Here is a 288,358-nt window from a genome sequence, read left to right on the forward strand (position 1 = left end):
AATGACACGTTAGCGCCTGTGTTTTCACAGATCATCTGCTTACCTATGAGTAAAAAGCGACGTTTATCGTAGGCTCGGTCAACGATCGGTTACGGTCCGGAATGAGATGTGGTAAACGCGTATTGTGTTGAACGCATCAAATTTGTCCCCCTGTCTATTTATGACCACACTCGACGATAACAAAAATTCAAAGACATGAAAGCACGTACGAGCGAATATCGACGCTAACAAGAGAACGATCAATCAATGTTCAACTTGGCAGTGACTTTCCGCTTTAGTAAGTTTACCAAAGCCATGAGGTCGTGCAAATAGTACAGGCGTCAATTTCTATATTCTACACATGAGCGAGTGATCGCAATTACGACGTTTGACATTGGCACTCCAACAGTGAGATAGACTGATGCTAACAGAGGTCTTGGAAGGCCAAAAACCACGACCGAGCAACACCGTTCAAAATGCTTCGTACCCGTGCCATTACAGAAGTGGGATGACCTCGGTATGATCGGGTCTATCGAATACCTGTGAATGTCGGTGTGGCCATTAGATTTGTCTTTGCTAGTTGTTGCTTCCAGCCTTTGTCTGATGAATTAAGCCGCTCTCCATCACATTGCCAGTAGAGAGAATAAAGTTGCCGTATCGGTGTTATCGAAAATACCCACCACGCAAGGTCACCTGTTTCGGTTGTCCCATGCATATTCGTTGGTCGAGCGTGTCTCATACTGAGTCGTCGGTGAATTGACGCAACAGTGTGACAATTCGTTTTGTGTTTACTGATACTTGTCTGTAGCGTCGTTAGAAAACAACTGTAATGAATTGATATCTCTGTCAATTTAGGGTATCAGGCTTATAGACCACTATGAAATCTTATTTAAGTATTGCACCGTGTGTTAATTGATTAGGGAGAAGCAGACATGGCGGTGCCTGTATAAAAATACGGTTCTCAAATCCACATTGTCCTCGTTATTATCGGCGAGATATGACTTTGTAGTGACATTGCTGTTGCTAAAATACATTGATTGAATACGATTTATTCCTTGTATATGTTGATCGGTGGTCGAAAAATGCATCGATTCAGCAATACGCACCGCAAAGGTACTCTGCTATACACACCCCGCGGATTGCAGAAGTTGCCCGCTCCTGGTAAAAACATATGTAAATGGTGTAATAGCGACAGCTAACGGTTGTCAATCAGCCATAAAAGTACAGCTACCGGTAATCTATACAGCTCTCAAGGATAAACTAGGAATATATGTGTGAGCCGACTCGGTTGACCTATGGGACACGTTTAGACACAAAAAGCTCTGTCTTAGTACTCCATGTTTATGAAAGAGCTTGGCATAACGTCAATGGAGAGATACTCTGATCCGCCCGGACAGAAACGAGTGTATATCGCTTCCGGTTCACACCGCACTGAATTATACAGACTCGCCACGTTCGCCAAATTCTCTAAAGTATCATACGCAACACGCACCGATTTAGCGTCTGAGGGATACTACTGGCTAGGATTTGAAGACAAAATCAAATGCTTTGGGTGCAGTGCGTACCTCGAAAGATGGACCGGGTCGAGTGCACGGCGTCATGACGCGAATTGTGTACGAGACGCGTTGAACATACCTATTGTGAAATCGAATTTCAAAAGTTTACTGAGACAGTGTAAAGCCGCTGGAAACGCCAACATCAACTTTGCGAATATCGTTGATCAAGAGCACGAGTATCGGGTTAGGAATCTCGACTTGCGAAAGGAGTCGGAGCGTCGCGAAACCTTTGAGAAATGGCCCAGCTATCCCATACCACGGGCGGTCGGCGAGTTGGCAAAACAAGGTTTATTCTACCTCGGTGACCTGGACAGAACGCAGTGCTTCAACTGCTCCGGCGTTCTACGCAATTGGAGGCCTACAGACGATATATCTGAAATACACTTGACGTATCGCTCGGATTGTTGTTTCGCACGTGGCGACGATTCGGGGAATGTGGCGTTAACCGAGTACGAACGAGACAATTTGGATAAGTTGCTTGAAGACAAAATACGACGTCTCACTTTACATCTGCAAGAACCAGAGGAACCCTCCGAGGACGAAAAGCGATGTCTTGAGCAACTATTTCCTTGTCTTAAACCCGTGAACCCTCTCATGTCGTCGTTGTCAAAAAGAATCGCAACGTTCGACAAGGGCTGGGAACCGAATAAAATTAGAGCTAGTGTTGAACAGTTAGCAAAAGCGGGGTTTTACTACGTTGATTCGGACAGAACCAAATGCTTTTACTGTGACGGCGGGCTTCGTTGGGACCGTGAAGACGAGGTTTGGATAGAACATGCAAAATGGTTTCCGCAGTGTGAATACGTACTCCGAACGAAAGGTATCGAGTTTGCGCAACGTATCGAAAAGACACACCCTAATCTCAATCGCCCTGTGATTAGAAACCCCATAACCAGGCAAGAGTTGATCAAACGTCAAAAATTGATCTGCGGAAACGTCAGTCGTGTGATCGGGCTATGAGTTGAATAGTGGCGATAAAACGATTGTAGTGTATCGACACCTATTTACGAGACTTGTGTAACTGTGACTTTTGTGCTGATAAAACTATCGACAAATGAGATTGGATTTCGTGAATTGTAAAATTATTTGAGCAATAAGAAGATGACGGGGGGCGCAGTTGCTTACTAGGAGAGTCAGTCGGTGTGAATAAGCAGGCGCGTGGTCAGCAACGAAATACAGTCACTATTTCTGAGGTACTCGAGTCAGTTTTGTCTACTATCACAGTTACCAACGTGCTTGAGCTCGACAGTTTTATGGGGACCTACTCTTTTATAATTAGGATAGAAAGCGATATCACGATACTGACATTCCCTTAAAACTACTTGAGTACTCCAAAACCATATTTTGTCATTCCGTTTGAAGTAAATGTAGCATGTGTTGTAAATCGCTCCAGCTATCTCGATAACCTCGCCAGAATGCGTAGTCTCGTCTGGATCTGCAGTGCTCAGCACATTGTGTATACACAGAGAGGGACTGCAGTGGCGACTTGCGTCAGTCGAGTAGCGGACAATGTCGATTTCACACGCGTTCCAAAGTACATTTTGTGAGAATGATGTACCACCACCTCGGCTATTCCCGGTACGACACGGGATCATTTGGCTGTACTAAGGTGGCCCCGTCATGGTCGAGTGCGCTCGATCTTTTTTCACGGTAGTTTGGGGCGCTTTTACTATTCACATGTTTACACACGCCCACGTATCCACGTAATAGCCTGCACAATACCATCATAGGGTCATTTTTCCGATTTGGCTACGTACCCGACTTTTCGTAATCTAGGCCCACATTTTGCGTTACTTGTGGTGTTTTTTTTTGGAAATGTTGAGCTAACAAGGAGGACAAACTGACAGAAAGAGAGTACATTTAAGTGAATTGGGTGACATATCTGGGAAATGGAGGACATATGCTCCCCTAAATGAGGCCGCATGGTAACCCTATTAGGAGGGTCGACGGGGACATCAAATATATCGCGTTGCTGTCAACCCAAAAAACGCGAGTTTTGTCAAGTCGCAGATTGATGACTGACAGCGATTGTGTCACGCTCGATTGATCACAGCTGATTTACGTACATCACACCGCATCGTTGACCGTATGTTGACCGGTAAAGTTATTGTCATCGTTGTGTGATTTTTACCAATATACTCCTTGAGGCGCCAAATCTGATCGCACTAATAACACCTGTACAGACGAACCAAACAGAATTCCGCCAAAGGGTCGATACCAAGTCTTCTTGGGCGTAAATTATTATACAACGACACCTATATTACAGCAGAACAATCTTGTCTGGACGGAGGAGGTCACGAAACATCTCCGGACCCGGCGCAGATTTCATCAGTTTTCAGCGAAGCCAGTCTGGATGCGGCCAAATGGCCTTGAGAGTCGGATTTATGCTGTATTTTACCCTCACAACATGTGGAAATAACAGGACTTTACGAGCCAGCCGGATTTTTTGGACTTTGATTTAGCAACCCGAGTCGGGGTGGAGTCAGATTTCGAAATCTCCCCGCTCATCTTTACACCTCACCGAAAGAAGGTTAGATTGCCTCACGTGATCTGGCACAATTCATCCTCATTATTGCACCACCGCATACAAAGTTTCGCTGTACGCAAATTAATGTACAACGACACTCCCCTTACAGCAGTGTCTTTGAGAGTTGGATTTATGTTACATTTTACCCAGCCTAATATATGGAGAAACCAGTACTTTACGTGCCAGTCGGATTTTTTGGACTTTGATTTTGCAATCCTATAGTCGCAGTGGATTCCGATTTCGAATGAAACGAGCTACCCCGATTCGTTTCGTGGACAATTGAAATAACATCGTACTCGCAGTTACCGAGCGGAAAATGCAAGGCCCGAAGACGTGACACAGCAATTCTCTGGCGGTAACACTCTGCCGAGTCAATATATCCGTAGTATGATGCTGCAAATATGCTTGGAGGTGTTGGCATGTGTTGAGGATATGTTTCGATCCTCGGCACAGCAGGATGGATCACAAAACAAAATGGCGCTATGCAGTCTACGCGGCCGCATGTCATTTTCGACAGCGAGATTGATTATCGTGAATTAGGTCTTGGACAAAGCAACGATAGCAGCGCGTCGTATCCGAGCTAAGTAGTTATAGTATACTATAAACCTGATCCTCGCACCGCCAACGAGCCGTAACCACAATTCTAATACCGCACCAATCCATACACAATAATACACCATACCGGTAGCTTTCAAAATACCAGTTGACGGGCTTCGATCGATTGTCGACACGTGATGATTTAAATCAGCCTGACCAGAACCCTAAGTATGATGCAAATATGCTTGGAGGTATTGGCATAGCATGTGTTGAGGATATATTTACGACACATACGTGAACACAACTGACTGTCTGTAGCGAAATTTGTCGACTTCGAGCGATAGTGCGTGGCTGTCGAAGCAATAGTTCCTTAGTATGATATTGTAAATATGCGTGGAGGTGTTGGCATAACAAGTCTTGAGGATATGTTACGATACACGCGAACACAACTGATTGCCTGCAGCGAAATGAGTCGCCCTCGAACGAAAAGTGCGTGGTGAGCTCGTGATCGATATGTGTATGTTACAGACGGGGAAAGCATTAGTTCGCCAACAGATCGATTCAAGTTGTATATCATGTACAGCATACAAAATTAATATCCCGTGGTAAATTGAATATCATTTGCAGACACCGGGATGATTACGCTTGACCAACCGTGAAGCAGTAAAAAGAACCCATCACATTGTTTGGTTGGGACTGTCTGTCCTAAGACGCTAGAAAGCGGTAAAGGTGTGGAACAGCAGTTTTTGCTTGCACCAATTACTACAATATCGGAAATTAACACGTTGATGCGAGTCAAATTGAGAATGAGCTATTTCTTTAATTACTTATTATATTCTAAATGGTACTTTATTCAAGTTAATCTATGTCGGGGGCGCCTAATACCTATTTCTAATACACGACATTCTGGTTCTCGATATGACTCAAAATGACACACATATTTATAACCAGAACATTTCTCCTTACTATTTAAGTCGACAACAAAGCAAGAGCAAGTACGACAGTATGGAACAGACTACATGCGTCACTATGCACAGCCGAACGTATAGACACCTAAAACACGCACCAGGATCTCATGGATCAGAAGAAAACTATACTGACGTCACGACCGGCAATTATTCCTATGACCCACCGTACACGAAAATGAATCAACCGCGGAACAACAAGTCAACCAGTTTTACGGGTTATTGTTCCCAAGCCACTAAATTGGACCACGGAACAACAGGTCAGGGCAGGCAACTATGATCACCGTCGTGTACGACCGAAGTCAGCTGTGAATCGTGGAAAAATACAGTAAAATTACAATGTATTATAATCAGGAGGCGAGTGGAAAAGTACAAGTAGAAGTACTCCAGTCTCATGTCTGAGTACAAAGGTCAATCCAGATTCTTTGTTCGTTTTCTCTCTATCGCTAATTATTCCCCCTTTTTTTATTGCCGCACACAAGGTCATAAAAGTATTGCTGCAAAATTGAGAATGAGCTAATTCTTACACTGTTTATTATCTTGATAATGTTTGTTTGTTCTTTATAAATCGAGAATGGGCGTCGATCGCCCAAACTATATACTACTGGCATAAATGACGCTAAATAGAAAATTATTGGTTCGAACGAAAGTGACGACCTTTTTTTTAGTCAACCAACCACAAAGTCGGGAAAAATTTACCATTTTTTCCACAATTCCAAGTCTGAAAATTTTGAAAAGTGGCCTCGCCGATTCCAAAATATGGTAGCCCTACCCTATAACGGCAGTGAATTTGAACTTTCACTTCACCTTCTTACGATACCGAGAACCAATATCGTTGACTTATCATGACCATGCGACTAATATGAGTAGTATTTTATGGTTTTAAAGCAAAGACTATGCTGATTCACTTCGAGCACTGTCCAGAAGTGACTTAATTCCTCTTTCAATCTCTATTTAAGTAACAATATTTTCGACGCCCTTCTCAAAACGGTGGTACTAGTGCTGTATCGCTGAATGCCGAATATTCGTTGTTTCGAATTTCGTAAGTATAGCTCAGAGATATATAGAACTAAAATAACGATCTGGTACCAGTTCCTAGATACTCCTAGGTAGTTTTCGTACAGTTTTCGCGCCAGTGGTAAATCGGCGGTCGCATTTCGAAAATAACGCATCTGCATGCAATTTTGCAGCCGGAATTCGTCCGCTGCGAATTCAGACTTGGATGAGGATATGAGAATATATAACGTACACGCTGAAATGAAGACTATTATATATATATTTCAGAATGCTCGCAAGAAACAGATCATGTAAGATAAGTAGAAGAACGGAAATGTGTTTTGTCGAGTCAAACAATCTTACTCGATGCGCATGCTTAGACTTCTTACACTCAATCGTTCGTGCAGCATGCAATCATGCAAAACTCTTAACGAGGCACAGTGCTTATGAACCTAATTTGCAAGCGTCTTGCACGCAAACGTGTCGTCTTTGTTAAAGCCATTTCCAGGTTTGTCCCAATTTGCTGGACTTGTCGCAATCTTCCAACCATACTTTAGTAGTGGACGCAGATAGGCAAGTTTTGGTCTCCAAGTTCACGATTGTGTGATTCTGTGGAAATGTGATATAATCATGCACAACATATTTTGTTATTTTAGGTACTTTTCTCCTGCCAAAGCCAATAATGCTGCACTTGTTGCACGCAGCCTGCACTATCGTGCGTAATCCGTAATCTAATATGAACTGACCTCGGTGTAATTCCACCTCTGTGTACTGGGTACGTCAGGACCTAACACCGGGAAACTGCATCTCTGAACTTCGACCTTTGAACCTTTAGCTCCGATGCAAATATCACGTGATCCGGTTTGTCGAATTTCACCCTGCGAAGTGCAGACATCGTTATTTTCTCAAGTGTCTTCATTCATAGTAGGCTATGTATCGGGGATGACTATACATTTTACGAAGTTTCATTATGAAACTACTCACAACAAAACAATTATAAGCATGATATTATAGTAGGCTTACGAAGTTACGGACTCATCTATATGAGTGTAAATGCGGCGATGATGTCTGATGCCTGATGAGATGGAAAGCTTAGGGCAAGTACTTGACATCACAATGTTCAAAGTCGACATTTAATATAGATAAAATTGGTGTTGTGAACACGTCAAACGTATATTTCAGCTCCGCTCACTATGTTTCTGCATAGGCCTACCTGTCTAGTAAATTCGAATTGTTGTGTAGCTAATGCATCTTCAAAACTGTCCACGCAGAGCAGCCGGCCCGGAATCGCGTCGCTGTTATGAGTGTCGATGCATACCTGTGCCTTTTCACCAAATTTGCAGCATACCTTAATTTACGAAACAGATTAACTTTCCATTGCTAACAAATGCTACGGATCGAATGAGCTCACCGCTCCACTGTACTTGGGATTCAGTTCTGGGATATATAGTTCGGGGTAGACGGTTTCCAAATACCACTTGAACGGCTTGCATTGGAGACCCGCTTTGAGCTTCAATCGGGCGGTTAGATTACCAGCGTTCACCTTTTACATGTCGATGTTTAGTTGTTATTCATCATATATATTACACAGCTGCGGCAGTGGCCTATAATTACTATAATATCTGGCATGTGGTTACCCACGTCAGCATTGTAACAGAAGTTACTCTGGTATCTTTACTGTTGTCTTGCAGTTTAGATTACTTATTTGTGCAGTTTTCTTTGGAATCTGATGCATATAACCGAAATCGGCGACGATTTGGAAGCGCGGCCTACCTAAATCCATGATCGTTGCCGATAACTGTAGACAACAGCATTTCCCTGCGCGTACGATGTAATTGCCCCGGAATTTCGCATATAGTGATACCATCAAGGTTTAACTTTAAACACATCTGTATAGTCGGATCATATCTAATATTAACATTTCCTGACCTGCAGTCAGAGCTGGAAAAAGTAGTCCGCGTTACTACGCAAGTAACAGTAGAAGTAAGACCTAAATTTGTATGCGAATACAAGTAGAATTGTCAATCTCAACTACTTCAAGTAGAAGTAAAAAATGAGGGTATGGAAAGTACGCATAAGTAATTTTAAAATGTAGATTTGGTAAATGGGTCGCATACTTTTAACAGCTACACGGAGGTGGCGCTTTCAAAATTGCAGGGTGTATTTTCGTGACTAACGAAAAATATATAACACTACAACTAGGTGCATTTTTGGAACATATATTCAGTTGGTGTGATACATCGGGCTCTTTCGCCCAGTTTCCATCTCAATTTCACTCATAAGAGGAATGCAAGCATACCACCAAACTACTTTCGATATTACAAAACCCAAAGTGAAAAAAGTAAGTATAGTTTTGCCTAAAGACTGTTCCAATATAAGTGGAAGTATATATAACCACTTGAGTAAGTAAGTAGGCAAAAGCTACTTGAGTACTCGGATAAAGTAAAGTAATTCGTAATGCCCAGACTGTCCTATCTGCGCCTACAGTAGATAGGCCTCACAACAGGTCGTGGTGATGTAGCATGAATCACCGTTACCTCAGCAGCGTAAGGCAATCTTTTGAAAAATACGTCCTGATAGTTTTCCAGCCACACATTTGCGATTCTTTTCTTGTTGTGCAAAACCGTTTCCAAGTTTGCTGACTCGGGAGCTCGATTCCGAAAAATGTGCCCCACGTGACTGCAAGGTATGATTTCCAAACGTCCTCCACACATCCATGTCTAAAAAGCATGCGGACTACACTGCGAATGTAATTCGATGAATAATGCGAACCAATTTTCCAATTGAATATTTTTAAGATGTAAAAAAGAAATAAACTCGTAGTTTCTTCATGAATTATTAGATACGGGCCTGTCAATTTTCGTAATTCCGTGAAGAAAGATCAAGACTACAATTCCCTCTGAACACACTTTATGTAGCTTACAAACCATATGTTGGGCGTCGGAATATGCGTAAAAGTGGTGTCCGAACTCAGAAGTGTCATGGCGTGAATGTAAGGAATATTAAATTTGAGATTACCGATGACGGTATACGTTATTGACGAAATATGATACTGACAAAATTTCTTAATTTATGACCTCAAATTCTATATTAAACGGAAACGGTAAATATGATGTCATCACGGTTTGAATCATATTCTGAGGTCATCGTGTAGGCCTATGTGACAAGCAACATCGTAGCATCAAATGTTTCTTTTGATCAAACCCTATATACATTATTAGGGTACATTGCACATGCGAGCATTTGTGAAGCATCTTGTCATGTGAGTCCACATCAGTCTTACATTATCTTAGCAAAATTTCTGATTTTTCATCAATCAAGTTTCTCGCAACAATGACACAAATACATTGTCACATCTGTTTTGGATTAGATGAAGTTACAACAGTGAGTGATACGAGACTTGTTTAAGGCAGTTAATGTCTATATAGCTTCGTTGGAAGTGATTTTTCCATCCCTCTTGTGTACTATACGTTGCGGTTGAATACAATTGCATTTCTGTATGCAAAAGTTACGAAAGCGTAAATTGTGTAATAACACAAGGTTGAGTGCGCGCAGATATATTACCCGAAAAGAGATTTCCAAGTTCTCCGCACCCCAGACATCCATGCCATCATCGTACGAGCCGGTCTCGATGAAAGACTTTCTGTCAACCACAAACACTCCACCGGACATGGTCGGAGACGGAATGGGACTCAAGGGATCAGAATCAGGATCGCTGAATCGTTCGCGACTTGGCGGTATCCATCGGTACGTGAGACTCCAGTCGAAGCCACCTCTTTGTATCTGAAAGTATTGTTATTGACTTTGAACTCGATGGTGATTATGATCTGTGTAAGTTGAGACACCGTTTTCGTAGGAGTGACGCTGAATCCGAACGTTTCCTTGTCAATTATTTCAATAACAGGTATCGCGACAGTAGTGCGGTTTTGTCGGACTTTTTCAAGGAGCGGTTCGATCCATCCTTCGTAACATTCGCCTGTAGCAATTCGTGGCTATTATACGCAAAACCGCGCCGTCTGATAAAAGTTATATCCTATACGATGTCGCAGACGACATGTGGCTAAAACGATACTATAGTTTTGGTGATCAGTAATGTCCGAGATTGCCGGGCTCAATAAATTTCAGCGGTGGGAACTTATATGTGTTATTTTTAAAACAGGAATGAGCGGATGAAGAATTATCACAACGAACGTAAATAACGAACGGAACTTCATTTTCGTGACCACAGGAAAAGCTTTCAAGTCTAAAGATATGGGATGTACTTGCAGTTTCAGAGTAGGGAAAAGAATATCGATATGTAACCATTGCGATAGTAGGCTACCTATGGTGATTAAATTCCGATTCGAGTTGACCAGTCAATATCGCGTTATAACTTATAACAGTACCAATAACTTTTAAAGTCAACATATATAACCATTCGCTATTATAAGGAATATAAGGTCAGTTAAACACCACCAAAAGTAATTCCGTAATCTTGATTTCAAGGCTCTACCGGCGGGTAGCAATTACCGAAAGACGGCCTACATTTCTCGTTGACAAAAACACTGTTGGTTTGGTACCAAAGCGTAATCATTCGATACTCGAAAAAAAAACGGCTCTACTAGGCTACTAGACTCGTATCATTACAAATAATATCCGAATCTGGTCCGAGTGCTCAAATCGTTTTACCCGGCCCTACTATTTCCACGAGAGTGCAGGGACACGCAAATGATTTTAGTTTCAACTTACAATGCGAGTCAAGAAATGCTACCGCCTCCCCTTTGGCATTTTTCAAACCTAGCAGCCTTGAACGAGCGACACCTAGCGTTTCCGTTGACCTAACCAAAGAAACGATGGTGGACAGCTCTTCGACTTCGCGTTTCAATGCATCTCCGAAACTTCCTGAAAATACATAGGTACGACTTCATTCTAGGAGTTTCTATGGGACAGGCTGTACAGTGTACAGTGTACACACTAGACAAGCGCATCAGTCAAGCAAATGACGTAATAATAAGTTGTTATGACAGCTGAGAGCTGAGAGGCTACTGTACTATACCAGGGTTTATCAACTCTGATGCACATGCCCAATCTTGCATCTTGGAAGTAATCTTGCATTAATGATTAGTTTAAATATAACTTCGTTAATTGTTACCATGTAAATTCATAATATTATGCCAGGGTATTTTCGCGTCTACAAATTGTCCGAAAATCGTTATACCATAATCCAGTTAGAACAGGAAAATGTGTTGAAATTTGACTTTTACAACTCCTTTCAAATAAACGCCTGACTTTCATATGTTACGTGTAGAAAGATATCCTTCCCTACATTCGAATTCCAATATCAGCACTCCACTAACCTGACCGACTGTTATCATCAACCAGGATAATTTCTTTCAGCAGTGATTCGGGAACTGTTTCTAAAACGCTGTATAACGTTCGCCGCAAAACAGAGTACGCCTCATTTCGGAAGCAAATGATTACAGAAACACTGGGAAGAGGCCTGAGAAACTTTGCAGTCTGTAATCGAAAATGAATCAAGTTACCTGAAGAACAATAAATAATATTTTATTAACCAATCGTAATGTCGAATTATACATAGGATATACACTATACAGCGCCTACAGCTACAGCAGTATGGAGTCCATAGCAGAAGTTCTTAACCTGTCGACCACAAGAACATTTTGATGTGGGCAATAGACCCTTTTGGTGATTAGGAAACTAATAAAAAATTTCGTTTGGCACATGTTCTTATCCCAGAAAAATATTGCAATACGACTGAGTGTGTCAGTGGTATGTCTGTCAGTTCTAGAAATTTTGGTGTGCGAGTAGAAGTGCCGAAATTAGATTGCAAACTATTTTGAGTGGGTCAGTGAGGGGATGGGCCCAGGGATATTCTGAAAGCGGAAAAGGGCAACAACTGTTCAGTGGAGCCTATGTATATATGTTATCAACAGCTAATTGACAAACACATCGATTGATATATGACTGGCGTAGCAGCCGTACTCTACACTCCCTCCTGTGACAACTTTAGCAGCGTTGCCATATGTTATATTTATCAATTTTATGCCTAGGTGTTTCGGTGAGGGCGGCCTATTCCGCTCAGCCACTGGTGTGCTTAATACAGTCTCTGCGGTACTTGTTGTATTACATCTGATCAACTACATACGAATGTATTTTATAATAAGTGCTACTGGCGTAATTACCAAAGGTGCTCTGCTCTTGCGCCCCCTAGTTTCATACTTCAGCTATTGTGACATAATATATCTTCATGACGTTACAATAGTGATCTGTCGCGCTCGTGCGCGAGTCGTGACTGCGGATCACACTATAGATAACTAACCTCCGTAGGTTAGTTATCTATAATCACACTCATCACAGCAACGATATTTTTGTTTCCTAAATTTTGTGGTGGTATCGTCGATGATGAAAACGTGGGATTGTGATTGCATGAATTTTGAATATAGACACTTGGTCAATGCCACGTAGTGGGACTCGGCACTGTGTGACTGATTGACACCAGGGTTGTAATGACTCGAGTCATGACTCGACTCGAGTCACGATTTTCTGATGACTCGACTTGACTCGAGTCATTTTATCAAAATACGGAAATGACTCGACTCGACTCGAGTCAATATGTGTATTGACTCGACTTGGACTCGAGTCATTGCGCATGACTCGAACCAAGTCATATGACTCGAGACTCAGATGGCTAAGACCGACATTTCATTGTAATTTCGACGAATAGTAGAGTAACCACCCTATTGGGATTTCGTCTATTGGTACTGGTACTTGAAAATGCGGCCAGAAACTATTAAAAGTGAGGAAAATTAGTATATTATAAATGCGAACCATTCGATATCACCAAACAGAGATATAACAATGGGTTTAACAAGACTTCAACTGGAAACTGAGCATTCAACACAATGACTTGGACTCGGACTCGAGTCATTATCCCATGACTCAGACTCGAACCTCTGCTCGATGACTTGGACTCGGACTTGACTCGGTGGCGAATTGAAAATAACTCCCCTTGACTCGAGTCAAAACTATAAAAGTGAGATTGACTTGTGACTCGGAGCCTTGTGACTTGGTTACAACCATGATTGACACACATACTGGCCTGGGGCAGATGTTTGACGAATTGCACTGCGGCGACATATACATTGTCAAGGTGACGATCCGTCAAAGATTTTTCGATTTAATTTTATATCCAAGCCTAGCGCCTAACACGCAATTTTAAAAATCTCATCTAATTCTAATTTTAATAATTATCCCGCCAATAGGTGCGTTGTTTGCGACCACTGCGACGGACCCGGAGAGCACAAGCGGAGCTTATTGGCACATTTGCAAGTCACGGGATCGCGATATAAAACGAAACATACCTTGCATTCCTCCTCCCTTTTATCGCCAAGGTTTCTGTGAGGAGATATTATATCACTCACAATAGTGTTAAAGCCGTGTTGTGCGTATCCCTGTGATATGACTGCGCTGAGCGCTATACCGGTTTTTAGTGGTATGCGGAATGGATGGCCGAATTCGCCTGGTTCGTTGATATCGGAAGGTGGCTTTTTCAAGGTTGGTAACAACTCTATCGCTGTGTAATATGGACTGTCTGGAGAATCGACACTGGCAGAAAAGATATCGCCGAGCTTTTCGAGGGACTCGTTTTTCTGCAAAAATGGAAACGACTCGTGGGTGTATTTTTATGGAATAGAATATAGAATATCGTTGGGTTATATTTTTCATCTGAACAAGTCACACACAATGTACAATGCGATAGGACACAATGCGATGGCATGAACAGATAGGAGGATGTCGAACGACACGCATCAGTAGCGATCCTTTACTTTAACATGCATCGCAGGCATGTTATGGTGCTACATTCATGGTAGGCCTATGTTCGGACTTCTGTTATTAGGCTAATATTGGACGAAAAATGAATCTTGATGCAGGATTGCAGGCGGTTGATATACCACATGCAGAGTTTTAGTAAAATCTTTGAATACGGCAAGTCAGATATCGCATCAGTAAGTCATACATTGGCATGATGGGTTGGATGATATTACTGTAGTAACGTAACTGACGGTCTGTCTAATATACGAGACGTGAGTTCTCAAGCAGCCATGTATTCAGTGACGACCAAGCACCGAAGCACCGGCGATGTCGTCACGCCCTAGTGGCGCCATAGAGCTACCACTACATCTCCCTTCTCGGGACAAGCACAAAGGCTTATAAGCAACACAAACATATACCAGTCATTTCGATGGCGTGGGTTCGAATCCCACCGCTGCCACCATGTCGTAACTAGGGCTGGGCACAATGATTCGAGTACTCGAATCGGAATCGAGTATTAATTTTAATGATTCGAGTCGATTAGCAAAATACCATTTTTTCGAATACTGAAATTATACGCTCTATCGCCACTGAAAGTTGATTTTTGTCCACGAGAATTTAGTTTCTATGCTAATTTTAACTGTTCCAGCCTTGAAGCCTTGTTTGGCGATATCGCAGCATATGGAACATATGGAACATATTACAAAGCTACGGACGTGGCTGGACGTAGCGCATTTCTGAAGTCATGATTATCCCACAACATTGTCACCAAGTGAAATGAAATGGAGATGGTCAGAAAAAATACCAAAGCATCATTTATGAGATGGGTATCAGGCATTATATTATTTGTGGTGGCCTAAACGGTACATAATTGAACTAAGACGTATTACATTCCGTTATGACGTCATAATGGGTGATACTCGATTACTCGACTCGACTCGAAGCATATTCCGTGATTCAGAATCGAATCACTCAGGTACTCGATCTTGCCCAGCCCTAGTCGTAACGTGACTGACGGTCTGTCAAATATACGAGACGTGAGTTCTGAAGCAGCCATGTATTCAGTGACGACCAAGCGCCGAAGCACCTGCGATGTCGTCACACCCTAGTGGCGCCATAGAGCTACCACTACATCTCCCTTCTCGGGACAAGCACAAAGGCTTATAAGCAGCACAAACGTATACCAGTCATTTCGATGGCGTGGGTTCGAATCCCACAGCTGCCACCATGTAGTAACGTGACTGACAGTCTGTCTAATATACGAGACGTGAGTTCTCAAGCAGCCATGTATTCAGTGCAGAGATGAGCGGATTTGAAATTTCTATGTCCTAAACCAATCCAAATTCTAACCTTCAAATCTAAATCCTAATCCATAACTTTTTCATATTCAAGTCCATGTCCAATCCTAATCCGATTCCAACTGGAAATTCAGAAAAAATACTAATTTATGCAATTAAGGGATTCGAAAATTTTCTTTCAAAACCAACGATTCACTTGATTCAAGATAACTTAGTAACCATAAGTACATTAATGACTGATCTGAATAAAGTTTGTCGCCATTCGCAATACGACATTTCAATCTGCCAGAAAATAGGTAAATCCAATCCAAATCCTAATCCGTTCTGAAAAAAATGTCTAATCCAAATCCAATCCAAATCCGACAAAATTTCACAAATCCTGTTTTTCAAAACCTAATCCTAATCCATGCTCATCTCTGATTCAGTGACGACGACCAAGCACCGAAGCACCTGCGATGTCGTCACACCCTAGTGGCGCCATAGAGCTACTACTACAATTACCCTTATTTGATGATTCCAACAGATGTCGATAGATAATCAGGTCAAGCGTATTCTAAATCTAGAGCAGTGATTTCCAAACTTTTTTTACTCATCGCCCCTTTAACAAGCTCAGCATAGGTTTTCGCCTCCTACAGACTAGAGGCCATCATTAACCTTATACTTCTACTTTGCAGCAGTATTTAAGTAGGCTGTGTCCACTTACTCAAGTAGTTTTACATGCATATTACTCCTACTTCTACAGTTATATTCGCCGGTGTCTCGTCTCTCAAAATCACCGCCCAGCGCGGTGATATCGTCCACTACTGATCTAGTTTTAATCCAGCTAGATCCAATCGGAGAATATTTCATAATGAAACGAACCGTCATAATAAGGTCATCGCTTCTGTCGATGACCAGATTGCCTTCAATGACATCATTTTCTCGAAGCATGTCCTTGTCATCGACATCTACTTCGTCTGGCTTGTCTGGTTCTTCAAGCGTCTCTACAAATTCATTGTTATATTCGACGATGCTGCCTTCATCCTGCGCCACCATCACTACGACAACCTCGTCAACTTCAAACTTTTCCACCTCGCTCTCGTTCACTGAGCTGAAATCAGCGGGGACGTACGATTTTTGCGACGAATCAATATCCCACGGGTTTTGAATGAAGTTGATATCCTCATCGTACAAATCATCGTCTATATTTTGTCGAACTATCGAGAGTTTCCCTCCCCTCCCTTCGAAGGATTTGCTCGCAACAGAGTCCGTGTCATTTTCATTTGTGGCCAAGTATATGAGCAAAAGTAAACATGCCGCAAGGAACACATTTCCCAAATGCCTCACCAGTCGAGATGTCCTCATGCCGGAAGGACGTCGGAGTATAGAACTAATAAACTATCCCTTATACATTGATTGTCCATGCAAAATGTTTCGTAAATAGATAAATACTTGTCGTCAGGGTTAGGTAACCTGCATACTATCTGCATTGCAAGTGTTCTGAGACTAAACTTCACGTCGATATATTCATTATACATATTTGTGAAACCAATATGAATACAACTACAACTCATCCATATGAAACAGATGAAACGCGAGCAATCAATAATTTTCGGGTGGTGTGATGACCAATGATAATTCACACAGTTGGTTGTCAAGAGCACTCGACATTTCCAACTAGTCTAGCTATTATTTCGTGTCATGTTGTAATCATCATTTGGGAAGAATGTCGGTAACGTCTGCTCGTCTAGGTACATAGTCTACGAATGCATAAACGTATTTTTTGTGCGTATATTGCACTTATTTTCTATCAAATCGCAATATATATTGAGGACATTTCCAAAGACCCGATATAAGCGGGTTTGTTGTGATCAAAATTCAGTCGTAGCCAGGTAGGTAACGTGGACACTGGACACTGTGATTGAAATGCATCCACGGTCGGCAAACGCGTTGTCGTGTGGCCAGGCGTGTTTTCAAAACTGCTGCCCAACGGACCTGGTGCTGATTCAAGAATAATTTGGTGCAGTTTCTGTTGAGGATACATTGAACTTGAAGCGTTGTATTTGTTGTGCGTAAACGGTCGGTGAATTGACCAAATCGATATCTAACGGACAATATATATATTTCATGTTATTATGGCTATCTTGTGGTGTTTTGAATTGATAAAAGATACCAATAAAACGAACCAGAACATATTCCCAAATGATTCCATTTTGTGAGAATGTATTCCTATGCCGTTGGTCGCATTAAAATATAAGATACAAGGCACTTTAGTGATACCTCGTCTTCGTACTTGCAGAGGGAAACATAGAATCATCATGGCTGATACTCTCGTGGAGTCATTAATAAAAAAGTAGAAGTATCTCGTATATTTCTCCTCATAAGACAGTCGGCCTACGCAGAAAGTACAGCGCTCGAACTGACCTCCCCCTTCCTACCGGATCTCTTACCGACAACACGTACATTATATGCAAACTGGTATTATTACGGTATGGCAGATATTACACATGATACGACACAAAATTGCAGAATATATCTAAAACTGAATTAACACGCGAAAGCATAGAAACTGCAACAAATAGCGGCCGCCGCCCTCGGACACAGTAATCGCATTGAATGAGAGCGGGCCGCGCGTAGAAGTGAAGAAGAATACTCTGGCAGAATCACAGACATGAGAACGTGTCGATCAAGCAAACGGGTTGAAGTGTTATTAGCCGCTCACGCCGACGGATGTCACAAAAGCGGGCACATATGAACATGGTAACTGTAAGTGTAAAATAACATGCATCTAGTAAGGGTATTTGCTCCATAATAGTCTGTGTACGACCAGAAAATAGTGAAACACGGGGTGACTTGGTACGTTGTACATTGTACAAGGATGCGTGAAATAGTAATTGCTAACACTAGCGGAAAAGTATTTGGCAAACGCGGTATCTGCTTCTAATTCGTAGAGCCCTGGTACCACCACATATTACAAACACTATAACGGTGTCACATATATAAAAATTATCTTGTCTTGCGCCACTACATTAGATACGGTCTTGTGTATTGATTCAACTGATCGAATGCTACTTTACCGAGGTACGTACTATGTATATTAGGGCTGTTCAAAAATAACATTTTTTCCTGAATCTTGCTGGCTACGTGATTAAATCGTTAGGTTGCCTTAAAAAACGACGTACACCAAATTTGAATTCATTCCAACCAATATTCGCTGGTTTCGTACAGTTTGAAAAATTTGAATTTGCCCAAAAATGCAAAAAAATTTTTTTTCAAATTTTTCTGCCAACCCCATGAAATTGTTGGGCTGTCTTCAAAAACTGTGCAAAACAAATTTGACTCAATTCCAAGCCGTAGAAGCGGGAGTTATTCCAGTTTTTCGATGGTAATTCTTGGATTGTCCACCGATCAAGGATAATCCCAGAATTATCAAAGAAAAACTGAGAAAACTCCGCTTCTACAGCTTGGAATTGAGTCAAATTTGTTTTGCATGGTTTTTAAAGACAGAGCAACAATTTCATGAGGTTGGCGGAAAAATTTGAAACTTTTTTTTTTTTGCATTTTTCGGCAAATTCAAAATTTTCACACTGTACGAAATCCGCGAATATTGGTTGGAATGAATTCAAATTTGGTGTGCGTCGTTTTTTAAGGCAACCTAATGATTTAATCACGTAGCCAACAAGATTCAGGAAAAAAGGTTATTTTTGACCAGCCCTAATGTATATTGTATATACGAAGCTGGTCAAAGTAGTGAGTCATGTTACACCTCTACAATTAGAAGTAACTTCGTAAATTTCTACTCAATCAGAACTCAGAAGTAGAAAATGAAGCTCTAGTCTGAATAGGTAGATTTGGTCGAAGGGTTGCATTCCTTAAACAGTTAACAGGTGGGTCACTTTCCTAATTGCAGGTAGCATCTATGCGACCAACTCAACATGACGCTACAAATACTAGGATTGCCATATTTTCAGATCCGAAAAATTCACCAAGATACAAAAGATGAAGTATCATTCATAAATACGGGAAATTTGACTGCTAATATTGATGGGTTGACTAAAAAAAGGTCATTTTTCTGACTCGACTCTCGAAAGACCCGTCCCCACGTATAATCGGTAACTGCTCCTAAATCCGAAGTGTAAAAAGTATGTAGTTTTACCAAAAAAACTCACAAGTAAAAGTGACCGTAGTCTAAAATCGCAACTCTTTGAGAAATTTGTCCAAAATGGGAAAAACCAACTCAAATACTTGGTTACTGACCACCTTTGTGTGTATATCATCAATCGCATTCGCACAATGTACTGTGAAATCAATATTGAGCTTGAGCAACTGTCGCTATCCCCTCGGTATTATACGGAAACTATGAGAGATACACACACACTTCACGGTACTGTGACAGCTAGTACCACACACACACGAATCATACCAACGCATCGAACCGCTACAAACACTACAAGTGTCAATTGAAGGAAGCAGCACGTATATAACTTAAGAAGTACAATAACACAGCATGCGTGGGTGGGGGGTGAGAGGATACGCCGTAGGTGTAAATGCGCTAAACGCCTCAAAATGAAAAAAGCTTCTTTTACCATGAGACAAAGTACAATCATGATGAACGAAACCAATTTTTGCCTTTAAGCCCAAGCCGTAGAGTCATCTCGGACAGAGTATAAAATGCATAGGCTTATTTACAATGTCTTTCGGCTTGCCGGGGTGTGCGAGTCGGCGTCCGGCTTGAATTTACATGTTATAGGCGACGTAAATCGGGTCCAGGCGGTCCTGCAGGAAGGTGTCCCGGAGGTGCATTCTCTGCTTTTCACCGCGGGAATTGACCGGGATTGAGCCCGGGTCCAGGATGACCACGACGCCGGTGATCAGGTACTGTTCGCGCAAGACGATGTTGGTCACCTTGGGAGGAAAAGGCAAAAATTAGCGGTTGACTCACCGAGGCATTTTGCGCCAGTATCTTGCTACCCGCAACACGGCTACCGGTATTTAATATTTCGCATAAGCACGCCAGTTAAAAAATATTCTGTATTGGATTACGTGGTAACCTAGTGACACAAAATCCGTCATTAAGTGGTGCGTGTATTTATGGGGGTTCTTAGTGCTATATGCAACATTGCAAATAGGATCCACAAGCGCTAGTAATGTACGATAGTTTTGAAATTACGATAGAAGTTCGAAAAGTTTGACATGGTTTAGCACAGTGGTTCCCAACGTGGGCGATATTGCCCCCCAGGGGGCGATTTGGCGTTCTAGGGGGGCGAAAATGACGAAGGGGGCGACGATAGGGGGGCGAAAATAGCGAAGGGGGCGATGAGGCGTCAAAACAGCTGACCTTTCTTTTTTTTAGTAAACCCGCCGGTGATTACAGAATTGTATGCCCAATTTTCGGTACACAAAATTGGGGGGCGATGATCGGTGTTGAGCTTGAAAAGGGAGCGATGGGTCGAAAAAGGTTGGAAACCACTGGTTTAGCACGTTGAAATCTCGAATTTTGATTAGGAAAACATTTTGCTTCTTTATTATTTTCGTCTTAAAATCGAGTAGAAAATATTCTGAATGAATATATGTGACCCATAAATACACGAAATACACGCACCACTAAATTGAAATGACCAAAGTCTTAAATTGACTCGAATTCTTAAGATTTCAGATGACTCGACTTGACTCAAGTCACTACGATTCCACGAATATTATTGTGACATAACCAGAAAACTTCCGAAATGACTACACTAGAGTCTAGTCACTACAAATATTGTGGAAGACGTTTAAAATTTGTTTTGAAAAGTTTCAAATTGACTCGAAATCCGAAGATATGAGTTGACTTGCCTCGACTGCAGTCACGGATATTGCCATGACTTGATCATAATGCTATGACGCACAGGTCTTTTTAGTTGGAAGAAGCGCGGTAAAACACCGGCCGCTCTACTGCGAAAAGTCGGTAAGCGACTGCTACACCAACGATAACAAGAAACCCACCAGCGGCACGAGATCCAAAGCGCAATTCTCAGTCGCATCAAGTTCGACGGCCACGACGAGGAGATTGTTGGATAGAAATACGGCGCTGGAAAATCACAAATCGTCATCGCCGCCAGTGCGTACGAAAATAGTTCGTCCAATAATTACCAGTCCATAATCTTGCTGGTGCATCGTATCACCGAATTTTCGATGTCCATCGGATGATAACGCATCCCTCGGATTTCCAGCGTTTCCTCAAGCGAGCCAACAACATACAGCGCGTCGTGTCGATCTAAAATGAGACAGATGAATTAACGGGTTAAGATCTTAACACTACATAACACAACCATAAATGCAGTCAGCATTAAAACCTTCTAAGAGCTGTCTTTATCATCAATGACGTGACGTCACAGATGCAGCATGACGAAGTCGAAACGTATCATATTGGCAACGCCCAATTCGAAACTAGTGGGGTAAGGAGAAGGTACCATTGAAATTACAGCGGGATCTTAGCGACCAACACAAAAAAATGACTAAGGGCACTACAGATTGATGTAATTTTCAAAAATACATTCATGTATGGTGGATACAGGGCCTATATTCTTAGCCTAGTCCTTAATGACAACATCATTCATAAACATGACAGAAATGTATCCAAAAATTATTTCCTACTTCACAAAATCCAAAGAGTAAAAAGCCTAAGGCTAAAAGTGCTAAGTACTTGTGGGAAGTAGACATAAACCACTCAAGTAAGTACTATAAGTAGGCAAAGTCATCTTGAATACTCAAAAGTACTTTGTTACTGACCACCTCTGGTGCAAGCGAGAAGTTTCATTATATACTGCTATCTTTTGTAGGTAAAATTACCATATGAATGTCTCGTTCATAATGAAAATAAACTCAAGACAAGAGACGCAAGTTGAGATCGTAAGAAACCAACTTACCGCCCGTGGAAGACGTCAGCTCCGTGCGTCGCAGAAAACCCAAAAATCCCGTCCGGCAGAAAGTACTCTTCGTGTCTCCGGTGTTCAGATGAACCTGCACGAACCGTGCGTCGTAAATTTTTTCCCGCTGGCCCGGGTCAAACTAGAGACACGCACCTCGAAATGATCGCCGTAATTGTTGCCGGATTCCGCCCCGAACACGGCGTAGTACCCGTTCGAATTGTGGGGGCTCGAAATCCAGATTTCACCCAGTCTCGAGTCGGCGCATTGCCCGCGTGTGTCGCAGTCGGCGATGACAATTTTGGCGCCGGATAGAATCTAAAAATATCAAATCAACCGAGTTTGAACCACGATACTGCAAGTAGCACTGGGCAAAAGTCAGAATCCGACTGATTAAGCATTAAATTCCGAGTCCAGTATCGTTCACTATGACAACAAGAAAATTTCAAGTTAGAATTTGTACCTTTCCCGCAAACAGAATGACAATAATGCAAGTCGACCAAACAAAGTCAATATTTTATACTTGTTAATCATACTTATGACTATATAGCTTTTCATCACAATGTCGCTACACAAATAAGCCGTTGCTAAGAAAGTGCGCACCCACATACCGTAATTTTCCAAGTATAGTACGCCCCCATGTTTAATACGCACCCTTAAAATGGCATGCAAATTCTGGGAAAAAGCCTGTACCCATGTATAGTACGCACCCTGCATTCGCAGTACATGAATAGCTGTGTCTTAGTATAAGATGTTGTTCTGTTTTGCGATGTCACTGTCGAACAATCATTATATAACTATCGCTAATCATGACCCAATTAACGGCATTGTCTCTAAACGATAGTACAGAGCAGCCAAAGCCTGCGAGGCTGGCGACGCGGTAGTTCGGACCACGTCTTGCGTACGAGGCCTATTACAGATGCGATTGCTAATCATTATACAAGTAACGGTATTGCCTCTATACAATAGTAGATAGCAGCCAAAGCCTGCGAGGCCGGCGACGCCACATCTTGCGCACGAGGCCAGATGCGATTGCTCAGGCCAACGGTTATGTCGTGCACACCACGCCTGTTGGAGGTGCGACTGATTACGCAAGCGGATTATATTTTGCGCACATGACCTGTCGATGAATTAGCGAGGATTGCCGCGCGCGCGTTCAGCAATCAATGAATGACCTAATTTCGCTCGCGTGCAAACGGCTAACCAACTCAGTAGGAGATTGCTGCTGTGCAGACCACTCTCGTTAATTGGCAAAACGCTTTTTGCTAATTGGTAGTGCATTACACTGATAATACGAATTACTGGGCATAATGGCTGAAAGTGATGCGCGATTGGAAACAAACACGAAGAAAGGTGTGATTTCAAGTTTTTTATCGAGATTTTTTTCAAGCGTGTTTTTCCCATGTATAATACGCACCCCCCCATTTTAGGGCAAAAAATGGTGAAAATTTTGCGGATTATACATGGAAAATTACGGTAATACATGTCTTTAATGTTGCGGGTCTTCCATGGAAAGAAGTGTCGAAAAAAATTTTGGTGTGAAAAACGTTAGTTTACTACTTGACTCCATTCATTACAATCAATACCCAAATCCTTGTGCCCAGCCTGAGAAATCGTAAATATCAAAGTTCCATACCTTCCCGGTCTCCATAAGACATAAGCTGTGCGGGGATCCTTTTTCAACCAATGAGACGCGGTCGTTGCGTAATGACCTGGTATCTACAAACACCGTCGACGGGTCCGGACAGGAGGCGCCCTGCATGCAAATAGGGATTGTTAAAAAACTACAATTTTAGCAAGAGATGTTGCAACATAAACAAAATTGGGGAGATATGAAGGGGGTTTGAAAATCTTACAAGGTAATCTTAATCTATTACAACAAAGCAGGTGTCAATGTCTCCATTTCACATATAAATGAATAACAACTGCAGCAGATCGTAGGCCACTATGTACTGTCCATTCTCGCTAATTGCCAACACCATTACGTGATATAATTCCATTGCAACGCTTCAGATTGTCATATATTTCTTTGTACAGAGGAGAGAAAGCACGAGATAGAGCCATAGTCATTTGTGGTCGAAATGCAACAGTGTGCTGCAAATTGATGAATTACAAATATGGCAGAGAATATCAGAGACAACATTGGTATTTCATAAGCATTTTGGCCCGCAAAACACGCTTTCAGAAACTCCATTGTGGGTTGTAATTCATCTTGATCAGGACTACATCCTCTTTATTTCACCTGAAGGCCTATCGCGATATTCGTCCGGCATCCGAAAGACGTCGTAACCGCTCTCATCGAAAGCCCCAAGTCTTTGTAGAGCTTTGTAAAATTGGTCAGGAGCTGAATCCGCGGTCGTTCTTCCGCGACAACAACGCAAGTCCGCATATTCGAGAGAGATATTCCTTTCGCCTACAAGCACGCGTTGAATACAGCAAGGTTTGAGTGCGAATTGGCAGAACGAATAAAATCTTTTTACCTTCAACGCCGGTATCTTGGGAGCGAGATCCTTTGTGCAGAATTCCATTATGGAGTAAGTGAGGTACGCGTCCCTGATCTTATGCTGGCTGACGACTTGCAGCCAGAGCAAAGGGTTGGCTTCGACTTCAGACGGAGGTATGAGGAACGAATGATGCCCGGAGTAGACGCTGAAAGCAAAGGAATATTTAAAACTTGCAGTGTACACACTGTACAAAATATAGCTTGTGATTGTTATCAGGCTTCAGTAATCGACGTAGACATGTAATAACATTCACTCAATATTCTTAAAAATTTATCTGACATTGATAGATGATGACAGGCTGTCATGGTCTGACAATAACTAAACCCATATCACGTCACACAACAACAAAACATACGGAGCAGGAATTAAGCCTGATGCCCATCGAACAATCGAACAGATTAACAATCTATTGTGACCTCTGTAAAGTGATTAAAAAGTCCCTATTATCCATCGAACAATGCCGTTGAACCATCAGGGCATTTCGAGAATGAGTCAAAAGGCAATTTTAATTAAACCATTAAATTTGATATTACACAGGCCGACGTAACTATCAAACAAACACGAACGAGGAAACACCAAATGGTAGAGGCGGTTGACATAGTAAGAAACTACAGTGCAAGTCAACTGGCGTTTGTCAACACACACTTCATGCCGCCATCGCATCCTCACCTGTTCATACACCACAAAACAAAGTTCAATCCAGAGTACGGGTCCAAGCACAGTGCCACCGATCTAGACGGGTATAGCTCGCACTGCATCTTGATACTGCGACACAGCTGAATCGATGCGATGTGCGACATCTAAAATCAGGATTGCAAATACAAGCTGTCTGTATCTGTATGTAAGAAGCTTTACCTTTATCCCCATCAAGGTGCCGGCGGTCGACACACTGAAATCAATGTACGCCAGCATTTCCGACGTAGGAGGCCGGTATGAGATTGGTTGCTTTTTCCTAGGGCTTTCTTCGATGTCAATTATCGGGGGCCAGTCCCCGTCTTGTGGTCCGAGCGCGTTAGACACTTCTTTTGACTTCAAAACTCTTGCCGTGTGCCCGTTTGTTAAGATCGCGACAGCCTTGCTGACGTTGACGATCATCTTGACTGTGACGGTAGCGGCCGACACTGCGTGGGCGTGGATGGGTCGGATCGGTACCGGGACGCATCCGGCGTAGAGGCAGCCGTAGAAGCCCGCGATCAGATCCATTCCGGGGTTGAACATCAGGGCGACGTGGTCGCCCTTCGAAAGTCCCCCGGACGGCACCCCGGCTGAGGATGGGCAGGACATTAGGAGCTGGGCGATTTTCTCGGCTTTCTTGTGCAGTTGCAGGCACGTCGCCTGTACGGCCGTGCCAGCCTGAAAACGAAAGTGACACAAATTGATACAGAGCAACAATAGATATGACGGTTGGATGGGTGTGTGCGATGCAAATATTTAACAGAGGTAAGCACTACGATAGTACTTCTACGAAATAGCCCCCGAAACTGAAATATATTTTCAAAAATGGCACCAGTTTGCAGTGTCATTAACAATTTTGTGTCAGTCGCAAAGACACACTTTGCAATTTCCAAAGACCCCCTCCCCCCGCTCAAGGTATGCGTTCCTTAGAGCAAATTTACTTTTAGAAACTAGTTGCTCTATCACTATTTCAAAACTTCGCTTCCTATTCCCATTTAAAGCAGCAGTCATATCTCGAAAATCGCTACTTCTACTTGTAATTGAGAAGAAATATACGTCCTTAGTACCACTCGATTAGCAACACCGACTAATTTAATCGTATCGGATATATAGCGATATGATGTGCAGGGTGTAGGTGACAAAACGAATTCAAACACTGACAAAAGCTAAATCCAAAAATATGATCAGCATACTACTGCTGTCACAAACACAAGTGATTCCAAAATCATAAAAATTCGGTTTGCATCCTAAAATTCAGAGGTCACGATAAGTTGGCTGGCAGTGTAGCCCAAAATACTTTTTACAAGGATAATTGACTGAGATTTCCCTATCTACCATTATAAATGCTTTCGAGCACTGCTATAATATGTACTGTACACAGTATTGCCGGATACAATCACTTTGATTTTGAATATCAAACTGTCAAATTGCACTAAATGTCCAATCCACACCTTGCTGTTGACTTGGGTAAACAACGGGTGGTCCGGCGTCGTCGCGGCCCGCCATTTCAAGATCTCCCCGATAAACTGTGAGCGCATCTTCGAGTCTGACCCCGGAGTCTTTCCTCCCGAGGGATGCTTGCCCTTCTTCTTCGGGGCCGGCAGGTCGCTGTCCAGTTCCCCATCGGAGATCGGGGGTAGAGGCCGGCCGCTGGCCTCCGCCAGGCGGACGCCAGTGACCACTTGGCCTTGAAGCAACGACGCTGCGCCTGGAAGTGAAAAGACGAAATGTTCGTGCTTTTATTATACTAGTGGGTTGCGATTGGTTTAAACCAGTGGTTCTCAACCTTTTTTTAGACACGCCCCCCTTTTTGATAGTGAAAAATTTCGCGACCCCTTTATCGTCATATCACAAAATCCAACTGGGATGCTAGCAACCTCAACAGATTGTCTGGTGGTATGGACGGTTATGAATTTTGATGAGAGAATAAAAATATATGAAATTGGGTCTATATAGAGAGAAACACGCGTGCATTGTAGGTAAATCGCGCTCCGAAATTTTTTTTCAGGTGACCGCTTCTTCGCGCCCCCCTTCAGATGTTTCACGCCCCCCCCCCAGGTTGAGAACCCCTGGTTTAAACTGAACTATTTCAATGGAGCGTTTGAAATTCTCAAAGTTCTCAAAGTGGGTATTATTGCCACCTGGGGGCATTTTTGCGAGACAGAGGTAAAAAATATCAAAGGTGAGATAATGTACATAGGGGGCGTGAACGTTAGAACATTCAATAAACTATAATTTCATGAATCAATTGTGTGGTTTCTTGCCAAGTTCAATTTGTGATCAACGGATCTTGATAGAAAAGCCGCTTAATGCTAGACTTACCACAAGAGCTAAATAGGATCAAATCAGGATTATTTGATTCACATTACTGTAATTGAACTTGACAATAATCAACTCTCTCAACTTCATAGCCGTGTGTCGTTGAAGTGCGTCCAAGACTACTTCGACAATGTTAAGTAGGCGGAAATTAGTATTTCAGCATCAGAGAACCGAAGTAGTAGAAGTTATATACAGCTAAACTACTCAGGTTAAGTATACAGATAGATATAACTTACTTAACTACTACAGGAAAGTAGAAATACTAACTGATTACATCTAGCTTTTAGATGGGCGAATGAGATCTGTCAAATTTGATAAGGGGACAATGAGTCAAAAAAGTGAAGAGTGGCTAGTCTAAAGAGAAATATTTCAAAGCAGCGTTTGAAATACCAGAGCCAGGGCATCGCATATCAGTGGTTTTCGTGAGATGTGCGAGACAGTATTAATAGCCCAACTAGTCTGGATGCTAAGTCAGCACTGGTACATTTCACAGCTTGAAAAAATGACATCAGCCTCCATCCCATCTCTACCTTGACATACAAGGAAGTGTTCCAGTTTGTTGGCTGTCAGCAGTCTGATTCCATACAGAGCAAGTTATCGGGCCAAATCGGGTAAGGAAATTGTCATGGACGCAATACGTCACCCGCATATGAAACACGGAACCGTAACTACAAACCGTTGCTTACCAATATCGTTATGCCTCTGCCGAGGTTTCGGCAGATTAGTGACGCACTGGTGCGGGCACATCAGTATATTGCACGGCTTCAATTCGCCCTCCACGAACCGTTGGATGGTCTCCGACAAATGTATCCCTCCCAGCGGCGTCTTCGGCAGGCCGTTAGGCGATAGCAACGACAGGCAATAGATTCCGACACCGTGTATGCCGTCGACAGCCTGAAACGTACAATTTAACAGCCGATGAAACAATAGGCAAGGGGCAATAAATAGGCGATCGAGGTATTTTCAAAACACGATGCCCATAAAACGATCTATCATTGTACAGCGTTACCAGACGAAAAACGAGTTCCAAATTGAGATATGGGTTGATGTGAGTTAGGAAGCGAAGATCATATAGAACAAAAGAGAGTTTTGAGTTCAGTGGATTCCATAATTACCAATGTCAGCAAGATTGCACGACTATTCCGGAATTCGGCAATTATTTACTGGTAGATTGGTTTAAGGTGATTACAGACGACACCATTTCAACATAACAATGCATATTTAACAATATTCAATAGCGTCACCCAGTTCAAATGAAGTGAAAAGGGCTCCTGTTATGCGGTATTTCTCATGTAAATTGTACATCGATGAAATCGGCACAGAGCAGCATAGGCATTGATAATACATTTTATAATGGCACCAGTTTGCACCGTCGTTATCGAGGCATTTTTTGCAAGTACGAACATTTTCAAGTTTAAAAAATTGTCACCGTTCTCCCCAAACACATCCAAAAGTTGAAAGAAACTACAGCCACGCTAGAAAGCTGTTCCAGCAAATTTCAAAGACGAAATGGTGAATTAACACAAGCGAAATGTCGACAATGGCTGCCAGATTTTATACCTCAACAGTATCAATTGCAAGTCGATGTCTTTAGCACTCCAAACGAAAGTCAACACCTTGGCAACCAATTCCAACCAAAACACCACGACCCTACAAGAGACTTTGTGATGTAACACGACACCGGGCAGTCTTAAAACGCACCGGTCGCTATATTACTCATTAGTTAATCGGAGATTAAACAAACACCGAAGTGTCCCTTGGTAGAACAAGCAAACAACCTGAATGACGCTGCTCATCCACTTGAAACATTCGTCTTCCGTCGCGTCTGGTTTTTGCTCCACAATGATGACCAGTCTCTCGTCCTTCAGAACTTCGATGCTGAATACGGCGATCCTGAAGCGAACAACAGGAATTTCAAGGCGATGGCTGTCACAAATATACGGTATATCGTATATACGTAACTGAGACCATTAGCATGTTACCAGGAATAATCTCAAACTAGTGCTTGTATTGACAGAGTCAACATTAGCATGTAATTCATTTGAGGTAAGTTACTATGTGAGGGTGTGTATGTGTAGTCCTGTAGGGCGTGTGTTTCACGAAGCCAACCGTTTGCGAATAAAAATACATATTTGCCACTTTTCGCCTTCATAAAAATGCTCGTTGACCAAACAACTTCCTACCACGAGAATAGATTTGGTTCAATGCTACATTTGTGAAAACCTGATGACAGTAATGATGCTGTAATACAGCATACTACGTTTTAAGATTTTGAAATCTAGTATGTGCGTCACTTGGTATCGATATCGTCGTGACTTCAAATTGATTAGTTCTACCGTCCATATTCTATCTTTATTGTGATTTTTCGACCTTGGAAATATTCAGTCAATAATTCATAACCGAAACGGCGTAATCGGCTTACAAGGGTAGAGAAGAGTGTAACTTGAGACATTCACGCTTCGAAAACAGGTGGGAATCGGTAGAAATTGCTCACCGCACATTCGATCCCATAAATTGGACAATGTGCGAGAGAAATTGGATCGCGCTGAATTTGAGAATGACCGATTTCACACAAAAAATTATGCAGAGCACGAGAGAACGGATGCAATGTTTGGAGATTTATAATCCCAGCATCCTTGGAATTCGTAAAACATTGCAAAGAACACAATTTGAATTTTTGACCATGAGAAAACAGCACAGTAGTACACAACACATACAACCGGGTTCGTAAGGTCCACGTCACGATTTATGCTTGAAAAATTTACACAGGATCGTTGAATTTAACAGCGGCTACACGGTTTTGGAGTGCTTCATCAATCACTATGCTGTCATCGACAAGAGCGTTAGCGGCATTCAATTTTCCATTGAGCACAGCATGTGAATGAGAGTGAAAAATGTCCTTCACATATAACCAAGCGGACTGCGGCTGCACTTCTATTTCGGTAACTTGGCTTGACTGTAGCAACAAGAACGATACACACTAGCGGCGGAAGACATTAAAATCAAAACCAACAACCTTGGCTTCTGCCTGGTAAGCAAGCACATAAAAGGGAATCAATCAGGGTTGAAGCCAAAATCAAATAACAACCAATAGTAAAGTCAACATCGGCGAATACGTGATGACTGATGATCACGTGACTGGCCTTGGTCTTACAAAATTGAAACAATACCAGCGGCTCCGACAATGAAATATCTACTCAACCGGGCGAATCTAAATGACGTTTTGAAAACACTCAAGACACCAAACGATAACACAGCTGTACAGCCGGTAACCGATTTGCTTTATCCGCAATTTCAAGAACACAATGATCAGAGTGCTTGTATGTGCGTCATCCGACTTGCCATTTCGGTCTTGGAACATTGCGAGAAGTTAAACTACAAACGACCCTGTCAGCACACCGTAAGTTCAGACAACTTACCGGCCTCTGTATACAAATCTCATCGGTTCTACTGCAAGCACGGTAGCCACGATATCGTCGGCATTGTGCATACGCCCGCTAATTCTCAACAGGCTTTCCGTTTTACCAGTGACGAAGACACGGCCGCTCTGAATACAAGACAGACACTCGGTCACAAGTGAAGAATTAGTGATTATTACCAATTATTATCAATCTCACCGGGCCGACATATCCAAGCAGTCCGGTTCGAATGTATTTCGCCTTCCCAGATTTCGGTTGCATATTGAAGATTTTATCCGATATCCCCGCAAGACCATAGTAGCAACTCTGAACGTCGCCTGCTCTCACCGGGCTGAGAATGATCTCCCCTACTTCGTCTGTCCGACAAAACTCCAAAGAATCGTCCAGCTTCACCACCGCAACAGTTGCTAAAATAAAAAATATTCAAAAATAACATCTTTCAAGTTCATTTTTCAATTTATTAATACTATTTTTAGCACAATAGGACTGAGATGTCACAAGCGTACATACCTCCCGGGAATATTGTTCCGACATCCTGAATCATAAGCGTGGTGGCTTGGTCGTTAAGCTGCGTTTCCACAACACCGTACGACAGAGAGTGAAGAGATATGGTGGTAGCTATCGGCTCCGTGCCGGGTCTGCGGACCGCCACGGTCAGGGCTTCTTGTGACCACGCGCAAGGGCACACGGCGTCACGCCTCAAGCCGCGCCTTTCAAATTCTCGCAGAAACACATCGCTCGAACCAAGCGACCCTGTTACAATAAGAAAGGTATGGGCTTCAGTAATGAATAATTGTCGTATTTACTCACACCAACAGTTGAAACAATTGCGCCACGGACATTTACAATAAAGGGTTTGAAGCACTTGCATGATTCTGTGTACACTGTACAAGTTAACAGGACAAAGCAGAAAACTCTATTCATTTGATTTACGTATAATACTCATCTTATCAAAAGGAATTTTATTTACATCAAAGTAATGCCTCATTTATGCGAGTATAATATTATAGCTCAAAACAGTTAGCGCAAACCGCCAATGGTACGCGCTCATCACCAGTGACACCGAGAAATTAATTTTCAGAACCTATCATCAAATATAAGTGAAAAAATACTCATACTAGCATTGCATATCTTTCATTATTATATCATATTATTTTCTGTCATCAAATCTGTCGAGTTTACTTAAAGACAGTTGTTCGGGACAACTTCCTTTGCTCTTATATCGATAAGCGCTCCTATGCCGCAAAGTTCAGTTCAGAATCGCACCGGTTAATCGATCAGAAGGATAATGCAAGACGAGTATTCGAAAATGCAACAGCAAGATTAGCCGCAATGGAGAAGGCGTAATTGGCGGCAACACATCTTTTTTATCGACGAAACATTGCAAAGAATCACGCCACGATTTTGCGGCCAACAGAATTAATTTCGCGTCGCGCCTACATCGATAAACATTCCCCAGACGAAGATCATGATATATTGAACGTCGATGAATCGAATTGGCTGGTCGCTTTGTCTCGCGTTCAAAACAAACAAATTTGCAATCAATCGACTCTCGCAGCCCTATTCTAACGTCGGTTTTGTATACGTTACCACGCGACTGATGTATTTCGAACCTCGAGTCACGTATAACTTACACGGTGCACGCAGGAAACAACTGACGTGAAGCGTGCTGTTAATTTGACGCCGCAAAATCGCACGATTACAAATAATGATACAATAGATACGGCCCAGGCAATGAGGCATATATCCATGACCGACTTCGTCTCGGGCAGTGGATCTCAACTACCAGACCTGTGACAGTTCGTGACAAGTGCACCAAATAAATTAGCCTTGTCTATCTCAATTACAAAACGCAAGGAAACGGACGTTTAATTATAGAATTGAAATATCAAATTGATTTCGAAATTTGCAAGGTATATTTCTGCATGGTGTCGTAATATAGAGTTCATGGTCTGCTGTTGCCTTTGCGTACGTTAAAATGCTGCCAAGTGTTGAACCAAACTATTTAAAAGTATCTCAACTCGTTTATGACATGCTATATGTTGAAGCTTTTAAGAAACGTTTCAACAAATTTCGTTAAATTTTGACAGTAAAAGTAAGCGACATTTATCGGTAGAACAGCGAATTAGCGAACAACAAACTTGCATTTCTTTCAAAAGAAACCGAACAATCAAACTCAAATAACGACAGCATTTTCACCCAAAATACGACGTACTTTTAACGGGCGAGTTTGTACGAGTGATCCTATATAATAAATAAAACGAGTACATCGCAGCACTCGAATGCAACGAACCATCAGACACGAAACGTCACAGAAATAATCAATGGATTACATACGAATCAGCACCTGCAAGAAGTCCTACTCACATGGATTAGCAGCGTCTGACACTAGCAGCATTCTCAAGGTCTTTAAATCGACGTGAGTGTTATCGCGGTGCATAGCCAAAGTCCAATGCAGATCCCTCGACGTTACAAGCGCGAGCGACACTGCAAACAATTTCATCAAACATCGACATTTCTAGAAAGTCACCATTTCGAATGTTTGTACCTTTATTCTTTGTCACAATGTTCAACCACTGCATCGGATCGTGCTTCATTAACGCGTACGGAATGCAAAACACGTGCATTCCCGTGAAAAGGCTCTGCGGAAGGAGACAAATATATTGTTCTCGTTGAAAATAGAGGAGGGGATACCGGCGATTGAGGACTAGCGGTAACGGTTAATTGTGTTCGGAGCGTTGCATCTTGACTATGTTCACAATATAGCGATTGTACCGCAAGTAAACAATTAATACTGTCACAAACAAAGGTGGTCAAAGTAGCCATTGTTGGTGATCAAGTAAAATCAGAAGTAACATTGAAAATATTATACTCAAGACCAAGTATTCAGGTTATAGGATATTCAGACAACTCTTGCTTCAATGAATCCAAAGTAGTAACGATAAATTACTGATGTTGTGTACTAGACACGCAGTCAAATTGTTCACACGTCCGTAAAGCTGCAATAGTATCAGTCATATACATCACAAAAAATGTTGAAAAGCCACAAACATTTTAACCAAAAAATCTTCTCGAAGACTATCACATCCCAGCAGAAAAATGCTATCCCGCACTAAATTCAAGTTGTATCTTCCAAACTGATACTTTCTGCTACCATTTTACGTAGTTCTAGTCACTTTACTTCAATCTGTCAAGCGGCAGCACACCAGCGTCAAAAATACTCACCGTTAAAAGTCCGTGAACGAGACCGATGCCTCTCTTAAAATCGAGCAAATTCACCATCACATCGCCGGGATTGTAACAGAGCGTGCTCACGATAGCCCTACGAATGTAGAGTCAAGGGTAACGACCATACAATGGACAAAGCCGCCGCCGACTAACCTGCAATGATTGAGAATGACCATGCGCGGGTGGGATATTCCCACCACGCTGTTTTGCTTTCCGGTCTTGTATTCGATGTAGGCGAGCTGGTTGTCAGGACTTCGAGCGTTAGGCTCCCAGTTGGGCGGAGCTTTCGGCAAATGTTTCGAATCTGTCGGGATCCAACGCAGTTTCGGCCACCCTGTCCACATGACATGATGATGATGATTCGAAAAATTGTGTTGGCAAAGAAAAAATGCACAGAAGAAACCATACTACCGCACAACGAATGTAATCGCACGAATGTCACTCACAACAACATCAAGGTGACCCTGGTCATCTTGGAATAAATGAAACTACATACAGTGACCTCAATCTCTTGGCCTGTTGAGTAGGCAGTCTAGATTCGCGGGTGCAAACCGCCTGTTCAGCAATTGTCTCAGCATCCGCAATCTACGCGTAGCATATGGTGAATACGGCGAACAATTTTCAATAATCTTATTGAAGACAGTTTCTTGGCTTTAAAAGTTGAAAATTTGTACATGGTTGGTGCAGATGAGATCGAGTAGAGCACCCAGCTCAATATCTTCTCAAGACATAGGCATAGGACTAATTGCTCAATGGCTAGAGCACCAGTCTCGCAATGAAAATTTGTTCACGGTTGAGAGAGTACTGTACCCAGCTCAATGTAATCGTGAACCTAATATTGAATTGATTAGTATATTCATATTGAAATGAACCCGCATATTTTCGGCCGACACTCGTCAGGGGTAATCGTAAGCAACTAGTAGAGAATTTGAAAGAACATTGTATATCAACAATCGTATCACAAAATATAACGTCACCAGCATGAAAGAGAGAGCGTTCAATGTACTATTTTTAGGTGGTACACATACTCCTTTTGTTGACATAGTTTGGGTTAGTGTATTTTGATAAAAGTCGACTCCAAGGCACACAAATGGAAGTGTGAACGGCCCCTCCCAACGACGCGAAATCAAATTTTGTGATACGATTGTTGATATACAATGTTCTCTCAAATTCTCTACTAGTTGCTGACGATTACCCCTGACGAGTGTCAGCCGAAAATATTCGGGTTCATTTCAATATGAATATACTATTCAATTGTATATTGAAGTTCTTTACCTCCAAGAAGCTATTCAAACCTAATAGCGTAGGACTGATTGCAAAAGTAGCTCAGTGGCTAGAGCAGTTTCAAATTGCACTGGCGGCTGCCACCCTGAGAAGATATGACCAATAGCACAAGAAGAAATGACAGATAGGAAGTAGCCGGGGAAGGCGGGCTAACACGAATCACAGCAGCTACAGCCAACAGGAATGATTTAGCGAACGACTATAACGACTACAAGAAAAGCAATAAAAAAAAATACCCCGCGGCTCTATCATCTCTCCTTTCTCGTTTTTCGGCAAATTCTTCAGACAGTTGTCGCAAGTGAGCGCGACGTCAACCCCGCAGCTACCCAATAGAAACCCAAGCTGTGACGAGCCAGAGTTCTGAAAAAAAGTCGGCGGTCACTACTACATAGTAGGAGACTCAAGTTTCATGAATTACGTGTGAAGACATCGGCACTTCGACCGCCACAGGCACCAAGCCAGCCAACATGCATCCGTACAAAGTCGAGACAAACACGATAGGGTCGCTATTCGAGAAGACTAAAGCCACCCTGCTTCCCGGCTGTATCCCGCGTTTGTGTAATAGCATGTACGCCACTTTCCTCATGCGCGACAAAAGTTTTCCTGCAAATTAAGACACTCCAGATTTCTTTGTAACAACAACAATTGCAATTTCACGACATACCGTAAGTGAGAGTAGTCGAATTCTTCCCGTTAGGTGTCAAGGTGGTCAAGCACGGCGCTTTCGGATTGGCCGTGCCAAATCTAGATGAAGTTTAAGAACACGGCGATGAAATATTCATAACCACGACTGAGAAAGTGACAAAATCGGAAACCTGTGGATGGCGGCTTCCAACGAATGCGGGAAATTCGTCTGTTCCGTTTGCGATTCCGCTCGCAGTGGTTTACTGACGGGACCTCCAGGCTTGGGGGCGTTTTCCTCGACGGGCAACGCCTCCAGTTCATCCTATTTTACACGAAAAACGACACTTTCGACACACAATAGTCTCATGCAAATAACTTAATATGTAGAGAGAGTATACTATAATAGATTCGACAATGGCTCCCAATAATACCTCGCAGTTCATCATGGTTTCTTAATTTGGGGTTCGTGGACTAGTAGTTTCACACGGGTGTATGAGAGGCCGAAGTTGAAACTACGACTAAAAAACTACAGAGCTCTTATTTATAAGATCTCTCCTTACTTGTGACTCGCGTCCTTATTTGGTCTTATTTTCAGTGCTCATCACAGGACACAATAGCAAACACGGACGATACAAACTCTAATAATTGGACTGCAACTGGTAAGCAGACCGTAACGTACGATTGGCGACAGTGGTGACCAGTTAGACGGGGTGCATGCAACCACCCAAAATATTTAGCGATGCGCACCAAAGAAGTCAAGAGCCCCGGCTCTATGATGAATTTCTTCCACACAAGTCAAGTTTCCATTGCAAGCTATGTCGTATAAATACGTAATTACAACACTACCGTCACCCTATCCCATTGCGTAATACATAAACGGTCTGTCCTAAAATAGACAGAATAATTGCCCTGAACTAGTGCCTGTCGCAATAGCGCCGACTGTAATTAGGACAGAACGAAACACCTACAAATAGCCGTTAAAGTCAAATTGATTTAAACCGGCATCTGATCATCACAATTGAAAAAGCCGCAAAAAACCACAATCGCATCACCTGATCGTCTTGAAAATATTCGGCTAACGGCTTCTTCTTAGGTCTCTGTAAACCACAAAAATTTCGTTACTGCCACTTCATTTATTTCATGCAAAGTATCGCAAATGTGCCAGATTATTGTCGATGTGGATGGAACAATAATAATAATAATATGGGTACAGTTGTCCGTGTGTGATACAACTGAGCAAATCAAATTCATGCAAAAGTAGAGTACAAGATAATCCATACCAAATCGAATGTCAGCAGGTTTTCTCAAACCCTTGTTGAACATACTGCACTCCCGTCAAACAGGACCAGATGTGTTTGGTATGGGCAGGCAAAAACGCTAAGCTACCATGTATAGAAATGGATGCTGACTGAAACAGGGTCACTCAAACGTGAAAAGTGTATTTGCATACTTTCACTCGCAAGAAAACATATTTAATAGAAAGTAGAACGAGCACACTGCACACAACTTCCTGCATAATTCATCAAAACTATAAACACAGAAAGGCAAGAGGGTGATATCTCTATTCTTGCAGCGTAATCAAGAACATCACGAGTGAAGGCTTGAAGGCCAATGTATAGAGAGACCTCAGCATTTATCAACACAATACAACAATCCTTTTCAGAGCAGTACCGCTTCCCAGGGTATAAATAACATTTACTGCTGGATTCTGCATTAGGTCTTAATCGTTTCACACGAGTGATAAATATACTGTTAACATTAACTCTAAAATGGACTTTGACATTAGGTATATATAAAACGACACACAAAACACCAAGGTGAGATTTTTTTTATAAAATTACTCAATAATTATAAAATAACACTACTGTATATTAGAGTATTTCTTCCATGCGAATTATATTCAAGGTGAAAATTATGCTCAACTAGCAGAATGGGATACTATTGATTGATAATTTTTACAACAGCTCTACTAAGAGGCATTACACTCACATCAAGTAACAAGTGTATTCCAGATTATTGTCAACTTTTACTGACAAACGTTTGGAGAGTCATCATATTGCAGAGACCAGTTAGCCGACTAAGGCATGCACTACATAATTACAGCTACTTTGTATTTTGGAGAAGTCATATTTGACTGAATAATGCAACTCTTCGTAGGATGGTAAACCAAAGAATTGACTCATAAAAAGTAAAATTGAAGTTACAGGGCAGGAAAAAGCAGTAGAGCAGTGAGAAAGTCTGATATACTGCGGTGTAACGTCTCAATTTCAAGTGTGGAAAAGAATGGAAGCGGGCTTGAATTTGAGAGTGTATAATCAAAAGCAATTAAAGAGAAAAATCATCGTCATTCGCAGTGCATGACAACCTGTAGTTTCTTTGCTATATCCATAACACTAGAAGCCGTCTGTTTCTTTGGCGACAGAGGCGGTTCTTCAGTCTCCTACGAAACGGTATAGGTTGAGCCACACGGAAGATGTGGCACGAAATTTGCGTGTCATCACATCAAGGCTGAGATTATAGCATTATACCGCCTCGAAGCAGTCATTCCTGTGGTTTTTCAAAGCATCTCTCGGGTTGAAGATGATGACATAGCAAAAGTAATTTTCGACACATCAAGAATGCAAGGCTGTCTTATAATCATAGCAATCCCACCTTTCAAGTACACATTACGTATTGGATACTTTTGGATTCCATAGCAGCTAAACCATGTTATTTCATTCTGCAATATCGTAGCGGGTGGTCTCTCTCTATGGAGGCATATGGTAGCAACAGATGGTCAAAATAGATAACCAACACCAGTGCTTACTTCCAGCTACAGCAAATCGCTCTATTTTCATTTGTCATTTTCATAGTCACTCCAATTACTGAAGTACTGTTTGCAAGTTGACTTTAGTTCACAAATAAGGGCCAGATTCTAATGAAACAGCTAACACCATGAAACCAATTCCATAGAGAGCCATAAAAGATAAGGTTTGTTATCTAGCGCAGCATAAAAAACTGGAATGGTCATAAGTAAACAATTAACATTTACCAGCCGGTCAATGTATAAAGCCATGGAATAATTTCAAGGAAATTGAGAGATAAGATCATAGTAAAGATTGCTTGGTGAACTCTCACACAGTAAACATCACATGTCCAGTGCGGGTACCGTGATTCCGATCTTCCAAATTTCAACATTTATTCAGTACACACTGCAGACGTTTACATGAGACACAGTTTCGATAGCGCTTGATTAATATTCAAACCGCCAACGTCGACATTAATAACGTGACATTGGAAAAATATCCGCACCGAAACCTAAGCAAATATTTATCGATGCCACACCTGAGGCTAACGATGTAAATATATTCCGCCTGACATTTATAATAAGAAACTGACAAATTCAAGTTATCCACTGTCAGAAAACGGACTATGTTTAAGTTCAGACTGAAGCGAAAATAGGAATTGAAAATGATCGCGTACACACCAGACTTTGTCATCAAGCCTTTAATAGTACCATGCCACCGTATTGGCGGAAAATACATGTGTTATATTCAAATCCACGCCATGTTCATGAATTTGAGTTGCCGAAAGCACGTACCCACAGTGGCGGAAATTCCAACAAAGTACTAGGCCTGTGTAACGCTAACGAAAGGACATGACTCACACCAAACTTTAAACAAGGCACTTCACGAAAAACCAAGGTGCTTGACACAAAATCAAATTAGTGAGAAAGTAATGCTACATCATCTTCACCATCAAGAGACTTTCTATAATATATTTATTATATGATTTCTTATATATATATTCAGTCTTAACATTGATGTTGAAGTGAAGGTGACACATGTGCGTACACCATGGACGTCCAGAACAGTGTACACGATGATAGTCTTAAGTATTGTTGTATCAATTCAGCCAGTTGGTAAAACTATATATCGGCGGATTACTAATTGAATACCCGCAAAATATTTGACGCAGATTTACAGAACATGAAAAGCAATTATTCTGACACGGGAAATGGTAAATATTGTCGTGTACATGACATACAATCTGAGCATCGCAGCAAACATACCTTCAAAGTGTTCAACAACTGTTGGATTTTTGCGGAGACTTTGGTCACAGCCTGCGCATCTGAAAGATTTCAGTCTTATTGAAAGGACCGCCTCCGTTATAAATATAATTAGAAACGTGAACGTAATACTTGACCCTTAGTTAGAAGGCATTGTCGCAAGTCACGGCGCTATGACTTTACACAATAAGAATGCCGGGGCTTGATTAATTGTTTCGTATATGCATGGGACTTTGGAATCACTAAGTTAATAGTAATGCAACGAAGATGTAATAAATGGTGGCTAATATGACTAATTATCGCATGAAATTATTACCGGTAGTGGAAAAAGCTGCATCTCAAGAAGCAGTCATATTTTACATATCCAATCCAAATCTTCTACACGTGTTTACTGTAAAAACACTCTAATGACCTCTCCAGGCCTCTGATTATATGCCAAAGCAAAACCTTGAGGGAAAAGCTTCCCAAATCATAAATCGAGGTCAAAGAAGACTGCCCAAGCGGTTAATCTCGGGGTAAAGCTCTTTTGTAACAAGCACATCATTACCCTCACTGGTCAGTCAAAACACATGCTTCATATATCCACCTCATTGACGCCAAATGAGAATACAACCTGTATATATTATAGAAGGTAAATCAAGCATATCGAAACAAGATGTTCAGCAAAACCACATGTTATCAGTGTCAATCAGACAGTGAGTGAATCATTTCAAGTTATTGCTAACCCAATGAAATGTTCCTTAAATGGTTACCATACTCAACTTCTTTATGCATTAAGCATGGGCAATGAATATCTCAAAATATCATCATGTACCGCGCAGATACTGCAATTAGACACAACTGAAAGTCATGGAATTGCGAATAACAAAAGTACAATTGAGTAGTATATTCATATTGAAATGAAACCGAATATTTTCAGCTGACACTCGTCAGGTGTAATCATCAGCAACTAGTAGAGAATTGGAAAGAACATTGTATATCAACAATCGTATCACAAAATATGACATCACCAGCATGGGTTATTATTCGGGTATCTGGTTCATTTCAAAATGAATATACTATTCAATTGTAGGCTACATTGAATTTCTGTAACTCTAAGAAGCTCTATAACAAAAGTAACGCAGCGATTACTTTTTCACTGTAATTGATCATCAAATGCTGTGGGGATTTACCAGCATTTGAAATCGTGATTATTATGTACACAGGTATTTGAATATAGATTTCATTGCAGCATAATTTATCAATTCAAACACATTTCATGTGCCCTGTATCAAGAGTTAACAGCACAATAGCAAGCATACAAACGAAAACTAATCTTGCAATTATACTGCATTGAATGTGGTCCTGTACCATTAGTCACCTATACAGTCCTTATATATATAGCCTTTGATGGTGATAAGAGATTAAGAGGGCTCATACACATCACCACGACTCAAGCATATAACCTATCTTTACATATAACACAAGTCAGATTAAATACAGGTGTAAAATAAAAGGCGACAGCATTGAACTACCTTCATCTTCTGAACTCGCGGTACTACTCCGCCCGATTGAGGGTCCACGAACTGCGTTGTGGGGCGACTTTGCATTCGGATGTCTAGACGAGGGTGGGGGCGTGTTCATGGCCGAAATATTTGCGACGTCCGGCGGTATCCTCTGCGAATTCGGCCGGCTGCCTGTCAATTGGAAAGCGTTTTTTTTTCAGGAAAAGGTGTCAATTGAGAATTGAGCAGGAAATTATAAATACGTCATTGAAAAATCGACAATCTTAATATACGTCGGTATATTGTATGAACAACCTCTCAATTGTGAACGAGGCAATTGATAGCTAAGGGTGATTTATCGATGTGACTCACGCGGTCGTTTACTATGTATGTTTTCACGGTCTAATAACAACATTCATTATCAAGGATGTCAATATTTCCGGGGTGTTTCGTGATGAGTTATGGCGCACTACAAAATGTTGTCTGTATTTATATGTAGACCGTGCCTCCGCCAGTATAAGGCGGGCAAAAAACGGCTGATTTCACAAGTCTAAAACAGGCAGAAGACAATAAAAGGTTCATGACATGAGTATCGCACCAATATGAATCAGTTAGTTATCATGAATAACGGTCATGTTTCAGTTTCCACTGTGACAACTGTCATATTCTCAATAAAATTACGCTATTTTCAAACCGATCACTCTCAAGTATTAAAGATACACGTTGGACTGAAAGACTAATCCATAACATTGCCCGAATAGGTTTCGACATTACGTCTCTCAAATTGGCTGTAGCAATATTGCCGCGATAAAATTAACCCAAGCACTTTTATTGTATAGCGGCAGGAAATCGCAGCCATTAATGTTTTCCAGTGAACATTTGAGTCATCAAACCAATAATTTTTCACCATACAAAATACAGGATGATTTTAAGTGCCGAGAATATCCTGCCGCACATGCACAAGGCAAGCGATTTTCGGAAGGGCTTGTCAGGACTGAAGGATTACTATTGTTTTATCTCCCTAATTAGCCTACTAGTTGTGCACGATTCACTGCAAACATTAGAATATTCAGTCTTATAAACAAACTCTAGGTCAGTATTTCTAAAACTTTTAAAACAAACCAGGTACCAAACAGCGATAAACCATCTTTACGGTCACAACTTTGTAAAAATTCCAGGACGCATGCAAAGTAGCTAACGCCCAGCTTTCAAATTTTGAAGGTGCATTTTTAAAACTTGAAAAAATCAAGTCTTCAAAAATATCCATTTTTTTTTTACAATATCTTGACCATGTTTCTGTTCATCTCATTGTCTCAAAGGAGATGAAAACTTCACGTAGAGTTAATTCTCTCAAAATGTGTGAAATTGACATGAGCTACTTTGATACCACCGCGACGATATACTGTAATCATGCAGACCAATTTCCCTCTCAAAGTCACCGTACTTTGTTATGGTGCAGTAAACAAAATAATACAAAAAACAGCCATTCCCGTCTGACTTACTTGGCAAAATTTGAGGCATGATATCCGCAATCTTTTCGGTAAGAGGCGTGGGTCGCTGATGGTTATTCGAATGATGGGACGCGCCCGACGAAGAGGCGTCGTCGTCCGAAGACGCGCCGACGGGTGTGATGGTTTTTGTGAGCTTCTATAAAAATAGTTGAAAAAGCTATCCGATGAAAAACCCCAACAGCAGTGCAATGCGAGCAAGAAATATTTAAATTCAAAAATGAATGTTTCACTGAATATGACCGTGAACTGTGATATTCGACATTCAGCACTGGGCATGTACGCATTACTATATTTGGGTTAGGAAAGGGATAGGTTAGGATTAGGGGTCACCAAGGGCCGAATTCACCAAGCGCTAAATACACTTGTAATCTTTGAATTTCTCTTTTCAATTGATGTCGCCTCTCTGGAGACCCCAATATCACAGAACCTGCCTTCTCAAACAAAGTCCATGCACGACATTTTTCCTTAGTACGCATCTTCGTTGGACACATTCGGATTATTTGAATAAATTTTCAAGCTTTTGGCAAAATGAAAAATATCGCCCGATTTCACTGACCATACTATTCGCGAAGCTGTAAAGTCACGCAGAGCGATAAAGCCACAGAGTGAGACTTTGACAACTATATAATTCTAGTTGCGTAATCAAACTAATTAGAACGAAATGCCAGTAATCAAATTCTTATCTAATTTCTGGTCTTCCGGAAAAAGCTACAGGAGTTTTTATTGAGTTTTTATAGCGCAGCTCCAATAACGATTGTTATGCGAGTAGTCCACACTTGGTTCGGGTTACTTCGTAGGACAAAGTTGTCACTCTTTGCGTAGTACTGACGACGTTCGTAGATCAGTGGATGTTGACTTGAGATTTTCCACAGTCGGAAATGTTGATTGAAGTATTCCGTAGTTGTAGTATTATCTTGTTTCCAAACAGCCAATGACCATTAGGTCGAAAGTTCTAAACTAACCCTTAATACGTGTAATCTCAAACCTTAATACAACCAAATTTTATCTAATTTCTGGTCTTCCGGAAAAAGCTACAGGAGAACAGTATTGCGCGAAATGAGCCCAGTTTAGTCACAGACAATTGCAATTCTTATGCTTAATTGCTTATGCTTATGAATCTTCGTTTGACATGAACTGAACCATCTTTTTGCTGTATTTCTTTCTAATTTGGAACTTCAGTAATTTTAAATCTAATTTTGAAAAAAAAATTGTAGCTACAACTCAAACTCAAATTGAATCTGGAAAAACTGAAAACTTTCTAGTTGTTCAAGACTGACTGCAAGCGTTTTTTTGCGATATAACGCTGTTGTCGGTAAAGATAAGCTAAGAACTTTTGCAGACTTTAAAATTTTTTGCCGACTGAATGTAAAGATTTTTTGGCCGACACCGTACTAGAGAAATTTCCCACCAATTTCAGATCTTTCGTGCTCCGCAGCTGAACCGAGGTCGGATCTATTTTCGGTCTTATCAGCGGCGACGGTTTCACGCTGGCCGTGCTGACGTCGGAGGAGGAATCGTCAATGTTGTTTTTCAACGAGTTATTCAAGCTGCCCGGGGCGGAAGCCTCCTCGTCTGTGTTGTAAAGTGAAAAAAGTTAAGTAACATTGCATAAAGTGCTGTGACGATCGCTATGTACCCGAGGTGTCGTCACTGTCAGCGTGGATACTGTGAGTGACGAGAGAGGTACGTTTCAAGCCGAGCGGGACTACAGGAACGCGTTTGCTCTTGCTGTGTTTCACGAGCGCCAGCTGAACGGCCTCCGTGTGCAAATCTGAAAACGTCCGTACGTTTTGTTCCGTCAGGGTCACGCAGGAAAAATGTTATCTAAATCTCTAATTTGATTCGCTGTATTACTGACGTTCACTACTGATGAGAGTCAGTCGAAAAAATTTCAGCAGATAAATTAACGATATGTAGGCTAAATTAGGGGTGTTCAAAAATGACATTTTTTCTCATATTGTACTGGATACTTGACAAAATCGTTAGGTTACCTTAGAATTGAAGCCTGCACACCAAATTTGGTGCAATTCCAACCAGTAGCCGCATTGCTACAGGAGAAGAAAGTTTTTTATCTATTATAACTATAAAAATGAATTGAAATAATTTCAAAATTTCCTGTTCACTCCATGAAATTGTTAGGTTCTCTATCTCTATAGAAACGATGTTCACCAAATTCGGCTCAATTCCAACCAGTGGAAGCGGAGTTATTGCCGTCAAAAATTTTGGATTTGAATGTATTTACGGTGGCCAATTCTTAGGCACACCTTCATAAATACCATTTTATTCAAATCCAAATTTTTCGACGACAACAACTCCGCTTCCACTGGTTGGAATTGATCCAAATTTGGTGAACACCGTTTCTATAGACAACCTAACAATTTCATGGAATGAACAGAAAACTTTGAAATGTTTTGAATTTTTTTTATAAAACATAAAAGAACTTTCTTCTCCTGTACCAATGCGGCTAATGGTTGGAATGGAACCAAATCTGGTGTGCAGGCTTCAATTAGGTAACCTAACGATTTTATCAAGCAGCCAGTACGATTTGAGAAAAAAAGTCATTTTTGAACACCCTTAATGTACACATACAATGCACATATACTGTTTCATGTATTTATCAAGCTCTGCCCCGAATGACTTGTTTAGAAGGAACGTCGCAAATTTCTAAGTCAGTAAAACAGTAAGTATTCTGGGTCTAGTTTTGCCTGAAAGAATGGAAAGTCTGAAGTAGTAGGCCTAATGCAAGCAGTAGAAAATCATGAGCAGTCCCAAGTAGGCAATATCTACTTGAGTACCGGTACTCAAGAAAAGTAAGAAACTGCGAAGCTGAAATCGATGTAGAAGCAGTCTCAAACTACAGCCGATTTGGTGTACGCAAAATATACTTGAGCAGCCCAAAAACGTAGAAATACATCCTCACTGACCACCTCTTAGGGTACATCGTATCTAGTTAAACGAAATAAATGTTTCGCGAGTCGCCGTCACTATATAACTATACTTGACGCAGTGGTGAAGATTCCGTTATTTGTTTGAGAAAAGGGCACCGGTGATAGTGTTACTAGACTAGGTTGGTTATGCAAACGAGTAGGCCAGATACAATTTAATGAAGTCTATTAATGATTTTTATACATTACAATTATAATATTATAATGAAATGTCTATCTTTGCATACCTCCAGGAGCATAACACACAGATATACAAGCATAGCATATATCGAGATGATAAAACACAGATAGAACGGGTCAGCTGTCTTAGAATTTAGATAACACAGAGTCACACACGGGTGGCGGTTATGAACGAGCAATTTCTTCTTGAAAGTGAAGTGACTTACACCCGTTTACTTGAAATATTTCAAGGCGCAACAGTTAATTTCTTATGTTGACAGATTATATTGACTATTATCGCCCCTCCCTGACACGCGGTAATAATGTTACATTGAGAATTCACTTTGAACGAATGATGTGTTCAATAATTCAAACAACGCATGACATCATAACACAGTACCACAAAGCATGCCGCGCATGATTTAATGATTCTACTTTATGATGTAAGTAAAAGTTGCAAAAACAAAGATGTAATGGTGGTTTGCGCAAATTGCAGTTGTGACGCAGTAGAATTTTACAAGTTTTTTTCACTATATATTTTATGCCCCTAAATCTTACCTGATCGGAAACGGTCATCTCTGTGATATTGCTTGTGTGATCCAATGTTATTTTTTGTCTTTTTCTGTTTTGATTTTACATATTTTGGCGGTTTTTGATTTTGAGGTTCCTTCTTCGGTGATTGTGGTGGGATGATACGGACAGCTAGATGAAAATAACACTATTTGTACATGTACATATTACACATGGATCAAAATCAAAGGTAAACGGTAATATAACACGCACTATGGCCATCTTAACAGTCAGTGAGGTCCTGTATTTCAATATTAATTGCGTCAAAACCAACCGCACGGCACCACAGCCCATGGGATTACGATACCATTAGTGTGAGTAGATATGTCGATAGCAGTGAGAAAAGGTATAGGCCTATGAATAGCACATGACCGGCACTAGGTGAGGTCACATCATTATAGTCATATTTAATAAGAACACTCACAATCACCCGTCAAACAAACAGCCAAACCTATTGATCAATTCAGGATGGAAAATGATTCCGGCAATCTATTGATCAATTGTAAAAATTCTCATTTATTCTCGGTCACGATATGTAACCACTTGTACGTGATTAAATACAGATATCAAGACGGCCAACTCACGCTGAAGATACGGCTCTAGAAGCTTTGCTTTCTTCTTGTCATAACCTTTTTGAGTAATGTCACCTGCAAAAAAGCATTAATTATATAAGAAAAATACAAGTACGAAGCATCATAAGTAGGTTGAATTATAGACAATCATGCGATGAATTGAGGATGATGAATAATCTAGAGGCGTTAAAGGCTATTGTATGTATCGAAATTACTTTGTGAATGTAGTTATGAAAATAGCAGTCTCAACGATAAAGCCATAACTAAACCTTTATAATTATTGGCCAGAATGATTCAATCATATCAACTGACTCATAATTAGCAATGATAAACTTCAGCATTTTTAATCATGGGTAATTTTCTGCTCACCTATCCATCTAATCGCATTCAATCTTGACGGTAAGTTCCTTTTTGTCATTTACAAAGTCAATAAATGAATGAAATATTTACGAAAAACTGTATGCTAAATAGATAGTACTTTTGAGGAATGCAACGTGATTGAACTCCAGAATACCACATTTCACAGCAAAATCCATAATACCATTCCACAAGAAACGTGGTCTATTTCTAGTGGAAAATAGCACTAAAATGAGTTATTTAGTGTAATAGGCCAAATGAGACCAGCCTAAATCGTGGAAAGATTCCGTACACAATAAATTGCCACATGAAACAGCACACAGACATTACAAAAACCTATAAGATCTAAAATCTGCATAACAGTCTTAATTTTGATAGACAGTGGAGAATAGTAAAAGATGATTGCAGCGGGGTCACTATTTCATTCCGCCCCTTAGACACACCTCCTTCACAACCGTGGCAGAAATCATGCCATCACAAGTTAATCAGTCTTTATTCAGCAGCGAGTTGGTGCCGTATAAAAACCTAGTTGGATATAGTGTCTTAAATCTAGAAAAAAACATAGATATGGAAAAAGGTGATGTGACATCACTCTCCGATCATTCTGACATGATGTTGACATTAAAAAAACTCGATACACCTGTTCATCAAAATCTATGACATCAAGCAAAATTTCATAACGTCACATGATGAGCAACCCCCACCACAAGAGTTGCTGTGACGTAACATTCAATGCCAGAGTCAATTTATCCCGAGTCAAGCAGTCAGCCTGCAGCTCGTGCGATATCTGGTAGGCCTACTTTGGAGATTTGTAGATGTTGGATAGGCTTATCAAGATTTTAGGCTTAGCATACTGAAAGAGACATCATAGAGGTTGGAAATGAAGATCATTGTTTGATGTCACTCTCAGCTTGATATGGTCAGAAACCGATATGAGTTCAGTTTTACATATGTCCGTTTTTTTAGGAGTGGTAAGATTACCACACAATATAGCCTACACATCATACAAACCCCCACCAAAACCGAATCAGTCCTTGTTAAAGATTTACAGCAAGCAGAGTTACAGTATAATGTCTGACTGCACTCTCGATACGTTTTGCCCAACACATCAGGGGTGAGCAGCGATGATTCTTCAAGTTCAAGTAATCAGGTAATTGTGTGGGCAAGGGACATCAATACTATACACAGGGTATAATACAGACTGGAAACATCGGTTGTGTTCAGCAATAAGTTGCGCGTGACAGAAGGTTTCTTTCATAGACTAATAAAGTAATTAAACTGAACGTTGCACATGTCATTGCCGCATTGCCGCATTACTCCACTACGGTATTCTTCTTTACTTTTCATTCAGCACGCATGCCTCCTCTTTACATCGCCTAGGCCAAGGTGGATGTCTGATTCCATAGACTACTCCAAGTCGCTTCGACACCTTCCTATCTTGTCATTGTATTGCATTTTGTGGTGTATTGAACTGATAACATTTTGCTGATAAACCAATGATGATGAGGATGATGTCAGAGTCAAGTGTTTCAGAAATAGAGCAGACAGTGCATGATTCAGAACAATACCGGTACATGATTTCGTGAGTAAAATGAATAAATCCCAAATATTCATGTGCATAATATATTACATATAAATTATTATATTGCCTTACCCTCGGAAAGCTCAAGGTCTAGTTCAGCCAATTTCGCTCTGACTTCCAGCGTTAGCGATGATGTATCCACATGTGCCATTATTTCCAATGTCGAAGCAAAGGTCTCTAGTAATCCACAGAAAGTTCACATCTATTCTAGGACTCAATTCTTTTCTAAAATAAAATAGCAACAATTTGGAAGAGACTATATTTTGGTGGTTGAGGTTGGTCGATTGTCGTTCATTCTGTTTGAATCATATTATCCATCATATATATGACAAATACTCATCCAAAATGCCACATTCAAAACACTCATTGCGCAGCTCTAGAGATTAACTAGCCTCCTGCGCTGGTCTATTTTCAAGCTTGCTATGCGGCGAGCAATGATCTTCTTTACTACGAGACTCCGTCAGAATGAATCCGCATAGTTATAATCGGAAATTGTAATCCAAATCAAGATGTCGACTTGAGCTTATGATATGGAAATTGGATGTATTATTTATACCAGAATCATGATAAAACCAGTATCTATTATCACTTACATCGTATACCAATATCAGGATACTTTGAAGAGGTGGGAAGGAGTATAAAGTAAAGTACAAATATCAGTCACCCACTTCCAGATTGCGGATTTTAGATTGATATAGACTAAAATAGTGTAATACTTGACGGCACGAATATTATATATAATCAAAGATATTACATGCGATAACAAATGAAACAATTTTTCTGATTATAATAATTTTTCTTATGTGAGTGACCCAAAACACCATCGACCAGAAAACAGAAACAAACATTATCGAGTTGGGGTTTAGACTTGCCCGGTTAAAACGAATCTGCTGTCAGACCGCTTTGGTAATCTCTTATGAATGTTAGTCTGTTTCTCGTTTACACTCGTGTTTCTGCGGCCAAGAGATCGTAACCTTTTCCCCGTTCGCACTGTAGTCAAGACGAGAGGCGATGGATAGCGGGGCTAACAGCGAGAATGTTTTTGCTTCCTTGCACGTTGTGTTGAGTGGTTGGTGGAACGGCCAACAGCTCACTAAATTTCGAGGTTGGTACCGAAATGAAATGCTGCTTTCGTTCTTCGTGTTATATGTTACAGATTACCTTCTTTGTAGATATTTGGTGGTGGATCTTCTTATGGGCGCTTTTCTCATCAATATTTGTCCACAGCTTGGCATTTCTCATAAGCATCTGTACTTTGCATAAGCACAAACAAGGGCGTTGGTACTGCTTGTCGTTTGTTGTGATGGGATTATTTACTCCTTTCACCCAAGGCGTGATATCAAGTAAGCTTGAACGTTGGTTGGTCAGTACGGTAGCCTATTCACCAATCAACATCACCGAGTTATTCATTCGCTGGTTTAATAATATTTTCACCTGCTTAGTTCATCACACTGTACCGTATGTACCTATATCTTCCTTTCTCTATCATAACCTGAAGGTGATTAAGATTAGCTCATTTATTTTATAGCGATTCTGTATATTTTTAGTAGAACTGACTTTATCAAACAGTGCCAAAATTCCCTTTAAATGCCTTATTGTAACCCTACAGGCGCATTAATTGCTGGAGTGTTTGTGTCGATGGGATGGACTATCGGCCCAAAATACGCTTTGCTATGCGGAGCAGGTCAAACAGCCATTGTGGTGCTAGTTTCTGGGTCAAGGTTGCTGCAAACATTATGAAAGGTGTGGTTATCGGTTTAATATTTGGCAAGTATCGTACCATAACACCATGTTTTCCAACATGAAAGTGTTTGCTGTATATCCACGAGCTGACCTTACGTAAATGCAGCATGCCCACCTTAATTGATATGGCATGTGAAAAGTTGATTGATTTTCTCAAAAAGGTGCCCATCATTCAGGAAAAGATGAACACTGATCATCCATCAACTGCAATTTCATTCCAGAATGGAACGTTATGGGCTGATAATCCCTACCGAAGACTCGATGAGGCTAGCCAGTATGGAAAACTGCTGCAACCTGCTTTTTCATTCATTTTTTCGCACTCAAACTATGCATATAATTCTATAGGTTGCATATGAATGTACTTTGTCTAACCTGAATAGCTTAGCACAAGATTTTTTTCAGCCGCTGAAATTCTGTAATGCTCTACATGCTGTCATGCCCTTCTCTACACACATGTAACCATCGGGAATGTAATATACAGCCTCAATGTTTCAGTATCAATAGACGCGAGCGGTTCAAATTTCAGTACTCCACATATCTAATTGATTTCTCTGTGAACGAGTGACTATGACATAATCTGAACATTCATGAACAATGAAGAGATCGTTTCCAATGTAATCGTAATCGCGTGATTTAGAAGTAGATCACTTCATGTCTGCTACCCAGCGCGTATAAGTCATGCTTATGTTAAGAATTCGAGCTGTGGTTTACTTCGCCAGAGCTAAATAGACAGCTGTATTTTAAAGCGGTGACAGGGCCACAATGACGAAAGTTTTCCGAACCATATTCATCGCCAATATGCAACATGACATGGCGAGAACACCATTGTATAGATTGTAGCGATGAGTACCATGGCAGAAAAGATCACCCATCAAACTCATTTTCATAAAAGTATCCCCGTGTTACAAAAGTCCCAACTGAAACAATTTCCGATGATTGTTGGATGTAAGTGGGATCGAGCCGGATGGTCCTGTAATTTACTTTCGGCTTCTCTTTTTATCCGACCTCGAACGACTGCTCGATTCAGACGGACGTTTGCTGGCCTAAAATACATTGGAGACATGAAATTCGTTCGCATGGACATGGAAAATTTTTCAAGACTTGTATTTATTAGAGAACTGGTAGTTAACGCCGTAGTGCATGCTGCACAGAAGGCCAAATCAGTCATATTTCTAATCGTGTACAAGTAACAATTTCTAAGGGAAGTACAAGTAGTGTAAAATCATGATCACTTGACTAACTAGTGGAATTAGGCAAAGCCTACTTGAGTACTCCCAAAAAGGAGAAGTACTTGGTTACTATGCAAGTGGCGATCCAGCGAATATGGGCATACTGAAGACGATTGCTCTCAAATGCAAGTATATTTAGTTGATAATTTTGGCCAAAAAGCTTAAAAGCATCTTTGACGTACAAAGGGCATTGTCACTCTCAAAAGTGGTAGAGACCCTTTTTGATTTCGACACGCTGTGCGCGGCAGGATACAATACCTATAGTTCATAACAGGAGTGTTTTAACAGGGAATTGGCGATCACGAAGTACGCCCGAGTCATTTTACTTTATTAAAATAAACCACTGCATTCACGGAAACATCGTTGGTGTATATTTCGTGAGGCACGCGATGAAAAACATGATTTGACACATTCTGTCGAATATATGTTCGTTTGCAATGAGATCTCGCGGATATATATAGAGCTGTTGTTTTACTGTGTAACCATATGTCCTTACTATTTGCAAGGCCGTTTTTCTTAAGCGCCCCGGCCCCCCATATTGCCCCCTGGGGGGCGTGTGAGATAAGATTAAGAAGCAATGCACTGAACGATTGCAAAGTCGTCGGTAAGACAACACACGAACGGTAAACTTGCCTGTTTGGCTTCCTGCAAGAACTTATTCAAACCGAACGGATCGTCCTCGTCTCTCTCGAATTGCACCGGGCCGTCTCTGTCGCGGCCGTGATCGGCGCCCTGGAATCCTCGGTCGGCCACAAACCTGTCACGATACGCGGTTAATTAGTAATTTACTCATGCAACACATAACACGTCGCATCTAAAAGCCTGCCGCTATAACAGGTGTCTTCTGACATTTCCTGTGTTGTTATCTAACGCCCGCCCCCCGTTGCGGCTTGGATGACAATTATTTATGTTTGTATCGTGGCATAGTAAAATAAGGACAATGTTTTCTAGTTCATAGTCAGGGCTGCCAACGACAATCGACAGTTCAAGAACCCCCGCGCTAAACTGTCACCATACTTGTTTGACTTAATGATCTTATCGACGTCTTCTTCTCCGTACAAGTCGTCATCTTTGCTCGCGCTCGGCCTGTAGATATTGTTGCCGATGTTCTTGTCACCTCTCCACGGCTGGTCGTACACGTTGTACATGTCGTCTTCTCCCCCCGCAAAGCCGCTGTCCATGCCCTGCGAAAAAAATCATAAATTTTTTATGCCCATGATGCCACATCTGGTATTGGTGATACCACACTAGATATACAAAGTTCTTATGGAATCTCCACTAGTCGGTTGCTGAGAACTACCCCTGACGAGCGTCAGCCAAAAATGTTTGGATTTCTTTCAATATGATTATAATATTCAATTGTATATTGAAGTTCTGTACCTCGAAGGGCTCTCGAAAATAATTATAAAAATACAACAAATAGTACAAGCATCGATACCCTTGTTTTGTTGAACAGCCTCTGATCGAAGAGCGTGTCGGCGCTGCGCCGTGCGTTTGGCAGTCCGAGAGCGATTTCTTCCGATATGTCTCTTTCTTCTCGGAGACGGTTCCTGCGGGTAAAAGTGGAGTTGAGGATATTTCTTGCATGGACATGGACAAAGGTGCTCTGCCTTTTGAAACTACATACTCAAGAGTACTTTTCAGGCGTTCCTTTTTCTACTTGCACTTGAAGCATTTTTGACAGGCCTTGGAAATCGCTGCTCTACGTGAATCGAGCAGAATTATGGCGTTACATCTACTTCTACTTGAGCTGTAACGCATGGGCAACTTTACTAGCTATGCTGGATTCCCACGAAGACGTCATTACTTTTGATTGTGAGACCCGTATACTATACAAACTCTTTTACGCGTCTACTTTACGATCTACAGCTATCGTTACCTTTTATCGGGGGCGGCCCTCGCGATATTTCGATCTCTCGCCCGGTCCCGGTGACGTTCTTTACGCAAGTCTTCCCGTTCTTGCATGTCTTTATCTGCAAAGAGGGCAGGCGACGTGTCAACAAACACAAATATCAGACAGGCGCAGAATTTAGGCAAACTAATTCGCGACATCCCACGCACGCAGTTGTGATGACGACCAAGATCCTAAATTCTGGCCGAGTTGGTCGCTAACAAAGTACTATACTTCTGGAAATAGGTTTTACTTGCACGAGTGGTTATGTACTGAGACTACTTTCACTTAAATTGAACAGATTTTTCTGGGGGAAAACTACCGACTTTCACACTTTGAATTTTGTTAAGTCGAAAGTGGCTTTGGAAAAGGTGCATGAGAGTAAAAATGTCGTACGGGAAACGTGTGAAATAGTTCCCGTGTCACGGACACTGTCAATATGTTTGAAGATTGCATTGCGCGTTAGACGCAACTCGCAAAGATACATCTCACAATTTCTAAAGTAGCCACGCAGATTACCTGCTAAAATTATGCTGCCCATCGGTTAAATCAACTTTTTAAATTTACATAGACGAGCTATTTTTAGACGTTACATCTGCTACTTGAACTCGAAGTAGCTGGACATCTCTAGTTTTACTTGTAATGGAGTAGAAATTAACAGCATTATATTACTCCTGCTTCCACTTAAATAGCACCGCTGGCTACTTACTTACACCTACGAATTTAGGACGAAAGATCACATTCAAGCCTGCCGACCAAACGCTATCGCCCGACGGCGTCATACCTTTTCCGTCCGTTTTTATGCCCACACGTTTCGCCCTGGCTTCTTCCGCCAATTTTCGCAATTGCTTCTCCTTCGACTCCTTCTCTTTGGACGCAATCTTCCGTTCGACTTGGGCACGCATTTCGACCGCTTCACGAGCCTTCATGACAAAGTTTCGTTTAAATATCGAGCGTGTTCACCGTTCGATAACGTTTTGAGACTTAAACTAGCAGTTTTCAACCTAGCGGCCGTTGTCTTTTATCTGGTAGTCGACAAGCTGCAGACCTTTTTTGTTTTAGTGATCAGCTTCCGCAATAGGCCGTGAGTATGTCTGGGTGAAGGTGCTGATTTTTATTTCGAAGTAGTATAGTTAGCTTACCAGTGGAGCATTTTCAAGACAAAAAATTGGGTCGATACCATAAAAAGGTTGCGAACCACTGATTTAAACCGATATGGGTAATTGCAAAAATTAAACTGCCCTTACATGATAGGGTTACCATATCACTTTCATCATTTTCGGCAACTTGTCCAACTTTACAGCTTTTAGAGCCAAGGTAGTGGGTGAATTCGAGTGAAAATGGGCATTAATGACGCCATATACGAGATTCTTGGTTCTAACAAAAGTGATGACCTTTTTTTCTTTTAGTCAGCCAACAGACAATGTGAAAGAAAAAGTGTATTTACGGAGTTGAGCTGGAAAGTTTACCTAATTTTTAGTCAACCAACCACGAGGTGGGGAAAATTTACCATTTTTTTCTGGATTTTCCTCCGGTATTTTAAGTTTGAAAAAGTGTCCTCCTTTCCCAATTCCAAATACGGCAGCTCTATGATGTATTTGCAGACATACTTATGAGGTCGTCAAAGGTCACCCTTTTCAGACAGACAGAGAATCTAAGTAACGAGAGTTGTAGAAAGATAGATGGAATAGAAAGATTTATCAAGCTCAACACGTTTTGACCGTGTCATATATCTGGGAAAGATCGATATCGCAGGCAAAAGTTTGGTAGGCTGCAACGAAAAACTACGACTGCCCAGTGCCCACATATGCCAGTTAACGTCCAGAAAATAACTAATTCTGCAGCATCAAGAGTGATTAAGAACAAACCTTCCTATCTGCTATATATAACGCTTCTGCGAGTTTCGCAAAATTTTCGTTGATATGAACGCTCTGAAGACCCCTGCCGTCGGCGGCCAATCTTTTGTCCAGCGGAATTGTGTACCCCTGCGAGAAATAGCGTTTAGCCACGAGACTTATGAACGGTGGGATTAACGGGGAAATACTTTGGCGTTTTTCCAGTTCGAGATGCAAGGCGGAATTCTCCAGTCTTGTTGTTCTTTGACGGAAACTTTGCGGTTCGGGGAATGCATCACCGGAGCCGGCGGGCTAGGCGGTCCACGAGGTATCTTTTTATTAGTTCTGTAAAACATATCAACATTGAATTAATACATTATATACACAATGACACAATATCGGAATGTACTGTGATCCATAATTTAACCCGGAGATGGAGCTTTAAACAAACTTCAAAAGATAGTGAGAAAAATGAACAATTTAGTGGTCCAGACCTTGATTTATGTTTGAGTAGACGAGTGAAGTCTCAAGTCATCAGGCATTTCATGACGACTTAAGCCACGTTAGTCCAGTACCAGAGGTCCAATAAGTAATGTCAATGGCACGTCTATTGAATCTAACAGTCTCAATACTTTGAGACAAGTCTTACGACATTAACTAATCTGCACAACCTTTTTTATCGCCATACTTTTTTATGGCATAGTGAATCTTCTATCGCAAAACATCCCGGATTCATATCTACAAAAGATCAAGGCTCCTTGCAGCTGTAACGCCACACGAAATGGAAAACATAGCCTAAACAGTCACATACTTGAATCTTGGCGGCGACATGGGGTCCTTCTGAACCTCCACCATTCTGATCACCCTCTGTTTAGCGCCGGAATTGAAAGCCGATCCCTGCTGCGAAGGTGTATACCTGTTGAGAAGAAAATAGTTCCCATTTACCATTTAGAAGACAAATCATAGTAGGAAAGACCAATCTCAGACGCGGACCAAATTTCAAAATAACAAAGTGGAGATATCTACAAATTCGTCATCTACACAATGATGTAGGTAGGCTAATACTCCCATTTTGCTTTCAACTATTGATAGATGCACATTGCAGAGTAAGGAAAAGGGTAGAAGACATGCTCACCTGATGTACTGAGCTGGCGCTCTTTGCTCGGCTCTTTTTACAGGCAGAGCGGCAGATATTTTTTCGTTAGTCAATTTTTCCAAAGCCTTCCTAGTTGCTTCGGTTGTCTACAAATACAAAATCTACCTTGTACTTCAAAAAAAGTTACCATTAAAACACTGTTGAGTAGAAGTGGAATGCACATGCAAAATACACAAAGCAACGCAAACCTCCATCTCCGACTCTTCATCCGGCCTTTGCAAATCGGGATCATCTTCATCCAGTATCTCTTTCGGTATCAGATCCGAGAATTTACTGTGCACAACCTGAAATTTAGAGCAGCACACTGCGACATCAGCAACAACAGCCGCATTTTTATGTTATCGACTTACCCGGTCTTTGCTATGCCCTTGTCTTGCAAGGACATCGTACCTTACTTTACCCTCTGCATCAAGTTTCACCGCGATAGCATTGGACTTAGAATCGTCTTTCAACCCGAGACCCTGAAAAATGAAGACACAAGCTTGTAAATACCTAGAAAAAAACACATTAACAAGTGGGATATAACAACGCAGGTAGGTACACACAGGTAAGTCTATGTTAAATCAACCACACTGTCTCCACTAGGTCTCAGATTGCAATGAAAATGGAGGGGTGAATCTGGTATCCAGTCCCGACTGCAGCAGACTTAATTTTGCCAAAATTGGTCCACCCATCACGAAGTTATCGCATTTTAAAAATCACCGTTTTGTGCTCACCCAACCATAAAGTTCCATTATTTAAACATTACCTGTTACAGTAACGATAATAAAACAGCATAGTCAAGTACTTGAGAATGGATTATGGTGTCTAATGAGAGAATAGAAGAAACTCTTGCTATTGAAGGAAAGATTTTCACTTAATGAAATGGAGTCAGGGGTTAAACCCACCTCATAAACTGTCATTTTTCAAAATCGTTCGAATGCGTGACATGAAGTTCAAATATATCTGGCGTAATTCTGTCTACACGAAAATTGGAAAGTAACATGTCACATGAAAGCTTGTTTGGAGAGGAATATTGCTGACATGTTTTGCTAACTAATATTTGATGGATATTACTTCTAAATTAACTTTACATAAATACTTCTGAATCGATGGGGTAATTCAATTTGAGATTAATCAAAAGAGAGATTGGGTATCTTTGAAGTTTCAGATTTTGCTGAAATTTGGCCTAAAACACAATGAAGTACATCTGAGTAAATATCAAATTATTTCTAATGAATTACATAAGTAGTTTTCAAGTTATTGCATGATAAAATTCATTTCAAATAAATTGCGATTTAGTCAGATATACTTCACGATGTTTTGAGCCAAATTTCAGTAAAATCTGACACTATGTGGAGACGAAATCCATTTTTTAGGTTGATCTGATATGGAATTACCTAGTGTTTTTTTGGTAAAGGTATATATCCGCATGGTGTTCTTGAGGATGTCAATTGATTTGGCAGAAAAAGTGGTCATGAGATTGCATGCTTTTTGCAATATGTATCTTTGCGACCTCGACGGCAAGCCCAATGACACTACAAACGCTATGAAAAATATGAAAGTGATGCAAATTACTTTATACTTTTCAAAATTCCAAATTGTAACAAAGTATATATATAGTTTTTCATAAAATACGGTCAAGTAGAAGAGGTAGTGGTTTGAAATCAGAACTATAATGTCAAAGTGCAAGTGGCCTCAAGTAGGCTACTCTGAAAAGTACAAATACTTCATGACTGATATCTTCCGATAATTGTGTACGCTACACCATATGAAAATAGAAATAAAAATCGACTCATGCTGAAAATTCCTTAATCTTACCAAAGGATACTGAGCGATGTGAATTTCTGGAAAGGCACCCCCATCACCGAAATCCCTCTCGTTTCTTGGAATGAAAGTTTTCCGATGACCGTAAGGAGGAGGTTCGAAACGTGATGATATAACAGCTTTCGACGTTGGCTTTTGAGCTTGTATGTGCTCATAAGTGACGTGTGAAGGTGCAGGAAGAAGGCTGCGAAGTGGATTCCAGTTTGTAATTTATATTTCAAATGAATATAATTTATGGCATTTTCCTGATTCTTTGCATCATTCATAAAACATCGTTGGTAAATGGTAAGTAGTGACAAAATTCAATCGACTAAACAACTTATATATTAATGATAAAATGAGAGACTAGACCAGTAAAAACGGATGCTCTCAATATTATATGTTCCATGTGACTTGACAGGAGTTTTGCCTTTCTGGCCACAATGGAAGATTTCATTTGACAAATTCGGACTAAACAGGTGATCATCAGGGTTCACATTTCAGCGGTGTCGATTATATTCAGATTGGCGTGACCATATCTCCAATAATGTCCATGGTGGATAAAACGTATTATATCCGTCTCAGATACAGCGTACCATTACGAAAGTATCCAATATAGCTGGAAGCTGGTATACAATTACCTTGTTAAGGAAGCCATCTTTGTAGTTCAGTTCGTAATTGACTATGTAGCCTTCCTCGACTAACAAGCTTTATTATCAACACAACAATATTCCGACGCTGTTCGGTAGTATTTACAAACCACTGTGATTCTATTAGAATTTTTGGCGAGAATCGGTGATCGGGTGAATCATGGAAATATACTCGGGTGTCATTACGTTTTGTGCTTTGGAAATTACATCGGCATATTCAGGAACCTCTTGCCAGACTATTTCTTGGTGATGTATTCAACGACAAATGCACGTAAACGACTGTTTTCGGGTGTATTTCCAGGTATTATGACGAAAAAACAATTTTAAGACGACGAATAGATACCTACTACACAGCCGTTTGACAGAATATTTTGCAGTGAAATCGTCAGAAATGCGTCGATGATAACGCTCAACAGACCATGTCTATCGACAATACTTGAGTATAAATATGTTTCGAAGAGTGCGGGAATGGTTTTGCACCGGCGGCTGCTACGAAGTATCATCAATTTCTCGAATATATGAACACGACGAATAGTAGAACAGTTTTTTAAAAGATTTAGACTCCGGACTCTACATATATATCATTAGAATCGAATTGAAATTGGACATTTTCGAAATTTCGATAATCCGGACACAATTATGGCCCCAGTTCGACCCTTGGGACGTCGACTAGAATAATAATTTTGGTATTGATGGAATTGGCGAGACTAGTACAATCCATTTCAAAAAGAATTAAGCTTCGGACTGTACATATATCTCATTAGAATAGGATTGAAATTGGGCATTTTCGAAATTTTGGTAATCCGGACACAATTATGGCCCCAGTTCGACCCTTGGGACGTCGACTAGAATAATAATTTTGGTATTGATGGAATTGGCGAGACTAGTAGAATCCATTTCAAAACGAATTAAGCTTCGGACTCTACATATATCTCATTAGAATCGAATTGAATTCGGACATTTTCAAAATTTCGATAATCCGGACACAATTATGGCCCCATATCGACCCTTAGGACGTCGACTTGAATAATAATTTTGGTATTGATGAAATCGGCGAGACTAGTAGAATCCATTTCAAAACGAATTAAGCTTCGGACTCTACATATATCTCATTAAAATCGAATTGAAATCGGACATTTTCGAAATTTCGGTTATCCTGACACAATTATGGCCCCCGTTTGACCCTTGGGACGTCGACTAGAATAATAATATTGGTATTGATGGAATCGGCTAGAACAGTGTTTCTCAACCCCTAGTCCGCGGACTCATTTGAGTCCGCGGAAGGTACTGGATGAGTCCGCGAGCACAGGAATTGTAAGTAACTTAATCGGCACACACATTGGCAGATTGTCAACCTGGTATTTTCTCGTGCTTTTCAATGGAAAGACGCCGGTCTCATAGCTAATTTATTATTTTAGGTAATTTTAATCGATAAAACCTTGAGAAACGATCATGGATCCCAATTTAGGAGTCTACGGACATAGTTTTAGATTGAGAAGTCGAAAATCCACGGAAATATCAAAATTTTCAATTTTTTCTTCCACTTTCCGATATGAATTCGGAACATGTAATTGACAGACCTACGGGGCTCATTCACTTTCGGACCAAACGCAGTACAGCCTTACGAAGAAAAAGGGTTTTTGGTCCGAAAGTGAACGAGACCCGTCCTGGTCCGGTTTCGTCAAATTCCGATTTGAGAATTAGGCTGCGTCATATATGTCATATATGTAGAGTCCGAAGCTTAATTCTTTTTGAAATGGATTCTACTAGTCTCGCCGATTCCATCAATACCAAAATTATTATTCAAGTCGACGTCCTAAGGGTCGATATGGGGCCATAATTGTGTCCGGATTATCGAAATTTCGAAAATGTCCAATTTCAATTCGATTCTAATGAGATATATGTAGAGTCCGAAGCCTAATTCTTTTTGAAATGGATTCTACTAGTCTAGCCGAATCCATCAATACCAAAATTATTATTCAAGTCGACGTCCCAAGGGTCGATCTGGGGCCATAATTGTGTCCGGATTATCGAAATTTCGAAAATGTCCGATTTCAATTCGATTCTAATGAGATATATGTAGAGTCCGAAGCTTAATTCGTTTTGAAATGGATTCTACTAGTCTCGCTGATTCCATCAATACCAAAATTATTATTCAAGTCGACGTCCCAAGGGTCGATCTGGGGCCATAATTGTGTCCGGATTATCGAAATTTCGAAAATGTCCGATTTCAATTCGATTCTAATGAGATATATGTAGAGTCCGAAGCTTAATTCGTTTTGAAATGGATTCTACTAGTCTCGCCGATTCCATCAATACCAAAATTATTATTCAAGTCGACGTCCCAAGGGTCGATCTGGGGCCATAATTGTGTCCGGATTATCGAAATTTCGAAAATGTCCAATTTCAATTCGATTCTAATGAGATATATGTAGAGTCCGAAGCCTAATTCTTTTTGAAATGGATTCTACTAGTCTAGCCGAATCCATCAATACCAAAATTATTATTCAAGTCGACGTCCCAAGGGTCGATCTGGGGCCATAATTGTGTCCGGATTATCGAAATTTCGAAAATGTCCGATTTCAATTCGATTCTAATGAGATATATGTAGAGTCCGAAGCTTAATTCGTTTTGAAATGGATTCTACTAGTCTCGCTGATTCCATCAATACCAAAATTATTATTCAAGTCGACGTCCCAAGGGTCGATCTGGGGCCATAATTGTGTCCGGATTATCGAAATTTCGAAAATGTCCGATTTCAATTCGATTCTAATGAGATATATGTAGAGTCCGAAGCTTAATTCGTTTTGAAATGGATTCTACTAGTCTCGCCGATTCCATCAATACCAAAATTATTATTCAAGTCGACGTCCCAAGGGTCGATCTGGGGCCATAATTGTGTCCGGATTATCGAAATTTCGAAAATGTCCAATTTCAATTCGATTCTAATGAGATATATGTAGAGTCCGAAGCCTAATTCTTTTTGAAATGGATTCTACTAGTCTAGCCGAATCCATCAATACCAAAATTATTATTCAAGTCGACGTCCCGAGGGTCGAACTGGGGCCATAATTGTGTCCGGATTACCTAAATTTCGAAAATGTCCGATTTCAATTCAATTCTAATGAGATATATGTAGAGTGCGAAGCCTAATTCGTTTTGAAATGGATTCTACTAGTCTAGCCGCTTCGATCGAGATCAAAATTATTATTCAAGTCGACGTCCCAAGGGTCGAACTGGGGCCATAATTATGTCCGAATTATCAAAATTTCGAAAATGTACGATTTCAATTCGATTCTAATGAGATATATGTAGAGTCCGAAGCTTAATTCGTTTTGAAATGGATTCTACTAGTCTCGCTGATTCCATCAATACCAAAATTATTATTCAAGTCGACGTCCCAAGGGTCGAACTGGGGCCATAATTGTGTCCGGATTATCAAAATTTCGAAAATGTCCGATTTCAATTCAATTCTAATGAGATATATGTGGAGTCCGAAGCCTAATTCGTTTTGAAATGGATTCTATTAGTCTAGCCGCTTCGATCGAGATCAAAATTATTATTCAAGTCGACGTCCCAAGGGTCGAACTGGGGCTATAATTGTGTCCGGATAATCAAAATTTCGAAAATGTCCGATTTCAATTCGATTCTAATGAGATATATGTAGAGTCCGAAGCCTAATTCGTTTTGAAATGGATTCTACTAGTCTCGCTGATTCCATCAATACCAAAATTATTATTCAAGTCGACGTCCCAAGGGTCGATCTGGGGCCATAATTGTGTCCGGATTATCGAAATTTCGAAAATGTCCGATTTCAATTCGATTCTAATGAGATATATGTAGAGTCCGAAGCTTAATTCGTTTTGAAATGGATTCTACTAGTCTCGCTGATTCCATCAATACCAAAATTATTATTCAAGTCGACGTCCCAAGGGTCGATCTGGGGCCATAATTGTGTCCGGATTATCGAAATTTCGAAAATGTCCGATTTCAATTCGATTCTAATGAGATATATGTAGAGTCCGAAGCTTAATTCGTTTTGAAATGGATTCTACTAGTCTCGCCGATTCCATCAATACCAAAATTATTATTCAAGTCGACGTCCCAAGGGTCGATCTGGGGCCATAATTGTGTCCGGATTATCGAAATTTCGAAAATGTCCAATTTCAATTCGATTCTAATGAGATATATGTAGAGTCCGAAGCCCAATTCGTTTTGAAATGTATTCTACTAGTCCAGCCGCTTCGATCGAGACCAAAATTATTATTCAAGTCGACGTCCCAAGGGTCGAACTGGGGCCATAATTGTGTCCGAATTATCAAAATTTCGAAAATGTCCGATTTCAATTCAATTCTAATGAGATATATGTGGAGTCCGAAGCCTAATTCGTTTCGAAATGGATTCTATTAGTCTAGCCGCTTCGATCGAGAACAAAATTATTATTCAAGTCGACGTCCCAAGGGTCGAACTGGGGCCATAATTATGTCCGAATTATCAAAATTTCGAAAATGTACGATTTCAATTCGATTCTAATGAGATATATGTAGAGTCCGAAGCTTAATTCGTTTTGAAATGGATTCTACTAGTCTGACCGCTTCGATCGAGACCAAAATTATTATTCAAGTCGACGTCCCAAGGGTCGAACTGGGGCCATAATTGTGTCCGAATTATCAAAATTTCGAAAATGTCCGATTTCAATTCGATTCTAATGAGATATATGTAGAGTCCGAAGCCTAATTCGTTTTGAAATGGATTCTACTAGTCTAGCCGCTTCGATCGAGATCAAAATTATTATTCAAGTCGACGTCCCAAGGGTCGAACTGAGGCTATAATTGTGTCCGGATTATCAAAATTTCGAAAATGTCCGATTTCAATTCGATTCTAATGAGATATATGTAGAGTCCGGAGCCTAAATCTTATAAAAAAGTGTTCTACTATTCGTCGTGATCATATATTTGGGTAAATGATGATTCTTCGTACCAACCGCCGGTGTGAAACCATTCCCGCACTCTTCGAAATATATTTATAGCTAAGGATTGTCGATAGACATGGTCTGTTGAGCGTTATCATCGACACATTTCTATTGATTTTTAATCAAAATATTCAGTCAAACGGCTGTGTAGTAGGTATCTATTCGTCTTCTTAAAATTGATTTTTTGTCATAATACCTGGAATTACACCCGAAAACAGTCGTTTACGTGCATTTGTCATTGAATACATCACCAAGAAATAGTATGGCAAGAGGTTCCTGAATATGCCGATGTAATTTCTAAAGCACAAAACTTAATGACACCCGAGTATATTTCCATGATTCACCGGATCACCGATTTTCGCTAAAAATTCTAATAGAATCACAGTGGTATTTACAAACCACGACGTACCGATGCGGCGATGCGATATTATTTTCGTTCTCAGCTTTTCTCTGAGCTAGAAGTTTACTGATCTGGCTCATCGGACCGTGAGCGAAATTCATTTCTAAACGGGAATATCATGAGCGACATAAACGTAAATATGTGATTCAATCTATCAGAAAAAATCCTCCCAGCCATTCATGGTATTAAATTAGAATATATACTCCATATTTGCGCCACCATTTCAATTCGGGGCCAGGCGCGGAGATAATTAACAACTTCACCAAGTGGTCGCGACACGTTATATTTTCATTAGCTTTAGATATTTGAAGCTAATAAGAACACTGATGAAGGAGCTAGCTAGCTTACAACGGTCACGGTTAATCCACCCCACGACGGGCCTGGGTAAATATCACTCTTGTCGTTTATGTTCAGCTATGCCGAGCAACGACCCTACATGTCGATATCTGCTCTATATCCACACCTGCCTCCAGTAGTACGGCGTTCCGATTTGTAGCATTCATTCCCAAGCGCCCTACCTTGCACTTGCCCTGACGTAGCTATTTTGACATATATTTCGTAGAGGTTTTAACAAGAGTTGTAAGAATGTATTGAAATGTGGCGGGGAGAAAAACCCTTGGAAAATTCAATGTGCAATTTAGTCCATGAGCTTTAGATTTCTTACCAGAAAAATATATATTTTGTCAAGTCGTCATACAATTACCATACTGTTATTAACATCACACCTAGTCAGTCCAAATCATGAATTCTATTAATGAGAAACTTAAATAGCATCCATGACATTGTAGTAATTAGGTATCTAATCAAATACGTATGCATGCAGGTTACTTTTTAGGATTAACTGTGAATGAACTGTAGTGTACACACAAATTTACCAAACACTAAATCACAAATGGGAATCCAACTAATTCAAAATGACAATTTTCGCACTGATTAACTTCTTTATAGTATACTTTGTATTCAGAATATAATTGGCAATCACGGTATCTAGCAAAAGACACTGATAAATCGGCAACAGGTCATTCGCACGCCGGTAAGAATGAATCAAAATTGCCAATACCTCCAAAGCATCATATCAAAATATGTATTCATAGCCATTAAAAATGCGCATCGCAATATGGTCGAATTACCTATTCAATCGATACAAAATGTGAGATAACCCAAAAGATGACTGCTAAGGACCAAAACATCACAAACCACAGGCAGATAACAGATAGAGCATTACTGCAGCATCGCAATATACCACCGCAGTCTAAATTCTCATTTTCTCCACATCACCAAGTGCCAAACCGCGCAATCACTTTCCTCTGCGCTTCCAAATCCATTCTGACTTTCTTCCTCATGTAGAAAAGCGGGCAGTCCCGGCTCGTACACAAAACCTCCTCGTGCAACGACCTCTGGCATCTCTGACACTGCGTCCACAACCTCGAAAACTTCTCCTCGAGCCCCGCGTACTTCTGAATCTCCTTCTGATAAATCTCAGATTCCTTCTCTTCGCAATGAACGCAAACGGCGCCGGGACGGTCCAAAACGCATTTGCACCCGGTGCAGGTCTCACGCTTTTTCGCGAATGCCATCAGCCCGCCGATTTTAGATGTCGCCACTTTTCTGACCCTGGTATGGTCTCCACGTAACAGGACCGATTCCGCCTTCCCCTCGCCGATCACAGGTTCGAAAATCCTCAGCAGAGGCTGGGACAACTGGTGTTTCAGGTAGTGTTCCGTGTCGATTGGAATATTATTCTCAAGAACATAAATCGGGTCTTCTGATTTTAGATAAGCGGCTTGGCCTTTGGCACCGCAGATGATAACGTACGGCACTCTGTCTCCCAGCTGTGGAGCGCTGCCCGCATCTCGCTTACGCATCCTCTCCGCCAACTCCACATGAGCCTGCTTAGCGGCGTATTGCTCTTTTGACTTGGTCAACTCCTTTGTAATAATCAGTTGTGAGATATCAACTCGGTTACACAGCAAATCGGATATGGTTTGTTTAGCGTGCGCAACAGCACCGCTCGGGTCTCTATCGATAAGCAACTTCTTCAGACAAGTGTTGATGAGATTGGCAGTCAGCGGTGCATTATCACGGCGCACGGTTTCAATCCCTTTGCAGTCCATTTTATCGTGAACTTTCGCGTCGCTTGAGAAATACAGGCCGGCGTATCGCTTCTTGTTGATGAGAAGGTACGGGAAGTAGACCTTCTCGAATTCGAGTTTGATCGGGTGAACAAACTGGTCCGATACAAACGAAGCCGCTTCTCTCCCCAACTCCATGCTCTCCTGCACCGTTTTCACTCCGAAATTTATCATCACCGAGTCGGTATCGCCATATATAACAGAAGCGTTAGCGGGGTAGCCGTTCTCAACAGTGTATTTCTTTTCCACGTGGTTCTTAGTCTGCTCTATCATCTCCCGACCGAATCCTGTGACACTACCAGATATCTCAAGACACGGTAGCTTGCCAACTTGTGCACCTGTGAAACCGTACACAGAGTTACAACTGATTTTCAACGCCAGCTGCCTGCCGTCGAGCACGCTTCTTTTGAAGGGGTCTTTCTCTACTTTCATGTCCGCTTTGGCTTTGCGTCTCGCGGTCAGCAAACTATCTAAAATTCTGGGCAACAGGCCTTTTCTTACAGTTGATTTCACGAACATATCTCCAGTCGGGGTGACGATGTAATCATCGGAAGATAATTGCGATTTTTCTTTATTGCGCAACAGCGTCGTGTAGCACAGATTATGTGCTTGCATAATCGAGGGGTACAACGACGAGAAATCGAGAGTTGTGATGGGGATGTTGTAATAGCCTTTCGACGGCTCGATAACAGTGGCCCCGGTATATTGTTCGTCGTTAGCGCCCCCTTCCATGACAGGCATCACCAAGTCGTCTTCTGAAGTTTTCCGGAGAAGCTGCGACATGACTTTGATGCTCTGTCCGCGAGTCAGCAGATAAGTCAGAGGCACGCCAGTGACGCGGGCCATTTCGCTGTAGTTGATGATCAGCATTAATTTATCCAATAACCGCAAAGGTAACAGTGCGTCTTTCAGGCAATACACAGCAAGACGCCTACGAGTCTGTTCGTTACCCTCTTGCAGTTCCGTGATAATGGAATGGTGGACGTCTTCCTTTTGCTCTCCGAGGAAATGAAAGCTGACAGCATTGAGAGTGTACGACCGTAATTTTTGTTCCCGCAGCAACGCAACAAACACGTCAAATTGAACGCGACCCTCCATATTGACGTGCTTTGTTTCGCGACTACCCATTTGTTTTGACTGAAATCTTGTTTCCCGGACTTTAGAAACTGCATTTTTTATTCTTCCCAAATACGGGAAGCTTGCGACCTTCAATGCAGATGCGCGATTAATCAAGTACGGAAGATCGAAATTTTCAATGTTGTATCCAGTGACTATGTCAGGATCGACCGTCCTGACGAATTTTCCCCAGGCCGCCAATAAGTCTTTCTCAGATTCAAAAGATATAACTTGCGAGCCTACGATCGGAGCGCAGCTCTTCAAGGTGAAAATAGTTTTGATAAACGGTTCTTTCTGTCCTTCCCGTTTTACCATCGACGCGATTTGTATCACGGGATCGATTTCTGGTTCTGGGAATATACCTTTCCGACCGGCGCACTCAATATCAAAACTCAAAACCCGGATGGGTCCGATTTTTTGCCAATCTCCTTCCGGCTCATGGCTGATAATATCAGTCCAGTCTACATCAACCTCAATTTGAGCAAGCGTAGACTTTTGAGTGCGCAGACGATATTTATTTGCGGGAACCGTGATCCAATTACATCCCACTACTTTAGCGTCTACCATGAAACGAATCTCATAATCTATATTGCTCTCGAAAGATTGATAATTATGGCTTGGGCAGCTTCGTGTTTTGAAGCCTTCTCTTAAAATTCTTCGGGCCGCAGCGACAAGTTTTGGGACCGCCATTGTGATTTTTAAAAACGGTACTTTTCCTCGGGTCGTGTACCCGTACATATTTTGCTTCATGCAATATTCCACTTTCACCACGGCGGTGCTGACTTCTTTGTTGGTACGGCTTTCCTTTAAAATCACTTCATTCAAACATTCTCGAAACTCATCGGTGTGGTTACTGTTAAATCCTGCGATGGCGGGCACGTAGAAATAAGGTAGAAACCCATGGACGTTACACACAACTGAGTGCTCGTTTTCAGTTATTCCGTACATGCGAACAACGGGGGCAATACCATATCGAACTTCAGATATACCGGGGATAGAGTCTGTGCATAAGTAAGTATCCAAGTCTAACTGCTGGAATTGTATGGCACACGTGCTTGGGTCTAGATTTTCCACTTCTGGGCGACTCCATTCCTTTGTATTCGAGAGATCACCAATTTTCGGTACTTTGGCGCTGTGACCATTTTGGTTACAATCGTTTATTTTACGCTTTTCCATCATGGAGACGTCTTGATACAGCAAAAGTCTGAAAAATGGTAGTACTTGTTGAAGTACATGAAATAGCACAAGGCACATCTATATTGTTTTTCAGTATAAACAAAATGGCATCATCTTAAAACCACAGCACTGTAGCACTTGTGAATTGGAATTGACAGTACAATGCTGAAGTAGCTCAAGATTCGTACTTTACGAAGGACAAATCTATTAACTTGACATTATTTCATTAAGGGTGAATGGCAACAATTTCAAAAGGCAGCGTAGCTTCGAGAGCACTGCTCAGCATCCCACAATATGTTTCATTCGTTCATTGATATGAATCACTTAGTTAGAGGTGGTCCTGGTAAGTCATTGTCGGCATTCAGTTAATACATACAATTGTAGTGACCTCTCGAGGAAAGCGTAGACGAATCTACTTGATAGAGCGTTGACGGGACTATCACAGCATGAGAAATGACGATGGAGATATAGCCGGGTACCGTCTCGTGGATTAACCTGTTTTCATGGCGATTTCACTCATGAAAACCTGAGAAGATGCAATATACTTTCTACTCTCTACTTGTTAACATATGAGAAGTAAAAGTAAGTAGTTTGGAAATCAAAATGGATACTCACCAACTGGATTCGCAGAACTGAAGTTGCGATGCGTCGAAAGAAATATATAATTGACCGCGGCAAATCAACAAACAAAACAGACGTTCGGCAACATACAGAAATTTGCGCGCGCTCTTTCGTCAGTGCAGTGTTGCATGTCTGGGAACGATGATGATTTCTAAAAATCTCGGTTCCGTTCGGTTTATTAGCAATTTTGATCAGTTCAGTACACCACAAAAATTGCGATACAATGAAAAGATAGGAAGGCGTCGAAACGACTTGGAGTAGTCTTTGGAATCAGACACCCACCTTGGCCTAGGCGATGTGAAGAAAGCTGAAGAACGTAAAGGTATTTCAGAATTATTACGTGTTGGAAGTGCTATATTCACAAATCACGTATTAAAGTTTATTGGGGTGAATATTGATCTTCATTGAAATATTTCCTAAACCCACGAAAACAAGAGGCGACCATGGAAATTTACAGCGTAAATTGCGCTGTAAATTGCTGTGATGCGACTTTGCGCATTCCTGATCATTGAATTTTTCATATATTTAGTTTTATTGTGATATATTCATATGCATATATTATGTAATGTAATGAAAGGAAAATATTTGATTTAGTGTAAAAAAGAATAAGCGCGTGGTGTCGCTAAAGATTCATGCCATCTGTTGTCATTGGTAACTGTTTACAGACGCATGTAGGGATATATTCCGGAAGTGGCAAAATAGCTACATTTCAAAGCAAGTTTACTAGCTAAGTATATTTACTGAAATGAAGTTAGTTGCGAAATATAAAGCATGTTGACAAGTATCATTAATCGAGACAGCAGCTGACATAATATACTCTTTCAACATCTCGTTACATGTATAAAACATTAGACAGTTTTCATTCAATCTTTCCCCTGGTTTAGTTGGTGATACAGTTCACGGTACTCTGTGTTGAAATACGGAATAATATAAATGCCAAAATGGGTAAAAAGGTGAAGAAAGAAGTCACCCCTCCTCCTAAGAATGTTGTAAGTAATTCTTTCTCTGTATATGGGTATATGCCCCTGCAGCTATATATTGTGCTATTTTAAAAGGTGTGTATCCATGCTGATTTATTACATGGATGCTGAAGTTTATTGAAAGATATTCACATGTACGATTCTGGTGGATTTCTCGTGCCGCACACCATAGAGCAGTTCAATTGATCGCTCTAGACGACTATGTTTAAAATATAAATTACTGCAAATACTTCGGATTCTTCATCATCACCATTTTTATTGAAATGGAAAAGATTGTGATGTAAAGAAAAGAGAGTGCCAAAAAGTCTTGGAGTACTGTAGTATTTTAACAAGACACCAGGGTTGTAACCAAGTCACATTGTTCCGAGTCACGAGTCAATCTTACTTTTGTGGTTTTGACTCGAGTCAAGTCGAGTCATTTTCAATTCATCACCGAGTCGAGTCCGAGTCCAAGTCACCGTTTAAAGGCTCAAGTCCGAGTCATGGTGTTATGACTCGAGTCGAGTCCAAGTCACAGTATTGAAGTCATGTTCAACTCATGTTTTCAATCCTGAATTAGCTTATAGCTTATAGAGAATCAACGAATTCATTCTACATCTACATGCTATCTGATATAGAACCAACGAATTCACGTCTAGATACCAGCTGATAGAGAATCAACAGATGCATGTTTATGTAGACGTACAGTTTTTCTTTCACATTGTCAGGTGGTTGACTGAAAAAAGGTCAGCTTTCCTGCTCAGCCCCGGAGCGTTACTAATATGAGAGGAAATTTTGGATTAACTACAAATAGAGATTTTCGAATTTTATCGGCCACCACATGATATTGTTATATTGTGTAAAAATATGATTCATAGCAAATTTGGCTCAATTCCAACTAGAAAAAGCGAATTTATTAGAGTGGAATATTTTGGATATGAAAAAATAGTCGGCTTACTACTAGCATGTAGGCTAATTATATTATATGAAATAATTTCTCACCAAAAACACTCCCTTTATTTTCAAATATAGAATTTTCTCCTTTCATATCATTGATTCTACTTTTTAAAATTAAGCCAGATTCAGTGTTTTTTTTTATGCAACATAACAATTTTACCAAGTAGCCACCCAGTAAAATAAATAAGAAGTTATTTTTGAACAACCCTATTGTACAAAAATCACACAACATTAGCCATTCATTATTACTCACGTGCACAATGCACATACCTAACAAAACGTCAAATGGATGGAGTGTATTGTGTGTTTTCACTGACAGCAGATCAAATCAATGATGAGTTACAATTCAAAAATACTAAAGTGGAAAGGAGATCCTCATATATGTTATAGCGGCATGACCTTAGAATAAATCCACATCTACTGAAACACGTTCCGCTGGTGCACTAGATACAGGAATTGACAAGCATTTTTGAACCACATTGAAGAGCACTGGATACTCATTATTTCTGGTCGCCCAATAATGCAAAGAATCATCGCCTTCAAATCTACACATGAGCTTATCAGTCTCTTCCAAGTACTTGACCATCTGAGTCATTTCATTGCCTCTAATTGAACTTTGCTTCGATTGCTCGCTTGTATAATTGAAAAGTATCGAGTACTTTTATTGCGGAGGATCTATTACCTCTTCATCACAGGATAATTTTGTGCACTGCTTTGCTCCTATATGTGCCATTGTCTGTTTATTTTACGGCGGCATATCTGATATCAGACGAGTGCAACGAAAGCAGTGGCGTCAAATAGCGATATTGGCAGAATTCGTCATATGCGTTGATCTAGCCAGTACGATTCGCAAATTTCTTCATCTTCAAGTCATATAAAATGTGCCGAGTCAATGACTTGGGTCGAGTCATGTGTAATGACTCGAGTACAAGTCGAGTCAATCCAAATATTGACTCGAGTCGAGTCGAGTCATTTTCCATTTTCAAGAAAATGACTCGAGTCAAGTCGAGTCACCAAAAATTCGTGACTCGAGTCTGACTCGAGTCGAGTCATGACTCGAGTCATTACAACCCTGCAAGACACTCACCTTGACCAACACCATGTATATAATAGGCATGCACATTGTGCAGTGGAGGATAACGTAAAAAGAAGCTACAAAAATGAATGGTGCATGTGTCAGTATAGGCAATATATATTTACATCTGCCCAAGATACACAATGTATGATGTATCACGTAATAACCAGATAGGAGGATGCCTAAACGATAGGGAGTGTGCAACAGTTATGACAGTTTTTCTCTTTTACAGTTCGATCCGCTCACCATTGAAAGCAGAAAGACTGGAACTGTAATTTTGATGCTAAAATCCGATGAAGAAGAGGTTCTGCAGAAAGCATGCGAAGCAGTGTACCGATTTGCAGACAAATGTATGCATTCTGAAATATATAGACAGAATTGTCATTTTTAGTAAGTTAAGTCCATGTGACCAGGCACAGTAGCAATAAGTCTCATAAGTAGATGGGGCAATACATGAATTCGGACTACTTAAAACTGAATCGAATATTTGAACGAAGAACTATGGTTTGTTTCTGACCATAAAAGAGCTACATGTATATCCAGAGTACCATGTGTAGTATTGCTTTCACTTCTAGTTGAGTAAAATTAGTGCCTACATCCACCAGCACCAAGTCTGCATTTCATTTTCTATCATCTGTAATCCCATATCTCTAAAATACTCATTTTGCAGGCGATGAAAACAAATTATTACTCCTGGAAATGGGTGCTCTAGAGGCGATTGCGAACCTAATAAATCATGAAGACAAAATCGTCAAACGATATGCCGTGATGGCGTATGGTGTAACAGCAGGAAATGGTGAGGCTATTGTATGTTTGCTATAATATATCTTAGAATTTGAAATCTTCCTTAAGACATGACAATTGCACGGGTTCTTACTATCATAAAGGTCCTGAATGACTTTGTTTGCAGCCGTCCTACAAAGTATTTGATTGATATCAATAATACTCTAATTTCTTCCCTTCATTTGCAGCTGATGTACGACAGCAACTCCGAAAAACAAATTCGATAGAGGCAGCCGTGCAGTTACTTGGCGATGGTAATAATATTTGATGATCTTTATAGTAATTAATGGAGTGTCAAAACGTTGGCACGCATGACGAAAAGATTTCCGACATTACTGTTATTTTAGTAGCAGTTTGGTAGTAGTTTAGTTCTTGGCAACGATTAATGCAAGTTAAAGCTTTTACTGAAATTTATGAGTTGACAATTCAAATGTTAATCTAAAATTATATATTAGTTTCTTGTATTCTTGAATATATTCTAGCTTATCTCCCCAGTTTTCAGCAATTATAGCCTCAGACATTACGGTTTCATAGGAATTTGAAATAATCCAATACAGTAGTGTATTTAACACACATTTTATTACTCTACTTGCAGAAGACGATGTTTGCAATGAATTTGCTAGCTTATTCCTTGCACATATGTCAAATGAATACAATAGCAAGCTTACAATCTACAAGCACGGAGGCATGGAGCCACTTATTAATTTGATGGAATCACCCGATCCGGATATACAAAAGAACTCTCTTCAAGCTGTATGCAATCTGGTTCAGGTAATTGACGGCAATTAATTCAAGGCCTTTTCACCTCAATCATTCATTTCTAATACATATAACAGTGCAGTATAACACTCTTGGGTTATATGCAGAGGTGGTCAGTAACGAATTACTTCTACTTTTTCGAAGTACACAAGTAGTTTTCCTCTACTTCTGGTACTTACTCAAGTAGATCTGATTTTCGCTACTTCTACTTCTACTTTATAATATTTTGTGATCTACTTACTTACTTTTCGCTATTTTCAGTTTGTCAAGTAGAAGTAGTTCAATCTTCCAATCAGGAAGATAGCCTGAGGAATTTCGGGGCTGTTTTCACGGAGTATCAACATTTAATTTTCATAAGTTTAGTAAAGCCCAGAATTTTCGTCGCGCTTCGCGCGCAGTGCTGGATACGGAGTGACCAGTATGATTTCACGAAAGTATCGGTGAATATAATTTAGGTAGAGGGTTGGCGTGGTCCCGTTCACACCACATTGTCGCCCTTCGTCCATATCAAATAATTCATCACAGTATATAACACAGTATATAACGTTTGAAACTGATGTTTCGCAATCTAGCATTTACTTGCCATATCGTCATCTAGCATGGCCATGGCGTGTCCAAATCTGAAAAAGTGGGCTTTGACTTTTTTAGTTTTAGAGCTGTTCTAGCATACCACAGTCTTTGAAATTTTCTGGACGAAAAACATGAAATACATGTTCTGCTTTTAGAAGTAGTATTTATACTTCACTTTCGATTCCCAGTATCATATACTTTGAGTTATATTTATTATCAGTTCTTTTGTATGGATAACATACATGTTAAAGTATAAAAGAAAGTGTAGTAATGCCTTTAATTTCTAGAAATAAAGCTACACAATATGGCATTTTTACGGTCTACCATATTTTTTATTACCGTTTACTAATCGCGCAAAGTCTACCGTATCCTATACAACTTCTCCGTATTGCTCTTCGACTAAACTACGAGCCTTATAATATAGGAAATGGCGCCATACCATGCTATTTTCTAAAACGTGCTGTTCGAGAAAACATCGGATTAGCATCGCATTTCCATGTGAATACTATCATTTTCATCCCATGATGTGGACGAATACTTATGCTATCGAAAATTGGATAACTGCTGGTATGAATCAAATGAATCAAGCTCGTCACCTATCGCATAGCTCAATTTGCACCTTTTTACAGTCCATGTGAACGAATTAGGATCGTTTTCATAACTACTTACTTACTTGAGTACTTTTAAAGTCAGTCAATTCTACTTCTACTTCAAGTAGTTTCAGGTTGCTCATTGAAGAAGTACTTCTACTCGTACTTGAGTAGATTTTTTCGTCGCTACTTCTACTTGAGTAGATTTCTTGACTACTTTGACCACCTCTGGTTATATGCTAGACTGCGAGACAATGAAAGCATAAATTTATACCGCTGTCTTGGTGACAGTTTTTTCAATTTGAACGGCACACAATCTCGAAATTAAAATTAATCTCGGCAGTGTATTACAAACCATGATTTTAAAGCGGCCATTGGATATACAAGGAATCATGGCTCATATATCTGTTTCACCGACTCTATTGACTGATTTTCATTTGCAATACCTTTGTTCTCAAATTGTGTTACAGGATTTTCAAATCAGAGGCTCAGTAAGAGAGCTCGGAGGCATACCAACACTTCTGGATCTCCTAAAATCGGAATACGCAATTATCCAGGAACTGTCGCTAAACACGCTAACTGCAATCACCCAAGACGGTGAGACGGACAGCGTATTTTATAGCGTTCTATCAACTTATTGATTGACTTCGTCTGCAGGCGAAACAAGGACTGTGCTGCGTGAAAATGAAGGTCTCGCACAGCTGGTGGATTTCTTGAACCATAAAGTAATCGCAATTACATGTTAATAACTAATCAACGAAACTCTTTATATCAATCTTGATTCATATTAATTATCCATCACAATGATTGCCGCGTTTCTGGAAATGCTAATTCTACACGATTTCATCTGATATAATTGTAGCTTGGCCGATTAAAACAGATTCAAGTAGGTTCAGCGTTCAGGCATTTTTTTGTGTTCGGCTTCGAGGTAAAATACGCCAAGTTGTTGAAGTGAAATCGGGTTAGCTTATGTGAAAGCGTGTATATCGTTGCAGCAGTCGCTTCCAGTATTTTTTTTAGGGGGGAGTTGAATCAGGCTGAAATTCAAATTGCTGGGTTAAAGCTTAAATTTTGCGAATTTCAGCCTAGTTTGACCGTAAAAAATTGCTCGCTCCATCTCTTGACTAATAAATACATTTGTCACAATGAATTACAGTCTATGTTTGTAGCCTGCTGCTATCCGCATGAATTTTTAGGAATACGAAGACCTCCACGTTAACGTTCTTAACGTCCTCGCGAATTGCTTGGAAGACCACGAGTCTCTCGACGAGTTCCGAAACTCAGGCGGAATGGAGAAACTTCTGGCATTCACAACCGAATCCGCGACACCGGAAGTACAAATCCACGCCGCCAACGCCATGGCAAGGGCCGCAAAAAATGGTACGATATACTGTTTCAAATTTTAAAATTATATAAAATGCAGTAGCCTTAGTTATATGTATGTTATATTGGTTCATTGTGCAAATCTTGTTACACGAATCTCATTGATGTCAACATCATTCCCATCTACAAAGTTTGTTAGTTTTTGTGGAATTGGTAACCACTAATATATTTCATGATCAACTCAGTGTCAAAGATATTTTCTGAATGTTAGTAAGTATTCCTATTACAAAGAATAATGAAAATATGGGTTAACAGCAGGGTTGTAATCAAGTCACATGGTTCCGAGTCCCAAGTCAATCTCACTTTTATAGTTTTGACTCGAGTCAAGTCGAGTCATTTTCAATTCACCACCAAGTCAAGTTCGAGTCCAAGTCGCGGGGTGGAGTGTCTCATATTGTTTTGACTCGAGTCCGAATCCAAGTCATTGTGTTGACTGGTCAGTTCCGAGTTAATGTCATGTGAAACCCACTTTTTAGAACTCTGCTCGGTGATATTGAATGGTTCTTATTCATATTATACTAATTTTCCTCACTTTTAACAATTTCTGGTAGCATTTTCAAGTACCTGTACTGATAGACGAGATAATAATAGTGTGATAACTTTGCTATTCTTCGAAATGACAATGAAATTCCTGTGTTGGTAGACCCAGTGTCGAGTCATATGACTTGCTCCGAATCATGCGCAATGACTCGAGTACAAGTCGAGTCAATACACAAATTGATTCGAGTCGAGTCATTTTACATTTTCAAGAAAATGACTCGAGTCAAGTTGAGTCACCTAAAAATCGCGACTCGAGTCTGACTCGAGTTGAGTCATGACTCGAGTCATTACAACCAGGGCTGTGGAGTCGGAGTCGGTGGAGTCGGAGTCGGGGTAATTTTCGGTTGATGGAGTCGGAGTCGGAGTTGTGAAAACTATAATAGCTGGAGTCGGTGGGAAAATACTGACTGGAGTCGGAGTCGGAGTTTGTGAGAATCACCCTGACTTCGACTCCGACTCCAACTTATCTATCATGAAAACATTTGCTTTCAAGGAATTTTCAATATAATTTTTATGTACCACCAATCACTGTTATTAATAACCATACAGATCAGGTGCGGCCAGTCCGTGACACGCAGGCCAAATTTGGCACAGGAGAAGGTTAGGTGTGGCCTGCGAGGTAATTCTCGAAATTATTAATGACATCAGGTACAACTGCAATGCCAACCAAAATTTGATTAGCATGACCGCGAAATTTGATGATGACTAAAACATCAGTTTTGAGGCATTGACGTATCCAGGTGTCAGCCTCATTTATTCCAGATCTTCGTATATGACCATAAAGTAGAATATTTCATAACAGATTTATTTGACTTGAAATTTTTCTCGGTACTTCGCATGATTCATTGTCACTAGATTTCTTGCATTCGGTATTTGAGCACCCTTCTGAAAATTATAAATACATATTATTCACCGAATTGAGTCTAACTATTCGCAATTAGGAGATAACGTGTCGTCCAACATGCGGCTTCGCTTGTGCACTCGCAGCGAGATCGTCGACAAAACATTTGCACAAAATGATAGAGGCATGTTCACTGATACCGTCGATTTTACTATGTCCAAACGTCGAATAATCCTGTCCTTGCCAAATGAGCCCAGTAGTATATACAGATGCGACCCCCAATGTATGTTAGCGACATATTTATTGATATAGCCTAATTCAGTCGTTATCTTGCAAAAACATTTCGCGCATGGCGCGGCCAGGGCCTAATTGCGCATTGCACAGTTGCATGACATATTGTGATCAATTTAGAGCGTATTAATATAAGTCCTGTTTGCAATGTAACCTAATTCGGTTCGCTCCTATCGACGACTAAAAAAGGTTATCAACATTCCAGGTGCCCGCGCAATGGTTCGTAAATCTCAGGTGTCCCTTTCGCCGAAAAAGTTGCCCACCCCTGATATAGATAAAATTAGACATTACTTGCAAATTACAACTCAGTTGCACAGGGGAAGAAAAACGCAAGTTGAGTTTTCGCGATGCAGTCAAAATTGATGCAATTTTTGGAATTATACCATGATACTGTGACAGAGAAAATTAATCGGCTGGTTTTGTAAAATTGTAAAAATGATGTAAAGACGACCAAACCATGCTTCCCACTTGACAAAATTAAAAATATTTGTAGTGTAGCTTAGCTGTTTGGGTCGAACAAATGATTAAGAATGACTGCAAGTCCCAATCCTTGAATACTTGATTAAGTACATGTAGACTAGACATAGGCTATGGTCTTTGACTACTTAACTAAATTCCATTTATGACCAATGTCTATTAGTAGTAAGAGTGTGTGTGCTTGTAATCAGGATAGTGTGCAATGACAAAATTAGTAAGTTCAATCTCTTTATTAGTTGCTGACTCATACACAAGAGCTACACTTGGATTTTTTATCTACATTTTTATTATACAGGATTGGATATCTGCCATATTTGAATGATTCATATATTTCAGGATATTAGAGAGTCCATGTTATAAAAACTTGAAAAAGGAAGGATATTTAGCGAATCTTTCTTTCATGTTAATTGCATAGTGGATAATTCGAGCTGTGCCACAATGAAACAATTTAGCATGCCACCGTTAATCATATGTTTGCATATGTTTAATGGTTGTATGATAGTCATTCAACCGACAATGTGGCATATAATTTTCGAAGTAAATTGGTAATAATGCTGGAGTCGGAGTCGGGAGTCGGAGTCGGTACGTTTAAAGACCCAGGAGTCGGAGTCGGTACGTTTAAAGACTCAGGAGTCGGAGTGGGAGTCGGTATATTGAAAATGTGTAGAGTCAGAGTCGGAGCCGGAGTCGGTGGTAAAATTTACCGACTCCACAGCCCTGATTACAACCCTGGTTAACAGTTCAGTGACCAGAGTGGCTAACAACACGTCAAAGAGTCAGGGATAATATTTTGAAAATTTCGTCACGTTGACATGTACCAATGTACCATACGCCTTGTTTATCTCCCACCTGTTGTGACATAAGTAGGATTGTATTTGGCACCTTAATCACTGTCATGGGCTCTGGGATCATTTTAGACGCTTTGACAGTTGAAATAATTTCTGACCTGGTTCGTAAAGTGACCTATTGTTTTCAGTCGAGAATGCAAAGATATTACACGAGCAAGAAGTTGAGAAAACGCTCATCGCGATGTGCACCTCAGACAATGAAAGATTGAAGATTGCCGTCTGTCAGGCTATATGTATATTATCTGAGAATCTGGCAGCGCGGGATGCATTTGGGAAATTGGGTATGATCACCTTCATATTATGCTACTTATTTTTCACATTACATCACCATAGTCATTGCCAGCGGCCAAAGTACGGTGTGTAATGTAAGTAACGGTAATGGACTCACAAATCAGTCGGTATTGAGGTAGCTACTCCGACATCTACTCATAATCATCAACGCTGATAGGTATTTTTATCTACACAAGATAGATAATGTACTATGCGAGGCACAAGACACGACGCTATGTAATGAACAGATTGGAGGATGTCAAAAAGACAACGTGCCGTCTATCAATCTAACATGCATCCTGGTCTACTAGCAATGTTCACTCTAAGCTGCGCAGTGCGCAAATGCGCAGTGCTGACACAGTCTCTGTGCACAGAAAATCTAAGTTGCGCACAAAAAATCCGAAGTGATGACTTTTTTTTAGTCGTTACGCACTGTTGTCCAAGAGTCTGCGCAGTGAGTTTGTGAGTGTGCGCAGACACGTCAAAAATTAGAGGGAACATTGCCTACTAGCATTACCTATAACAGGCTATATTAATGTTTCAAAAGGTAATTATTCAAATTCATGATAGCTTGGACCAGGGCTTTGGAGCCGGAACCGGAGCCCCGGAGCCGTGCATTTTTACCGGAGCTGGAGCCGGAGCTCTATATAAAATTCAGCCGGAGTCGGAGCTGGAGCCAGTTATTTGAGGGGTAGCTCCGGCTCCGACGTATTTCATAAGATGCTATTATATATGCAACAACCATATCTGCTGAGTTCACCGAATTCAACAGCAGGCCTTCGCGATATTAAGAATCTTTTCCTCTTTGGCACTACCTTTTCCGACTAACCATATTCCTGGGGGTTTAACAGCAGAGCAGTCGTATGTTCAATGTTCAATTTTCATATATGAGTGCCGAACCTCGGTATGCGACATATATGCCTGTGAATATTGTGGGTATTCGGCATACCCGCAATTTCATCATCAGCACAACCTTGTTGGCCAATTGTATACGGTTCGAAAATAATGATCACTATGTATTACGCGAAATGCTAGAGATGATAAAAACGTGATTTCGTTGCACATGCCGATATGACGAGCACGAGCCGAGAAATTCCGTCTCATCATTGCTATGAATCGGATAAGCAAATACTCGTTTTTCCGTGATAGTTCTTTAGTCGGGCCGCGAAAGTGGACAGTGTTATTGCGAGGATTTTCGAGCTTAAATAGGGGATGGCAGAAGAGTAGGCCAACACCCCATAGCATTCTATGTTGGAGACAAACTACTGATTTGATACGCGATTTCCAATTTGTAATCATCTGTTTCGTAAACTTGTAAATGTGCAATGTGCATACTGCATAGTTTAATTCGTTATAGGCATGGCGCAATGTGCATGGCAAAGTGTTTCATTCGATTTTTCGATTCGTTTCAACGGGAAAATATTATATTCCGATAAACTTTATCGACACCGGATGGACTGGTAACGAGTGCACCAATATCGAACGTCAAACCATTGGCCATTTGGTACAAATCGAATTTCTATTGATCACGTCGTTATATCCGCCCATTTTGCCCTTACTACAGTTACAGTTGAATAATAATCGCACATTTAAAGATTGAATTGAGCTGTATGGGCTAATGGTAATGAGTACAGTGCCAGTGTTAAAACGCCGCATCAGAATTTTAATGCTGTGGCACGGAGCAAAGTGATTTTTTAGTTTATTGTAATATACGACGATTCACTAAAATGTGACTGGACCCTGGATCTGCCAATGCGTCGGAACTGATATTTTAGTCCAGTCATCAACATCCCAAGTGCCGCTGCCGGACTAATCATATTTTTGGTTGGCCTAGCGAGTTCACAATCTGAGCAATTCAATTTCGATAATATAACAGAATTTTGATAATATAATGTGAAATTAGCTCGCGGGCTACTCAAAGCCTTCTCGCGGGCCACATATGGCCCGCAGGCCGCGGGTTGCTCACCCCTGATACAGACAGACACCTTCGATAGCTTTCAGAGCCGGAGCTGGAGCCGGAGCAATGGTAAGAATGCTGCTCCGGAGCTGGAGCCGGAGCTGATGTATGATAGAAGAAAGCTCCGGAGCCGGAGCTGGAGCAATGCAAATTTACGGCTGCTCCGAAGCCCTGGCTTGGACGTCAATAACAAACTAGAAAATACTCTACTGTTTTGGAATATTCATAGGGTTAGCTGTGTTTTTTTGTTTTGGCAAATCTGCACTTCGTAGCTTCCGCTCTTTATCGTATTCCACTTTTTACTAGTAGGCCTATGCCATGTTTCGATCATATTGCAATGACGGAAACTATCACTTACTGTTGGAATATGATTCAATGTATGGCTGACTTTTGTTGCTGACGAGAGTCGACGATCTTTTAGTGAATAAATTAACGCCTGTTGAGTTATTGTTTGTTGAGAATCACTGGAGCAATTGTTGTCCAAGTTGAATAATAATTGTCAGATGAAATTTTCATCTGCCCAAGACACACACACAATGTACAATGGGATGTAATGAACAGATAGGGGGATGCTGAAACGATCACTTGTGGTGTCTTAATCACGCATCCACCTCGTCCTAAGTGCCCGATGTCACAGTCTTCTTCGATGTTAATCTTTCTTCGTGGGTCCTTTTTTAGACGTTATTTGTTGTACTTTCCTTCTTTATCGGGTCTTGTTCTGGACTTTTTGTGTCGCCGTAAGAACAGTGACACCAGGGACGAGGAAAGGAAAGGACGTAGTTTATTTTTGTCCTTGATGTTTTTGCGGCATATACACCGACTCATGATACACATACACAGGATCTGCGTATACGCATACCATGAGTGCATGATGTGCATATACCGCTGGACAAGGAAGTGCAGATATAGCCTTTACGGCTTTCTAAGTCATGCACCACCCCTCCATGCTATCCCAGTAATCCATGAGCGCCAAACCGGGAAGCCATGGATACCAATGTTACTAATCAGGTCTTTGGTCTGACCCGGCCGGGAATCGAACCCACGACCTACCGATTAAGAAGCCGGACGCTTCACCATTACGCTATCTTGTCGGTCGAGGAGCCCAGAAAATCCTTCGACGGCGTGACTGGAACCCGGGGCGACTGCGTAGATGGCGCCGACGCTCACCACTATGCTGTCTCCCCCGTTTACCTGATCCCTTACAGTCGAATTATCTTTTTACTGACCAGTTCTGTGTACATATTAAGATTTTAAAAAACTTCAGTTTCGAGTTCATTTTTCAGAGGGGATACCGCCGTTGATTCAACTTATGCAAAGCGAATCCGGTGATGTGAAAGAAGCGGCAACCTTGGCTCTCGCAAATCTGACTGTAAACCACAAAAACAACTGCCTGTAAGCAAGTGATGTAAATATTGTTGTTAGTTGCGTAACAATTCACGTCTGATATTTTATGCAGAGAAATTATTGCGCAAAATGGCGTGGAGCAGCTCATCGCTCTCCTAACATTTCAGAAAGAAGCCGTCGTAGTGAATGCCATCACCTGTTTGATAAATATGTCTCACGATGAACAGCTCAGGTAATTTCTACTTTAACTGTCAAGTGTAAATAAGTCATAAGACTTGTAATCTTTGGAACACCTTACTGAATGAGGTGAATAAATGGAGCCGTATGGATCTGTCTTGACCACATCAAAAATTTGTTATGTTTCATTAATTACAAAAAGTTGTGAAGATCGGTGACAAATATAAGATTTAAAGTGCCTAAACATAATGAATTGAGACAATATATCCCATTTGTCAGCGGGCCTATAGCAATTCTTGAAATTGTGAAACCTTTTTCCAGGACCGACATTCAGAAGAGAGGGATAATATCAGCTTTGGCCGAACCATTGAAGTCTGATAGCGTCAGGATTTTAAGAGAAGCTTGCACAGCGATAGCGTGCTATGTTACTGGATCAGAATCAAGAGCTGAGGTAAAGGGCTATAATATACATTGTTTGACAATGAATCATTTCACTGCAGATTAAATAAAAGCAGGCAACAGCCCATAATCTTACTGTGTTTTGAAATATTTATAAACATGACTGAACTGAGGTTGAAGACTATCAGATTAGGACATATAATTTCTGACACCCGGCCGCGATAGTGATGGTCATGATAGCTAGACATATTCAAAATAGTGAGTTATGGTTTATGATTGAGTTAGCTTAGCTAGGGTTACCATTTGTCCTCCGTTTTCAGGAAATTGTAAATGTACTCCGAGGACGTCTAAATGTTCGCCTTTTTGGGCAATTCGTCCTCCTTTATATCTTTGACAGCCAAGTCACTGGACAGGCACAACATAAAAACGCCATAAATGACGCAACATCGGTAATGTGGACGTTCGAGTGGGTCTTTCGTGAGTCGGGCTGGAAAAATGACCTGTTTTTTTCAGTCGACACAAAAGTGTTATAATAAAATGGGTCTATCGGGAGTCTAGTTGGAATATTGACCCTTTTTTATTTAGTCAGCACAAGTAGTTTTCCCTTAAAATTTTTCAAATCAACAGTTTTCTAGTTCGGTAACTTGACTTTTGGATTTGTAAAACGCGTCCTCGTCTGGATCCTGAAATATGGTAACCCTAGCTTAGCTTGTGTGTCGGTTAGGATTATCATTAGGGTTAGGGAAAAGGTTGCAGTTGAGTCAAGTTTAGGGGTCAGGCTAGCTGGTGTTAGGGTTAGTATTTATGTTAGCGTCTGTTGTTTTAAATAAATAGCTATCATGACCCTCTCTCTTTTAAACATGAGCCAAAATTAATAAATACCAAATAAAGACATTGTGAATCAATTATGTCTGCCGAGTATACTTCCCCTGGCCAAGTCTAAATCGCGTTTTGCTTTCAAACTGTCAATGACTTGTGTTGCTAATTCTGTTTTCATATTTCACCTTCAAGTTGAGAAAGAATGAGGCATTGGAGTATTTGGTTCAACATCTTCGATCGACCGATGCTCAGCTTCAGAGAAACGCGTCGTTTGCCATTCTGTGCTCGTGTGTCGATACTCCAACTGCAGCAGCTGTTTCTAATTTAGGGTAAGTCATAGTAACAGGCAGAGCCCCTCAATCTGCTTCTTTATACTCTAAAGTTTGTTATCTCCACTTATCAGTTTTTGAGTACTCCTGTTTTTTAGCATCACAATCATATAGTGGTTTTGCATTGATTGAATCTATAAACAAACGAATGAATAAACCTGTAGTTATCATTATGGCAAAGTATTTGCAACTTCTTTTTACAGCTACCGGCAGCTTCCTAAATACTCAGAAGTTGTGTACTATGATGTATTAAGCTATTTGGAGGAATCTGATATCGCAGCTTTTTTTCATTCTTTCATGCTATTTTTTCCAACTTTTTCGATTTTTCATGAAACTTTTTGCAACTTTTTCGATTTTGGTGCAACTTTTTGCAAGTTTTTCCGATTTTTCATACAGCCAACTTTCTACTGGAAACATTTGACACTATATGTGTATAGATCACTTGATTATCACTGTCATTTAAATTTGAGGTCTTTCCTGTTGTGACGTACATTCGGGCTAGACCGCCGAAAGTTATATTTGGCACTGGGTCAATTTTTTCAGGCTATTGATTTTGTTGAAGTTGCTATCACTGTGTTTTGCTACAGTGCCTTGCATACGGAACGATTCGAGTATCTCATACCCTAATAATTTCAAGGAACTTGCAAAATTTCAGTGCAACTTTTCAAGGATTTCACTGCAACTAAAACTGGCCCTAGTTATCACTAATGATTATTTGCATATAGTTTTGTACACTATTACTAAGATCTTTGTAAATATATTGTTCGTATTTCAATCATGAATTCATCGTTTCAGAGCATTGGAAGTACTGCAAGATATCAATGCGTCTGAGAAAAGACGGAACAACTACAGCACAGCGGCCCTCGATAAACTTCTTGACTCTAATCTACCTGCAAAATACAGTCTCACTGGCAAGCTAAGCTCGCAAAATGTTGTAACAGATGGATTCTACGATGCCGGATTGGTACAGATGAATCTGATTTCATAGAGTTGATGTAGCAATCTTGGTTTGGCCACCTTGTATTCTTGGGTTTAAATTGTTTCAAAATGTTGAACATGGAAAGTTCATGAAGCATTGTCGATTTGAAGTTTGATTTCATATCATTTTTGAATCATAGATATTTTCCGTTTTCCTCAAGTAATGAAGTGACCGAAATTCTTATAATTAGGGAATTTAAGGCCCTCACTCTTTTATTCAATGCGACTGGTTTTTCTATATGATTCAGATCCGACCAGATGGAAAAATTTTACCCTTGGAAGAATTAGCGAAGGAACCTGTCAATCAACGGCGACCCATCATTGTCGTTAACAGCAAAATACCAGAACCGTAAGTAGAGAGTCTCGATAATTGTGTTCGGTGATGGGGCGAATCTAAATCTATGGAAAAGTTTGGGTTAAATTCTCTGAAACGCCGGAATTCAATCCTTATTTATATCAAGGACTTTGCTCATCGCTTGTAACTAGCATGGATGGAAACAATCGAAAAAGTTGAATTCAAAAGCCGGTAAACGATTTGACCATGTTACAAATCCCAGAATTTTGATTGAAGCCAAACACTAATCCCAGATTTGTCCCATCACTAAATGATAATGCAGTGATTGTGACAGGTGTTTCGCGTTCCAAGATTTTGTGTAGCAACGTACTCCAAACCTGGTGATTTTTCAATTTTACCTGGGTTTGGAAGAGTAGTTTTTATCCTTGCAGTGTGAAACATTGTATTTGTTCCAGGTCAACATCGACAGTTGAAATCTTTATAAATGCCTGACACAGTTCTACGTTGCAGTCAGATATGCTTTGAAATAAGAAAACAAGCTTGCAAACATTTTGATGTAGGCTTGCTGAACTGATATCTGCCAACGTGTGTGTTCTTTGAAAGTGACTTGTTTTATGTTGTAGACTTGTTCAAACTGTTCGCATTTGCTGTGGTGTTTTATTGGTGAAAATTGATCAGATGGCAGACAACCATCAAGCCTACAACGTGTATTTAGTGATTTCAGTTTAGGTTTAGTTTTAGTCCAGTTTGAATGTTACAGCAGCGCATATGAATGATAATTTCATACTATAATATGTTTTAACTCTCCCAAATACTTATAATGAATTTATCCTTTCAGACATTCTGTGCTTTTCTTACTGCAGCCAGCATTTTATTGATACAACAATGTGCCTCATGATATATTGATTCCAAAAATAATTTAATACGAGTGATGCAATTAACGGTCATACGTTTGGAATCTTGAATTCCGTACAGAGTATGCTCATCTGACGAGGAAGACCTAGAAATCGATCCTCTTGATCAATATGAAAGCAATACAGATGCGAGACTGATTGACAGTGCTGGGTACGACGCAAGCGACCAATCGTACAAACGCTCACAGATGTCGCCGAGCCAAAGGTCCGATGACCATGCAAGGTTGCCTTGCTCAAGCATGGCCACGCGGCACTTATTTTTGCTTCTAGAAATTCCTTTGCAATCAATCGATTCTCGAATCATTTGCAAACACTGTACGTTTCAAATCATGATTGAATTATTCTTTAACTTTCATGTCTCCATGATCAGCGTTTCCTCTAGCCCGAAAGTATAACTAAAGCATGTAAGGAAGTTTTGTTGCTTCACTGAACTGAAATCAAAACCTAACAATCAGACTTGATCAGCACAACATCACTTTGTGTGCAGTATGATATCAGGTGACTTTATCTGTGTGTTATAGGCTATACATCAGAGAATATAGATATGGGATATACAGAATGCGATTCGATCAATTAATTTGTGGCCAAATTTGCTTCTCAAACTATCAATACTGGTCATATACTGAATATCGATTGCGACGTAGGCTATTACTAATCGAAAATCATGTGGAATCACATGCTGAAGCTATTGGAAAAATTTGACTCGAGAGCAATGATGTATTATTATCTTCATTTTGCTATGCAGGTGCTATTGCACACTAATCTACATCAAAATGAACCCCATGATTGAAATTGCATAGTAGTCATCATTTTACTGGACTATGTTTGAGATATAGGCAATTAGGCCTACATTTACCCACATATTCTGTGATCGCTGTAATAGATTACATATCAGATTAGATCAACATAGGTTATTCCTCAAATCTGCAATCAAATACACTGGTTGTAATATATCCATATATAATTATATATATGATGCAAACTCCATGCCATGTTCTCTTGCTGTCCTGGTTTCTACCAGTTGAATTGTCCATGGCTTCTTATTCGATGTTATGATAAAAACTGCATGCATTAGCTGTTTAGTGGAATGAATATTTTGTTTGCTTGAGTTTCTGGGCATGCTGCATGTTTTGTAATTCTGTTTGAAATTCCGTTTTTTCTTCTTTTTTTGATTTCTGCACGAAATTTATTCGCAGTATAAAATCGGCAAACGGTGAAAACGCAGATAAAAGACTCGGCAACAAAGGTGCTTCAAATAAACGGTAAAATTTTGTTGTCTATTTGGGACTCATGACTGGTTCTTGTGATGATTCAAGTTCACTTTTGTATTTCTGTACAATTTACACTATTTTACTCCCTTTTTAAAGACAAAATATTGTCAGCGTGATTACTTGATAAACAGGTAGGGGAAATTGATATTGGTGAAAATTTATTCATCTAATTACATATTTTGAAATTTAATCATGTGAGAAAGATTGTGTAACCTTGAAAAGAAATGTAAAAACGACATTATAAAGTCCATAATTCTGACCCCACCTGCGTCTTGGTCTTGGCAGTGTCTGGGTCATTCCACGTCTATGAAATAGGCCCATATATATCACCTGATTATCCCTCGATGGAATGTTGTTGTCATTGCTGAATAGTGGTGATGTTGGACACGGAAGAATAGCTTATTTTGAAACAACAACAATAAGAAGAAACTGAAATCAAATTCAGTATTTCAAACTACTTTACTTAGCGTTTTTCCGATATTTGAAATCAGATCGCGTTAAAATAGGACATTTTATTTAGATCTTCTGTTTTGCATCCATGTTAGGTACTGTAACGATTTCACATCATAATGAGACAGTGTAAATCAGATGTGAATCATTGTATGTTAGTGTACCATATGTCAATGACTGATCCATGTAATATTTCTCAAATTGTGCTGGTTTCTGTTATTATTTACTAAAAATATAAGCGTAAATATAATTGAAATACACAGCAATTATGAAATATTTAGCTATTCACTAGTATTTCATGGCATTAGTAGCATCATGGTACTTGGGCGATGCAAAGGAACCACAAGGTTATAAATAGTTCAAAATTTTCACAAAATCACTGTGGAAACTTTTAGTTAAAGGTTTTTATACGTTAGAGAATAAAGCTGCTACTATATTTTCCGTTCCTTGTTCATTTCCAAAATTTACATTTTATTTCATGACTCTGTTTGATCTCTAGATCTGGCACTATCATTTGTTGCATTTCAATTCAAAAAAGCAGATCCTAATTTTACTTGTGCTAGTTTCAATTTTCCTGTTAAGGCTAATGAGACGTAATGATAGATAGTCAAGGCATCACTCAAGTGGAGACTGTCTGCAGTTTCAAACAGCCTGCCAGTAGCTGATCATCCGATTCTCGTCAACACCAATATACTAACACCATTATTGAGGCTTCAAGAATACCAATATAGTGCAAATGTAATGTAATAAAATGATACTATATAGCTTTCTGCACAACTAAGTTTATGCTATCATCACAGTCAAGTATGTTCAAGTCAAGTATATATTCAAGTATGTTGTCCTGGTCTGCAAGGTCTCAAGCATTCTCATACATTACTTATATGACTCTATCGAGTACCTATTAAGGAATCACCATATCTCTTCATATAGATATATTTAAAGATAATTCATAAAATTTATTGCTAATTATACTGCTATCAGGTGCAGAATTCCAATAAATATTTGAAATCTTCATACCGGTACCTCTCACAGGATAAACACTTGAAATAGTTTTCCTGAAAGATATTACATTTACCTTATAACTGTCATTAATTTTATGCTCCTTTGCTCTGGAAGGATGAAAAAGAAGGATAAAGAAGCAGCAGCAAAGGAAGAGGCGGAACGGCTACGTGCAGAGAAGTTAGGTAATAATATATAGCCTTTTCGATGATTCTAAATTAATTTACATACGCACTCACGGAATTATAACATGAGATATTTCTTCCCGAATGTCCCATAGAAGAAAAGATGGAGCTAGAATCGAACAAAGAAATCGACGAAGGTTTATGCTAGTCTTGTAGCATAGCTTGACTTGCATGACCCTACCTGTTCGACTGGGATATCTAAAACTTCTAGATATCCCTGCTGTCTCATTCCGAACATAGAATCATATCACGCAGGCATGAATTCGCCGAAACTGTAGTATGTTAGTGCAAATCAACATAAAGCTTTTTTTGGCATGTATATAGTATTTTGATTTGACATGATTGATATAGAAATTCAGTGTAATCCATATAGTAATTCATTTGAACTAGAGTAGAAAGTGAAAAATCAAATAGATTTTCGTCAGTCATGTTTCTATGCCTTGACATTTGAATTATTTTGGCATAGAACAGATTTATAATAGAGTCTGATTCATCATCTATTGTTCACCGTTTCTCCATTTGCATGTACCGTGATAGTTGTCAGGCCCAGGTGTGTATTGCACAATGCACACCTATCGCTCCTAACGATAATTAGGGATATTTTGGCTAGCGGATTCAAGCCTGAGCGATTGGCTACAGATGTATTTCTCGTTCTCCTGGTCCAAAAGCCTATTGATTGAGGACTGAGTTAATGATTCCAACTGTTCCTACATGGTGACCAAAATTTGATAAATATCTCCTATTGATTAGATTGTGTAACATGAGCGAGAAGGAGTTACTTCAGCCAAAACCATGACTTTCGCGGCAAATCAATTCAGCAAATCAAGTATCAATTATGTAAATTATTGGAACTGTTGAGATACTAGTGCCATCGTTGCTATGGTATTTTGGTTGAATGAAAAATAAAGACCCTATTTCATTCTTGCTATGATGCATTATTCTGACATCTTGCAGCATTATCCCACCTGTACCTATAATACTCTCGGATAGTGCATATAGCCGTGGGAGTTCGGGTTCGCTTGCTGTAGTGTCCAATTGTTATTATATTCAAGCTAGAATTTGAAAAATTCGTTAATCATGTGACAAATAGTGACCGCCAGCCTTCTAAAATTCAAGTATTAAAGCAATCCTGACTTGTATTCTTTTTTAGAACAAGCCTACCGCCCACCAGTGGACACTGCTCTTCAAGGCTATTTTAGCGATGTCAAGAACTTCATCGCTCCTATGGCTACGATGCGGGAACAGATCGTGGCTCTGGCCCAGTAATTACTCATTTTCTTATACTCTCTCTTTTACGAGAAATATCATAGATGATATCAATACATACAGCGTATAGTGCTTGTTAAAGGCATCATCGCTATGATTTGTGAAAAATTAGTACTAATTGCCTGTTTCAGCTTGTAGAATCTCGAGTAAATGTGAAGTTTCCAATTCAAGCTAATTGGCCGATATCCGCAAATACACATCAGGAAACCAGATAAGATATAATGACCCATGAACAATAAGGCTAGCTTGCAACTAAATATCAATCAATAATGGCAACAGGCGAGTCATACCACATTTTTATTATTTGCTGCCGAATATCACTTCTTAATCGATGTCAAAACTGTGGCAACACCGAAATCCATGTCAGGAACAATACATTCATGAACTGACAAGATAGCGTAATGGTGGAGCGCCCGGCTTCTTGATCGATAGGTCGTTGGTTCGATTCCCAGCCGTGTCAGACCAAAGACCTGATTAGTAACACTGGTGTCCATGACTTCCCCGCTCGGTGTGAAGTATCACAGGGATAGAACGGAGAGGTGGTGCAAGACTTAGAAAGCTGTACAAGGCTATTTTTGCACCTTCTTTGTCCAGCGGCGTTCGCACATCATGCACTCATGGTATGCATATGCATAGGTCGTATGTATGTAGACCATGAGTCGGTGTATAGGCCGCAAAAACATCAAGGACAACGACATCCTATTCCTATTATTCCTGTCTTCATTTAGTCATTGCAGGCTTTTCGGCCTACTCTCGTCTGGAGAGACCATCAGTAATGCAAAGATAGGTTGTGTTTGATATTTTGATCTTTGAATGTCTGAAAAACAATAGAATTTCACTGGCAAAAACCACCACATACTCATTCATATATTTAAAACATTCTTCTCCGTTGAAAACATCGCAAGATTACCTTACTTGAGACAGCCAGTCAAAAATTTGAAGTCAATGTAGTGATACGAATTCATTGTTCTCTGCGATTTTCAAATTGTATATCAACAATTACCCATCCACAACAACCCATATACTTATTGGTACCTAATATTCCTGCAATATTTCCCTGTCAAATTATTGTCGAGTATTCCCTTCCAAAGTAAATATGGCGCAAATAATATACTTTCCATTCAGGTATGTTGTTGACAAGATGGGCGGCGAAGTGGAGAGAGCGAAACTAATGGACTTCTCTTGGGAATTGCCAATCGCCGAAATGAAATTTGAACTCGGGTCGAATATCATACCAATCGGGAGAATCCGAAAAGGCACATTCTATCACAGAGCTCTTCTGTTCAAGGTAGTGTTATCTTACATTGGTCAAGTCACTCCGAAAACCTGGCTCTGTACTTTTCAATTCCAGTTTAAATACTGAATTCAGTAGATATCATACTGATATCCAAGTTTATAGCCATGGAGACGTGGTCAACATAGACATTCATGCTACTCAAGTACCAGTAAACGGAACGCTATATTACATGCACAATGACTCCAATACTCGAATCTGAGTCTAATATTGACTGTAGGGACTCGAGTCGTGTAATAAGAGTTTGATATTTTCGAATACCAAATTTATTTGCTTCTTTCAAAAGTTAACTATTTTATCAGTGGGAATTATCGTTCCAGCACGCTTTTCCCACCATTGAAGCATCAGAACTTTGATGGGTTTTGTCATAAAGCATCTGAAACTTGTAGCTTAGTTCTAAGCACACTTGCAGATGGCAATATTGTGTAGACCAGGGGCCACCAACATATGGACTAGGCCCGCGATGGGATTTTGAGCCGGCCACAAACAGTTTCCGATCTCACACAATAATTTGACCCGCGGGCCGACCATATTGCTTGCTTCATCAAATTAGTGACTGTAGGTTATTATTTAGTTCCTTGCGTTGTGCGTCACTGAACGAATCCAAGTTTGCCAACCTGAGAAAAATGGCCACGATACCACTTGTCTACATACATTTGCGAGCAGACATTTTCGACCGGGAATATTGATAAGACAAAGCTGCGATTCAATCTAAATGATTTTCGTGTATGAAGTCTTTATTGGGCTGTACGTTCGACATGCAGCCGAGTTCTAAGAATGTGTTACAACTTTGATCGACCACAGATGTCTCATTGACTTCAACAGCTATTGAAGTAGGCTACATTACGATAATAAATTCATTGAATATTGTTTTGGTCTATGCGCTTTAAACTTGAAGATTATGAAAAATACGTCATATTCCTTGTATGGAAGGATAAATCCACTATTCATATATCAATTCAGGAGTCCGTTCCGCGAAGCACTTAATTTTCCCATATCAGGCCCGCCGCCCGGAGAAGTTGCCCCCCCTGGTGTAGAGTATGATCAAAAAGCGTCATACTCATAGTCTTGGTTGACAAATAAGAAAATATTTATTTTTATGTGTAACCGATAGCCTTTTCTTTGCAATTATATGAAAGTTACGTACTTGAACTTAGCATTCTGTTCATTTATTGGTACCGAACTTGAATACTTGAGTCTGGATCAAATAAGTCAGATGCTAGATTCTGGCTGGTTATAATTACAAGTAGACGTAGCGATGTCAAGACCAATGTTCCCTCTAATTTTCGAAGAGCCAGCACGCACTCACAAACCCACTGCGCGGTCCCTTGGACAACAGTGCGTAACCAATAAAAAAAGATCATCACTTCGGATTTTTGTGTGCACATAGACCGTGTCAGCACTGCGCAATTACAACAGCTTAGAGCAGTGGTCGGGAACCTATGGCTCGCGAGCCATATATGGCTCTTTTGGGTATAAGATATGGCTCTTTGCCAAATATTTATTTTTGTACTGAATTGATCAATATCGCAGCGACTTGTTGGTAAACTTTCATCATGGCCAAAATAACTATTCTCGTGGCAGTATAAACATGTCTTTGAGAGATAAAGAAAATGCCGTCTTCCGGTTTAGGGGCTCAGACCTCTCTCTTCAAAATCAGCAAATTTAAGTTACTCTCACGCCAGCGGCCAATATCACTCGCAAATTCCATGCGCTAGTATTGTTTGTAATATACTGGAGCCGAATCTCGGCACCTGTTAATTGGCACGCTAATGATTAGTTTTCTGATTGCGCCGTTTATTTAGTTGCCTTGCTGTTAAGAGGTCTCTTCTGTAATAAACGTTTATTGCGTGGCGACATCGTTTCGTGGTGCAACAGGTAGTAGGCTCTGTTTCCTGGCGTGGTGGCAGCGATGGGATTCGAACCCACGCCATCGAAATGACTACTGACTCAAACCTCCTGGCGATGTATCCGAATCGAAATCATGAATTGTGCGATACGTTGACTCGAAGAGCACAGCAGATATGGCGCCGCCCATTTCAAAACCCAGTTTTCAAATACAAATTGTCTTCCTGATCTACGGCGCGAAATGAACTGTTGTCGATGTGACACTCACAATTACAAACTCGAATTACAAACAACGCCATAGCTATCCACGTTCCGTTTTCTCCACGTTCTGTGTAGTAGAAAATTTATGCGTGTAGCGCAACGTTATGTTACCGTCGAATACTTTGAGAATGGTGAAGTCGATAAGTATTTAGGGCGGAGATAGTAAAGTTGGATTAGACATAAAAATCGATTATCGCGTTCGTCACGATTTATCAACTCATGATTAAGGAAACCGGTTGATCACAGCGCATGAAGTTAGTGTTAATCTCTTGATTTATCAAACCAGAACAAACTATAGATAAGTTGTTATCTATAAAAACTGCGTACCATTCCTACACACAAATATTTCTGATAATGACCGTGCCGATGGCCTCCTAGGTAATAGCTTCACTAATTATAAGTAATTATGTACCCGCCATTGCAGAGCGATACCAATATTCTATAATCCATTTCTTAGCTGTACCGAACGAATTGGACACGACCTTCATTTCGCGATGATGATAATTCGACATATTACAGTGGCAGTTTCGCTATCATCAGGCTGCTGTTTCATCCAACAACTGGTGGCCTTTAACGCGTTTTCGCATTATGATGCAACAGATAACGCCACTTGATTTAAAACTCGGGACACCTCAACTAACCATCGGGCGTAACCTTTCCAACTTGATGAGTCGCGATTAGCAGTATTTATTCATACGATTAGCAATATTCCGGATCAGCTAACTTTATTATCTCCGCCTGAGATGCGTCCCAATTAGCAATTTTTAATCACATGATTAGCATTCTCCCAGATCAGCTGACTTTATTATCTCCACCCAAGATTTTTGGAATCAGTGTGACAGTCACATTCGCTTAATATCAGTTATAATAAATTCTAAGCTACTTATACAAGGAATTGCCTTATCCTTGGTGTAGGCTTGGCCCGTCTGCGTCTTACCCCTCATTTCGAGCTTTATATTCGAACAATAAATACCAGCTTTTACTGAGAAAATGTGGCGCGCACGAGGAATCATATGTAGTGAGTTCGAATTAGTGCTACCATGACGTCATGAATTTCCAATTGTGACGTAACAGTTGATGGACATGTATGGCTCTTTGGGAGTTGAGATGGAAAAAGTAGGGCCAATATGGCTCTTCGGGCAAAAAAGGTTCCCGACCACTGGCTTAGAGGGAACTTGCATTTTTAGCTTTGAGTAGATTGGGACTAGTCTTGCAGTCAAATATGAATGCAATTTTCGAATAGTATATTTTGTTACCGTGATTGGTCTAAAAAGTGATAAAATTAGACTTCATTACTCCGAAAAGGAGAAGTGCTATGTTACTGACCCCCTCAACTAACCAGTAATGATTCAAATATTTCAACCAAAAATCACAACGCATCTAAATTTCAGGTATTAGCAGACAGCATCGTGATACCTTGCTCATTGGAGCTGGGGCAGTACAACCGTGCCTGGAACGAGGTCATGGTGTCGTCCGAAGAAAAGGGGAGTAATTATCCCCCATTCAAATATATTGTGGACTTGATGCACGATCCCGGACGATTGATCAAATCCGACTCGCCCGATGCAGTGAGATACCGCTCACTGTGAAATATTCATCTTTTTATCGTTTCAAATATTATCTACATAAATATACATCGAAGTGCAGCAGTGAGTCTGTGTTGAAGACCATTTTTTACCATCACTTGATTGTCTAACAATAAAGTTAAGGATGGTAAACCTATCATTTTACCGCATTTGAAGGAGATATCGTAGCAAAGTATTTTCCCATGTCGACAAATTTATTTCACTCCGTACTTTTTGATGAATTTCGATCAAAAGTGAACTTCGGTATATGTGATAAACCAAATTCGAAATCCAGAAAAAATGAATACTGTGATGTAATAAATCCCAGCAAGCAGCCGATTCTCTGCCACCAAAAGGGAAGAAATTTTCGGAATTTTATAACTGAATTTGTTGTTGATCTCGTTTGCTGTGCATTGTGATATGTCGTTCATATCTATGTGTTCACAAGTCATTACCGCGTCAATGAAAATTCTTTTACAATTTCAAATTTGATATACAGCCTTTACCAACATTTTCTCCGAATGTTAGTCAGTTGAAAAGCGTACACCTAAATAACAGCTTGTTCAAGAGACGACAAATTTAGTCCGTCAACGAGATTGAATAATGTTTCTTGCAAAGGTCACCGTACATTTCATCAAAGGCAGTCAGTAACAGACGAGTCTGTAATTATATGGTGTCCTGCAGCACGACACCCATACTTACACAAGTCGCTGTACCATTACAAACCTCAACCTCGGAAGCAGTTTCAAAATTGTTCTTCTACGTATCATTGCTCAACATGCTGCTTTAGTTACGAGTATTCCAGAAGATGTATTTCGTGATTTTCATTCATCCCGGATTATTGCTGGGAACGAATCCTGTACTTGAATACTTCTATACCACACCAGTTGGGCATGTGACATGTAAGCAGTTCAAATTGTGACCATTATTGATTAAAATCATCCGCCTTTCCTAGCACTGTTGATTGGCAACTACAGAGCTTTTATCGAAAAGTTATACTATCCTCATCTAAACGGCAAAATTGCTGATACTCCTGAAGACTGCTTCCAAAGTGAAACTAAAATAAATCGGAGACTTCCCCATTGCAGTTATAGTATCTTATCCCATTTTATTTCTATAGATGTAACAGAAAATGGTATTTTAGAGTCTTTATACAAAACTTTTATCATATAATAAGGATCATAATTTGCGATTCAAACTCAGCATAAATGTGCTGAATTCAGTAAAAGTGCGATGTGTACACAAGTCATTACAGATCTGCAAAAATACCCTCAATGAAGAATGAAAGCAACTCTACAAGTCACATACACTGTGTGCAAAGGTATTGCATGATTGAGAATAGAGGCGAGCTGAGCGACTAAAAAAAAAAGCTGCCACAGTACTATAGACAATTGCACATGTATTGTGCGGGCTATTGTGAATTATTCTTGTACGAGGCAGGTTTTAAAATAAAAGCAGAATATAAACAATATCCCGTATCACAACTATACAATGTGTGTACACAAATAAAAATTCAGCAAATACCGTAAGTTGCAGTATCGTATCAATATGTTGATCAAGGCAACTTCTAATGCCACAATGTTGTATGCGCACTGGATGTTATCAAATAATTTATTATGCTTTCAAAAAAGTTACTATATACTAGTAAAATCCATATGTAAAAAATCTCATCCTTTCAACTCTAATGTAAGAAACACACATTTACATCCATTTTACTTGGATTATTGCAGTTCCACATAGAATGGGTGCAATTCAGCAGTGTTTGAGAGAGTTAAAATGCATCGTTGCTAAAACAACTTGGTCGTAGTCAGACAGGTCTGCAGTCACCCTTGCTGGCTGCAATTTTTCGATTTTACGAATGTTTCGCAAGTTGGTCACATCACAATAAAACCTTTGGGTCATTACCATATTAAAAGATATTTTACACACGCCATCGATTTTTTAGTCGCACCGTCACCACCAAACATTTTGTCTTATTTTTTTAATTTACTTCGCAGTTCACCAATCATCTTATTCATCTCGGGGTCTTGCTTTGGCGCTTCGGTCGCCCCCTCGCTTTTCAAATCTGGTTGTTCTTGGTGGACTGCGTGGCTGACGTCGGCACAGAACGACGATTTGGGAGTCGTTGAATGCAGAACCGCGCTGAGGATGGTCGATTGAAATTTTGCATTCGATACTAGGTCCTGGGTCAGAGTGGACTTTATGTCGTCCACCTTGGACATCCACATGCCGCGTGCGTCCTTCCGCAAGACACAGAGCACGGCAAAAACAAAGACCCCCTGATTGAAAGAGATTGGTGCTGAATCGGTTGCCAAAGCCAAAGTAGTCATCATTAGTACTCTATTAAAATTTGAAGCAACACAGTAAATGTCTACTCATTTCAACAAATAGAAGTTGTGATACACAAGACAAGTGGAGACTAATTCAATTAGAAGTTATTCTCTTGATGAAGCCGATTTGGTCAAGATGTCACATGATTTTAACAGTTAATCGGAGGTGGAAATTTTCCAAAAAGCAGGGCGCATCTTCACAACTTACGCAAGATGACAAATAATACCATAAATAGGTGCAATTTATATTCAGTTACCATGATACAGGGGTTATTTTTCCCAGTTGTTTAAAAAATTTCAATGGTGAAAGCGACATAATCGTATCTTTAAACTGCATTCTACTTTACAAAATCCAAAGAGTGAAAAGTAAAATGGACATTGAAATGACGGAAGTTTTAAAATATAACTGCATGATAAACTACTGCAGGCACGCACAAGCACAACCAACTTGAGTATTCCAAAAAAGTAGAAGTACTTCGTTACTAACCACCTCCAGCTGGAATCAAGGTGAGAACGAGGAAGTAGAACAATTCGGTTGTTAGCACACAAGACGCAGTCATATATTACCTGATACGCATTCAAAATAGTGAAGAGCCATCCGAACACATCATTGACAGATTTTAGATCTGATAATATCAGTGGCACTCCAACAATCCAAGGCAGACCAAGAACGACAGTTATTGTTATCGTCCTTATGACGTTCTGACTTGTTTGTGTCTTGTTGCTGCGAACCTAAAGAAATTCGTTATACTGCAACGTGCAAGATCTTGGTAGTAGGTGTTATTTCAAACCAATACAACTGATGGCGGGCCATTGGTCTATAAGGAATACCAATGATGTCGCAACTAGGAGTGCACACTAAAATAATTTGTCTCCTGTGGGGTTTATTCTTCCAGACATTCTTCCAAGGGCAACATCCATATACGCCCTCCCACCAGTAACCTCACTAAGAAATCAATCGAATATGCCGGTCCTGTTATTTGGAACACCATACCTACATCTAGACTTGGACAACTAGATAATTTTAGTTGTCTAATTTCACTAAATTAGAGCGAAATGTCAGTAATCTAATTCTAATCTAATTTGGAAAAGCTGAAAATTTTCTAGTTGTCTATGTATATGCTTGGATAACTGAATAATTCTGGTTGTCAAATTTTACTAAATTAGAGCGAAATGCCAGCAATCTAGTTTGGAAAGGCCGATAATTTTCTGGTTGTCCAAGTCTGCCTACATCTATAAGAGACCTTCCTTATCACTCATTCAAAAAAGAATTACTCAGACACCTTATCTCCTATTACTGACACCACTTGTTCCACCCATTTTTCCATGTTATTGTTATTATTTATGTTACGCTATGCTGAATTAGATAATCCCAACCAACTGCAACCAAATTTATAAAGAATATATGTAATTGTTAATGCAGGGTGTGATCAGACTAGTTGACCCTACCCAGAGTCATATCGATTACACCCTGTCCTACACCGTTAAGTTTCTTGTTATAATTTCATGCGTCAATGTTATTTTCGTTTCGGTTGGACGAATCCATAATTATTTCTCTCTCTCTCTCTCTATTTACAGGTGATTCACTCTTACAAATGACAAAAGCACATGGGTAAAAACTAGCGTATTAGCGCTGAGGCAGCTATACTACCGTTAGTAGAAGCTACTGCTAATTTCTTCCACACATTAAAAAAGAGAAGAATGCGTAATACTTACTTCCATTTTTGTGGTGATTTTTCGTATAATTACGAATCCGAAGACAAGATTACACAACAAAATAATTCCGACTGGCGTTAAGAAGCCGAAATGAAGCGATTCTTTATGCAGCCAGCATGCGATATCTCCCACATATTCGGACGGTCTGAAGGATACATCTGACAAAGTATGAAAGCATCACTGAAATAGCAGTAATTCACACCTAGTCCAAATACACAGAACATTACAGATTCAGTGCATATAATTCCCTTTTCATGAAAGATAACTCGGAAAATATTATATAACTTGTAACAAATATTACAAAGGTCAAAGAAAAATCACCATCTGAAAAAGCTAGATGCCACATTTCCCAATTTTTCGCATCTTTTTGCGAAACCATGTAAGCGTTAACCGAAACGGCCGTCCCGAACGTGATGTAGATTACGAGTGAACAAATGAGGATGTAGCAATCGCCAATTTTCTTGCGAGGGAACCAAAATTTCCTGAAAAAATCGTATGAGAAAGTGAGAGGCCGGCAAATTATTCAAGGAAGTAGTTTCAAAAGTAGATTTGGTCGAAGCATATTATGCCTTTTGTAGTCAATCGGAGGTGGCCATTTTCGAAATTGCAACACTAACACAAAATGATTACTGATAAAGCAAATTGGTGCATTTTTCCAACAAACATTCAGTTCCCATGATACAGGGGCTATTTCGCTCGGACGCCATGATAATTTCGCTTGTAAAAGTGACTTACACCTATCCAAAACTAAATTTCTACTTTTCAATTCCAACGAGTAAAATCAAGGGTGAAAATAGTCTGAAAGCATATCCCTTTGACCCTAGAGTTGTACCACTAGACAAAGTCCACTTGAGTACACCACAAGACTATGATACAATGAAAGATAGGAAGGTGTCGAAACGACTTAGAAAGGAAAGGACGTAGTTTCTTTTGTCCTTGATGTTTTTTGCGGCATATACACCATCTCATGAGATACATACACACTATCTGCGCGTATGCATACCACGAGTGCATGATGTGCATATGCCGCTGGACAACGAAGGTGCAGATATAGCCTTTTTACGGCTTTCTAAATCTTGCACCACCTCTCCATGCAATCCCAGTAATGCATGAGCGCCAAGCAGGGAAGTCATAGATACCAGTGTTACTAATCAGGTCGTTGGTCTGACCCGGCCGGGGATCGAACCCACGACCGTATTATCATTGTGTATGCTGGACGCTTCACCATTACGCTATCTTGTCGGTCGGAGTAGTCTTCGTAATCAGTCACCCATCCTAACCCTACGCGATGTAAAAAAGAGGCCTACACAGTGCACACTGAATGACAGTAAAAGAAGATAATATAAAAGGGCAGGCGACAAAAAAAGGTTGAATGTGTTATTTTTTTTCTCTCTGGCGCTATCCTGGAACGCCGACACCACTTGTGGAGCTGGGAAGTCTTTGGACTGATCCGGCCAAGGCTTGACCCCACAAGTTATCAACCAAGATGGTGCACCTTACCGCCAGTAGTGCATAACGAAATTCCATACTATTTTTTTTTCACTGTTCTAACATTGCACGGTGCTATAGCCTCACCTGAACATCGTAATAGATTCCACCAACATCCATCCCCAGGAAGAGAGTAGAAGGAATTGCATGCACGCGGCAACAACCATGCAAGGTACATATTTCTGGTTTCTCTGCACACCGACGAGGTAAGTAATGTAGAAGCCGAGAAGGCAGACGCATAAATGTATGTGGATCTGATTCATGAGGTTGATTCGTAAATTCCTGCAATTTATTTCATATCTGTTAGTTGTAGCCTACTTTGAGCCCAATATTAAATACCGGTAGCTGTCATATGGCTTGGCCTCGTGTACAACACAAGTTGAGTTAAGGGAATAACTTGGAATGAACAAATTTGGTCATGGACGAAGCACTTCTACTGTGTGAAGTACCCGTGCAGAGGTTTTGCTTACTTGCAATACTTGCGCAATTGATTATGTTTTTAGGCTACTTCGGCTTGGACAGTTTTTTTCAGGCAAAACTGCTTACTGTCTTATGAAAAATAGAAAGTCGTCTTGGGATAAGTTCACATTGTTTTGAGTGTAAAATCGTCAGAAGAACCGCCAATGTACCCAAATACCCTACACCAGGGGTGGGCAACTATTTTACCCGTGGGCCAAATGAAAGTTGAAAATACATCGGCAGGCGGAGTAAAAAATTGTAACTATATTCTGCGGCGAAAGCAGTGAATCACATTGTTAATACATAGCGATCGGTGGATGTATTGATATTAGGTAGGGTTACCATATTTTGGAAATCTGGAAAGAGGACACCTCAGAATTTTCGGACTTGCAAAACCGATGGAACATCCTGAAAAAATGCTAATTTTTTCTCACTTCGTAGTCGGTTGACTAAAAAAATCAACTTTCACGCTCGGCGCCCAAAATTCAGTTTTTCCCTTCACATTTTCAGGTGGTTGACTAAAAAAAAATCATCTCCGGCTAAGCTCCCGAAATACCCGCCTTCGGTTCTGATTTACGGCATCTCAGTCGATTTTGGCCATAAATTTGACCTGAATTCTCAAAAAAGAGGACAAAATCTCAAAAAAGAGGACAAAAGGGCGTCCTCCAAGGACGATTTCAAAAAACGTACTGACGGACGTATGTTAACCCTCTATTAGGCAATGAGAAAGTGACGGTTAATTACCAAAAATAATATTTATTCGCCGTCATAATACAAAACAGTGGTAGATATGATACATTTTAGACTCCTTTTTTTTAACCCACAGACACGTTTTTATGAATCTACAAAGCATGTCTTGGTCAGCTTTCTTTTTTTGACATGCCTGCCGCCAGTTCATCGTTTCACTATGAGCCCTGATTGACTTGTTTGACGAATTAGGGATTTTGAAACGCATCACGTAGCAAATTGAAGTACTGAGTGTGTAAATGTGACACTGGCAACAAAGAAGGTTTGAACGAAACTATATGGAAACAGTGACATTTTTTGACAATTACGGTGGCATTTCTACTGACAACACTGACCATTCTGATAAACTATTTGAATAAGCCTCTTCCTTCAATTGTGAATTCGAGATCGATCAACCTCATTGTTGCGTAGAGTCTAGTTATTTCAGTTAGTCAAGTCATGTTAAAGCAAGTTATGACGTTTTGAAACCAGATTTTAGAAGTCAGAAGATGCCGTCAGGTACTATAGGCTAAGCAGATAGAAAATGTGACTGCAAAGAAAATAATATCATACTGATTTTGGCAATGACACGGTAGGTAGGTGATTTATATAAATCCACAAAATTGCCTCTTGAAACATGTTTCAATGGCTACGATACAATGCATAGTGCATAATGCCCTTTGCAGTTGAATTTTTTGGCAAAATGACAAACTACTAGAATAACATCACTTTTCCGCAGTTGACGGAATTAGAAAAATATTTCTTTTAATCCTCAATCAGAACAGCTGTCCAATATCATACAAAACCTGTAGCTCACTTGAAAGCAACATAAATGATGATAGCCGCGAACAGGAAAATGCTGGAGAGAATACATCCAACCTGGCCAACAATCCCAAGAGGAACCGAATCAGCCACAGGGTAAACTTTCTGAAAAGCAAGGGGATTGTACCAAATAGCATAGTGTTCAATTTGATACATCTTACCACTAGAACGCTGAATGCCGTTACACCGGGATTGTATCTGGTATTGCAGGTCGTGTAGGAGTTGTTGACCAGCTTAGTTTTGCTTTCGTCAGTGCTCCAAGTACCATTGTTTAGTAGACGCACGCATCGGTGGAAATATAATGTCTTGAATATAAAACAGATTACAGTACTCCTTATAGACCAGTGTTTCTCAACCTGGGGAGCGCGGGAGTCTCTCAGGGGGAGGGGCGCGAGAAAATGACAAAGTCTATATAAATTGTGACGAAACATGCGTTTCACAACCATTCTGATTGTTGAAGATCAAACTTATTTTGCATTCAAGAAAGCTTGGCAAATACAAACTCCGGTAGTCGCGCTCAACGGAGTATAGGCTGATTTCAACTTAATTTTAGCAAATTTTTGATATTCTCTGAAGATTTAGAGCAATTCCCACGTGTAAGTCATTGATTACTAGCTCGGTGCGCTGGGTAGCTGTTATAAATAGCTGGCGAACTGCACTGCCTAAACAGGGACGGGCAACATACATGATGATGTGGCCCATGGCCCCAGTCCGCCGAAATTCATCACTTCTTGCTTAAACGTCAAATTTTAGTGAACGTATGTTATTATAAACATGTGTGCGAAGCATGCGGGAGTAGAGCTTACGCACAATTTCATCGCAGTGAGAAGACTTGCATTATCGGCATTTACCATATATTAATCCTAATGAATTGATAACTTGGTAAATTTGGAGTACCGGGCTCATAGAACGCCTTGGAATCTTTATTAGGGATTGCACCGTGGGTTTTGATCAGAGAGAAGCAGGCATGGCGGCGCCGGTATGACAATGCTGTTCTCAAATCCACATTGTCTTCGTCATTATCGGCGAGAAATGGCTTTGAAGTGACATTGCTGCCGTTAAAATACATTCATTAAATACGATTTATTCCTTGTATATGTGGACCAATAGGCGAATAATGTATCAATTTAGCAATCTGGCGCCAAGTACCTAATTTTCCTATATTCAGCCCGCCGACTGGAGAAGTTGCCCGCTCCTGGCCTAAGACAATATGGTCGCCCGGTTTCGCCCGCAATCAGGCTACCCTAAATCAACACAATTTAATTCAATTCCAAAACTGATCAAATGTAGCATGGCAGGACAGAATGACGCCGTGCTCTCTGTAGTCACAACCAGCATTAGGATTAGTCGCAGTGCAAGCTACCTTGAAATCCATTGATGTCCTGTTCAATGTAATTTTGTTATTTTCAAACAAGTTTCGGGGAAATTTGTCAGCAATGTAAAAGACTCAACAACTGGAATGCGGATTCAAACTTGGCGTATGATATATTGATATGTATACTATGCTACTATACTATGCGCTCTTTTTGACATGACGATAAGTGCAGGGGGTCAGGGGTGCGCAATTTTTTTGACCATCATCAAGGGGGGCGCATGTCAAAAAAGGTTGAGAACTGCTGTTCTAGACTCTATACCAGCTTGGTATCAAAGTATTCATGAGTTTAGCAATGAGCATGTGCTTTTAGATTTTGCTTGCAGACTGATTACTCAAGGTCTGCAATGTTGCCGAAAGCAGATAGCTGCACTGACAGAGCTGCCGAGCCGAATATGACATCCAGCTACAATCCATATTATCATAATGTTATTTCTTTCATGTTTCAGCACTATGATTTCTGAATCCTTTTGATGTGATGAATATTATGTTCTTGACCTGAAAATACCTGAACAGAGCAATTAGGTTATCTCAAGGTAGGTATTTCTTGCTATTCTTCAGTTGACAGGATGTGCATTCAATACATTGAAACAGCAAATATATATTTTTATATGGATTTCTCAACTATTCTTCGTATACCAAAAATGACTGTAGAATTTATGTTTATTGTGTCTTAAAGTGTAAAAAATGGTTTTGGAATTGTGCGCTAAACATGACCTGGATTTCAAATGCATGAACAAGAGCACCACTATGCTTGTTTTTAAGTGGAATCAAAGGCGCAACTAAGCTAAAGGTTGGACTGCGTACACCAGGTCAGCATCAAATTGCATAAAATCAATTTGGGCTATAGTTTACTACAGGGGTGTCAAACATACGGCCTGCCGGACGATTTCATCCGGTACGTGAAGCAATTCTGAGAAATGGAATAATTATTGTTTTATCCAGCATGTTTCCATCAAAATTTGAGATGTTTAGTATGAAATATTTTGACGTAAATAATCCCGCAAGACGGAAAATGTCGTACATGTTCAATGATTATGTTCATCATAACCACCTGACAGTAAACCTCTGACAGTAGTGCAGATTTATCACCTAATACCCCATTTGGAACAAGTCGGTGATATTGAAACCACATTCAGAGTGCAAAAAGTGCACGCTCAGTTCAGAGGTTTCTGGAAAATGGACCGATAATAGTTAAGCACAGAGGAGAGCGTGCCAATGCAAAACCGTTGTATGTAGGGAAAATGGAGAATATAATAGTTTCATGGAGAAAATTCAAATATCTTTGGTTGTACCGCTGTATACCTTATTCTGAACCAAAAGGTCCCAACCACGGCCCCAAGCCTTGGTCTTCAGAGGATCCCGAATGGTGATATATAGATAGTGAAAATTCCAACATTGTTTAGTTAAATCGATTGTATTCCTCATAGCGAATACACTGCACCGCACTGCCAGTAATCATATTTTTACCAATTACGTTGTTTGCGAATAATGGTGTAATGGTGCCGCTAGTATAGAGCCCCATGATCTGCAATATAATGTATCTGAATACTATGTATTGTGCACTATGTACAGCCTTGACAATAAGCATTCCAGTGGAAAATGAAGACATGAATTTTGAGGTAACATTTTGCAATCATTTGACTGGTCCGGCCCGCAAGCGATCAACAGGTTTGAATCCGGCCCGCGACCCAAGTTGAGTTTGACTCCCCTGGTCTGCTAGATGTCACAATCGTGTAGTCAAATAAATTATCGTTACATGAATAGAACATATATATCATGGCGAGGTTCATAAAAACAATCTGATCTATAGAATTACCCCAGGAGTTCCAGATGACTTTGGTATCTCCGAATAGTCGAACGGTATTTCCAATTCAACATCACCGGATATATTATCTTTCTTTTTACCGCTAAATGACAATCCGACAGCCTGGAATTAAATGAATTGGCAAAAATTTGGTGATGTGACGAATGCATGCGGCTTTTAAAATCACGCAGATGACAGAAAAATCGGTGTAAATGATGTGTCTGAAATCATCTCGGGGATCAAGATTAACAAAGTGTGGCCACTTATTGCAGATACACTTTTACCAACAGGGCAAGAGCCACAATTTATTTCAGAGTTCCAAAACTAGCTATTGTCGACGAAGGAAGAGTTGATAGTATTTCTTTTTTGTAAGTGGTTTCCAACTTGTCTAATCCTTGTCAGATATACAGGTGAATTGTCATTTGAGGAAAAACGAATTTTAAAAATCGATGCGTTTTTCTAAACATTGCTCTTAATGTGTTCCACGTAAACAATCGAATTTGAGACAATTAAGATATAGCAGAGATTCAAGTGATGAAGGCCGCATCACAAATGCGACTTCTGTAAATTTACAAACATTCTATATTGCACAGACCTTCGACGGGTATATGTGTAAAACATGAAATTCGACCTTACACTGAAAACAAACTGCTAAAAAATAGGTAACCTCTTTTATGGAAGTGTCGTCCTCAGGATAATCTGGATACACAGTCGCATTGGTTGCAAACACCACATTCACAAATGTCTCGTCGTCCGTCGCGTTGTCCGGTCGTAACAGTTTACATTTTGAATTGTGCCTGCCATCAGTCCGCCAGCTCTCGGCGACAATTGGTTTCTTGTCAGCTTCTGACATGCGGATGGACTGCAATAGTTTCAAACTCTTAATGCGGGTTACAGTGGAACACGGAGATGGTGTATTTGGGCTTCATTGTAAGACAGAATAGAACGTGTTCACGTGTTTGGTGAAAGATTCATTTTAACAAATCAAGGCCAAAGAAGTGAAGCAACAAAGGACTTCTACTGAATGTCAGCTGAAATGGTTGTGCGTTTTAAGCTATTAGCTACCAACACTTCTAGTTCATCACAGCAAACCACCTGCATGTTACTATTTTGGATTTTACAAAGTCGAAAGTAGGTTTGGGGTGGATATCGAAGAGATTGGATTAGTTTGGACTTCCAATTGATATAGCTCCCTGTGTTACTGTCGCAAAAGTTAATTATTATCGGATCGCATTATTTACGGCACCGGTAGTCATTCTGCGCTGACGATGCATTGCAATTTTGAGAGAAGTCATTGGCGATCCACTGATAAAGCACTCCATCGGCGTTGGCACGACATGAGTCAACTTTTTCAGATGACATAATTGACTCGTGACTCAAAGCAAAATTTCCGAGTCAATTTCAAGTCACTACAGTGTGGAGTAAGTCACTGTACCTGTACGTAGATGCTCGATGATCTGTGCGAGAGCAACCAGTCATTCAATGATTGTGCAGCCTGGCTTTACCGAGTATCCGTCGGTATATCACGAATAAATTGACTGCGAACTCAGTGATTAGAGCTTGTGTTGTCATAGACTAGTAGTAATCCGTCTATAGCAGTGTATTTCTGGTCAGCGCCCATCTTAATGAACTTCCGGTATGATATAAATCTAACTGATATAGTTTATACATATCTATCACTTGTCAACGGATTGTGTATTGCATCATATCAATTTGCTTCAACTTTCTGAGGTTTAATATTCTATCATCTTTTAGGCAGTGTTGGGATCAAGTCACTACCTTCGAGTCACGAGTCATCTCGAGTCATTGCACATTTTGCCTCGAGTCAAGTCGAGTCAATCGATTTTCAAAGGAGACTCGAGTCAAGTCAAGTCACTCGTTTTTTGGAGGCGACTCGAGTCAAGTCGGGTCAAGTCAAGTCAAGTCACGAGTCAAGTCATGATTCAAGTCAAATTGAATTTTCGAAGTATGAGTGCTGAATCAAAATCATTACATTTTGCTAACTGGGTGTAGGTCAGATTAATTGGACAATTATCTTGAACCAAATAACGAATATAAAGTTAAATAAACAATATACATGCAAAAAGGTGTCGTATCGCCCACGCATACGTAGAACTGCTAATAAAATAGTGAGTGTACAGTACAGCTAAATGCTACAGTCTGTTATATAACCAGCCAATATAGAGGATCGAATAGGAAGCATCGAGAAGTTGAACAAATTGATGTGGTACAATACACAACCCATCTACACGTCAGTGAGAATATAAACGCATAAACTATACTGGTTCGATTTACATCATGTTGGTAAAGGTGAGCACTGCACAAAGCAGTAAGCACTGAGCCGTCTAAGAAACAAAGATACGTTGCTATTACATCAATCTACTAATCTACTAAGACAACGTAAGCTGTGATCGTTTCGTTTGCGGTTCATTTATTTGTGATGTAACAGTGCAGGATCAGTGAAACATACAATCAGTGAATGACTGGTTGCTCTCACAAGTGACACCGGCGTATCGTGAACAACACGAACGTACATAAGAAAGGGTGACTTAATCGACACATTACACTTAATGACTTGAAATTGACTCGTAAATTTTGCTCCGAGTCACGAGTCAATCCACATTTCTGACGGGCCGAGTCGAGTCAAGTCAAGTCATTTTCGCAAAGTGAGATGAGTCAAGTCAAGTCATACGAAAAAGGTGACTCGAGTCAAGTCATGACTCGAGTCATCCCAACACTGCTTTTAGGCTGACAGTTACTGACGTTGTTTAGCAGTTCTGCCAATATTTGAGTCATACAATGCCCTTTGAAGGTATAATGAACTCGATATTCGTTACTCGATTCAGAATCAAGCTAATTGTTTTCAAACCATCCATATATTACTTTTGCTCGACTATCTTGGAAATTAATACCTCCATTCGTAATTGATGTGAATTTACTACTACTGCAGTAGCTGCAAAGACTACTTTACTTTGACTTCCTCGGATCATAAGAATGTCGAGCAATGTTTAATATTTTATATATTTATGATCCCTACATCAACCTTTCAATCTTACAGTATCTGACAGTTAGTATAGTTGTTATGTTATGTATTCGTTTAAAGTTGTCTCTTTTTGCGTTATTTCTTCATCGGATTAGAATTTCCTGACAATTCTGAATCACGGGCCTAACATCATGCAAGTTACTAAATATAAACGATAGTCTTGCTTTCCAACCTGCAAAATAGTTGTCGCTGTGTCCACAGTCATGTTGATCTCGCTCAATCTGATGTTTGACAATATTTTATTCAGCGAGTGGATGAACCTCATTTTTTCGGTGACGTTGAAATACTCAGCAGTAAAATTACGAGCTTTTTCGTTGCCGCTTTGCAGAACCAGATCCAGATTATTCAGGCACCACACAAGAAAAAACACCGACGGCTTGAACACCTGAGAGTTGAACGTCTTCGACGCGGGAAAGACAATGGCTTTCTCAATCACTACGTACCTTTATCTCTCTGCTTGTCAAATCGTTTATTATCGATGTCATTTCGGAAAGTTGATGGACAGTAAAACTGGCATTGTCGGACGTGAAATTTTCGGATAACGCACTGAGGTCGCCTAAAATTCCACTCGTTTCCGTTCTATTGGCATCCTTTCCAAGCTATATATTTATGTACATGTATGAATGATTACGTTTTTCTATCTATTTCAATATAAATTTTCCCACAACACCACAAATATCGCGATACGAGTAAAATGATATACAGAAGGTGAAAGTTGTTGGAGGTAAATTTATCAACCAAGCGGTAACAACAGTGATGCAATACTTACATGTAGAATTTGACACCTAAGTATTTATTTATATTTAGACAAATCAGTGCTTGAACGACCACACCTGCACCTAGACCGCCTGAATGAACTGAACTATGGTCGAACATGTCAAGATGTAAACAATGGACCGGAACTTTGTGGGGACCAAAATGTATGCAATATACAACAACTAATTACAACAACTTTTTCCGCGGAGGAGTAATTGAGTGCCATAAATCAAATCACATTCGGAAATATTATTTAATCGTGAATTTTAGCCATTCTGTTGTCAAGCATGGAAATGAATCGGAATATATCCTGTTCTATGACGTATCACTGAAAAATATTAGATTAGTCTGAAACCGTACATGTCCGTAACTGTAACCTTTCGCTATGGTAACAACAATTTACAGTAATTAGACAAAAGAGAACACTACCTCGTCAAACAAATCGTTAACTGTGGCATTACAGCGGAACTCTTGAAACATGAGATAATTGAAGTCCATTTGAAACGAGGGATCTGTTGTGTCGTTAACGTTCGCAGTGCATTCTATGGCCGCAGCACGATCTAGGAACACCGATACCGTATTGGATTAAATCATAATATAAGAAAAGAGGGTTACTCTAAATACCAAGATATTCAATACATAGAATCTACAGAGTTTATAAAGAGTAGAACACAGATGCAGAAATATCCCTGCCACTATTGGCGAAATTCGAATGGACCGAATAAAATTTACAAAAACACAAGAAACCGTTATTCTTCTAATAATAGGTTTTTGTTTTCTTACCCTAAATTTCACCCTCAAAATATCAGTTTGAAACAAGTACATCCTTAAACTTCACCACTTCCACCAAATCATAACAGAGTAATTCCCTGTCAACATGCAAATATTTTTTAAATCCGTCTCCACACCCTCTCAAGATTTTTCTCTAAATCTACATACAACTAAAGTATCTAGTTCTGAGTACAACGAAATTTATTTCGGACAATTTCGTTGAACGGCTCTCGAGTTATTGCAGTTTGAAAAATGATGATTTTGTGGTTACTCAACCATGAAATTTGGTAACACAAAACCTGTGTATGATTGTAACTGATATAGCTCAGAGGTTACGTAGAGTAAAGGTTTCAATGTTATTTAGCAATAATTGCTGGTACATGTTCTTCACTGACCACGAATATCCCCGCTCCACAGTATTGGGTCAAGGTTCAAAACGCGATTTCAAAATTGGCATATGTTAAAATCGGTGATGCATAACGATATTTTTCAACTCATCTGGTGCAATTCTATTTAAACCAAAATTCACAAGCAAGGTGTCATTTGAAAGCTGTTTCCAACTAGAATACACGAAACATAGTTTTATTATTGATATTTGATATCAACATGGTTAAAAATATAATATGGTGCATAATGCAAAATAGGTCATTTTTTAAATAATTTTAATTATATTAATTCAGTGATTATCTGATTTTGCTATTATTTTACTCGTTATATGATAATGTGTTTCAGTAGATAATTATTGCCATTCTCAGAGAGTACCTTTATTTATTGCCTGTGCATTATGCTTGCAAGGGTGCTTCTGGGTTTACCGACTATCAGTAATTCGAGTCAACATCCAAATAATATTTCAATTTGTCTTCACACCCTCTCAGATTTCTCTGCAATATCATGTACAACTAAAGTACTCCATTCTGAGTAGAATAGAATATAATTAATATAACTTTATTGATCGGTTCTTGAGCAATTGCAGCAGTATGAAGAATGAGGATTTCGTGCTTACTCAACCATGAAATTTGCGTATAATTATAACTGCTAAAATCATACTTATACAGGCTGCAGGTAGTAATGCTCCTGTTTGGAATCGGTGTCCTGTGCTCACACTATATTTATTTTTTTAATTATTTTTTATTAAATTACTTGAACTTAAAATCATCGCTGCTCCCCTGATATATCAGGCAAAAAGGCCAGCGATTCCAATCAGGGTAATGCTGGTAAGCAATGATTGGTAATACATGTTCTTCACTCACTAGGAATTCCCCTCCGCATTACAGGATCAAGGTTCAAATCTTGATTTGAAAATTGACATACCAGTATGTTAAAATCAGTGATGCGTGACGATATTTCCGAACTCTCTGGCACGATTCTATCTAACTCAAAATTCATAAGTAAGGTGTCATATGAAAGCTGTTACCAATTAGAATCCATCAGACTTGGTTATAAATTGAATATAAGATTGGACCACAGTTGAAAATATACTTTGACACTTTATGCAGAACACGTCATGCACTATTTAGAGCGCATCTTTTCAATTAAGTTTTAGACAAGTGGCAGTCAAATATCACATGCAATACCAATTCAGCAATGTTCTACTCTTTCCAAGCTTCTATTTGACACCTTCCTCAAAAAAATCTGTTTAAATAGAATTACGCTAGGCGGAGTTGCATATTTGTTACGCATGGCTGATTTTGAAAACATGATGACTTTGAATTGACATTTGACCCCTAACCCCCATTAGTAAAGTTAAAAATTTAGGTCTATCACAATAAGCATATACCAAAATATCTTACTACAGAAATTTATGTCTGCCCGGCAGTAATTTGATCACTATAATGATAATTACAATTACACACTAGGGTGGAGTGAAAATGACTTTTTTTTTTCAAATCAAAAAAGGCCTTCCTCAATCCTGACAAATGACCTAAAACTTCAATTAAAAGTGACTTCAGGGTGTTGCCCCCATTTTCCAGCCGGCAACCCCCCAATTTCTGCGCGTGGGGGGGTAAAATGGCCCATCTCGGCAACCGCTGGTCGTAGAGTCATGATATATAGCTCAAAATCTGCGGAAGCATCATGTTTCTATCTGTCTTCTGAAGAAAGTTTTCTCTATTGTGAACACAAAATGAGTTATAGCCAAAAAACTATATATACGCACATTTTTGTTGAAATTCAGCATTTATTCTGACGAATTGTGATCTGTCATTAGTTTTTTTTTAAAGTAAAGTAACACAATGGCAATACCGAATATTGGGCCCATATTACAAATATATTCACAACACAGTCCTTTTAAAATCGGTTCAAAACATCATAATGAAACACTCACATTTAACGACTTTTATTAAAAATGCATTCTTTTGTCAAGTTTTTTCATCAGTTTACGAGACTTAATTTTTCGGCGAATGAGGCCATCTCGTCTTTGAAATCCCGAAACTAGTGCTGATGCTTCTGTTACGAGCTTTACATGTCGTTCCACTGTTTGATTGTGGCATGGATGAAACAAAATCAGAGGCTTCTCGCGGCATTCTTCTAACTCTGCATCAGTTAAGTGCTCAATCGTTGGGGGAAGTTGTTGATAAGGTTCAATATTAACCAATTCGTGGTATGCCTTGGCTTTAAGACACAGAATAAACGAATAGGACCCCAGTTCAATTGGTTGGAACTGCTATGACTTTCAATGTCCACAAGTGAATTTTATTCAGCGGCATGTTTTCGAAACGCAAGCACCTTGGTCACACCCTTATTTCGTATGTCTTCATTATCATCTACCAGCATTGCAATCATAATATTTTCGGGGTGTGCGGAATAACCGTTTCTTATCACCACATTCGGAGCAATTTTTCGAACGTTTCGGTCAGAGAAATTCAAAACCTGTTTAATCAAGTTGAAGATGTTTCTGGGTCCATGTGTTATATGTTTGTTTCCCTTGATCTCAAACCAAGTTGGAAAATGTACTTCAAAGCAAAAACGAACCAGAATCTCCAGGTTTAAAGGCGGTTCATTAACTGTTACATAATACCGTAAAACTCTGCACTGCATCCTAAAGTTAGCCATCTTCAATGCGCAACCGGTGGTCCAACCTCCAAGTAAGCCAGATCATCATCAGCATTTCCTTGAATAATTGCCCAGCACATTTATAAGCATATAACTGGTCCTTACTTAAGTCACTAACAATTTCCTATGGGAGCTTTTGAAAGGCCATAAGTGGTGGCGAGAGCTTTTTGAATTGAGTAACTGGCCAACAAGATACACTTCCACGTAGTTTTTTTTCAATTGGGTGTGACCAAGGTGCTGGCGATTCGAAAACATGCCGCTGAATAAAATTCACTCCCGGACATTGAGAGTCATAGCGGTTCCAACCAATTGAACTGCGGTCCTGTTCGTTTATTCTGCGTCTCAAAGTTGAACTTGGAAGCAAAGGTATACCACGAGTTGGTTGATATTGAACCTTATATCAACAACTTTCTCCAGCGATTGAGCACTTAACTGATGCAGAGTTAGAAGAATGCCGCGAGAAGCCTCTGATTTTGTTTCATCCATGCCACAATCAAACAGTGGAACGACATGTAAAGCTCGTAACAGAAGCATCAGCACTAGTTTCGGGATTTCAAAGACGAGATGGCCTCATTCGCCGAAAAATTAAGTCTCGTAAACTGATGAAAAAACTTGACAAAAGAATGCATTTTTAATATAAGACGTTCAATGTGAATGTTTCATTATGATGTTTTGAACCGATTTTAAAAGGACTGTGTTGTGAATATATTTGTAATATGGGCCCAATATTCGGTATTGCCAGTGTGTTACTTTACTTTAAAAAAAAACTAATGACAGATCACAATTCGTCAGAATAAATGCTGAATTTCAACAAAAATGTGCGTATATATAGTTTTTTGGCTATAACTCATTTTGTGTTCACAATAGAGAAAACTTTCTTCAGAAGACAGATAGAAACATGATGCTTCCGCAGATTTTGAGCTATATATCATGACTCTACGACCAGCGGTTGCCGAGATGGGCCATTTTACCCCCCCACGCGCAGAAATTGGGGGGTTGCCGGCTGGAAAATGGGGGCAACACCCTGAAGTCACTTTTTATTGAAGTTTTAGGTCATTTGTCAGGATTGAGGAAGGCCTTTTTTGATTTGAAAAAAAAAAGTCATTTTCACTCCACCCTATTACACACAGGTTCCAAGCGGTATAGCGTCACGGCCGAGTGAGCACAAAATGTCATTTTTCAAATTGCAATAACTCTGTAACAAATTGTCCGATTTTCTTGAAACAAATTTTGTTATGCACCAAATTTAATGCCTGATCGATGTGAAAATTTTCAATTTGATCCGAAATGGGTGTGGAGACGGGCGTTTGCATGTTGAGAGGGAATTACTCAACAGTTAAACTGCGCCAACGTCACAATCTGTTTTGTACGTCAGTAATATGTATATAATCCCCTACGCTCCATCACTCTGTTAAGTAGGGTTACCATACGTCTCCTTTTAGGATTTGTCCTCCTTTGTCAGAAAATCGAAAACGTCCTCCTTTATAGCTTGACAGCCAGGGTAATCGACAGGTTGAATTACAAAACGCTAAAATATACAATTGCATAGTATATTCATATTGAAGTGAAAATGGATATTTTAGTGAACCATTTAAAAATAGTACATTGCCATTCGACATGCTGGTGACGTCATATTTTGTGATACGATTGTTGATATACAATGTTTTTTGAATTGTCTACTAGTTGCCGACGATTACCCCTGACGAGTGTCAGCCGGAAATATTCGAGTTCATTTCAATATGAATTCGATTTCAATTTCAATTGTATATTAAAGTTCTGCACCTCCAAGGGTTGCCGGAAAACCCGTCCCTTGGAGAACCCGTCCCTACCAACTCGGCCCTCGGAGAACCCGGCCCTTGGAGAACCCGGCCCTCGGTGAATTCCTCGGGAAATTTAGAAATTAAGTGTATTCACAAGTATTAATATGAATTAATGAAGTAATAATGTTATTATCAACTGATTTGTCGGTCTTGTAAGGAGCTCAGGGCATGCGTAGGTCATGCAGTTACGGCGTGGGATATTAGGGTTGCCAGAGGTGGGATATTAGGGTTGGTGGAGGTGGGATATTAGGGTTGCCGGAGGTGGGATATTAGGGTTGGTGGAGGTGGGATATTAGGGTTGCCGGAGGTGGGATATTAGGGTTGGTGGAGGTGGGATATTAGGGTTGACAGAGGTGAGATATTAGGGTTGCGGGAAGGGGATATTAGGGTTGCCGGAGGTGGGATATTACAGTTGCCAGAGGTGGGATATTAGGGTTGGTGGAGGTGGGATATTAGGGTTGCCGGAGGTGGGATATTAGGGTTGGGGGTTAGGGTTAGGGTTGGTGGAGGTGGGATATTAGGGTTGCCGGGGGTGGGATATTAGGGTTCCCGGGGGTGGGATATTAGGGTTGCCGGAGGTGGGATATTAGGATTGGGGGAGGTGGGATATTAGGGTTGCCGGAGGTGGGATATTAGGGTTGCCGGAGGTGGGATATTAGGGTTGCCAGAGGTGGGATATTAGGGTTGGGGAGGTGGGATATTAGGGTTGCCGGAGGTGGGATATTAGGGTTGACGGAGGTGAGATATTAGGGTTGGGGGAAGGGGATATTAGGGTTGGGGGAGGTGGGATATTAGGGTTGCCGGAGGTGGGATATTAGGGTTGCCAGAGGTGGGATATTAGGGTTGGTGGAGGTGGGATATTAGGGTTGCCGGAGGTGGGATATTAGGGTTGCCGGAGGTGGGATATTAGGGTTGCCGGAGGTGGGATATTAGGGTTGGGGGTTAGGGTTGGTGGAGGTGGGATATTAGGGTTGCCGGGGGTGGGATATTAGGGTTCCCGGGGGTGGGATATTAGGGTTGCCGGAGGTGGGATATTAGGGTTGGGGGAGGTGGGATATTAGGGTTGCCGGAGGTGGGATATTAGGGTTGGGGGAGGTGGGATATTAGGGTTGCCGGGGTGGGATATTAGGGTTGCCGAGGTGGGATATTAGGGTTGCCGAAGGTGGGATATTAGGGTTGCCGAAGGTGGGATATTAGGGTTGCCGGGGTGGGATATTAGGGTTAGGATATTAGGATTGCCGGTGAATACAAAATTTCCCGAGGGCCGGGTACACATTTAATGCATTTTTAATTCAAAATTGTTCGAGGGCCGCATTCACCGAGGTCCAGAGTAGTCGAAAAACACCGTGAATACCACAACAAGTAGACCACGCGTGCTTGATATGCCAAATTTCCCGAGGGCCGGGTTCTCCAAGGGCCGGGTTCTCCGAGGGTCGAGTTGGTAGGGACGGGTTCTCCAAGGGACGGGTTCTCTGGTAATCCCTCCAAGAAGCTGTTAAAACGTCATAAATGACGCGAAATTTGCTAGTGCGGGTCATTCGAGAGTAGTACTGGGGAAATTACCTTTTTTTATTCAACACCACATTAGTATCGCTAAAAAGTGGGTAATGCGTGAGACGAGCCGGAAAGATTAACTTTTTCAGTTTGTTCAGTCAACACAACAAGATTTCCAGTACAAATTTAAGAATCAGCAGTTTTCTAGTCCGGTAATCTGACTTTCATGATTTGTTTAGAACTTTCACCCTTTCCTGATTCCAAAATATGGTAACCCTACTGTACCTATGTATATAAGACTTGTTATGTTTGGCAAGGTTTTCAAACTGAACAGCTTCTGGGACAGATATAGATACTTACCATCCTTTTCGCAATTCTCATGCGATTTCACAATCCGATATCTTTCCCACGGATGGCATAGGAAATTGTACCCCCGTCCTGTCCTACTTAGATAGAACATCTCGATAGAGCCATTTTCAGTCTTTTTAGAGTCTGAGAAAATAGTACGTCGGAACTGTATTAATTACAGAGCACCTTAAAATATCTTTGCAATGCACAGGAGGCTACGGATATCATTTACAAGGATGCATACAAGTTTCAAATGCCGAATATCACAATATAATTTCACGATCTTTGTTACGTTATAAGAATTTCACAGATTTCCTGACTGCGGTGGGTTCGAAATCAGTCAGTCAGTGTAGCATATATTGATATTTTCATGAAGTGAAAAACACCACAATATTGCAATATAATGCAAAGACAGAAGGGCTTTAAAACGACTTGGAGTAGTCTTTTTATCCTTAAACTGGGGTCGGTAAAAGGCCAATGTTGAAACTACAACTACAGAGCTGGGCTGAAGTATTGACGTTTTTTTGATCATCGGGTAACTCAAAGTGGTGGCCTATTTTTCAGTCAGCAACTTCCCAAATTTTGTGGTCAGGCTACTCAGTGAAGTTCAAAATCATTACTGACTCCACCCACAAGTTTTAAAAAACCCTTGCCTAGAGCAGTAAATTAGGTAGAACTACTTACAGGATAAGTTCTCATAAAACATTGAAACCGAATTTTTGCTGAAATAAACTTCTGAAGAAATTGACACCTACTTGAGCATACCACAGTCACCGTTTCCGTACCGCTGCAGTTGGCGGAACCATAATCGCTGAAATTACATTGCGAAATAAGATTTTCAGTCCCATCACACCTTATCGTATCAACCCAGTTTAGCATTGTCTCGTTCAATTCACTACTTTCTGGTGGCAAAAATGACACTCCTTGGTAACCCAGCTGTTTGCAGACAACATTAGACTCCTTTTCCTTCCATCCAGGATCACAAATTCTTCCCCAGTCAGGAGACCATCCATGAAATTCGGCATCAAGAGCATATATCTCAACATGTCCTTGATTTCTCATTCTACTATTTGAGTCCCTTTCGCCAGATAGTCGAAGATTCTCCGCTCCTGATGAAATAAATCGCATTACTCAATATATGGCAATGGTCAGTAGGCTAGTTAAGAACCTGTATTCTATGATTTTGGTACCCTTGCATGATTTCTGAAATAATGAAATTATCAACATAACTTATTCTGCTATCTCGTTGTAGCATTATTACATTACCTAAAAGACATAAACAGTAAATTCAAACCAATGCAATTCTGGGGTACATTCCCTTTACTTGTTTGAATTAGTTTTGGCTGGTTTTGAAATGGAATACATCGACTAGTAAATGGTAATGCTTCTATTTGAAATCCCTAGCTACACCTGTACTAAAGAAGAATGCTGAGCTATTATTTTCAATTGGGTAGGAACATAAACACAAACCAAGTTACAGATTATAACTTATAAGTTTTAACTCACAATTTGTTCTATGGACAAGCATATGATACCAGCAACGTAAGTACGTCATGTCCAGAGGTGGTCAAAGTAGTCAAGAAAGCTACTCAAGTAGAAGTAGAAGTAGCGACGAAAAAATCTACTCCAGTACTAGTAGAAGTACTTTCATAACCAACCCAAAACTACTTAAAGTATAAGTAGAATTGACCGACTTTAAATCTACTGAAGTGAGTAGTTGTGTAAACGATTGTAATTCGTTCACACGGACTGTCAAAAACTGCAAATGGAGTTATACGGAAGGTGTAGAAAGCTTGATTCATATTGATGCATCTCAGGAGGTGTCAATTTTTGACAGAATAAGCAGTCGTCCACATCATGGGATGTAGATGATAGCATGATATGGAAATACGATACTAATTCTTTGTTTACTCGAACACCCTGTTTTAGAGAATATCATGGCATGGCCCCCATCCCCATATTACAAGGCCCCTAGTTCAGTCGAAGAGCAATACAGAGAAGATGTGTCGGATACGGCTTGAACACTTTGAGCGATTAGTTTAAAAATATAGCAGATCGTAAAATGCCATATAGTGTATAGCTTTATTTTCGGAAAATATAAGGCATTACTACACTTGCTTTTATACTTCAACATAACTTATACATTTTTCAGACAATAGAACTGATACTATAATTAGAACTCAACATATATTACTCATAATTGGAGGAAGAATACAAATACTACTTCTAAAAAGCAGAAATTATATTTCATGTCTTTTGTCCAGAAATTTTAAACGGTGATCCGCTAAAACAGGTCTAACGTGAAAAAAGTAACAGTCGACTTTTCCAAATTAGGACACATCATGGGCTGCTAGGTATAATAGGTTATTGCTAGGTTGCGAAACGATAGTTTCAAACATTATGAGGGGCGATACTTACTGTGATGAAATATTTGATATAGGCAACAATGCAGCTTGAACGGAACCACACAACCTTGTACCGTATCTAAATTATATTCAGCGATACTTTCGTTAAAACATATTTGTCACTCCATAACTAATGAGCATGAAGCGCAACGAAAATTCTGGGTATTACATGACTTTTATGTAAATTAAATGTTGGTACTATGTGAAAACAGCCCCGAAATTCCTTAGGCTGTCTTTCTTATTGGGGGATTAAACTACTTCTACTTGACAAACTCAAAATAGCGAAAAGTAAGTTAGTAGTTCACAAAATATTACAAAGTAGAAGTAGCGAAAAAAAGATCTACTCGAGTAAGACCCAGAAGTAGAGGAAAACTACTTGAGTACTTCGAAAAAGTAGAAGTACTTCGTTACTGACCACCTCTGATCATGTCATACAAATTTCCTTACGTCCACATATATCATACGCATATCCTGTGTATCCCTCTTCACAAGTGCAATTGAAAGCATCAATCTTATCATGGCAGATGGCATGTGGAGCACATGGATTCCTTGATGCATTGCGCTCCCAAGTCCACCATTGACTATCATTGTGCATGATCAGAAAACTTTCTTTCAACTTCAAAAATGGACAATCCGTTGTCTTCTGCCATTCATCACGGCATTCATCGATTTCTAGATGGATATAAATTCATTTTTATGATAAAGCAAGTTATTATGTAATATAATGAATTTTATTATCTTGAAATACGCCATGGGTTTTTGATAAATACAATAAGCTCTTAATTTATTTCAACTTATTATGTCTGTTTTTAATTGGAATAATTCATAATATATTATCACTACCAAACTCCCGGTAGCACAGGTAAGAAGACAATGTTAATATGGGTCACCCAGTCTATACCGTTGGAGTAAATTTTCATTACATACGGCTATACATTAGCCTATCTTATCCAAGTATTTTTAACAGCATTGTACATGGTTTTAATAGGAATAGAGCTATGTACTGTACACCACTACATCATTCAGCGACATCACCAACAACTTTAAGCAAATCGTTATCTATTAAAAATCCATGAAATTACAATGATTGGATTTTTTGCTATGAATTATTCATTATCAAAACTGAAGTTGCATAATGTATGTGAGTAACCAATGTTATTTATAATCATTTAGATCCAGAATTCTACCAGAAACCAAAAGATCAGACATGAAAAAGTACGTTCGGCTAATCTTCTGCAATTTTTAGTCCTGTCACCACATCTATGAAATACCACCAGCACGGATGGCGTGTAATTCTCACATGCATACAAATACCAACACGAGTATTCTGACTCAATGTCAGTATCGATGTGCGGCTGTATGCATACATCATTCATGGAAATAATCTTTGACAGAGATTTTTGACACCGACGTAAGAAATTAAGAAAACAAACTATCTTTTCATTTGGCATTGGTAAATTTGTTCTGTGGAAATAATCTGAACAGATCATCACTTCCAAATATACAAATCGTTTTGTACCGTATAACCAACTTGGTGTTATTATGAATGTTGTTCCGTGATTTACTATATATTCAGAGTAAATTTCACTTTTAGACAGTGTTGGGATCAAGTCACTACCTTCGAGTCACGAGTCATTGCAGATTTTGACTCGAGTCAAGTCAAGTCAATCGATTTTCAAAGGTGACTCGAGTCAAGTCAAGTCACTCGTTTTTTGGAGGTGACTCGAGTCAAGTCGAGTCAAGTCAAGTCAAGTCACGAGTCAAGTCACCATTCAAAGTCATTACACTTTGCTAGCTGTGTGAAAGACAGATTAATTGATCAATGCTGATCATTTATCTTGAATCAAATAACGAATATCTAGTTAAATATACCTGCGAAAAGACGTTGTATCACTCACACACACGTAGAACTGTTAATAAAATACGTGAGTAACTGGACAGTCACATGCTACAGTCAGTTATTATCAGCCAAAATATAGGACATAATCAACATCTATACATCCGTGAGTAAATAAACGCCCAAATTATATTTGTTTGATTTAAATCATACATAAAGGTTGGTAAAGGTGAGCACTGCGCAACGTAAGCATTGATCCGTCTAAGAAACACAGACACATTGCTATTTAAAGTAATCTTCTACTACTACTACTACTACTACGACAACGCAAGCTGTGATACTTTAGTTTGCGGTCTATTTATTTGTGATCTAACAATCGAGGATCAGTGTATCGTACGATCAGTGAATGACTGGTTGCTCTCACAAGTGACACCGGCGTATCTCGAACAATCCGAACATACACAAGATACAGTGATTTATTCGACACAGTTTACTTGATGACTTGAAATTGACTCGTAAATTTTGCTCCGAGTCACGAGTCAATGCACATTTTTGAAGCTTCGAGTCAAGTCAAGTCAAGTCATTTTTCCAAAGTGACTCGAGTCAAGTCAAGTCATTCAAAAAAGTTGACTCGAGTCAAGTCATGACTCGAGTCATCCCAACACTGCTTTTAGAGTCACAACACATCCATTTACAATGTCCAAAATGACGCACAGTAACTACTATCCTGTACTTTCCATACTCGCTGCAATAAATTAAATTTTCCAGGAGCTGGTACACTCAAGTTCCCTCTTTCGTAAGCCAATGAGGCAGAACAAACCAGGCTAAGTACTTCCACATCTCTTTTAACAACGGGCATTGTTGGGCATTTCCCCTGCCTTTCATTGTTGCACCATCGTTCAATTTAATCATCCTCCGCCTGTTCATTGTTCAACTAATTTCATTTTGCATGAATCATAATAGGATGGCAGTCATAAACTGTGAATGATTGAAATTTAAACGGATTATGATACTATGATTTCACGCTGGGTAATTTTCGACAGTCTTTCATTCGTTAAATTATATAGGAAGTCTACTGCTGGAGATTCACGTTTGTAGAGGCTTGATTACGTTATGTAAACTTTGGGCAATGAAAATATATTTTTTGTACTTTTTGTACTACTATCATGACGCTTTCCTACTAACCAACAATAAACTAGACATTATGCTCCTCATCACCTCTAAAGTGAACTCAAACCTTGACAAACAGTATGGTTTCCTGTGAAACCGGAGTTACATTGACAATCATAGCTCCCAACCGTATTGCTGCATGTGGCATTTTCATGACATTCATACTGCTCTAACGCGCATTCGTTTTTATCTGTGAAAGAATATATCAATTAAGGATATTAGAGACAATGGTAGAATATCACTCCGGCTTACCCTTACAGATTTTTCCATCTCCTTCAAACCCAGACTGACAGGAACAATTGTAACTTCCTATCGTGTTCTCACAATCTGCATTTTTGTGACAAGGATCACTAATTTCACATTCCGAGATGTCTTGAAACCAAACCAATCGAATTAACACGAACTTTTTTGACCCATCGATGGCATTATTTCAAACCTTCACAAGATTTTCCATCTCCTGTGAAGCCCTTGTCACAAGTGCATTTGTAGCTACCTTCCGAGTCTTCACACGTCGCATTTCCGTGGCAACGACTGTTGGTGTTGGCGCATTCATTTACATCTGTAATCATTTTTGTTTTCAATAATGAAATTGTACCTGATTCAGGGAGACTGAAGTCTTTGACCACAAATTATGAGAAAAAATTTATTGGAAATGGTGTTTCAAACAGATTTGAGTCGAATATTATGCATATCTGAGTAGGATAATCAATGCGATACTAAGAATTGACACAATTTGATGTCGAAAAAAACAGAATTTCAATTCTGCCAAGAAATGATATGATGCCAGATCTTTGGAGTTGAGTGTTAAGTGTTAAGTGTCTTAAGGTTTGCAGCAACATTTTGCCAAGGCTAGTATGAACAAAAGCGTTGACTTAATATTTCAAAAGTAATGCCTTCATAGAGAGAGAGAGGGAGAAATATTTCCAAATACTACAATCATTACTGCACTAGAATTGAACTGCATTTAAAATGTTCATTTGCCTTATTCGATTCATATATTGATGTATATGTAGCCAAATTCCTGTTTAAATATAGTAATGTCTTCTAGTCAGTTTTAACAAACGTTGTAGTTTTATGGAACTCATCATGGTAATCTTGTAATAATCCATAAAGAATTGCAATGAGCAGATTGCAATTTTCACATCTTTTTAGTAGATGGGATGGCACCTAAAAAGAAGATGTGCTGATTGTCAGAGGTCTAAAGCTTTAAATTACTTTTGCATATCGTTCCATTTCCCGTAAAACCAACATCACAGGAACAGTTGAAGCCTCTAAACCAGCTTTCGCAGATAGCATTTTCATGGCACGGATCACGGGCGCATTCATCGATTTCTTAAAATACAAATTGCATTGAGCGACTCAGCTTGTCTTTTACAATGAAACATCTGCGAAACAGGATCAATTGTCAACAACGGTCCTGGAATCTGATTTAAGAGTGTTTCACAGATTCACCTTTCACAGGTTGGTGAATGGATGAATTTCCCAAGAAACACGTATTAAACTTACGCTGATCTTGGCTTTTCAGTATTCAATATCACCAGTTTTTCGGATGTGATTTAGTACTATCATCATGTCCTTTACAGTGGAACGCTTTGACCTTACAAGTTTACCAACATTGCATAATGCAGTTTATGAGCTTACACTATCTTCCAACAATACTAAAAACTAAACCATTAGCTATTTATAGATATAAATAACAGACAGAAGAAGAAGCAAACCAACCTTCGCAAATTCTTCCATTTCCGGTAAAGCCAAGCTCGCACAGGCAGGCAAAACTACCTACCGAGTTTGAGCAAGTTGCGTTTTTATGGCAATAACTATGAGCGCATTCATTAAGATCTGAAAGAATAAATTGAAGTGTAATCAGCATAGTTTGGCATTGAGAATCAGTGAGGATTCTCACATTATTTCAAAAACTATCTACCGCCTTCGGTATCATTCTTACCTCGGTCATTCAATTACTTCAGCTCTTACTTCAAAAAATTTTGAACCCAAAACGCTTACTTTCAATGATTATTGTATTGTGGATAATAGTTCATGGATAGGCAAGCAACATTTTGAGCAAAATTATCACTATCTCTGAACGGACATTATTTCCGCCAGATATGTATCGTGAAATATTCATGATTAGGATTTTATGACTGTTACAATGATATTGGTTATCAAGATAAACTCTTCTTCGAGTAGAGAGAGACAGAGAGAGAAGGGGGTATACGTTTTCGCCTGCACGATCGAGATGCTTTTGACGACAGAGATGCGTTACGACCGTAAGGGTCATCTAGTCAGCAACTCAGGTTTTTTTCCTCCATGCCATCCGTGGATGCTGAGCGCCTAGTAGTATTCAAACCGCTTATATCAATTACCTACTTGGTCAGATTTGAAAAGCCAAAACTACAATATTAATAGCCTCAAAAGATGTGAATTTCCTAAGCATACAGAATATGAGGAAGTTCATGTATCTGTTTCATCGCGGTCACTGTCCCACAAAATCCATTTACTTCTTCACTTTGAAATCGGAAGCATATAAGCACAATACATGTGCAACTGCGCCAGGGATATCTAGCATCTAGGCTACTCTAGGGAACTTAGATCCCTCGGCTGTCTGTTCAATTACCTTACATTCAGGGAGAATTACAAGAAAATGTTTCACTCTATCAAGAATAATGGACCACGACTGTGGAACATTATCCCACTGGCAATCTCACAGGCGTTAAGCATATCCAAGTTCAAGGAAAAACACAAGCAGATTCTACTGAATGAATGTGTCTCCTTGGGATTACGGAACAACAATCTTATATGCCTATTTCGCATAGCGGAACATGCTATTTCATTTTCATTTCTTGTCATTTTTATGTTGTCTTCTGTCTTCTTTTCATTCAGCGTGTAATTGTTCATGCCTTTCATTCACATGTTACTTATCGATATATGTAGGTGGGTGATTACTGATTAATTGAGTCCAAGTCGTTTTTACACCCCTCTATCATTTCATTCTATCACAATTGTGTAGTGTTTTACAATGGCGAAACTATGAATAAGCTAGAGTGAACTGAAGAGCACGACTTTCATAAGTACTTGAATAAAATTTTACAGCATTACTTTTACTTTAAGTGTCTCCAATGACTGCTTTGACAGCCCTATGGATATCTATATATTTCAGAGACATTTCGATACCGCTGGACCAACCCAACACACAAAGTATTTGATACGTTCAGTTCATTTATCAATCTACAATCTACATCCATAGAAATGGTATTGTTTAAAGCAGGGGTGTCAAACATACGGGCCGCATACTGCCCGCAACACGATTTCATCCGGTCCGCGAAGCATTGACATTGACACCCTATTCCGAGAGGTGCACACTGATTTCAGAGTTTTATGGAGGAACGGACCAAAATGTATTGCTTCACAGAAATGAAAACGCCGCTATATGCAGTTACCTTGGAGGATATATTAGCCATACAAAATATACGACTTAAATATATGTGGTCGCACTGCGATGTCACTTCCGACTTAAAAGGTCCCGGCTCTAGTTGAATCTCTTGATCAGACTTGTTGACCTCCAGGTCGTATCGATCATTCCTATATCTCAGACCAAATACCATGCATGCGTATTTTCTGTACCACCATTATTGCTGTTGTTTGTTATGTATTTAGGTTGGATGAAAAAAAGACTCTCCCTCCTCATACACAGAGCTAACAATAGATTACGACTGAGGCAAACAGATCATAGAAATATGCCAACTTATATCGTCGTTTGCACCACCGTTTCAACGGTTGATATCGGTAGTCAATCGGCAAATCATTGTATTTTTTCCAATTACATTATCTATATATATTATATAGGCTACTTGATAATAAAGAATCCAAGTGAAAAGATAGGGCATGATTTTGGAATCAGTTGACTGGTGCGGCCCGCGAGCGATTTGAAGGTTTGAATCCAGCCCGCGACCCAATTTGAGTTTGACACCCCTGGTTTAAAGTAAGCAAATACTATGAACTCTAATGCAACAGCAGATGAGGCAAATTTAAATATGTTTTCACTGAAATGTACAAACCTTCACAAGTATCGCTGTTGGTTCTGTTGAAGCCTTGCACGCAGTTGCATTGGTGTCCTCCGATAAAATTTTCACAAGATTCATTCTCACTGCATTTGTGAGCTGGTACGGTGCACTCGTCAACATCTTGGAATGTACATATTATTTAGACGTGGACTTTTATCCAAATCTCGTTCACAAACCTTCGCAATAAGTACCGTCACCAGTGAATCCTTCAAGGCATGTACAATTATGATCATCAAGAGTCCCCGTGCAATTTGCATTCACATGACACAAGTTATATCTTGCGCATTCGTTCAAAGCTAGGAAATTTCAATATTTATTAGGCTGTAAATACTAATGAGGCATCAGGTATGACTAAGATCCAGAAATCAATGACGATTTACATCCCAGGAATATCGAGAACTCTAGTTCTCTAGAACGCCAGTTCTAGCTATCCCTGCTACATCCGTAGAAATATTGCTGTTAAAAGTTGGTAAATACTTTCCACTGTAATGCTTTGCAGATGTAGAGCATTTAATCATGTTTCCAGTGTTATATTAATTTAATTAATTTAATTAATTATTAATTATATTAATTTTGCTGTTGCACTGGTATCATCCAATGAAAATTTCACAAGATTAAGTCGCAGAAACCTACTGGTGCGCATTCGTCAAGATCTTGTGATTTACACAACATTAATATTTGGACTACTATGTGTTGGAGGGCTTCTGGCACGGTTGTAACCAAGTCACAAGGTTCCGAGTCACAAGTCAATCTCACTTTTATAGTTTTGACTCGAGTCAAGTCGAGTCATTTTCAATTCACTACCGAGTCAAGTCCAAGTCACTTAACCTGTTTCCATGTGCAATGTGTAGAGGGTCGAGTCCGAGTCATAGTGTTATGACTCAAGTACGAGTCCAAGTCATTGTGTTCACTGCTAAGTTTTTGAGTTCAATCTGGTTCAACCACTTTTTTCAACTCTGCTCGGGTGATATAGATGGCTCGCATTCATAATATCGTAATTTTCCTCAGTCATAACAGTTTCGGGCCCTATTTTCCAAGTAATAGGACTGATAGACAAAATACCAATAATGTGGTGACTTTCCTATTCTTCGAAATTACGATGAAATGTCTGTATTGGCCGTCCTAGTTTTGAGTCATATGACTCAGTTCGAGTCATGCACAATGACTCGAGTACTAGTCGAGTCAATACAAAAATTGACTCGAGTTGAGTCATTTTATGCATTTGAAAAAATAACTTGAGTCAAGTCGAGTCACGAAAAATTCGAATCATGATTCGAGTCATGACTCGACCCTGACAACCCTGGCTTCTGGGTTTCAGGATTCCCATAGTCACCTGGCCTGCGTAGGCAATGCCATACAAAAGTCTATAGCAAAATTGGGCCTTGTTAGTTGTACGGTATGTAAGAAGAGTAGGATTGAACAACAAATATATTGGGCCGGACATAAAATACATGTTTGTGTGTAAAAACGTCATTAAAACTTACAATATAGGCTATACTGCTCATGATGGAAATACCCGACTAGATAGGGAGGAATTTGTTGATATCATGCACATGCTTAGAGTCTTCCATGTAGCCTACAGCTGGTATAGTCACAATTCATACACTGGTTCCTAGGCCGACATCTGGGCAAATTTACCAGCGTCAAAAAAGGGCATTATTCAAAATTGCGAGTTAGGGTTAGATTGGGTCGGTTCGGTTGCTTGTGTTACGGTCGGGTGTACGGTTAGCTTGGATTATTTTGAATGGCTCGCTATCGTGACACTCAAAATTTTGAATACCTCATCGTTTTAACACTCGCTATTTGAACACAAGTCTCCTAGGCCGTGAGTGTGCTTCGCAACCGAATAAGGTTTGATATATTAATGTAACCACAAAATCGTACAAACTACTACAAACACTCGTCATAATGCATAAGTACCTTCACAGTGCCACTAAAGCCATTGTGACATGTACAAATCAAACTTCCCTCTGAGTTCTAACAGGAGGCATAAACATGACAAATCGTATTCAATTGACATTCGTCGATAACTGATGAATATTGATTAATACTGGTTTCAGCGAAAAAATGGTAGACTATTTAATACATATTTACTAGATTCTAGATCAGTTGTCGGGAGCCTTTCTTGTCCGAAGAGCCATATTAGCCACATTTTCTCTGTAAAAGCTCAAACTAATCGTGCTGCGTTAGGAGAACGTAGGTTCGCCGTGATGCTCCTTTAAAATGCGAGAATCTATGATCACATGCGCATGTGGAGCTAAACATGGTCACTACAGCAATCTATATATAGGCCTACCACTCTTAAGCTGTTAACGGAAATTTTGAAACATTCAATTATTATATTGGTATTTTCTGTTGATGTTCATGAATGACAAGATTTTGAACATTTTTCTTCCGAATTCACACAATTTGCATTTTATTGTTCGAAAATAAAGCGTGAAACGAGAGGGAAAAGGCTCAGACGGACCAAGCCTCACCATTGATAGAGCAATTCATCGTAAACAGCCTAGAATTTATCATAACTGATATTAATACAATGTAACTGTCGCACTGATTACGAAAATCTAAATACTGAGTGACTTCTCAATTCCCAAAGTATTCGGCGATTACAAATAATGTTGGGCTACAGGCCAATTTTATCACCCGTAGAGCTACTTCCCAATCAAGAATGTGGATAGCTATATGGAATTGTTTGTAACTCGAGTTTGTTATTGTGAATGTCACGTCCACGGCAGTTCATTTGGCGCCATAGATCAGGAAGACAATGAGTATTTGAAAACTGCATCGCCATATTGGTGTCACCATGTCTGCTATTCTCTTTGGTCAATCAACGTATCGCGCAATCCAAGATTTCCAATCGGGTGGGCTACATCGGATATGCGGGTGATATTGGTCGCCTGTGCGACAGTCACTAAAATTTGCGGATTTTGACAAGAGTTCGAGCCCCTTGCCTCTCAAAACATCTTTATACTGCCACGGGAATAACTATTCTGGTGATGAAATTTACTAATAAGTTGCTGCAATACTCATCAATTTAGTAAAAAAATAAATATTTGGCAAAAAGCCATATCTTATACCCAAAAGAGTCATATATGGCTCACGAGCCATAGGTTCCCGACCACTGTTCTAGATTGTTGCGAAGTTAAATTGTTAAAACACAACAGTAACATGACTTTAACACATGTTTTCGTCACTATATCCATTGTAAAAATGCAATCATTATAACTCAAATAACAGGTCACTAGCCTCTCAAAAGAGATTTAAATCATACCCTACTGATACTTTCCAGGAAGTAATTCACACAGAGCCCTTGTCATACCATGAAATGAAAATTGCAGTGTCATTCTATATTCAAAATTGTCATTTATACACAAATATCGAGTTTGTTTGCAAGCGAAGCATTCATAGATCAACAACAGTAGGCGTTAATGGCAAAGATTGACAATATTTCAGTTTAAATTTAACACCACTAGAAACATTGTAAGCTAATAAAAATCTCAAATACGCTTACCAACCTTCACAAATAGATCCATTAGCAATGAATCCAGTCTTGCAAGAACAATTGTAGCTTCCAACAGTATTGATGCATTCAAAATTTCCAGAACAACTGTATGTACCGGCATCACATTCGTTGATATCTTAAACATAAAACCCGTATTAATTGCGAAAAAGATTGTAATTGCTATATTTTCAATATCGGATCAATCTTCTATAATGGATTAAACACCAGTTTCTATCTGACAATATTACATGATTCTCTTGGGTGATGCTTATATGATATAGGCTACCTTGAACTGATAGCATGCTGCAAAATGATTTCACCCAGAGCACCATAAATTGAGCTACAACACTTTGAGACTGGTAAAACAAAAAATAGAATTTTCAATTCTACTAATGCAATCACTGCTCCTATGACATCTTCAAAAAAGAGCGAAGGGCGAATACAAAGAAGAGAATAAATAGCGCGAGGAAAGCGTCAAAATTATATAGTTTAAAGATTACATATTCATTCATCAATCGTTTCAACACTACACAGCAGATGCTTTCTGAACCTATACTGCCCCCATTTCTTCTAAGCACCCCTCTACCGCCCAATTTATTGCCAGCATGGCCAGCATCCACTTTGGGAGTCACTGATCTGACATTCGCTCCCACAACCTTCTTCCTATGTAGATGATCATTGAAGTCAAAAGTCAAAAGTAGTTTGACTTCATGTAGAAGTATAACAAAGACAAAAATTACCGGGACGACTTATTTCGTGTTGTCGGTAGAGGCTGTTCACACATTCATTTGGGTGCCTTGGAGTCGACTTTTATCAAAGTACGCCAACCAAGTATGTGCCTACAGAAGGAGTTGTTGTACCATGTAAAAATAATACATTGAGCTTAACCTCTCTCTTTGCATCAAGTGTTCAAAATTTTGTGATACGATTGTTGATATACAATAGGGTTGTCCAAAATTTGGAAAATCTTACAAATACTCCGTTGTAATGTCTTATTCTGTAGATTATTGATAAAAAACGACACTGAGCCTGAAAGAAGCTCACAGGAAGGCCGTTAAGATTTCGTGCAAAGCGTTTGAAAGTAGCTGCTGAAGAATGGGCGTGCCACCGACCATAGAATGGCGAGAAGACTAGCAATCACGAAACCACGGCTATTGATTGGCTAATCGGCTATGCTTCAATGACCACGACAGCAGCAGCTTGCTGTGTAGGTGATCAATGAGTCTGCTACCGGCGGCGATTCTGAAGCGCATTGTATGTAGGTTGACAGACAATGATTTATGATTTATTCAGGGTATGTTGAGGTACGAAATACATGATGAACAAACAACAGCTGCTTCATAGAAACGTCTAAAGCATGACCGCTTTATTGTGAAGGGAATCGCCGTAGCCTATATGCCTGGTTTTCAACGAGAGAAAGCATAGGCGCTTATGCAAGTAGCGACGGATTCCTAGTTTCAGAAAGAATATATCATTATTGAATACAAAGATAAAGCTTAACAATGACACTATAATTTGTGTGATCTTATTGGGCTCAAGTTGTACTACATAGTTGGAGTTTTGAAAGCTCTAATGATCGGCTGAATCAGCGGATTATGCTTGGCGCTTGTCAGATGCTTGCATCAAAATGTATTCACTTGCAAGTGTTGTCAAAGTCCTTGATGATGACGCAGAAAAGAGGTGTAAAAATAAGCAAATACTATGCTGGACATCATATGTCAAAGTCCCTAATATCGCGCAGAAAAGGGGTGTAAAAGTAGGCACAGACAATGCTGCATAGTGCATAGCATCCAGCATAGTTTGTACATCATATTAAGCATAGTCTGTACTTGCATTTAAACATCGTTTCTGTGGCATCATTAGGGACTTTGAAAACGCTTACAAGTGAATTCAATTTGCTGTAAACATCTGACAAGTGCCAAGCCTTAGCGACGTTTGATTCAGCCGATCCCTAGAGCATTCAAAACTTCACTTATGTACTACAACATGAGCCCAATAAGATCACACAAATTGTAGTGTCATTGTTAAGCTTTATCTTTGTATTCAATAATGATATAGCCTTTCTGAAACTAGGAATCCGTCGCTATTTGCATAAGCGCCTATGCTTCCCCTCGTTCAAACAAGGCATATAGGCTACGGCGGTTTCCTTCACAATAAAGCGGTCACGCTTTAGACGTTTTTGTGAAGCAGCTGTTGTTGTTCATCATGTATTTCGTACCTCAACATACCCTGAATCAATCCTAAATCATTATCTGTCAATCTACATACAGTGCGCTTTCAGAATCGCCGCCGGTAGCAGACTCCTTGATCACCTACACAGCAAGCTGCTGCTGTCGTGATCATTGAAGCATAGCCGATTAGCCAATCAATAGCCGTGGTTTCGTGATTGCTAATCTTCTTGCCGTTCTATGGTCGGTGGCACGCCCATTCTTCAGCAGCTACTTTCAAACGCTTTGCACGAAATCTTAACGGCCTTCCTGTGAGCTTCTTTCAGGCTCAGTGTCGTTTTTTATCAATAATCTATAGAATAAGACATTACAACGTAGGATTCATAAGATTTTCCAAATTATGGACAACCCTAATATACAATGTTCTTTCCAATTCTCCACTAGTTGCTGACGATTACCCCTGACGAGTGTCAGTGCAAAATATTTGTGAGTATTTCCATATGAATACACTATTCAATTGTATATTGAAGTTCTGTATCTCCAAAAAGCTCTTCAAGGACAAAAATAGTACAGCAATCGGGAAGTACTCGATTTAGCCAGGTACGCTAGTGAATATAGCATGCCTCTTCGTCAATCATACGAACACCACAAACAACCCTTCTTCTGTAGATTCCATTACTACCTACACATAAATCCTACCTTCACAAACATTTCCTTGTCCAGAGAAACCTTCAAGACAAATGCACTTGTATCCTCCAGCGAAATTTTCACATATTGAGTTGTTATCGCAGGGCTTTGTAGAGTTGCACTCATTGACATCTTTGAACATCAGGAGTTTCATAACTGTAGTCAAGTTTTGAAGATCAAACCAACCTTCACAGACAGTTCCGTTCCCAGTAAAACCTTGGTGACAGGTGCAATGGGCTGGCCCTTCCGTGCTGTCACAACTGGCGTTAACATCGCAGGGATTCTTCCATATGCATATATCCAGGGCTGGAAAATATAAATTTAATGAAACAATGATCCACTGCAGTTATATATCATTCGATATAATATGGGCTTAATATTCAACGTAACCGCACCATTGACTAAAATGTTGCATGAAGGCTGTAAAGCAGTGGGTTTAAAACTTTTTTATACACGTCCCCTTTTATGATAGTGAAAAATTTCACGACCCCCTTATCGTCATATCACAAAATGCAACCTTATTGCTAGCAAGACCAATTAACAGTTTGATGGCATGGACGGTTATGACTGCGTTGATGAGAGAATTCTCAAATATGAAAGTCGGACGATATACAGAGAAAGAAATACGTAATGGAGGTAAATCGCGCAGACTAAAAAAAATTCAGTTGATTGCAGCTTCACGCCCCCCTTCAGATGCTTTTACCCCCCCCCCCCCTCCCCAAGGGGGGTGCGCCCTCCCCCCCCCCAGTTTGAGAACCGCTGCGATACAGGATTGCATTCCTCACGTGACCTTGCGAAAATTTGTCTCCGAGTCACTTGCAGCTTTTTGGGGACCTTTTCGGTTGTCTTTGCTCAATATTACATGCTAATTAGGCTGAAAATTAATATACAAACCTTCACAATGTGTGCCATTTCCAGAGAATCCCAGGTTACATTGACAATTGTAACTTCCCACCGTGTTTTTACAAGTCGCATTTCCATCACAAGTGCGATTCTGCTCGCATTCATTAATGTCTTAATGAAATAGTTTCAAATAATGCTCTACAATGTATCAAGCTGTACACTGTACAGGCTACTTGATGGGTTCCAGTCACGATACATGATTATCAAATAAGCTACACAGTCTCAGTATCAGTATCAGTTTTTTAATATTTAATATTTTCATCATTTCAAAACACCACAAAACTACGATACAATGAAAAGATAGGAAGGCGTCGAAACGAGTTAAAGTAGTCTTTGAGATCAGACACCCACCTTGGCCTAGGCGAAGTAGGAAGAGGCATGCACATTGCACACTGAATAAAAAGTAAAGCAGAGAATATACAGGCGAACTACAAAATGAGGTGGCATGTGGCGGAAGGCGAGATTGATGTTAGGTCGTGGTTCGATAATCCTGAAGGCTGAGTAGTATCCATTTGAATGATATTGCTTGTATTTCGACTTGAATGCGGACATGCTCGACAACTGTCTGATAGCTGGCTAGATCAGTGGTTCCCAAGGTGGGCGATTTGGCAGCCTAGGGGGCGAAAATGACGAAGGCGGCGATAGGGGGGCGAAAATGGACAAAGGGGGCGACAGGGGGCGAAAATAGCAAAGGGGGCGATAGGGGGGCGATGACGCGTTAAAACGGTTAAATTGGAGTCAAGTCGGAGAAAATACCTTTTTTTTAGTCAACCCACGGAAATTTAATTGCAAAAGTGTAAAATTCGACAGCGAGCCGAAAAGTTGACGATGATGGGGGCGATGATCGGCGTTGAGCTTGAAAAGGGGGCAATGAGTCGAAAAAGGTTGGAAACCACTGGGCTAGATGCTGTTTCACAATTGGGATCCGGCATACTTGATAGAGCAATGCGTTTTCTTGTATTCTGTCCTGACCATACGGTAGTTATTCTTCGTTGAGGCGAGTGTCCCGCACTTGTGTGCTTGACTCCGAGGTGAAGTAGCCGTTGAAATTTCAGAGTCAGTGACCGCAATGGAACTGATACACAAACTTGGCAACTTCTAGCTTCCACATATCTTCTATGTTTAGTACACCAAATCTTTCGAGTAGCGATTTATCAGTTGCACATCCAGGCCCCGGTGGGGCTTGGCAATGATACAGATGATTTGATGTTGCAGTTTTTGCAGTTGGTCAATCGTATTCTTGCAGGCAGCACCCCAGCAAAGAATACCGTATTGTAACTTTGATAAGAATAGAGTGTTCAAGAGTATCAACAGAACCCTAATTGGGAGAGTGTAACTAAGGCAGCGGAACAGACCACATACCTTCGATAGATGTGGTTTGAGTGATTGCCTCTGAGATAAAATATGGATGCATGCATAAAAAAGAATTTTTATACATATCATTTCAATTTTAACAGTAATGTAAGATTTAGAATTCTTCAAGCACTGACCAGTACAAGTATGTCCGTTTCCTGTGAATCCGTTTTCGCAAGTGCAACTGTATTTTGGAACTAAATTCTCGCAAGTCGCATTTACATGGCAAGGACTGCTTTTACACTCATCGATGTCTGAAATAAAACAATTTTTAGACTTACGTTAGACCTTTCTAATGCAATAAGATAATAATGACTCCCACCTATACACACGGTGCCATTTCCAGTAAAATATTCGTGGCATGTGCAGTTTGTGCTTTCGATGGAGTTTCTGCATTCTGAGTTTGCATAGCATTTACTGGCCTGTCCACACTGTTCCCCTTCTAGAAATAAAACAGCAACAAAACTGACTGAAACCATTCTATTTGATGTCATGGACAAAATACCTTTACTTTATCTGAGTACTCGTACTACTTATTGATGGGATTTTCCTTTTAGACTACTTTTGCAGATTTTGTGGGAAAAAAATTACTTTGTTTCCATTTTAGAAATTATACCACATAGAAATTTTTCCGATAGAATTTCAGCTGGTATGAATGAAATCTTCGGCTTTGTAGGGTTTGTAGATGAGTTGTCCCAGACCAAATTTTACAACTAGATATTTAAATATGTTTCAAACTTATAATGTCTACTTCTACTTGAAGGAGTTTTGACTTGTCTGGAAATTTGCGACTGCTACTTTGGTTATGATAGAATATAACATCTTTACTTCCAGGTGAATATCATCAATGATTACTTCTATAGCTTATGTTTATAGCTTTAGAGCTTTTTACAGCAATCATTTTTCACATCACCTGTGCAAATCGTTGCATTCCAAGTGAAATTCTGGTGACAGCTGGTAGGATCTAAAATGAGCGATTCGTTTATAAGAGACTATTGAATGCATTACAGATTACATCATGTTCACCTGTACAATCGAGCTTGCATATGCAGTGCTGACTATTAATTTGATTACTGCAAACCGAGCCTCCAGAGCAATCCACGTAACCTTCAAATCCATTGATAACAGCGTCTGTCGAATAATCAACTCTGGTGGAATTTGTATCTTTGCACAAAAAACTGTTAAAGCTCTGAATCGGAAGAAGTTTCGCTGTCGTATAAGACTACCCACTACCTTCAAGTCACAAGTAAACTCGAGTCAAGTCAAGTCAGCCGATTTTTGAAGGTGACGCGAGTCAAGTCACTCGGTTTTTGGAGGTGACTCGAGTCAAGTCAAGTAAAGTCATGAGACAAGTTTCAATTCGATTCAAGTTGCCTTTTTGCCTTTTTAAAGTATGAGGCAAGATTAAACATTGCTGTTTGAGTCACCATTAATTTTGAATCGACGAACGAATATATAGAGTTAAATATACATGCAGAGGCGTTGTATCGCTCAGGCATGCGTAAAACTGCTACACTACGTAAGTAAATGTAAAGCATCAGTTCATAATTATCAGCCACCATAGAGAATAGATTACAAAATCTCAGAAAATTGAAACGAATTGATATGATGCAACAAACTAATCACCCACAAATCGATGAGATGTAAACTTATAGGTAATTTTGAATTCAATTTATATCTTTGAAGATGTTTGATTACGGTGAGCACTGAGAAATCTGAGAAGTCTATCTATAGGACCACGATAGATACTTTGCTATTCTTTACTACTAGTTTACGATAACGTAAGCTGTAAGCTGTAAGCTCTGATCACTGCGTTTGCGATTAATTTATTTGTGATATATCAATGGAGGTTCAGTAAAACACACCATCATTGAATGATCGTTCGCTCATGTAGGTCACACCAGCATATCACGAACAATTCGAATATATGCAAGATGCAGCGATTTTTGTCGACACCGATTACTTGATGACTTGAAAATTGACTCATAAATTTTGCATCGAGTCACAAGTCAATCCACATTTCTGTAACACTGAATCAAGTGAAGTCAAGTCAGATTTGCATAGTGACTCGAGCCAAGTCTGATCGTACGAAAAAATTGACATGACTCGAGTCAACCCAACACTGTTATATAGTTCACAATACCTTATTCAAATTCAGCAACTAAATATCAGCAGAGGATTACAGTAATGAAGGGCTTCTATGGAGGTTAATCAAGTACTATGTTTTCAGACTGTTACCACTTCTACAGTAGTTCTTGAGGATAAAATACTAGGTATCCTTTTAGATTTTGTTGAGTAGAAAGTAACTTTTGAACGGATTAGTGTCAGTTTTATGAGATAAATTAATTCAGTACCTTCCAATGTAGCCTATGTATCAAGGTAACGGAATATAATTTCGAAAATTGCGTGTATGTGTGGAGCCATTATTCATTCTGTGTTAATCTAGATTCTATATGATTCTTGCAATTTTGAAAGCTATCACTGGCGATTGACAGACAAAGTCTGTGAAACACCCAAATTTACCTCTTTAAACTTCTTACGCAACTATGCCCACTTACAGACCTCACGTTTCTACCACTATCTTAATGAACATGTCCTAAAATTGCAACTTATAGGCTTGTAATTGAGTATAAATTTACGACATTGCTTCCTAATTCTACTTGGGTATGATCAACAACTACTTTACCGACTGTTTATGATACTACAGTCCATGAATGTGGAGTTACCTGCTCAGCGCCATATTTTATTCATTCATTAGGCTAGAAAATAACCTTAGAGACAAATAAGGCATTTTCTTCTGCGTTTTTCACAAGTCCAGGCCGCTAATAACATTTTATTAATCATTCCTACATTCTATTGCCAAATGTGGTCAAAGCAGCCATTGGGTGTGCTCAAATTAAAGTAGAAGTAGCAATTTTTAAAATATGATAAAACTACTCAAAGTAGAAGTAGAATGAAGTAGGTTTTGAAAGTACTTGAATTTAAAAACATTAAATGCTTATTAGTCAATCAAAAGTGACAAGCTTAAAATTCGCAAGATGTACTTCCATGAATATTAGAGAATGAGTAATGGCTGCAAAATAAAATCAATCAATACTTTCTGTTGTTTCAGTGATGCAGAGGCTATACCACACCGTTGATACGACCATTTCGCTCATGCCAATGATGCAGGTCTATTCATAAATTGCTTTCTACATCACAAAATTTATATAAGAAACAGAAGTATTCTAGCTTTAAAGAATTGTAAAAGGAGTGTGAAACCAACAACATTCAAATAGAGCAAGTAGAGGAAAATATGCTTCAATGATCTGAAATGAGTAGGAGATCAGTGGTGGCTGGTGGCACAAGGATGGTGGTTTGGAGCAGTGATGTGGTGTGAGGTTCATGGTTAGTGAGCCACTGACCATTTAAAGTGAGATTTACAAACATATATACCCAAAATGGTAGCCGATTCATTTAGCGATTAGTTTTTCACATTAGCATTCTTTACATGCTGACTATGCAAGATGATACCATACAATTATGCACATATCCACAATTGAAGGTATAGGTGCGGATGTAAAATACATAACAGATACAGTTGGTTCGTGGTACAGAACTTGAAGATAGCTTTCAATACAACATCCATTGCAGTAAATTATTTATTGAACTCGAAGACTTTTCGGGTGCCTCTTTTCAGGAGTTAACGGCACACTAAAGGGATTTAAGCAGAATGAAAAGCAAAAACCAGAACGGCAAAGTATGACGCAACAATCAGAAATTACATACCATGAAGTCCGCAATGTAACAATGGCAACAATAACAAACTTTAAACTGTACGGTACTATGGTAACATAGCAATTGGAAACTAAACAATAACAAACACAAATTAGAACGCACTAATAGGAAATTTGTAAGTTGTACAGAAAATCTTTTTGTCTACATAAAATAGGCTTGGTCAATTGGATGATTGTTGATTCTAAGACTTTCAAATGAAACAAGGATCTGCCTCGCGCAATGACAGTAAACATTTGGTCATTATGGTTTTGAGCGCATGAAGGGTTCTCACTTAGATATTGGCCAATTGACGAAGCGTATGCTTGATAATCGTCATAACAGTCAGTTTTTGCGGCTAATTTGCATTGGCGTGCGAACTCCGTACGGTCATTTGCGTAAGTTTTTGAGCGAATCAATTTGGGAATGTGCTGCGTTATCCGTTCAAACAATCTTTGTGATGTACGTCCCACATACCTACTATCACAGTGGCACTTAAATTCGTAGACGACGTTACTTGCATTTAAAGCAGGAAGTACATTCTTCCGGAAGTTTGGCAGAAGTGGTTTGGTTGTATACACCACATGCGCATTTACACTATAATAACAACGGTGCACCGCCGATTTGATCAACTTTTCAAAACGATTGGACACATTGCCTAGCCAAGGTAGATGTAAAAATGCCGGGCATTTTTCTGGTCCATAATTGGGAGGTTGATCCGAACGTTTTAACACTCTTGCGATGGAGCATTTCAATATATGCTCAGGATAGCCATTTTTTGATAGGATAGAATGGATCTCATCCAATTCACGTGGCAATTTTTCTGGCGAACAGATGCACAAGGCCCGTTGAGCCAGAGTTGATATTAGGTTGAGTTTTCGCCGCTTCGGGCAAAAAGAATCCCAACGGATATAATTATAGATAACTAACCTACGGATTAACTCCGTAGGTTAGTTATCTATAATATAATGGCCAGTGAACGTCGGCTTTCTATACACTGACGTCATAAACATTTTTCCAGATCTCTCAACAACACGTCTAAAAATGGAAGTGTTGAATCAGTTTCTTTCTCCACAGTAAATTGTAGAGCTGGGTGGAGACCATTCAATTTTTTTAAAAACATATTACACTCTCGCTCATTATTGAAAGCAACAAAGGTGTCATCGACATATCTATAGTAAAGGAGAGGTTTTGAGACGTTTTCAAATATTTTCTTTTCATGGTACCCCACAAATATATATGCCAAACTAGGGCCCAAGGGAGAACCCATGGCAATACCATCGATTTGCATAAATTAGCATATATTAGTAAGGGAATGTATTTACTCCGCACTACATGTTGGCTGCTGTAACTATACACGATTCATACTACACCACCGGTTTGCGCGGTCGATAGTGAATAGTATAACTTCAAGGGGATTGTCAGATTGAAAGCTAACAGTAGGTGAGGCAAATCCATATGTGCCTCACCTGATCATTGTTTCTCTGCACTAACATTGTACGTAACAATGCCAAATTTATCATTCCTTGGCAGTTTTGAGGGGATTCCGGTTATCAGACGTTATTTAGATTTTCGGAAGCAGTGCGACAATAGCATACGTTTGATACCAATTATTACAATTTATGAGCTGTTTACGATGAATTGCGCTACCTATCACAGGTGAGACTCGGCCAGTCTGTGCCTCACCTCTCCTTACGCACTATATTTTTCCACAATAAATAAGTAATTCCTGCAGGGTTGTAACCAATTCATAAGGCTCCAAGTCACAAGTCAATCTCACTTTTATAGTTTTGACTTGAGTCAAGTCGAGTCATTTTCAATTCACCACTGAGTCAAGTCCGAGTCCGAGTCAGCGAGCACTGGGTCAAGTCCGAGTCATGGTATTATGACTCGAGTCCGAGTCCAAGTCATTGCGTTGACTGCTCAGTTTCCAGTTTAAGTCTCGTTAAATCCACTTTTTATAACTCTGTTTGGTGATATCGAATGGTTCGCATTTATAATATAATTGTTTCCCTCACTTTTAGCAGTTTCTGGTCGCATTCTCAAATCTCAAGTAACAGTACCAATAGACGAAATCCCGATAGTGTGGCTACTTTACCATTCTTCGAAATGACAATGAAATGTCGATCTTGGCCGTCTGAGTCTCGAGTCATATGATTTGGTTCGAGTCATGCGCAATGACTCGAGTTCAAGTCGAGTCAATATACAAATTGACTCGAGTCGAGTCATTTCCGTATTGTGACTCGAGTTATTACAACCCTGAATTCCCGTGATTTTGTATGTAAAATTGTTTCAAGATTGGCCATTCATGAACATGGAAAATACACATACTTATTGGTGTTATATTGTTATTGTTACCTGTTGACAGATGACGCACTGCTACACTTGCCTCCCCTGACGGCACGTCACGGATTTAGAGGCATGTCGCGATTGGCACTCCCACCCCACACCCTTTTAAATTTGATGATTCTGATTACCAGGACATCGTCACGAACGCAGAAAGACATAATTATGTTCTTGGTGTGATTGTGCTGAGCTCACTTAGACTTAGAGTCATAGACATTTATATAGGCTACTCTTTTGCTAACGTTGGAAGAATCGGGTTCACGAGTCGAAATAACCACACGTGCATTTTATATCAAATTTGTGGGTTCTGAGATATGCAATATGGAGTCGGTTGGATGAAAAATAAGGACTCTCTCTCTCTCTCTCTCTCTAGTCAGAATTCAATCAGTGCAAACTGCAAAGTGCATCTGTCGAAGGAACATCGTGTACGTACGTCGTACGTGATCTCTCAACTCGAGGCATATGGCGATGATTGGAGGAGACGGGATCTCTATTATTTTGGTCTCAAATTATTATTGACAGTACGTTTGGCGCAACAGATGATTTATTCAACTATTCATCTTGTTTCAAGAGACTCTTTGGGGTACAGAACTTTAATATACATTTTAATAATATATTCATATTAAAACCCGAAGCTGTTCGAGCTGACACTTCTCAAGGGCAATCGTCAGCAAATGGAGAATTTCAAAAACATGCATCTAGCTACATTGCATACAACCAATTATGACGTCATAGAAACAAACAACATGAAATACAGGCAAACCGCGAGCGCAGCTAGTGGACAATTTTTAGATTCACTACAAATTCCTTCTGCTGACACAAGCGCGGTCGGTGGATTTTAATATAAGTCGATTCCAGTGCAGACAGATGGAAATTAGTGCGGCCTCTACCTAATATCGAAAATCTTTCATCGCGATAGTTTTTAGCGCAAGTTGCATTCTCATAGGCTTACCATATTTCGGAAATGAAAAAAGAGGACACTTTTTCAGAAATTTCAGACAAGCAAAACTGGAGAAGAATTCTCAAAAACAGGTAAATTTCACCCGCATCATGATCGGATGACTAAAAAAAAAAAAAAAAAAGGTCATCACTTCCGCTCAGAGCTCAAAAACACGTTTTTCACTCCACATTGCCAGGTGGATTACTAAAAAAAAAAAAAAAAAGGTCTTTTTGTCGCTCAGAGCTGAAATCACCCCTTTTCCCTCCGAAATACCCGCCGGAGCTTCACTTCTGCGCTAATTTGAGGCATATCACTCGCGATTTCCTCTAAATATGACCTAAATTTTCAAAAAAGAGGACAAAAGGGCGTCCTCCGAGGACACTTTCAAAAAAGTCAAAAAAGAGGACGTATGGTAAGCCTACATTCTCAGCCAAATGCTTGCCGATGACAGAGTTCATAGCCATGGCCTGATTACGTTCTAGTATTCGGAGATCAGTTACGGCTGCGTCATCTTGTTTCAGTATACATTCTATATTGCAATAGTTGGTGCACAATGGAATAACCAAGTACAAGAATAGTGAGATAAATTCAATCACTGCGAGCCTCACCTCGTTTCGATGTTGACGGAGGTACACGCACTCGCTAATGAGTAATTATTAGCTGTCGAGGTTTCATCGCAGAATCGTCGACAGTTACATATAATTTTACCGCTATCCATTCTAATTTCAATTTCAGCCTCTACCTTCAACTAGTGTTAGCCTTAGCCTACTTCTGAAATTGATCGTAGAGATTTTTGTTCACACACGCCGAAGAACAGACAAAATATGAATTAAACGCGATCACCGCTCCTTCTTCCATACGACGCTGTTCTTATGGCGTCTTTGCGAAAAAACTCGGCTATGGACGAAAGAAAATGCGAATGGGAAGAGCAAGGAGACCGTCTAACTAAAGGTAGACATTAGACAAGACACACGACAGCCTTAAGCACGACACGCCGTGCTGTTACATCGGGCATTAAGCCGAGTCCGGTCATTGAGAGACGGTACTTGGTCGTTTCGACACTCTTCTGTTCATTACGTTGTGTGGTATATTGTGTGTCGCATTGTACATTGTGTGTCTTGAGCAATGTTCCCTCTAATTTATCACAAGTCTGCGTGCACTTACCAACTGACTGCGCGGTTCCTTGGACAACAGTGCGTAACGACTGAACAAAATTTGTCAGCAGTGCGCGGCCGCATTGGTCTGAGTAGGTGTATGTAGAACCGATGATTGCACCGCGACATTTACTCGTACTAGTATAGGGTTACCATACGTCCTCTTTTAAGAGGATATGTCCTCTTTTTTGAGAATTTTGGTTAAATATAGGACTGAATTCGACTGAGATACCTCAAATCTGCACTGAAGTAACGCTCCGGTCGCTATTTCGGGAGCTGGGCCGGAAAGTTGACCCTTTCCTTTTAGTTAACCGCCTGATGATGTGAAAGAAAACTGTATTTTTCGGGATTTGAGCGAGAAAGCTGGCCTTTTTTATTTTTAGTCAACCGACCACGAGGTGGGAAAATTTACCATTTTTTTCAGGATTTTTGCATGTTTTAAAATTTTCAAAAAGTGTCCTCTTCAGAATTCCAAAATATGGTAACCCTATACTATAGTAGCCTGCCTATGGTAAATTACATCGTACCATGCAATACACATTTCGGTCAGTGTTCGGATCAAGTCACTACCTTCGAGTCACGAGTCATTTTGAGTCACTGCACATTTTGACTCGAGTCAAGTCAAGTCAATCGAATTTCGAAAGTGACTCGAGTCAAGTCAAGTCACTCGATTTTTGGAGGTGCCTCAAGTCAAGTCGAGTCAAGTCAAGTCAAGTCACGAGTCAAGTCACAATTCAAGTCAAGTTGCCTTTTCGACATATGAGGCATGATTACGTCATTGCATTTTGCTAGCTGTCTGAAATACAGATTGAGTGGTCATTGATTCTGCACCAATGAACGGATATAGAGTTAAATATACACGCAAGAAGACGCTGTATCGCTCACATACGTAGAACTGCTAAACTATACGTAAGTAATTGCATAGCCTCAGTTTATAGTTACCAGCCAAATAGAAAATAGAGAAACGAATTGATAAGATGCAATACCCTTTACCCTTTTACAAATTGATATTATAGAATTCGAGCCTGCGCCAATGGTTGATGACTATATAAACTATATGTTCGAATTCAATTTTGATAAGACAAAAGGTTTAGTTAAGGTAAGAACAGAGAACAGAAATAGACATTTCGCTCTTAAATTACTTTACTATACTAGTTTACGACATCGTAAGCTATATGCTTCGATCACTTCGTTTGCGGTCAATTTATTTGTGACAGAACAATGGAGGCTCAGTGAAACGCACGATCATTGAATGATTAATCGCTCTCAAGGGTTACTCCAACGTTTCGTGAGCAACTCGACCATATGTAAGATACAGGGAGTTTTATCGACACGGATTACCTGATGACATGAAATTGACTCGTGAATTTTGCTCCGAGCCACGAGTCAATCCACATTTCTGATACGACGAGTCAAGTCAAGTCAAGTCATACGAAAAAGGTGACTCGAGTCTGACTCGAGTCATCCCAACACTGATTTCGGTTGACCGAAGGCGGCATAAACTTACGAACACCTATTTACGTTGCCCCGATTCCTCGCGTTGTATACAACCGACTGATCTTTGCTACATATGATTATATCGGTGATATTCAGCAAATAGCATAGAGCTCGACGAAGAGACGACCCTTATTCATCGAATTTACAGGCTACATTGTCGTTGTAGGCCAGAATTACGGGATGAATTGTAGCCTAATTATCCGATTCTATGACACGGGTGCAATTTATTTTGAGTAAGGAATATTCAGTGCATGCAATTTGTGTAATATTTATGTAATAAACGCAGAGCGTAACTTCAATTCATATCTGAGTATAATATGTGATTACCGTACTAGGGCAAGTTTTTGTTGCAGTTAAATCCGTGGAAAGTTTCATTTATTTTTAGCAAAAGTTGCAGTAAAAAGTTGCATTTATGTTTTCACAAAGGTTGCACTAAAAGACCACATTTTCCTCGGTTGACTACAAAAAGGTCAACTTCCCAGTTCCACTACTCCTGAAATACAGTTTTCTATCCGCATTATCTATTGATTGACTAAAAAAGGTCAACTTTCCGGCTCATCTCCCGAAATACGCGTAAGAGCGTTACTTCAGTGCTGATTTACGGTATGTCAGTCGAATTTGGCCGTGTATTTCACCAAAGTCGAAAAGATTTTCATGAAAATTGGGAAAAAATGGACAAAAGTTGCACTATAAGATTCCTTCAAACAGCTGAAAACAGCATTCTACGTATCTTCCGAGTATTTAGGAAGCTGCCGGAAGCTATAAAGAAAGTGGCAAAAACTTGCCCTAATGATTACCTTATCACATTTTGTATGAAGATCCCCGTATACCGCTTGCAAGTAGCCTTAATCTATGTCAGGAATATCCTTCTACGGGTAGGGTTCGGTTGGGGTATAGAGCAGTTGGGTTGGATTAGGTATGTGTCAAGTCAAAGATTATGTTGCGTTGAGATACTTTAGGACAGTGGTTCACATCCTTTTTATCGTCGTATCACAAAATCCAACCGGGATGCTAGTAACCCCAACGGATTGATTGATGGCATGGAAGGATTATGACTGTTGATGAGAGAATTCAAAAATATGAAATTCGGTCTATATGTAGCCTAGAGAAACACGCGTGAATTGGAGGTAAATCGGGCAGAGCGCGAAACAAATTTTCAGTTGACTACTTCGCGCCTTTCTTCAAATGCTTTCACGCGGCCTTGAACATGCAATTTCAATTAACGAATTGTATCCCAAATTTTTTAGCGGCCTTGAACATGCAATTTCAATTAACGAATTGTATCTCAAAAATTTTTGAGGGATTTCAATTCAACCCCAAAATTCGCTTTGCGCGATTCGGGGTGCTACGTGTTTTTCATTTTGAATATAATACTGTTCTTGTAATCTGATCCCCATTCGCATAAATGCGAACCGCAGAGGAAAATGATGCGGCCGTCAAAGAAATAAAAATTTGGAATCGTGTGCGTCTCAAGAATGAGATTTTTTCTGGTGCGTTTGGTCGCTTCCAATACATTTGACCATGCCGACAAACCTGATTGGAGGTCAAGAGACAATAACTGCACGCCACAAAGTGATTAATAAGAACCTGAGGATGCATCATAATTAATTTTGTGACCAAGATTTTGGAAGACATCCCCCTCCATCAACTCTATCGGAAAATCTGATCACGTGGGGTGATGAGGATAGCTATATAGCTATAGCACTAATATTATCGACGAAATTCATTCATGAAGTTGAAAAGAATTTTCGCGCTGGGCGCTACTGGAAAACGAGGGCGATTAACGTTTCATATCATCAATATTCGCGATTTCGGTGCGTTCTGCTTCTACACTTTTATGCGTAAGGTATTTCACAAGGAAACAGTGATGGCACAGAACATAACAAGTACTGTCCACAGTGTGAAGTTCCCCAGTATAGACAACTTATCGTGGATATTGGGCGTCCAGGTGTGCCATTACCACTGTCCTCAGGAATGCGGCGGTACGCTATGGCTATATATGTAGCCTAATCGAAATGCGTCCGTGAGTAGCAAAATGGTGTTGAACACCCTTGCTCTAACCCATAATCCATAACCCCGATACAAACTACCAAATACCCCTTAATTACCCCAACCCCCGAGCAATAGCATATCGCTACAGCGCCAAAATATATTTTGACATCGCCAATTTATATCCACCCGTTGTTGATATACCAATTAAAGACTCACCTGTCACTGCCGCCGAATGCGAAACGTAAATATCCACGCCCACGATAACAAGCGCAAAAAGTAGATCAATTGATTGGCGCATTTCTATGCGTGAGGATCCTTCGAAAATATAGTCACAGAGTTTTCAACCGAAAAATTTTCCTATTCGTACGTACCCACAAAAGTGCCATGTATCATTTCAGCAATCAGAATATTTCGTGGCACTTCCTGGTTGACTTGTCAGTTATTAAAATCATATGTCACCAACGCGGATGTGACAGAATCGCGGCGAAATAACATGCATGCACCCCGATGAATCAGATTAGGTGATCGATTAGTAAGTTATGCAACATATATCTGCACCTATTTATCACGATTGTATTAATTTTATTCATTTATAGGACAGAGTTAACCCGCTAGACTCCGCCACAGGCAGGATTAGCTCTTGGATAACATGCGGAATATAGAATATCCTACACTTGATATTTTCATCTGACACTCGTAAGGGGCAGGCCCTAATCGTCAGCAACTAGTAGAAAATTAGAAAGGAGATGTATATCAACAATCGTATCACCAAATATGACGTCACCGGCATGAAACTTCGAATAATCGAGGGGAAGAGATCGTATACGCTCAATGTACTCTCATTTCGTTTTGCACGACCTCATTTTGTTGATTAAACATCTCAGTACTACGTAATGTTAAATTACGCCATCATTTTGGGCTCCCTTCGATCTTGGGCCGTGACACGGGCTGTCTTCACTCATCGTTCTCAATTTTCTCATGGTGCGATAAGAAGACACATCACCCACTATCCGCCCATATGCTGCATTCCATTCTAATCGTTGATGTCTGTTTATATTTAACTATCTTAGTTCAACTTCAACCTGAATATATAAAGCCACGAGTGAGAAATAAACCAGGATATACTCATCCGTAACACCCATTCTCTAATCGACAAACCTCATAAAATCCGGAAGCAGAGTCATTAAACGATGTAGGCTATTGACAAGCTCTCCCGTCGACTATTACGCACGCATTCAACCTGCGAATATTGTACGCCTAGTTCTCAAGATTATGAGTTACTACGCTTGTACAGGGATGTCAAATATTCGGACAACAGGGTGGATCCGGCATTTACCGTGAACTAAAACCGCATCAGTGGAAACCCGAATGGTGATTCAATAGTAATGAACGAGATTCGATTACAACAAAATCTCTTGTATTCCTCACAACACACACGCACGGCCAACACCGCATCATCAATGAAACAAAGGGAGCATATAAATAAACCACTTAAGTCGGGATGTTTTGTTGACTCGACTTGACTCGAGTAATTTTCATAAACACGGGAAATGATTCTACTCGATTTCATGACTCGGACGGCGGAGACAGGCATTTCATTGTGACTTCGAAGAATAGTAAAGTTTTACCATATTACTGACATTTCGTCTATCAGTACTGATGCTTCAATAATATTGGCAGGAATTGTCAAGAGTGGGGAATGTAAGAATTTACATCACTCATTTGTAATCAGTAGTTCGTATAATAAGCAGACGAAGCGACACCATCTCTTTTTGTAGAAAATGTATTAAAATGCAGCGAACGTCAGAGTTACGGAAAATTCGGGGAAATCGGGAATCGAGTCAAAGTGATGACACCATAGTGTCCTATTTTAGATAACTAACCTACGTAGGTTAGTTATCCATAGTCCTATATGGTGTCGACACAGGCAAATCTCACGCCTCAGTGAAATTGTATCACGTCACAATTTCCATTTGGCTGCAGGCAATTTGACGGTCATTTTTGACCGGCTTGACGAGCATTAAATTTGGTAAAACGGGTATCAATCGAAAGCTGAATCTGCACTGATTACGAAAATATAAATTTTATTCCGCTCGTGTCCCTGGAACTCCCACAATCAGCCTCAAATTTTTCATTGTTATGGAGATTGGCATTGGGACGCAACAATGGTGACTGGCTCTTTTTCTCTCTCGTTTCACCAGACAGCATTGTTACGTCCTGAGGTACTCTCTCGTTTCGCCGGACAGCATTGCTGCGTCCCAATGCCAATCTCCATAACAATGAAAAATTCGAGGCTGATTGTGGGAGTTCCAATCGAATTATCAGGATGGGATGAGAATTTCTAACCCGCATACGCGAAATGCAAGGGTGGTCTCTGTTTTGACTAGTGACTATGATCTATACCAGGGGTTTTCAAGCAACTGCGTTTTCTGGCACTGTGACAATTTTCTGCAATAGCGATATTAAGTCTGGAAGCGAACCAACAATAAATGCTAATTTCGCGAAATGCATTTTCAACATAAATAACTCCGGCCATTAGGTTGATAATGTAAGTAATTTCTAACAATACCACGCGTACCAAAATTGGACACTCCTGGCAATAAGTAGGGCCGCTTAGAACATCGCTTAGTCGCACTTTTGCAATCGCAATATCTCGGAGGTATCCTAACTCGCAGCATTTACTCCATCAGAATCTAAATTGGATTGTGATACGCGACGCCACGGCGTGCGCTTCAAAAATGTTAAGTAGAAGTAGTGACAAACGATAACAAAGTGGTGTACCTAATCCAACGATCAATACTACCATTTACGGGAAGTTGGAATCTGCGATTCGCCTCATGAATGCTGCATCTCGAACCTATAAGTGCCGGATTCTTTGGATAAAAAGGGTCTTCATTCAGTCATAGACACACGATACGTTTGTCGCCTGTCACGATCAATTTTCAGCGCTAGGATTAGTGAAAATTACATAGTCGCACTATATAATCTGTAGATAACTAACCTGTGTCGTGGTGGATGTGTGGTGTATTCCGTTAATCAAAAACGACTGATATAGTTCGGTGTCATCCTACTTTCGAAATTAATTAGAAATGATCTATGCGACTTCGTACCAATTGCCGCTTCCTGCGTTTACTCTAAAATTTGGTGATAGCTCAAAATCCCATGCGGAAGTACAGAAGTTCCTAAATTTGGCGGGGCACAGACCACAGTTGTACTGACACATGAACGTAGCGATTTCGTCTAGTCTTTAACATTTAAAACGTGATTTTTTTTCGAAAATCCGAACGTTCGTGATCATAAATCGATGAAAAGGCAACGATGGTATTCCATATTGCACGCAATGACTTTCGCACCTTGATGTCAATGTTAGTTACTACTATACATCGACACGAAACCAAGTATTTATGCGTGGTTTTACCGAACAGAACCAATCACTTACGGAGCACACACATCCATCATAGCCAAATCGCAAAATACTTTCAGCTATATAGTTATATAGATAGAACATATACACCACAAAAACAGTTTCTCTAACCTGCGCGTCACTACCACAGAAGTTAGCATAGTTCTATGCTCTCTTTGTTTAAGTCGGGATGTAGGGTTCTGGGAAATACCTAGTCGAAATGCCATGAATACCAAAAACATCAACAACTTGGAGATAAAAAGTTTCATTACTTTAGGCCAGGGGTTCTCAAAGGGTGGGCCACAGCAGCATTGGAGGTGGGCCACGAAGCTATTTAGAAAATTTTAGAAATAATGTAAGTTTAGTGATATTTATTATATCAATCGCTAAAATATATTCATATTATCTAATTCTACGTGGGCTATACGTAAAGCTTTTCATCCGACTCTGATGAGACGTGGTGGCACGTATGGAGTCAGCATGTTCAAGTCGAAAACGGGAGGGAGAAACGGCGGCCTTTTCCACTGGCTATGATAACCTACGGCTAACAGCAACTAAAATAATTTCGAGTATATAATAACTGGAAGTTAATACTGAAGTAACCAAGAATTCCGGCAGGGTCAATGTCGTATACCGTTGAAAGGGGATGTGCAATAAACTCGGAATGAAGTGTAATGATGTAGGCCTATAGATCTACTCTACTTAGGCAAGTCGTATTATTGTAAGATAAAAATAGCCATAATTGCAAATTATTATCAACTTCTGGTGGAGGTATCTGCACCACCACAACGAATCGTAATGGATTGAGGATTTAGTGGAGCGTATTAATCTTTGGAGTCGGTTTAAAATGTCCGCCCTGAAAATCATTGTACATAATGTAAGAGTCACATGCATTGATTGTATAACTTGATTGAATGACATCGCAACTTCAGTTGGTTTGGTACAAGACATACAATGTGCATTGTACAACAGCATACATATTAAATAAATCTTTCTCCACTTCTCTGTAGTACCTCAGTCCCCAATGAATTGTTTGAAGCTGACCCAGAATGATTATATTATTCCCCACAATAGTGAAACTAAAATCCCAATCACACAGCGGATGCGTGGATTTGATCATTGTGTTTCGCGACGCGATTGGAGCAGCGGACGATCATAGCATACACAGAGTTTCAGCCTATGATCTACCAGAGCCGTAACTGCTGCACCCAAATCGCCAATTGCGGGAGCTCGAAGGGCCCACGATTATTTCGTTGGTCGTTTGTTCGAGACATGAAAATTTTGATTTGATTTGATGAGCCGAATGGTCTACATTTATATATCATCAGTACATTAGGAGAAAAATGCGCATATTTTAGAGAAATATGCATATCGTCGCCGTCGACTACCACATATTAAACAGGTTTATGACTCCAATATAGAGGTGGGCCACAGCACATTTTCAAACCGGAAAATTGGCCACGGCCAAGAAAGGATTGAGAACCCCTGCTTAAGGCAGATGACCAGAATTTCCGTTATAGCAATCTCTTTGCTACCGTTTCACTGAACTATCCGAACAAGCAACTAGCTGCAAAGCTGTCTATGATATATCTTCTCAATTTCTTGCACCTATTTCACAGTATGTATTTTATTGCATATATCGGTACATGACTTGTCACAGTTAATTGAAGATTATAAGAAATCGTAAGGCGACATGAACAATTAAAGAGCATAGCAAGTGAATAAAACAGTTAATAGGCCTGATTAGATTGGGTTTTCCCGCGGTTCAATTAGAATTTCATTTACACCAACGTGTTCTGGTTGGGTGACAGCGTAGAGTACGGCTTTACCGACATCTTCAGGGTCCAATATGCGACACGATTCACTTCCATCATACGCCGCTTTGGCCTGCATGTGACAATAGTCAGTAATCAGTGTGGACTCTGACATTGACAATGCGAAAGCAAGATAACGATCGGATGCATATTAATTAGCGTGTGTAATAGGCTTGTCCAGTTCACGTAAGCACCAGTTCTGGACTAGATGCTTCGCGTATAGACTCTCACTGACCGCTGGTCTGCATCAATCTGTCACGCAGCATGTACGGGCCAACTTACGTCGTGGTCGTTGGTGTGCGTGAGCAGTTCTGTTTTCACGTCTCCAGGTTGTATGCAAGTAACGCGGATGCCTTTATCTTTAACCTCGTGACGCAAAGCCTGGGAGAGACCTTCGACGAAAAACTTGGTACCGGAATATACCGCCAAGCCGGCGAATCCCTGAATGAAGATATTCATTGTATCTATGCGTGTAAGATGTTACCCAGTAAAAGGTACTTTTAGCAATATCGGGATTAAAGTTTGATGTTCCGAAATTATTCAAAGTTACGACACTTTCGAATTCAATTGCTTTTAACTCTGTCAATCTGCGTGGACTGTGGATTGCGGAGATGTTGAAAGCCATGAACACTGCGCACTGTAAACAGCGATGTATCTCCAGAATATTTGCTGGGGTCAATCTAGCTCAGGGGTGGGCAAACTTTTGGCTCGCGGGCCGCATTCAACACCTGAATCCATTCGCGGGCCGCACTATAGTAATTGGTGATTATTAGCCAAAAGGCCTTTTTATTTATTGAATCATATAGTGACCTAGGAAATATGGAGATAATTATAAATGTGTTTAAAACAAACTAAATATACGCGTCAAATATATCGGCAAGATCTTATAAGCTGGTCGTCCTCAGTAACCAATTTGTTAATTCTAGATAAGAAAGTCGCTTGTGCCGAGTCTTGCAACAGAGGATGAAAATCTGAATCTGTGGGCAACGATCTGTTCATAGATGTGATGATTCTAGTTTTGCTTTATCTCCAGGACACACAATGCTGACAGCATCATAACCAGTTACCTTTAAATATGTTTCTACACTAGATTGATAATATAAATATAAAATACTCCTACACATATCGAGGACGAATCTACCTAACACACGTGCGAATCGGCTTTTCCAAGCACAGCACTAAAAGTAATGAACATTCTGGAGTTTCCTATTCAAAATCACGCTCGTGAACCGAATTTCTGTTTTGACTTTCTGTGATGCAAGAGCACCTTTAAAAATGCGTGGGCCTTGAGGTCAAGCTATTGCGGTAGCAACAAAAATACGAAATAAACATAGTAAGATTATAACTTATGATTGTCATGGTGAAATATATTAAGAAAAAGTTTAGTCAAGTCGCCGCAATAATTAGATTTTTTTAGTACGCATTTTATCAATATTTTTCTTGCGGGTTTCGGGGGCGGGTTTCGGGGGCTGGACAAAACAGTGTTGCGGTTGCGGGCCGAATGCGGCCCTCGGGCCGTAGTTTTCCCGCCCCTGATCTAGCTTGATGACAGTGTCAATTCAGAAAACACTTCTATCGGTCACAATATATATTACGAATCATGGTCGAATAACGATACAGTTATTAAGATAATATACAGTATATACACAATGGCAGTACTATAATTCGATTTCTATACATACATGATCTTACAAGACCATTTGCAAAAGTATCATTACTTTTTGGTTCGAGGGCGCAGAAGACGCATCGGCGGTTGTATAGTAACGTCAAAATCACAATGGTAGATGTAATCAACTATATACGTGGATTTAGTATTGAGAATTTACCCGTCTTCCTGCATCAGATGAAGTGTTGATGATGTGGCCATTCTTCCGTTCCAACATGCCTGGCAACACGGCCGCCAAGCTATTTGTAATTCCGATGCAGTTCACGTTCACCATTCTATCCCAGTCGTCTTGCATGATATTATGAATGTGAGTATAATACATCAGTCCGGCGTTGTTCATGAGGATATCAATTTGTCCGCATTCATCTTGGATTTTCTTGGCCACGTCGATGAACTATAGGTGAAGGAGATATTTGATTTGATTACGAGTGATATCAGCTGAAATCCATAGGCAGCAGTTAGGCACGTTACGAAATCACTGTGACGCAGATCTACTATCCAACTAAAAATAACGAAAGTTACAATGTACAGCTGCGCGATATACGATGCGATATTTAAAAATTATTCTACGTGGTTTTGTTGTTGAATACGCAATTATACCCAAATCGATTTACGGTAATAGTGAGCCCATATACCAGTGGTCGGGAACCTTTTTCGCCCGAAGAGCCATATTGGCCCTATTTTTTTTCCATTTTAACTCCCAAGAGCCATACATGTAAATCAACTGTTACGTCACGATTGAAAATTCGTGACGTCATGGTATCAATGATTTGAACTATATCTACATGGGATTCGACGTCTACGTCTTTTCGAAGCTTAAGAAAATTATCATTTCCAACGGACGTAGATAACTGCAAAAAACTGAATCTACTATTTACACGCTTTTTACAGTTCACATGGTATTACTGATACCTTTGTAGCCTTGGCTGGTAAGGTTCCAAGCTTCATACAAAATTTGAGACTTTCGTCAGTTATACGAGAACATATGTTCGTCGTGATGCATTCACAGCAATATATACCCACTGTAGGGTGTATACATCAGGGACGTGGGGTCAGGGGTGGCAAGTGACGCAGTGCCTCACCTGTCGTCAGGATGAGTGAACAAAAATTGTGAAACCTTAAATTACTATTGGTATTTTCCATCGATGTTCATCAATGACTAGATTTTAAACATTCTTACACCCAAAATCACGCTATTTGGGTATTTATTGTTCGAAAATAATGCGCGAGACGAGAGGTTTAAGGCACGGATGGGCCAAGTCTCGCCATTGATAGCGCAATTCATCGCAAATAGCTTCAAATTTATAATAACTGATATTAATCGAATGTAACTGTCGCAGTGATTCCGAAAATCTAAACGTTGATCAACTTCCCAATTCTCGAAGTATTCGGCGGTAACTTAACGTTGCGCTACACGCCTACATTTTATCGCCGATACTACGAAGCTAAAGTTGTCAATCAAGAACGTGGCTAGCTATGGCGTTGTTTGTAATTTGAGTTTGCAATTGTGAATGTCACTTCCACGGCAGTTCATTTCTCACCGTAGATCATAGGAAGACAGTGTGTATTTAAAATCTGCATTTTCATATAGGCGTCACCATATGTCTGCTATTGTCTTTGATCAATCAGCGTATCGTGCAATCCTAGAGTCGGGTACGACGAATTAGCGAGTGATATTGGTCGCCGGGGCGACAGCAACTCAAATTTGAGGATTTTGAAAGGGAGAGTACGAACCCCTAACCCTGGATACGACACCGTCTTTACGTCTCAAAGACATGCTTTTACTATCACAAGATAATTATTCTGCTAGCCGTGATGAAAATTTACCAACAAGTTGCTGCAATATTGATCAATTCAGTACAGAAATGAAAATATGGCAATAAGAGCCATATCTTATACCCAAAAGAGCCATATATGGCTCGCGAGCCATAGGTTCCCGACCACTGCCATATACAATATGAAGCTACATGGTGTATGCCGTAAACATCGACAAAAGGGGGTGTTATATATCGCGTGAGCTAAGAAGGAATGTGTGCCCACGAAACCGTATTGTGTGTTTGTTTGAGGTATTCAAGGTGTTTTTTCGACAACAACGGTCATTTACAGCAGGCTGATATTCTTTATTGTGATTCCGTATCTGCCGACTTCTTGTTGATTCGTCATTAGTTTAACAAACGTATTCCTGATTGGGCTGTAGCGGCTGCAATAAATCGACATTCATTTCATTCGTTCGAGTACTCTGTCTAACGGGAAGCACTGAAGCAGGTATGTATAATTCCTGAGTAAACGTCTCAAGGTACGGGGCAATCCTGCAATATGGTATATGACTTGGATACGCTGTTAGTTTTACATGTTTTATTATGTAATAGTCTGTATAACAATGCCTCCATTGTTAAAGACCAAGTGGATGGACGGTGGGCGGGGCTCGAGGTATCACGAAAATGCATCTTCTACTAATATTAGGGATATCTATAGTTCTAGTATTTCTAGTTCTATAGTGAATAGCAGAGGTGGTCAGTAACGAAGTACTTCTACTTTTTCGAAGTACTCAAGTAGTTTTCCTCTACTTCTGGTACTTACTCAAGTAGATCTGAATTTCACTACTTCTACTTCTACTTCATAATATTTTGTGATCTACTTACTTACTTTTCGCTATTTTCAGTTTGTCAAGTAGAAGTAGTTTAATCCTCCAATCAGGAAGTTAGCCTGAGAAATTTCGGGGCTGTTTTCACGGAGTATCGACAGTTAATTTTCATAAAAGTCGAGTTAAGCCTAGAATATTGGTCGCGCCTCGCGCGCAGTGAATGCGGAGTATCCAGTATGATTTCACGAAAGTATCGGTGAATATAATTTAGGTCGCGGGTTGGCGTAGTTCCGTCCACACCGCATTGTCACCCTTCGCCATATCAAATATTTCATCACAGTAGGCCTATATATGGCTTATCATAATGTTTGAAACTTATGTTTCGCAATCTAGCATTTACTTATCATATCGTAATCTAGCTGTCCATGGCGTGTCCTAATCTGGAAAACTGGACTCTGACTTTTCTTTGGTTTTAGAGCTGTTTTAGCATACCAACCTTCGAAAGTTTCTGGACTAAAGACATTAAATACATCCGTTTTTAGATTTATATTTCACTTTCAATTCCCAGTACCATATAATTTGATTTCTAATTAATATCAGTCCTTTTGTCTGGATAACGTACATGTTGAAGTATAAAACCAAGAGTAGTAATGCCTTCAATTTCCAGAAATAAAGCTACACAATATAGCATTTTTACGGTCCACCATATTTTTTATTAACGTTTACTAATCGCACAATGTGTTTACACCGTATCCAACACACCATCTCCGTATTGCTCTTCGACTAAACTACAGGCCTTGTAATATGGGGGAGTGCGCAAGACCATGATATTTTCTAAAACGTGCTGTTTGAGTAAACAGAGGATTAGTATCGTATTTCCATATCAATACTATCATTTTCATCTCATGATGTGGACGAATGCTTATCCTTATGCTATCGAAAATTGGATACCTGTTAGTATGCATCAATATGAATCAAGCTCGTCACCTTTCGCATAGCTCAATTTGCATCTTTGTACAATCCATGTGAACGAATTAGGATCGTTTTCACAACTACTTACTTACTTGAGTACTTTTAAAGTCAGTCAATTCTACTTCTACTTCAAGTAGTTTTAGGTTGCTCATGGAAGAAGTACTTCTCCTCGTACTTGAGTAGATTTTTTCGTCGCTACTTCTACTTCTACTTGAGTAGCTTTCTTGACTACTTTGACCACCTCTGGTGAATAGATCTAGGTATGATATTGATATCTACAGATCAGCAGCTCACCTGTTGCCGATTTGAAACATCTAGTTTATAAACCTTTGCAAATCCACCCGACCGCACGATCCCATCGCGCACTTCAAAAAGTCTTTCGCCTCTCCTGGCACATAGACACACCTAATTCAGCATAAGATGAGACTCGGAATTTAGGAATGACTAAGCGCAAGGGATAACAATATATCCAACCTTTGCACCGGCCATGGCTAACTGCTCCGCAACCGCTTTTCCTATGCCACTTGAAGCCCCGGTAATGAGTGCTACCTTGCTTTGGAGGGCTAGAATATCGAACATGTTAAAGGTATAACTATAAGCAAAACTACTTTTAAACGAAAACAAAAATGTAATTACGCAACTTCGCCTCTCTCTGCGGTATGACCAAAATCCTGCGCCTTGAAAGATTGCGTATGTACGTCTTGATGAGCAGCGAGTCAATTTTGGGATATTCTTCATCCATCACGCTTCGCGCGACTTCCGTGAAGACGGTTTGGTCGAAAGTCGCGTCGTTGAAGAATAGTGAGGAATCTCTGTAATATTTTCAAATCACCCATAAGCTTGGGAACGATTTGATAATATTATTTGATTTGCATGTACATTGTACACGTATACAGATAGACTTCGTCTATATATATTCAATAAAATACGGAAAACGATCTAGGGCTGGGCACAATGATTCGAGTACTCGAATCTGAATCGAGTATTAATTTTAATGATTCGAGTCGAGTAGTAAAATACGATTTTTTCGAGTACTGAAATTATACGCTCCTCACCACTGAAAGTTAATTTATCAACGAGAATTATAGTTTCTATACTCATTTTCACTATTGTAGCCTTGAAACTTGCTTGACGGTATCGTAGCATACGAAACATATAGTACAAGCTACGAAGGTTACTGGAGGTAGTTTATTTCCGAAGTCATGATTATCCCACAACGTTGTTACAAAGTGGAATGAAATCGGTATGGTCGAAAAAAATGCCAAAGTATCTTTTATGAGATGGATAACAGGCATTATGTTCTTCGTGGTAGCATAAACGGTACATATTTTAACTTTGGCGTATTACATTCTTTTATGACGTCATAATGAGTGATACTCGATTACTCGACTCGACTCGAAACATATTGCGTGATTCAGAATCGAATCACTCAGGTACTCGATTTTGCCCAGCCCTATATATAACCTATATATGATACACTTGGTAAACAATCGTTGCATTTATGCGTCTTTCTCTGCCAGGGTTGCATTTAAAACAAATGGTTGTTTAAAACACTTTGTTCAAAACATGTTTTAAACAGTTTTTTAAACAAAGGCCTTGTTTAAAAAAATGTGTTCTTTTTAGGTTGTAAAATTATGCCATAATTGTGTAAATACTTTCCTAAAAACATTTTGTTTGAGCCGACGGACAATTACCACCCAATTTAGCCGAGGTACATCGACATTATGGGATAGTTGGAACCCTCAAAATATAGTCGGTTCAACAGTTATAGTACAGTGACTATACCCATCAAAATTTGTGAACAACAATTCTGACGCACTATGACGTCATCCTCTTGTGACGTCATCGATCCCGCATACCTAGGGAAAATTAGTTAAGCGCCTATGGTACAGATATTTCGTCAAATGAGCTATATTTCCCCTATAATTTCAATTGTCAATGTCAATCTTGTTTTAAACATGTTGGTTTTAAATTGATTTTTGTTTCAAATGCAACCCTAGCCATGGTCAGTTACAGATGAAAATAATATCTGAATGGGATTATCGTGTATCATGTAAAACTCATCAACTAACCTAGAATCGGTGACAGCTCTCAGCATCTGCTTCACGGAAGGCTGACCTTCACGGAGTTGAGGTTCGTCCATGGACGCGACTTTGTCACACCATTCCTCGAAAGGCACTTTGGTCAGCTCGTATCCTTCCTCAATCAGAATATCGCATAGTTTTCTGCAAAAATGATCACCATTAAAATATATCTGCTTATTTCAACAATTGAAAGCTCTTCTGCGCCAAGAATTTTGACAGAAGGCCTGTAGTATATCATCTCTATATGCATAACTCACTCAGAAGATTTTCTATTAGCGTTGATCAAATGAAATATCTTGTGCTTGGCGATCTTGAAATTTTGACTAAACGTGACGATAGATTTGCTGATGAAGTCAACCGGCGTCATTTCGACACTCCACGTCATAGTCGGCCAAACTTTTGCCATGCAGCACGCTTGTAGGACAAGGAGATTAAAATCCAATTGGTTCCATCCGGCGTTAACCCGATCCCCCCCCCCGCATTTCCTATGAGATACAATGACATTATGAAATAGCAGTTTTATAATTTGGCGACTTCCAACTATCTACCGAGTCTGTATATTATTGTAGGCAATCCGTTGCGTAAGGCAGACAATACCAACTGTTCTGCGACCCATTTACTGCGTGAGTATCCATTGTCAAGGCGGTCCCACATCGCTTCAGAGGTGTTTTCTTTTGCAGTCGCTCTACAAAACATATAAATCCATCAACTGAAGTCTGAAGGATCCGATTGCAAATCAATATGAAATCAAGGGAAGTGAATTGATGAACCCTTTTTCCTGGTAAACGTCGTCTTAGATATAATCAAAAGTTATAGTTACCTCGTCAATGGGGAACACCGCGTTCGTGCTGATGTAATGAAGAGCTTTAACTTTGCCAACTGAGCAAAAAAGTAAGACATTCTTCGTTCCATAGACATTCGCTCCTTTCAAAGCATCGTACGGATAAATAAGATTCACGTAAGCGGCGCAATGTATAACAAAATCGATCTGAAATAACAATTAATATTGTTTTGGATACGGATATGAACATATAGACGCCTAGCTGTTGCGAAAAACAACGTATACATATTACATAAAAACAGAATCAGGGATCCTAATAGAATTGACATTAAATAATAATATTTCCTGTCTCCGGAATCGCTACCAGTATATTTAGTGACTGTTCGATGTAACGCAACTTCTGTCGACTGTTTACCGAGAGTTTATGACTTATGAGGATAAACATACGCGTGGTACGATGTTGGATTACAATATTCATGAGCATGAGTCTTTAAAATAGGACTGATGGCAACAAAAGGCGAGTGTGAATCAGTGGGTAACTTGATACGCGAATTCGGAGATCTATACCTCATGTGTCAAGTGCATGTAGTCTTCTTCCTCCATTCCAAGTTCGAACAAAGCCACATCACCATGTATCGCATGAACTCTGTCTTCGAAGATCTGCAAAACTGCATTTTAAAACATTGAAACCGGGAGTGAAAATGCACATTCGACACCTCACGGAAATTGTCGTCGTTGAAAAATTCATAAAACTCCATCGTTTTGCGCAGCCGCTCTATTCCTTGATGGTCTTTCGACTTTTTCACCAAACAATAAATATTCGTCTGCAATAAAATAGTAACACAGATTAATAGATGGTGTCTGTGATGTTAAGATGGCGCTCTCACTTTTGTGAGAGTGAGGAGATCGCGGAGAATGTACGCCCCGATAAATCCTGTAGCCCCGGTAAGAAGGACACGCCCCCTCCTCCATCGATGCCCGTAATTGACAGATTGCCAAAATGCCCGCAGCTGAATGTCGAGGTTGACTTCGGGAACAGCGTTCAGCGATACCTCTTTCTTCAGGTCAACCGCGCGCTCCACAACCAAGCTGACTCTGCACTGATTACGAAAATATCAATTTTATTCCGCTCATCGTGTCCCTGGAACTCCCACAATCAGCCTCGAATTTTTCATTGTTACGGAGATTGCCATTGGGACGCAACAATGGTGTCTGGCTCTTTTTCTCTTGAGCTACTCTCTCGTTTCGCCAGACAGCATTGTGACGTCCTGAGCTACTCTCTCGTTTCGCCAGACAGCATTGTTGCGTCCCAATGCCAATCTCCATAACAATGAAAAATTCGAGGATGATTGAGGGAGTTCCAGGACCACGAGCGGAATAAAATTTATATTTTCGTAGTCAGTGCAGAGTCAGCTTTCGATTGATACCCGTTTTACCACATATAATGCTCGGCAAGCCGGTCAAAAATGACCGTCAAATTGCTTGTAGCTAAATGAAAATTGTGACGTGTACAATTTCACCGAGGCGTAAGATTTGCCTGTGTCGACACCATATAGGACACTATGATGACACATTACTTGAAAAATGCGGGCCCAGCTGTGACAACCCTATGTTACGTACTCTTGTCCAATTGACTGCGCAGTGAGCTGGTGAGTTTGCGCAGACTCGTGATAAATCAGAGGGAACATTGGTCTTGACTCGATTCAAAACTACAAAAGTAAGATTAACGTGTGACTCTGAATCTTGTGACTTGGTTACAAACCTTGATCACACTATAGATTATGGGCTCTTGGCTAGGGGTCTGTGGACAGTCGACACCTTGGAGGTACGAAGCACCAAATCATGGGACACGACGAAACACTGCACGTCCGCGTTCTGTGTGCGAACCTCTAAAATTTTGAGGTTCATTACGTTTACAAATAAACCGTGGTAGATTCTGCACTGTGAACCCTTTTCAATTATTACATTTATTATAATTTTCACTTCATTATAACATCTTTGGTTGAAATTCATTGCATTTCAACTGCGGGCCACTATATGCATGGCGCTGGCAGCATAAAAAACCAACATTAAGCGAGCCACGCACCTTGACAATCTCGCAAGATAGGATACTCGACTTCAATCTGCTCTCCGCATAATCACCATACTGAAAACGTGAAAACTGATAAATATCTTGGGTGTATCATTCACTATAACGAAACGAATGTGGGGATATCCGAAATCAACAATAGGATCAGCTCGGCTCGTGCAGCTTTACAAACCTATAAATACCTGCTTCGAAACTTCGGAATCTGGATTCGTACATGAATAAAATTTTTAATTGCCTTTGTGAGAAGTTGACTCACGTATGGCTTCAGCGTATAGTCTCTCTAGAAAAAAAGAAACGTCCTGGATGTCTGATACAGACAATTTTTGCGAAAAATAGTGCATGGAGGCTACACTCGAAAGGGAACCGGTCACGCCTTCAAAATTAGTAATGCGAATCTTCATAAAATCTGTCGCACTGATGACATCTCATCATTCATTGATAACCAACAAGCTATTTCTTGCACACATAATTCGAAAACCTAATGACAGTGTCGTGAAATCAATAACCTTTGAATATGAAAGGAGAACCAAAAAAAGACCCTCTGCAACGCTGATGAACAATGTCCTTAATCGGAACGACACCGACATCAGGACATTCTCGAAAGCAGCACTTTCACGCGAAATTGAAATCTTTGATGCACTCTTTTTTGATGGATGCCTTCATCACCTCGGTGATGGAGCTCTTAGTCTGAACGAAGACAGAGCTAAACCTATATATATCTGTATTGCAAAAGCCCTTGCATTGGTCGTTCGTACCGCCAGTGATATCTATAATATTTCTGGTACCCCTAAGAGGTACAGTGGGTACCAGTACCCCTGGTCAAGTACCTCTGTTCTAGGCAAAGGTGGATATTTGATTGAAAGGCTATTCCAATGCCTTGCGATCCTTCGTATCTTTTTTATTTTATCGCAATATTGTGGAGTTTTGAAATGATAAAAATAAACTGAACTGAACTGAACTGATGATGAGATTGCTTGGTGAAACGATTCCGATTAATGCGTACACTGTGCTACGTCTTCGCCTAGCTAAATCTTGGGGTTGGGCTTCGGGTTGAGGTTGGAGCTTGGAACATTGAACTTGTCGGACGGTCCGCCTGTATATAGTTAATGGTAATCTGTTGCAGCGTTACGAGACATGGGAAATCATAACCCCAGGGGTGCTATTTACTCTATAACTACGGTAATATTCTACAAGAAGTCGCTACTTCAATTACTGCTTTTCCTGACCGTTTTAAACTGCTCAGTAGTCAGCTTCAACGTTGAGGAAAGGTGAGTGAAATTTTGCTATTATTTAACCTGTTTCTACAAATACCTATCGCAGTGCGAGGGAGGGTGATGGAGAATTCATTAAATTATCGCAAATAATAGAATACATTGATACTTACAAGCAACTACAGCATTTATTCACTCGATACGGTATATAGGCATGGCAAGACTCGGAATGTTATATTTATTTTTGATATTCTATAATATGCCTCTATGTTACAATGCTACGTTTTTTTGGGGATTTAAATAAAATTGTAAGGTATTTGATGCGTAGACTGCTATCAGTTTTTCACACTATCCATAAAGCCCAACGATCATCAACCATTCAACTTAATGTTAAATTTATTTGTGCGTTTTGGGCTGTATGCACTGCTATCTTCAAAAGTCGTCGATCCTTTCAGTGTTGATGATAATTAATCGACCGACTTCCGAGATAAAGCGTAAAATATATTGTTATTCTAATACTATATCTTCCATATATTGGTGCTTAAAAATCCTGTCTGTAATCTTACATATAGCCTGCAATTAATTTCGACACCCATGATAAGATGCACATAGAATTCAACTGCGTGGACCCCGGCTAGTTTCACCCAAAAAACACTTATGTTGAATAAATTTATGCATGGTTGAAATGATATCATCATGCCAAGGCCGTTATGACGACAATCACGGGCATGCTGATGTTCTTTTGTTTGCCATGTCGATGCTGAAGCCTGAAGGTATTAAAACAATATCGAAAATATAAATGTGAATGTAATGAAGTACATAAAGCAGGATGCGAAAAAGCAGAATGCCTTGAAAATGGACTCAAAAATATTTAACTTCAATCTTTCTCATGTACGTCAAGTGTGAATTGGATCATTTATGGTAGGGGCTCGAGTCGAGTAATATATATCTAGTTATCCCACCGCTGCTTCCACGATTGTTTGTAATGCATGCATTCAACACATAAGTTATACATGCATTGAGAGTGATTCCTATTATGCAATTTTATTCACTTCCGCTAGCCATTGTAGACGGTGGGTGCGAGGAAAGTCAATGAAATCTCAATGGGTACTACGTACTAGTGCTAAAAAAGTTATGAAACACTACCATAAGTCGATGCAGTTAATATTATATCACGCCAGTGTATTGTGGAGGGCAATTTGGTAGATAACGGATCTTATTGCCTCTAATGCGAACATGTAATGTATGGATTCTTCAATCATTATAACAGGCAAGAGTCAACAATCTGCCTGCTAAGTAGGCTACACTGTTAACTCAAGCGAAGAACTACAAATTGTTCACCCAAATGCAATTAGTGACCATTAATCCTGTTATATTTATGGTATTTGCTGAATGAAGATGTCTGCTGTAATAGCCTCATCACAACTTGTATCCCTAGTATGCATATTGCATACACATAGACGTGGACAAACTGTGTCAATAAAACTGTTTTGAACATGTTCATCACCATTATTAATACAATACAGTGCAGATATTTAGGTCAATCTATGAGCTGAATTGGTGGACATTACCAAGGTGTTTCTTCCTCCCTATGTCTTATAAGCACTATAGTCATCCTGATTCTTACCCTCATCTGGACATCTTTGTGTACTGCACATTGATTTCTTCAGTGTAAAAAATGTCGGCAATTTGTTAATTTTGCGAATATCTTTTCAGGTATCCTATAGTGAAGACAGGACCGACTGGTAGTCTTTTTGGTCTTTCCGTTGCGCAACACCACATCGTAGAAAGCAGTAATGCAAAGGACAACGCCATGTATGTGTTTTTAGTAAAAAACAATTTCATACCGTATTTTCATGTAGTTCTGTAATTGTTATGGAATTCCTGTTCCATGCATCGGTAATGGCTGGATCACGAAAGTTGTTATGTGTGTGGCGATCGTATATCAAGGGCCCGTCAGAAGCTATAGTGGCATGTTTTTATGACATGAAGCACCATCCTTACAGTAATACTATAAATGATTAACTCTGAGTGTTTTCGTGATTAGACAGCTTACTATCTACCATGTTTTTTCTAGAGAAAACTACTTTCACCATTCTACTTCCAAATATGGTCAATTGGTCATATACTAGATTGTATGTTCATAATTATGATGCCGAAGTTATTAAAAATTTTGCATTCATCTGGTGAAATAGGGCAATATGCATTGTCGGTTTGTTCAGTTTTGAACGCTTTTGGCGCAACCATATTGGGGGCTTGTGTCGGAACTTTTTTCAAAGATACACAAGTTAACCACTTGTGTCCTTGACTTACTTCTCAAGTCAGTTAAGGTTTTATTCACTATTTCAACTGTAGTAGGATTTTACTACCTGACTTGGCTACACAGGTGATATTATTGAATGTTTTCTCTATATTTGACCTTTTCAATTATTGCATCAATTTTATAATAGTCATACTGCATCTATAAAGCTATTTTGGCTAACCATGGCATATTGTATATGTTTGGGAGCTATGCTATAATACTATTTGTAAGTGCTTTGGTCCGTATAGAATGCATCAGCCTTATGCCTAATGCCATGCCTGTATTTTATGGACAGGTAGCTTACTATGTGATTCATGTGGATTACACTTGGTCTGAAGTGTAACTAACAAAATTTCTAACATTTCTGAATTCTGTGAGTGGGAATGTAACAAATCACAGCCCGATTATGCCATCGTTGTGGCAGGTTCGGTTATATTATAGCAAATCAATGGTTGTTCACTTTAACCCCACTGAAAACTGTTTTCTATCCACAGACTGCTAGTTGGTGCTCCTACTGATGATCCAGCTAGTGGGGCAGTTGCTCCTGGGCCAGGTGCACTTTATAAATGTTCCGTTTTAAACGACGCCAACTGTACCAATGTTCCAATCACACCAAAAGGTTGGTGTTGTTGATATAAATTTTGGTTTAATGTTTAGGAGCAACATTGATTGTTGTTGTAGCTATTATTCTGTTACAAATGTTGTTATTACTCTTCGTAGTAGCGGTGTCTCGAATCATTACAATCAATACGTAATGGATATCACTCACTTTCCTTTTTCTGTTTTGTGTTGTCTTTCTTCTACTGGGTTGCAGTATTAATCGAATTATATCTAATTCCTGTTTGACTGATTCTCTGTGTCAGTATATATTTGGTCCTTTTAAGAAGCTGTGTGCAATGATGATGACCTGTGTTGTTTCTTCAAGCACAATATAACCATTGAATTCCTGTGGCATGATACTTAATTACAGATGAGAGGAAACGTGGTGAGATTTCAGTGTGGTTTTTGATAGCCCCATTCTCATGTCTGTCATTTCCACTCTTGCATCATTTGATTGCATAGGTCATTGTGTTTTAATATTCATCTTCGTGCATGGGTTTGCCGGAGAATATTGATGCATGTTTTTTTTTTCAGCTAAGATAGCGTTCTAAAGTTGAATAATAAATCCTAGTGGCTCGCTCTGACTGTATGCAATTATGTATCTTTCTTGACCGAATTATGACCAAATCAGAGAGCACCATTTCAAACTAGACTTGATGGCCTCTTCTTTAATTGTGTCTGAAAGTCCAGGATTTCAATGAATCGAATTTTCAATAGTTTACGAACACTGACCACCCTTGGTGTATAATAGGCCCAGTAGGTAAGCCGTACTATTGATCTTTTGGTTCTTAGCATTTTGCATTGCCTGTCATTCGCGCATATGTTGAGCAAATTTGTTAATGGACTTATGTTATTTTTTTGCTGCGTAAGTGAAAATATATTATGGTCGCCGCGGAAAAGGTAAGCTGGCTAGCTGTGAACTTGGGAAAAATTATGTGTTGGTATAAGTTTAAACGCTGTGATATTCTAGAAATCCCCGATGCGGAAGACATATCCAAGCAGTGGCTTGGTGTGACAGTGAAGTCTTATCGGCCGGGTGGGCGAATTGTGGTGGGTTTGAGATGTTGCGTGTTTGAGGCGAAATCCGTACGATGCTCTTTCGCAGACGTGCGCTCATCGTTATACTTTGCTCGGGAGGGACTGGGAAGCGCCACTTGGCCGGTGCTTCATTCTGAAAGCTGACTTAACGCCGATTGACGATCGTAATGAGTTCGAATACGTGCCTTGCGAGAATAAGCAGGATACCACCAATACATACAGCCACGAGAACTTTGGATATTGCCAGGTGATGACTGATGATTTTTGCTCATCTGGATAGCATTAGGCGCGGTATTTCATGTAAATTTTTGCATACCGTACCGCAATGGGATAGACATTTTACAGCGGTAGGGTAGTAACCGTAGTGATACGTTCTTTATTTTGTATGTGGGTTTATGTTCGAATTGTGAATTTGTGCTATCTGCGTATGATATTTTGAAATGGGAATATTATTGGTTTCCTATCCATGTCAACTTCATAGACGTTAAACCTTACATAGATAAGAAGAAACATAGTACGCTGCACTTGGTAATCCATAAGCAGAATTAGTGACCTCTCAAGCTGAGCACACTTATTCCCTACATAGAATTTGTATCACCTGATGTTTCATAATATTATCACTAGGGTGGAGTGAAAAAAAGAAAAATTTGAAATTCAAAAAGTGCCTTTGATATTTGGTCCCAAATCTCAAATGAATTACTTCTATCATAATTTCAGGTTCTTGCGCCCTCTAGTGGCCATGCAATTTCACCGAACGAGCCAAAAATAGCTAATTTTGCCATATCTGGATAACCGCTTATGCTAGAAAGCTGATATTGGGCTTAAAATCTGCGGAAGCAGCATGTTTCTATCTCACTTCAATAGAACTTTGTCTTGAAAATGTACAGAAAAAAAGTTACAAGCCAATTATTGATTTTTAGACCGCCATTAAAATGATGGTTGATTTTACCTAGTTTGCAATGCCAATTTGTATGTTACAATTTGTTACATTGCTGCTTTAACAGCAAAATCTTGTTTGGTGGACCAATGAGTTGATTTTTATACCAACCTAGCATAATTTTGATCAGTAGAGAGAATGATTAAACTTTCATCATATTACATGATATGATGATTTATGATATGAAGTTGGTGAAAAGGGTATCTTCCTGTTCAACTCTACAACAAACGATAGGCCAAGATTAAAAAAGTGAATCAGTTGCAGTAAATCAGCTGTATAATTTATATATTCATGTATGCTTTGTTGAAAATGATGATTTTCATATCACTTGAGACATTGTTAAACTGTTTTATATATTATACATATTGTTCAAGCTGATGTACTCATCTTTGGAGTATTCTGGAACTTTCATAGTCAACCTCAAGTCTCCCAGTAGAAGTGATGATAACTCAGTTTGAAAGTGTTCTGGTTTCTGGCGTATCTTGGAGTTGGTCTTAAAATACTCTGGTATATTGATGTTAAAACTGACTCCTCCATGTGTAGTATCATAGGCCGCTGCCTGTATGGAAAGGTCTCTGTAATATACTTTGCTATGTGTGTGAATTGAACTGATATTGTCTAGTATAAGTACAGATTCAGAATTTCATCATGTCTACTTACAGCGGATTGTGGTTTATCATATGTACAAGTACTACAAGTAATTGACATATTGTTATCAGGAAAAAGATCCAAGTCTGTTGTTGCTTGCAAGAAGTTGCATTGTGGAGAAACTTTTCAAAGTGTTGATGGTTTTCCTTCTGGAATCTCCCAACTGAAGACAGTTGAAGACAGTTGTTCGATCACAACTAAAGTGATCAAAGTTGAGCATACCCTCATTCACTTGTCCTTTAGTTGGGAGTATTCCAGAAGGAAAACCATCAACACTTCGAAAAGTTTCTCCACAGTGCAACTTCTTGCAAGCAACAGCAGATTTGGATCTTTTTCTTGTTATTACTTGTACATAAACCCCAATCTGCTATAAGTCGAACATGATGAAATTCTGAATCTGTACTTATACTAGACAATATCAGTTCAATTCACACACATAGCAAAGTATATTAAAGAGACCTTTTCATACAGGCAGCGGCCTATGATACTACACATGGAGGAGTCAGTTTTAATATCAATATACCAGAGTATTTTAAGATCAACTCCAAGATACACCAGAAACCAGAACACTTTCAAACTGAGTTATCATCACTTCTACTGGGAGACTTGAGGTTGACTATGAAAGTTCCAGAATACTCCAAAGATGAGTACATCAGCTTGAACAATATGTATAATATATAAAACAGTTTAACAATGTCTTAAGTGATATGAAAATCATCATTTTCAACAAAGCATACATGAATATATAAATTATATAGCTGATTTACTGCAACTGATTCACTTTTTTAATCTTGGCCTATCGTTTGTTGTAGAGTTGAACAGGAAGATACCCTTTTCACCAACTTCATATCATAAATCATCATATCATGTAATATGATGAAAGTTTAATCATTCTCTCTACTGATCAAAATTATGCTAGGTTGGTATAAAAATCAACTCATTGGTCCACCAAACAAGATTTTGCTGTTAAAGCAGCAATGTAACAAATTGTAACATGCAAATTGGCATTGCAAACTAGGTAAAATCAACCAACATTTTAATGGTGGTCTAAAAATCAATAATTGGCTTGTAACTTTTTTTCTGTACATTTTCAAGACAAAGTTCTATTGAAGTGAGATAGAAACATGCTGCTTCCGCAGATTTTAAGCCCAATATCAGCTTTCTAGCATAAGCGGTTATCCAGATATGGCAAAATTAGCTATTTTTGGCTCGTTCGGTGAATTTGCACGGCCACTAGAGGGTGCAAGAACCTGAAATTATGATGGAAGTAATTCATTTGAGATTTGGGACCAAATATCAAAGGCACTTTTTGAATTTCAAATTTTTCTTTTTTTCACTCCACCCTAATTATCACGAGTGCTAATATCTATTTCAATCTTTCAGATCCCTACAGTAAATTACCACCGATTGATATTCACATCTGAGTAGTGCTATAAGTTGCCTGAAATTCCCTCTGAGAATTAATTTGGCGAGACTATTATTATAATTTTTCTGTAATATAAAACCGGTGTGCTGAAGTTCAACAGACCAACATTTTGTATCGGATCTGTTAAGACAATGGTCAATGGTCGTGCTACACTGTTTGCAGCGTATGCAGGATCTGTTGCACACAAGTAATTTTTACAATGACAATTTGGTCACGATACAGAATAGTGGAAGATTGATTCCAATCTCACATCACATTTGCCATCCCACTATGAAACAAAATCCGGTTGTATTTTGGAAGACAATCTTGGATACCGCACAGCTTCAACGACCCTAAAATATCGGCATTACTTTTCAAGGCTGGCGTTTCCGCTCATTTTGCTGCTGATGTTTCGGGACTGGCAAACGTGAAGCCATATCTTGTGGTTGGTACTCCCGGCAGCGTGCACTGGGGCGGTGAGTGTGCTCGGTAGAGTTGCAGCTAAATCTGTATCGACAATGTCCTTGTATGATTTGCAGGCTCTCTCTCAGCAAAGCGACAAATTGGGAATTTCGGTCTGACTATTGAAGATTTATGGTCGAAGCCAAATACAGTTTCGACAAACTTTCAAATGGGTAATGAGCCTATGACATTACTGTGACAACTATATGACAACTGTGGCAACTATCCATAGAACTTTGTGCTAAGTTATAGGTCTGGTTTAAGATTGGAAATATTTTTGTGGCAGATCTCTTTTTACTGTTTTCCACTTGCTCTTCAGTTTGAACTTTTGATGATGTTATTTGTATTGTATTATGTAGTTACTGTGGTTGCTTGAGATACTTCAAGAATGAGTTTGGGTGATCGGAACGATAGATTTCTTTTTGTGGTCTTTCCAGCATGATGCTGACTGGTTCCGCCACCTTTATATAGACCTAAAATAACTGATCCGGTTGACTACTTATTCAACGTTTCATAGTCACTAAATATGTACATCTCTGTTTCCATGAATGGTCGTAAAAATGTGACATGTTCTTGGAACACCTGTGAACGATCTTTTGCTATGGGAGAAATAGAAATTGGTAATAGTGATGACAAAGTGACTACCTCATTTTTTCTGGCTAGTCTTGTCAGTTATTTTCTACTCTGCTATTACTGAGTAATGTTATTAGTGTGTATATAATTATCTTGGCAAGGTTGTTCATCTCATTTCATGTGGCATGTTGTGGGAGGTTTGGTTTGATACACTGCGTTCTTTCTTGGCGGTGATCATTGTGAAACCCCGAGTCTTTAATGCTTTTTACGCAAGGGTACTGCTGCAGATATACCGGACTTCTGTAGTGCTTTTCTGCTACTTAGCTTTTCTAAGGTATGCGGAATTCCTGTGCCCTTTCTCCCGTGTCTCATAAAAGAGTGGTACTGAATTATGCCTATGGCATTTTACATGGATGATTCAGAGCGCTAACACCATATGTGATTGAAAAGGAGGTGATTCCCCTGTGTGATGTAGTGCATAGAACTTGTACATTTGAGACTTGGTTAATTTCACACTCCCTAGTCCCTATGATGAATTGGCTCCAGATGTCAGATTAGACCTACTCTTTCTCAGAAAGGGATTGTTATCACATGTGAGAGTGCCAACTATCATTCTCTGTAAGGCTTTGATTTATCTGTGTTGTGTGCTAAATGGCTCAGCTTCGACTACTACATTTTATGTGTATCATGACATTCTGCTCTTGCACATGTTTTACCTGTATTTACATATTTTGAACGAAAATTCCATCAAATTATATCCCAGCTGCAGATTTGTAGTAAATACACGATTTTACGATCAATTACAATACAGTTATAACTAAATTAGTGGATCTCTAATTACATTTAAACCTACTACTGCAGATCACTTCAGAATTTTTATATGCGATTACAATCCTCTGATCCAATTACATATCAATTACTCCACAACTGGTTACCTGATATTAGTGAAACATAATAATAAGTTGCTTTGTGAGCAACCTTAATATAGTTTGGAATAGCTAATGGCGTGCATCGGACTTGAGTAGCATAATTCAAATGTGCCATATGATACTTCACAATCGAAGTTTTCTTGTCTATATAACTAGCGAATGCATTTGCATGGAATAGGCTCAACTGTCTTAGTCAGGTCTGTCTGAACTCCTATAACATATACGGTAACTAAAACCGTTTCACCATTGGTATACACATGGGTTAAGCAGCAGAATGTACTTATACCCACTAATTCCGATTTTAACGCTGTGAACTTGTCATGTCATGATTAAATATTACAATAATGCACAAATCAACTATATATACATCCCTTTAATCTATATCTACTGTCTTTACAATTAGCATGTAACATATCCTGACAGTTACAGCTCAAACGAATTACGAACCATACATCGAGACGTTATCGCCATTCCTAATGAATGATATATAAATATTTATCCCTGAAGCATTTTGAGCTGACGCTAGTCAAAGGACGGGACATTGGACATGATAATTGTGATGCTTTAGCCAAGCCTTGATGTTATTTTTTACGTATGCATAATGCATCTAATAACAAGTAGCGTATCAACTTTACATTACATTTGCGAATACATTGACCAATATTTAGGAAGTAGTTTCTAATACTGGTATTATTTAGCCAAAATATTCCATAGATTTATCAGAACTGTCGCACGCTGCAAAAAAGTTTCTTATGGATGCCATTTAGTTGAACACAATAACAATAACACAATAACTACAATTGTAGATGGTAATTTTAACTCTTGCTATCACAATAGAGATGACTACTCCTTATTGAATCCCGATACTCTTGATGTATATGGGTTGAACCAGGAATGTGCAACTTGTGGCCAGCTATGCCAGTTTTGAAGGGAGTAGCCTACTGCCCGTGAGATACGAGTGTAGCTTACTGTGGTGCGAATGAGCCAAACTCTAGCGGACTAAGAGGTGAGCAAAAACGCCAAAATATGCATAGGCTGACCTTGCAAATGAGTATTTTAGGTCATCATATTTACTCAATACCTTACAATTTTTTTCGCTCTCATAGAGCTTTCCTTATTGATGAAAGAAAACGATGCCTAATTTATTGTTGTGTTAAGCTTTTTATGTCGTTTACAAGTGTTGAGAATGTACAATTTTCTGGTAGGCACATCTGCTTCGTCTGGGCCGATCTACAAGAGTAACACGCTGAATTTCGTGACTGGCGCGCCCGGCGCAAACGCCACCGGCAATGTGTACATCTTCGAGGCGAAGTATGTCGGCAGTACTCCGGGCGACGAAAACGATTACATGAACGTCCTCGAAGTTCTCGAAGGAGATAAAGTGGCCTCGAGATTCGGTCACGACGTCCTGGTCGTGGATGTGAACGGCGACGGGTACAGTTTCTTGCATTGCCTTCTATGTATGTTTGATCAGATAGTCTGAGACAGTGGTCCCAAACTTTTTCATATGTGGCATTTTAGAAATATTATAAAATGCTCACATCAACGAGTGAAGAAAACCTGCTTTAGAAAACTTATTTTCATGCGCTCCCAAAATGATGCGATCCCAAAACGACGCGATCCCAAATTAAAGTTGAAAGTGTGAAAAATATCTACATAATATTAATTATGGCCACTTTTAACACCTTGTGAAAATTAAGTTTTTGTGAGACTTTCATTTACTTTGGCTATATCTTGCCCATGGTTATGTTCGTCGCATTGCGAAAATCCCACAAAACTTGATTTTTCCAATTCGTTAAAATGAACATAAGCTGCTCTAATTCAACTACGATGATACTGTAACGGCAATTTTCGTTCATAAAATTATAAAGAGAGTATAATTTCAGTACTCTAAACAGTGGCTATCAACTATTGGACTCGAATCATCAAAATTGATACTCGAACCATTATGCCCGTACCTACGACTACTAGCGACTAAGAATTTTCCAGTTGGCTCGTGGAAGTCGCAACAGTTTGAAAAGTAGATTTGCGACCGGAATGGGTACCATTCCTTACGGACCGGGTATTCAGTCATGAATTCGGCTCAATTAACTTTTTTGTCATATAACCGCCCATGTTATGCACCACCTGTATATGCAGTATGCACCCTGTTGACATTCTGTACCGTTTATTGTTTCAGCAAAATGGACCTCGTTGTTAGCGCGCCGCAATACTACGACAGAAAAGAGCAGCTGGGAGGCGCCGTTTATGTCTACGTGAATAAAGGCTTGCCGCAACTCGGGCCAATGGCGTCTCAGACGTAAGTTTTCACGCTGACTTCAAAAATGTATTCCCTAATTTCGTAAAGGAATTCTGAAACCATTCACTTTGTCCCGTTGAAATAGTTTCGGTATATCCGCTTGGGTTTTTGTTTCAATTTTGACTCAATTCCAACCGGTAGCAGCGACGTTACTTGGTTTTTTTGTTGATAATCCTGGGATTCTCCACCGTCAATGCTATTTATGCAAATCCAAAACTTTCAACTACAATAACTTTGCTTCTACCAGATGGAATTGAGTCAAATTTGTTTTGCATCGTTTTTGTAGGCAACGTATCAATCTCATGAGGCAGCCAGTAAAATTTGAATGTTTAAATAATTTATAATATATCAAAATTTTCAAACTATAAGATGCTGGTTGGAATGGATTCAAATTCAGTGTGCATCATCTTTTTAGGCAACCTGACGATTTAATCACCTAGCAAGCAAGATTTGGGAAATAAGTTATTTTTTGAAAAACCCTCGTGGACAAGCTTACCCTTGAGCGTGTTATAAAATTATAATTTTCAGCCGATCTATTCAAACGCCCCTTCTGTTTCAGGCTGTATGGCAAAATAGATTCCTACTTTGGTATGGCTATAGCGAGCGCCGGAGACTTGAACATGGACGGCGTTAACGATATCGTTATTGGTGCGCCGGGCGATAATGGAAGGACTGGTGCGGTCTATATTTATCATGGCGATAACAGTGCTGAGAGTGTTGGGTTACATTCAAAACCTACTCAGGTAAGAGTGTGTTTGCTGTCTCGCTGGGTTGCGGACTTCATTTTTTGAAACTACTTACCACTGGACTAAAATTCACTTGTGCGCGTTAATCACAGTATAGTTTCTGTAATTTCGATTCTTCATTTTCAATCATCTCTGTCTCTGCTCTGCAACCCTTGCCAATACCTCATCTACCGCAATTCTGTAATCTGACCTGTTCAGTGTTCATGTATTGCATAGGAATAACAATTTGACTGTATTACTGAAATTTAAAAAAATTTACTCCAATCTCGCCATTTTCGTTTGGTAGCGGGTTGATCATCGGATTATGTGTGTATTTACCAGTTTTGCTGTGAATAAAGAATACGGTATAATAATAGGACTAAACGAGATTTCAAGACTTTAGCGACAGGAAAAAAGTGTTGAAATGATGATTGTCATGTTGGTGCTCAGAATGCGGTAAATAAATTTGGTAGGTCTACTCGAAAGTGTCAACTTTCAATAATCGATTCGGAATCCAGCGCTCAAATAGTTATTCCCACAGCTCCAGTTGCAATACGTTGTCGCCTTCTAAAATTGTAGGTGATAGAAGCCAGCATGTTGCGCCCTCTCGGAAGTAATTTCCGCGGGCTTGGCTATTCGATCAGCGGCGGACTGGACTTGGACATGAACGGTTATCCGGATTTGGCCGTCGGAAGCCTGTCGGACTCGGCCGTGATATTCTTCTCGCGACCAGTCGTGAATATCTACGGCACCATCGCCGGCCCTACCAAGAAGATCGAGCTGACGGAAAGTCCGTCGGAACAAGTGTGAGTAGATGTTTTCTGGTATTCATGGTTCACGGCTACATGGGGATCTGGTGTACGAAAGGACGTGAATTACCGCGCCACAGCAGCAAGAATAGCGTGCCCTTGCCCAGGCATGTGAGATGGTGTGCTAGATTTGTGTAAGAAAAGACTTGCAGCTTGTGTAACACACCCTACATTCTGTATTGTTGGATGAAATAGCTTTATTGACCGATTATTCTCGAGATATCAATGGTTTATTATATATTGCGCTCAGTTGTTGGTCGAAATAAGTTAGTGTCCAGATTACAATCAATTATGCAGTGGTACGGTGTTGGAATTGTTATGATCCTAACGCAAATTTGGTCCGAGCATGTTTGGTGTTTTCAAATTTCTAAAGAATTGATACACTGTACTGTAGGTCCTAGTCCAGAGGTCTCAAACACGCGGCCCGCGGGCCGCATGCGGCCCCCGAGAACATTTTGTGCGGCCCGCGAAGACATTTGGGAATTTCAAATATTCGACAATAGATTCAAGTGTCATATATCTTTTTAGATTTAAGAACTTGAAATTCACTCTAAAACTACTACAAAAGCCTGAAATTTAAACAAACTTCGCCATCACATCACCCCTAAAATCTTCCACGCGGTCGAAGATCGGTATTATGTTCCATTTCCATTTCATGATGATAAAACATGAACCGTTGATGATTCGTGACTGAAAATTTTGATTTTGTTTTGTGCGACCTTTCTTCAAATTACTCGATTTTGGATTATCTGGGTAAACTGAAAATGACTCGAGTTGAATCATACGGACGCAACAATCTATGAAACTGTCACGGGGAATAGCAATATATCAAAGACCAGTAGCTAGCGTTGCCTAGGGTATATAGTTATCTGGTCTACATGGAAGCCATTGGCATTCTGTAGCCGCCGTGGCGTGTATTTGGTTACGTTCTGGGTGTTGTTTGCTCTCTTTATCCATGTTATTATCGGTGGCGAGTAAAGTAGTGGTACGCTCCACAGCTGTAACACCAATGGATTGGTCATTTCTACTCCAGGGGTTCTTAACCAGGGGTCCGTTGTATCCCCTTCGTGGTACGAAGCACCACATCAGAGGGTACGAGATGCATTGTGGGAATAGGCCTATATGCTGTGGAATATTTCCGGGGCGAATTTATGGAATTGGGAAATATTCGTCGTGCTACGCGCGATTTTTCGTGAATAGGCTTTCCGATTTCTATATAGGTACCATCAGCGGTGTCCTATAAAAAGCCTCGTGCTACAAGTGGGTAAATACGGAATTTTCGGCCTGATGTAAGATGACCAATGTCGTCGAAACACGATCATTATCAAAAACAAACAAATCATCAGAAATTGTGTTGAAAATGGGCAGGCGGCACGGGAGATCTTATCGAAAGCATAAGCTGTACTATCGCTAAAAGGTTAAGAAACAATGCTGTTACTGTGGCACAATAATGATGATATTTAAGTTGTTATTGATCTGTTTCAATGTTAATCGGAGATTACCGGGATATTATACATTGAATACCCATATTATTGATGCTGCGGCCCGCGACGTCATCAAAATTAGGAAATTGGCCCGCGAACACATTTGAGTTTGAGACCTCTGTCCTAGTCTATAACCTATTAGCATCTTAACTCATTACGCAATGACAATTGGCGACCATCAGAGATGTGCAAATTTGGAATTTCCATGTCCTAATCCAATCCAAATCCTAACCTTCAAATCCATATCCAAATCCTAATCCCTAACTTTTTCTAATTCAAGTCCATGTCCAATCCTAATCCGATTCTAACTGGAAATTCAGAAAAAAAATGCTAATTTATGCAAGGGAGGATTTGGAGAATTTTCTTTCACAACCAACGATTCCCTTGATTCAAGATAACTTAGTAACCATAAGTACATTAATAACTGATCTGAATAAATTTTGTCGCCATTCACCACACGAAATATCGATCTCCCAGAAAATAGGTAAATCCAATCCAAATCCTAATCCGTTTGTGTGATTATCTCTTACTGCTATCTCTCTCTCTCTAATAGTTTCCCTAAACGCATGAGCGATCTCGTCTTCTTGTTGTTGTGAGTTGTTGGAGCAATAGGGATTAGGCTAGTCGATGCAACTGTTCTTTTGTGTTTCAGTTTGATCATTTATTACGGTGTTTAACCTATGAATAAATGCAAAGTTGCACACCGTTCAGAAAAAAAACTCTAATCCTAATCCAATCCAAATCCGACAAAATTTCACAATCCTGTTTTTTCAAATCCTAATCCTAATCCATGCTCATCTCTGGCGACCATAACTACCGTACAGTACTTGCTACTTGTTAGGGATGGTGTGAACCTCTGAAAGGTTCAGGTTCGTGTGAACGCGAACCTTTTTGAAAGGTTCTGTGTGAACACGAACGTGAACCTCATGACGTCACGTGACGTCATATTGCTAATTCCAACCCTATCTTTCAATGAAGTGATAGCCTATATTAATGTACACGATACCTAGCGACGACTCGGGCCACATAATGCCACAATGCCGAAGTACATATTTGTGTTTTAAAAGTCGCTGAGGGTGGAGATAATAAAGTTAGCTGATCCGAAAGAATGCTAATCGTGTGATTGAATACTGCTAATCGCGACGCATGAATGGAGAAGGTTACGCGCGATGGTCAGTCGCGGTGTCCCGAGTTCTCAATCAAGTGGCGTTATCTGTTGCATCATAATGCGAAAATGCGTTATATATAGGCTGCTAGTTGGTGAATGTAACTCAGAGATCCCACAATCTCCATAATGAAGCGACAGCCTGCTAATGACGATACTGCCACTGTAATAGGTAGAATTATCATCATCGCTAAATGAAAGTCGTGTCCAATTCGTACGGTACAGCTAAGAAACGGATATCGCTTTGCAATGGCGGGTAGGAATACATAATTCGTTGATTGTTTAGTGAAGCCATAACCTATGAGACAATCTGCACGGTCATTATCGGGAATAATTAGACGTAGGAATGGTACGCAGTTTCTATAGATAACTAGAAATCTATAGTTGTTCCAGTTTGTTAAATCATGAGATTAACACTAACTTTATACGCCGCGATCAATCGGTTTCCTTAATCCTGGGTTGATGAATCCTGACGAATGCGCTAATCAACTTTATTGCTAATCCAACTTTATTATCCTCGCCCTTAGTGTATCAACTGAGGCAATTAAAGGATATAATACTCCCATAAAATCAATATCTTCCGTCGCTTTGCCAACAATTTCGACGAGGACTTACCAGGGGACATAAACTTACGCCTTAACGGTCGAGACTAGACCGGACAATGTATTCGGCGTCTGAGTATCGCTAAATTGATATTGAGCTGAGTGTAAAACAGGTTTCTATACTTGCTACAAATATTACCCCATTAACAAGTTATACTTATACTATACAGCAGTGGCCAACACCTCAATCGCACGGATTTGGTTTTAATGATGCAGTAAAGATATGAAGTCAAGATAGACCCCGTACGCCTGCTAGATTTTTTTCATCAGAAAACGATATCAATTTCATTGATTGGTTGAATAAGCATCATTCGCTGACTACGTATTTTGCTCGTGATGTTTTTGATTGCGGGTCAAACTCACAACAGAGAGTCACTAAATATTCATAAACGGAAACCTGGATATTTCGGGCAAACTTTTGTAACTATGCAAGTAAAACATTTGAGATTGTCAAGGTGCATGCTCGTTTAGTGTTGATTTTTAATGCTGCCAGCGCCATGCATAGAGTGGCCCGCAGTTGAAATGCAATAAATATGAACCAAAGATGCTCTAATGAAGTGAAAAGTGTAATATATGAAAAAGGTTCACAGTGTAGAACCTACCAAGGTTCTGTTGTGAACCTGAACCTCTAAATTTCCGAGGTTCACACACAGAACGCGAACGTGAACCTCACGTTCACACCATCCCTACTACTTGTGGTGTAATAAGGAGTAACGGCAATAACTGAGAATGTACTGTTCCTTGTTTACAAATAAATATTCAGTAGTCCTCGTAAAGGCAATGTAAGTTTACAACCAAATCAATCTAACATGTGATATTATCAATTATGATAACTTCTGATTTTCTCAAATGCCTCTTGTTTAAAATCAGTCTACGTAGATCTCACACTGCTACATTCCGGGTTCGACGTTTGTAAGACTTTTACGTGTGTCAATTTTCAAGTCGCGTCTGACTTAACAATTTGACAAATAAATAATTAAAGAACACTTCTGTGTAGCCTTGAGTGATTCGATTTTCTATCGAGTGTTACGGTTCAATTCGAGTCCAGTACTGCAGTATCACCCGTTATGACGTCATAAGAGTATGAATGATGTGGAAATGACTTGAAAATATGTACCTTCTACGCGACCCAAAGAAAATGGTGCCAGTTCTACATTACATTAAATGTAATTTGGTATTCTTTTGGTCATGAATATTTCATTGCACTCTGTGGCAATGATATGGGTTGATCTCCAGTTCGCAGAAATGTAGCTCTGCACCACTAGTTCTGTAAGCTGCGATACGATTAACCCAACTGAAACGGCCGGCCTCGAGTCCAAATTTCAATGCATTTAGAAAAATGTTCATAAAATCCGAACCACGAGACTTGAACCGACACCCAATATATCGCTGTAATCGTGAAACAGCCGCCTAACCAACTGAGCTACTCTCAAAGCGAGAGAGAAACAGGTGATGCCCCTATACCAAGAAGTGTTCTCAACTTTTTGAAAATAAAAGAGAATTTGCTTCTTGAATTTGCGATTACGTCATACATAGACGTGCTCGGGATAGAATCATCGCCTGACTGATTTCACAGCAATATCAGGATTCCAAAATGACCTGAGTGAGGTTCTTACGATAATACAATCGACTGTAACGACCTCTGATATACCGATGGCTTCAGTTGGCTATAGCGCGATTGATGCCAGGCGTCTCGCATTCAGTGCACATACACGCGCCGCGTGTTATTGTAGTATTGACGACGCTCATTCAATGATTCAATTCACAGTGCCGGACGCCGATGTATGTAATCGCTTCGTACGAGTTACTAAGTACTAGATAGTGCTTTATCGAAACACACCTTGCTCTTGTACAACAAGTAGAACTGAATATATATTGGTTGGATTGACAGGTAGTCAAATCTGCAATATAAAATGCAGTGTTTCACTGCTATTTTACTGGGCATTTGAAGAAAGATTAGGTCATACGGGGCCTACGATAACTTATCGTAGGCCCCGGGTCATATTATGCAAGCCTTTCATCCACAATGGTGATGTAGACAATCGCTTTGAGACAAGGGCTGTCTATTGAACCAATAGGCATCCTGATAACCCAGCTATCACGACATGCGCATCGCATCAATCAGTTTCGAAGTGCACAACTCGACAGCCGACTCTACATACCTATTTATTCGCTAATTTGACAATGGACATTGAACATTCAACCATATTTAGGTTTTGTTCTCTACCATGGGCCAGATCTGAAACATTTTCACCAGAAGTGAAGCCATTTACGGACATAAATTTTCTGTCATATCGATTGCGCTTTGGAGATCTTCTAGCTTGCTGAACTGAATACCATCATGTTGGTAATTCTGTATTAGTATGAAAAGCAGCAATCGATATGCGTAATCTGCAACAGCGAATCTTCGCTAATCACAACAGCAAATATATTACCGCGTGTTATTGTTTGGGTGATAACATAGTATCGCGGACGTTGAAATTATTCATTTCACAACGCCGGTATATGTAATCGCTTGTCCATCCTTTGTACGAGTTCGTGCCATGTGTTGAAACTAACATTGCTGTTGTACAACACGCACATCGCAGCAATCAGTTTCGAAGTGCGTTCGTGACCGCAGACTCTACATACCTCGATCCGCTAAATTGAAAATCGACATTCAACCATATTTTTGAAAAGTAATTTATTGCGTGGCGCAATATATGTATGCCATTGGCTTTGCTGGTCCTCAAATTTTCATGAATGACCTGCGCGTTGTGGACGGAAATCTCGAGCAGACACGAAAATACCTTTCAATACCAGAATCGCGACCGGAGCTTTGATGTGCCGGTACATTTCGTTTTATTCGCTAGGCTACTACGGGAAAGACGTGAAACATTTTCACCAGAAGTGCAGCCATTTACGGACATAAATTTCCTGTCATATCAATAGCGGAGATCTTGTAGCTCGCTGAACAACATCATGGCAGTATTGGTGTATTAGTATGAAAAGCAAAAATATTCAATATGCGTAATCTTCAACAGCAACAGAAAATACATTGCTAAAACCCGCGCATGTTATTTCGTAAAATATTTTTACTTCCAGTTCAAATAATCTTCTGTGCGACTAATTATTGATTATAAGTATTCCAATAGATGGGCAATGGGCATAACCAACGCATGTTAGGAGAAAAGATCTGCAAATGAATTTGATGTCTCGGCGATGCGCTGATTTAGGTCACGGGCGCTGGTTTATCTCACGCGCGCACATTCACGCGAACGCCGTGGCGAATTGTATTTTGCGCAAAACGTTTTTATGTATTCAATCTGCATTTTGAACAGGCTATTCGATAGTATAAGATGTTATTTATGGCTCGACGTATGCGTATTGATAATAGCTATCCATCTGTAATAGTTGTAATTGTCTACGACCAGAACAACCCAGGAAATTTTGGATTAAGTAAAGCGTGTTCGTGAAAATACGCTCAGTTATCATTAATGAGTGTGCCGTTTCGATCGGGTTAATGTTTCAAGATTTCTTCGGGGGGGAGGGAAGTGGCATCGAAACCATAATTTTCGTTGATAAATCACCCCTTAGTGGACATTATTTCATGTTCATCTCACCTATAACTCACCTAGAAATCTAGAATCATTACAATTTATACTCGATTCGAAGTTAAGTACTGGAATCATTGTGGCCATACCTTATTGTCGCTCGTTTTTTTTTACTTGCAGGCTCAACATCACGGCGTGCCTGAACTACACGGCCTTGCCGCTGAGTTTCAACGAACGCGTGGCGGTGGTCGGTTATGTCGTGTTGGACACGGGACGCGTCGAACAGGGCCTGTTGTCGAGACTGTCGTTCGTGGGCTCGCCCAGCAAAGAGACGGTGGCGAACAAGAGCTTCACAATGACTCTGTATCCTCAGTCGACCGGAAGGATTAAGTGTCGGACCTGGAAGACTTACATGAAGGTGCGAACTTGTGTGCAGTCTAGAGACATTCGAGCGTGTGACACAACGAAAAACGCCAACTGAGCATGCAGCACTCGATCATGCAAAATTAATCCTTACCCTAACACATGGGTTCTTGAACTTGTTTTATCGTAGAACCCGACATTTTTTTTCATTGGTTGCTATGATTACTAGTCTCCGAGAGCATTAGAGCCAAGATTATGCGGCTGTCTACACATAATTAAATTGCTTACATACTTAAATTCACAAAGAGTTTATTTATCAGCGTTAACTATAGATTTGATGCCGTTTTCCACTGTGGAAGGCTGTATGCACGTTAGTGGAGATGACATATTTGTTAAGTCATGATCAACCCAAAGCATTGTCGCAAAGTGTAATGAAATAGCTATGGTAGAAATAATACCTAATAATCTTTCATATGCGGTTGTGTAAAAGGTACATCAGGGGTGGCCAACCTTTTCAGCCCAAGGGCCACATTCGATTGACGAACTATTGCGCGGGCTACTAGCCGCACGAAGCGGGAAATTTTGAAGTTTAAAGGTGAATAATATTGTCACCTGACTATATTGCAAGCCTGCTGTATATCGCTGGGCTCAGTTTGCGAGGACTGGGCTATTCGGCACCTGGACATATCGATATCGAAAGTTTCGACCAACAATCGTCAATCATTTTGTGCCTAGGTTTCACAGTCGGCGGTCTTTCTGCGAGCGCAAAGTCGCATATGTTGAACGACACTTTGTCTCGTAATCGCGAATATAGTTAAACTCAATCTGATACATTAGGCGTTCTTTCATTTTCACAGAAGGGCAACAATATTAAAAGCAAGAAATGGAGTGACAACATGTTGCACGAAGCGTGTAGAAAGTTTTTACTTTTGATAAATCCATAGCAAATTATTCTGCTTCATTGTATTGTATGAAGATCTACCAATATGTGACTGGCTCATGGATCTACCAATGCGGTGGAACTGATATTTTAGTCATCACATCTCAAGTGTTGCGGCCAGACTAATCCAATTTTTGGTTGGCCTTACAAGTTCACAATCTGTGCAATCCATTTTTGATAATATTAGAAATTTCGGAAATTACCTCGCGGGCCGCGGGTTGGCTGGCCCTGAGGTACATATTAGAACTTGCCGCATCATCCAAGCTATTGTGATGTCATAATAATGTAATAATAATGAGGAATGCTAGAATTCTAATACGTGACTCTGAATCGAATCACTGAGAGGCCCGATTTCGCCCAGCCCTACGCTCAACTCTGAAATTCGTTCAGAACGACGTGCAAGACAAGCTGTCGCCGATTGATTTGAAGTTATCATTCAAAACGCCGGACGCGCTCAAGAAGCGGAAGCGTCGCGACACGACCTACAAAACCCCGATACCGGTGATGAACGCGGCCGTCGCGAGCACGGCGTCCGCGCAGCTCGAGTTTGCGAAACAATGCGGCAGCGACGAGATCTGCAACAGCAACCTGCTGAAAAAGGCTTACTATCAGGTGCTGAAGAACGGAAACTGGACTGACTTGAAGTAAGATATCGAGGTTTCTAGATGGACGCGAACGTTGTCACGTAGTTTTTGCGATTCCAAATCCTGTTACGGATTTTAGATCTAAATCTGAATCTGGAAGTTTTATGGTGTCGTGTCAAACATTTTCTTGCTGTGATCCTTCGCAAGTTATTTATGGAATGCACCCGAGTGATGATTCAAGGCAGTGTCAAGCGGTCTTCTTTCATTTGTTATGACATGATATCTTACAAATTCATTGATGAATACTTCTCCTCCCAGTCGGTTGCAATGCTATCGCTTGAGTACGAGTCATGTGACATTATTGTAATGGAAAATTGTACAATTGAATAATGTATTCTTATTGAAATTAACCCGACTATTTTCGGCTGACACTCGTCAGGGGTAATCGTCACCAACTAGTGGAGAATTGGATAGAACATTGTATGTCCTTCTCCAATTCTCTACTAGTTGCCGACGTTTACCCCTGATAAGTTTCAGCTGAAAATATTCGGGTTTATTGCAATATAAATACAAGATTTGGTTGTATGTTTTCATTTTGATAATGATAATTTGATATTTTGATATGAATATATTATTCAATGATATATTATTGAAGTTTTGTACCTCCGAGATTCTCTTTGAAATTGAAATAAGAAAGGTTTCAAAGCAAAAATGTTTTATGGTGTTGTGTAAAACCTCGTTGAGCCCCTCTGAGTTGGGGCAAATAAAATTAGATAGAATAACAGCGGTTGTTAGACTGGTCAAAGCTTCCGGTCGATGTGTTAGAATTGAAATCGATTAAACCTAAACCGTTACGAATCATTCATTTGTGAATTGTAGCCATTGACATTGCTTTTACCATGAGCATTGCAACTAAAACTTTTGTTTTCATCAAAGAGAACGCGACGGCGAGCCTCTGCTGGTTCTGGGCACGGAAGAGCAGATCGGTATGGTCATCGAAATCACAAATTATAAAGGCGAAGACGCACATCAAGCCACGATGGAAATACTGCTCCCAGACGAGGTGGCGTACCGCAGGATCGATATCATCACTGGCAACGTAAGTCTGCGTGTTTGTTGTTCGGGAATATCGTAATTGATTTGTCTTTGTGCTCAGGCCATTCACTGCGACCCGGATACGAAAAACGCGTCCCTGGTCGTGTGCCATCTGGGAAATCCGTTCAAAGAGGAGGGCCGCGTCAAGTTCCTGCTGAAAATGACGAAGACGAACAAGATAAATAAGGCCACGGAATTCGCCGTCAGACTGCAGCTGTTAACGTGAGTGCTGATTTCGAATTACTGCGACTAGTGTCGGCCCTTAGTCTTGTGTTACCAGTGGATTCGGCAGTTGGTGGCCACTAATCTTAATACTAACCTATCGTAACACTTCACCTCTTACCCGAATACATGAATAGACACATACCAGGTGCCGAGTGACGAATTCACAAGTGCCAAACAACTTTCTAATTCGATTACAATTTCCGTTTATCTCAATGCACGCTGATATTCTTTGAAACTTTCATTTTCGAACTTTATAGTGCAATATTGACGAGTTGCTTTCCCAGGGTTGCAACCAAGTCAAAAGGCTCCGAGTCACAAGTCAATCTCACTTTTATAGTTTTGACTCGAGTCAAGTCGAGTCATTTTCAATTCACCACCGAGTCAAGTCCGAGTCCAAGTCATCGAGCAGAGGGTCGGGTCCGAGTCATGGTATTATGACTCGAGTCCGAGTCCAAGACATTGTGTTGACTGCGCAGTTTCCTGTTAAAGTCTTGTTAAACCCACTTTTTATAACTCCGTTTGGTGATATCGAATGGTTCGCATTTATAATATACTAATTTTCCTCACTTTTAGCAGTTTCTGGTCTCATTTTCAAGTACCAGTACCAATAGACGAAATATCAATAGGGTGGTTACTTTACTACTCTTTCGATATTACAATGAAATGTCGGTCTTGGCCGTCTGAGTCTCGAGTCGTACGACTTGGTTCGAGTCATGTGCAATGTCTCGAGTCCAAGTCGAGTCAATACTTAGATTGTCTCGAGTCGAGTCATTTCCGCATTTTGAGAAAAGGGCTCGAGTCAAGTCGAGTCATCAGAAAATCGTGACTGGAGATATTACAACCCTGTGCTTTCCTATTATATATAGGTATGAGATTTGTAGTGCCGATATGCACATGCCGAATTCTCCTCCGGTGGCTCATTACAATTCACACTGATATTCTGTGAAACATTCATTTTCGAACTTATTAATGCAATATTGAGGCATTGCTTTCATCATGATAATAGTTATTTCATTTCTAATGCCAAATTCAACACGTCAGATTCACCGCTGGTCTTTTATCTCAATTCACGCTCAGCATTGCTTTCATAATGTTAATGGTTATTAATCACATTTCTAGTGTCGAATTCGCTAGTAACCTGTGACAAAACCACTTTGATCATGTGATTGTAACCAGGCTCTATTTTTCTGGGCTTGCGTTCATCAGCGTCTTGTCCCAAAAAATTTATTAATCTCTCCGCACTCTTTACAGGACGAGCCAGCAGATGGAGCCGGACCCCGGGACGGACTATCGCATCTTTGTCGAGGTCGAAGCGCAGCTGATGCTCGACGGCTACCCGAGCAAGGAGCAGGTCAAGTTTTCGGGTGAAGTTGTGGGCAGCGCGGCAGTCAAAAGCCCGTCCGACGCCGGGCTGTTGCACACGCACACGTGAGTGAGCTTTCTCTCTTATCCACTGCGTCTCTTCTCACATTTCGTTCGATCGCAGGTACGAAGTGTCCAACGCGGGCACCGGCGTCGTGGAAGACGTGGCGTTGAAAATCAGGTGGCCGCAAGAGATCGGGAACGGAAAGTGGCTGTTTTACCTCTTGGAGGCGGACGCCCCGGACCCGGGAAACTGTACCCTGCCGAAGAGCGTCAACCCCCTCAGACTGAAGAGCGTTGGAAGTCGTCGGAAGCGAGAGGCAGATCCCCCGCCCGGAGAATTGAAATCGATTTCCGATTCTGGGACCAGCGATTACGCAATTCTGGTAGGTGCCCCGCCAGCCGAATCGACATAGACTTGTAGGCCAGACGTGTACATTGTACGACTACTGTATTTTCAAAATAGACAATTAGCACCAGCACTAGAACTACACACTTTTCTAGAACTACTCAAAAAACGAGTAGTTGGTTGACTATTATATTTTGTACAAGCCTGTTATAGCATCACTGCTGCTAATGAAATAACTAGTGACGAGAAAGTAGTTATCGTTGGTGCTCGAGCACAAGTGCGAGTTCTAAGACAAGTCAAAACTGCTGCAAACACAAGTAGAAAATGGAAGTGCCGGAGTGAGTGGTTTCAAAAGTAGATTTGGTCTAGGTGTTGCGTGCCGAGGTTGGTATTTTAGAAATTGCAAGATGATTAATGATGCTACTAACGGGTTATACGGAACTATATATTCAGTACTGTGCGAATTGCCTCCACTTTTTCGGAATTCTGTAGTAGGTTTTGGCCGGTGTTTGTATGTACTCCGTGGAGAAGTGGGCCGGCACTTATATTTGCGGGAACAGCGTCGACAGTGTCCATGTGTATTTGCAGGACTGCGGTACCGCCGGTGACGACGTGTCGTGCATGGAGATAACGTGCTTCCTCGGCGATTTGAGGCCGAAATCTACGCAGTCCGTCAGCTTCACGGCTATACTGTGGAACAGCACGTTTCTCGAAGAGTACAACAGAGTAACCGGGGTGAGTTTGGCGCGTAGTGATATTCGAAAAGTGTTGTTGTTATTCGGCGATTTTAGTGCCAATGTGTCACTCTGTTACTGTGCATTGTTACCTGCTGTTCTGTAGGCTACTTGTCGTTGTTATTGTCGCAACGTCAAAATTCTTTCCATATCTGGAATTCGGTTCACCTCATTCACTAACGTTCGCTCCTGGTGAGAGTCTGTCGATATCAATACATCGCTTTCTCTCATCCGCCCGCAGGTCTACGTCACTTCGTTCGCGGAGCTCACCGTTCTCCAGCAAAACATCAAGTTTTCCGACCATTCCAAGCTCGACAGCGTGGTGGCGACCACCGTGTTGCCCGAGATCTTGTTTGTGCCGGAAGTGCCGTTGCAGTGGTGGATCATCGTTGTGGCCAGCGTGGCCGGGCTGTTCCTTCTCGTTTTTCTGATCTTGATCATGTGGAAGGTGGGTGTCTGCCGTCTGGGTTGCGGTGGTATTCGACTGGCGGCGTTTGTGTTTTGTCAAATTAAATTTCAAAAAATGGTATGGTGCCAAATATCAGAAACTACATGATGTTGGGTGCAATTTCATCAAACGGTCTCCTGATAACCGTTCGTAGTAGAAAGCTAGTTTTTGGATTGAAATCTTCAGAAGTAATATGTTTCTGTCTCACGGTATTAGTCTTCAGGGTTGTAACCAAGTCACAAGGCTCCGAGTCACAAGTCAATCTCACTTTTATAGTTTTGACTCGAGTCAAGTCGAGTCATTTACAATTCACCACCGAGTCAAGTCCGAGTCCAAGTCATCGAGAGGAGGGTCGAGTCGGAGTCATGCTATTATGACTCGAGTCCAAGTCATAGTGTTGACTGCTCAGTTTCCAGTTAAAGTCTTCTTAAACCCACTTTTTATAACTCTGTTTGGTGATCTCGAACGGTTCGCATTTATAATATACTCATTTTCTCACTTTAGCAGTTTCCGGTCGCATTTTCAAGTACCAATACCAATAGACGAAATCCCAGTAGTGTGGTTACTTTACTATTCTTCGAAATTACAATGAAACGTTGGTCTTGGCCGTCTTGAGTCTCGAGTCATATGACTTGCTTCGAGTCATGCGCAATGACTCGAGTCCAAGTCGAGTCAATACACAGATTGACTCAAGTCGAGTCGAGTCATTTCCGTATTATGAGAAAATTACTTGAGCCGAGTCGAGTCGTCAGAAAATCGTGACTCGAGTCATTGCAGCCCTGTTAGTCTTCCCATGTTTGTTACTGAAGGATTCCATGTTACTGTGTTACTGTGTGAAAGTTGCCTTCCTTGCTTTCTTCTGTGAAGACGACATGTTGTCTGAAAGATTTAAATAATTCTGTCGCTTTATGTAGCAGTTGATAATTTGATAAAGTGTGCCTATAATTAAGATGTTCGGTTTATAGTGGTGTTCCAAATTGCACATTCATAATGAGTTGTGACGAACTGAACATCGCGAGGACAAATTAACACACATGGCCGCACGTAGTGTTGTCATGCGGTCCGTAGTTTACACGCTTCTTTTGTAGCTATTCGTGTTATCATTCCTCCTAAAATGGACATAGCGTCAAATTGTTTGTAGGTCAGTCGCAGAATGTGAGGTGAATCCACTCATAACTTGGGTTTGAGGTTAACAATTTGCATTCGCCGTATCACAGTTGCATAATGTTACTTTGTTGTTATAGGTTTTGTTTGTTCCTATACATTTGCATAACTCGCCTTTGAGTTTGTGGTGCCGTGTGTTGACAAATACATATTTTCATTCAGTGCGGCTTCTTCAAACGTCAGAAGCACGTCGACTATCAGAAGGCGCGGAAACACAAGCAGGCGTCGAAAAAAGCAGAGGAAAAAGAAATATTATACTAACTGGACACGGGCGGGCTCAGTCTCACAGAAGCTTACGTCCTAATCACAAGGGCCTTGCGACGTTAGGGCCTGTTCTCGCTGATAGATTTACGCTACATATCATCGTGTCATCAGTGTTGTTGTAAGAGAGGGCGGTGCGTGTCGTTCACTGTATTTTGGTATTGCCTTGATATTGTTGGTTGCTGGTTTGGCCGCTTATCTCGATTGTATAGTTTTGTGCCGTTAATTCCACCGGGGCAGTAAACTTGCCTGGCCGGCAGCCTGCGAAGGGATGAAGTTCACAAGTGACACTTACTAACCACAAACGTACCAGTGATTCGTCGGCGCGCCGCCACGTGTTGGCAGCTTGAACAGGCCCTTATCGATGTGGTCTGCCTTGTTTTTAACGTTGTAAGAGTCGATTTTTTATCTGTAATACTGTTTTTGTTGTTTGCAAATCGATCGAGTGTATTTATCCGTCGTGGTCTTTTTAAACTTTGCTGCGGTGCTGAAAATAGCTCAATTTTATGCATTTTTTTCTATGACCGTGAGTTTGCTCTTACTCTTACTGCCTTCATATATGACGATAATAATTAATAATGTATCTAATCGGTTAACATTGCTCTTATACTAAATTGAATCAAGTTCGGTGCTGCTTGCTATACTTATTACGTATAAAGTTTGGTACATTTTGTTCTCGGTAGATGGTGGTCAAAATCTATCTGCCCGCCGATATACACAGCATATATCCCTTGCGTTGGTTCTGCGGGAGGTCTGAGACCAAATTTTGAGTGTTACTCGATCATGTTACTTCGTAATGCATGGTACCTTTTTGGGCTTTTGTGGTATTTAGGTATTTCATATTCTATTTGCTTTTGCATGATTTACTGAATAGAGTCGTTTTTACGCTTTCAAGATTTCCTGGTAACAGCGGTTCACGACACAGATACAGTAGGTAATAAAACACCTTCGACTATGTTTCGTGTTAATTGTCAGAGGCCTATGTGTTAAGGTTAGGTTTCACAGTTGGCGCGAGAGCGTGGACCTTCTAAACCCGTCCCGTTTTTGGTCGCGCTACGCGACGATGTTTGCTACATATGTTTTCATAAATGTAGTGGGTTATTGTAATTCATGTAAAACGAATTGCGCGTACTTTTAGAGCCCCATTGTACATAAAATAAGTTTTGAAGCTTTGTGCACCAATTAATAACTAAATATACTTGTATTTGAGAGCTACAAAATTAAATCGTCATAATATCACGTTATCCTATCCTATCATAAAGTGTGATACTATCTAGTGTTGGGGCTCACAACCTCACATTAACGTTTTAATATATAATATCAGTTGCTTTGTTTAGAATACATTCATGTTAAAATTAATAACTGGGTACAGTAGGGGAGACCGGGGACAATTGTAACACTTTTTGTATTTTCCAACATTACGTGTTTTTCTCGTGGAAATTTCACTTCCAAAGTTTTAGATAAAGAAGCCAACAACTCGATAGTTGATATAAAAACTAAATTGGAACTCAATCAACAATCAATCATGGAAATTTTGGGCCGCAAAAATCGCTGCTCAAATGTTACAATCGCCCCGTACCCAGGGGCAATTGTACCACCCTTCCGGGGCAATTGTAACAGTGTTATTTATAACTAAACACAAACGAAATGAAAAACGAAAACGGATGCACAAATTGTAATATTGCGAGGAAACTAAAGGAAGAGACGTTTAAACGCGTCCAGGCTACGCCCCATCGCATTTATGGCATCTGAATGCAATGTCACCCTTCGTGTCTTGTTCAAGCTTACAGTGTACAAGAGACACATTCATTCCATCATCTCCCTACACATATTCGGCCTCTTCTACCAAGGTTCTGTTGTTCAGCGTGCATAATAGGTTGGTCATTCGGTCACCTGCGAAGGTGCGAAACCGACCTGGCTAACATATCTTGGTTGAATGGGCCGATGATAGTATAGCAAAACGAGGACGCAACATTGTGTGGCGTCAAAGCTATAATGACATTCTTCTGTGCTGTACAAAATTAAAATAAATTGTTCACATCAAATATCAAAATGTAAGTGGGCCATGATCAAAGTCAGAGGACCAGAATTCAGTCATGACCATTGACGTTCGACACACCAAAAGTCGATCAACATGAGAAAGGGTGGTTGAATCACGAAAATAACCGAACCGTCAGATTCACATCACCACTATTGTATGGCCGTTTCGACAGATCATCATGTTAGAATTGGTATCGTAAGGTAATATCTGTTCTGGTGAACTTCTGGCTGTTGCAGTAGATGAATGGTAATACCAACATATGAACAAAGACATTCAGAATTGATAACATATTGTAACGGGGCAAAAGTAACAGAGTGTTACGATTGCCCCTGACACGCTCGACCATGATTAGTGTCTCAGTATGGTACCTTCCCGGCGATGCAAGTCCTATTCTTTCTATCATCACGGTAGACTATGGTAACATTGTTCCAGCTACATATATTACGTTGTAACTACTTGAGGTACTATTCGTTTAAACAAATTATTCCAGACCAGAAAAACTTTACTCAAGGGTCAAAATTTTCGTTTTTTTCTAATTATTCCGGGGTTTCGCGTCGTTGCTCAATGTAACTCCAGGTATAATATGAGAGATAACTACTGCATGCGCACTTAAAATATCAAGCTGATTTCTCTATCCTACTAGCGGTGAGGTCGATTGTTACATTTGCCCCTAGTTACATTTGTCCCCGGTCTCCCCTACCAACTTTAATGTGAGCAGATATATGCATCCCATTGTCAGTTGACTTACTTGCAGTTACATAAAGCACTAAGACAAAATCCAATACCAATATTTCCCCGTAATGCCAATCGCAGATGTGAATTCGGGATGGTTCGAACCACAGGGTATGAGACCGTGCACGATTGTTGTTATAACAACCTTGATTTGACCCTGAATCTACCACACTATATTATTATATGGTTTATTATAGCCGAATGGTTCTCGAGAGCGATTAAAGCGCGAAATATTTCCAATACCAAAGTCCCGAAAAGACCGACTGGACTTTGACCTCTTACCAGGACCGAAACTGCTGCAGCCCAAACCGCAATCGGTGAGCTCGAAGGGTCCCCTAAATTATTTCGGTGAATGAACATAAATTACACATCATGTTTTGACGATTATCCTACGGAAGAACACGCATAATTATGGGGAATAGAAATAGGCATTTCAGCGTCGGCTACGATGCACGAAGACATATGAAGTTCCGGTCCATATGGGACTCCGAGAATTGTGTCAAGAAGATCGTCAGCGAGAAAACCTTTGCCGAAGAGGATTGCCCTTACGCTGACCGTAAACTTCGATGTATATAAGTCTAATTGTCCATAGGTGCTCAAATCGCTCGTGCCGAATTATCATGTCGTCGCAATCTGTACCCCACTGGACCAATAACATCAATCTGAAAAAATTATTTGCCAGTGACGAAATACCAAATTTGAACCGTGTGCTTACTTCAGTTTAATACGTTTATCCGTCACAATATTTTTGACTTTATAACGCTCATTCAGCGCTACTGGTAAATCTGATTACCTGGGACGAGAGGATAAAAAGTTTATAGCGACATATATACGCAATTACCACCTATTTATTCATGCATGATAGAAAATTTTGGCGCCTAGGGCGACCAGGCCACACAAGCATTACAGACCATCGAAATCACGAAGCCCCCAGAAGTTTGATTTATCACGCTATGGGTGCGCAAGACAATCATTTTTAAGGGGACTGACGAAGTGCTGTTACGGCCCTCCCTCTTACCCATTGAATTTTTACAGTCCCTACAATATGAAGCGGGGGCGCTAGAGCACGATAATTTTTGAAAGGGGGCGCTGGAGGAAAAAAGATCAAGAACCACTGCTGTAAGTTAACATTCTTCCTGCCGACAAGATAGTAATGGTGAAGCGTCCGGCTTCTTGATCGCTAGGTCGTGAGTTCGATCCCCAGCCGGGTCAGACCAAAGACCTGATTAGTAACACGGGTATCTATGACTTCCTGCTTGGCGCTCATGCATTACTGGGATAGCATAGAGGGGTGGTGCAAGACTTAGAAAGCTGCACCTTCCTTGTCCAGTGGCATATGCACATCATGCACTCATGGCATGCATATGCAGTGCACAGATCGTATGTATGTCACATGAGTCGGTGCAAAACCATCAAGGACAAAGATATACTACGTCCTTTCCATGTCTTGGTCATGGTAGACTTTGAAACGATAACAAACATGGCCGAAAAAATATGAGAATGTTGTTTGGTTTTCTATCAATTTGAAAAATGGAAGTCAAAATTTGAAAAAAATCGACATAAGGTACGATGATTCCACCAAGTAGCGTATTCCAAGCAATGATCCTGCTGGCATCTCCTGTTCGCCAATGTCCATACATCCACACATTGCTGATCAACTTTCAAGTCTCGGTAATGTCGGTATCATGCAATTGTGTATCTCGCCTATGCATGTAACTACGTATGAATCGGATCGATTGTGAAGATAATCTCGCCCACGGGATACGGGATATATTTAGGGTGACCTCAGAGGACGCCTAAATGACCTCTTTTTTGAGAATTTTTGTTAAATGTACGTGGAAATTGGACTGAGATATATGAAATCAGCGGCCAAGCAACGGTTCAATGGGCTTTTCGGGACTTGAGCCAGAAAAATGACCTTTTTTTCAAGTCAACCTTTTTTTCAAGTCAACCGACTCCAAAGTCGGGATAAATTTACCATTTTTCAGGATTTTACTCCAGTAGCCTACTGTAAGCTGAAAACTCTAAAAAAGTGTCCTGGTAATCCTAGATATATTGATATCTGGAATACGACTTGGTGACCATACTAGTAGATCAATAATATACTAGAAATCGCCAAGTTTATGTATCAGTTCCACTGCGGTCGTTGTCCCGAATATTTCAATGACTTTTTAACCCCGGAATCAAAAGCGCACAAGTAGGCCTACAACACATTCGCGTCCACGTCGTCCAAATATCTTATGATCGACCGAAAAGATCATCGCTCTATCAAATATGCCGGACCCGATGTGTGGAACAGTATCCCGCCGGCCATCCGACAGTCGACGAGCATGTCCACATTCAAGTCGAAATACAAGCAATTACTACGAAATGAATACTAGTCCATCTCAAGATTACCGGACCACGACTAACCTATCGATCTCGCCTTCCATGCGACCCCGTATTTGTTGCTTGCTTTTTGCCATACTAGCTTCTTTACTTTTCATTCAGTGTGCATGCCTCCTCGCCTAGGCCAAGGTGGGTGTCCGATTTCATAGACTACTCTAATTCGCTTCGACACCTCCTATCTTTCATTGTATCGCATTTTTGTGGTGTATTGAACTGATAAAATTGTTAATAAACCAATGATGATGACATACGGGTGCGGGAGAGCGCCAGGACAGTTCGATGAGCGCTAGCCGTCAGCCCTCAAGACTGCTGGACCACAATCCGACATATCGACCTCAGCTACCGACAGTCCGACATATTCAGCATTCATTTTCGTCACGTTCTTTTATGTTATCCTTACTTAAATCCAGTGTGCATTCTCCTTATTTACATTCTACAGGCCACGGTGGGTGTTTGCTTAAAAGACTACTCCAAGTAGTTGCGGCACCCCCTATCTTTTCATTATATCGTCATCTTGTGGTGTATTGATTGAATAATTTTTTAAATAAATTGATGATATAGTCAAGTTCTCATTCTTTACGCGTCCGGGGTAGGTATGTAGAGCGCTATTAGTGACTTCACCAAGTCACTACACTCTTGCAATAACATATACTTGGAAGTGACGAAAGTCACTAATAATGGAAACTCGAACGAAAGTTCCTTGATATGACTCAATAAATTAGGATGTAGTTCTAGTTAGTAGTCTGCTACAATAGCCCATAGTGAAACCGCGAACGAAAGTTCCTTGATATAGCAATGGACCAGGATATAGCTGACGAGTGTTTACGAAAGGGCAAACAATTTTAGAAATTAATGAGATACAGTTCTACGGTAAATGGATCTCTCCTAATCCTACTTTCCTAGTCCTCGGACCAGGTTACGGCCCTTAAATCAACCTAATGGGCCGGTGTTGTTGTCAATTGCCGCCATCTATACATACTCCAAAGTCATGTTGAAACAAAATGTTTGCGACTGAGCGACATCGTTTCCTCATTTGACGATTTCAATTTAGTTAGCGCACGTTTCATTCAGCAATCTAATCATCATTATCACTTGGCGTTATTTCTTTCTCTTTTGTATACATTCGATTGCCACTCATTGCCAGGTTTGTCCTTATGGTTACTAGCCGTTGCGATAAAGACGTTTACGCAGGCTCTCTTGAAGCATTGTTATGGATGCTACTTTTTGCCTACGTACCTGCGTGCTTCCATTTTGTGATATTGTAGTCAATCATTTGGATTAAAAGGCTGTCTTTGATTTATACCAGCGTTATATTACCGTCAAGATTAGACAGGCTTTGCGGCTACACCCGACAGTCACCACCAGATCATTTGACGTGCCTCGCAGAAACACAAAACACATGCATGTGAGTTTATCAATGCTTTTTCGAATGAAAGTTGGACTATAGACAATATAACCAATAAGTATAGTTAATATAATATAACACAATGAATTTATTACAACACGCATAGGCCTACTGTCTAAGCTTCAGACTGAACTGCTGTCTCTGAACTTCGTACGCATTTGCACATCTAGTTAATCCACTAATAAAAGTGCGGTCCGATATAAAATACTGATGCGTTAAAAATCCATATCCCATCCGGAAGTCTCGGACGGTACATGCTCCTGAGTCAGTCGGCGATGGAACGTGTCAAAATTTCCAACGTCGTCGTTTCCGTTTACAATGGGCACGTACTCCGGTACCAAGGTTCCACTTCTCAAACCTTCCCAATCAAATCCCTGAGAATTATTTTTCGGAATAGTTTAGCCATAGTTATTAAACAACGGAATGTAAATGTGTACACTGTACAGTAATGAAGTCGAGGCGTTCTACAAATCGAGACTTATGATTGAATTACAATCCGAATTTAACCTAAACTTCGTCGCGTAGGTCTCCCATTTGACTAGATCCGAACGTTAGGCCTACCCCAGGGATCTCATTTCGATTACTTGCTGCTGAATTCCAGCAAACATTCGTAATGGACCACCTAGACGCCAAATACCCATGCAAAATTGACTACTGCGGGAGTTCGCATCGCGGACAGCCCTTGCGGCGTCTGTGGCATAATCATCATCTGTGTCAAATACCTTGCACATTAAAGTTTCTAATGGTACAAGCAGAATGCCTCGTCTCTGTAAAGAGACAAGTGTACCTGTTTGATGCGGGTGTGATCAGACTAGTTGACCTTCACGGTCGTACCGATCTTTCCTATCTGATATCGAATACTGTGCAGTGCATGCATATTATCTGCACCACCATCATTGCCGTCTGTTTGATATGTATTTTGGTTGGATGAAAATAAAGACACTCTCTCTCTCTCATAAACAAGACGGCGCCTGTGTCGGGGACCAAAGACTCCCGCGACCACTTTGGGTGTCCCTATTTATGAGCGTCATACTCCGTCTCTTTACTAGGTAGATTTCGGTACTTATCTATTCATCTACATCGGCCTACTATACGCACCAAAATCGAAAGTATTAATGTTATGAAAAGGTTTTTAGATTCGGTCCTTAGTCACGCTAAGCACCCAAATATTTCCAAATCCATGAACGAATTTCGTCAATAACATTACTGGTAGTTGTACAATATATACAACACTATCAAATATTATTCTTTTCTCAGTCCATGTGATCAGATTTAGCGGTATAGCTGATGGAGGGAATCTCTTCGAAAATTTTGGGCACGTAAATAATGAAGATGCATCTTAGGCTTATACTGTAGGGCTTGGATAGCAAAGACACTACTATATTAAAATCGAAAAATCAGTTTTGTAGTGTGCTGGTCGTCTTACATGGCAACTACTGATGAGCTGTAAACTAGATGCAAAACCGCCTAGCATTTAGCGTTAACTAATCAAATACTTACCGAGAACCAAGAATGTCCTTTTATGTCGTTGATGCCACCTTTCATGTTACCCAATCGCTCGGTCGGATGTTCTTTACACAACCGCCTTATTAAATTTTGAGCTTTTTTCTCTATGGACACCTGGAATTCAGACAAGCATTCCACTCGACACCTGATAAAATTGATTGGTCAGCATCCGCTAATCCGGATGTAATCGCGCAATCAGAAAGTGACCCGATCAAGGTCTTCTACAAGGAGGAGAATAAGAAATAACGAGAGCGTCAAATGGGAGACGTCCGAAAGCACAAAACCGAACACTATTATATCGGGCGTTGATGGGCTACTATATTAAATAGTAGTGAGATTCACGTTCGCGTTCTGTGTGTGAAACTCAGAAATTGAGAGGTTCACGTTCACAAACGCACATTGGTAGGTTCTGCACTGTGAACCTTATACATATATTATAATTTTCACTTCATTATAAGATCTATGTGTGAAATTCATTGCATTTCAACTACGGGCCAATCTATGCATGACGCTGGCAGCATAAAAAATCAACACCAAACTAGCATGAATCTTGACAATTTAAAAATTTTACTTGCCCTAATACAAAGATTTGTACGAAATATCCAGCTTTCCGTTTGTGAATATTCAGTGACTCACTGCTGTGAGCTTGACCCGCAATCTAACACAACATCAAGAGCGAAATACACCACATGTAGTCAGCGAATGATGCTTATGCAACCAATCAATGAAATTGATATCGTTGTCTGATGTAAAAAAATCTAGCAGGCGTACAGGGTCAATCTTGACTTCATACGTTTATTGTTTCATAAAAACAAAATCCGTGTGATTGGGTTGTTGGCTACTGCTGTATAACTTGTTAATGGGGTAATATCGGTAGCAAGTATAAAAAAACGTTTTACATTCCGCTCATTATCAACGTAGCAATACTCAAACGCCTAATACATTGTCCGATCTGGCCTGGACCGTTAAGGCCTGGACCGTTAAGGAGTAAGCTTATATTTTCCTTGCAAGTCCTCGTCGAAATTGTTGGCAAAGCGACGAAAGATATTAATTTTATGGGATTATTATATCATCTGATAGCCCCAGTTGATAGATTTGGTGACGTTTAAAACGTCAATATGTACTTCAGCAATGTGGCATTATGTCGCCCGAGTCGTCGCCAATGTTCCCTCTAATTTTCGACGAGTCTGCGCACACTCCAAACTCACTGCGCAGAACCTCGGACAACAGTGCGTAAACGACTAAAAAAAAGGTAATCACTTCGGAATTTTTGTGGGCAACTTGGATTTTCTGTGCGCAGAGACCGTGTCAGCACTGCGCATTTGCGCACGTGCGCAGCTTAGAGGGAACATTGGTCGTCGCTAGGTATCGTGTACAGTGTACACTGTACAATTGTACATTAATATAAGCTATTACTTCACTGAAATGTAGAATTGGAAGTAGCAATATGACGTCACGTGACGTCACGAGGTTCACGTTCGCGTTCACACAGAACCTTTCAAAAAGGTTCGCGTTCTCACGAACCTGAACCTTTCAGAGGTTCACACCATCCCTAATAGTACTCCCAGTTGGCCGAGGTGCATGTTAGCTCGTTTCGATTTACTTGGTCTGACTTGGGCGTACTGTTCACTACAATACATTGTGTTTTTGAGCATTGCACTGCATATTTTGTGTCTGGAACGGGTTGATAGAACCGCTGGAGTTGGCGAGGACACTAATACCATGGATGGGCATAACCTCTGTGGAATGCATTGCATATTATCTGACGAATTATATCAAATACTGCCAAGGTTATGCTTCCATTTCGAAGGTTATAGCTTGCTGTAAAACGACTGGCGATTCGCAAATGCATGTAAGAGTAAATGTCATCTGTGCCATAAATTGCTATCCTTTTCAGGTGCCCCCTACAGAGACACATATCGTATAAAACAGATTTAATGAAACTATGTATCGCCGACAGTTGATGTCATCACGAAAGGACGCAGGTATACGGTGTGATCTGATCAAACAATATCTAATTTGGATACTATATTTCGAACATTTCGTAGAATGCCAGTCTAAGAGTCAATTGACGACCAATATGGGTGCGCCTGTGCATTGATTCTGTTCGGGTGGATGATTTTGAGTAGGGGTGGTACCCATCAACAATACTATAATCTCAAAATGTTGTGTGCAGGCTAAATATGTACTCACCGGGAATTCAACAGCATCTATTCCTCTTAGAATCTTGCGATATGTTTTCATCTGATCAACGGCATCAAACGGAGGATTGCCCGTTAAAAATTCGTATATCAGGATACCCAACGCCCAATAGTCGACAGATATGTCGTGACCCTAAATTGAATAAATCAGTGTCCGACAATCTAGAATTTGAATGTCAAGATTGAGTAGCCTATAGGTAATAATAAACACATTCCATAATCTAAATCTTTGCAGCTTACTCCTAAAGAACAGCTGGGAGTAAGAATAGATAATTTTCTTATGGTATTCAAGATAGATTTCAAGCATATTGGCTCATTAGGCCAAAATGGCGAAGGAACATATAAATTACACCAGCTTGAGGGGGAAGCGAGTGGCGCAGTTGGTTAAACACTGCAGTCACGACACCAATGGTTACTGGTTCGAGTCTCGGCTCTGCCATGTTTCTATGTGTCGGAGGTTTATCTGGGCTCCTCATCGCCGATCCCGCTGTATATACAGCGCCTTGAAAAGCCCAGAGAAAGAGAGAGCCGAACTCCCGAAAGATGGCATCAAAAGACTAAGTTGCGGGCGCATGAAAATCGAGAGAGACTGATGGTGGAAGAGCGCGTGCATGGAAGTCGTCCGTAATCTGACGAAAAAGACCGTAAAAGACCGTTGAAATTACTGAAATTGATGTACTGGGCGCAAATGACCTTATAGGCGATAAGCGCCAAAGTGGAGCGAATAAAACAAACAAACAAACACCAGCTTGAGATGTTGAGATATTTTGCTATATAGTTTCATTAGTTTGAAGGAGGATTTCCACCCATCTCGATTTGTGATTGTGGCATGGAAGCAATTGAAAACTAATAAACTCGTCTCACAAAGATAAGCAACCACTCACGTAAGGCGAGAAAATCATTCCGCACGTGCATTGTGCATCATATCGGGACTATTTTGACTCTGATCGCACGACAGTCATGCACCACCATACCTGGTTAAGTATAATCTCCGGAGCGACATATTGTGGGGTACCGCAAAATGTCCAAGTTCTTTCTCCCACATCGAGCTCTTTTGCAAAGCCGAAATCAACAATCTTCACATACCCCCTGTTGTCAAGAAGTAAATTCTCCGGCTGAAATGTAAGCAAGCTTAAAAACTAGATAACAACCCTGCTTTTCCGGGTGAAGTGTACTTTCAGATCACGGTATAGTATCCTTCGTTTGTGGAGGTAGCTGAGAGCTTCAACGACGCAAGCGGTATAGAACCTTGTACGGCTGTGGGGGAATTTCCTTGCGTCGCGCAGATGCTTCCATAACTCCCCTCCGAGACACGGCTCCATTAGCATATACACATATCTGAAGCGGATGCATGCTTAGCGACTGTGCGCGTGTACATCAACACAATATCAGCAAAATAATACTTTTTATTTTTGAACGTTTTAAAAAGGCGTACGATGAAGGGTGATTGGCATCTCATCATGATTCGCTTTTCCGAATAAACGTGATCTTCTTGTTTTGTTTCAATTATGTGAATCTGAAAATAGAACCATGTCAAATCAACTTGTTAAAATGTATCACCAGAAATTCGATCAGTAAATGACTAGCCAGAAGCCAGTGACGTGTTCATCATAGTGCGGAGCGGATCGACAAATTCTCTGGTCCGGCTCCGATCACATCAGGAAAAGTACTGATCCGGCTCCAATCCGGTTCCGGCCAAAAATGAAAAAGTCCGGCCAGAAATCCGGCCCTACTCGGTACGGAGGTTCCGTGAATTGATAAATATGCCTCGTTTATGTTCATACTGGCTTGGTGGTTATTTACGTGTGGTTGGTTGGTAGTTATATAGTTATAAAAGTTATGCTTGTCCATAAAGATTCTGGCCGGATCAAAAAAGTAGTGATCCGGCTCCGATCCGGCTGCGGCCGTAACATCAAAAGTACTGATCCGGCTCCGATCCGGTCCTGTCAAAATTGTAAAAATCCGGCCGGATATCCAATCCGGCTCCGGTCGATGATCCGCACTAGTTCATCACCGTGGTATATACATAACTGAACGGCAGTCATGCCAGGATCGCGTTGGCCAAACGATAATAAGCCAACACATATAATTGAAAAAAAGAATTGTAATAGAGACGTCTTTGCATCCTCTACAACGTGAACTCCGGAGTTTACTGAAGAGTAACACCTTCTTTTTTAAACGTGCGCTAGAAGGATAACTATGGGCTAATCTGTTAGGAAGCAGAATATCTCGAATCGCTTTAAACGTTCGAATAGGACACCGAAATCGCATGTAGGCTACTGTAATTCAGGACCCAGTTTAGGACTGCGGATATAAGATTCCAATAACGCCGCTTCAAACGTCGGATTTTCAATCACACGTGTCCGCAATCTGAATTGAAATCACGCTCGAGTTCAAATTCTGAAGTCCCCACCACGAAAACCCCCGGATTCCATATCTCGAGAGATTCTTTAACCCGAAACGGCTCATCGATAGTCTTTGTGTTTGGAATACAGTTGTTTGTTTTGTGAAAGTCAGCAATCAACCCGCTATCCGGTATGAAATAGCCACGCGAGGTCGTATAATGGTCAGTAAAGAAGTCCTTCTATTTTTAGCAGATTTCGCCTACTTACAGTATTTACTAAAGGCTCTATGTTATTGGACTACTCCCACTTTACTTGAAAAACTGTTTACTTTTTACACTTTTGGATTTTGAGAAGTAGTAAGAGTAGTACAAAAGTAGTTTTGGGACAAGTTTGCATGTCTTTTAAGAGTGAAGCCGTCATTAAAACAGTATGAAATAATGCCCTGCATCACTAAATACATTATATTCATCGATTGCACCTACTTCAATTGCGAATATACATCTTACAATTTAGCTCCTCCGATTAACTGCAGAGTGTATCTATTTTTCGTAACTATGACTTCCTGAGTACTTTTCAGAGTTTCGTTGTATACTTTGTCTAACCCTTGAAGCAAGTTTAACGGTTTTGGAAATAGCTCTCCTTCACCTTGTAGGTAAGTTGACATTTACAGCGCTAGTTCCATTTCTATTTGAGTAGCAACGCTGGGTACTTTGACCAGCTCCGTGTAATTATTGCTGGCGTCAAGACCGTACCTTTTTCATGCATTTCAAGGCGAATGTCTTGTTCCCTCGTTTCATCTGCACCAGTTCCACCCGGCCGAATCCTCCCGAGCCAAGAATAGCCAAGAAATTGAAGTCTTGCAACGTTACATCGATGATCGACGGACGGTGACTAATGATAGGCGACGATTCTATGTCATCTCCGTCGTTCCAAGGTTGAACGGCTTCGCCTATCAGCTGATTGAAGCTTTCCTCATCCAACGTGTAGCACGAGACTTTTGCTGTCTTCGCAATCACGTTAGCGCCTCGTTTGTTGTGCGACTCGCGTAAGGCTCCCTCGCCGAAGTAGTCGCCGCTTTTAAGAACTCGAATCCAAGTCTCCGCCTTGTCGTCAGACGAGTTGGGACTGTTCTGCGTTACGTCCACCTCTCCCGACTTGATGATGTAGAATATTCTGCCGACTTCGCCTTGACGCACGATGTACTGACCGCAAGAGAAATCTTCCTCGTTGACGGCCTGTGCTATTCTGCTGAGCTGGTAGCGACCTGTGACCCCAATTTTTTCCACTGATTTCATGATCTGAAATTAACGGGTGCGAGTTATATGGTTAGCGTTAAACGATGCCCATTACCATAGCTTCCACGCAGGGCACGGTGTGGTACGGAACAAAATTTATATATGGAATATGGATATGCGCAAGTATGGTATACACAGAATGGAAATTCCCAGGTATGGGATGGAAATCTATTTTTAATGCTTTCATACTCTGGCAGGATCGCCAGACCCATGGCAAAGATCCTACTTTCGATTTGTCAAATTTACTCATTCATCTTGGAATACTTTGCTATTACCCTGTAGTATTGTTACGCTATTTTATTGATATATACGCAATACGCATAAATTCATATATATCTTGCAAGGGGTTGTATAGATCGAGTTTTTTTGTTGTTCGTGGAGCGTTGTGGAGCATCACAGCCCTGAGCCATAGACAATATGTTCATTGTTCATTGTTCATTGCAACTTTAGTTTCGTAAATGCCACACCCCGTAACTTTTTATGGTGTGTGCTATTTCGTAATATTCGCTCGTCACTTAGTGTACTTGAGAGACGTGATTGTCTGCGATAATACCATAGGACTAAGCAAGAGAGTGTGAGAGATAAAAATAGGAACTTACGCACTTCGCATTTCTATGAAAATCAGGTCGTTCAACAAATAAAGTGCATGCGCCAATAATCCATATCATTTGGTATTTACTGTGCGACTATCATGATGTATTGAATTTGAGGAACACCCTAGAGATTGTAATCCAATGTATTGCCAATATTGAGAATATAAAGGGTTGGCCTGTATACACTATATCATGTTGTATAGTGTATACAGTATACGCTGTTTATGAAGCCGTTGTTTCTGCCGTGAATTATTCAACAGTTTCTGTTCGACCACTAACCCGCATAACTTCGTTGTCCCTCTGTTGGATGGCTTCTTTCGTGAATCGTTTGAACACGCCTCTGAGTAAAAACCAGGCCTTCACAGCCTCGGCAGCGGTAACCGTGGCCGTTCTTTTGCCTCCTTCTAAAATCGCAATTTCGCCGAATCCCGAGCCTTCTTTGATCGTTGAGATGTGTTTTTGTTTCTAAACACGAAAGACACTGTGAACTGTATGATGTGTACAATGTAAATATATTTGAAATTTTCTATGCACTGTATACCGCGCATTGCTCTGTGACTTCGGGATTGACGCAGGTTCTTCGCGCCTTTACAATATCAAGTTCCCAATCACAATATCGCAAGATTGGCGCCATGGATTGCATGTGTTGACTTACCTTTCAATGCCCCCTAGAGTTATCATTTATTCTGGCACTAAACGACATCATGGGCGTGGGACACAAATTGCTGGAGTTCTAATACATACAATTTATACTATTGAGGAGACTTTTTTCAAACCTGCAAGATTTTCTCGCGTACCCTAATAATTTCCTTCTTTACCCCGCGCTTTAAAGAATGACTTACTATCGTAACGGCACATTTCCCTTTTTGTAGTATATAAAACCGGTCTCCTTCATCTCCTTCCTTTATAAGGGCATCGCCTTTCGGATATTCCACTGGTACCATGTAGTCGATTATCTGCTCGATCTGCACATTACTCAGTCTTCGTAAGATATCATTCGATTGAATGGCCTGTAGAGCAAAATGTGTAATTTAGACTATTTAGCGAGGAATAATTGAAGTGATGTATAATAAGAAGCGCCATAGAGGGTAGATATTTAACGTCACATTCCTTCTGTGACGTCACTATGTCGGCAGCGATGAAGATTAGACGCAATATCTTACGTTTAGTAGAAATTGTCTATCTTCCTCGCTTTTTGGCGTTTTTTCCGCTTGCACGTCGTCGTTTGTCTTGTGACGAGAAGGAATGATAGGCCGTTTTTTTTGCTGCTCTTCCGGTTGGACCTAAAACGGAACATTTTTCACGCGAGGTATTGCACCGGCGCTCATTGCGAAATACCTCTGACGGTGGTGACTCGGTTGACATTTTCAATTCCAATTCCTCGACACGCGCTCTGAGTTCGGATATAGTTTTTTCCTTGCCCTACAAAAATGAAACGCATACATTTTGATGTAACGGCATGACCGCGTGACGAGCTTTGTACTCGATTGCCGTGTCGCTATCATGAAAAAGTAATTAACCGATGGGGCGGTACTCTGGCATATTGTGATCATATTTAAACAATATGTGTGTTATCTATGCAGTAGATATGAAGCATAACAATTTTCGCAATATCTGCCGAGGTTCGGAAATATTTGAGTGGTCATGATTATGAATTCACGACGTCCAGGTCCAAACGGAGCGTTGTCGGTTGAATTCCGTTGATCTTGTCCTGAACGTTGAAATGGTTTGATATCGCGATATTATCGACAGGGAAGTTATAATTTATAGATTTAAGCTATATGATGGAAGCGTCACTTGATAATAAATATCAAAAATCAACGTTACAGTCTTTTTGGGATGCAAACTTTCGGAGAGAACATAGTCTTGTTCCAATATATTGTATGCAAGCTAAATGAGAATGTAGCAAAGAATGTACGATCTTCATCTTCATACTGGTCACAATTGTGCTGGTTTTGGAGTGCTGATCAAACTTATAAATTTGACTATCAAAATGTGGATCCTTACTTGAAGATCATCTTTAAGTTTTTTGATGGTCTTGTCTTTTTTCGTTAAATCCTCTTTTAATTTCGACTCCGTTTGACGTTTGTCGCGACGTAATGTCTGTTGAAATTTGCCATGTTATTGTACATTGTTGCCACACGTTATTGTACACCGTTTCCGTGTGTATTTCACAACCACTGTTGCTGTTTTGGGCTCGACTACGACAGTGCAATCTATCATATTACGTCAGGACTGCTAACAGTAACTAGCTCATAGAGGCATAAACATAGCATTGACCGCGTTTTGTGGCGGTATACAAAAATATAGAAGTGGTGTATAGTGAAACTTATGACCTGACCACCAGCATATATATGTTACAATTACACCTTGCAAATAAAGCAATGAAGATTCGAATCGTATTAACCCTTTACTCATGCCTCGTTTCGGCAACTTTTATTTGCGTAGTCGCAGTGCCTAATTGTGATAACAGAAGGGTACAAAGTGAAAGTGGTTGTATAGAAGTAGCAGAGGTCTTCAAAGTAGTCAGAGTTGCCACTCAAGCAGAAATTTAAGTAATGCCACAAATTTTAATTCAATTATAATTAGAAATAGAGATGTATAGTGCACGTCAAAACTACATTAATTGGAAGTAGAAAATGAAACGTCCAAAAACTACTCAAGTATATCTCGTTTCAAAAAGTGTATTCGGTCGAGGGGTCACATACCTTCTGCAGATAAACAATCGGTGGCAACTTCATTCAAAATTGCAATATGCATCCTGCACTACAAATATGGGTGAGTGCCGAAAATGTATTCAGTTACCATGACGCAGGCGCAATTTCGACCACTGGTTATGGCACCGTCAAATGTCACCCATAAATTGGTGCAAACCTATCCCAAAACTGATTTCTACTTTTTAAAATAACAAGTGCTACAAAAATAGGTTTGGCTGAAAAACTGTTACATAGAAGTGAAATTGGTCCAAATACATAGGCCTAGTCATTTGAGTAAGTATTACAAGTCGGAAAAATACTTGGGAAATCCGCAAGAGTAAAAGTACTTCGCTACTGACCGCTTGTGGAAGTTATAAGCAAACGGTTTTTCACTGTTCATATCGTTCACACATCACATGAGCCAAATTTCAATCCACTTGACCTGAATCGATGTGCGATAGTCGCACCGGGGCAATTAGCCGAGTGGCAAGTCGCAAGTTTGCATAACCGAGGTATCTAAACATTTGCTGAATTGGTTCCTCCTCAAACGAACGGGAGATGTTATTTACGTGATTATTGAGATATGCAATCGCGCCGCAAGTACTATGATGGTATTTTTGCACCCGGCTTATAAATTGTCGCTTGTATGTTCCACGTGTGTTTGGCGTAGCAGCAAGTATGAGATTGATATTCTCCAATCTGACTCCGGTTTCACCACTGCACAATGTAAAGCTTCCACAGTATACACAGTCAATCAGTGGCGTGCGGTCCAATGAGGCAGCGGTGAGGCAGTGCCTCACCTGTCGTCTGGATGAGTAAGTGAAAATTGTGAAACCCCTCCATGAGTCGATGATTATATTGATGTTAGACATCGATGTTCATAAATAACTAAATTGGAACATTTTTTTCACCAAACATCATCAATTTGCATCATTATTATTCAAAAATACAGTGCGAAAGGAGAGGTGAGGCACAGGTGAGGCACTGGCGCGTCGTGCCTCACCTGCAACAATGCAATTCATCATAAATAGCTCGAAATTCTTAATAACTGGAATCAATGAAATGCTATAGTAACACTGATTCCGAAAATCTAAATATTAACAGTGTCAGAGCACCAGAACCCCCAAAAATCGCCAAGGAAGGTGACCTTCGCCTTTATTACAGACAATGCCATCGTAGAGAAACAATGGCTAGGTGGTGTTTTTTTACTGAATAAAATTTGTAACTGAGGATGCTTTTTTCATGTTCTTCGAATAATTTATACCGGAAGGCCTACTTGAAAAGCTAGTATTTATTATTTGTCTAAACATGCCCATTTGGCACAATAGCGACCGGTCCTTCATGTATTATAGAATGTGAAATTGCAACGGCTACCATTGTGCAAAGAAAATGCTCTCTATACCCGATGCTGTTGTTATTCACATTTCAAGTCTCTTTACGTGCGTGTTGTTCTTTTGTATGTGGGAGGGAGGCGTGCCTCACCAGCCGTGAACCTCACCGCACGTCACTGCAGTCAATTGATGTAATTTGAGATTAAGAATACGCCGCATCTATCGCCAACCTCCAATTCCTGTCTCGCGTCCTGAAATTTTCCATTGATCCTTTCTTTTTCTTCGAAACCATCGTTGATTTCTTTCTGCTTCTCGTTCAATTGCTCCTTCAATTTAGCTATCTCGGCGTTATTATTAGCTATCACAGTCGGATACTTCTTCTTTTGGCGGCAACAGCACAGAAACGGCATGGCGAGATGACAAATTAGCAAATGTTTATTTTAGACGAGCCATAGAATTATATGATCTTTGCAAAGAAATAGTTCTGTAATTTCCGGAATTGGGTTTGTTGGGTCGAGCTAAGGGCGGACTTTGTGGTTGCACTAGGGTACATTGTAGACATATGTATACATCATGCATATGTATCCATGTATGATCAACGCATATATGCGGTCGACTCCAGAATTCCTATACCTAAGTGTTGGAGGTTTATCTAATAGGCTCCTCCTCGCCATCTCATCCGTGTAAGCGGCGTCTTATACAAAGCCTAGAAGTACGGGCCGTGCTACAAGTCGGCAGCTACGGAATAATAATGAAGAAAATTGGCTTGTAATAAATGACCATAGTAGTCGACAAACACCATGAATACCACGGACAACAACAACGCATAGGCTATTGCAGTTGAATCGCTAGAAATTCACGTTTTGGTTTGTTTCATTTCTGTAATACCAACAATCAATTTATTCGTATTGGGGATTTATTCCACTTCACGTCGTGCAATAACACAGTTATCGATGACGGGCACAAAGTTTGTTTTAAATTATCAATATCATTTTATTACCATTTTTATCAATTCAAGGATTACAATGCTGTGAAAAGAGAGGAATAAGTCGAAACGAGACAACATGGATGTAATAATCGCAAAGGTCTTATGTTATTTGTCGTTCACAAGTCCGTTGGAAGAAATAGAATATACTTGCATTATCCGGCACATTTCTATTCAAAGTCGGGAGTTTTATTAAGAAACACTCGCAAAGTAATATTTTCTCGAGATACGTACAGTACACACGCCACATCATAACCGGCTGGTGCCAAATGTCGTCAGTTGAAAGTCTTTGACGTCGTCACCAAAATCCGAGAAGGGACATAAGTTCACATTCAGTTCAGAGTTTTCAGGCCTAATGGAGAAAAGGTTAGTTATTCACAAGGGCGAAAACACCAACGCTAAGTCGCTGTATGCAAGCTTCACATTGCTCAGAGAATATCCTGCAAATATATGTGGTGACCCTGCTATATAACGTCTGTCTCAAAAGGTATCCGCCCTCACGAAGCCATTTGGTCCATTCTTTCAATCCAATGTCTTTTTCAAAGCACGCTAATATCAGTTGCCATAAAAAGATTCCTAGAAATAGTCCAATCTATATTGTCGTGACTCCACGGCCAACATATTGCAGCCACTGTTAGGGATTTATGAGTATAACTGCAATCGGCTAGGCATTGCATTTTTGTCAATTGCTAATTTTCTATGGAATAGAGTCCACATGAACCGTAGTATTATACAGGCTTGATAGTGCAGCCCTCCGATGAAAATTAAATCTATGGATTTAAAGGTAGTTTGGCTGGTCTCGCCCGCGACCCAAATTGAGTTTGTCACTAAAGGTTAAGAACACTAGTCTCCGATAATAGAGAAGTGACTCTTTGCACACATGTATATATACACATACACATACAGGTTATAAACAAATATGCTCCAGTTTCTCACTCGGAAGAATGACACAATTCTCTCCCGCAAGACCTATATAAAGCTAACGCGAAGCCGTGCGCAGCCTCTACTCAGTATACGAAAGTCTAGGCCTGGTACAAGGTATAATAAATTTACATTCGCTTAAATGCCCAGGAGAAGATGAAGGCTTGTCACCTGTCATATTAGCTAAGATAATAAAGCTCGATCCTAATTAATCCCGCAACAATGAAAAAATGAGATTTTGCAAAGTATGGTGTTCGCATTCCAGAAATTATTACTAACATTGTGAGATATCACCTTCAGTAATCATTTGGTGCGATATCTTCGGTCCCGAAATCGAATTCGCAATCGACCGTGGTGACGGCAGCGTCGGTACGGATTATACATTGACAAAGTGATGCAATGACTTTTATTGTAAAATAATGTTTACAGATCTTTCTTTCACCTCAAATCTTTTCTGCATGCAAATTCTATGTAACAGTAACACACTGATTCCGTAAGCCAATTCATCATGAATTATCATCTTCTCTAGCAAATGCGTGTGCCTGTGCCTCTAGGGAATTAGTTCATGCCGAATATCGCACCGTGTAGACCACTATATGAAGGAATAATTCATAAGTGATAACTGGGGCATTGAGCGCTCTTGTTTGAGGATGTATATTTGCCGACCCGCAAGTTCTAAAACGCCATATTGCTACGAGGAAGTCGCGAAGTTGGGACACACGATTGCGTTTTTGAGGTGGATCCTCACTCAACAATCATATTCTATTTTAGTCTCACACTCGAATACCTGGATTAGGACGTATCGATTTGCTGATAACGATCCCAGATAAACCGCACAATAAATGGTGTATACTTGACAAACAGTTCAAATTTTGGTTAGGCCTACTTGAGAAACCATCGATTCACATCTGACGACCTTGTTAAATGATGACCAAATGAAAACACAGCACTATTCCTGCATTGCCATTGTTACATGAATTCTGATTAATATGAAGTTATAAATTATTCTATACAGCTATAGATTTCTTTCCAAGGATTGAAACATAGTACAAATATGCTAAGCTATCTATGTCTTGTTACACACAATATCTTTTACATCGGGTATGTTTATCTGAAAATTTTTGTCATATGGCAGGGGTGGCCAACGCAAACCCTAACTAGATCGAGCATTGCTTGGATTATAACCGCTGTTAGTCAAGTCTAACACGGCATGACTCTCAATTTTATGTTGCGGAACACGAAACATTCACTATTGATCCAGTACGCAAGCATTTGATATGCGGTGCTATGGAAAAGTTGATCACCGCCGTATGATTGAAAACTATTACCTGTGTGTCGTGCATGAATTTAGTAATTCCTTTTGTCATATATGCTTTTTGGAGCATGCTCTAGCAGCAATGTGACAAGAAAACCTAGCTCACGTCTCAACTGGAACCCGTCGTTTATTTTATGTAGTACGAAGAGGAAAAATCGTGAAAACAACAGGGCACCGGTACTGACTACGGAGTATAGTCACGCTTGCACGTACCGACCCGGGCGCACATAACAATGCATAGCCTAGCACATGTCAATGACATACTTCGCGGAAGTCTGGTGTCACAGGACTCTTTACTATCTCTGGATGTGCAAATTATTCAATCGGCCACGAATACGTATGTCGCATACACGTTAAATTACAATGAAAGTCGCAGCGATCGACTGGTAGATCTCAATCGACCTCTTGGCCACCCCTGCCATATCGCCTAATTCAGGGGCGGGCAACTTCTCCAGTCGGCGGGCCGGATATGGGAAAATTAAGTACTTGGCGGGCCGGATTGCTGAATCGATACGATATTGACCCATTTATCCACATATACCAGGAATAAATTGTATTTAATGAATGTATTTTAACGACTGCAATGTTACTTCAAAGCCATTTCACGCCGATAGTGACGAAGACAATGTGGATTTGAGAACAGTATTGCCATACGGCAGGCGCCGTCATGTCTACATCTCTCTGATCAACCAACACACGGTGCAATCCTTAATTAAGATTTCAAGGCGTTCGATAGGCCCGGCGCCCCGATTTTACCAAGCTATCAACTCATTCGGGTTGAGTGGGTGACGAGATAGCGTCGTTGTTCAACTGTGTGACCTAATTAATCTCGATATGGAATTCATGCGGCCCGCATCCTCTGTGAAATTTGAAAAGTATGCCCACGACAGCCGTTTTGAGTCGGCGACCCCTGACATAAGCGGTGCCTTACAAAAGCCTAGAAGTGTGACGTGCTACAATTCGGCCGTTACGGAATCAAAATTAAGAAATATCAGCCTGGTATAAATGACCATTGCAGTCGACGAACAACACGATTTCCACTAACGACATTAGGGTTGAGTATATCGTAAATGCTGATAATGCAAGTCTTCTCGCTACGACGAACTTAAGCGTAAGCTCCACTCTCGTACGCTACATACAGTCACTAAAATTTAACGTAGTAAGCAAGTAGTGCGGAATCTCGGCAGACTGGGGCCGCGGGCCACATTATCATGTAAGACGGAAAACTGTCCGCGGGCCGCATGTTGCCCGCCCTGGCCTAATTGCTGCGGAATTGTTGAACTTTTTCGCATAAATGTTTTTACGCATGGATAGAGCTTGACGATTTAAACTACCCACCTAGCTTAAAATTTGTGTATTCGTGATGTTTCTACATCAATGGTGATAGTAATATAATTGTCATTTTACAGCAGGTCGATGTCATTTTTAAGATTACTGACTTGCCTATACAGCATGGGCTACGTGTATTCTGCTATAGGCATTACTAAGACACAGTTTACGCGGATCGGAAGACGACAAGTAAGGAGCACAGATAAACCTTCAAATCTTGGGTATGGATTCGGAAGTCGACCTCGTACCACGGTCATTTAAGTTACCGGTACCGTCTTATTACCTCACTATGACAAATTGTCCAGCTCAGAGGTCTCAAACACGCGGCCCGCGACGATATTTTACATTTTTATTAATTTGACAATATATAAGTGTCACATATATCTTTTCAGGTTATAAACTGAAAATTCCCTCTTAAATTGCTCCGAAAGCCTGAAACTATTCATCAACCACTTATCAGAAGTATACCCAAATCCTGGATTGGAATTACAATGCTCAACGTAAAAATGTTTTGATATCAGATCAGTTTCTATTATCAATTTGTTAAATTCAAAATATTCATAGTAGCTGCAAAGTTATAACCCGATAGCTTTTATGATGGCATCATACACTAGTCCGCCCATATGGTGTCTATATCTTATATTTGATATCTATCAAGTACAATAACAATTCAATTCCAATATTTATAGATGTGATGATTCTTTTCGTGCCTGACCTAAATTGATACAAGAGTCACATGAATCACATTTTGACTATGTGTGTAACTGACAGTCTGCTGGATCGGTTCACTTTCAATAGGACAATTTATTCCCGCCAAATAAAGCCTACTTGGAGAGACATAGAATACGCCTATAAATGCTGCGGCCCGCGGCGTCGTCATTATTTTCTCGCCTTGACTAAAGACGGAGATGGAATCTACGTTTGTCTTAGACAGCAGGGCTGAACACGTGTTCCATATTCCAAATATCGATCCGGACTTATAACGCAGATAATAGGATTACAGAAAGAGCAGCAAGCTCCTTTCCGGACGATATCGCCAAAGACTAAGAATAGGCCTAGTAGCCCCCGTAAGCGAGGCTAACATTTTTTGAGCAGGCGAGCTACCAACTTCCAGTTTGTGGTTCTGGTCAGGGTTGCCATCTGCTGGTGATCCACAAGAGTCAAATTGCTCTCCAAAATGGCCAACCGGCCCTTCAAGGAGCCAACTATTTTCGATTTCAACCAATATGCTTATACATTTCACCTAAAACACAAAAATAAGCCTGTGCACCTTACATTAGGGTGGAGAAAAATAACCTTTTTTTAATCGAAAAAGTTTTTTTTAAATCACGACAAATTACCTGAAACTTCAATAAAAATTGACTTTAGGGAATTGCCCCTATTTTCCAGCAGACAAACCCCTAATTTCTGTGCACGAGGGGGGGGGGGTAAAATTGCACAACTCGACAACCACTGCTCGTAGAGTCATGATATATAGCTCAAAAGCTGCCGAAACATCATGTTTCTATCTGTCTTAAGAAGAAAGTTTTCTCTACAAAACGAGTTACAGCAAAAAAACACTAAAATATTGAAGCGGGTAAATGGCGGGAGTAATTAAGTTACATGTTAGAGTGATTTACACAAAAACAGCTAAATAAATCAATCTCATTATATAAAAGCTCACTGGAAGATCACTGGTAAGAACTGTCACTCCATTTTTTAGAAAAGGCCCGTGGGCGACTCATCTGGTCCTTACGGGCTACCCCCGGCCCGCGTTGGTGACCCCTGATCTAGAATATGGAGCACGATAGAAGCACTGTGATGGCAATAAGCCGCTCAATGATGATATAGGCCTGTAAATCCTAATATCTGAGGTTAGAATGAGAATTTAGGAAGAGCGATTCGACTTTACATCAGTTTCAATCGTTAAACATTTTATAGTAAAATGCACCAAATTTGAGCCAAATTGCGCCAAATTTTTCGTTGCCAACCGACCTTTAAAAGAGCCAAATTTCCGAAATTTGGCTCCCAAATGCGCCAATTGGCAACACTGGTTCTGGTTATGGGTTAACGACGTTAAGGGTGAAATTGTCGAAACGATTCATCGTATTGATAACAATGGCAATTAGTATAAGCATCGATATTTTGTAACCAATTTCAGCCAAACGAGTTGCTTCTGATGAATTGAGCGATATATCATCACGGTGGACACGACTGGAAATTAGAACATGACTACGGACTAGTCTCGAGGGGGCAATCATTCAATCACGTTGGTAAAAACATCGCACACTACATACCGATGCTCTGCTCCCGTGAGTTATTTTGAATCCTATAACAGACGGACCAAATATCATTTGTTAACTAATTTATAGTATACCGATAAAAGTTGGAATCATTCAAGGTAACAAACAAGTTATTGGTATGACTATTTCGATGGTTGGATTGCACAAACTAAAATCACTGAGTTCATACAGACTTAAAGCATTTGCTATCTGCACTATCTCTACCTCGAAACTTCAAACTGGCAAGTGTGGAATACATATATCTTTAGGGATGGTATGAACCTCTGAAAGGTTCAGGTTCGTGTGAACGCGAACCTTTTCGAAAGGTTCTGTTTGAACGCGAACGTGAACCTCATGACGTCACGTGACGTCATATTGCTAATTCCAACCCTGCATTTCAGTGAAGTGATAGCCTATTTGTAATAGGATTACAGAAAGAGCAGCAAGCTCCTTTCCGGACGATATCGCCAAAGACTAAGAATAGGCCTAGTAGCCCCCGTAAGCGAGGCTAACATTTTTTGAGCAGGCGAGCTACCAACTTCCAGTTTGTGGTTCTGGTCAGGGTTGCCATCTGCTGGTGATCCACAAGAGTCAAATTGCTCTCCAAAATGGCCAACCGGCCTTTCAAGGAGCCAACTATTTTCGATTTCAACCAATATGCTTATACATTTCACCTAAAACACAAAAATAAGCCTGTGCACCTTTACATTAGGGTGGAAAAAAATAACCTTTTTTTAATCGAAAAAGTTTTTTTTAAAATCCCGACAAATTACCTGAAACTTCAATAAAAATTGACTTTAGGGAATTGCCCCTATTTTCCAGCAGACAAACCCCTAATTTCTGTGCACGAGGGGGGGGGGGGGGTAAAATTGCACAACTCGACAACCACTGCTCGTAGAGTCATGATATATAGCTCAAAAGCTGCCGAAACATCATGTTTCTATCTGTCTTAAGAAGAAAGTTTTCTCTACAAAACGAGTTACAGCAAAAAAACACTAAAATATTGAAGCGGGTAAATGGCGGGAGTAATTAAGTTACATGTTAGAGTGATTTACACAAAAACAGCTAAATAAATCAATCTCATTATATAAAAGCTCACTGGAAGATCACTGGTAAGAACTGTCACTCCATTTTTTAGAAAAGGCCCGTGGGCGACTCATCTGGTCCTTACGGGCTACCCCCGGCCCGCGTTGGTGACCCCTGATCTAGAATATGGAGCACGATAGAAGCACTGTGATGGCAATAAGCCGCTCAATGATGATATAGGCCTGTAAATCCTAATATCTGAGGTTAGAATGAGAATTTAGGAAGAGCGATTCGACTTTACATCAGTTTCAATCGTTAAACATTTTATAGTAAAATGCGCCAAATTTGAGCCAAATTGCGCCAAATTTTTCGTTGCCAACCGACCTTTAAAAGAGCCAAATTTCCGAAATTTGGCTCCCAAATGCGCCAATTGGCAACACTGGTTCTGGTTATGGGTTAACGACGTTAAGGGTGAAATTGTCGAAACGATTCATCGTATTGATAACAATGGCAATTAGTATAAGCATCGATATTTTGTGACCAATTTCAGCCAAACGAGTTGCTTCTGATGAATTGAGCGATATATCATCACGGTGGACACGACTGGAAATTAGAACATGACTACGGACTAGTCTCGTGGGGGCAATCATTCAATCACGTTGGTAAAAACATCGCACACTACATACCGATGCTCTGCTCCCGTGAGTTATTTTGAATCCTATAACAGACGGACCAAATATCATTTGTTAACTAATTTATAGTATACCGATAAAAGTTGGAATCATTCAAGGTAACAAACAAGTTATTGGTATGACTATTTCGATGGTTGGATTGTACAAACTAAAATCACTGATTTCATACAGACTTAAAGCATTTGCTATCTGCACTATCTCTACCTCGAAACTTCAAACTGGCAAGTGTGGAATACATATATCTTTAGGGATGGTATGAACCTCTGAAAGGTTCAGGTTCGTGTGAACGCGAACCTTTTCCAAAGGTTCTGTTTGAACGCGAACGTGAACCTCATGACGTCACGTGACGTCATATTGCTAATTCCAACCCTGCATTTCAGTGAAGTGATAGCCTATTTGTACACGATACTTAGCGACGATTCGGGCCACATAATGCCACAATGCTGAAGTACATATTGACGTCTTAAACGTCGCCAAATGTATCAACTGGGGCAATCAAATGATATAATAATCCCATAAAATCAATATCTTCCGTCGCTTTGCCAACGATTTCGACGAGGACTTGCAATAGGGAATATAAATCTACGCCTCAAGGGTCTAGGTCAGACGGACAATGTATTCGTCGTCTGAGTATTGCTACGGTAATATTGAGCAGAGTGTAATCAGTAGCCAACAGCTAGATTTTTTACATCGGGCAACGATATCAATTTCATTGATTGGTTGAATAAGCATCATTTGCTGACTACGTACATTTAGTCTATTTCGCTCTAGATGTTGTGAGATTGACCCGCAATCAGTGTCACTAAATATTCGAGCAAACTTTTGTAACAAAGCAAGTAAAATCTTTGGATTTGTCAAGTTGCATGCTCGTTTAGTGATGCTGTCAGCGCCATGCACATAGTGGCCCGCAGTTGAAATGCAATAAATTTCAACCAAAGAAGTTATAATGAAGTGAAAATTGTACTATATGACTAAGGTCCACAGTGCAGAACCTACCAAGGTTCGTTTGTGAACGTGAACCTCTAAATTTCTGCGGTTCACCCACAGAACGCGAACGTGAACCCCACGTTCACACCATCCCATTATCTTTCCTGCGTACAGCATCTGAGAAACAATATGACTTGTACCTTCTGTTAGCAAATACCCGCTGTCCTGGCTAGATCTGTTTATTCCAGTCGTCTCTAAGTTATATAGCGCTCGCTATCTTGTGTTTGATGTATAAGTCATCACATTCTATTTATTGGTATTCTTGCTCTCAGGGTATACAAACGGTTAATATACAACTGGGAAATTGTCAATGTAATGTTCTCTCTTTTCTGTAAATAGAGGGAACGCAAATGGCGATTAGCTATTGCAATAGAATTTCCGGTACATATTTCAAACTTACGATCGACCGATTTTCGCGAAATACGATAAGACGTATCAATGAACAATTTGAAAACACGATCAAATCTGTTTTGTCGTGTAGTGATGTTGTGTCCGTATTGACAATAGATCAAGGAATTTCGAAATAATAGTCACATTTTTGAATCCCACAAAATAAATTGTGTGCTGGGATCCATAAACCAAAATGGCACAAAGGTCATTCAATATTTTCCGTAATGAGATTATGACGACATTGACTTGAGACATGGTAACTCCACTGCGAATGGGACATTGAAATTTAATATCGATTTTTATTGAATTATATTTCTCGCAATAAAGTTTATACAGACTTTACCTCTGGATCTGATAAAAAATAATAGCGAACATAATATATTTATCGACCGCTAGTACCATATCCGTGATATTATCCCCCACTAATTCATGCTTTTTAGCGAATATGATAGGGAGGTAGGCTATCAGCTGAGTTACAGATATCTGCTGTGTAACTACTGTAGAGTGTGTACCGGATAAGGCCAAGAAACAAATTTTTAGTACTCTCATCGAGCGCCACGAGAACGCCGAAGCATACTTTGTGATCACGTGCAGATGAGAGCGGGTCACTGACTGATCTTCACGTGAAGTAAGGCTGATTTCGCGATTCGGAAATTATGTGAAATGCCAAGACCGACGAAGCAAATTTAGAGACAGCAGACGGACAGAATCGTGTTGGCGTCGAACTCCGAGCAGCATCCGATTTGTATAAGTGGTGTAATTCAAAAGCCGGGACGAAATTGAGTCGTCGGATGTTAAATAATAATAATAATAACCAATGAGCATATTCGCTTAGTGTAAAATGACCAAAATGACCTTATATAGCAAAGCATCATGAATACTAAGAAGCAACGTTTTATTAAGAAGAACACGAAGAAAATTAGGGTCTGGCGCGGTCTCGAATTAAGCATTTAGGCTACTAGTGGAGTATTGCGACTCGGACATTCTGAACTCTCATCGCATAGGAAAGAATTGGCAAGTTCAATTATGTAAAATGTCAAGTAACATACGACAATAAATGAAATAAGTCCAGTTAGAATCACCAAAACGGATTTAGTAGTTGGTAAGCAAAATTCTGACATTGTGCTTTGTCACAATGTTTCAGGTCGATCAATATTTTACAATAATGTCATCTTCACGAACGTACATATTATTCCACTATAGAACTAAAAGTTTCGGATGATATGATACGGCGAATCTAGGTTTCCAAGCTCACGCGAGCCTAAGAAAAATTGAAACGATCATTCTCGTTACTGAAATCACTTTTGATGGCGCGGGCGTAGCCCACAGTACTCGGTAAGAACGAATATCACTTCTCCACTCGAAACATGACAATCAATACTCGTTTCGGATTCCATTACGCGAACCCTTTCGCCCCCTAGTAGTAATCTGAACAGTTGGCAAACTTAGAACTGTGACACTGGAGTCTTGTAACCCTTCGTTTCGATCCTGAAGCGACTCCTCTAACTCCTTGCATAAGTAAGTACACCACGTTAAACTCAAATACTTTTTGCACGACTCGAAATAGCAACTTGCTACATTTTCATCCGGCTATAGAATTACCATCTTTACGGCCCGAATATATCATTAACGACTGCTTCGGCAGCTCCTAATCGAACGACAGTCATGATCATATATTTTCATAGTCTGGCGACAATAATAACAGCCAAATTGTCACACCTTATAGTCTATGGAAACCATGCAATCCACACAAGAAAACTCCGCGTTGAGTGGCGATGCGTGATAAATTGGATTACACAACAGAGGTTAACTGTAGCCTTCAAGTTTAATAATTAACAGGACGCGGCGCTGTGATTGTGATGAAATCCGGCGTTGCCTGTCGCGGGAATAAGGAAATCGATCTTCCGTAGCCTAGACAAAATAGTGAAACAGAAACAGTGGCGCAATCTATCATGACGAAACCAACGGTAAAATAGAATTAAGCGATCGATACCTTGTTAACGAAGGATTTACAGGGCTGTATTTCCCAATTATTATCAGTTATAAATATTCCTCATCATCAATCACATCAAAATGCCCCTCTTCATTATTCCGAGCGACAAACATAGAAGATATATGGTTGATACCTTGGAAAAACGGACGAAATCGATTTTGTCCTTTTGACCACCTCGGAAATTTTTAAAGATAAGAAATCGTTGTGATTGCGATGTCACATAAAACTGTTGTCATGGCCATGGTTGGAAATGCTATGACCTCAAAACCAAATTTTGTGTCTACAATTCAGCGCTGACTGTGATCTTGACGACATATTCTCAATACGTGATTGAGACGTATATATGATGTGATGGGAGAAACCTCTAGTGAGCTGAAAAGCAATCGCGTTGCTTTTATTTACAAATGATGTCTTTACCCGCGAAAGAAAATTGATACGCGATCGTTCATCCCTTCTTCCGGACGATATCTTCGAATCAGGGTTGTGACAACTCGAGTCGCCATTTTTCGTTTACTCGACTTTACACGTGTCGTTCGATGAAAAACATTAAATGAATCGACATGAGTAAGTTTGTATATTGATTCGACTTGTACTCGACTCATTGCGCATCACTCGACCAAGTTATATGACTCGAGACATTCTATATCAGGGGTGGGCAATTATTTACCTCCACGGGCCAAATGAGAAAAATAAATACGTTGGCGGGCCGAGTGAAAAAATTTAGCTATATTCTCCAGCGTATTTTAATTTTATTTCTAAATTACATTGTTAATAAATGCTGCTCAGTGAATGTGTTGATATTAGGTCATGAAAAAGTGTCAGTTATTTAAAAAATATCTATTAGCTATCATGATTCGAAACAATGTTAAACATGATACATTTTAGCTCTCTTTAAACCCCCATCCACGTTTTTGTAGACCCTCTAAAACAGGGGTTCTCAAACTATTGTAGGCATGCCTCCCTTTATGATAGTGAACAATTTCGTGCCCACTTATCATGAAATCACAAAATATTAAAACGTGCAACCAGAATGCCAGCAATCCCAACGGATAGTTTGATGGTATGGAAGATTATGGCTGTTGTGAAATATCAGAGTCGGACAATACACAGAGCAACAACTATAAGCTGGGATTATCTCGCGTGAAGCGCGAAATATTTTTCCAATAAACTTCGGCTTCGTGCCACCCTTCTGATGCTTTCACGTCTCCTAGTTCGAGAACCACTGCACTGAAATGTACTGTATTTGCAATAGTACAAAGCTTATATTCTTGGTCGCTGCCTTCCGAGCAGAGTGCAGGTTGAATGGCCTTTATGTCGAGCGAAGCTTACAGTATTTCTGAACTTCGCCCTCCCTTGACCGAGTGTTTCGTGCTTTTGTCATGAGACCGACTTTAATTAAAATCCTTAATCTCGGCGACATGATCGGCAAACACTGAAAGGATGGGTTTACCCCTGACTCCAGTACGCGATTATTTAGTGCTCCAAATTCTAAACCTAGACCTTCTTTGAATTTCAGTTTTCGGCTTTCTTTTTTTGGCATGCCCGTTAATCCTTTATGGGTGATAGATATGATGAGTCATATAGTAATCGCGAGCACTGATTGACTTGTTTTAAGAATTAGGGATTCGGAAACATATTATGTCACAAATTGAAACTCATACCGTATAATGTGTTTAGTCATTCAAAACGCAAGTGTTATGTTTTGAATTCCAAGCAACCTTTCGCGGGCCGCACAGAATGGCTTCGCGGGCAGCATTTGGCCCGCGGGCCGCACTTTGCCCCGGACTGTTCTATATGACCTGATTCCAGCCTCGTATATCCGATCGGATACTTAAAAGTATGCCCAAAAACGGAATAGGAAACATATGATAATGATGACATCCTTGAAGAAATATACATACTTGGAACATACACAATCCGATTCCAACTACGTACTGAATGAATCCAAGTAATATCACCGCGAAACTGGTATTGAAATATTGAAATTGCACCGCACCGGAATTACAAAGGAACGTGCAGATAATGGTAAGTCACATACGGCAAAGAAGATGCAAGCAGTAGAGAATACTTATGTTGAAGGTTGGCCCGAGTCCCGAGACATTGGATAAGCGGATAAGGAAAAAAATAGACATTAAACAGACATTAAAAACCCGTCCAATCCAACATTTTCGAAAAGGAATGAACAAATAAGGCAAAAGGGGAATTAATTTCACTATACTGTATTTGTATGGGTAAAAAATTAATGCTTCTTGAAGCATGTCAAATGTTATTGAGACAGACAGCAGCAACTCGGCTCCATAACGACCTTCGTCCTATTGCAATTGCCACGCATCGTCGCGACGTTCGCATGAAACTTGCACTGCCTGATCATCCCAACGTGGTGACCAAAACAATAACAAGTACAGCAACCAAAATGACAACACACACAATGATAATAATTTGTTTCTTCCTCGCCTTGCTTAGAATTTTGATGGCCTCGTTAGTATTCCTTCGAGCGTCTTCGACATAATCTGCAGAAATCGAGACATTATGCTCTATACGATTGATCATTTCCCCTTGGATTTCCACCGCCTGCGCAATAAAATCATCGAGCTCATTCCGTTCCATGGCAATTGTAGTAGCTTCATCCTCGTTGTCATCTTCGCCGCTGATGGAAGCTTGTTGCTTGAGCTCGCTAATTCGATCTCTCATCATGTTGACCGGTAGTGCAATTACCCACTCTGGAAACTAGCTGCAGTGCCAATCAGCTAATGGCAGTTGAATTCAATGCCCGCTTCAGTTAATCGAGTTCATGTAACACAGCTAGCTAAATGAACCTTAACACAACCAAAGGACAAATATCGCTAGGTCAAATATCGGTATCTAAAACGCGACGCTCTGCGGTATACATGTATTCTCACATCCACAAGCAATCAGGATATAATTCCGCACGTTATGCTACATCCGCAACAGACTGTTCGCTACGTTCGCATCTCTGCTCAACTATGAATTTCGCCTATACTGAGCCACGTCGCTAAATTGCACACTTCTGAAATGGTAGGATACCTCTTCGACGAACGAATCGGGCTTTGTGTATATACGCGGGTTAAGGAGCACACCGCCAACGCGCAGCTTGCTACTGAAAAATTAGTTAGGGGTAATGCACTTTTGGCGACTTGGATTAGTTTGACTGATTGATCTTCTGCACACGCTACTTTAAACGAAGTTTGGAGAGGTTTGTTAATTTTCTGTGTGGGCAACATAATCATAATCACAATCAGCGGTGCTCTTGATTAGCGATTTTGATCTTTCCGGTTGACCTTGTTTTGAGGCCTCCTCGCTATTTTCATTCTCTTTCAGACATTCGTCTTTCTTTAGGCTTTGTAAAGACGCCGTAAGCGACGCGGGGAGGAGTATCTCGGATAAGCCCCATCCACGTTTTTCTATTAAGACCCTCTAAAACAGTGGTTCTCAAACTTTTTAGGCATGCCTCCCTTTATGATAGTGAACAATTTTGCGCCCACTTATCATGATATCACAAAATATTAAAACGTGCAACCAGAATGCCAGCAATCCCAACGGATAGTTTGATGGTATGGAAGATTATGGCTGTTGATGAGAGAATTGTGAAATATCAGAGTCGGACAATACACAGAGCAACAACCATAAGCTGGGATTATCTCGCGCGAAGCGCGAAATATTTTTCCAATAAACTTCGGCTTCGTGCCACCCTTCTGATGCTTTCACGTCTCCCAGTTCGAGAACCACTGCACTGAAATGTACTGTATTTGCAATAGTACAAAGCTTATATTCTTGGTCGCTGCCTTCCGAGCAGAGTGCCGGTTGAATGACCTTTATGTTGAGCGAAGCTTGCAGTATTTCTGAACTTCGCCCTCCCTTGACCGAGTGTTTCGTGCTTTTGTCATGAGACCGACTTTAATTAAAATCCTTAATCTCGGCGACATGATCGGCGAACACTGAAAGGACGGGTTTACCCCTGACTCCAGTACGCGATTATTTAGTGCTCCAAATTCTAAACCTAAACCTTCTTTGAATTTCAGTTTTCGGCTTTCTTTTTTTTTGTCATGCCCGTTAATCCTTTCTGGGTGATAGATATGATGAGTCATATAGTAATCGCGAGCACTGATTGACTTGTTTTAAGAATTAGGGATTGGGAAACATATTACGTCACAAATTGAAACACATACCGTATATTGTGTTTAGTCATTCGAAAAGCAAGTTTTATGCTTTGAATTCCAAGCAACCTTTCGCGGGCTGCACAGAATGGCTTCGCGGTCAGTATTTGGCCCGCGGGCCGCACTTTGCCCAGGACTGTTCTATATGACCTGATTCCAGCCTCGTATATCAGAACGGATACTTCAAAAGTATGCCCAAAACCGATGTTTTATCTGTTTGAATACGCATGTTAAGAGTGAGAAAATGAGAATATTATGATTGCGAGGCCTTCAATATCACCCAAGAGTTTCAAAAACTGAGTTGTACCTGACTTGAACTCGATAATGAACAGTAAACACTATGACTCGGACTCAACCTTTTGCTCACTGCCTTGGACTCTGACACTTGACTCGGTGGTGAGTTAAAAATGACTCACTCTAACTTGACTATAGTCAAAGCTACAAAACTACGATTGAATTGTGACTCGAATTCTTGTGACTTGGTTACAACACTGTTTCGAAGATAACGCATGAATAATAATGAACAGCATTGAATCCTACACAACGACTCGTCATTCATAAATGGTAATGTGCTATAATTGAACGAACCACCACGGCCGGTATATATTGAAAGAGTGCCATGTTATGACATAGCTTACGCACTCATATGACTGACTAAAATGCTTTTGACCTGGAGACTCTTCGTTTGACCTGTATACAATACATGTTTTACGGATTCGGCGGTCGAGCGCCATTTTTGGAGGATACGACAGCATAATTCAGTACATGGTCGAAATCTATCGTGGATTTCAATGAAATTCGCCACAGAAGAAGTATGTGGAATCATTGTTCATGATAGAAGACTCCGACAGATTTGGAAAGCAGTATACAGCTCTCTTCACCGTGAATATAGCGGATTTGTGTTAAATATTCTCTAAAAAGGAATGCATCAAATATATAGTACACCATTTGTCTAATAAAGTGTCAAAGCAGAATCTGGTTCTTGAAACCACGTGATAAGACTTTGTGCGGCATCACTATCGAATTCCGGATGATCACTTCTGGTGGAATAACCACATCTTGACCTGCAAAATAATCATCGAATAGTGCCGGTGTCAAAACCCCATTAGGGAAATGTGAGGAATTTTCTGCAAAACCATCCCATGATATTCAGTCTCTAAACGGATATCAAATGCGGTAGAACACTATAAATTATTTTTCTCGCATATGGATTCAGTAGGACACATGATATCCGATGGCAGTTATCAGCAACTGCAGGCGGCATTCGGACGGAGTGCCGTGTTTGGACCACCCTGTTCTAACTAACTGACACCAGATGGCTCATGGCTCTTATTAGTATCAGCATTGAACGGGAATCAGAGTTGGGAGTCTGGTGTTATTTGGTCGTACATGATTTAGGGCATGTAAAAAATTCTAATTCTACTAGATAAAAGTAAGATTGAATCGTAATTCGTCAGGTGTCTCTGCTCTATGCCGCCAAGTGCTGGTTAGGAGTCACGTAACATCACCTTTTGTGAATACACAGCTCTTGACGACACCCAATGAAAGATGTATTCAGTATACAGTTCTCAAATATAATAATTAGCAGATCTCGGATCAATCGTTTGCATTTACCAGTGAAATATACAGATATACTATAGTTGTCAATATACTGAGTCGAATTACCTAAAATAGTGATTGAAGGTCGCAGTCTCCCATCACCTTCAAACAGATAAAAGTTATCGGTAGTCGCGTGCGGTGCGTTCGGGTCTAATTCCGTCGGCGTGCCTTCGACCCTCGCCCATTCACCGACGACGGAGTGCCACGCTACGATACCGTTAAGAATACAGCAGTGTTTCTAAACAAGATAAGATATGGACGAAGCTGCCATAAATACAAAGACCGCAGTTACCAACCTTCAAGATCGTCCCCTCCAATATGATTGAGTTCTTGATGCGCACTCCTTTGCCAACAATTACTCCAGCCCCAATGCTGACATTAGGTCCAATCTGTATAAGTGTAGTAAAAAGTATAATACTGTCATATATACGCGAAATCAGGATGGAAATTTGGTAAAGGGGCGCATTATTATAAGTAATGATGTGACGTCATATCGAAAAAGGATGACGTCATATCGTGAGGTGTATTCGCGTGACTTTGGTTCAATGTACAAAATGTGGATGATTTCGACTATTGCCAATCCGGCCATTTTGCGGTGCTGATATCGGATTCACTTACCACGGCGGAGGGATCTACTTGAGCCGTTTTGTCAATGTGCACGTTGCCGATACAACTTTTGGACAGACTCAAGCGGTCGGGATGGTATCGCTTGTAACTCTCCAATATCGCTCTGTTTGCATATAATGCGGACCTGCGGAAGTAACCAGGAAAGCAAATGGATAATTTTGGAAAATAAGCCAACCGGCTTTTGATGTTTGCATGCCGGTGCCCATGTAATATGTATAATTGTATATGCTGTGATTATTTCTGACATCTTCTCATCATCCTAAATGCTGACGTCAGAGCAAATCACTTGCGAATATATTTGGGAATATGTTATTCGTTTGCTCAAGCATGATTCCGTGCCTACTGAAAAGTGTCTACTAGCTACAATTTCTACATCGTACAACTATGGAGATTTAGTATGACAGGTGAATTGTGATTGATGTGTGCTGGACTTATGTAATGTGAGACGTCAGTGGTGGTTGTCAGCAAGGATAATGGAGACGCACTTTCACTACAAACAACTTCCTATTGTTAGAACCATACATATGGTGTTGGTTACGGATTGAACCACACAAGCCATTGGTTTTAATGAAGTTAATAATCCCAAACTCACCCCGCGGATTTGATGCTCATCCAAAATTTCTCCGTCTGATAAGCAAACAATTTGCCTTCGGAGTACAGTTTCGGAAACACATCAGTTTCAAGAAACATTTTACCAAGATTTGTCGATACGTTGTTGGTGTATTCGTTCACGTGGTCACTTTGTTCTCTGAATACAAAACCGAATTACAGTACCTTTCACGAAATCGCATCCACGGTAGAAATGCGGCGAATCCATTCAGTACGATGAATTGATTTAGCCATATTCCGCTACGGATGAACAGACGAAACCTACACTAAACAAGCAAATGGCAGCTTATTTCAACCACTATGTTTTTTTCCCACTAGGCCACGGCTTTCGATTTATGACCAAGACACGATACCGAGCTAATCATTTATAGTATATGAAAGGTATAAGAATCGGGTAGCAGTAAAATTATAGCCAACGCAGCATACTTTTAGTTGTTATTCAAACTTACTCCATTGCTGAGATTGCCATGGACCGCTGATGCATGATCTTCCCAATGTCTTGCAGAATTTCAGGACTAATGACGTAAACGCCGCCATTGATATCTCGACTTACAAAGGTCTCTGGCTTGTCGATGTAATGAATAACTTCACCAGATTCGTGGTTGATACCCAAGCAGCCGTAATTTAGACTTTGCTCTGCCGGCACCTACGGGAAATGACTGAAATCGATGCGTTTGTCTTACTATGTATGAAGCATGTAGGTCACCACCAATAGGCTTAGTGATTTTTAACCTTTACTAACCCGCGGAACACCTACGCTAATATTCAAGCCTCCGCGGAACTCCAAATTCTCGCAGAGTCATACAATCAAATATCTACCATACCACACCTTATACATTACTGTGGACTACTGTTGCACAATATAGCCTGTGCATTACCCCAGTGTGAGAAGAACAAAACCATTAAAATATACTTTTCACACAAAACGAAAACATTATATTGAATGGTTATTACAAATTAATGTGAGTTCTGTTTCTGTTGTTCACTTTGAGATACCATAGTTCAGAAATTCGAGGGTACACGTAGGATATTTTATCTCAGACGGCCAGTCTGTCGATGTGAGCTCCGGAGTTTTACCAGTAATGAAGCGAAACTGCCTCGTGATTTTCCGAATTTAAAACTATTTTGAGGCTTCACGGACCCCCAATGGCGTGCCACCACAACAGTCGCGATTGGACAAGTTTTCGGGGATGAAGGAATTTGTTGAGTGACCAGTTGACAGTAGCAGTTGAAGTGATACAGCAATATGGATGGAGTTCGAATCCGCACCAACACAACACACTTACCTCAACCGATAAAATCAGACATTTCATGAATTTCTTTTTGTACGCAAGCATTTCTCGTAGAGGAAAATCACAAAAGACATCGCTGTACATGACAACGATTCCATCTGGTGCCCCATTTGTAATGACATCTCGGAAATGATGTAGACATCCGGCCGTGCCGAGCATCGTGTATTCCTGCAGATAGCTGAAAAAACGTGACAGCTTGGTTTTCGCGAACATACATTTATGAGGCGAGCACTAAATGACACTCATGCTAGAGAAATGACCGCAAACACGCTCTAGCAAGTCAGACGATATCAGTTTACGAGGGAAGAGCTCCAGAAACTGCGCAACGGGAAAATATTTTTTTTTCATTTTAATCACCATGATTGAACGAGAAGAGGGTCTTGCGTTTGAATCACACGCAAACTACGACACGTCGCAATACGTCGTTCAGTAGCCTAATTCCGCTCGAAAACACAAAAAGTTCTTGCTCCACAATCATTGAGGCATCATGAATTCCACTGATATGACCATTCCTCGATAGCTTTTCGCCACGGCCAATAACATGGCAAGCAAATAGATAGGCTACTACGGAACAATTTATTACTGGGACTCGCGGGTAATTGTTCGGCTGTTGCGATATAGTCTACAGATACGTATGTAAATGAGGACTGGGCAAAATCGAGTACCTGAGTGACTCGATTCTGAAGCAGGTATTACGCCTCGCGCCGAGTCGAGTATTCGAATATCACACATTAGGACGTCACACTAGAATGTATACTATGTAAAAGTTCAAATATATACCTTTTATGTCACCACAAAGAATATTATGCCTGTTACCCGTCACACCAAAGATCCTTTGGTATTTTTTCGACCACACCGATTTCATTTCACTTCTTGACAATGTTGTGGGATGATCATAACTTCGGAAATGTGTTAAATCCAGTAACGTTCGTAGCTTTGTACTATGTTTCGTATACTGCGACACGGCCAATTAAGGTTTCAAGGCTTTCTCAGTGGAAATTACTAGGTATGGTGTGAACGTGAGGTTCACGTTCGCGTTCTGCGTGTGAACCTCGGAAATTTAGAGGTTCACGTTCACAAACGAACCTTGATAAGTTCTGCACTGTGAACCTTTTTCATATATCACAATTCATTATAACATTTTGGTTGAAATTTGTTGCATTTCAACTGCGGGCCACTCTATGCTGCATAAAAAATCAACACTAAACGAGCATGCACGTTGACAATCTCAAAAAAGTTACTTGCTTTGTTGCAAAAGTTTGCTCGGAATATCCAGCTTTCCGTTTGTGAATATTTAGCGACTCTCTCCTGTTCGCAATCATACAACATCAATAGCCAAATAACCTACATGTAGGCAGTCAGCGAATGATGCTAATTCATCCAACCAATGAAATTGATATCGTTGTCTGATTTAAAAAATCTATCTGGAGTACGGGGTCAATCTTGATTTTATATGTTTATTGTATCATAAAAACCAAATCCGTGGGATTGGGGTGTTGGCTACTGCTGTATAACTTGTTAAAGGGATAATATCGGTAGCAAGTACGGAAACCCGTTTTATACTCTGCTTTATAGCAACGTAGCAATACTCAGACGCCGAATACATTATCCGGTCTGGCATAGACCGTTAAGGCGCAAGCCTATATATTTCCTTGCAAGTCCTCGTCGAAATTGTTGGGTAAGCGACGGACGAAATTGATTTTATGGGATTATTATATCATTTCATTGTCCAAGTTGATACATTTGGCGACGTTTAAAACATCAATATGTACTTCAGCATTGTGGCATTATGTGGTCCGAGTCGTCGCTAGATATCGTGTACATTAATATAGTATAGGCTATCACTTCACTTAAATGTAGGGTTGAAATTAGCAATATGACGTCACGTGACGTCATGAGGTTCATGTTCGTGTTCACACAGAACCTTTCAAAAAGGTTCGCGTTCACACGAACCTGAACCTTTCAGAGGTTCACACCATCCCTAGAAATTCGTATCTAAACTATAATTCCTGTTAGTAAATTGACTTTCAGTTGCGAGGAGCGTATAATTTCAGTACTCCAAAAATTCGTCTTTTACTACCAATCATTCAAATTAATACTCGATTCAGATTCGAGTACTCGAATCATTGTGCCCAGTCCTATATGTATTGTATATTGTTATGAATGCACGATATGAATGGCGTCATTCGAAAATTTATGATGTCATAATCAAGTGACTGGACGGATCCAGAAGCGTATTCGAAATGGATTGCTAGCTTTCAGTGAGTACTAGTGCGCACTGACCAACGTAAATTGCTAGCTGTTGCAGCAATTTTATAGTTTTACTCAGTAATGATGATGATCATTGCAAATAAGAAAGTTACACATGCGGGTACTCGTAGGTACTGGTTAGCAGCTCGGAAATCATACAGGCCGAGGAGTGAAGTAAGGTCTGCATCGCCTGTGGCAGATACGCCGCAAGTTTCATGACCTTTCGCGTCATAAAATTATATTCTTGTTGTGCAAAATATGCGAAACATTCCGCGAAGATTTGACATTTCATCGTGTTTTTACTAATAAGTGTTCATTCACCATTGACGTCGCTACGGATTAAAATAAATCGTGCGTTACTGACGTATTCCATCTCGAAAACGCACAAATTATAATTTGATACAACCTTTGATCTACAAAGTTGATTTCACTGCAACAACATAGGGCGGTAGGGAATAACAAAAAGACTATTCTATAGCAGGAAGAATGACGCAACAAATTGCTAACTTTTGCCTTGTGTTGGTAAAAGCGAAGTAAACGTTGGAGTTTGATTGGCATCCAACATATACAGCGGAAAATTGAATTTGGATCTGTTTGGCGACACACGATTAGCTATATCATGGTTTGAATTGACGACTTACTCATCTAAGGATGTCGTTCTGGCAATGGCATACAATTTCTAGCAAAAGTGGTTTCAGGCAGGTTCGAATATATATATATACTTACTTAATAGGCTTCTCGACAGCCTGTTTCTGTCTTCGAATGAACCGCATCAATTCGTCGTTTGGCTGATAAAATCCGATGAGGAAGATTTCTGAGACATCCTCGAGCTGTGCATATCAGATGAGTTTGCAGTTAGTCATCCAGTACGAGATGCGTCTCAAATCCAATGAGCATGCTGCAGGTCTAACACGTTAAATTACCTTGCTGCAAGCTTCGATATGGTGTTGCACCATGGGGAAACCAGCAATCGGAAAGAGTGGTTTCGGTAGGTTCAGACTCAACGGGCGGAATCTTGTACCTATGGATTAGGAATATGTTAGTTTATGCTTGATTGAAGACCTGATAAACATTGGTAATAGCAGGTATGTAGGATGTACTGAAAGGTGAGAAATATTGGCAATATTTGAACTATGCAAATGCATAAAATTTGTTTAAATATCGTCAACTGGTAAAAGTAAGTTACCAATCTACACAAAATATTATATATTCTCCATGAAAAAAGCCTCATGCACAACACGACATCAATTCTTTTCTGCACTACGTCCAGTATGTTTTGAAGTGAACAAACAAAATGCGAATTAAGTTGACATTTAATGTAGAGAAGCTATCAATGACATATACATCGTTGACGTACCTTTTTGAGGCCCGCCAAGTAAGATAACAGCTTTCAGATGCATTTTGATGTCGTTTGTAGAGTCGTCCTCGTCGAAAATATCAGTCTAACTTGAAGCCAGACCGATGATTAGCGAAAAAGGCCTACTGTCTGACTCCCATGGAACTGCGAAAGTGATAAGAAGATCTATTAGCATAGACATGACTGTGGCAAGGACAAACTATATTGAGGAATTGGACTCTATCGTGGCATATTGGGACGTATCCCTGAGCCTGCATGCGTATAGAAAATTTGACAATATCTGTCAACACTAGAATAGACTCTTAGGTGAAAACAATAACGAAAATGTATCCAAATAGAACGAATATTGGTATCTAAATCATGATGCTCTGCAGTATGCATGTATCCTCACATCACATGCAATCAAAATATATTTGTTATGTTACGCTAGGACAAATATCGGTATCTAAAACGCAATGCTTTGCGGTATGCATGTGTTCTCACATCCATAAGCAATCAGGATATATTTCCGCATGTTACGCTACATCCGCAGCAACAGACTGTTCACTACGTTCGCATCTCTGCTCAACTATGAATTTCGCCTATACTGAGCCACGTCGCTAAATTACACACTTCTGAAATGGCAGGATACCTCTTCGACGAACGAATCGGCCCGAGGCAATGTTAACAGCTCGTTACGCGAATATGGTAATGGCTCTGTGTATATACGCGGGCTAAGGAGCACACCGCTCACGCGCAGCTTGCTACTGAAAAATTAGTTAGGGGTAATGCACTTTTGGCGACTTGGATTAGTTTGACTGATTGATCTTCTGCACACGCTACTTTAAACGAAGTTTGGAGAGGTTTGTTAATTTTCTGTGTGGGCAACATAATCATAATCACAATCAGCGGTGCTCTTGATTAGCGATCTTGATCTTTCCGGCTGACTTTGTTTTGAGGCCTGCTCGCTATTTTGATTCTCTTTCAGGCATTCGTCTTTCTTTAGGCTTTGTAAAGACGCCGTAAGCGACGCGGGGAGGAGTATCACGGATAAGCCCCAGAATCGAAACGTGCGGAACCCTTAGCGGAGAGAGTGCGCATTCACAGGCTAATGGTGGTACGAAAACACAACCTATACTTTAAAATACAGAAATCCCGTTCTCGGGATGTCAATCGAATATTTCACCGGACTTGGTAGCATTTCCTTATTTGTGTGTTTCCATTTAGAGCCAATTTGAGCCAATCATCATTACCAATCGACGTTATTCTTTTCCCTAATATTCAATCGCAAGTTTCGTTCTTTTGGTTACGTCGAGCATGACGTTCTACTTATTCTAGTTCTGGGGTGACCAACCTGCGGTCGTACGGCCGGATGCGTGAAAATTGAATTTACGAATCGACACCCGAATATTTGAGAGATTTTGATAAACCTTGAATTTTTTTCGTGCTGGGCGCGATTCAATGCAACTTCAGCACCCTTTGCAATCTGAGATACCAACCAGACATGGGGTGATTACTTCATGAATGTAATCGATTGCGATTACGATTACTTCTGAATGACGCGATTACGATTACGATTACGATTACAGCAAAATCAGCAAGTAGTCGATTACGATTACGATTACATTGGAAAAGTAATCACGATTACTCACGATTACATTTCTTTTGCTTCATAGAATTTTCTTCACATATTGGAAGACAGTATAACGATTGTGATGAAAATGCCTCATGAGAGAACACCTTTCATTTTAATGAGACGTCATGCTGACGTCAATTGTTGTTACCCATTGCTCAACTTTATAGCTGACGATTTCTTGCACCCAACGACTTGCATTCTAGCCATGGCCGTAACGAAACCTCCCAAGACACAAAATTATTTCGCACATCAGCATAAATTATCAAGAGATTTAATCAACTTGAACTTTTCTACGCGCTTCTCCATTTATTGTCTCTAAATGTCTTAGTTTTAAAATGCATACCTCTCCATCTCAGGAAAAATTAAGCATAATTTATAGAAATAGGCTTTCCGGCGCAGGCCAGTACCACGCCACGATACACCAAGACATATTCAGTTTCGGTCAACATGCGACTTCACGCTACCAACGAAAGACTTTGGCCGAAACTTTGTGTATGTATCCATTGTCCATAACCGCTCTGGATACACGCCACGAATAATCCTTTCTTCCCAATCTGGGTCCCACAATATATATGCCACCCAGTGCACCCACAGAGGAAAATGCGCCCATGAAGAAATGATAATGTGTGTGTGCGTCTCACAAAAGATTTTCTTTGGTTTTCTTATAGTCTGCTACGTTTGGGTGACTTCAATATCGCTTGACTCTAGCAGACGGGAGGTCACGAATTGAGAACGCCCGAAGACGTTATAATTGTGAATTGTGTGCCCTAAATTTTCGAAGACACCGCATCCACCATAGCTCGACCGGTATATCTGACCACGGGGCTGAGAGAGCATCAGAAATGAAGAGTAATATATGCATTTGAAATTACCAATATTATAGACGTAATTCAGTCATGAATTTGAAATATTTTTCGCACTTGGTGCGACTTGAATTTGACGAGTACAAAATTTCAAATCATTGTCTGGTGTACGTAAATAGGCATACTGATCGTCAAGCAGCAACGCAACAGTCAAGCTGCATTCAACTAAGCGTAACCTAACATCCAAACATAAGTTGCTATGTTTGAAGCTTGGCAAAGTTGTGATTATTATCCTGCTGCGAGGTAGTGGCTTCTGAGTGTATTGCTGACCTGATATAAAGCGTGGCTGGTGTTCTTACAATCACACAACTACATGTAGCCTAAAACCGAATATCTATTTACTACGTGTGGACAATTTCGCCGCGCAATGACGAGCAGAGCCAATACTTGTGACATAATAATGAGCGGTAGCATCTGAAAGTCCGACGTTTCTGCCATCAATAACCTGATATATATTATTGCACTCTTCATTGTTCAAGAATGTTCACTGTCTAGCACTCTAGTTCGTGTCATATAGTTCATCCACAAATAAAAAGTAATCGTTCGATGACAAAGAAATCGATTAGAAATGTGAAATAGTCGATTACGATTACTTTGGATTTTTTTCGATTGTGATCGATTGCGATTACGATTACTTGAAAATGCTGTAATCGTCGTAATCGATTACGATTACTAATCACGATTACCCAATGTCTGATACCAACTCGTCTGTTCCTCACGAAAAAATGTTTTGGTGCGTTTGGGCGATTCCGATATCAGTCCACAATCCCGATGGAAGGTCAAAAAAACTGCATGCAACAAAGTGACCAGTGAAAATTGTCCGACCCGAAGATCCATCAAATTTTATACTTTGCCCTAAATTTTCGAAAACACCCCCTCCATCAACTCTACCGGCGAATCTGAACATATGGGTTGAAAAAAGATAAATGCTCGATAAGGAAAATGTGAAACTACTAATATTATTGACGAAATTCATTCGTGAATCTGAGAAAATTTCGCGCTTCGCGCGACCATAACGAATTCCAGAGACTATTCATATCATGATCACTCGCGATTTCGGTACGTATATAGTAAGCCGATACGATTAAATTAATTAGTTCGGAGTTCACCGTAAATGGACAATAACAGTTTAACATGGGTATTTGGCGTCCAGTTAGTTCATTACAACTACACCATGGAATGCGGCCGTAGGCTACGAGTAATCGAAATGCGGCCGCGGAGAACAAAAAGGTTGAAGTCGCTTCGTATGGATAGACTGTAATTTTAAATGTACATGTACAATTGTACGGTACTAGACTTACCATGTGTCCTTTTTTTTCGGGAGAAAAGTGAATGGCCCTCCGAGGTCGCTCAGAAATTCCGAAATCTCCACTTTCTTGTGATTTCTAATTATTTTCTTATACTTTCAACAAGAATTTTAGCGGACACGCAGTATTTATTTACAAAAACACCGTAGCCATGAAACGTGCCGAATTGATGGTTTACAGAAGAAAGAAGAAAAGAAAAAAAGGAAATCCCCAAACATTATCAAACGCAAACCCAGCAATTATACTTTAGTTTTACTAGCCAGCAAGAAATATCCTCATTATTGGGTGCTGAAATTGTGGTAAGTCTATATTGTCCACAAGTAGTCCACAAATCCCTGTGAGATTTGGTGAGCTTGGTGAAATATATGTAAATAACATCGGGCATTATAGAGAATTGATATTTCTGGTCGCGACTGTAACCGCAATACAATCCGTACTATCAGATTGCGAAGAATGTCGGCAAATCGATTAATAATTTTTAGGATTTTGGTCACCTCTAATTATTTTCGCTGCAAAATGTTAATTAGTTTAGAATTCTGCAGCGAAGATTTAAAATGAGTACCATAAGCACAAAATAAGAAGAGAGTATCCTGCTAGCTATGAGCAACAGGAGCGAAGTGCTGCAAACAGCCTGTTGCACCGATTGAACACGGCGAGCAACCTATGGCTTGTCTATCATTACCATTACATTAGGGTTGTCAAACGTCCGGAATTTCCCGGACAAGGAAGGAAGGAAAGGAAGGAAACTCTAAAATTTGCCTTAATGTCCGGAATTTCGAAGGTTTGAAGTAGGTTCGTTTTTTCCTCGTAAATCCATATAAACAATATTACACTGGTCGACATTCTTCAATTTTTCTTTGGCTTTTTTTAAGACGATTAATTGAGTTTACCTAATTTGACGATGCTGATTCAGCATTTTCCGCCAAAATTCACTCATGACGTCACAATTTTTCGCAAAAATCAAATAAAAGTTTTATTCAAAAACGGATGTATTATGAGGGCGCTTATGCTTCATAACATCGGCTGACAACTATATAAAGTTCGATCTCTGTGTGACTGCTGGAGCGTGAAGTTGGTATTGAAATTTCAATAAATTGCAGCTCCATTACGGTGGCGTTCTGAAGAAAACGGCTGCGGCCAATTTTTTTTCGTTTTGCCCTTCAATTTGAGACCACATCATTTTTAGAGTGCATTGCCCCTTTAATGTACAAAGGGCATCATACTCAAAAGTGGTGCAGTGCCTTCTCGATTTCGCCAAGCTGTGTACTGCAGGATACAATATCTAGTTCGCAACATTTTGTGGATAATAACCCGAGCTAGCATGACGGGAGTGTTTTAACGGGGGATTGAAATGAATTAGTGAATTAAAATAATCCACTGCATTCGTGGAAACATCGCTGGTGCATATTTTGCGCGAAGCGCGACGAAAAAATTCGACATTTGACATATTTTGTCGAATGCGAGGCCATTTTCTTCTGCGCCCCCATACCGCCCCCTGAGCCCAGGGCCCCCCATATCGCCCCTGAGCGTTTCCGCCCCCTTCAAAATCCAAATCGCCCCTTGAGGGGCGCTGGAGACAAGGTTAAGAACTACTGTTCTAGACAGTTGAACCAGTAGCATATTTATGAGTTCGAAATCAACGGAAACTTTACACGTTTGAGTATAGTTTGAGTACTATATTCCAAATTTGAAATCAATAGTTTCATATTATCGTAAGACCACTTGATGCCAGTTGTACCAGCTACAGGGATAGAAGCACATTGATTTGTATTGTGCGACAAAACAGCTTTTAGGCTTGATGCATTATTAAAGAGGCGCAATTCACAGTTCCCAATGTCTCTATGAGACCTTGAACATCGACACAATAGACCAGTGGTTCCCAAGGTGGGCGATTTGGCGGTCTAGGGGGGCGAAAATGACGAAGGGGGCGATAGGGGGGGCGAAAATGGACAAAGGGGGCGAAAATACCGAAGGGGGCGATAGGGGGGCGATGACGCGTCAAAACGGCTGACCTTATTTTTTTTAGTCAACCCACGAAAATTTAGTTGCAAAAGTGTCAAATTCGACATCGAGCCGAAAAGTTGACCTTTTTTTTTTTAGTCAAGCCGCCGGTGATTACAGTTTGTATGCCCAATTTTCGGTACACAAAATTTGGGGGGCGATGATCGGTGTTGAGCTTGAAAAGGGGGCGATGGGTCGAAAAAGGTTGAGAACCACTGCAATAGACTAAAGAGGGTTCGGAGGCAAAGAAGCGTGTGTATTCACTATCACGATGCATATACCAAGCAAAAGTGGTTTCAGTGCCAAGTATATGTTTGGCTTCTAATGTGGCACCTACACAATAAGAGCAGTTTCATTCGGCAAATTCTAATTTATGACAAGGTTATTTAGTTCAGCTTGGTTCAACTTTATGTAGCTGCTGATCTCCATCACACTCATGCTAAGAACATTCTTCAGACAAAGACTCTTCACCGAGAGAATCTTCTGCAACTGTTGGTAAAACTTTTGAAGACAATGGAGGTGTGACATCTGGCCCATGAGGAATCGGTCGTATTGCGCAAGTCAAATTGGATATCGAATTAGATGCTGATATTAGGCATTGAGCCAAAACAATTGCGCAAAAGTAACAATCTTTTCCATGTCCATGTGGCTCTCTCCAAGTCATTGGCACACCAAATGCTAAAGATTTTTGTTTTCAAATGCTTCACAGCCTCAATGTCGCGTTATTTTTCTCTCAGTGTGCTGTGCATACCTCTTCTTTACATCGCCTGGGCTCAGGTGGGTGTCTGATTTCAAAGACTACTCCAACTTGTTTCGGCGCCTTCCTATCTTCTCATTGTATCGCAGTCTTGCGATGTTGTGAAAAGAAGAAAATATTAATAAATTAACACTGATATCAAAAACTAGGCCTAGAATACTTACTTTTTTACATACTTACAAAAGGTTACTTTTACTTCTACTTGAGTATAAATTAACCCAGTTACTTCTACTTCTACTTCTACTAGAGTACCTATGGTAAGTACTTTGACCACCTATGATGACGTCACAATGGCTATAGCTATGACCCAACAGCAAGGAATACGTCACAGAACAGGCTGTTTTTGGCAATGAAATGCAAGATTTTAAATGACAGATTATAATAAATCTTGACGTGATAGAAAAAAGCGACTTCATATTCGTAATCACCGAAGGAAAATTGACTTACTAACTACCATTTTGGTCCGAAATAAAAAATGATGTCGACCAGTGTTATGTTTAAGCAGATTTATGCTACTTGAAATATTTCTTCGCGCTGGGCGCGATTTAGTACAACGAATATTGATGTTAATATGGGGATCACGGAACGCCCTCGCAAAAAATGCAATCAGAAATAAATAAAAATAACCATCATTTACTGAAAGAATTCTAATTGCAATCGCAATTATAAGATAACGGTATATTCCTAAAGTTGGTTAAGGCCATTTGGATGCTTTAGTCAAGTGTTCTAAACCTGGGAGTCGTTTGCCTTCATTCTGGGGATCGCGAAGATGTTGGACGTTATCAGCTTCCACAATAGGCCGTGAGTAAGTCTGGGCAAGCAGGACTTTTCTAGTGATCACGTATATCAATTTTTGAGCTGGACCGCGGAACGTTTTCAAATTGGAAATGAGGTCTCGTCCATAAAAAGTTGGAAACCGCCGGATATGGAACCTGTTGGTGCATTTTATAGTAATATATGGAAGAAACAATATTATTGACAGAATTCATTCACAAAATTTAACAACCAGATTCACATAGTAAGCCCCCAGGAAGTTGTATCGATTTCCCTATGGTGGGCCCCGGATCAGTGCTTTTTTGCGCGGAAGGGGGCTGAAAAAAAGTTGTTTAGTGCCTGGTTACAACACACAACCTGATAACCGCATCGACCAAACAGTATAGCGGGGCTGTTAAACACACGACCGGCGGGCCGGATACGGTCGGCGAGACGATTTCATCCGGCCTGTGAAGAAATCTGTTGCAGACCCAAGCAATCACCAGAGCTCACATTAGAGATGGCATAATTCAGAACCTATATGTTCCACTTCACTTCTGTATACAGTGGATAGGCGAAGCTTTTCTAGTGTGACGTCATATTGACCGACAATGTGTTCATACCGCATTATAACACCCGCTAGTAGGCGCTAAAGTAAATAGTGTCCGGAATGCACACTCTTTTCTCAACACTCACGTACGGTTACAATTTATGCTATTAACGACCTACATTTTATCGAATAAAATATTGCTTTTTGATCTATTCTTTTGGTCAGCCGGTTCTTATACATCATCACTCTTATTCTTAGCAAAAAGAGTGTGCATTCGCACCTAAAAGGTGGTACACGAAACGGAGCCTAACTCAGAATTGTATCTCGGCTCGGTTATATATTCTATACTTGCCTACGTGCATACCTTTTAATGTCCTCACCTGCAAGCATCATTTGGATCAAAATGTTATGTTTGATTTATGCCGCGGTGTAAGTCTGAGGTAGGTTGTCTAGGTTCTGCTTTCGTGTAGCGCGGGTGTACTTTCAAACCCGTATATCACGGGTGCATGGTACACTAGGGTGGAGTGAAAAATGAAATTTTTTGAATTTCAAAAAAGTGTCTTGATATGTGGTGCCAAATAGCAAATAAATAAATTCTATCATAATTTTGGGTTCATACACCCTCTAGTGGTCGTGCACTTTCACCGAACTAGCCGAAAACAGCCAATTTCACCATATCTTGATAACCTCTTACACTAGAAAGCTAGTTTTGGGCTTAAAAGATGTAGAACCAACATGTTTCTATCTCACTTCGATAGAACTTACACTTAAAAATGAACAGAAAAAAGTTACAAGCAAATTACTGATTTTATATGTAAAATTAAGCACTGAAGCAGTGTGTAGGATGCCAAAAGCGTGTAGTGATTGATCTTATGACTGAGCAACATACCCCATCAATTACAACTACTTTTCAAAACTTTCTCAAACAAATGAAGCCCCCTCCAAGTATAAATAGGGCTCGGGCATCGAATAGTGACTGCTAAAACTGTATTTACAACGGCGTTCATCGGTAGTGCGGCCTCGCGATATCGCTAAGTTTAAAACAGTGACCGTCAAGAGATTTCTTACTAACATGCTGTTGTAGGGTTCGTATCACATGCATCACAAACCTCCTGATTGAAAACAATAAAATTGCAAATCCTCATTCAAAACACAAACATCAATTCTGTATTGGAAACAGAAACAGTTTGTACTAGTATCACAGATTATCAGGCTGCAAAAACATTAATATCATGTTTAGTGTTGAAATATTTCATCTGCTTTTGAGACTTCAGTTTTTGTCTGATGAGGCCATCTCTACGTTTGAATCCTGAAACATGGGCAGATGCTTCAGTCACCACTGTCACATGTTTGTCCACTGCCTGGTTGTGGCAAGGATGACTGAGCTATAATGGTGATGATCTTTGGTTTTCCAGCTCGAGATCTGACTAGGTCGTGATTTCAGGCGGCTGTTCAATATCTTTGAAGTTTAAGTTGACAATTTGATGGAAAGATGTAGCCTCGATGTTGATAATTGGAATTTGGAAGAATCTGATTCTGGTGTCACTGTTGCTGTTTTGAGGTTTGGTTTCATTTATATATCCCACTTCAAAGTCGTCAATTGGAATTTGGTACGGTGTGGTTGATCTGCGCATAGCTGTAATCTTGGTAACTGCAAGTCTTCGGACGCTTTTCATCTCGTCACCAAGCATTCCCAGCATAGCATTTTCCGGGTGTTCAAAATAAGCATTTCTTTCTTCTCTCAGATAGTGCAAGAGAACGAATTCATGTATCAGGCAGCTTTGTGACACGGGAAACTATATTGTAGAAATTTTTTGCACCATCAACAATGGAATTGCGCATTTTTATTTCAAACCATGACACAAAATAGACCTTCATGCAGAATTGAGCAAGACAGTTCAGATTTCTCGATGGATGACTCTGTCCCACATGGTACCTTATAAATTTGGCATGTGAGAGTCAACCATCTTGTACGGACGATCAGTCTAGCCTCTAAATATTGCAGATCTGGTTCCAATTGATGAGTTTGAAGGGGCAACATTGACACAAGCATCAGATTCTTCCAAATTCAAATTATGAACATCGAGGCTACATCTTTTAAATTGGCAGCTTGAACATCAAACATATTGAACAGCCGCCTGCCGCCCTGCAATCAAGACTTTGTCAGATATCGAGCTGGAAAACCTAAGATCATCACCATTATAGCTCAGTTATCCTTGCCACAACCAGGCAGTGGAAAGACAAGTGACAGTGGTGACTGAGGCATCTGCCAATGTTTCAGGATTCAAACGTAGAGATGGCCTCATCAGACAAAAACTGAAGTCTCGAAAGCAGATGAAATCTATCAATACTAAACATGATTATAATGTTTGTGCAGCCTAATAACCTGTGATGCTACTACAAATGTTTTCTGTTTCCAATATAGAATTGATATTTGTGTTTTGAATGTGGATTTCCAATTTTTGTGTTTTCAATCAGGAGCTTTGTGATGCATGTGATACAAACCCTAGTGCAGCATGTAGGTAAGTAATCTCTTTACAGTCACTGTTTTAAACTTAACGAAATCGCGAGGCCGCACTACCGATTAACGCCGTTTTGGGTACAGTTTTAGAAGTCACTATTGATGCCCGACCCCTATTTATACTTGGAGGCCTAGAGGGGGCTTCATTTGTTTGAGAAAGTTTTGAAAAATAGTTGTAATTGATAGGGTATGTTGCTCAGTCATAAGATTAAGCACTACACGCTTTTGACATCCTACCCACTGCTTCAGTGCTTAATTTTACCTATAAAATCAATAATTTGCTTGTAACTTTTTTTCTGTTCATTTTTAAGAGTAAGTTTCATGGAAGTGAGATAGAAACATGTTGCTTTTAAGCCCAAAACCAGCTTTCTAGTGTAAGAGGTTATCAAGATATGGTGAAATTGGCTGTTTTCGGCTAGTCGGTGAAAGTGCACGACCACTAGAGGGTGTACGAACCCACAATTATGATAGAATTTATTTATTTGCTATTTGGCACCACATATCAAGCACTTTTTTGAAATTCAAAAATTTTCATTTTTCACTCCACCCTAATGGTACACGGGTGTGAAACACACGTTTTTCACGACGAGTTCGGCTGTGCCTCGCAAATACATTGAGAGAAAACTGTATCATACATCCAAATCACGGCGTTTCTAAAATACGTGATGAAACTTTCATCGTCAGCTACTATTGCTGCTACATGGTGCGGGTGATTCACAAAGCCGTTGTGTTGGTATACTACTTAGCAAACACGAGTGCTGGCCGCAGTCTATTCTACACAAGTCGGCAACTACCCGTCGTTGTAGAGTAGACAAATAATGATCATAAATAACAGGGAGACTGTTAAACGGGTCTGCGATCTTGTTAATTGAACAATTTAATACAATGAACAAACAGGTACCGCAAGCCGCAGAAGCGATACCGATATGAATTTTTATGCGAAATTGAAGAGCAAACCATATTCTGACACACGCGGGAATGCAAAGTGCTTGAATGCGAACGCACCAGTGTAAATTATATTATATTGGCAGATCTCAAGTGGTCATGGTCATCGCACAATACCAGGGAATACAAGCGTACAATATTGTTCTATGGAGTATTAATGATATATCAATATCAATTTTACTACATCTTTTCATCGTCAAAGTAGTCAATGATGTGACGTTTTTCTGTAGCGTTAATATTGAGATTCATGATATTTGTGTACCATGACATATTTAGCATTATTATATTCTTTATTCACAGTAAAACTGGTAAATATACAAATAATCCGGGCATTATTATTCTATTTATATTCTTTATTCAGAGTAAAACTGGCAAATATACACATAATCCAGGGAGCAACCTGCCTCCAAACGAAAATGGCGAGATTGGAGTAAATTATTAAATTTCAGTAATACAGTCAAATTGTTATTCCTAGGCAGTACATGAAGAGGTCAGATTACAGAATTGCGGTGGATGAAGAATTGGCAACGGTTGCAGAGCAGAGGTAGAGTTGATTGAAAATGAAGTATCGAAATCACAGAAATTATGCTGTGATTCACGTGCACAAGTGTAATTTTAGTTCAGTGGTGCATTCAAGGCCTTCCGACGAATATGCACACTGCACAGTGCCCAATAACGTGATCTTTTGGATCATGTTGAATCGAACGTTTCCCGGAATCTGTTGGATATGTCTCATGAGTTTTTTTTTGCTTACGGCACCTGTAGTGCCAATTATTATTATTATTATTATTGTGCACTGTGGAGTCATCAGCACATCACAGCTAATAGCTCCGGTGTCTTGTATAACTGCGTCGTTTTCTCGACATTATCTATTCCATAGTGTTAGGTATTGTATAACCTTTTTACGCCATAACTTATGCATATGTAGGGCCTATATGAATTGCCGGGAAAATAGTTTTGAAAAACTCATACATATGATTTTTATGCGATAGAAGTTTTCGCATATTTATCGACTTCTTGCCCCATTCGGTACATAAAATATTAGACGAGCAGATTGCGTTCAACCTGGGCCAGGGATATATAGAGCTCTATATATCCCTGCCTGGGTCTACGCATTACATAGGTTCCGATTCAACACATTCGCCACCAGGCAATCTGATCAAGTAGTAGAAACGTATAAGCTACGCATACGCAATATGCATGCAGAGACGTAAAGTCGTGGTTGTAAACTACGAACTCGGAGTCCGTCCATCGCCCATCGACCTTCGATCTTCGCCATGATCGCAAGTCAATTTAACATATTTGCAATCCATCGCCTCAAATCACGTAAACAGCTTTAGGATGGCTTCTCCGCCGTGCCACCACGGATTGTTTTGAACTCAAATTCCAATTGCAACACGACCAAAGTCCGCCGAGAAACCGAGTACACATATATTACACTCTCACATATTATTATAGATGCGATTATGCCTATACGTTCGCGTAGTTACTCAGCTGACTGGTGATTAGGCAGCAGGTCGACTTGTGTTCTTGATCGGCGAAATGAACGTTTTGGAAGAGTGAGTATCGTTTTATTTAAACTATTTCATATGCTTATTGCTTATGCTTATTGCTTATGCATGAAATGTGAAATTGTTGGAATACATTGGCCACCCCACAGTCGTCCAGTCCATGTCTGGAATACCATAGTCTCGTAGATCGCTGATAAGCGGAAATAACATTCATACTACCGGCACTCTACTGAGATGATTTATTGTTTTGCATTGTTATCGATGCTTACCTCTCACGATGAGCGTTATTTGCGTCGTTTATTGGAATCAAGGTAGACCACGCATTAGCCAAACACCACTGCGCCTTGAATGGCTAAAATTACCAGCTTTGCGGCCTACGATGCGTCGGTATATTATTTGACGCGACTGTTGATGTCCAATCCAATGTCCTAATTTAAAGATTCAGGACAAATGCAACGTTATAAGCAGGCCGTGTTATTTTTGGCATTTCAGGAGCCAGATGCCAAAACTGCCAAAAATAAAAATTTGAAAATGCCAAAAATAAGCAATTTTTGGCATATGCCAAAAATAACACGGCCTGCCAAATAGTGTATTCGTTAATGGTGTTGTGTTAACAGGACCGCGTTACAAGCGAGAAGAGCGTTTGTGAAAGGCAGGTTTCTTAATCTGGGTCCAGCCCACCCATTAGGGGTGAAAGCATGGTGTCCTAAATGGTGTGGGCACAGCGAGATTGAACGGCTGACTGCATTTGGTTTACGTCATACTTTCCATTTGTCCAAAGGCAATTTTACGACCATTTTTGACCGGCTTGTTGAGCACAAAATTTGATAAAACGGGTATCAATGAGAAGCTGCCGCAGTACTGATTATTAAAATATATATTGTATTCTGCTCATGGAACTGGAATCCCCAAAATCAACCACGATCTTTGCATTGTGATCGAGTTGAACATTGTGACGCAACAAATTGTCTGGCTATTTCTGAGCTGCATAGTCTCGTTTTGCCAGACAGTCTTGTTGCGTCAATGTCAAGCTAACCTTCCCAGGACTCTTCCATGCGAGTTGGTAATATTAAAGCCACTTGAAGTGACAAAAGTCCTCCGAAAATATATCGGTAGACTGAATGAGAAATGACAGTCGGGCCCTAAATAGAATGTGTTGAGAGACAACACAGGAAACTCCTGGAAAAGGATCGGGAAGAAAATTATTTCCGCGATGAGATCGATGGCACTGGCGAAGTGATCTCTTTTCATGATGCATGGCAGCCGGTTCGGCTCGGATTTTGAAGCTCTGAAAACCTTTTGTGGATGACTGGCAACATTCTTTCCCTCAACGGCTACTGTTGAAGCCGATATTTCCCAGATTCGCTGGGCGAGAAATGAATTTAGGAGAAACTTAGCTGACCTGAGTTTGGAAGCACTGTTACAGTGCAAACGATTTAAGTCTATTCAACAGCTGTAACAATCAGCTGTTGAGCGTGTTTGTTAGGCTTCTCTTTCTTTTTTTTGCTTATTGGCACCGATTTCGATGGATACTGCACATTTTGTGGTTTCGTTTGATATTATTAACCTATGAAATCGTTAGGTTTTTCTTATTGTTTGTTGGCACTGATTATACGTGGATGCTGCACATTTTGTGGTGTCTTTTGACAAACTAGCCCAAATAAAGCGTTTTTGTGACTAATTCGAGGCTGAAACTATCTATTTGGAGGACGATGCCAAAACTGCCAAAAATAAAAATCGAAAAATGCCAAAAATAAGTTATTTTTGGCAGTTTTGGCATATGCCAAAAATAACACGGCCTGGTTATAAGCGTCATTGAAAAGTATCCAACAACAGGTAAAGGACCCGACGGCAGGTTTACTTCATTTACCTTGTCAGTGCTGTAGTGTATCGGAGACTTGCCTTACTCAGCGCTGGAGAGGGTTACGTCATGCGTGCTGCCGTACCGATTCCTCTCGTAACGTTTGAAGATTATTAGTTTTAGGCCAATTTTGTTAACTTAGGCCGCAATTTCCAACATTCGGCTATTTCTGTAGAGCACCTTTACTAATCTGCGTAACACTTACGCTAATCTGCAAGCCTTCGCGGAACTCCAAATTTTTGCTGAGTCGTAAAATCAAAATATAACATAATACACATCTAAGTAACTACACATCTAATATATTACTATATGTTTCTGGTGTGCAAAATCAAGAGAGCGCTAAAAGAATAAAACCAGTTAGCTTTCTTGCGACAGGGAGCCGCTGTCGGGAATAAAAACTACAAATCATCCACAATGCCATCTAGCTACGCATCTAATAGGCTACTATAGACTGATATAGTGCATAAAATGAATTGTGCAATGTGCATCAACAGAGTGTTAAATGAACAAACCATTAAAATATAATATATATTCACACAAAACGAAAACATTATAATGAATAGTTATTGCAAAACAGTTTGACTTCTGCTGTTCCTACACAATTACACACCAAGCCTAATTTCTCGTCTGAGGCACAGCTCGTTGCGTCACAATCAAAAGTTCATTCATAGAAATGCACCATCGCTGTCTAAAACAAACATCGTCTGATCGATACGTTACTCTATAATTCTTTGATTGAGAGAACAGCTATATACGGTCACGCTATTTCAGGCTCCAGTCTCGCCCGACTCAAGTTCAGTACACAACCAAGTATAATATTCTTATACCATTTCTCCAAGATACGAATCCGGAGGATGTCTGCACGATATTTTCAAAGCGCAGGCTCAGCGCACTCCCCGGCAAATAGCCGTTGTGTTTGAAGGAAACTCCATAACCTTCGAAGAATTGGACAAAAAGACAGACCTACTTGCTGTGAAGCTGATATCTCTGGGAGCTAAAACTGATGTGCCTGTCGGAATATATATGGAGAAATGTATCGAATACGTCATCTCGTACATCGCCATTCTCAAAGCAGGTAAGTTTTAAAGCAGGGCTGGCCAACCTTTTCAGCCAAAGGGCCAAATTCGATTGACGAACATCTGCGCGGGCCACTATCCGCGCGAAGCGCGAAAAATTTTTGAAGTTGATAGGTCAATAATATTGTCACTTGACTATATTGTGGGCCTGCTGTATATCGTTGGGATAAGTTTGCGAGGGCTGGGGTATTCGGCGCATGGACATATCGATATCGAAAGCTGCGACCAACATGCGTTGAAAATTTCGTGCCTAGGTTTCATAGTCGACGGTCTTACTGCGAGCGCAAACGCAAGGTCGCATATGTTGAACGACACTCAATCTGATACATTGGGTGTTCTTCAATTTTCACAAAAGGGCAACAATTTTAAAAACAAGAAATCGAGTGACAACATAGTGCGCTAAGCTTGTAGAGAGTCGAAACTGATATTTTATTCATCACATCTCAAGTGTTGCGGCCAGACTAATCAAATTTTTGGTTGGCCTTGCAAGTTCACAATCTGTGCAATCCATCTTTGATGATATTAGGAATTTCGGAAATTACCTCGCGGGCCACTCAAAACCTTCTCGCGGGCCACGGGTTGGCTGGCCCTGTTTTAAAGGATGGACGCTTGACGGTCGTAGTTGCGTTTGCTTATTACTTTCGTGAGCAAAGCGTATTCTGTTACTGTACTTGTTGTAAGAATACATGGTAGTTAGTGGTCATAGTTGTACACGTTGTGTGGACCGTATTCCTTTGCTTATATTTTACCAGGAGCACCTTACATGCCACTTGACGTTACCTATCCATCTCACCTTCTTCTCGACATATTTGACGATGCGAAGCCAGCCTGTATATTGACTAGTAAACAATGGGAAGCTCGCATTACTGGTAAATACGCACAGTATACATACCTAAACTAAATGGTGTGCTTAATCGTGCTAATATTTATAGAGATTGCTGACGCAAAAGAAAGTATTTTCACCCTTTCTGACGGATGGTCGGAGAAGGTGTCCCTTAGTGAACGCGAAACGGCCCAACCGGCAAGGGCAAAACTGGATGATTTAGCTTATGTATGCTACTCTTCGGGAACGACCGGGAAACCGAAAGGTTTGTTGCGTGCTAATTATCTACCAGTTTAAACGAAATTACCTACGAATGAATATAATGGAATGATTTTACAATATGTGAACATGTGTATTGCTAAAATGATTTCCACGTATACATTATCAGGTATAATGTGTCCACACAGAGGTGCTGTTTTCTCTTACACGTGGAGGCACTTGGCTTATCCATTTGAAGAAGGCGAACGGGTTGCGTGTAATGTATTTTTTACGTGGGAGATGCTACGGCCTCTGCTGAAAGTAAGAGTGTTGTGCCTTTACAGACCATTTTGTTGGAAATCATTTTGATAGTAATGCAATCCACTCACAATGAGGTCCTCGAATGATTGTGCAATACGCTGCTGGAAGCAAACTATGTGAACGTGGGTATGTCTATAAATAGAGATAGTGCTTCTCAAGCGAGAATATGTTTTTTAGATTACGTGGTGGAAGGGCATAAGTATAGCAAAAGTAATCTGTTTTTCTCCTCAAGTAGAAGTAGAAGTAACTTCGTAAATTGCTACCGAATTACAAGTAGAAGTGGCATTGTCAGATACATGTCAAAACTTCTTCAAATGGAAGTAGCCAATGGATCTCTGAAAAGTACTCAAGTGGTCTAAAGGAGCAGATTTCATCGAAGTTTTGCGTACTATTAGGGGGTAATCCGAGGTGGCTATTTTCTAAACTACAAGATGTATTATCACGACTAACGCAAAATAACTAATGTCGCCGTAAAGGTGGGATCTTCGGAAATATAATCTCGTAGATGTTTCCGTTATACTTCATTAGGCCTGCTGACCACCTCTGAAAAGGGGTGAATTCGGGTGTAAATCGAAACATGAGACTTTACTGTTAATGTTAATTAGTATTGTCGTATTACATTTATCTCTGTCCGTAGACACGATACATTTTCAAGCAACCAATAACACGTTTACCGCAGTCGGTAACCTAATCTCATTACTTCATCAGGGTGTTACGATGTACATCATACCCGACAACGTGATCTATGATCCGGCTCTTCTGGTCCAATTCATGCAAACCAATGAAATTACCAGAGTCCTATTTACTCCATCGCTTTTGGAGACTGTGCTGGACACTGAGGGTATCAATGTGGATTCGCTAAAAAGCTTGAGGTACTGCGTATAAATGAATGCTTCGCGTGGTTACGAAATAAACATGCAATCGCCTTGCGACAGAATTGTGTGGTTTTGCGGTGAGGTGGTCACCATGTCTCTTCTTGGACGCTGCATGAAATCCCTGCCGTGGGTACAATTCCTTAATCTCTACAGTATTTCAGGTATGTCTTCTTATCTGATTTACTTACTGATTTGAAATTACCAAGGTACTTATATGTGAAATCTCACTATAGAATGTCATGATGTTGCCGCGGCTGACTTGTCCAGTTTCTGGACGAGCAAAATTATAAAAGGCAACAGCGTTGGTATGGAGAAGAAAAAATTTGCACCTGTTGGTACTGTGCTGCCTGGGGTTTGCATAAGTGTTCGGAATGAAAACATGGAAGAACAACCACCTGGTGTGCCCGGAGAGGTAATTCTGTCAAACGTTGCATTTTAGGCGAATAACGATTACCTGTATTACGTCTGTCGCCCGAAGGGTGCATAATAATAAAACCAAGTTTACGATATAATAATATAGCAATCTTTCCTAGATTTACGTTGGCGGACCTACACTTGCACGCCAGTATCTCAATCGACCCGAAATTAACAAGAAAAGGTTTCTCAACATCCAACAAGGCAACGGAACGATACGACTGTACAAAACTGGCGATTGGGGGCTGGTTTTATCAAACCGAGATCTCGAAATATGCGGACGATGCGATTCAATGGTTAAGATCCGTGGATTCAGTATAGAAATACAGGTATATCAAAGTGAGACATGTGTTGTAGTGCCGTCGTCATTTCGATATGATGTCATTCTTTAGGAATCATTAAGTTTCAAATTGACTGTTCAGTGTTCACAATCCGATCCATTCTCCCAAACCGGTTTGAGGTCTGTCTTTTTATAAGCAAACTTGATAAATACTGCTTTCAAAAGTACGTTCATGATTTTGTACCACCCACCAGTTATTCAAACTTGATAAAGTTTCTGTAACAGACTAGTTAAACTGGGCTGAAAGTAATGTTACGGAATATTTCAGAAGAACCGTAACTGTTGTCTCACAAGTTACCCCTATGCCTCGGGTATGTGAGTGGCGCAGTGTGTAAATCGCCCGCGCTGCGACACCAATGGTGGTTGGTTCGAAGCCTTGTTCGGGCTAGTTTCTATGTGTCGGATGTGTATCTGGGCTCCTCGTCGCTGATCCCGCTGTTACTGACAATGTAAACGATTACGAAGCAATTGAAGAACGATGCAAAAAGAAAAGGTCGAAGATACTATAAAGACAATGTCATTGAACTGTACAATATCCAGGGTTGTAACCAAGCCATAAAGTTCCGAGTCACAAGTCAATCTCAGTTTTATAGTTTTGACTCGAGTCAAGTCGAGTCATTTTCAATTCACCACCGAGTCAAGTCGAGTCCAAGTCATCGAACAGAGGTTCGAGTCCGAGTCATGGTGTTATGACTCGAGTCCGAGTCCAAGTCAATGTGTTGACTTCTCAGTTTCCAGTTTAACTCATGTTAAACCAACTTTTATAACTATGTTTGGTGATATCGAATGGTTCGCATTTATAAAATACTAATTTTCCTCATTTTTAACAGTTTCCTATCGTATTTTCAAATACCCGTACCAATACATGAAATCCCAATAGGGTGGTTACTTTACTTGTTCTTCGAAATTACAATGAAATGTCGGTCTTGGCCGTCTGAATCTCGAGTCATGTGACTTGGTTCGAGTCATGCGCAATGACTCGAGTCCAAGTCGAGTCAATACACAGATTGACTCGAGTCGAGTCATTTTTGTAATTTGAGAAAATGACTCGAGTCAAGTCGAGTCATCAGAAAATCGTGACTCGAGTCTGACTCGAGTCGAGTCATGACTCGAGTCATTACAACCCTGACAATATCCATGCCGTGGTGCACAAGGCCTAAAAAGGCATTAAGCGCCGCTGAAATGCCTTGAATTAATTAATAACTCCTATACCTCCGTAAACACCGATACAATAGTTAGAGCGGCTTTTTTGTGAACCTGAGAAATTACGGTACTGCGCTTTCAGGAATCTAATCCTGTCCGACATTTTACTCATTATTCCAGGCGGTGGAGAACGCAATTCTGCAAAGTGTCAAGGTCAATGCATGCGTCGTCCTCGCTGTAGGCGAAGAAGGCACCGACAAACAATTGGTCGCGTATGTTGTCCCCACGCAAGAGATGACCGCAAAAGAGTTGCGGTCCGACTTGAAACAGAGGCTTCCAAACTATATGATTCCCGCTCACATCTTGTTCCTCAAGCAGTAAGTTTATCGAAACTATAACTCACGTAATCTAAAGATACATTATCCTCTGACACTGACATTTTACGATGCTAGACCTCACGTCTCTTATCAAATCGAATTTCAGTATTCCGATGCTTGCTGCGACGGGAAAGTTGGACAAAAAAGCCTTGCCATCCATCACATCGTCAAGCCAAGGAGCGGGCGGTGGATTTCAGGCTAACGAAAAACCGCCGACCGAGACGGAGAGAATCATGAGGAAACTGTGGAGTGAAATTTTGCAGTTTCAAGTCAGCGATATGGAGGAAAGTTTTTTCGACCTTGGAGGGTATGGTTATACCATTACATTTCATATCAGGATGTAAAGTACTTTACCGTCAAAACTCTATAATAAACAGAGGTATAATAGTCAAAGTAAGCGTTGGTTCGCAAGTAGAAGTAGAAGTAACGCCGTAACATTCTACTTATATACAAGTAATAGTAGCAATTTCAAATACATGTCAAAACTACTTCAAGTGGAAGTATAAAATGAAGGTATGAAAAGTACTCAAGTAGGCACTTTTGAAAAGTAGATTTATGGTCGAGCGCTTCAGTATACCCTTAGCGCAGTTGATTGGTGGTATGTATGTATGTAGGTATGTATGTATGTATGTAAGTATATATTGTATAGGGTGGGGGGGGGTGATTCTCGGCAAACTGAGGCCTTTTGCACCATGCCTGTTTACTCATGGAACTGGTGGTAGCTGAATTATGCATCGTATATAGGTTGAATCCTCGAGACGCGACGCAAAATAGCTAATAACACTACAAACAGGCGTAATTTTCGGAAATATATTTGGTAGCCATGATACAGGCGCTGGTTCACCCATGCGGTTGTTATGAAAATTTCACGCATAAAAGTAATCCAAACATATCACCAAACTACTTTCTACGTTACAAAATCTTAATTGTATAAAGTCAGTACTTTGCCGAAAAATAGTGTTGAGTAGAATTTGAAGTACTCTAGAGCAGTGGCTCTCAACCGCCGATCCGCGGACCGGTGCCGGTCCGCGACGACTTTTCTGCCGGTCCGCGGGGTATATTAGATTTTATTCCTTCATTTCAAGAGGGAAGGAGGCTTGTCCGTTGATAAAACATATAAAACGTCAAATTTTAAACTGCTGCAGAACTTCGTGAGATAAGATTAGGCTCGGAAACATGTTCGATTGACTTGAAGTTCAAGGTGTCTCCGGTGACCACATACGAGCAAGCCAATGAAGAATGTTTCGTCGCGACCTCTTCGTCGATGCATCTTAAACATTTAATTACGAACAAAACCCCTAAAATGTCACTCTCTAGTACAGGGGTGGCCATCCTGCGGCCGTAGAAGAAAGTTGTTGAGGCCGTGGACAAGTAATTCAATTAGTATGTGTTGGTGACAGTCGACAAAAAAATTCAATATACGAATTGACTCCCGATTTTTTGATATATTTTAATCATTCTTGAAATTTTCTTCGCGCCTGGAACGATTCAATGAGACTTCATTTTTCGATTTTATTATAGTCGTAGTGCCCTTGGCATTCAGAGCCCCACAATACAGATGTGAACAGCGGAGGAAATGATGCATCGCCCGCATATAGAAATACCTGTACTGGGAATCGTGCGCTCCTCACGAAAGAAATTTGTCTCTGGTATGTTTGGGAGATTCCGATATCTTTCCACTATACCGACAATCCTGATGGGAGGTCAAGAAAAAAGAACACGCAACGAAGTGACAATAATAACGATTGGCGCACCCGAAGATGCATCATCATTTATGACTTGTCCTTAATTTCCGAAAACACTCTCTCCAACTCCAGCGATGAATCTAATCGCATTGGCTGAGAAAGGATAAATATTTTATAGCAATATAAGAACTACGAATATTATTGACGAAATTCATTCGTGAATCGAAAGAATTTTCCGCGCTTTGCGCGACTATTACCGTCCCCAATAATTAGTCATAACATGACCAATATGTAGAGATTTCGGTGCGTACAGTAAGACGATATAAAAAGGTAGATTAGCCCGGAATTATATAGAAATGGACATGGTCAGTTTAACGTGGGAATTTCGCGTCCAGTTAGTTCGTTACTATTTCTTGGAATGCGGCCGTAGGCCATATAAAGTCATCGAAATGCGGTCGCGAATAGCACAAAGGTTGGTCACCCCTGCTCTAGTACCATACTTGCAGAAAAACGCCTGCAGACATTACATTTTGTGATATTTCAATTTTTAAGGTCCACCGGTCCGCCTAATATCTTTTGAAATTTTACCGGTCCGCGAGGTGAAAAAGGTTGAGAACCACTGCTCTAGAGTACTTGAGTAAGCGGTACAAGTAGAGCAAACCTACTTGAGCACTCTAAAAAACTAGAAGTAGTTCGTGACTAACCACCTCTGATGATAAATGAGCGATTGAATATACAGACTAAAACTAGGGCTACTTCACTGACATGACGTGATGCACTTTTTATCAAAAGATATGTTTTGTGCAATGTACGCAGACATTCCTTGCTTGCCGCTCGCTTGATCGGGAAAATACGAGAAGTTTTCGATGCGGAAATCGATGTCAAGACGCTTTTCGCCAAGCCGACTATTGCCGAGTTGTCTGAGCTCATAGATTCAAGAACAGCCGATACTACGAGGTACGGCGTTTTCGAATTACTACATTACAGTATCCTACAAGCGCAATTCACTGTATAGCTTAGTTGTGGAGCGCGAGGTTGACCTGAAGAAAGAGGTATCGCTGAACGCTGTTCCCGAAGTCAACCTCGACATTCAGCTGCGGGCATTTTGGCGATCTGTCAATTACGGGCATCGATGGAGGAGGGGGCGTGTCCTTCTTACCGGGGCTACAGGATTTATCGGGGCGTACATTCTCCGCGATCTCCTCACTCTTACAAAAGTAAGAGCACCATCGTAACATCACAGACACCACCTATTAATCTGCGTTACTATTTTGTTGCAGACGAATATTTACTGTTTGGTGAAAAAGTCGAAAGACCATCAAGGAATAGAGCGGCTGCGCAAAACGATGGAGTTTTATGAATTTTTCAACGATGACAATTTCCGTGAGGTGTCGAATGTGCATTTGCACTCCCGGTTTCAATGTTTTAAAATGCAGTTTTGCAGATCTTCGAAGACAGAGTTCATGTGATACATGGTGATGTGGCTTTGTTCGAACTTGGAATGGAGGAAGAAGACTACATGCACTTGACACATGAGGTATATAGATCTCCGAATTTGCGTATCAAGTTACCCACTGATTCACACTCGCCTTTTGTTGCCATCAGTCCTATTTTAAAGACTTATGCTCATAAATATTGTAATCCAACATCGATCCACGCGTATGTTTATCCTCATAAGTCATAACTCTCGGTAAACAATCGACAGAAGTTGCATTATATCGAACTGTCACTAAATATACTGGTAGCGATTCCGGACGCAGGAAATATTAATATTAAATGTCAATTCTATTAGGATCTCCCAGATTCTGTTTTTATGTAATATGTATGCATTGTTTTTTAGCAACAGCTAGGCGTCGATATGTTCATATCCGTATCCAAAATAATATTAATTGTTATTTCAGATCGATTTTGTAATACATTGCGCCGCTTACGTGAATCTTATTTATCCGTACGATGCTTTGAAAGGAGCGAATGTCTATGGAACGAAGAATGTCTTACTTTTTTGCTCAGTTGGCAAAGTGAAAGCTCTTCATTACATCAGCACGAACGCGGTGTTTCCCATTGACGAGGTACTAACTTTTGATTACCTTAACTTTTGATCTAAGACGAAGTTTCCAATGAAAAAGTGTTCATCGATTCACTTCCCTTGATTTCATATTGATTTCCAATCGGATTATTCAGACTTCAGTTGATGGATTTATATGTATTGTAGAGCGACTGTAAAGAAGACACCTCTGAAGCGATGTGGGACCGTCTTGACAATGGATACTCACGCAGTAAATGGGTCGCAGAACAGTTGGTATTGTCTGCCTTACGCAACGGATTGCCTACAATAATATACAGACTCGGTAGATAGTTGGAAGTCGCCAAATTATAAAACTGCTATTTCGAAGGTCCTTGTATTTCATAGGAAACGCGGGGGGAGATCGGGTTAACGCCGGGTGGAACCAATCGGATTTTAATCTTCTTGTCCTACAAGCGTGCTGCATGGCAAAAGTTTGGCCGACTATGACGTGGAGTGTCGAAATGACGCCGGTTGACTTCATCAGCAAATCTATCGTCACGTTCAGTCAAAATTTCAAGATCGCCAAGCACAAGATATTTCATTTGATCAACGCTAACAGAATATCTTCAGAGTAAGTTATACATATATAGATGATATACTGCAGACCTTCTGTCAATATTATTGGCACACAAGAGGTTTCAATTTCTGAAATAAGTAGATATATTTTATTGGTAATAATTTTCGCAGAAAACTGTGCGATATTCTGATTGAGGAAGGATACGAGCTGACCAAAGTGCCTTTCGAGGAATGGTGTGACAAAGTCTCGTCCATGGACGAACCTCAACTCCGTGAAGGTCAGCCTTCCGTGAAGCAGATGCTGAGGACCGTCACCGAATCTAGGTTAGTTAATGAGTTTTACACGATACACGATAATCCCATTCAGATATAATTTTCATCTGTAGCTGACCGTGGCTAGGGTTGCATTTGAGATAAAAATCAATTCAAAACAAACATGTTTAAAACGGGGCCCATGTTTTTTTTCAAGCCATGACGTCACAAATATTCAATTGTGATGTCATAGTGGATTGGCATTGACAATTGAAAATACAAGGTAAATATAGTTCATTTGACAAAATATCTGTACCATACGCGCTGAACTCTAATTCTCCCTAGGTATGCGGGATCGATGACGTCACAAAGGGATGACATCATAGTGCGTCAGAGTTGTCGTTCACAAATTTAGATGGGTAGTCACTAGTCACTATAACTGTTGAACCGACTATTTTGAGGGTTCCAACTATCCCATAATGTCGATATACCTCGGCTAAATTGGGCGGTAATGGTCCGTAGGCTCAAACAAAATGTTTTTGGAAAGTATCTACACAATTATGGCATAATTTTACAACCTAAAAAGAACACAATTTTGTTTTGAAAAAGGCCTTTGTTTTAAATGCAACCCTAACCATGCTGGCTGAGAAAGACGCATAAACTCAACGATCGTTTATCAAGTGTATCATGTATAGGTTATATATATATACATCGTTTTTCGTATTCTATTAAAGATGTATAGACGAAGTCTATCTGTATAAGTGTACATGCAAATCACATAATATTATCAACTCGTTCCCAAGCTTATGGGTGATTTGAAAATATTACAGAGATTCCTCACTATTCTTCAACGACGCGACTTTCGACCAAACCGTCTTCACCGAAGTCGCGCGAAGCGTGATGGATGAAGAATATCCCAAAATTGACTCGCTGCTCATCAAGACGTACATACGCAATCTTTCAAGGCGCAGGATTTTGGTCAGACCGCAGAGAGAGGCGAAATTGCGTAACTACATTTTTGTTTTCGTTTAAAAGTAGTTTTGCTTATAGTTATGCCTTTGACATGTTCGATATTCTAGCCCTCCAAAGCAAGGTAGCACTCATTACCGGGGCTTCAAGTGGCATAGGAAAAGCGGTTGCGGAGCAGTTAGCCATGGCCGGTGCAAAGGTTGGATATATTGATATCCCTTGCGCTTAGTCATTCCTAAATTCCGAGTCTCATCTTTTGCTGAATTAGGTGTGTCTATGTGCCAGGAGAGACGAAAGACTTTTTGAAGTGCGCGATGGGATCGTGCGGTCGGGTGGATTTGCCAAGGTTTATAAACTAGATGTTTCAAATCGGCAACAGGTGAGCTGCTGATCTGTAGATATCAATATCATAACTAGATCTCATTACTATAGAACTAGAAATACTAGAACTATAGATATCTCTAATATTAGTAGAAGATGCATTTTCGTGATACCTCGAGGCCCGTCCACCGTCCCTCCACTTGGTCTTTAACAATGTAGGCATTGTTATACAGACCACTACGTAATAAAACATGTGAAACTAACAGCGCATCCAAGTCATATATATCGCAGGATTGCCCCGCACCTTGAGACGGTTACTCAGGAATTATATATACCTGCTTCAGTGCTTCCCGTTAGACAGAGTACTCGCCCCGACATATTCGAACGAATGAAATGAATGTCGATTTATTACAGCCGCGGCAGCGCAATCAGTAATACGTTGGTTAAACTAATGACGACTCAACAAGACTCATATGATCTAATCTGCGTAAGCGGTGTCATGAAAAATGTCTAGAAGTCGGCAGATACGGAATCATAATAAAAAATATCAGCATGCTGTAAATGACCGTTGTTGTCGAAATGAATACCTTGAATACCTCAAACAAACAAACAATACTGTTCCGTGGGCTTAACACATTCCTTCTTAGCTCACGCAGTATACAACACCCCCTTTTGTCGATGTTTATGGCATACACCATGTGGCTTCATATTGTATATGGGCCCACTTTTACCGTAAATCGATTTGGGTATAATTGCGTATTCAACAACAAAACCCTGTAGAAGAATTTTTAAATATCACACCGTATATCACGCAGATGTACGTTGTAACTTTCGTTATTTTTAGTTGGGTAGTAGATCTGCGTCACACTGATTCCGTAACGTGCTTAACTGCTGCTTATGGATTTCAGCTGATATCACTCGTAATCAAAACAAATATTTATTTCATCTATAGTTTATCGACGTGGCCAAGAAAATCCAAGATGAATGCGGACAAATTGATATCCTCATGAACAACGCCGGACTGATGTATTATACTCACATTCATAATTTCATGCAAGATGACTGGGACAGAATGGTGAACGTGAACTGCATTGGAGTTACAAATAGCTTGGCGGCCGTGTTGCCAGGCATGTTGGAACGGAAGACTGGCCACATCATCAACACTTCATCCGATGCAGGAAGACGGGTAAATTCTCAATAATTAAAGATAGTTGATTACATTTACCATCGTGATTTTGACGTTACTATATACAACTGCCGATGCGTCTTCTTGGCTCTCGGATCAAAAAGTAATGATACTTTTACGAATGGTCTTGTAAGATCATGTATGTACAGAAATCGAATTATAGTACGGCCATTGTGTATATACTGTACAAGTGTGCATTATCTTAATACCTGTATCGTTATTCGACAATGGTTCGTGATCTATATTGTGACCGATAGAAGGGTTTTTCTGAATTGACACTTATATCAAGCTAGATTAGGGGCGGGCAAACTACGGTTTTGTCCGGCCCCCGAAACCCTCAAGAAAAATATTGATAAAATGCGAACTAAAAAATCTCATTATTGCGACGACTTGACTAAACTTTTTCTTAATATATTTCACCATGACAATCATAAGTTATAGTCTTACTATGATGTTTATATCGTATTCTTTTTTTGCTGCCGCAATAGCTTGACCTCAAGGCCACGCATTTTTAAAGGTTTCACTTGCATCACAGAAAGTCGAAACAGAAATGACGTAATTCGGTTCACGAGCGTGATTTTGAATTGGAAACTCCAGCAAGTTTATTACTTTTGGTGCTGTGCTTGGAAAAAACGATTCGCGCGTGTGTTAGGTAGATTCGTCCTCGATATGTGTAGGAGTATTTTATCTTTATATTATCAATCTAGTGTAGAAATATATTTAAAGGTAACCGGTTATGATGGTGTCAGCATTGTGTGTCCTGGAGATAAAGCAAAACTAGAATCAGCACATCTATGAACAGATCGTTGCCCACAGATTCAGATTTTCATCCTCTGTTGCAAGACTCGGCACAACCGACTTTCTTATCTAGAATTAACAAATTGACTACTGAGGACGACCAGCTTATAAGATCTTGCCGATATATTTGACGCGTATATTTAGTTTGTTTTAAACACATTTATATTATCTCCATATTTCCTAGGTCACTATATGATTCAATAAATAAAAAGCCCTTTTGGCTAATAATCACCATTTACTATAGTGAGGCCCGCGAATGGATTCAGATGTTGAATGCGGCCCGCGAGCCAAAAAGTTCGCCCACCCCTTAGCTAGATTGACCCCAGCGAATATTCTGGAGATACATCACTGTTTACAGTGCGCAGTGTTCATGGCTTTCAACATCTCCGCAATCCACAGTGTACGCAGATTGACAGAGTTAGAAGTAATTGAATTCGAAAGTATCGTAACTTTGAATAATTTTGTAACATCAAACTTTAATCCCGATATTGCTAAAAGTACCTTTTACAGGGTAACATCTTACACGCATAGATACAATGAATATCTTCATTCAGGGATTCGCCGGCTTGGCGGTATATTCCGGTACCAAGTTTTTCGTCGAAGGTCTCTCTCAGGCTTTGCGTCACGAGGTTAAAGATAAAGGCATCCGGGTTACTTGCATACAACCTGGAGACGTGAAAACAGAACTGCTCACGCACACCAACGACCACGACGTAAGTTGGCCCGTGTACATGCTGCGTGACAGATTGATATAGACTAGCGGTCAGTGAGAGTCTATACGCGAAGCATCTAGTCCAGAACTGGTGCTTGCGTGAACCAGTGTTGCCAAGTCCGGATGGAAGAAAATCGCTAAAACTGGTGTCAAAAATCGCTAGATGTCGCTAAATATTGAGAAAAAAGCGCTAAAAAATAGCGCTAAATCCGCAGTAATTGCTTAAGGTGTCAAATTGAACCATAATATCAATACATTCTTCTCAGCTATATTTTACTCGTCTGGGGCCAAAGTCACTTATCATATTTCTAGTTCATACCACGTAATAGTCATCTCTAAGCGGAGCAAAACGTGCAGTGCATTTCGATAAAGCATATCGCTTTGCGCAATGATCGCTATACGCGTGACCACTGACCAGGTTTGCAGGCATAACCGCTCACTAAATAAGCCTGCCTTGCTCGATGCGTCCGTGAATACGTGATGCGATGTACCGTGGAAATGCGCTTGACTTCTCTAAACTGTGAGTGAGTACTTGTACACGACATGCGACTTGACCCGACACTACACGACTTGAACCAGGTTTGTCAGCCACTATAAGTGGAGACCTTAAGAAAATAATCCGAGGACCAACCCGGGCTATGAAATTTAATGAAGTTGGTCTTGGGCGAGGGCTGGTGTCGCATTGATTCCGATAATGCGGATTGAATTCTTGTCGGGACAATGGAACGACCTCAGAACAGCCCCCAGAGTCTGAAATCGGCATTGATCAGAGCAATCACTGGACGAAATTGGTCATTGTTATGTTCATTGTATTGCGACGGTGCCATTGTTGGAGCAATGCCGGTTTTTAGACTTTGAGGGCTGTTTCGGCGCGCGTGCATAGCCCTGACGAGATTTTGGTTTGTGTTTTCGGGGTCAATGCGGCACTGGCTTTCGATCGGTGCCAATTATATTAAATTTCAGCGCTCAGGTCGCCAGATGTAGCACTGCCGATTATGTTACTTTTAGATTACTGAGCAAGAAGAGACACTGTTTGCCCATGCGTAACCGACAGGAGTTGCGTATCTATCCGTAGGTTAGTAATCTATAATCATAGTGTTCTTAGAACACCATGCAATATTATGTATCATCGGAGTCCGCACTCTGGTGGCCGGTGTAGCCAATGCAGTCGTCGACCAGAACTGATCTTTATTAGTTATTTTCGGTAAAAAAGCGCTAAATACTTCTTCAAAAATCGCTAGATTTATCGCTAGGCGCTAGATCCATATTTTTTGGCGCTAAACCAGATGAAAAATCGCTAGATCTAGCGCGAAAATCGCTAAATTGGCAACACTGGCGTGAACTGGACAAGCCTATTACACACGCTAATTAATATACATCCGATCATTATCTTGCTTTCGCGTTGTCAATGTCAGAGTCCACACTGATTACTGACTATTGTCACATGCAGGCCAAAGCGGCGTATGATGGAAGTGGATCGTGTCGCATATTGGACCCTGAAGATGTCGGTAAAGCCGTACTCTACGCTGTCACCCAACCAGAACACGTCGGTGTAAATGAAATTCTAATTGAACCGCGGGAAAACCCAATCTAATCAGGCCTATAAACTGTTTTATTCACTTGCTATGCTTTTTAATTGTTCATGTCGCCTTACGATTTCGCATAATCTTCAATCAACTGTGACAAGTCATGTACCGATATATGCAATAAGATACATACTGTGAAATATGTGCAAGAAATTGAGAAGATGTGTCATAGACAGCTTAGCAGCTATAGTTGCTTGTTCGGATAGTCCAGTGAAACGGTAGCAAGGAGATTGCGATAACGGGAATTCTGGTCATCTGCCTAAAGTAATGAAACTTTTTATCTCGAAGTCGTTGTTGTTTTTGGTATGCATGGTATTTCGACTAGGTATTTCTCAGAACGCCACATCACGACTACAACAAAGAGAGTAAAGAACTATGCTAACTTCTATGGTAGTGACGCGCAGGTTAGAGCCAATGTTTTTGTGGTTTATATGTTCTATCTATAACTATAGCTGAAAGTCATTTGCGATTTGGCTATGATGGATGTGTGTGCTCCGTAAGTGATTGGTTCTGTTCGGTAAAACCACGCATAAATACTTGGTTTCGTGTAGATGTATAGTAACTAACATTGACATCAAGGTGCGAAAGACAGAGCGTGCAATATGGAATACCATCGTTGCCTTTTCCTCGTTTTATGATCACGACCGTTCGGATTTTCGTAAAAAGAATCACGTTTTAAATGTTAAAGACTAGACGAAATCGCTACGTTCATGTGTCAGTACCAGAGTTGGATCAATTGTAATTTGTAATTGTAATTGAATGTAATTAATTACATTTTTCAATGTAATTGTAATTGTAATTGAAGCATTTTTATTTTGTGTAATTGTAATTGTAATTGTAATTTGACAAAAATTTTGCTCAATTACAATTTCAATTACATTAAATTGTCATTGAGACCTGACAAGCACAACATAAAATAATTGACTTATAATGCATTCTCTTTAAATGTCGACAAGGAATTTGGTGGATCCATCCGCGGAAGCCCTTGACTGCGCCCTTGCCGGCGAAGTTTTTTTATTTTTACCGCTATGCTGGCCTCGGCTGCCATTGTATACAATTTTTAGATTACTAACCAACGGATGGATTCGCAACACGTGACTCACGATTGAATACGCCGAGAAGCGAACTGCTGAGCCGGCTAAAAGCAGCAGAATTGATAGTCCCATAGCTGGCGATCCAAGCGTCGAAATTTGTTATGTATGGTCCTAATCGAAAGCTAGTGTCGCACTGATTCCGCAATAAAAGTATATTTATAGGCAATGGTACCATCCCAAAATAGTCGTGAAAGTCTGGGAATCGGCATTGTTCTGAACAATCGCTGGGCGTAATTGGTAATTGTTGTGGTCATACTGCTGCAGCGCTCTCACTTTTCAGAACAGTCGGCCTTAAACGGCTATTTTGGAGCAGTTACATTGCCCTGACGAGATTTTATTTTGTATTTTCGGAATTAGTACATCAATAGCTTACGATAAAGACCAGATGCATCAAATTTGGACGCATGGATCGCCAGCTCTAGGACTACAAAGTTTGCTGCTTTTAGACGGCTCTGCAGTACGTTTATCGGTGCATTCATCCGTGACTCACATCTTGCGTATCTATCCGTGAGTTGGCAATCTACAATACGATTTCAGATCACGATGCTGCATCATTACTTCGTCTGGCTAACGAACCAGACCACTGGATATTATATAACGTCTTATCTGACAAAGCACGGTGAGGACGAGCATATCCAGCCAACCAGAAGGTTCAATAGCTATTCGGGTGAAATAAAGGGAGCGGACTCGTGCATCAGCTGCGGCAGGCCGATTGCATTCACGAACCAAAGATCGGTATGTACCTGTATGCAATGTCAAACTGAAAACTGTATTATACAGGCGTGCTGCAACACGAATGATCAATTCATCGTGACGGGCGAACAATTAACTAACAATACAATACGATTGTTGATATACAATGTTCTTTCCAATTCTCTACTAGTTGCTGACGATTACCCCTGACGAGTGTCAGCCGAAAATATTCGGGTTCATTTCAATATGAATATACTATTTAATTGAACAATACAACAATAATCTGCGGGACCTGCAAAAGCGAATGCCAAATATCTAGCTGCTGTGGCAACCTAATCCGAAATGAGGATGCCAAGTTTTACAAATCGTGCGCAAGGTGCAGGAAATCGAAGAGGCAAAAGTCCGCAAACATTAACAAGTAACGTTCATTATGGCAGGTCCGAATATTTTTAAGATTCTAACAATCAATGTCAACGGAATGAATCTAGACCAGGGGTGGGCAAACTTTTGAGCTGACGGGCCGCATTCAACGTCTGAATCCATTCGCGGGCCGCACTATATAAAATTGGGATTATAAACCAAAACGCAATATTGGTATTTGATTATATAGTGAGGACATGGAGATAATATATATGCTTATTTAAAATATTCCAAACATTGGTTTGATGATATCGTACACGCGTCAGAAACAGTGGCGAGATTTCATAGGCTGGTCGACCTCAATAGCCAATTTGTCAAAACTATAGAGATGAAAGTCGGTTGTCCCGATTTTTAGAACAGGATTGAAATTTAAATATGTGACCAGCGATCTGTTCATATAGATTTACAAATTCCACTTTTGCTTCAGTTCCAGGACACACAATGCTGACAGCATCATAACCATGTTAGCTTCAAACATGCTTTTACTATGTGTTGATAAATAGAAATAGCCTAATTCTACGCATACAGAGAACGAATCTACCTAAGACACGCGCGAATAGTTTTTTATAAGCGCATCACTGAAATAATAAAAATCGGAGTGGCCAATCTGAAAACACACTCGTGATCCGAATTATGTCAATCTCGTTTAAGATTTCTGTGATGTCTAGCAGTTGAAACCCTTCAGACTGCGTGGACCTTGAGATTGGACTATCGCGCCAGAAATTAAAAATAAAAAATGATATAGGAAGTATTTACCTTAGAACATTGGCTCTCAAACTTTAAGACGCCCCCCCCTTATGATGGTTAAAATATTCGCTTCCCCCCTTATCGTCATATCACAAAACGCAGCCAGGGTGGCAGCAAAGCTAACGGATAGTTTGATGGCATGGAAGGTTACGACAGCGGATAAGAGATTTTTACATATGAAATTCAGACTAAATACAGAGTAATAATTATGACTAGAAAATTTTTACAGTTGAGCTCAGCGTCGCGCCTCTCTTCAGATGCTTCCACGCCCCTAAGGGAGTGCACCCCCAGTTTGAGAACTACTGCCTTAGAATTATCATGGTGAAATGTACTGGGAAAACGTTTAAATTAAGTCCCTGTATTAATTCGATTTTAGTACGCATTTTATCAATATTTTTTAATAAGTTTCTTTAGATTCTCGCGGGCCGCACAGAACCGTGTGGAGGGCCGCATGCGGCCCGCGGGCCGTAGTTTGCCCACCCCTGATCTAGACAGTAAAAGAGAACTAATATTTAAATACATTAAGGACACAGGCGCAGACATAATTTGTCTGCAAGAAACGCACTCCACCCTGGACACTGAAAGAACTTGGGCTGCAGAATGGAAGGGAAAGTCATTTTGGAATTCCGGAAACGGGAAAACGGCAGAAACAGCAGTTCTACTAACGCACAGAAGGAAATCATACAGAATACTGGACCAGACGATGGATACGGAAGGAAGAATACTACAAATCCGAATCAAGTCAGGTAAAATCAATCTCACTATCACTAACGTATACGGTCACACTAACAGAAGGAAAAGAAGAGCACTCTTGCGTCAACTGGCAACAAGAATAAGCCGGAAAGAACGACACGTGGTAGCGGGAGACTTTAACGGGGTTGACAGCTGCGAACTCGACCGCGAACCGCCCAACATAACAAGACTTGGAGAAGACGCCAGATACAATCGCTCAGTAATGAGGACCATAGGAGTGACCGACGCATTTCGTGAAACAAATGAAAAAAAAGACTACACATATTTCTACCCCAAAGGAAAGTCCAGATTGGACAGGATCTACACCTCGAAAGGTATAATACCTCTAAATTGCAAACATATAACCTGTACCCTTACAGACCACGATGCGGTGACTGCGACCTTGCGCGTAAAAGGGAAGAGTCCGAGGCCTAATTCGTGGAAGAATAACACACACATATACGAAAAGGAGGCGTTCCAAAATGACTTCCAAGTAAAATGGCGAAGATGGAAGACGCTGCATCCAGCCATATACGAAACCAAAATCGAATGGTGGGAAGCCGTCAAGAGGAAACTAAAGCACCTCGCGGTGAAACACGCTGGGGAAACCCTAAAAGAAAAGCGGGACATCAGATTGAAGGAGGAGAAAGAGCTCGAAGAGGTAAGACAAAATGTTCTACGAAATAACATCTCTGAAGTAGAATACAGAAAAATAAAGAAGAAAATATGGAAGAGGAAAGCGGGAGAGCTATCCAAGCTTCAGGCAGAAGCAAAAGCCAAGCGAGAAACGATCCTGGACAACAATCCATACTTCCTTTGTCAGACAATAAGGAAGAGGAAGGAGGCGGTGAACATCGAAGAACTAAAAGACGCAAATGGAACAACAACCTCGGATGATGAACAAATAAGAACAATCATCGAAAAATACTACACGGAACTATACGGTGAGAAACAAACAAACCAACAAACTGCAAGTAGTTTTCTCGGGTACCAGGAAAAACAGCTAACGATGCAACAGCAGGAGAAAATAGACGCTCCCATCACCGAAGACGAGGTCCGCTTAGCCATCGCACAACAAAACAGGAATCGAACCCCGGGGGAGGATGGGATCAGCGCGGAATTTTACATTGAGAACAGGGACACGATAGCCGAAGATTTGACCGAAGTGTTCAATGAAATTTACACTACGCAGGAAGTATCGAGCGGCCTCGCAAGAGGAATTCTTAAGGTCATCTACAAGAAGGGTGATGCAAAAAATATAGAAAATTACAGACCAATAACACTTTTGAACTGTGACTATAAAATACTAAGCAAAATTCTTTCCAACAGAGTAAAGGCGGCGCTGCCGAACATCACGCATCGGCACCAATTCGTAAACCCGCCCAACACCATCGGGCAGCTGAACCTCTTGGTCAGGGAAACAGCATCAGAAATGAGATCCAAAGAACAAGGCGCAATAATATCTATCGATTTCAAAAAGGCTTACGACACTGTAGATCACAACTACCTACAGGAAGCACTAAAAGCGGCAGGCTTCGGGCCAACCTTTCATGAATTCTACCGGCAAGTATACGAAAAGAGCACATCGCGAGTCTCAGTTGGGGGGAGAATTGGTAACGAAATAGAAATTCAGACGGGAATTAAACAAGGCGACCCTATTTCCATGTATTTGTTCACCATTGCCACCGAATCTTTGTTACAGAGCCTCAACCAGAACCTAGCCGGGTACAAACTGACCGGACTCAAGAACAGAATCACCACCCCGGCGTACGCCGATGATGTGACAATAACGCTGGCGAAAGTACAAGATTGCGAAAAGGCCGTGCGCATCGTCACCCAATTCGGAAAGGCAAGCGGACTACAAATTAATTGAAAAAAAAAACAAAAGGAATACAATTTGGAGCAGAAGGCCAGTACAATACAGCAACGGCGATCCAATGGGCCGATGAGGTTAGCATATTAGGAAAAACAATAGGTAACAAATTGCAAGCAACAGAACAGCAATGGGAAGCGGCAATTGGCAAAACAAATCGACGCATCCAAGAAATGAAAAAGATGAAATTTCAAAGGTATGAAAAGATAGAACTAATAAGGACCAATATCCTTCCTTTGTTCGCATATCACGCCACCACCTCGAGAATGCCGAAGGATCTGAAGGCCAAACTAAGAGGAGTCATTATGTCATTCCTGTTCGGAACGGAGAAGAGGGCGGATTACAACAAAATAATTCAAAAGGAGGAAATCGGAGGACTTGGCTTGACCGATATACCAAGAATTACGGATCTCATCTTCATCAAGCCTGCAATCCAGTATTTAAAAAACTCGGGCAAAAACACGGAGACAGAATGGGACGGACGAATGGAGCACCAGCTGGCAATCATCCTTAACAGGTACAGAAAGAACAAATTATCTAATAACAGACCTCATGCATTTCAGCCGCAACCACACTGGGTGGAAGTGAACGAAACAATGAGGGAACTGGGAATCCTAGACGCAGACTACGAAAAAGGAATGTCGAAGGACATATACCGGGCGACAATCGTAAGGCGACACAAAAGGGAAATCATGGACATGGAAGATCCGAGATGGAAGAACGTACGGGCAAAATACCTCACGCGAAATCAAAGAGACTTCAACTGGCACGCGGCGCATCAAATACTTCCAACCATGGATAAGTTGAACGCACGCCTGGTCGAACCAACTGATAAGTGTGCACTCTGCGAAATCCGAACTGAATCTCATGTCCATATTTTTACCCAGTGTGATAAAATTACACCAGTTCTAAACCTCATTTTAGGAGCGTGGGAACAAGTCACGGCAAATACCGAACAAAGAGCGAACATGCAGACCATACTTCATATGGCACCAAAACGACCAATCATGGAAGACCATGAGCGAACTCTAATGATCCTAATCTCTATGTTCAAACAGGCGATATGGACTGGAAGAAACAAGAAGCTACAAGAGACGCGCAAGATAGATCGCCAGTGGCTGCTGAATTCGTTCAAGCGGAGAATAACGATGAGGAAACCGATCCCGCAAGACCCCCAACTAGAAAACATCATCTCGAACATAAAGAACAACATAATGGGGTGCACCTTCCGATGAAGCGAAGCGAAATTGAAATTCGAAATTATTGAGCTTATGAAATTCGAGTGTTACGCCTTCTTACCGCTATGTGCTTTCCATTGTGGAATTTAACATACCATAAGAACCTAATAAACAAAATGTAGCCGTGGCGTCGCGTATCACAATCCAATTTAGATTCTGATGGAGTAAATGCTGCGAGTTAGGATACCTCCGAGATATTGCGATTGCAAAAGTGCGACTAAGCGATGTTCTAAGCGGCCCTACTTATTGCCTGGAGTGTCCAATTTTGGTACGCGTGGTATTGTTAGAAATTACTTACATTATCAACCTAATGGCCGGAGTTATTTATGTTGAAAATGCATTTCGCGAAATTAGCATTTATTGTTGGTTCGCTTCCAGATTTAATATCGCTATTGCAGAAAATTGTCACAGTGCCAGAAAATGCAGTTGCTCGCGTACCCCTGGGGGTTTGAAAACCCCTGGTATAGATCATAGTCACTAGTCAAAACAGACACCACCCTTGCATTTCGCGTTTGCGGATTAGAAGTTCTCATCCCATCCTGATAACTCGATTTTAGCCGATTTGTTTTGCGACCAGGCGCCCGATGATCCTGAATGGTCGCGGCGATCCAGCTTCAGGTTGGGAACGTATTCGGGCTGGATATTCCCATTTCGAAGGTCACTCCAATCGAAATCCTGAAAGTATATTCAACGTGATTAAACCTCGCGTAATGAGACATATTGTACTCTAAAATATGTTTCCGACAAGGGCATAAGGTCATTTCATGAGCCTTGGCTTCCTCAATCCTGTCGGTGAAATGTGACAAATATAGCTACAGCAGGCTGTGGTTGCGTGTATTTATACAGTATACTGGATTCGTCTAGTCTTTGTTAGGACTATAAAAGTAAAATGAACTTAAACATCGAAACGCCATTCATTCAAAATAACAACAACAGAACAGCCGAACTTACTTTGAACCATTGATGATTCCTGACGTCTGCTACGCCATTTTTGAAATGCCCCAATCTCGTATTGGAATTTTGTTCGCATAGAAATTTTACAAGTTTGATCGCCGATGTATTCATGCTTTTCTAAGAGAATATAATGTATGACAGAACAGAGCTTCGTGTAGGACAGTGGTTCTTAACCTTTTTTCCTCCAGCGCCCCCTTTCAAAAATTATCGTGCTCCAGCGCCCCCCCAACTTCATAATGTAAGGAATGTAATAAAGACAATGAGTAAGAGGGAGGGCCGTAACAGCACTTCGTCAACCCCCTAAAAACGATTGCCTTGCGGACCCATAGCGTGATAAACCGAACTTCTGAGGGCTTCGTCCCCACGAACCTCCTTTCGTGATTTCGATGGTCAGCAAAGTTTGTGTGGCCTGGTCGCCCTGTACCAAAATTTTCTATAATGCATGAATGAATAGGTGGTAATTACATATATAAGTCGCGATAAACTGAGTGAGCTGTTGTATTAGAAGATAAAGGGCACGTAATTAATAATTAAACATATTCGGGCGTGCCCGCAGGTACAATTACTCGTTACCAGGGCCGTAAGAGCACTTCGTCACCCCCCCCCCCAAACAAAAAACGTTGGTTCTGGGCCCCCATCGGGTGATAGACCAAGCTTCCGGGGGACTTCACTCCCAGACCCCCATTAGGCTGTTCTCTATTTGCTGAAAGCCTGTTAGGTATCTACATTGGGTGTCCATTTACTGAGGCAGCTATTCTCGCCTAGTCGCGCGCAGCGTGAAAAATTTCACTAATTAATGAGTGAATTGGTCAATATCATCGGGAATTGCATGTAAATTGAGATTAATTTTTATCCTCTCCCTGCTCATGTAAACACATTTACCGGTAGGGCTGAGTGAGGTGCAATGTTCCCTCTAAGCTGCGCACGTGCGCAGTGCTGACACGGTCTCTTCGCACAGAAAATCTACTTGACGCACAACAAATCCGAAGTTATTACCTTTTTTAGTCGATACGCACTGTTGTCCAGGGGTCAGCGCAGTGAGTTGTTGAGTGTGCGCAGACTCATCAAAACTTAAAGCGAACATTGTGAGGTTTCTTGGAAACTGTAGGGCCCGTTACTAATAATTAAACATATTCGATGTTATTTCGTGACCCCCTGTCTGCAATATCAAAAAATATAGAATCGCTCAACGGGGATATCGCCCAACAGGAATATCCCTGTCGCCCAATCGTACTAAACTAAAAGACGCACACGATTTCAGATAGGTATTTCTACACTGACATATAATTTGTCCCTGCCAGATGGAATTCGTCTTCTGGGGTTCAGATTGCCAAGACAGGAACATTCGGTGTCAGTCATTTAGGCGCCCATGGACAATTAAACCTATATGTATTTTGAAGGCTACATGTAACGGAGTTTTCGGTGTTAATTTGCTCTGAATACTCATTAAGGATATGTCCTATCACCACATCATCTACTGCGAAGCCATTTTTCTCCAGCGCTCCCCATACCGCCCCTCTGAGCCTGGCGCCCCCCATATCGCCCCATGCCGCCCCCTTCAAAACCGCCAGCGCCCCCTGGGGGGCGCTGGGGGCAAGGTTAAGAACCACTGGTGTAGGATATTCGTGTAGGCATCCGGAACAGTATATTTAAGTATTACTAAGGTGGATCAGAAGTAATTATACTCATAATAATCAGCGGTTCTACTACTAGTACAATACGCTACACAAGACACAACGCGATGCCATGAACAGATAGTATAGGATGCCGAAACAACCAAATTCATGACAAAATCTGCCAAGCGGATTAGTTAGAGGAATTTTCTTACTATATACCCGTTCTTTAGGATATTACGCACTCACTGGAAAGGGAACAGCGTCAATTCCGGCATATGTTAACTGATATATAACATCGTCGGAGTGGGCATCGAATGGACAGTTTCCATTCAATAATTCGAATATAAGAACGCCAAGAGACCAAAAATCAACCGCCACGTCATGCCCCTGCAAAATATCGATTCCTACATGTGGTACACTTCATTAAGGATTGTTTGTGGTAAACCAACCTCTTGCCGACTTATTTCAGGTGCTATATATTGGGGAGTACCGCAAAACGTCCAAGTCTTTTCCCCGGCCTTTATGATGGTGGCGAATCCAAAATCAGTCAATTTTAGGTATCCGCGTTCATCCAGTAGTAAGTTCTCTAGCTACAAAAACGCAATGATGCAAACTGTTAGGGCTGGATAAGTTAAATTATATACGTAACTCATGCCATGAAATTGTCAGCCATTGTCACGCGATACGGGTGAAAGGTCAACCATTATGGCATGCAAAAGGTACAGTTAGCATTCCCAACTGCTGTCCAGACAATAGATATTCATCGCCGGTAAGGTCTTGGCCAATGTATTTTCGGCAGATACACCAAACTCAAAGATATGTCGGGTATAGATATTCAGTACCGCTTTTTTGCTTATACATTACTAGAAATTCGCTGCATGGCGTTTTGAAAATACCTTGATGTCACGATGAACAATTTCTTTCATATGCAAATAATCCAACGCTTCCACGAGACATCCGACGTAGAATTTAGCGCGTCCGTCGCTGAAATTTTGCTCATATTTGAGCAACGACCACAGACTCCGTCCCAAGCAAACTTCTAGCAACAAATACACGAATCTAGAAATGATAGTTTGAAGTGTGTAAGATCGGTGATTGTCACGTATGATTGAGAGATCTGACTTTTGGTCACGGAATGTTCGAAATAGAGACACTATGAAGTCGCTCCGGCATTGTTGCAGTATCTCTTTCTCTCTGATAATGTGCCTTTGTTCATTGCGTTCAACGATGACGTCCTGAATGAACAATTGGTTTTAGTGATTATTGCATTGTAATGATTTAGGCCTACCCAGTGTCTCTTGCACACTGTGATCCGGGGTTATAGTTAGTCATTCCAACTAGAGACCAAAATTTTAAACACGGGTTTCGGATCCTAGAGGCAAGTTACTAAACTGCAACATATATTTTGGCTTTCGAAAATGATTCACTTTCTTTTTGTACACTTTCATCATTCTAACAGTGAAGGACTGATTCCGAGATTGTTATAGTCGTGTCACTCCTTTCACCATACTGCAGCCATCACACTCAAAGTTAAGCATGGAAGACTGCGCGCCAAAAGTAAAAGTGTCAGCAACCCTTTTGAATTGTTTTAAAGGGTTACATTCGATCCTAATGTATGTCGGTACTGTTGGCAGGTATAGCGAATCGACCATTGCGCTTTGAAAGTGCAGCAGCAGTCGGTCATTTTGCCTCAAGTAAATTCGCTGTCCAACACAGTTATTAAGTAATATACATATTTATTAGGGATGGTGTGAACCTCTGAAAGGTTCAGGTTCGTGTGAACGCGAACCTTTTTGAAAGGTTCTGTGTGAACACGAACGTGAACCTCATGACGTCACGTGACGTCATATTTGTAATTCCAACCCTATATTTCAGTGAAGTGATATATTAATGTACAATAAGATATTCAGTGACGACTTGGGCCTCATTATGCCACAATGCTGAAGTACATACTGACTTTTTAAAGGTCGCCAAATACATCAACTGGAGCAATCAAATGATATAATTATCCCATAAAATCAATGTCTTCCTTCGCTTTGCCAACAATTTCGACGAAGACTTCAAGAATATAAGCTTACGCCGTAAACGGTCTATAGATCAGACCGTAATATGTATTCGGCGTCTTAGTACTGCTACATTGATATTGAATAGAATGTAAAAAGGGTTTCTATACTTGCTATACCTATATCATCCCATTAACAAGTTAAACAGGAGTGTCCAACACCCCAATCACACCGATTTTTTTTATGTGATACAATACACATATCAAATCAAGATGGTATCCGTATACGCCTGCTAGATTTTTTACATTTGACAACGATGTATTCTGATATGAATTTCATTGATTGGTTGAATAAGCATCATTCGCTGACTATACATACATGTAGCGTGTTTCGCTCTGGATATTGTGTGATTGCGGGTCAAGCTCACAGCAGAGAGTCAGTAAATATTTAAAAACGGAAAACTAGATGTTTCGAGCAAACGTTTGTAACAAATCAACTAAAATTTTTGAGATTGTCAATGTTGCATGCTCGTTTAGTGTTGATTTTTTATGCTGTCAGTGCCATGTATAGAGTGGCCCGCAGTTGAAATGCAATGAATTTTAACCAATAACGTGGAAAATTGCAATATATGAAAAAGGTTCACAGTGCAGAACCTACCAAGGTTCGTTTGTGAACGTGAACCTCTAAATTTCTGAGGTTCACACACAGAACGCGAACGTGAACCTCGCGTTCACACCATCCCTAATATTTATACACATACGTTCATGTCATGGGTTGCATTTTAAACAAATGGTCGACGGATAGGATATGGAGTGGTTGGAACCCGCGAAATCGTCGTCGTTTCAACAATTTTAGCACGTAGATACATATCATTGGTACGGGATGGGTTTTCTGATGATGACCGTAAAAACGCCGCGTTACGATGTAGTCCTGGTTAAAGATATTTTTGGTCCGTTTATGGCAGGGGTCAGATACCTTTTTCGTTACAGAAGCCATATTTACCCTATATATTCTCAATTGACAATGCCAATCCAATTTTACGTCACCATTAACGACTCGTAACGTCATGGCTAAAAACAAACAATAAAAACCACGTTTTAAACAAGGGTCATGTTTTAAATATGTTCATTTTATATTGACTTTTGTTTTAAATACAACCCTACTGCGAACATTTTACTGCTCTGGCAGTATTAGCACGGAAAATCATCCACCACCATAACAAGCAATATCAATAGATATATCATTATTAATATTAGTAGGGGAGATGTGGTACCGATGAAACATTGGGACCGAAAATACTTGAAAATTTTTCTGTGATAATCCCATGATTACAGGACGCGAATTTGTCTAAAATTGCATGCTCGCAGAATCTTTCCTCACATGCTAAAAACTTCGACCTGCCTGAGTTACGGGGTCTGTGACAGATGATTTATGTTTTGGGGGTATGAAATAAATTTGGATCAACGTATAACATTTCACAATAAAAAATCAGCCATAATTTTTAATGTGAAGTGCAGGGCTTGTATCAGGGTATATAATGCAAAATATTTGTAATCCAATACCATCATCGACTGGACTAATTACAATATTTATACTTTATCGGGTGGAGAGCCTATGGTACCACAGCCAAATCAAGCATAATAGCTGGACCAACTAATCACTTAACATTAGAAACACGCCTACATATATAGAGGCTGCAAATCATAGTTACCTGCAGGGCTGTGGAGTCGGAGTCGGTGGAGTCGGAGTCGGAGTCGGGGTAATTTCGCTTGATGGAGTCGGAGTCGGAGTCGGAGTCGTGAAAACTATAATAGCTGGAGTCGGAGTTGGAGTCGGAGTCGGTGGAAAAATACTGACTGGAGTCGGAGTCGGAGTTTGTGAGAATGACTATGACTTCGACTCCGACTCCGACTCCAACTTCTCTATCATGAAAACATTTGCATTCAAAGAATTTTCAATAGAATTTTTATGTACCACCAATCACTGTTATTATTAACCATACAGATCAGGTGCGGCCATCCCGTGGCATGCAGGCCAAATTTGGCACACGAGAAGGTTAGGTGTGGCCTGCGAGGTAATTCTCGAAATTATTTATGACATCAGGTACAATTGCAAGGCCAACCAAAATTTGATTAGCATGACCGCGAAATTTGATGCTGACTAAAACAACAGTTCTGACGCATTGACGTATCCAGGGGTCAGCCACATTTATCCCAGATCTTCGTATATGACCATGAAGTAGAATATTTCATAGCAGATTATTTTGACTTGAAATTTTTCTCGGTACTTCGCATGATTCATTGTCACTAGATTTCTTGCATTCAGTATTTGAGCCCCCTTCTGAAAATTATAAATACATATTATTCACAGAATTGAGTCTAACTATATTCGCAATTAGCAGATACGGCTTCGCTTGTGCACTCGCAGCGAGATCGTCGACAAAACATTTGCACAAAATGATAGAGGCATGTTCACTGATACAGTCGATTTTGCTATGTCTAAACGTCGAATAATCCTGTCCTTGCCAAATGAGCCTAGTGGTATACAGATGCGACCCCCAATGTATGTTAGCGACATATTTATTGATATAGCTATAGCATAATTCAGTCGTTATCTTGAAAAAAAAATTCGCGCCTCGCGCGACCAGGGCCTGATTGCGCACTGCACAGTTGCATGACATATTGTTATCAATTTTAGAGCGTATTAATATAAGTATTGTTTGCTATGTTACCTAATTCGGTTCGCTCCTATCGACGATTACAAAAAGGTTATCAACATTCCAGTTGCCCGCGCAATGGTTCGTAAATCTCAGGTGTCCCTTTCGCCGAAAAAGTTGCTCACCCCTGATATAGATAAAATTAGCCATTACTTGCAAATTACAACTCAGTTGCAGAGGGGAAGAAAATCGCAAGATGCGTTTTCGCGATGCAGTCAAAATTGATGCAATTTTTGGAATTATACCATGATACTGTGACAGAGAAAATGTATCGGCTGGTTTTGTAAAATTGTAAAAATGATGTAAATATGACCAAGCACGATGCTTCCCACTTGACAAAATTAAAAATATTTGTGGTGTAGCTTAGTTGTTTGGGTCGAACAAATGATTAAGAATGACTGCAAGTTCCAATCCTTGAATACTTGATTAAGTACATGTAGACTAGACATATGCTATGGTCTTTGACTACTTAACTAAATTCCATTTATGACCAATGTCTATTATTAGTAGTAGAAGTATTTGTGCTTGTAATCAAGATAGTGTGCAATGACAAAATTAGTAAGTTCAATTTCCTTTATTAGTCGCTGAGTCATACACAAGAGCTACACTTGAATTTTTTATCTACATTTTTATTATACAGGATTGGATATCTGCCATATTTGAATGATTCATACATTTAGCAAATCTTTATTTCATGTTAATTGCATAGTGGATAATTCGAGCTGTGCCACAATGAAACAATTTAGCATGCCACAGTTAATCATATGTTTGCATATGTTTAATGGTGGTATGATAGTCATTCAACCGACAATGTGGCATATAATTTTCGAAGTAAATTGGTAATAATGCTGGAGTCGGAGTCGGGAGTCGGAGTCGGAGTCGGTACGTTTAAAGACCCAGGAGTCGGAGTCGGAGTCGGAGTCGGTACGTTTAAAGACTCAGGAGTCGGAGTCGGTATATTGAAAATGTGTGGAGTCGGAGTCGGAGCCGGAGTCGGTGGTAAAATTTACCGACTCCACAGCCCTGGTTACCTGTGGTGTTTTATCGCTATAACGAGGTATTTGAAAGTCAAAATGTCGATTTACGGGTAATATGTAAGTGCCATTAATTTTGTAAGTTTGTGCGTAAATCGAAATGTGATTTTACGCCAACATTTGAGTTTATATAATCTATTTTATTCTTGACGTTAGCGACGAAACGTTCTTCGTTGCCTTGCTGTATCTTAGATTATAGTACACAACAAAACAAGATGAAAAATTTAAGTTTTTGAGCGTATGTCTCATGTCACATGGTCGTATGCCTTTGGACCCACCGGGTGGGGACTGATGATACGTTCGAGCAACAAATTTTGAACGTTCATAAATATTTTGTGAAAAGGCGGATATTCATGTAAATGTCCAGATTGTCCACGATAGATAGAACTTGGATCAAAGTGTTGAGCCAGCAAAAGATCTGCTATTCTCAGCTGAAGATTTGAGGGCCAGATAACAGTTTGCAATTTATGATCCATCGGGGCTACCACATCTCCCCTACCTACGAAGTTTCTGCTCGTAATTTCGGCAGAGATGTGTCTAAGCCAGGTATATTTCTGCTCATCATGGGTGATTTCTTGAATGTGAAAGGGACATTGCAACTGCCAGTCCGAAACGGACAGTATGCGATTTTCATGTAAAGCATGTACTGATCCAGCCTCTAATTCTGGTACCGATGATGGGATTAAAAAACTGGAGATTAGACTTTTAGTTCGATTTTGGCAGAATCTATCTGATCCACCTATGGTTCCAAGAAAGTCCAAATATTTGGATAATTCAGTAAGATAGTGACAAATCGATTTTTTGGTCTCCACCGTTGAATCGACTATATTCATAACATGATAGCGGTTCATCATGCTTAAGCCTCGGCACAATGGATTTGACGTAAAAGGGGGCCTTGTAATATTACCTTTCTCATTTGCTTCAGAGCAAACATCTTGCCCAATCGACGAGACGTTATCAGGTAAACTTCACCAAACGTTCCTGATCCCAGATACATTTCTTTGCGTAGCTCACTTAATTTGAGGTTCATGAACGGATCAAGAGGTAAAACAGGTGACGATTGTTCAGCAAGTTCATCGAAATTGGATTCAACCGGTATTCTTCCGATGAGGCGATCGAAATCTCTTTTCTCCAAAGCAAGACAAATCACTTTGTCGGACGCAGCCACTGCATTGAATGTTTGTTTCGCCCCGTTGACTTGCAACGCTTTCTCTCCAAAGTATTTTCCTTTCGACATGCATTCCAGTAATAATTCGTCAGATTCTGACGGCACGCTTCCGTCGAATCCAGTTATATCAACTGTTCCATACTTGATGATGTGAAACGTCCGTCCGACGTCGCCTCGTCGGATAATATACGTTCCCTTTACAAACTCCTCTTCTGTTGCTGCGTCCGCGACTTTTTCAAGTGTTGCAGGACGTAATGAAGCCAGTGCCGTACACGCAACTAGCTGTTATGATATAATTGAAATCATGGCAAACTTAGGATTGACGGCCATATTGATGGTTAGGTTTCAGCGTATCGGACCAGATCAAAATTTACGTTCTCTCAATCAAATCAACTGTTTGTTTTGCTTTCAGTTTTCGACCGTTACCAAGTATAGTAAATGTGAAACCCGGGCCGCCAGACCTGTCGTCATTACTATTGGACAAAAGGAGAGAGATGTTGATACAATCGCAGTGATTCGTGTCCGTAGCTTCCGTCTACCATCAGTGTCAGGGCATATCATGATCTCAGAGTTACATGTTATGGCTGTTCCGGAAAATAATCAAATTAAACACAAGTAAAGGATATCCTTATGTAACTTCTCTTACAAAGTGAAATTACTTCGATAATTTCCGCATATTTGCCTTATGACATCAACTATGCCGCCATGACGCAAACATTTCCTGTCGGATGAAAATTGTCGCCATGCCCCAAATCTAACACAATTGATTCACCTTTTTCAATTCACTGATTCTTCTTTTTTTCAGTATTCCCTTTCCATAGTGATATGCTGAACGCCGCAGAAACCACGTTGTTACCGGCGTGATCGCCAATAAGGTAACGGCCCTGTTGGATTCGTAGAAAATTCCCACTTCACCGATAACCTGACCTTGCGAAATTGTTGATTCGACTGCTCCTTGCTGTAATAAGAATATAATATAGGCCTATGTGTAGGCTACTATTGTGAGATGGGGATAGGGAGTTTGCGGCAAGGTGGACCACAAATCTGCATTTTCAATGTGGCTTTTTGTCAGAATAAGTCATAAAACTGTGATACATCACCTTGGAAAGTATAGATACAGCCACGACTGCTTCTTTGCAAATGGGTTCCACAGGGTATAGTGATGGAAGTCTGGTCGCACGGTTAGGGTTCTGGCTCGACTTTGGAAAATATTTTGGGCTTGAAACGGGTCGAATGACCTGTCGGCCAATCAAAAATATAACTTTTATACTATTCGTTTATTATTGCTTTAATCGTTTTCAAATGAGTCTTAAACCAATAAAGTTTGGGCCCAAAATGCACGTACCGTACCACCTCGTCCGCCGTCTCTGCTGCTACAGACAACTGACTAACACGTTGAAAAATGTGAGATTAGCAACAAGTCCAGTTTTAACAAACGCCGCTGGTCTATACCTCAATGAAATGATCATTCATCCATCCCTGTGAAAGTCGTTACCGCTCATTTTATATCATCACTCTTATGTTTTGAGTTATTTTGAAACTAAATACAATTATTTGACCCGCGTAAAACGCCATGTAAATCATGCTTCATGCAGTACTCAATAGGTGCTAACGGCAAGTTCCACACTTATTTCTATATATAAAGCTTACAAGTGATCAGAGGTTGTGAGTGACAAAGTATCCCCGAAATTTTCCAAGTACTGTAGTTAGTGTTGCATTGAAAACAAAAATAAATTCAAAACAAACATGTTTAAAAGGGCCCTGATTTAAAACATGTTTTTCATTATTTTTTTAAGTCATGACATCCCGAATATTCAATTGTGACGTCATAGTGGATTGACATTAACAATTGAAAATATAGGGTAAATATAGCTCCTTTGACGAAATATCTGTACTATTAATATTGAACATACTATTTTGAGGGTTCAACCATCTCATATCGATATACGTCGGCTATGTCGGGTGGCATTTGTCCGTATAGGCTCATACAACATGTTTTTGAAAAGTAGTTACACAATTATGGCATAATTTTACAACTTAAAACAACAACATTTTTTAAAGGCTTTTGTTTAAAACACTGTTCAAAACATGTCTTAAACAAAGTGTTTTAAAACACCGTTTGTTTTAAATGCAACCCTAACTGTATAGTAGGTTTTGTCTACTTGCTCCGCTTACTCACCCGGTTATGATGTTAAACGAATTCTACTTCCTAACCGTTTTCAGCTTTTTAGGCAAACTGGGGATAGAATACTTGTTAGTTCGTTTGGGGTATTCTTAGTCTTTGTCGACTACTATGGTCATTTACACTAGGCCAATTTTCTTCATTATTTTCCCGTAGCTACGGACTTGTAGCACGATCCATTAAAGCTTTTTATAAGACACCGCTCACACGGATGAGATGGCGAGGAGGAGCCTAGATAAATCTCCAATATTTAGGTAGGAATTCTGGAGTCGAGCTCGGTCGGACTCGAACCCGCAACCCACTAGTGTTGCAGCCGTGGACCTTACAACCTTACAACCGTCTTACAAAAAGCCTAGAAGTGGGCCGTGCTGTAAGTCGGCAGTAACGGAAAAAATTAAGAATATCGGCCTGGTGTAAATGACCATAGTAGTTGACAAACACCGTGAATACCACCAAAAAAATGTGCAGTGGCAAGATAGCGTATAGTGGTATAAGCCACAGCTACAACACCGATGGGTTGTAGATTCCTACCTAACTGTCTGAGGTTTATGTAGGCTCCTCCTCGCCACGTATTACGCGTACGCGGTGACTTATAAAAGCCTAGAAGTGGGCCGTGCTACAAGTCGGTAAATACGGAATCAAAAATAAAGAATATCGGCCTAGTGTAAAATGAACAATGTATTCGAAACAACATGAATATCAAACAAGCAAACAAAAGAGTAAATGTGCGCACAACCGGGGCTGAGAGCCCATGACACAAGGCAGATAAATGCACACTTTCGAGACTTTTAGGCCAGACGTATTAGGGTATTAGATGACTAGAAAACGGTCAACTCCGTTCAAACTACTCTAGTCTTAATTAATTGTTTTTATGTTTGTTATTGTAACTTTTTTGCTTGAATCTACAAAACTTGCATCCAAATAAAAGTGTCCTCTTTTTGGGCTCTGAAAATATGGTAGGCCTACCTTAAACTGATTCGAAACTCGCTTCGTAAAATAACATAGTTGGTTGATTTGCGATGGCGTCGCTCAGTTCACGCAATTGTTGGTGGTTTATTGGAAAGATTTTTAGCCTTACCGTTATGGAGAATCGATATATTTTGTACGTGGTCATCATTAATACCTCCAAGGACAAATTGCGATTACGAAACAGTATGTGTTCCGTAGATTAAAATATTTGTGAAAAAGCGCAACGTCATACACCTGTGTTCTACAAAGCCGATCCTCATTAGTCCTATACATCTCTCATCGTAAATAGTCCGTAAATCCATTGTAAACAATTTAAGACAGAATTGCGTCGTTGCGCAAGATGCGTAAAGTAGCCTACACCCAGACAACGAAATTGCGTATATTAAGGCTGTCGGATTAGTCGGGCTTATACGTAGGTCGTAGCCTATCGCTCCTCACCTTTTCCGCAACGCAAGTCCCGCTTGCTAGGATGTACAATCCATCTCCAGCTTCACCTTGAACAAATATTACAGCGCCACGCTCGTACGATTGCAGGCTGAAGTACGGTATAACAGCTCGTAGCTCGTCATTCGGAATGTGCTGAAGATATTCATTCTCACGAAGGATCTGGGACAGATTATTATAAAGGTATAAAGTTATCACAGTGGAACTAGAAATATATTAAGCAACGCACACGGCGCACACTCGAACTGCTGGGAACACTCATCTGCTGGGGATATGATTATGATATTCTGCTTAATTTGAATTTCATGGCGTTGGATTGCAAAAAAACCCACACCTTCCGATATACAGATTCATTTATGACAATCGGATGCTTTTCTAAAAGGCAAAAAGTCACGGACGGGCTCATTTCATGCTAAAGGGGTTGCATTTATAACACAAGTCAATTTAAAACAATCAAGTGTAAAACATGGCCTTGTTTGAAAAACGTGTTTTATGGTCTTTTTTAGCCATAAGCCGTCACGAATCATCAACTGGGGCGTCTCAGAAATTTAACATTGTTATATGGGTCCTTAAAAATTACCATTGACAGGATCAAAACTGCTTCTTTGACCCAGGTTTTAAACGGACCGCAGAACATCTTTGACCAGGACCATATCGTCATGCAGCGATTTGACGGTCGGCAGTCATCATGATCAGAACATCCATTCCATTCCGCCTCAGTAACATATAATTAATTGCTTCATCGCCGATCCCGCTGCTCACGCAGCGCGTTGATAAAAGCACAGAGGTAGAGTGAGCCGAGCTTTGAAGTCGGCGGCAGAGACCCGAAGTGAACGCAAGGAAAGCAAGAATGAATGAATGAAAGTGCGCGAGCATGAAAAAGTCCAAAGTCCGAAAGCAAAGACACTGAACTGTACTAAATGTATTGTCGTGGCGCACAAGGCCTACACAGGCGATAAGCGCCACTGTTGTTGTGTGTAATAATAATAATAATGATAATAATATTTGCCATAATTGTTCAACCGACGACGATTTCGAAGGTTCCAACCATTCCATATCGTCTACATCGACTATATCTATTGTAAGTCCTCCAAAGGCTCACACTACACGAGGGTATTTACTATAGGGACCGTGGAACATTTTATGATTAGTTGTCCAAGACATGATTTTCATCAGACATTTCATCGGACATTTCATCGATTAATGTGCTCAATTGAAAGTGAATTTTTGTATTGTTGATTTAGTTATTGATCCTTGTATGCAGTTGAATTTGATTTTATCGTGTAACCGTTCTTTGTAGCTTCATTGTTTTATGCTACTCTGTTATCAATCGTTTTCACTCCATTCTGATATCCGTCATTATTTCATTCGACCTCCCCTTTTCGTTTACAATAGCTTTAACAGTGGCGCAAAAGGCCGTCAGGCGATAAGCACCATTTATATTCTTTTAATAGACAAAACAAAAAACAGCAACAAGAACAACAACAATACACAACTATGTATAATCATACAACTTTTCGAAATAAAGACAGATTTGATATGGAATTTGTTTTAAAAAGTGTTTTGAAACACCTCATGTTGTAAATGCAACGCTACATGCTATCCGTATCAGAACTCAAGACATAAAACTACATTTTACAAGTTCAGTCTGTCCGAAAAGCGAAATGACTATTACGGAACTAGTTCCCCGGGTAGGTTATATATAAACAAGAAAAGAATCATACATTGCCTGTCAATTGCACACTATTGAACCTTGTAAAGGCCCTTTCAACAACCCATCTATATATTATTACAGTGGTGGTATACTAAATTATCGCGCTAGATTTCATTACCGGCATGACTTACCTTATACAATTGCTCAAAATCTTCTTGAGCCCTGCTACTTACAAGAAAATGCGAGGCATCTCTGTCACGGGTTGGTTCAGAAATTGGCGGACGTTCGTCCTGTGTATTTGCTGTGAATTGCTGATAGTTCTGGAGACGCTGCTCGAGACATAAACATGCACATTCATTATATATTCATAATATTGCTCTCTATATATAACAAATAGTTTTATCATGGATATATAGCGCTCTATATATCCCTGAGTTGTATTCACTGGTACACGTAAACTGTTGCTGCGAAGCCTGCTAACAGTAACGATGCATTCTTTAACTATTGAATAAGCTTAAATTGTGCTGAAACTTCGGAGTGTTATTCAATTTTAATCGTCATCCGTGCGGCGTTTCATCCATATACGATCATCGATTCTTGATTTTGGCTGACATCGGATCTCGAAAAGCTATATCCATTCACCTGATTGCGTATCCAGGCTCGAAGTTATGGTTAAAGGTCACATCACGGAATATACCTTGTGAAAGCATTAAATCCAAGTTGTTTTCACCGCACAAGTAGTCACTGCTGGCCTGCTCAATTATTCCAAATGTTGTAGTATTTGACTATGAACAGGCGATTTGAAGGCAACCCATATACTATACTAAAGTCAACCACTACATTACTAAATACAAGTGAATGTAGCTTAAATGTAGCTTAAATGTAGCTCAAACCCTGAACCAAACCTAAATCGACTGAACACATATTCACATTCAGCCAAAGATACGAGTCATCGCGACTGCATGCAGTGTCCAGCTAAGGTTCTCAAAACAGTTATAGACTTCCGTATACCATAGGGCTAGGGTTGCATTTATCACAAAAATCAATTGAAAACAAACATATTTAAAACATGACCCTTGTTTAAAACATGTTTATTATTGTTGTTGTTTTTAGCCATGACGTCACGAATCTTTAATTGTGGCGTCACAGTAGTGACATTGAAAACATAGGTTAAATATGGATTATTCGACGAAAAGCACTTCCGACCACTGTTATAAACAGACCAAAAATATCTTCAACAAGGACTTATCGTTATGCAGCATTTTTATGGTTGGCAGTCATCATCATCAGAACACCCATTCCGTACCAATGTTATCTACGTGCTATAACTGTTGTAGGTCTTATTGCCAACACCATGGATGCTCTTTTCAGTTTTTCTGATTTCACGATAAGAAGAATGATGACATTTTTTACTGTCACCGTTAAAGGAATTCCTAAAAGGTTTCATAATCACTGCTATGAAGTGTACAGTATAGCTATTGTGGGCGTAGAAC

At 40.3% G+C, this 288,358-nt stretch overlaps 14 protein-coding genes and 1 long non-coding RNA gene across 28 annotated transcripts; 5 read left to right on the plus strand and 10 right to left on the minus strand.

Annotated features, from left to right (window-relative positions):
• Positions 1-6,817: 6,817 nt before the first annotated feature.
• On the minus strand, positions 6,818-44,651 carry LOC145439741 (polypeptide N-acetylgalactosaminyltransferase 6-like). The gene is made up of 12 exons (XM_080317352.1): positions 44,636-44,651; positions 16,532-17,053; positions 13,922-14,209; positions 11,897-12,056; positions 11,289-11,441; positions 10,406-10,536; positions 10,125-10,343; positions 9,098-9,280; positions 7,972-8,103; positions 7,774-7,908; positions 7,307-7,438; positions 6,818-7,169 (listed from the first exon to the last, which is right to left on the minus strand). Exons 2-12 carry the CDS (start codon positions 17,012-17,014, stop codon positions 7,053-7,055), a joined length of 2,133 nt encoding a protein of 710 aa, XP_080173478.1. The 5' UTR covers positions 17,015-17,053; positions 44,636-44,651; the 3' UTR covers positions 6,818-7,052.
• Positions 18,114-50,112, minus strand: LOC145439717 (disco-interacting protein 2 homolog C-like). 3 transcript variants are annotated; one of them, XM_080317283.1, is made up of 35 exons: positions 49,908-50,112; positions 47,909-47,971; positions 47,313-47,456; positions 45,287-45,421; positions 45,059-45,222; positions 43,642-43,786; positions 42,170-42,331; positions 40,659-40,717; positions 38,973-39,047; positions 37,660-37,704; positions 36,799-36,929; positions 36,648-36,727; positions 36,402-36,586; positions 36,220-36,343; positions 34,853-35,033; positions 34,697-34,793; positions 34,020-34,113; positions 33,839-33,958; positions 31,982-32,224; positions 31,670-31,878; positions 31,472-31,599; positions 29,831-29,945; positions 28,739-28,946; positions 27,185-27,441; positions 25,914-26,411; positions 25,728-25,858; positions 25,035-25,203; positions 24,797-24,967; positions 24,191-24,310; positions 22,711-22,872; positions 22,555-22,648; positions 21,779-21,902; positions 21,632-21,716; positions 20,339-20,554; positions 18,114-18,413 (listed from the first exon to the last, which is right to left on the minus strand). In XM_080317283.1, exons 1-34 carry the CDS (start codon positions 49,984-49,986, stop codon positions 20,387-20,389), a joined length of 4,965 nt encoding a protein of 1,654 aa, XP_080173409.1. In that variant the 5' UTR covers positions 49,987-50,112; the 3' UTR covers positions 18,114-18,413; positions 20,339-20,386. The 3 variants fall into 3 exon arrangements, with proteins under 3 accessions (XP_080173409.1, XP_080173408.1, XP_080173410.1); XM_080317282.1 differs by having other exon boundaries at positions 18,114-20,554; positions 49,908-50,111; XM_080317284.1 differs by lacking the exon at positions 38,973-39,047 and having other exon boundaries at positions 18,114-20,554; positions 49,908-50,111.
• Positions 50,113-50,690: 578 nt separating this feature from the next.
• On the plus strand, positions 50,691-52,004 carry LOC145439766 (transmembrane protein 170B-like). The gene is made up of 4 exons (XM_080317391.1): positions 50,691-50,940; positions 51,008-51,178; positions 51,445-51,578; positions 51,755-52,004. The coding sequence occupies exons 1-3, from the start codon at positions 50,847-50,849 to the stop codon at positions 51,573-51,575; spliced, it is 396 nt and encodes a 131-aa protein (XP_080173517.1). The 5' UTR covers positions 50,691-50,846; the 3' UTR covers positions 51,576-51,578; positions 51,755-52,004.
• Positions 52,005-52,176: 172 nt separating this feature from the next.
• On the minus strand, positions 52,177-65,642 carry LOC145439750 (SNW domain-containing protein 1-like). 3 transcript variants are annotated; one of them, XM_080317366.1, is made up of 15 exons: positions 65,506-65,642; positions 60,116-60,236; positions 59,490-59,679; positions 58,040-58,150; positions 57,878-57,973; positions 57,669-57,775; positions 57,345-57,449; positions 56,743-56,878; positions 56,567-56,683; positions 55,483-55,621; positions 54,687-54,780; positions 54,246-54,357; positions 53,825-53,991; positions 53,441-53,564; positions 52,177-52,621 (listed from the first exon to the last, which is right to left on the minus strand). In XM_080317366.1, exons 2-15 carry the CDS (start codon positions 60,130-60,132, stop codon positions 52,556-52,558), a joined length of 1,581 nt encoding a protein of 526 aa, XP_080173492.1. In that variant the 5' UTR covers positions 60,133-60,236; positions 65,506-65,642; the 3' UTR covers positions 52,177-52,555. The 3 variants fall into 3 exon arrangements, with proteins under 3 accessions (XP_080173492.1, XP_080173493.1, XP_080173494.1); XM_080317367.1 differs by having other exon boundaries at positions 65,492-65,633; XM_080317368.1 differs by having other exon boundaries at positions 60,116-60,244; positions 65,506-65,590.
• On the plus strand, positions 55,621-57,285 carry LOC145439773 (uncharacterized). The gene is made up of 2 exons (XR_013915345.1): positions 55,621-56,411; positions 56,454-57,285. It is a non-coding gene; the product is annotated as an uncharacterized LOC145439773 (long non-coding RNA).
• Positions 65,643-66,061: 419 nt separating the features above from the next.
• On the minus strand, positions 66,062-70,839 carry LOC145439731 (DNA polymerase delta catalytic subunit-like). Its single transcript, XM_080317336.1, has 2 exons — positions 70,536-70,839; positions 66,062-69,948 (listed from the first exon to the last, which is right to left on the minus strand). Exon 2 carries the CDS (start codon positions 69,921-69,923, stop codon positions 66,771-66,773), a length of 3,153 nt encoding a protein of 1,050 aa, XP_080173462.1. The 5' UTR covers positions 69,924-69,948; positions 70,536-70,839; the 3' UTR covers positions 66,062-66,770.
• A 381-nt stretch (positions 70,840-71,220) lies between these two features.
• Positions 71,221-97,316, plus strand: LOC145439736 (armadillo repeat-containing protein 3-like). Of its 7 annotated transcripts, XM_080317341.1 has the most exons (22): positions 71,221-71,530; positions 73,765-73,882; positions 74,203-74,328; positions 74,504-74,569; positions 74,911-75,086; positions 76,705-76,831; positions 76,892-76,959; positions 77,431-77,614; positions 80,743-80,895; positions 84,125-84,233; positions 84,298-84,417; positions 84,684-84,813; positions 85,773-85,909; positions 86,705-86,873; positions 87,136-87,236; positions 88,158-88,301; positions 89,293-89,358; positions 90,934-91,001; positions 91,097-91,138; positions 92,152-92,263; positions 93,393-93,555; positions 97,062-97,316. In XM_080317341.1, the coding sequence occupies exons 1-22, from the start codon at positions 71,483-71,485 to the stop codon at positions 97,257-97,259; spliced, it is 2,625 nt and encodes an 874-aa protein (XP_080173467.1). In that variant the 5' UTR covers positions 71,221-71,482; the 3' UTR covers positions 97,260-97,316. The 7 variants fall into 7 exon arrangements, with proteins under 7 accessions (XP_080173467.1, XP_080173469.1, XP_080173468.1 ...); XM_080317343.1 differs by lacking the exon at positions 89,293-89,358 and having other exon boundaries at positions 88,158-88,319; XM_080317342.1 differs by lacking the exon at positions 91,097-91,138.
• A 1,007-nt stretch (positions 97,317-98,323) lies between these two features.
• On the minus strand, positions 98,324-149,632 carry LOC145439719 (uncharacterized). Of its 3 annotated transcripts, none has more exons than XM_080317289.1 (32): positions 149,382-149,630; positions 149,223-149,321; positions 138,351-138,455; positions 138,238-138,288; positions 137,647-137,766; positions 137,462-137,578; positions 135,963-136,082; positions 135,255-135,374; positions 135,081-135,200; positions 132,227-132,349; positions 128,888-129,007; positions 128,706-128,831; positions 126,373-126,489; positions 125,866-125,982; positions 125,087-125,209; positions 124,903-125,022; positions 124,718-124,840; positions 122,091-122,315; positions 119,994-120,347; positions 119,251-119,382; positions 112,184-112,314; positions 111,442-111,597; positions 111,171-111,383; positions 108,623-108,817; positions 107,968-108,078; positions 104,938-105,081; positions 104,772-104,881; positions 102,857-103,051; positions 101,603-101,763; positions 101,282-101,439; positions 100,133-100,297; positions 98,324-99,514 (listed from the first exon to the last, which is right to left on the minus strand). In XM_080317289.1, exons 2-32 carry the CDS (start codon positions 149,302-149,304, stop codon positions 99,209-99,211), a joined length of 4,560 nt encoding a protein of 1,519 aa, XP_080173415.1. In that variant the 5' UTR covers positions 149,305-149,321; positions 149,382-149,630; the 3' UTR covers positions 98,324-99,208. The 3 variants fall into 3 exon arrangements, with proteins under 3 accessions (XP_080173415.1, XP_080173414.1, XP_080173416.1); XM_080317288.1 differs by having other exon boundaries at positions 149,378-149,630; XM_080317290.1 differs by lacking the exon at positions 100,133-100,297 and having other exon boundaries at positions 149,378-149,632.
• A 4,386-nt stretch (positions 149,633-154,018) lies between these two features.
• On the minus strand, positions 154,019-162,002 carry LOC145439759 (putative oxidoreductase SAS2370). The gene is made up of 8 exons (XM_080317380.1): positions 161,787-162,002; positions 161,518-161,670; positions 160,082-160,257; positions 159,920-160,008; positions 159,740-159,850; positions 156,050-156,283; positions 154,506-154,664; positions 154,019-154,296 (listed from the first exon to the last, which is right to left on the minus strand). Exons 1-8 carry the CDS (start codon positions 161,933-161,935, stop codon positions 154,153-154,155), a joined length of 1,215 nt encoding a protein of 404 aa, XP_080173506.1. The 5' UTR covers positions 161,936-162,002; the 3' UTR covers positions 154,019-154,152.
• Positions 162,003-162,044: 42 nt separating this feature from the next.
• On the minus strand, positions 162,045-164,218 carry LOC145439984 (polyketide synthase HetM-like). The gene is made up of 6 exons (XM_080317650.1): positions 164,129-164,218; positions 163,198-163,410; positions 163,027-163,134; positions 162,878-162,970; positions 162,350-162,517; positions 162,045-162,214 (listed from the first exon to the last, which is right to left on the minus strand). The coding sequence occupies exons 1-6, from the start codon at positions 164,216-164,218 to the stop codon at positions 162,188-162,190; spliced, it is 699 nt and encodes a 232-aa protein (XP_080173776.1). The 3' UTR covers positions 162,045-162,187.
• Positions 164,219-165,419: 1,201 nt separating this feature from the next.
• LOC145439726 (integrin alpha-6-like) lies at positions 165,420-193,601 on the plus strand. 2 transcript variants are annotated; one of them, XM_080317309.1, is made up of 21 exons: positions 165,420-165,667; positions 167,327-167,425; positions 168,407-168,531; positions 168,883-168,897; positions 169,483-169,562; positions 169,618-169,797; positions 172,920-173,016; positions 173,080-173,175; positions 175,710-175,938; positions 176,684-176,803; positions 177,363-177,546; positions 178,108-178,334; positions 185,302-185,539; positions 186,815-187,068; positions 187,945-188,107; positions 188,165-188,325; positions 189,580-189,756; positions 189,815-190,076; positions 190,628-190,774; positions 191,015-191,221; positions 192,548-193,601. In XM_080317309.1, exons 1-21 carry the CDS (start codon positions 165,534-165,536, stop codon positions 192,644-192,646), a joined length of 3,294 nt encoding a protein of 1,097 aa, XP_080173435.1. In that variant the 5' UTR covers positions 165,420-165,533; the 3' UTR covers positions 192,647-193,601. The 2 variants fall into 2 exon arrangements, with proteins under 2 accessions (XP_080173435.1, XP_080173436.1); XM_080317310.1 differs by lacking the exon at positions 168,883-168,897 and having other exon boundaries at positions 165,421-165,667.
• A 5,612-nt stretch (positions 193,602-199,213) lies between these two features.
• Positions 199,214-212,303, minus strand: LOC145439739 (cGMP-dependent protein kinase 1-like). Its single transcript, XM_080317350.1, has 13 exons — positions 211,410-212,303; positions 209,160-209,255; positions 208,491-208,574; positions 208,316-208,435; positions 207,995-208,162; positions 207,432-207,617; positions 206,017-206,562; positions 204,323-204,435; positions 204,095-204,257; positions 203,894-204,034; positions 202,912-203,052; positions 200,713-200,832; positions 199,214-199,586 (listed from the first exon to the last, which is right to left on the minus strand). The coding sequence occupies exons 1-13, from the start codon at positions 211,587-211,589 to the stop codon at positions 199,428-199,430; spliced, it is 2,217 nt and encodes a 738-aa protein (XP_080173476.1). The 5' UTR covers positions 211,590-212,303; the 3' UTR covers positions 199,214-199,427.
• A 15,504-nt stretch (positions 212,304-227,807) lies between these two features.
• On the minus strand, positions 227,808-238,786 carry LOC145439757 (mannose-1-phosphate guanylyltransferase regulatory subunit alpha-A-like). Its single transcript, XM_080317378.1, has 11 exons — positions 238,767-238,786; positions 234,988-235,131; positions 234,554-234,651; positions 234,357-234,460; positions 231,375-231,558; positions 230,538-230,734; positions 230,072-230,227; positions 229,471-229,603; positions 229,149-229,241; positions 228,919-229,090; positions 227,808-228,317 (listed from the first exon to the last, which is right to left on the minus strand). Exons 2-11 carry the CDS (start codon positions 235,028-235,030, stop codon positions 228,217-228,219), a joined length of 1,281 nt encoding a protein of 426 aa, XP_080173504.1. The 5' UTR covers positions 235,031-235,131; positions 238,767-238,786; the 3' UTR covers positions 227,808-228,216.
• An 8,943-nt stretch (positions 238,787-247,729) lies between these two features.
• On the plus strand, positions 247,730-265,468 carry LOC145439722 (uncharacterized). Its single transcript, XM_080317300.1, has 25 exons — positions 247,730-247,858; positions 250,511-250,746; positions 251,500-251,616; positions 251,680-251,835; positions 251,959-252,089; positions 252,798-252,961; positions 253,025-253,125; positions 253,198-253,376; positions 253,498-253,707; positions 255,042-255,238; positions 255,345-255,545; positions 257,740-257,880; positions 257,939-258,140; positions 258,204-258,311; positions 258,368-258,460; positions 258,825-258,992; positions 259,136-259,271; positions 259,334-259,559; positions 259,676-259,828; positions 260,587-260,762; positions 260,836-260,924; positions 260,994-261,104; positions 261,999-262,232; positions 263,585-263,743; positions 265,193-265,468. The coding sequence occupies exons 1-25, from the start codon at positions 247,842-247,844 to the stop codon at positions 265,334-265,336; spliced, it is 3,849 nt and encodes a 1,282-aa protein (XP_080173426.1). The 5' UTR covers positions 247,730-247,841; the 3' UTR covers positions 265,337-265,468.
• Positions 265,469-272,301: 6,833 nt separating this feature from the next.
• On the minus strand, positions 272,302-283,089 carry LOC145439985 (cGMP-dependent protein kinase 1-like). The gene is made up of 9 exons (XM_080317651.1): positions 283,069-283,089; positions 282,389-282,574; positions 281,356-281,898; positions 275,818-275,930; positions 275,592-275,754; positions 275,145-275,285; positions 274,942-275,082; positions 273,077-273,196; positions 272,302-272,800 (listed from the first exon to the last, which is right to left on the minus strand). The coding sequence occupies exons 1-9, from the start codon at positions 283,087-283,089 to the stop codon at positions 272,645-272,647; spliced, it is 1,584 nt and encodes a 527-aa protein (XP_080173777.1). The 3' UTR covers positions 272,302-272,644.
• Between the last annotated feature and the right edge of the window lie 5,269 nt (positions 283,090-288,358).

This window comes from Botryllus schlosseri, chromosome 5, assembly GCF_051294905.1.
Source record: "Botryllus schlosseri isolate E-star chromosome 5, Bs_hap1, whole genome shotgun sequence".
NCBI lineage: Eukaryota > Metazoa > Chordata > Ascidiacea > Stolidobranchia > Styelidae > Botryllus > Botryllus schlosseri.

Excerpts from the sequence above, each read along its gene's own strand:
- LOC145439984 (XM_080317650.1), bottom strand. The coding sequence starts at position 164,218 with ATGAACCTCAAAATTTTAGAGGTTCGCACACAGAACGCGGACGTGCAG. Across the intron at positions 163,411-164,128 it reads TGGTGCTTCGTACCTCCAAG|TGCAGAGTCAGCTTGGTTGT; the intron begins GTGTCGACTGTC and ends TTTCGTAATCAG. Across the intron at positions 162,518-162,877 it reads ACATGCACTTGACACATGAG|ATCGATTTTGTTATACATTG; the intron begins GTATAGATCTCC and ends TTGTTATTTCAG.
- LOC145439766 (XM_080317391.1), top strand. The coding sequence starts at position 50,847 with ATGGATAGCGGGGCTAACAGCGAGAATGTTTTTGCTTCCTTGCACGTT. Across the intron at positions 50,941-51,007 it reads ACAGCTCACTAAATTTCGAG|ATATTTGGTGGTGGATCTTC; the intron begins GTTGGTACCGAA and ends CCTTCTTTGTAG. Across the intron at positions 51,179-51,444 it reads CACCCAAGGCGTGATATCAA|GCGCATTAATTGCTGGAGTG; the intron begins GTAAGCTTGAAC and ends GTAACCCTACAG.
- LOC145439731 (XM_080317336.1), bottom strand. The coding sequence starts at position 69,923 with ATGATGGAAAAGCGTAAAATAAACGATTGTAACCAAAATGGTCACAGC.
- LOC145439741 (XM_080317352.1), bottom strand. The coding sequence starts at position 17,014 with ATGAGGACATCTCGACTGGTGAGGCATTTGGGAAATGTGTTCCTTGCG. Across the intron at positions 8,104-9,097 it reads GATTGCCTTACGCTGCTGAG|GTGAACGCTGGTAATCTAAC; the intron begins GTAACGGTGATT and ends GACATGTAAAAG. Across the intron at positions 7,170-7,306 it reads AGAGGTGGAATTACACCGAG|AATCACACAATCGTGAACTT; the intron begins GTCAGTTCATAT and ends ACATTTCCACAG.
- LOC145439736 (XM_080317341.1), top strand. The coding sequence starts at position 71,483 with ATGGGTAAAAAGGTGAAGAAAGAAGTCACCCCTCCTCCTAAGAATGTT. Across the intron at positions 71,531-73,764 it reads CCCCTCCTCCTAAGAATGTT|TTCGATCCGCTCACCATTGA; the intron begins GTAAGTAATTCT and ends TCTCTTTTACAG. Across the intron at positions 76,960-77,430 it reads TGGATTTCTTGAACCATAAA|GAATACGAAGACCTCCACGT; the intron begins GTAATCGCAATT and ends ATGAATTTTTAG.
- LOC145439750 (XM_080317366.1), bottom strand. Across the intron at positions 53,565-53,824 it reads AAGATCATTAAGTCAAACAA|GTTTGTGGCCGACCGAGGAT; the intron begins GTATGGTGACAG and ends GTATCGTGACAG. Across the intron at positions 52,622-53,440 it reads TCTTGCAGGAAGCCAAACAG|GCCAGCAAACGTCCGTCTGA; the intron begins GCAAGTTTACCG and ends AATGTATTTTAG.
- LOC145439759 (XM_080317380.1), bottom strand. The coding sequence starts at position 161,935 with ATGGCAAAAGTTTGGCCGACTATGACGTGGAGTGTCGAAATGACGCCG. Across the intron at positions 160,009-160,081 it reads GCAGAGAGAGGCGAAGTTGC|CCCTCCAAAGCAAGGTAGCA; the intron begins GTAATTACATTT and ends TCGATATTCTAG. Across the intron at positions 154,297-154,505 it reads CGCACACCAACGACCACGAC|GCCAAAGCGGCGTATGATGG; the intron begins GTAAGTTGGCCC and ends TGTCACATGCAG.
- LOC145439719 (XM_080317288.1), bottom strand. The coding sequence starts at position 149,399 with ATGATACATGGCACTTTTGTGG. Across the intron at positions 135,201-135,254 it reads GAACGGAACTGTCTGTGAAG|ATGTCAATGAGTGCAACTCT; the intron begins GTTGGTTTGATC and ends TGATGTTCAAAG. Across the intron at positions 119,383-119,993 it reads GGTGACTGTGGTATGCTCAA|ACTCTAAAAAGACTGAAAAT; the intron begins GTAGGTGTCAAT and ends CTATTTTCTCAG.
- LOC145439722 (XM_080317300.1), top strand. Across the intron at positions 253,377-253,497 it reads CACCTGGTGTGCCCGGAGAG|ATTTACGTTGGCGGACCTAC; the intron begins GTAATTCTGTCA and ends AATCTTTCCTAG. Across the intron at positions 258,461-258,824 it reads ACATGCACTTGACACATGAG|ATCGATTTTGTAATACATTG; the intron begins GTATATAGATCT and ends TTGTTATTTCAG.
- LOC145439717 (XM_080317283.1), bottom strand. The coding sequence starts at position 49,986 with ATGGCACATGTGGATACATCATCGCTAACGCTGGAAGTCAGAGCGAAA. Across the intron at positions 42,332-43,641 it reads CATGCCTCAAATTTTGCCAA|GCAGCCGGCCGAATTCGCAG; the intron begins GTAAGTCAGACG and ends TCCAATTGACAG. Across the intron at positions 26,412-27,184 it reads TTACCCAAGTCAACAGCAAG|GCTGGCACGGCCGTACAGGC; the intron begins GTGTGGATTGGA and ends TTTCGTTTTCAG.
- LOC145439726 (XM_080317309.1), top strand. The coding sequence starts at position 165,534 with ATGGGAAATCATAACCCCAGGGGTGCTATTTACTCTATAACTACGGTA. Across the intron at positions 169,798-172,919 it reads AGAACTTTGGATATTGCCAG|GCTGGCGTTTCCGCTCATTT; the intron begins GTGATGACTGAT and ends TTACTTTTCAAG. Across the intron at positions 173,017-173,079 it reads CGGCAGCGTGCACTGGGGCG|GCTCTCTCTCAGCAAAGCGA; the intron begins GTGAGTGTGCTC and ends TATGATTTGCAG.
- LOC145439985 (XM_080317651.1), bottom strand. The coding sequence starts at position 283,089 with ATGAATGATCATTTCATTGAG. Across the intron at positions 281,899-282,388 it reads GAATCAGTGAATTGAAAAAG|CTAGTTGCGTGTACGGCACT; the intron begins GTGAATCAATTG and ends ATATCATAACAG. Across the intron at positions 275,286-275,591 it reads TTGTTCATCGTGACATCAAG|CTAGAGAACTTACTACTGGA; the intron begins GTATTTTCAAAA and ends GCGTTTTTGTAG.
- LOC145439757 (XM_080317378.1), bottom strand. The coding sequence starts at position 235,030 with ATGCATCTGAAAGCTGTTATCTTACTTGGCGGGCCTCAAAAAG. Across the intron at positions 229,242-229,470 it reads AAGTAGATCCCTCCGCCGTG|ATTGGACCTAATGTCAGCAT; the intron begins GTAAGTGAATCC and ends ACACTTATACAG. Across the intron at positions 228,318-228,918 it reads ACCTTCAATCACTATTTTAG|GTCAAGATGTGGTTATTCCA; the intron begins GTAATTCGACTC and ends ATTATTTTGCAG.
- LOC145439739 (XM_080317350.1), bottom strand. The coding sequence starts at position 211,589 with ATGCCGTTTCTGTGCTGTTGCCGCCAAAAGAAGAAGTATCCGACTGTG. Across the intron at positions 208,163-208,315 it reads ATAGACAATTTCTACTAAAC|GCCATTCAATCGAATGATAT; the intron begins GTAAGATATTGC and ends TTTGCTCTACAG. Across the intron at positions 200,833-202,911 it reads TAGATGCTGTTGAATTCCCG|GTGTCCATAGAGAAAAAAGC; the intron begins GTGAGTACATAT and ends TCTGAATTCCAG.